General features: G+C 34.6%; 29 protein-coding genes, 7 long non-coding RNA genes and 7 pseudogenes across 49 annotated transcripts; 24 read left to right on the top strand and 19 right to left on the bottom strand.

The window, feature by feature from the left end:
* Nucleotides 1-5,365: 5,365 nt before the first annotated feature.
* Nucleotides 5,366-7,754, bottom strand: LOC104758954 (protein DEHYDRATION-INDUCED 19). Of its 2 annotated transcripts, XR_015583916.1 has the most exons (6): nucleotides 7,381-7,754; nucleotides 6,500-6,642; nucleotides 6,341-6,418; nucleotides 6,004-6,245; nucleotides 5,732-5,915; nucleotides 5,366-5,651 (listed from the first exon to the last, which is right to left on the bottom strand). XR_015583916.1 is itself a non-coding variant. In XM_087490543.1 (5 exons), the coding sequence occupies exons 1-5, from the start codon at nucleotides 7,427-7,429 to the stop codon at nucleotides 5,804-5,806; spliced, it is 624 nt and encodes a 207-aa protein (XP_087346669.1). In that variant the 5' UTR covers nucleotides 7,430-7,612; the 3' UTR covers nucleotides 5,730-5,803. The 2 variants fall into 2 exon arrangements, 1 of the variants encoding a protein (XP_087346669.1); XM_087490543.1 differs by lacking the exon at nucleotides 5,366-5,651 and having other exon boundaries at nucleotides 5,730-5,915; nucleotides 7,381-7,612.
* A 12-nt stretch (nucleotides 7,755-7,766) lies between these two features.
* Nucleotides 7,767-11,533, top strand: LOC104758955 (uncharacterized). 2 transcript variants are annotated; one of them, XM_087490541.1, is made up of 9 exons: nucleotides 7,917-8,073; nucleotides 8,167-8,327; nucleotides 8,517-8,645; nucleotides 8,740-9,030; nucleotides 9,116-9,319; nucleotides 9,400-9,561; nucleotides 9,659-10,060; nucleotides 10,198-10,277; nucleotides 10,377-11,533. In XM_087490541.1, the coding sequence occupies exons 3-9, from the start codon at nucleotides 8,610-8,612 to the stop codon at nucleotides 11,278-11,280; spliced, it is 2,079 nt and encodes a 692-aa protein (XP_087346667.1). In that variant the 5' UTR covers nucleotides 7,917-8,073; nucleotides 8,167-8,327; nucleotides 8,517-8,609; the 3' UTR covers nucleotides 11,281-11,533. The 2 variants fall into 2 exon arrangements, with proteins under 2 accessions (XP_087346665.1, XP_087346667.1); XM_087490539.1 differs by lacking the exon at nucleotides 8,167-8,327 and having other exon boundaries at nucleotides 7,767-8,073.
* A 174-nt stretch (nucleotides 11,534-11,707) lies between these two features.
* Nucleotides 11,708-15,579, bottom strand: LOC104758957 (uncharacterized). 2 transcript variants are annotated; one of them, XM_087490542.1, is made up of 4 exons: nucleotides 15,208-15,341; nucleotides 13,355-15,002; nucleotides 13,048-13,219; nucleotides 11,708-12,165 (listed from the first exon to the last, which is right to left on the bottom strand). In XM_087490542.1, exon 2 carries the CDS (start codon nucleotides 14,978-14,980, stop codon nucleotides 13,367-13,369), a length of 1,614 nt encoding a protein of 537 aa, XP_087346668.1. In that variant the 5' UTR covers nucleotides 14,981-15,002; nucleotides 15,208-15,341; the 3' UTR covers nucleotides 11,708-12,165; nucleotides 13,048-13,219; nucleotides 13,355-13,366. The 2 variants fall into 2 exon arrangements, with proteins under 2 accessions (XP_087346668.1, XP_019095122.2); XM_019239577.2 differs by having other exon boundaries at nucleotides 13,355-15,579.
* On the bottom strand, nucleotides 15,471-16,999 carry LOC104758956 (uncharacterized; annotated as a pseudogene). The gene is made up of 5 exons (XR_015583915.1): nucleotides 16,690-16,999; nucleotides 16,506-16,593; nucleotides 16,294-16,362; nucleotides 16,129-16,188; nucleotides 15,471-15,727 (listed from the first exon to the last, which is right to left on the bottom strand). The product of XR_015583915.1 is annotated as an uncharacterized LOC104758956 (transcript).
* A 10,616-nt stretch (nucleotides 17,000-27,615) lies between these two features.
* Nucleotides 27,616-32,065, top strand: LOC104758961 (uncharacterized). 4 transcript variants are annotated; one of them, XM_010481934.3, is made up of 12 exons: nucleotides 27,616-27,743; nucleotides 28,012-28,142; nucleotides 28,225-28,918; nucleotides 29,078-29,162; nucleotides 29,277-29,364; nucleotides 29,451-29,635; nucleotides 29,709-29,841; nucleotides 29,935-30,071; nucleotides 30,162-30,236; nucleotides 30,448-30,558; nucleotides 30,776-30,881; nucleotides 31,032-32,065. In XM_010481934.3, exons 2-11 carry the CDS (start codon nucleotides 28,025-28,027, stop codon nucleotides 30,854-30,856), a joined length of 1,707 nt encoding a protein of 568 aa, XP_010480236.1. In that variant the 5' UTR covers nucleotides 27,616-27,743; nucleotides 28,012-28,024; the 3' UTR covers nucleotides 30,857-30,881; nucleotides 31,032-32,065. The 4 variants fall into 4 exon arrangements, with proteins under 4 accessions (XP_010480236.1, XP_010480235.1, XP_087347655.1 ...); XM_087491529.1 differs by having other exon boundaries at nucleotides 27,650-27,759; XM_010481933.2 differs by lacking the exon at nucleotides 31,032-32,065 and having other exon boundaries at nucleotides 30,776-30,939.
* LOC104758960 (uncharacterized) lies at nucleotides 30,883-32,507 on the bottom strand. Its single transcript, XM_010481932.3, has 4 exons — nucleotides 31,707-32,507; nucleotides 31,537-31,616; nucleotides 31,221-31,446; nucleotides 30,883-31,138 (listed from the first exon to the last, which is right to left on the bottom strand). The coding sequence occupies exons 1-4, from the start codon at nucleotides 31,777-31,779 to the stop codon at nucleotides 31,026-31,028; spliced, it is 492 nt and encodes a 163-aa protein (XP_010480234.1). The 5' UTR covers nucleotides 31,780-32,507; the 3' UTR covers nucleotides 30,883-31,025.
* On the bottom strand, nucleotides 31,881-33,573 carry LOC104758962 (small COPII coat GTPase SAR1B). The gene is made up of 3 exons (XM_010481937.3): nucleotides 33,249-33,573; nucleotides 32,926-33,057; nucleotides 31,881-32,507 (listed from the first exon to the last, which is right to left on the bottom strand). Exons 1-3 carry the CDS (start codon nucleotides 33,375-33,377, stop codon nucleotides 32,187-32,189), a joined length of 582 nt encoding a protein of 193 aa, XP_010480239.2. The 5' UTR covers nucleotides 33,378-33,573; the 3' UTR covers nucleotides 31,881-32,186.
* Nucleotides 33,574-34,116: 543 nt separating this feature from the next.
* Nucleotides 34,117-37,329, bottom strand: LOC104758963 (calreticulin-1). Its single transcript, XM_087491532.1, has 12 exons — nucleotides 37,057-37,329; nucleotides 36,390-36,497; nucleotides 36,120-36,312; nucleotides 35,678-36,041; nucleotides 35,510-35,596; nucleotides 35,374-35,431; nucleotides 35,023-35,090; nucleotides 34,843-34,938; nucleotides 34,715-34,762; nucleotides 34,589-34,618; nucleotides 34,399-34,500; nucleotides 34,117-34,304 (listed from the first exon to the last, which is right to left on the bottom strand). The coding sequence occupies exons 1-12, from the start codon at nucleotides 37,148-37,150 to the stop codon at nucleotides 34,293-34,295; spliced, it is 1,260 nt and encodes a 419-aa protein (XP_087347658.1). The 5' UTR covers nucleotides 37,151-37,329; the 3' UTR covers nucleotides 34,117-34,292.
* Nucleotides 37,330-38,974: 1,645 nt separating this feature from the next.
* LOC147925378 (calreticulin-1-like) lies at nucleotides 38,975-42,852 on the bottom strand. Its single transcript, XM_087491530.1, has 12 exons — nucleotides 41,825-42,852; nucleotides 41,224-41,331; nucleotides 40,954-41,146; nucleotides 40,512-40,875; nucleotides 40,343-40,429; nucleotides 40,194-40,251; nucleotides 39,844-39,911; nucleotides 39,663-39,758; nucleotides 39,534-39,581; nucleotides 39,411-39,440; nucleotides 39,222-39,323; nucleotides 38,975-39,131 (listed from the first exon to the last, which is right to left on the bottom strand). Exons 1-12 carry the CDS (start codon nucleotides 41,916-41,918, stop codon nucleotides 39,120-39,122), a joined length of 1,260 nt encoding a protein of 419 aa, XP_087347656.1. The 5' UTR covers nucleotides 41,919-42,852; the 3' UTR covers nucleotides 38,975-39,119.
* Nucleotides 42,648-43,274, top strand: LOC147925377 (F-box protein At3g19470-like). Its single transcript, XM_087492594.1, has one exon. It carries the CDS (start codon nucleotides 42,648-42,650, stop codon nucleotides 43,272-43,274), a length of 627 nt encoding a protein of 208 aa, XP_087348720.1.
* Nucleotides 43,250-44,610, bottom strand: LOC104758964 (RNA pseudouridine synthase 1). Its single transcript, XM_010481940.3, has 2 exons — nucleotides 44,261-44,610; nucleotides 43,250-44,166 (listed from the first exon to the last, which is right to left on the bottom strand). Exons 1-2 carry the CDS (start codon nucleotides 44,583-44,585, stop codon nucleotides 43,523-43,525), a joined length of 969 nt encoding a protein of 322 aa, XP_010480242.1. The 5' UTR covers nucleotides 44,586-44,610; the 3' UTR covers nucleotides 43,250-43,522.
* A 264-nt stretch (nucleotides 44,611-44,874) lies between these two features.
* On the top strand, nucleotides 44,875-47,467 carry LOC104758965 (peptide chain release factor PrfB2, chloroplastic). Of its 2 annotated transcripts, XM_010481941.3 has the most exons (7): nucleotides 44,875-45,340; nucleotides 45,420-45,632; nucleotides 45,790-45,891; nucleotides 45,971-46,108; nucleotides 46,512-46,816; nucleotides 46,901-47,054; nucleotides 47,137-47,467. In XM_010481941.3, the coding sequence occupies exons 1-7, from the start codon at nucleotides 44,951-44,953 to the stop codon at nucleotides 47,269-47,271; spliced, it is 1,437 nt and encodes a 478-aa protein (XP_010480243.1). In that variant the 5' UTR covers nucleotides 44,875-44,950; the 3' UTR covers nucleotides 47,272-47,467. The 2 variants fall into 2 exon arrangements, with proteins under 2 accessions (XP_010480243.1, XP_087349634.1); XM_087493508.1 differs by lacking the exon at nucleotides 44,875-45,340 and having other exon boundaries at nucleotides 45,514-45,653.
* Nucleotides 47,468-48,599: 1,132 nt separating this feature from the next.
* Nucleotides 48,600-51,049, top strand: LOC147925376 (uncharacterized). Its single transcript, XR_015583493.1, has 3 exons — nucleotides 48,600-50,246; nucleotides 50,447-50,592; nucleotides 50,708-51,049. It is a non-coding gene; the product is annotated as an uncharacterized LOC147925376 (long non-coding RNA).
* Nucleotides 51,050-58,751: 7,702 nt separating this feature from the next.
* Nucleotides 58,752-61,018, bottom strand: LOC104758966 (purple acid phosphatase 6-like). The gene is made up of 6 exons (XM_010481942.2): nucleotides 60,813-61,018; nucleotides 60,237-60,455; nucleotides 60,037-60,148; nucleotides 59,705-59,931; nucleotides 59,484-59,622; nucleotides 58,752-59,403 (listed from the first exon to the last, which is right to left on the bottom strand). The coding sequence occupies exons 1-6, from the start codon at nucleotides 60,963-60,965 to the stop codon at nucleotides 58,856-58,858; spliced, it is 1,398 nt and encodes a 465-aa protein (XP_010480244.1). The 5' UTR covers nucleotides 60,966-61,018; the 3' UTR covers nucleotides 58,752-58,855.
* Nucleotides 61,019-63,246: 2,228 nt separating this feature from the next.
* LOC104758967 (uncharacterized) lies at nucleotides 63,247-63,860 on the top strand. Its single transcript, XM_010481943.2, has 2 exons — nucleotides 63,247-63,489; nucleotides 63,604-63,860. Exons 1-2 carry the CDS (start codon nucleotides 63,318-63,320, stop codon nucleotides 63,717-63,719), a joined length of 288 nt encoding a protein of 95 aa, XP_010480245.1. The 5' UTR covers nucleotides 63,247-63,317; the 3' UTR covers nucleotides 63,720-63,860.
* A 12,707-nt stretch (nucleotides 63,861-76,567) lies between these two features.
* Nucleotides 76,568-77,260, top strand: LOC104758971 (uncharacterized). The gene is made up of 2 exons (XM_010481945.2): nucleotides 76,568-76,781; nucleotides 76,903-77,260. Exons 1-2 carry the CDS (start codon nucleotides 76,607-76,609, stop codon nucleotides 77,148-77,150), a joined length of 423 nt encoding a protein of 140 aa, XP_010480247.1. The 5' UTR covers nucleotides 76,568-76,606; the 3' UTR covers nucleotides 77,151-77,260.
* Nucleotides 77,261-89,336: 12,076 nt separating this feature from the next.
* Nucleotides 89,337-90,718, top strand: LOC104758970 (uncharacterized). The gene is made up of 5 exons (XR_762795.3): nucleotides 89,337-89,622; nucleotides 89,824-89,902; nucleotides 90,140-90,251; nucleotides 90,355-90,407; nucleotides 90,573-90,718. It is a non-coding gene; the product is annotated as an uncharacterized LOC104758970 (long non-coding RNA).
* A 3,511-nt stretch (nucleotides 90,719-94,229) lies between these two features.
* LOC147925375 (uncharacterized) lies at nucleotides 94,230-95,226 on the bottom strand. Its single transcript, XR_015585472.1, has 2 exons — nucleotides 94,944-95,226; nucleotides 94,230-94,461 (listed from the first exon to the last, which is right to left on the bottom strand). It is a non-coding gene; the product is annotated as an uncharacterized LOC147925375 (long non-coding RNA).
* A 285-nt stretch (nucleotides 95,227-95,511) lies between these two features.
* Nucleotides 95,512-96,193, top strand: LOC104758969 (uncharacterized). Its single transcript, XR_015584045.1, has 2 exons — nucleotides 95,512-95,782; nucleotides 95,906-96,193. It is a non-coding gene; the product is annotated as an uncharacterized LOC104758969 (long non-coding RNA).
* Nucleotides 96,194-96,398: 205 nt separating this feature from the next.
* LOC147925374 (uncharacterized) lies at nucleotides 96,399-97,587 on the bottom strand (annotated as a pseudogene).
* Nucleotides 97,588-98,619: 1,032 nt separating this feature from the next.
* LOC104758972 (histone H3.3-like) lies at nucleotides 98,620-99,644 on the top strand. Its single transcript, XM_010481946.3, has 4 exons — nucleotides 98,620-98,771; nucleotides 98,868-98,944; nucleotides 99,044-99,134; nucleotides 99,241-99,644. The coding sequence occupies exons 1-4, from the start codon at nucleotides 98,700-98,702 to the stop codon at nucleotides 99,409-99,411; spliced, it is 411 nt and encodes a 136-aa protein (XP_010480248.1). The 5' UTR covers nucleotides 98,620-98,699; the 3' UTR covers nucleotides 99,412-99,644.
* A 1,400-nt stretch (nucleotides 99,645-101,044) lies between these two features.
* On the bottom strand, nucleotides 101,045-101,695 carry LOC147925373 (uncharacterized). Its single transcript, XR_015584046.1, has 2 exons — nucleotides 101,548-101,695; nucleotides 101,045-101,481 (listed from the first exon to the last, which is right to left on the bottom strand). It is a non-coding gene; the product is annotated as an uncharacterized LOC147925373 (long non-coding RNA).
* A 2,608-nt stretch (nucleotides 101,696-104,303) lies between these two features.
* LOC104758973 (uncharacterized) lies at nucleotides 104,304-104,843 on the top strand. The gene is made up of 2 exons (XM_019239379.2): nucleotides 104,304-104,487; nucleotides 104,612-104,843. Exons 1-2 carry the CDS (start codon nucleotides 104,358-104,360, stop codon nucleotides 104,749-104,751), a joined length of 270 nt encoding a protein of 89 aa, XP_019094924.1. The 5' UTR covers nucleotides 104,304-104,357; the 3' UTR covers nucleotides 104,752-104,843.
* Nucleotides 104,844-104,970: 127 nt separating this feature from the next.
* On the bottom strand, nucleotides 104,971-106,714 carry LOC104758974 (uncharacterized). Its single transcript, XM_010481947.3, has 3 exons — nucleotides 106,313-106,714; nucleotides 106,074-106,189; nucleotides 104,971-105,439 (listed from the first exon to the last, which is right to left on the bottom strand). Exons 1-3 carry the CDS (start codon nucleotides 106,418-106,420, stop codon nucleotides 105,103-105,105), a joined length of 561 nt encoding a protein of 186 aa, XP_010480249.1. The 5' UTR covers nucleotides 106,421-106,714; the 3' UTR covers nucleotides 104,971-105,102.
* Nucleotides 106,715-107,170: 456 nt separating this feature from the next.
* Nucleotides 107,171-109,233, bottom strand: LOC104760080 (uncharacterized). The gene is made up of 3 exons (XM_087492593.1): nucleotides 108,303-109,233; nucleotides 107,875-108,194; nucleotides 107,171-107,551 (listed from the first exon to the last, which is right to left on the bottom strand). The coding sequence occupies exons 1-3, from the start codon at nucleotides 109,231-109,233 to the stop codon at nucleotides 107,171-107,173; spliced, it is 1,632 nt and encodes a 543-aa protein (XP_087348719.1).
* Nucleotides 109,234-112,294: 3,061 nt separating this feature from the next.
* Nucleotides 112,295-113,183, bottom strand: LOC147925372 (histone deacetylase 2-like). Its single transcript, XM_087492592.1, has 6 exons — nucleotides 113,169-113,183; nucleotides 113,025-113,123; nucleotides 112,866-112,928; nucleotides 112,720-112,788; nucleotides 112,466-112,632; nucleotides 112,295-112,400 (listed from the first exon to the last, which is right to left on the bottom strand). Exons 1-6 carry the CDS (start codon nucleotides 113,181-113,183, stop codon nucleotides 112,295-112,297), a joined length of 519 nt encoding a protein of 172 aa, XP_087348718.1.
* Nucleotides 113,184-115,148: 1,965 nt separating this feature from the next.
* Nucleotides 115,149-117,038, top strand: LOC104758975 (uncharacterized). Its single transcript, XM_010481948.3, has 2 exons — nucleotides 115,149-115,392; nucleotides 116,129-117,038. Exons 1-2 carry the CDS (start codon nucleotides 115,323-115,325, stop codon nucleotides 116,899-116,901), a joined length of 843 nt encoding a protein of 280 aa, XP_010480250.1. The 5' UTR covers nucleotides 115,149-115,322; the 3' UTR covers nucleotides 116,902-117,038.
* Nucleotides 117,039-126,373: 9,335 nt separating this feature from the next.
* Nucleotides 126,374-127,821, top strand: LOC104758977 (putative nicotianamine synthase 4). Its single transcript, XM_010481949.2, has one exon. It carries the CDS (start codon nucleotides 126,549-126,551, stop codon nucleotides 127,518-127,520), a length of 972 nt encoding a protein of 323 aa, XP_010480251.1. The 5' UTR covers nucleotides 126,374-126,548; the 3' UTR covers nucleotides 127,521-127,821.
* Nucleotides 127,822-128,056: 235 nt separating this feature from the next.
* Nucleotides 128,057-131,248, bottom strand: LOC104758978 (uncharacterized). Of its 2 annotated transcripts, none has more exons than XM_010481950.2 (12): nucleotides 131,092-131,248; nucleotides 130,761-130,859; nucleotides 130,512-130,640; nucleotides 130,302-130,426; nucleotides 130,027-130,148; nucleotides 129,832-129,914; nucleotides 129,532-129,744; nucleotides 129,186-129,323; nucleotides 128,904-129,086; nucleotides 128,696-128,790; nucleotides 128,513-128,610; nucleotides 128,057-128,393 (listed from the first exon to the last, which is right to left on the bottom strand). In XM_010481950.2, exons 1-12 carry the CDS (start codon nucleotides 131,131-131,133, stop codon nucleotides 128,290-128,292), a joined length of 1,431 nt encoding a protein of 476 aa, XP_010480252.1. In that variant the 5' UTR covers nucleotides 131,134-131,248; the 3' UTR covers nucleotides 128,057-128,289. The 2 variants fall into 2 exon arrangements, with proteins under 2 accessions (XP_010480252.1, XP_010480253.1); XM_010481951.2 differs by having other exon boundaries at nucleotides 130,761-130,829; nucleotides 131,092-131,222.
* A 330-nt stretch (nucleotides 131,249-131,578) lies between these two features.
* Nucleotides 131,579-134,325, top strand: LOC104758979 (proteasome subunit beta type-4-like). The gene is made up of 7 exons (XM_010481953.3): nucleotides 131,579-131,726; nucleotides 131,843-131,907; nucleotides 132,006-132,082; nucleotides 133,165-133,294; nucleotides 133,384-133,543; nucleotides 133,630-133,815; nucleotides 133,940-134,325. Exons 1-7 carry the CDS (start codon nucleotides 131,721-131,723, stop codon nucleotides 134,051-134,053), a joined length of 738 nt encoding a protein of 245 aa, XP_010480255.2. The 5' UTR covers nucleotides 131,579-131,720; the 3' UTR covers nucleotides 134,054-134,325.
* Nucleotides 134,326-138,259: 3,934 nt separating this feature from the next.
* Nucleotides 138,260-141,410, top strand: LOC104758980 (uncharacterized). Its single transcript, XM_010481954.2, has 8 exons — nucleotides 138,260-138,435; nucleotides 138,732-138,924; nucleotides 139,194-139,535; nucleotides 139,683-140,265; nucleotides 140,483-140,583; nucleotides 140,660-140,749; nucleotides 140,877-141,004; nucleotides 141,118-141,410. The coding sequence occupies exons 2-8, from the start codon at nucleotides 138,784-138,786 to the stop codon at nucleotides 141,236-141,238; spliced, it is 1,506 nt and encodes a 501-aa protein (XP_010480256.1). The 5' UTR covers nucleotides 138,260-138,435; nucleotides 138,732-138,783; the 3' UTR covers nucleotides 141,239-141,410.
* Nucleotides 141,411-143,479: 2,069 nt separating this feature from the next.
* On the top strand, nucleotides 143,480-144,249 carry LOC147925371 (uncharacterized). Its single transcript, XR_015583844.1, has 2 exons — nucleotides 143,480-143,601; nucleotides 143,960-144,249. It is a non-coding gene; the product is annotated as an uncharacterized LOC147925371 (long non-coding RNA).
* A 1,643-nt stretch (nucleotides 144,250-145,892) lies between these two features.
* On the bottom strand, nucleotides 145,893-148,327 carry LOC104758981 (putative pectinesterase 10). The gene is made up of 5 exons (XM_010481955.2): nucleotides 147,964-148,327; nucleotides 147,712-147,871; nucleotides 146,612-146,827; nucleotides 146,268-146,530; nucleotides 145,893-146,170 (listed from the first exon to the last, which is right to left on the bottom strand). The coding sequence occupies exons 1-5, from the start codon at nucleotides 148,194-148,196 to the stop codon at nucleotides 145,990-145,992; spliced, it is 1,053 nt and encodes a 350-aa protein (XP_010480257.1). The 5' UTR covers nucleotides 148,197-148,327; the 3' UTR covers nucleotides 145,893-145,989.
* A 3,511-nt stretch (nucleotides 148,328-151,838) lies between these two features.
* On the bottom strand, nucleotides 151,839-153,113 carry LOC147925370 (putative pectinesterase 52; annotated as a pseudogene).
* A 6,362-nt stretch (nucleotides 153,114-159,475) lies between these two features.
* Nucleotides 159,476-167,479, top strand: LOC104758982 (protein SUPPRESSOR OF QUENCHING 1, chloroplastic). Of its 4 annotated transcripts, none has more exons than XM_010481956.2 (28): nucleotides 159,476-159,900; nucleotides 160,027-160,127; nucleotides 160,255-160,311; nucleotides 160,400-160,494; nucleotides 160,696-160,795; nucleotides 161,136-161,194; nucleotides 161,505-161,629; nucleotides 161,879-161,936; nucleotides 162,259-162,346; nucleotides 162,432-162,510; nucleotides 162,925-162,976; nucleotides 163,181-163,256; nucleotides 163,477-163,587; nucleotides 163,703-163,798; nucleotides 164,104-164,226; nucleotides 164,414-164,611; nucleotides 164,688-164,792; nucleotides 164,887-164,951; nucleotides 165,052-165,145; nucleotides 165,267-165,424; nucleotides 165,513-165,562; nucleotides 165,638-165,759; nucleotides 165,932-166,039; nucleotides 166,254-166,346; nucleotides 166,438-166,474; nucleotides 166,570-166,820; nucleotides 166,913-167,062; nucleotides 167,165-167,479. In XM_010481956.2, the coding sequence occupies exons 1-28, from the start codon at nucleotides 159,534-159,536 to the stop codon at nucleotides 167,324-167,326; spliced, it is 3,180 nt and encodes a 1,059-aa protein (XP_010480258.2). In that variant the 5' UTR covers nucleotides 159,476-159,533; the 3' UTR covers nucleotides 167,327-167,479. The 4 variants fall into 4 exon arrangements, with proteins under 4 accessions (XP_010480258.2, XP_087346688.1, XP_087346687.1 ...); XM_087490562.1 differs by having other exon boundaries at nucleotides 159,487-159,900; nucleotides 162,242-162,346; XM_087490561.1 differs by lacking the exons at nucleotides 159,476-159,900; nucleotides 160,027-160,127; nucleotides 160,255-160,311; nucleotides 160,400-160,494; nucleotides 160,696-160,795 and adding an exon at nucleotides 160,876-161,051.
* A 5,483-nt stretch (nucleotides 167,480-172,962) lies between these two features.
* Nucleotides 172,963-174,662, top strand: LOC147925369 (disease resistance protein ADR2-like; annotated as a pseudogene).
* Nucleotides 174,663-180,306: 5,644 nt separating this feature from the next.
* Nucleotides 180,307-180,816, top strand: LOC147925368 (disease resistance protein ADR2 pseudogene; annotated as a pseudogene).
* Nucleotides 180,817-181,638: 822 nt separating this feature from the next.
* Nucleotides 181,639-185,050, top strand: LOC104758983 (disease resistance protein ADR2-like). Its single transcript, XM_010481957.2, has 3 exons — nucleotides 181,639-182,800; nucleotides 182,902-183,198; nucleotides 183,338-185,050. Exons 1-3 carry the CDS (start codon nucleotides 181,742-181,744, stop codon nucleotides 184,955-184,957), a joined length of 2,976 nt encoding a protein of 991 aa, XP_010480259.2. The 5' UTR covers nucleotides 181,639-181,741; the 3' UTR covers nucleotides 184,958-185,050.
* A 9,376-nt stretch (nucleotides 185,051-194,426) lies between these two features.
* On the top strand, nucleotides 194,427-196,339 carry LOC147925367 (disease resistance protein RML1A-like; annotated as a pseudogene).
* Nucleotides 196,340-200,119: 3,780 nt separating this feature from the next.
* Nucleotides 200,120-202,170, top strand: LOC104758985 (FBD-associated F-box protein At1g61320-like). Its single transcript, XM_010481962.3, has 3 exons — nucleotides 200,120-201,248; nucleotides 201,478-201,648; nucleotides 201,722-202,170. The coding sequence occupies exons 1-3, from the start codon at nucleotides 200,373-200,375 to the stop codon at nucleotides 202,013-202,015; spliced, it is 1,341 nt and encodes a 446-aa protein (XP_010480264.3). The 5' UTR covers nucleotides 200,120-200,372; the 3' UTR covers nucleotides 202,016-202,170.
* A 1,440-nt stretch (nucleotides 202,171-203,610) lies between these two features.
* LOC104758986 (disease resistance protein ADR2-like) lies at nucleotides 203,611-205,878 on the top strand (annotated as a pseudogene). The gene is made up of 3 exons (XR_015585157.1): nucleotides 203,611-204,124; nucleotides 204,295-205,391; nucleotides 205,476-205,878. The product of XR_015585157.1 is annotated as a disease resistance protein ADR2-like (transcript).
* Nucleotides 205,879-208,448: 2,570 nt separating this feature from the next.
* Nucleotides 208,449-210,304, top strand: LOC147925366 (uncharacterized). The gene is made up of 3 exons (XR_015583774.1): nucleotides 208,449-208,832; nucleotides 209,594-209,650; nucleotides 210,108-210,304. It is a non-coding gene; the product is annotated as an uncharacterized LOC147925366 (long non-coding RNA).
* Nucleotides 210,305-211,324: 1,020 nt separating this feature from the next.
* LOC104758988 (UDP-D-xylose:L-fucose alpha-1,3-D-xylosyltransferase 3-like) lies at nucleotides 211,325-213,457 on the bottom strand. Its single transcript, XM_010481964.3, has 5 exons — nucleotides 212,819-213,457; nucleotides 212,476-212,637; nucleotides 212,174-212,395; nucleotides 211,702-211,910; nucleotides 211,325-211,591 (listed from the first exon to the last, which is right to left on the bottom strand). Exons 1-5 carry the CDS (start codon nucleotides 213,287-213,289, stop codon nucleotides 211,492-211,494), a joined length of 1,164 nt encoding a protein of 387 aa, XP_010480266.1. The 5' UTR covers nucleotides 213,290-213,457; the 3' UTR covers nucleotides 211,325-211,491.
* Nucleotides 213,458-221,641: the final 8,184 nt, after the last annotated feature.

Raw genomic sequence — 221,641 nt, 5'->3', positions numbered from 1 at the left:
TTTTCACCAACGGTACTGAGAAAAAATTTCAAAAATCTTACACTTTTCAAACGGTTATGAACAGTAATTTTCAATCTATGAATACACTCATATTTTCATATTTTCATTCATCTAAAATCGCATCACTCTTCATAAAAATTTGTAAAGAAAGTTGTTTAAGTTTTCATTTTGGAAAATGATTAGCCTGTTTTTAATTGTTTGTTAAATTGCAATTATTACTTGTATTTATGGTCTCTTCGTTGGAGAATTTACCCACGAAGAGTTTACCATTAACATCAGTTTACTTTTCTATGCATTTGTGTTCTTTGTAATCGCTTGCATTATAAAATAAATGATGTATTTTAAAATAAATAAAGTTATCATACTAATGATATTTATTCGCTTTTGTGTTTAGATAACTAATGGCAAATAGTGAGAAGCTTCAATTTTCGGCTCTAGACATCACATTGGCTAGTTATATATCTTGGATTGCCCACGTCGAACTACATTTAAAATCTCTTGGCTTAATAAAAACAAGAAAAGAGAATAATACTTCTACGGTTGAAGAAAAAACAAAATCGGTGATCTTTATTTTAAGACATCTCGATGAGAGTGTCATATGTGATTATGTACACATAAAAGATCAGAAAGAGATTTGGAAATCTTTAAAAGATCGATTTGATCATCAAAGAGCCATAACTCTCCCACTTATTTGGGATGAATGGAAAAGTTTAAAGTTCCAAGACTTTGATAATGTGATAAATTATAATTCCGCTATGTTGAAAATTGTGGCTAAACTGAAATACTATGGTGATATCATCATTGAATCTCAGATTATTGAGGAAACGCATACCACATTCCATAAAGACCACATGACCCAGCGAGAACTATATATGTTATGCGAGTACACCAAATTTTTGGATTTGATTATGGCACTATTAACAGTGGACAAGATTAATGAGACCGTTCATGCAGATAATTAAAATGCTTGTAGTGAGAATAGTAGTCTCCAATAATGTCATTATATAAATATTATATATTTCAGTTGTTTTCAAAATAATGTTGTTTCTTAAATAAGATAATGTATAATCATTATATGTTTCTCTATGAATGAAATTTACTTATATTATTAACGTTTATGTTTATTGCAGAAATGGATGAAGATACGAACAAAACAATTACAAGGAAAGATATGAAATAATTTTTTATACCAGATAGTGGAACTACACACACTATTCTAAGACATAAGAGATTTTTCTCTGAGTTTAAACAGACAAAAATTATTGTCAATACAATATTAAGTCCTACAGACTTGATTGAAGGAAGTAGCAAAGCTAATTTAGTATTGCCTAATGGAACAAAGTTTTACATAAAGAATGTCTTACATTCTCCGAATTCTAAAAGGAATTTGTTGAGTTTCAAAGACATATACCTTCAAGGATATGAAACTCAGTTGACCACTGAGAATGGAAAGAAGTGTATGTATATAACTTCTAATAAATTTGGAAAAAGGCATGTGTTTGAAAATTTCCAGAACTTCCTTCTAGTTTGCATCATACTTATATAGATGTAATATAATTGCATCTTGTGATCAAAAGAAATCCAGAAGATTTCACATTATGGCATGATCGCTTTGGTCACCCAGACACTACAATGATGCAAAAAATTATAGAGAGCTCACATGGTCATTCACTCAAAAGTAATGAGATATATCAGGGGAATAAAATGACATGTGAAGCGTGTTCTCTTAGAAAATTGATCATAAGACCATCGCCAACCAAAATTGAGAAAGAATCACCAAAGTTCCTTGAACGAATTCAAGGCGATATATGTGGAGCGATACATCCACCATGTGGACCATTCCACTATTATATGGTGTTGATTAATGCATCTAGCAGATGGTCACATGTTTGTCTATTGTCATCTCGAAATTTGGCATTTGCGAGATTTCTAACTCAGATTATCAAATTAAGAGCTCACTTCTCTGATTATCCTATTAAAAGAGTTAGACCAGACAACTTTGGTGAATTCACATCCCAAGCATTTAATGATTATTGCATGGTAACATGAATTGAAGTTAAACATCTTTTAGCTCATGTTCATACACAAAATGGTTTGGCAGAATCATTAATCAAACGTCTGCAATTGATTGCAAGACCATTGATCATGAGATCAAAACTTCCAACCTGTGTATGGGGGCATGTCATCTTGCATGCAGAAGAACTTATTCGAATAAGACCAAACACATATCATAAGTATTCCCCTTTGCAGTTTGCATTTAGTCGGGAACCAAATATATCTCATCTAAGGATTTTTGGTTGTGTGGTATATGTGCCTATAGCACCTCCACAACGTACAAAGATGGGACCACAAAGAAGGTTGAGTATGTATATTGGTTGTGATTCTTCATCAATTATAAGATACCTAGAACCATAGACTGGTAATGTCTTTACGACACGTTTTGCCGATTGTCATTTTGATGAGATAGTTTTCCCGGTTCTAGGGAGAGAAAATAAACAAGTAGGAAAAAATATCAAATGGTGTGTACCATCTTTGTTACACCTTGATCCTCCTACAAAGCAGTATGAAATAGAAGTTCGACGAACCATGCATACGCAGAGTATTGTGAATCAACTTCATGATGCATTTTCTGATACCAAAAACGGTAACCAAATTTTATATACCAACTGCAAATGTTCCTGGTAGAATTGAAATACCACAAGAACGTGGAAAAGCAGACGATACACAAGAGTCTAGAACACCCTTGAAGCGTGGCAGGCCAGTTTGTTCTAAAGATAAAAATCCTAGAAAACAAAAGGAAGTTGAAAAGCATGATATGCCCAAAATAGCAGAAAGCATTTTGGAAGAAACGAATCATGGGTCTAATGAAAGTATTGAGCATCATGAGCCTGAAGAAAATCATTAGATTTCTATCAACTATATCCATACTGGAAAAATATGGAATCGAAATTAAATCGATGATGTTAATGACATTTCTCGTACCTTGTTTCAAGGGAAATAGATGAGGAAAATGAGGATCCAGAACCAAAGTCTGTATATGAATGTCAAAAGAGACATGACTGGACAAAATGGAAAGATGCAATACAAGTCGAACTTGACTCACTTAAGAAACAAAATGTATTCGGACCTATTGTACTCACGCCTGAAAATGTGAGACCGGTTGGATACAAGTGGGTATTTGTAAGAAAACGAATTGAAAAAAAATGAAATTACTAGATATAAGGCTCATCTTGTAGCTCAAGGATTTTCTCAAATATTTGGGATTGATTAGGAGGAAACATATTCCCCCGTTATAGATGCAATAACGTTTAGATTTCTAATGAGTCTAGCAGCTGGCAAAAATCTAGAGATGCGTCTCATGGATGTCGTTACAACATAATTATATGGATCATTACATATTGATATTTATATGACAGTTCCTGATGAATTTAATATGCCTGAAGCATTAAAAGCTAAATCCAAAGAGTTATGTGCAATAAAGTTGCAAAGATCATTCTATGGGTTAAAGCAGTCTGGACCTATGTGGTATAATCGTCTCAGTGAGCATTTAACAAAAGAAGGATATGTGAATGATCCTATATGCCCATGTGTTTTCATCAAGAAAACAAACTCCGGATTTGTGAGAATCGCAGTATATGTTGATGATTTTAATATAATCGGGACTCAACAGGAAATACAAAAAGCAACAAACTATTTAAAAGGGGAATTTGAGATGAAAGATCTCAGACAAACAAAGTTTTGTCTTAGTCAACAAATTGAGCATACTCAAAAGGGTATATTTGTGCATCAATTCACATACACTAAAAGAATGTTAAATTTTTTTAATATGGATAAGGCAACTCCTCTCAATACTCCAATGGTCGTCAGATCACTAAATGTTGAAAGTGATCCTTTCCGACCAGCTAAGGAAAATGAAGAGATACTTGGTCTTGAAGTACAGTATCTAAGTGCAATTGTAGCCCTTATGTATCTTGCATATTGCACTCGACCTGATATTTCATTTTCAATTAATCTTTTGGTTAGATTTAGCACGTTTCCTACATGAAGACATTGGAATAGAATTAAACTTGTTTTTCGTTACCTTCATGGGGCTATTGACTTAGGATTATTTTATCATAACAATTTAAATGGCCAAATGATTGGTTTTGCAGATACAGGATATCTATCTGATCCACACAAAACTCGTTCACAAACAGGATACATGTTCACGATTGGAGGCACTGCTATATCACGACGTTCTCAGAAACAGGCGCTTGTAGCTACTTCTTCGAATCATGCTGAAATTAATGCACTTCATGAAGCAAGTAGAGAATGTGTGTGGCTAAGTTTGATAAGTCGACACATTAAATCAAGTAGCAGAATTCGTCATAATACATAGCCAATTATCTTATATGAAGACAATAATGCATGTGTTACTCAAACAAAGGAAGGGTATATCAAAAGTGATAGAACCAAACATATCCCTCCAAAGTTCTTTTCATACATCCAAGAACTCGTGAAGAATAAAGACATTGAAGTAAGATATGTTCGTTCATCCGAGAATTCTGCAGATCTCTTCACAAAATCATTAGCCACGACTATGTTCAGGAAACATGTCCATAACATTGGAATGCGTCGTCAACAAGACTTGTAAGATGAGATCCTGATTAGTCGAGGGGGAGCTTGCGAGGTTGTACTTTTTTTTTATCTTACTAAGGTTTTTTCCATTGGGTTTTCCTAGAAAGGTTTTTAACGAAGCAACAAAAGACATTACGCAAGAGACATAGTAACAATGGTCTCCAAGGGAGAGTGTTGTGAAAGTCAGAAAAAAAAGACGTCTATAATATCAACAAATGATGCGCATTTGTATAAAGTTATGCATTTATTATTATTTTGTGTGAACCCCACCATTACTATACATATATAGAAACTTACTTTTTTACTTCTATATAATCGATCGAATCCATTACAAACTTCAATTACAAAGAAGTTATAACTCTTTGTGTCTGTCTCACTTTTATTGGGTATCCCAATCTTTTTACCTATATAAATTATTATTTATATTTTTATTCACTACAAAATCAATAATTTTTTATAACAATTTTAAGTTAAACATATTATTTTTGGTTAGTTTAGTTCGGTTTTCCACAGTTCTTCGACCTTGATTCCGTTCAATAAAATAATTTTTTTTTTCCGGGTTATTCTATGATTCGGTTTTCAAGAACCTTTAGTCTTTTACCCAGCCGTAAGTCTTACTCTAAACATTGACTACCAAAACCCTAGTACTAAAAACAACATGGCTAAATCATTAACCCTAAACATTGTAGACCACCATCATCAACAGATGTTCATACGCCATACGTGGTTTCTCAAATACACTTTTAACTAGCTTACAAGAGTGAACATCTTTTTATTTCATAAGACACAATACATAACATATTGGATTATATGCTACAGACGAGAGAACTTATTCTTCTTCCTCTTATCTTACTTTTTCAATGACTTAATAAACTTTATAGAAAACATAGTTCTCCGCAATGTATTATAAGTAGCATCTTCTTCTGGTTTATTACTTCAAGCATACACAATACATAGATATAGATAACATAGCTGCATCTTGCTCTTCTCCGTCTTCTTCTTCTCATCACATCCACTGTTTTTTTTCTCCAAACCTACACACAGTTGAATCAAGATTCCAATGAAAATGTGTTTGTGGGTTCTGTTAACACAACACAGAGGTTCAGATATATACCAGATTCTCTGAAGTCTGGTTCTGCAGAATTAGTTCCTCTGCGTTCTCTCAATCTTTGCATTTGCTTTTTGATCAGACCTCATCGAAAATGGCTGATGACAAGAGCCTCTGAACGAACTCTGACTTATGCCTCCTCTCTTCTCGGTCTTTTGATGAGACGGGTGAGATGCACACTTGCCTCTTGCTGAACAAGTCCAAATGCTAATCAAGGACTAAACCTTCTCAAAACACTAAAAAAAAAACTAATAAAGAAGCTGATGTAGAAACTATACCGCTCGATATGTTTCTCCTCGGATACTTTTTTGGTTTGGCGTGTCACAGGAGAACTCTGCGATCGTGTAGGTGATATAAATGACGACACTAGAGGATCAGGAGTTCCACTTGGTGGAGGAACAGAACCATTACGAGAAGTAAATCCTAACAACCTCTGTAGATCTCCTTCTCTTAGCTCTTTCCGAAGAAATGAAAGTGTCGAATTGGTACCGCTTTTTCGTGACTTCCTCTTTCGCTGCAAGTAAAACTCTCATTAAGGAATTCAACAGAGCAATGTGGTAAGAACTAAGAGAATATGGTTAAGTTATATGTGTATTCATTGGAAAAAAAGGATATCTTAAATAAACTTCCATGGTGAAGTGTTATGTGTGCTACGATATCAACTCCCACTTTTAGAGAGCAAACAGGACATACCTGCAAAACAACGGATTTGATTGTTTAAAACATTATCGATGTAAAAGAATTGCATGAAAGAAAACATCGAGAGAGCAATACCGCGTTCTTTGACTCTAAAGTATGTTCATCATCTATGTGACAACACAAACCAATGATATCAAACGATTCTGCACAGAACGGGCAAGCAAACTCCTCCTGGAAAACATCATCTCCATCTATTTCTTCAAAGCCCATTAACATTTCTGCATTTTTTAAATACAAAAAAGATCATATAAAATTACGAGAATGATCTTGCCAAAGCATAAAATAATTCACCTAGACAAGAAACAAACAATATGAAACGAAAAAAACCAAAACTAGACTGCAAGAGACAACCTTCTGAATCATGGTTTCCCTTTCTAATCAAAACTCTAAAACCAAATTCTAGACTTATGAATTTAGAAAAGAAATCAAAGACACAACTTAATAATACACAAAATTCTAATACAGAACAAGCTTAAAGGTAACATCACTCTAGATCCAGAGAGAAAGATGTTTTTTTAGGTTATTTTCCTGCATTTTCTCAGCAACAAAGCAACCTTAAACATCAAATGAAACAACTTAAAACCAAATACCTAAAGATCTATGAATAAGAGAGGACTAAGAAAAATTGAACCTACCCTTCTTGTTTTGTTGTTATAGATAAGATAGGAACATCAAATTTCACAGTCTTATTTAGAAGCAAAAAACATCTCTACCAGTTCCAGCTCCACAAACACAACAAGTTCAAGAGCTTTTCTTACATGACTCAAACTAGAGCAAGAAATAAGCTAGGAAAAAATTGAGCATAACTATCAAAAACATTTTCTTGAGACAAAATCAAGAAACCATGATATATGCATCAGACTGATAAAAAGTTTGTATTTTTAATTAAAATTTTCATTTCTTGATGGCTACAAGCTCTAAATCAAAGTTGAAATAAGCTATACTGTAATTCTCACCAGATCGGGATCGAAGCGTAGCTAGAAATCTCTTGGAATCAGCGTCCATCTCTCTCTCTCTCTGCCCGCAAAATTAAGAATCTTGGAACAAATTGAAGGACGGTTTAGCAAACGAAACTCAAGCAGGATCGATCTTGATAGATATGGAAGATGAAGACGATGATGATTTTATTTTCTTAGTAGGAGGAGGAGGAGGAGGAGAGAGGAAGAAAGAAGTGCCTTGTGATGAAACAAGGACTATTATCGGATTCTCAGAAAATGATGGACCGGTTTCTCGAAATTCCAATTTCCGGTTTATTGTTTTCGCCCGGTTTATAATCACGGTTCCGTTTTTGGAATTACTCAGTCCAGAGTTTTTAGCTTAACTTATGTCTAATTCTAAACTCAGTCCGATGTTCAGCTTATGTTATGCTACGTCTAAACTCTCTTTTGTCATATCAGAACGATGGAGACTAATCTCAATTCGTTTAATACTTAAACACGGTTAAGACAATTTCCGGTTTAATAATAACAAATGTTCACGAACCATAGTTAACATAATAGTAATAAGTATTTTTTTATTTCTTCATATTATTGTTTTTTATTTTTCTGCTGGAGCCCTAAATCATCCGAACAGAGCACATCGCTTCCCTTGTTCCGATCAGAGACCCTCCATCGCCGGCGTAGCTGCCTTCTTCTTCTTTTTTTTTGCCGGTAATTTTCCTTAATTAGTTCTCCCTTCTTCATTAACAAAGATAAAGGAGACCCCTTTGGCTGGCTAAGATTGCTCTCTGTCTTATTTTCTAGTTTCTTCAGTTCTCCAATTTGGGTGCGTTTCGATTGAAGTTGGTTTATGGGTTTTGCTTAACATCTCTCATCCAGTAGCGTTTAGAGTCTAAATGATCAAAATTGGTTTCATTCTCGTTGCTTCAAGCTTTACTAACATCTAGCTAGTGACCCTATACAAGGTTTAGCGCAATTCCTGTAATCTATCAAATCTCATAACTTTCCCAGATTCAATCTTACTGATCAGAATTTTAAATATCGAAACTTTAGAGTTGTTGTTTGAAGAGTATATAAAACTGAAGAAATAAATAGCTCTTTTGTTTAGAACATGATCTAATGTTTTGGTTGTTCTGTTTCCTTACTTTGTGTAGGTTTGAAGTTAGCTTCGCTCTGCCTTTTGAAAGTCTGTTGATTATTCTTTAACAGGAAGAAGTCACTGAGATCGTCGACGCATATTGTTTAACATGTTTTCTGGAATAAAGATCATACCTCGTGATGAAGTAAAGTTACTAGTTTCATTTTATCCTGTTTTTTTTTGTTCTTGTTGTGTGTTACGACTGGCTTGAGTGCAATATATTGTTATTTGGTTATTAGGTGCATGATGATAGTTCGGAAGGAGAAAAAGAGAAATCCAGAGGTGGGAAAGATAGAAGAAGAAGGAACAAGGATGATGATAGAAAGGAGCGTAAGGGAGAAGGAAGTAAGAGAGATGGGAAGAAGATTGTTAAGGATGGGGATGGCGAGACTGTTGACAACGACTCCCTCGAAGGAGATATTGTAAGAAAGAAAATGGGTCTTGACTGGATGCTGCCGCCAACTCGAAAGGCTGATGATCCAAACCCTGCTTCAGATGTAGAGGAGAAATTCGAGGAAAGTGCACCTGAGGTGAGGGGATTTTGATTTGGAGTTTCTTTCTAACAGGTCCATAATAGATAGTTAAGTTAATGCTTCTTTTTTGTTCCTTGAACAGGTAACTAAAGTAAACCCAAGGGAACTAAATCCTTATTTGAAAGACAATGGAACCGGTTATCCAGAGGAAGAATCTGAGAAAAAACATGGTAAAGACCAGCTTTTACCATCTTCGGTTGTTGGAGATGGTGGTGCGAGTTGGAGAATAAAAGCACTCAAGCGTGCAAAAGAACAGGCAGCGAGAGAAGGGCAAAGGCTTGAGGAGGTAAGTTTTATATATATTTACGATTTTAATTTAGTCTCTTTTGCTTTTGAGTATTGCCTTATCATTTGATGGTTATGCAGGTTGCTGGAGAACGATGGGGTTCTCTTGGTAACCTTGTTGAGTCTGTGGCATCTGAAAGAGCAGCTCCATCTCGTGCCCATTTGAATGCCATAAATAATAGAAGAAGAGGGGAAAATGAAAAGAAAGATCCAGAAAAAAAACCAGAAAGAATTTCTGAAAAGGTACTGTTTATGTTAGGTTTGATGTTCTTTAAGGTGAGTACTGTTTCAGACTGGGAAGTATGACAGATTATATTCTGACTTCATGACATGTTTATAGGGTAATGATCGGGAGTATTTGAAAGGTGACTCGCTGCAACATCGTGTGTTGAGAGCCCCCAAAACTGACCCTTCCTTATCCTGGGGTAAGAGAAAGGGCCAAACTCACAGAAACGAAGACTCGAGGCTAATATCTGAAGCTGCAGCTCACTTGAATAAGTTTTCCAATGACGGAAATTTCATGAAGGAAATGCTTTCCAAGCAGAAGAATGTATCAGTGTCACCCGTAGAGACTCGTGGAGATCACAGAAGTGTTGTGGAGCAGAAAGCATTACCGTCAGAGACCAACAAGGATGGCGAAGGGACTCTTCCCAGTATGGAAAATATAAGTGTGAATCAACTGGCTGCTAAAGCCTTTCAGCTCCGTATGAAAGGGAAACCTGAAGAAGCCCAGAAACTTATGGTGAGACAGTGACTTTTTTATTCTACATCGTTTACTTGCCTTTTGCCTGAGTCCTTTTTCAAACTCATTGCTTAAGTATGACTGGTTCATCTGTTTTACCTGCTTACTTCTGAAATCAATTCTCTTGATATTCACAGGATGAAGCAGAGAGGCTAAAAGCAAAGCAAGCTGCTGGAGACGATTCATCCAACCACCACTCCATGAGAACCGTAGTGAGGTAAGTTTACAGTTTTTGCTGAGATGTTTAGCTTATTTATTTTTATTTTTTTTGTTAAATCGTTCTGATATTAAAATTCCTCTGTTTCTTACTCATTAGATATCCTGTCAAAGAGATGTCGGGTAGAAGGAAGAATGAAGATGATAATACGGATATGCATCTAGCCAAGAGCATAATGCAGAACAAACAGTACAAAACTGCTAATCAAGCTGCTGATGATGAGTATGACTATGGAGACGCTCCAAGCAAAAAGTCCCGGAAGCGGGAATCGTCCAGTAACATTCCTGAAAAGGATAACCGTGTGAAACGTATTATGACTCAGCAAGAACGATGTCTCTTCTGTTTTGAGAACCCAAAGCGACCGAAACACTTAGTTGTCTCCATTGCAAACTTCACTTATCTGATGCTACCACAACAGCAGCCCCTTGTCCCAGGCCATTGCTGTATCCTGCCAATGCAGCACGAGGCAGCCAGCAGAAGTGTTGACGACAATGTTTGGGATGAGATTCGTAATTTCAAGAAGTGTCTTATAATGATGTATGCGAAAGAAGGAAAAGACGCTGTGTTTCTGGAGACAGTGATTGGTTTGTCTCAGCAACGTCGCCACTGTTTGATCGAGTGTATCCCAATTCCTCAAGAGATAGCAAAAGAAGGTCCTCTTTACTTCAAGAAGGCGATCGACGAAGCGGAGAGCGAGTGGAGTCAGCACAATTCAAAGAAACTCATAGACACTAGCGTGAAGGGTCTGAGGAACTCTATACCCAAGAATTTCCCTTACTTCCACGTAGAGTTTGGTCTAGACAAAGGGTTTGTTCACGTAATTGATGATGAGCAACAGTTCAATAGCAATCTTGGACTGAATGTAATCAGAGGAATGCTCGAGTTACCGGAAGAAGACATGTACAGAAGAAGAAGGCATGAGCCAGTGGAGAGCCAGAAGAAGGCGGTTGTGAGCTTTGCACGCGAATGGGAACACTTTGATTGGACGAAACAACTTGATTAAAAATATCGATGGCTTGCTCGGTAGTGTCAATTCTTTTCAACAGAAGCATTTCTTGAATGGCATTGCTTTAAACCTCCCCAACTCCTATGCACACATACCAAAAGTAAGGAAGGATTGTTTGAACATTGTTTGTTGTCTTTAACTGTGTACCTATATGTTTGAGATTAGGATGATAACTTCAATCAAAAGCATCAAGAGATGAACACAGAGGTTTCAATTTAGTAGATAAAAGCTGCGTTTAATTGTCCCTTTATTCTTTGGCTTTTGTTTTCCTTCACAGAAAAAAGATACAAGAAGTTGGAAAGACAAAGATCATTCTCCATTAGTAGGTTGTGTCTGGCCCAAGTTAGCATGTCATATCCCAAGTCCAAAAACCCCACATGAACAAAACTTGATGTTCAACATTCATGTATGAACAATTTTGGAATTTTTGATGAGATCATAATTCATAAACCAAATAATGAGATTTTGACAAAAAAAAAAAAAAATCATGAGAGAAACATGTCTGATTGTAAATATGAAAAGAAAACAATATAAACCCATTTTGGTCACCAGAACCGAACCAGATAAATAATCAGACAAAAATTACACATTTCACACTAATTTAACTATAAGTTAACAACCCCATGTTTCATCAGAGATTTCAGACAAATCCTTGATCTCACACTTAATTCAGATCCAAATCTGGACTTGTAGCAACGAACAACTGAAAGAAACCAATGAAGTCAGCTTTCCTTTAGAGTTTTGGTCCCTGAACTTGGAGATCTGGCCGCGGATCATACAAGTACTGTCCAGTTCCAGTACTTTAACTGTGAATTTCAGTGAAGAATGCAACAAATTGCTCATAAGTAGTTATGTACAATGGTTTGCGCCATGGGAACATCACTGCAAGAAAAACAACAAACTAGAGATTTGTCAACAAACGAAGTCAAAATATGCTATTCAATAGAAGGAAAGCAATATTGTGGATAAAAGTGTGTGATCAAGCTCAGAAATGGTTGGCTCATCAGCAGAAGTTTATGAGTCGCAAGATTCCACAAATTAAATACAGTTTTTTCAAACTAAAGATGACCCACACAATGAGAAAAGGGGAGACAAAAAATAAGAAAAATTCAGACTAAAACAGAAATTCTCTGAATCTAATTATTTCAATAACCCACTGGTTCACTCTGTGTTCTCTGGTACTGTTTGGTATTATAATCCAGTGTCACTATCCGTATAAGAAGAAAAAATTGGTATAATTCAAAAGGCTCGTGTTAACTAGAGGTTTACTAGAGGTTTTATGGATATTGAGTCTCAAAAGAGTGAGTCTAAGAATAGAAATAATCATAGGAAAACACAATATGAAGCAATGAGATTAGTCCGAACTGAACGGGATCAAGAACCAATAGTCCAATACCAAAAAGAAGACATTTCATCTCATCCTGCACACTAATCTTAGTATCTAACACACACCATGTTTTCATCAGAGCTTTCATAAGATCCTCAAAAACATTTTTATTCGCATCATCTCAGCAAAGGACGTTTTTGAATTGTCAACAGACAAATCCATTGTTTCAACAAAGAAAACAGCAAAAGTCTGAATCAAAGAACCAAGGATCCTTCCACGAATTCACAGATTCTTTTATGGTAGCTATCTACCTAACTGACTCAGCTAAAGTTGCAAATGCAAAGGTTGCCACATTTTATCACTAAGAATCCAAAAAAACAACAGCTTGAATGATGCACTCTAATTGTTTAAAGCAACCGGTCAGGCTTGCTACTGACCTTTGCTGAGCATTTGTTTGAGCCTTCCACTTTTTCTTTAGGAGAAAGGTAGATCTTTACAATCCAGTTTCATGAAGTCAACCTCATGAGCTCCTCCATATCCAGCAACGTCATGAATATTCTAAGAAGCTTCTGGCCTCGTGATATAAGATCCTCAGTGTAAACATATCACCTATATATTTATAACAAAGTTAAACAAAATGTTACCATCATTTGATTTCCTATGAACTAAAAAACATATTCATGAACATGTAAGGACTGCATTGCAAAGTAATCACTAGTAAATCAACATAAAAGGGTTATTCACCTCAAGGATGGTTTAAGAAAGCATGTCTAGAAAGCTTTTGTCCAATCTCCCATCATACAACATATCAGTGATCAAACTAAATGTTGAAGCATCCCCAACAAATCTGCAACTCCTCATTTCTTTGATGAGTTCTGCTGATGTAGCTTTGTCACCATTTCTAAGTTGTGCCCTGATCAGCGTATTATACGTACAATCATCTGGGAGAATCCTGTCTTCTTTCATTTTTTTGAACAAGGCATTTGCTTCTTGCATTAAGCCTTTTCCACAAAATCCTGAGATCATAGTATTGTAGGTTATAACATCAGGCTTCCCTCCTTTAAAGCTGAGGCTACAAAACAAAGTCCACCCATCTTCCACCTTCCCAGCTTTGCACATCCCTTCAATCATAATATTATATCTGACAATATCAAGTTCCATTTCACTCTTTTGCAGATCCTGGAATACCACCATTGCTTTCTCTAGCTTCCCGTTGTTACAAAGTCCATCTAACAAAATGTTGTACGTCATAGTATCGGGAGGCACACCATCAGATTCCATCTCTTCGTATACTTTTTGGGCATTATCACAATCTCTAGCTTGAAAAAACCCTTGGATAAGAGTGTTGTAAGTGACAGCGTCGCCATTCAACCCTCTTTCAGACATCTCACGGAAGAGCTCCATACCGTCCTCTACCCTATTACACTTGCAAAATCCTTTTATAAGCGTACTATAAGTCACTACATCTGGGAGAAAGTCCTTGCTAACCATGAACTCAAACATTTTCTTAGCCTCCTCTAGACGATCATGCATACAAAACCCATTGATCAATGAACTGTACGTGACATTATCAGGATCTATTGACCTTTGAATCATCTCCTCATACAATTTTTCAGCCTCTAAAAGCTTCCCCTCTTTCACATATGCATCGATCAATGCATTAAAAGTGACTACATCGGGGTTGATTTTCTTCTGGATCATATCACTTAGTAGTCGAGAGGCATAACTCCATCTTCCGTAATTACAAAGGCAACTTATGAGTGAGTTATAAGTGAAAACATCTGGTTTGATTCCTTTGTTCTCCATTTCATTGAACAGCTCAACAGCATCGTCAACTTCTCTGTATTTGCAAAGACCATCAATGACTGTGTTGTAGATAACAACATTGGCCTCTATTTTCGCAGCTTCCATCTTCTTGAGAATACTTAAAGCCAAATCAATATCACCTCTCTTACATACTCCATTCACAACCGCACCATAAGTAACAAGATTTGGTTGACAGCCATTTGCAACCATTCTTTCAACTAAAGCCACTGCTTCCGAGGCTTTGTTGTCACGAAAAAGACCATGGATTAGAGGGTTATATATCCATGTATCAAGTTTATATCCCATTTCAACCATTTGATCGACCAAAGCTAGAGCCTCTGAAATCTTTTTACCGTGACAGAACCCATTGAGGATTGAAGCAAGCGTGACGAAATCGGGCTCATATCCCAGTTTCATCATCTTGCCAAGAATAGCTAAAGCAAGAGAGATTTGAGAGCTTCGGCAAAAACAGTTAATCAGAATATTGTAAGTGTAGTGATTATGTGAAATTCCCAGTTTTTGCATTTGCTCGCCCAGAGAGATGACAACATCATACTTCTTCATCTTAGCGATAGCACTCAACAATCTACTGAAATCAAATATGGAAGCGCGTTTACGAGACTGTACCATCTCACTAAACAAACCTATTGCTTCGTCTAACTTCATATCACTCACCCCATTTCTCAGTTTCTCTCTGTAACCATTACTGACGCTAGAAAAAGCTCGTACTATCCAGTAACAAGAACCCAAACTGCAATGGCTAAACGAAGGAGGAGAATTTCCAGTTTTACCTTTCTCAGGAAGACTCCCGTGACCAAATCTCTTCGCCGCCGCCGTCGCAATCGCAAACGATCTCATCATCTTCAGCTGATTAGGTCTCTCTCTCGAGTCTTGAGAGAAATTTGTACCGGGATTTAATTTGGCTCCACCCGGTTTAATTTAATTTTTGGAATATTTAATGTGATCCTAACCAAATCAAGAGAGACACATCACCATGTGGGAAGCAAAGGCTACTTCACCAACACCGACACGCGTCAAAAAAAGAAGTTCAAAAGATTCTAACTAGTTCTTGAGATATTTTTATTATATGGGCATTGGGGTCTTAGACAATTGAAAATGGAATTGAAATTTTGATACAACACGATACACACAACACAACACACAGAAGAAGTAAGCGTTAACGCATCGCAGCAGTACTACTCCTCGAGATATTGACACGTTGTCTTTTGCTGCCCCTTGGATTGTTGTTACAGTCAAAGCTCACGCCATCTCCACCAACCATATCCGTTGCAAGTCCTCTAAGCTCTCTCCCTACTCATCATCAAAACCGAACCAGAAGTTTATTTCCTTGGTCTAACTTAATTTTTTGGTTAATGTTGGTTTACACATTGTACTTATTAAACCAAATTAGTGAAACAGAGAAACTCTCTAATACAAATCTTTTAAATTTTCAAAACCAGCCTACGATTGGTTATTGCTGACAAAAACTTTCTTCAGTTATTCGAGCCGCCAAAACTGAATATACCAAAGAATCTAACCGGTCTAGGACATCTAACCAAACCTAAATCGCATATGATACAAACTGACGAAACATTCTATGTCTAAACCAATAGTCAGAGCTGTTAAACCGGGTGTGGTCATACACTAATTCTAAATGATCAGCTAAAGTATCATGAACCGGGAATTCAAACCGGGAAAGAACTGGGGCATACCTCGTCTTTTTTGACATTGTTCATCATTGAGATCATCTCTTGCATGAAATCGCAGAAATCCTAAATCACACAACACCATTTATTAGGGTCAAACATAAGAAAGAGAAAACGACGTCGTTTTCAATTTTTTTTCCCTAAAGCAGAATCAAAGAGCAGAGTACGAACATCGTCATCATCTTCATGAGGATCGTAAGCCAGCATCGTACATTGACCTCTTATTCTCATCGTTCAGAACTAATTTAAAAAAAAAAAAAAAAAAAAAATGGGTAGTGCTGTTACTTGAGACGGACGTTAACAAGCGACGCAAATAAAGATAACGATAAAGAATTAACGGACGTTAAGAAGATATTTTTTGAAAGAAAAAAACGTGAAATTACCAGAATAGGCTTCCTGTATTTGTTGAAACCGACGTTTAGCTTCTCCGACGACGCCAGGATTCCGAACGTATCTGTCCGGATGCCATTTCTTCACCAAAATTTCCCAAAAAAATATTTTCAGATCACAGATTAGTAACCAAAAAAAGGGTAATTCTCAGATGATTCATATAAAAAGTAGAAGTACCATGGCTAGCTTACGGTAAGCAGTACGGATATCGGAAACGGAGGCGTCTCTACGAATCCCGAGAACGTTGTAGTAGCTAGATCTGATGTTCGATCCTCCTCCACCTTCTGACGCCATTTTCCGAAAACCGCTAGCTCCTCCGTCTCCGTCTCCGTGGCTGATACGTTTTGGAAGGTTGTTCTGTTATGTAACTCTCTTTAGTTTAAGTCAATTTCACTGTCGAAGCATCGGAAAAATCTGAGAGTTGAAGAAGCAATAGCTCTTTTTTTTTGTGGATGGAGAAGAGAATGGAATGAAACCAACAAACACCAAAAAGAAAATATCTTCGTAGGAGAGAGATGGAAGTTAGAGAAGGAAACTTCGAGAGAGGGTTTGATATTTTTTTCTAATTTTTTTTTATTTAGGTATCAATTCGGACTATATGCAGTATAAATTAATTTAAATAAAATATTATTTGTTTATATAAAATAAAATATGTAAGTGAAGTTCTTTTTAGTTTATTTAAACTCACGTTTATTTTCTGTAAAATACATTTTTAAAATATATAAGTAAGTAATTTTCGTTTATTTTTCCGTAAAATATTTGAACTTGAAATAATTATAAGCTGGTGTAGAAAGTTTTAATGTCTTTTTGTCTCTCTAAAAATCAAAATCACATATTTTATGTTTCACATTATTATCAATATCACTATACCATTAAATAGATAAAACAATAATTTTAAATTAATAGATTTAATTAAACTAATCCTAACTTTAAAAATACAATGAGAAAAATGATAAAAGTGATAAATAAATGAATAATGTTTTTCCTGTGAAATGTAATTTACTTTTAATAAGTAAATGTGTTATAAAAATGATAATTAAATATATTTTTGGATTTAATTGTTGATTAAATCTTTCATTTTTAAAAATTAATAAAAAACATTGGCTCATAATATTAAAGTAGCATATTTGTGTGAATAACTAAAAAGTAAAAGCATTTATTAGAAAGATATAGGAACTCTATCAGCACAATACAACACGTCTCTTTTTGTTGTGAGAGTGTTTCTCTGTCAAATATATAAGGAATATTTTTAATCTTTACGATATTTTGTGATATTACATGTCACGTGTTCGTTAGATTATTGTTGATGGTGTGGAAGCCATTTTAAATTAAGGCCCATGGAAAGCCCAATCTAAGATTAACTTCTATTTCCTTAGAAAGTTAGCCAAAAAGAAATTGTAGGATAACTTATTAAATTAGGCCCATGAAAAGTTTTCAGGGGTGAAATTTGGATCTATATTTTGGTTTTGAGAGCCAAATAAATCTAAGTTATTAAGAACAGATTACATGAACAACGAAACTATCAATAGGGTTGTATGAATCCTCCGTACGAATTCCAAAGGTTAGAGAGATCCATTAGATAATTTAATTTTGTATGGAGAGAGGTAGTCTCACTAGGCGTGTATTTTGTATACAAAAAGAAAATCATAGTTATTTTACTTATTTACGTAACCTATTGAAATTCATTTACAATTTCAACTTTATAAATTATAAATGGTTGTATCATTGCGGGAACAGAAGTTGTTTGCCAAGTTGAGCAAGTGTAGTTTCTAGCAGAGGGAAATGAAAATTTTAGGTCACATTGTTTCTGTAGAGGGAGTTTGTGTAGATTTAGAGAAAATTCAGATCATCAGGGATTGACCTAGATCACAGAATGCCACAGAGATCAAGAATTTCCTTGATTTGGCAGGTTACTACAAGAGATTTGTGAAGGGGTTTGCGAGTAAGGCACGACCGATAACTTAGTTGACAGGGAAGGATGTTCCTTTTGTTTGATTACATGAGGGTGAGGAGGGATTCACAAGCCTGAAAAAAATGCTGACTACTATGCCAGTGTTGCCATTGCCAGAGTAGGGTGAGTGTAATAGCCCTCACCATGACTAAGGCCCGGACGGAACAATCTTTGCTACGACCGGTCAACTAAAGCCCATTATTCCGTCAAGGAAGGACAATTTAGGCTCGGACATTCAAAGGGCCAATACAAGGGAGAGCTGAGGCACACCTAAGGACCGAGAATAAAATGCCATATCAAGATTCATTCTCCGTCAAATGGGAAAAATGGTATGGAAAGTCAGGCTATTAGCAATGTCCCTAAGTTGGGTGAGGAACCCATAGGTAAGATCTTAGGACTAGTCTTATCTAGGAAGCCTTAGCTGGTCTAGGGAGATTAGGAGGAATCAAAGAAAGTGGACTAAGATAGGATGGTACGGGTTAAGGCGATGGTTGGCAATGGTAGTACCGGCGGACATAGGTTGCTTTAGGCAATCCGGATAGTGGCGGTACCAGCTAATGTAACATCCGCGAACTGGAATCCTGGTTTGGGATGTGCATCGATCGATGCTGGAGGAGCATCGGTCGATGCAGGTCAATTTCCTGCGTTTTGACTTAAGTTAAACGCTGCGTTTTGGGCAAAGAGGAAAGGGGAAAACCCCTTAAGTCGTTTCTTTTGTCTCATTAGACGATTTTGGCCGTTTTTGAGAGAAAAGAGAAGATAGAAGAGTGTTCTTGGTGTTCTTGGAGATTTATGTGGATTAGTGGCTTTTTCTGGTGAGATCTGAGGCTTAGGGCGTTGTAGGAGGCTTCTAGAAGTGTTTTCCTGCGTGATTAAGGTTCAGAATCTTCTTGGCAAAGATAAAGGCAAAGTGTGATCGTGGAATCAAGGCAATGAAGAGGAGGATGTTCTAGTGGTTCGCTTGGTTGTCTGGCTTCTGATAGTTTGCTAGAGTTGAGTCCTAGAATGTTGTTTAGGATTGCTGGTTTTCTGGTTTATGCTGTTTGGATCACTAGTTTATGATTTGGAATTTTGGTTATTAGTTATTATTTATTGGATATTGGTATCTGTTATTTCCGCTGTTGGTTGTGTTTGAGGTTAGGTGGCTAGTGGGTATAAGACCACTAGCTGTAGTGTATTTATTATTTATTAATTAAAAAAACGGGTCAGGTCCTTTCAGCTAACGCGGGTCACTATCTGATTGAACCCGGGACGACGGACAGCACACGGACATGGACGAGGACAGGAGCGTACATGGGATCAAGGACGCGTCTACTACCGGAACCAGACGGCCATCGACCCAAGCACCAAACTTGATGCCCGAAGTTACAACAAGGAGCCGAACAGCAGCAAGGACCGCAAGGAAGAAGTGCCTCATCTTTTTCCAAGCTTTTGTCCAAGAACAAGAGACGCTCGATCACGGATCCAACCGACCCGACGGATAGCCAACCGAGGCTCTTATCACGGTCTTCACCATCACACAAGGGTGAAGACCTCCAAGTCATTAGGGAAAGTAGTACTCTTTTCCCACCTTGGGTTTGTCCCAATGGGTTTACCAAGGGGGTTTTAATGAGGCTATAATCCCTAGTGCATGGCCATGGCCAAGGACCATTTCGGCCACGTGGCCATCCTATCTTTAGTTTAAATTCGCTTATGACCGTTGCCTTTTTAATTTTTTCCTGGACGTTGCGTTTTAGTTTTACCCACGTGTTTAGGGTTTGAGAGCTCCCTTATGTAAGCCACCCTATATAAATGGCCTAGACCTCATCATGTAAAGGTAGACTATCAATAATAAAGAGCAAAGTTATCTTTTCCTCTTGTTTTCAGTGATTGAAACGAAACCCTATAAGCTTCACGAACCGGGTTCGTAATCTTCTAGTTCAGCTGTATCACAAGGAGAGCCATCCCTCGTGTGTCGCTACTTCGCCCCACTTCTACCCCCATCTAACCGAGAGTCTAACGAGTCGAGCATCTCCTCGTGAACCTCTTACCATCCATCTTTATCGTTCCTTAGTGTTATTTCCATCCGTACGCCGTTCACGTCACAACTGAACCTTACTTCCGATCCGTTCCGATGGGCTTGCTCCGTCCGTGGTCCGGGATCATATCACTATCGGTGATCCAGACGATAGTAGTACTAGTTAACGCAGATTTTTATTAGTAGCCCGGACAATGGTGGCAATGGCCAGCACATGATGACTAGCGGTAACGCGGATAGTTGTATCACCTGTCGATGCAGGTTGCCATGGGTAATTTGCACGAGGGAAGGATTGGTCTTGTATGTATCATTTTTCTAAGGTGGCACGCGGGCAGGTAACCTTATGTATCACCCACCAGTTCGGTACCCGGCGGTTGTACATGGTCGTACCGATATGCTAATGGACTGACGGTCGAGATGCAAGGGCGCCAGTTGAAGGGAATGGACAACCAGGATATTCCCAAGGTGATTCTTATCCGATCAGCCTTCATCCTTATCCCCATGGCCGTGAAGCTTATCCACTGAAGTCAACCCTATCTGTTCGCCATGTGTCACCACCAGAGCCGCGAAGGATGTCCGCCATGTGTTGCACCAAGGGCCGCCCAATGCCACCTCCTTCTTTGTTAAACCGACCTTGGAAGGCTATATAAACATCCCCTTTCGCCCCATTTGTTCCTCATACCCGAAAGCCTATTAGAAAACCTTAGAGTTTAGGAAGAGCGCGCGGAGAGCTGCGAAGCGCCGGAAAAATTTAGGTGAGTTCCCGAACGCGTGGAAGTAGCACGTGAATACACTAGTTTAATTTTTGTTTATTTAATTATTTAACTGAGGTTAGTATTAATTACTTGATTAGTTTAGGATTAAGCTAGTTAAGTAGGATTAAGTTAGTTGAGTATGATTAAGTTAGTTAATTAAGGTTAAGTTAGTTAATCATGTTTAAGTTAAATTAATTAGGATTAAACTTAGTTAATTAGGATTAAGTTAGTTGATTAAGATTAAGTTAGTGATTAATACTTAAGATTAAGTTAGTGATTAGTACTTAAGCTGAACTGCTTAGTATTTAAAATTTCTACATTCAAATTCAACTAATAATTACAATTAGAGTCATTTGGTAATTTTTTTGTTGTTGATATATAAAACAAATTAATCAACACCGGGTATTATTTCAATAGTCTGGATTCAAACAGAAGATTGGGCTAATGAATTAATCAACAAGGGAGATTATTTCTATAGGTTCACTTGCATGCATGAATGTCTTCACACTAATGAGGTTTAACTAGGTTAACTGAGTCTTGTGAGTAGGGGTGTCAAAGTGGGGAAACCTACCAATCAATAATCCAATGACTTTAGACTTAGATGGTTTGTGAGTTAATCCAATTCATTTGTTAAATAGTTTGAGTCAATCCATCAACCCAATTTTTTATTTGATAACAAAAAGATCAGCTCATATGAGCCAATTGGAAGGTCCATCAACCCAATTGTTTGATGGTTTTAAAGATTAAATAAGTTTACCCAGAATAATAAAATAATGAATTATTATTATTGTATATTATCAATATATCATGAGTTGCTCTAGAGAGAAAGTTGTGATATTAAGTTTTTGGCACGAAAATTTTAAAAATGTATTATTGGTGAGAAATTGCGGACTCCTGTTTTTTTGGCGGAAAATATATAAAAAATCACATTTTTGGCAGAAAATTACATAATCTCATTTTTGACGGAAAATTATGGAATCACTTTTTGGCAAAAAATTGTAAAAATCATATTTTTGACTAGAAAATTATTGAATCATGTTGTCCGGCCAAAAAAATTATTCCGTATTTTCTCTGCCAAAATCCCGGTCTCACAGTTTTGGTGCGGAAAAGTTTGGGCTAAGAGAGATTGATGTGATCAGAGACCTAATAAGATTAGGTTTGTTTCTGTTTATAAAATCGGTTAGACATTTGATTCGGATATATGTGGCTTATATATTTGATTTATATTGTTTAATTCCACTAAACCATTTTCACCCAAACCATTTCTACCTAACTTATTAAACTCACTAGGTATTGATTCCCTACGCGGGTGGGGGAACTCATTTTAATAAAAATTTATTAAATTTTTTATTTAATTATAGATATTTATTAAGTTATTTAGTAATTAATTTAAAAATACAATTTTTTGAAAATTATTTATATATTGATCGAGAAATATTCTTAAAAAATAACTTTACTTTCACGTGTGATTAACAGAAACTTCATGTTGATGTGTCGTTCTCAAAGAGTTTTCTGTTCATTTAATTAATGTGTTACCCTTTGACTAGAATATTTATAGATTTTGTCATTGATGTTTACACATATTTCACTTAATTATTTTGAACAAAATTATATTTAAAATATGCAATTGAGGGATACAAACCTTTACAATTAAATAAATAATGTTTAATGTTATAAACACAAGATAGGTAGTTACATTTTTTAAATAATATGTAATGTACTCAAATTCACATATTTTATTTAGTTCTTTTTTCTAATTCAATATTATATAAACAGTAGTTGCAAACATTTATACACATATATATATATATATATATATATTCTTATGTTTATTACCACATAATTATATAGTTGAACATATATAACATATGGCATCACCATATATATAGTTGAACATATATATTCTTATGTTTATTACCATATGATAACATATGGCATCACCATATCTATAGATTTAAAAAAATGTGTAAGTTTGAATAGACACAACTGTTTGTAAAATACACATCTTTACAATGAACATACGCAACTTTCTAAACAGAAGCAACCGTAGAAAAAAAATTTACAAAAAAATAAAATGAAATAAGCTACAAAAAGACACAACTGTTATTGGCATTTATTCGCACCATCATGTCATTTTAAGAGTGTTCCTCAATTAATAGTTTTAATATCTTTGTAAATTTTTCATACAATTATTTTGAAAATATATAGTGTCATATACAATGATTTCAGATTGTTATTTAAACAACAACAACATAAAGTGATAAATAAAATAAATCTAAAAACAAAATATTGAGTTAAAATTTATCTAATTAATATCTATTACATTTTTTCAATTAACTCTTTCTTCATAAGGTGATGTCATATGACATAAAAAAAATTACATCTATATATATATATATATATATATATATATATATATGTTGAACTATATAATTATGTGGGAATACACATAAGAATATAAGATGTTCAAATGTATAAATGCAGCACTTATATTTACATAATATTAAAATTGAAAATGGAACTAAAATAAACTATATTTTTGGTAAGTGGTTAAGTTTTATACAAGTTTTCTGTTTTTTCTATCATACAATGTCGAAACAACTTATTGAAGGGAAACCAACTAAAACAAAATATGATGATTTAAGTACATAAAATATTTTTTTTTAAAATGCAACTACCTATCATATGTTTATAGCATAAATCAGTTTATTTGATCGTAAAGATTTTTATCCTTCAATTTCATATTTAACTTGTAATTTTGTTTTAGTTCATTGAGTGAAATATGTGTAAATATGTGTAATTTTGCAATAAATATTTTATTAAAGTGATATCGCGGGGGCTCATAACCTAGTATGGTATAAGTTCATTCTTTTGTCAAAAGTTTTTTTTAAAAAAAAAACCTGAACGCTCAATATTTTTGGTTTACTTTTAATTTGATTGGTATTTTGGTTCGACTGATCACGATGTAGCGCTTAAAGTCTTAAACCGTGACATAGTGGCATAGTTCACAGAGCTTGATTGTCTGACTAACAAAGACGAAGGGGCCTCACCGCAAAGAATCCTAGCATAGAAATAATCGGGAATTTTTTGTTTGGGGATCTTTCAATTAAACAGGTTAGAATCATTTCTTTTAATATATTTTAATAATTAATATATTAATCTAAATAATGAAAACGGTGTTTTTAGTAACTTAAACATGAATAAGATTGCAATTACATAAGTGACAAGCTACATGAAAAATGGTTATAATAACCACAGGAAAATGTGACCCTTTAAATTATTTTTAGGTTTTTAAAATGTTAATAAGTAAATAAATGTATATATCAAATAAGTATAAGAAAGAGATGTGAAAATGTAAATCATTTTCTAAGAAACTGATTAAATTTTATTTTCAAAATATTATATATATATATATATATATATTTTATTAAATTATAGGAACTTTTTCACCTATAAATAATGTATGTCTAAAAACAATTTTGAGTACTTGAAAATTATTGGTTGTTAAATTTTGAATTCATTGAGAACTTAACATGTTTAAATAAAAATTGTTAACCTTTTGTTTTAAAGAAATAAATAGATTTGGAAGGACATGAGTGGTAGATATATGAATATCTTAGTGAAATTGTACATGAAGAAGACTTAAAATAAAATGTAACCCGTAGTAAAATTTAATAAAATAATTTAACCTTTCAGATTTTTTTACATCTTTATCATTAAAAATAAATTAATAAAGAGTACTTGATAGTTATCAAAAATGTACTATGGGAACTTTTAGTAAAATGTACAACTATATGAGACAGACAGATGATGAGAAAAAAATATATATATAATAAAAATAGAAAACATAAAGTATGGTAAAGAGACACAATACTAAATGAAAAGAACATAAAGAAAAGTTGTAATGAAAAATATGATCTCTTATAAAAAAAATGTTAAACATTTATAAATAGAAACAACAAAAAACAAACCAAAAGTTACAGTGGTTCGACAAATAAATTAAATTTAATTAAACGACAAAAATAAATTATGTAAATATATTTTAGTAATATTGACATAACCATACATATCAAATTTACCAAAAGCTGCAACGGTTCATAAAATAAGTAAATTTTTTTAATGATTCATCAAATAATCTACATTTGTCGTGGTTTAATTAAAAGGTTGCAAAATCCATTTAAATATATTTTAGTAATCAAAAAATAAATAATAATAATTTATTAAGAGTTTATCGGAGTGATGTGATCTATAAATATTAAACATGCCAAATGTTGCAATGGTTCAGTTAAACGATTAAAATAAAATCTATAAATCTATTTTAATAAATAAAAATTAACAATTTTTGAAAAATTATACTCAAAGACTGAATATAAATAAATATTACAACGATTATTGTCAAAAAAAAAATTATTACAATGATTCATTAAGTAAATCTAAATTGCAATAAATTTCTCACACTGATGAGAAGTCATTTTAAGATCACAATGTTAAAATTTTGTATGTTGATAAGTAATTTAGGGAGTATAAAATGACATTGAAAATTGAATTTCAAATTATTTCGATTCATCATATTACGAAAAAATTTGTGTTGAAAAGAAAGTTTGATAATATCCAAAAGAAGAACAAATATAGATAAATATGTGTACATTTGAACTGAAAAAACTGTTTGTAAGAGACACAACTTTACATTCAACAGAAGCACCTTTAAAAAAATACATAACCGTATAAGTTTTCTGTCCAAAAATACAAAATAAAATAATGAAAAGGTACAACGAAAATTTGCAACTATTCTTTGTATTTATTCAGATTGCTATTATCAAAAAAATAACAAATATATAGATTCCTAAAAATATAAAAATTTGAATAGACACAACTGTTTGTAAGAGACATAACTCTACATTCAACAAGCGCAACTTTCTAAAAAGACATAACCGTAAAAGTTTTATGTCAAAAAATATAAAATAAAATATTTTATGAAAAGGTAAAAAGAAAATTTGTAATTGTTCTTTACATTTATTCAGATTGTTATTATTATATAGATTAACGCATTTAACCCATTAATCCGTTAATACCCAAATTTCTAATGGTCCAAGAGTTGGATTGGTTTGGATTAACCCATTAACTTTAACCCATTTTGACATCGCTATATGTGAGTGAAATGATTTTGCAAGTGCCAACATCGTAAAATTAATAATGTACATAACATCTTCACTAAATAACATATATCTCATTATCTTATTTAATGAACCATTTGTTATATTTTTATACTTTTGTTTTGGATAATTTCATCATTCGTGAATTGCATTATTATTCATAAGTTTTACATTGTTATTACAATCAATATGCAATCAAATAATCAACAATAACACTCACATTCAGTCCTTAGCTTTTTTACTAAAGGTCTGATGACAATCAATAACTTTAGTCTCGTTCGATTGGTTTGCAAATTCAAAAGTTCGATAGAAGAAAAGAAAGTTAACCAAATTCAAACATCGGTTCAAAAGTAATAAACATGGGTTCGGTTCATGTAAAATTATGGGTTCCAAATTCAAGTAACTTTGGTATATTTTCTTTATTGAGTACATGTATTTTAAACGATTTTGGTACATTCGGTTTCGATTTAGGCCAAAAAAAATTTGAAAATTATTTCTTTAAAAAAACTGATAAACGGATCAGTTCTCATTACCGAACTTATCACCGAATTAAAATAAAACAATCCTATCATTTTATGCTGAAACCGAAATAACACCGGACAAAATTAACGAAATTCTAGTTCGGTCCACACGCGTACGCTTTTAGCTGTATTCTAAGCAAGGGTGTTAGGGGTAGATTCCCCTCCTCCTACACAAGGCCCAGTACAGGAAGAATCTCCCAAGGTCCAAATAATCACTTAAAAGGAGAGAGGGGTACTTCGGTCCTTTTAAGTGACAAACCGACACGACTTTGTATAAATACGAACGTACGACGCTTAAGAAAGGGATCCACAAAAAAAGAGGAGTTAAACGCTATCAAAACCGCAAGTGATTAGCTAAGTATCTCGTCCAGAGCATAACCGACGAGCCTCAAGCTCGTCTTCCCACGTTCCTTTTACTCGTTTATTTGTCTACCGTTGTAATCCGAATTATCGTGCTCGAGCATCGAGTTAATAAAGAAAGATTCGACATCCTTTTTACCGAGCTATAAATCTTTAATTGTGACGGATATCAACATCAACGGAAGGCTGCCAAGGCATATTAAATACACATTGAAAGAACAAAAATACCGGACCGAATTAACGAAATTCCGGTTCGGTCCACACACTTAGTTGTGGCCTTGTGGGCATGTTAAATACATCAAAAGACAAAAAGACCCTCAGAGATTAGATCAATTTACATTTGAAACCTAGATAAACGGAGTCAACGGACGGATATTTTGCCGTTAGAGGAAAGATACCGTCCTCTTCTAAACAACTCTTCAACTTCTCTCTCTCTCTCTCTCTCTTTCCTCGTTCCTCCTGCCATCCTCGCCGGTAAGTCAAATCTCCGGTGAGAAACTTTTTATACAATACAATCTTCTTTGTTCCATATAATTATGTGTGTTTTATAGTTACCGCTTTATCACAACAAACAACTCTAGAAAAATTGGATTTTCATAATAACCCCTTCACTCTTTTCTTAAAAAAATCTGAAATTTTGATTTCAAAGTTTCGTTTTTTCTTTACATAAATCATCTCTAACTGCTTGATTTGGTCAAAGATTGTAACTATTTTGTTTTGACATCAGTTTTTTTTTTACTAGGAGAGGTTTCAAAATGGGTTTGGATCCTGAACAAGCTGAAGCAGGAACAGTGTGTTTACATGCTTATTCAGATTTAACTTATGTATCTCCACTTGTGTTCTTGTATCTTCTCAAAGAATGTTATAAATATGGTAAGTCCTTAGCTCGACTGTATTGCTTTTTATTAGTCCCCAATTGTGTGCGGTTTAAGTAAATGAATGGGTGTGTTTTCAGGAAGTTTGAAGGCAACTAAGAAGTTCCAAGCTTTGCAGTATCGAGTTCATCAAGTTCTTGCTAATAAACCTAAACCAGGACCTGCTACTTTCATTGTTAAGTGTCTCATTGTGCTTCCTATGTTTGGTGTATATGGTGAAGGGTTTAGTCACTTGGTTATATCAGCTCTTCGTCGTTTCTTTAAATCAGTATCTGAACCACCAACAAGTGAAGATGATATGTCTTCCGCGAGAAAACTAGCTGCTCAGTTCTTCCTTGCTACAGTTGGAGGTTCTGTAAGTTATGATGAGAAGGTGATGTTGCATACCCTTAAAGTGTTTGATGTGGGTTTATCCAGCATTGATGAAGTCTTTTCTGTCTCGGATGTTTGGCATAGACATGGTTTTGCTTGTGGAAGTGCGTTTCTGGAACAATACATTTCTGACTTGATCAAGTCGAAATCTTTCATGACGGCTGTGTCTTTGTTAGAGCATTTCTCTTTCCGTTTCCCTGGAGAAACCTTTCTTCAACAAATGATTGAGGATAAAGACTTTCAAGCTGCGGAGAAATGGGCTACTTTCATGGGAAGGCCCAGTTTATGCATTCTTGTCCAAGAATATGGTTCAAGGAATATGTTGAAGCAGGCGTACAATGTCATAAAGAAGAACTATCTCCAGCATGAATTTCCGGAATTGTGTTACAAGTGTAAAGAAAGGTTGTTGCAGTCGCTTTTGCTTCTGATTGTAAACATTAGACAGCTTTATCTTTTATACCTGTTTTGGATCTTGTCTATCTAGAATCAGCAAGTCAGCTGAGGAGAATACATATGCAGAATTAACACTAAAAGATTATCTTCTTTTCGATTACCTGGCAGTGCACTGAAGGATCTGGCAGAAAAAGCATGCTGGGATGTTGCTGAGAATATGGCAAAAGGTGATAGACAGCTTCTTGAGTATCTGGTAAGCACTTGTTGTACATATTCATTTTCTAGGGAGATTTGTAACATGAAGTGGTCATTTGTTTTGTATAATCATCTGTTTAACTGAAGTGTTGGTGGCTTTTTGAGTTTATAGGTCTACTTGGCAATGGAAGCGGGGTACTTGGAGAAGGTTGATGAACTGTGTGATCGATATTCACTTGAAGGTCTGCCAAAAGCACAAGGTATATATATATATTGCTGCACGGAACCTCACCTAGTGGTTTCAAAACTGTAAGAAGCTTACAATGGTACTCTTTATGTTGTTCAGAGGCTGAGGTTTGTTTTCTTGAAAAAATCTTTCTGCGTCTCAACGATCTAGCTGTGGAGGATGTAGTCTGGGTTGATGAAGTAAATGAGTTGAGGAAAGCAACTTCTTTTCTTCAAGGATGTAGAGTTGTGGGTATTGACTGTGAATGGAAACCCATTTATATCAAAGGCAGTAAACCGAGCAAGGTAAATTACTTTTACAGTCACTTCCATTCCTAACATGCTGTAACATTCTTATCGTTGTTTTTCTTCTTAACAGGTTTCAATCATGCAAATTGGAACTGATAGCAAAATTTTCATATTGGACTTGATAAAGCTTTACAAAGATGCCTCTGAAATTCTGGACAACTGCCTTGGCCAAATTTTGCAATCGTATAGAATATTAAAGCTCGGTATATGTGAAGTCTATCTTCTTCTCTTTTTGCCTACTTTATAAAGATAAATTCTTTTACTGAGCAAACACCGTGATCATGAATTATCTTTAGGTTATAGTTTTCAATGTGACATCAAGCAGTTGGCCCTTTCATATGGGGATCTGGAATGTTTCAAGCGCTATGACATGTTGTTAGATATTCAAAATCTTTTCAAAGAAACATGTGGTGGTTTAGCAGGACTGACAAAGGTGAGCTTTTGTCTTTTTGTTATATAGCTCCTAGTTCACAGAATCCTTTAATATTACATTCTTGTCATTGTTGTTCTTTGTTTGTGTCAGAAAATATTGGGGGTGTCTCTGAACAAAACAAGACGCAATAGCGACTGGGAACAAAGGCCTTTGACCCAGAATCAGGTATATAATCTTATCCATTATCTGTTTAGCTAGAACCTGACTGACACTAGAAAAACCTACTGAAGAATGTTTTCATATATGTGTTGTCATGATTATGAGGGACCACAGTTCACATTTGTTATATAGTTAGTGTCTGCCTAAAATTTGACCGAGTTATGAGTGAGAGGGTGAAAGCATAGTTGTCGAATCTGATATTAAGTGTATTGTGCAGCTAGAGTATGCTGCTCTTGATGCTGCGGTGCTGATTCGCATATTTCGCCATGTTCGCGATCATCCTCCACATGACAGTAGTTTGGAAACAGTCCAGTGGAAATCTCAAATTGTAAGTAGCTCTCATATAAATGCCCTTATCTTTTAACAGATAGTTTAAGCCGATTTTCGTAGTCAAAATCATCAGGTTTCATGTCTTACTTACAAAATATGAGTTTGATGATATCTTAAAGAGTTAGTTTTGTTGGGATGATATGTGATTAAAATGGCATTTTGGTGTGTAAAGCTTGCGATATGGAATCTAACATGATCCTATAAATTTTGTGCAGGTTTCCCACATGGATAACCCGAAGTGGAAGAAGAAGAAGCCTAAGTGCCATTCCATGCAAACATCAGCTTCAGTCATTTAACAAGCCATTGAAAAGAAAGGAGCAAGTGTGTAAATATTCGTTCAAACTCTAAAATGAAAAGATACATTTAACCGTAGCTTCTCTATGTATGATTTGCTTTAATTAAAAAAACAAAAGAAATCTTGTTTCAGAGTAACAAAAAAAGAGATCTTAACAGGGAGAATATCATTTACAGGATCAACGGTACAAACCCGAGAACTAGTCCAATGAACAATCCAGGCAGCTTTTTACCGGCCTTGCCAAAATAGAGTCCCTGAGCATAGTCTCCCACATTGAAGTTTCCTATATATCCAGACTCAAGTCAAGTTCATGTTTCATAGTTATGTGTAGGATGTTAAGTTAGGGGTATTTCATGGTTAAAAACCTCGTGTGAAAGATGAGCTGCAGCCACCACGGAGGGTGTTCCTGATATCTCTCGGGGTAGCCCGATTGTAAAAAACAAAATCAGACATGACGCTATTGATGCATGTAAGTACAAGTTCTGTCTCCGCGGAACAAGGACCGTTGCAGAACCTGTCTGTTTCCTCTGGTGGAACCTTGAATTCACCTCCTGCGTTTAGTCTGAACGCCTCACTGCACCCTCTGTAGAGCTGCAGCAAAAAAAAAGATGGAGAAAAAAGCTATTGTCAAACAGTGATTTCTTTTTACGAGGTTTTGTCATTGATCATACTACCACTTACCAGGTTATTGTTAAAACAGAACGCGGCTCTCTGAACCAAAATCCCTGCGCCTCCAATTACACCACCACCCTGCGCATTGACTGCATCAACAATCTCAAGAGAATGAAAACCAAATTCACTTAATGAGTGTCTTAACAAAGAGAATTTGAGACTGAAAGACCAAACTGCACCTGAATATCTTTGACTATCAAATAGCAACACTGCATACAGTAGACATAATCTTAACACCGTCCGAACATTCATGGCAAACAAAGAGAGAGAGAGCGGGAGACTGAGATTGATTGCTGAATCGATATTATTTAGGGTGAGGTAGGACACACGTTAATATAAAGTGAAAGCGTACGTTCAAAAAAGTTGGTGATCTAACTTGGAATAGTGTTCAATGAAACATTATAAGCAGTTGACAAAAATGTGGACCAGAGAGACATGAAATAAGTTTGGAAATGCAAGCCACCAAACTTATGTTTAACACAGGAAACAACAAAAAAAAAACAAAAGAGTGTTCAAGACTTCTAGGAGAAGGATGTGATATCATCATCAATCACAAATCTTTTAGCTTGAAGAAATAGACAAATTGTACGGAAAATCTTCTCAGGGTTTGGTTTGAAATATGAAGAAAAAAAAAAGACTTGATGATGTTCTGTCTGTCCTTAGTTGATGTACTGAGAGAGCCATTTGAATCCCTCGCCATAACCCATTTTCCGGACAATGCTGCACATGAAGACCTCGAGTGGACGAACACCAGAGTCTCCAAGTGTAACTTTTCCCTTGCCGGTGGTGAAGTTAGTGAGACCCAAGTGATACCTCAATTCATCTTCAGAAGCTGCATAAGGGATATCAATCTTGTTTCCAAGAATCAGAAAGGGAACGGTTGCAAGGGCTTCATCTGAGAGAAGAGCGTCAAGCTCTCTTTTAGACTCAGCAAATCTTTCTTTGTCATAAGCATCCACAAGGTAAACAACAGCATCAACCTTTATGCAACCATAACAAAAAAAAAAAAAAAAAAAAAAAAGAGTTTCTATCAGCACAGAGAACAAAACATACTTGGAGTTCGCTCTACAAAAACTCATCACCATAGTTATATATCACTGATATGAGAATATCACAGCTCTAGGTTCATCTTAAACAACTCTAGTCTGATGATATACATGCCAAAAGGTCTAAACCATAACATCACTTCTAACTGTGTAGAACTAAAGGAAAAGAACATTAATTTATACTCTCAGATCAAGACTTGAAGGCAAACACATGTGTAATTTGAATTGTGATGTAATAAAGAAACTTCCATCTAAGCTTTTGAATTAGCATACCAGCAAGAATCATCAGATAAAACATAGCTCGGTTCGATATGAAAAAAGTATTAGTAAAGAGAGAATATAGTAAATGAACCTTGGCATAGTAATCTTTCCAAACCCTACGAGCAATCTGATGACCACCCAAATCAAAAGCCTTGAACTTGATTTTGCCAATGCTAAGTTCTTCAGACGTTGGATGTTGCGTCGGCTGATGCTGAACTAATCTCTATATATTAATATCACCACCAAAAAAAAAAAAAAAAAAAAAAAAAAGAGTCAGATCTTAAAATTTTGACACAAACTCAATCAATACAAAATCCCAAAAAGCCACTATGAATACCCTAAAATTGATGAAACGAAGACATGACTAAATAGATCTACCCAAAAAAAAAAAAAAAATTGAAATCGAAATCGAACCTCGTCTTTGAGCATGTGAAGTAAAGTGGTTTTGCCAGCATTATCGAGTCCGAGAAACAAGATTTTGGCTTCTTTTTGCCATAACCCTAAAGAGGCTAGGATTCCATAGAACCAATCGAACAAGAACATAGTTTCGTGACTTGGTCTCTGATCTCTCGATCTTTCGAAAAAGAGAAGAAAAAAAAATAAAGAGTTATAAGAAACAAAATATGGAAACAGACGTGGCCGATGATCGAGCTGGTGTAGTGACGTGGCGTGTTATGAGTGGAAGGTATCGTTATGGTTGATGTCATTGAAAAGCCAACCTGGACCATCAGATCTACTCGTTTTCTAACTTCGCGGCTGTGTTTTACTTAGTATAACTTACTTTTTTTTTAATTGACAATTCTACTTTATTTACATTTTTAAAATAACCTAATACTATTTTTTTATTTATTTAAAACAAGACCATATTTTTTTGAAGTTGGACGACATATAAAAAAAAAAAGCATTTAGTAGTTCAGTTTTTAGAACATAACTCTTTTTTACTGGTTAAAGAGAAGCAGTGATAGCCTAATTGTGAGTGCTAGGTTATTTTCATATATCAAAACAGTCACATTTTACAACTAGGTCTTCTTCTAGTTAAACTGCTAGAATGCGTGTCAGACTCGGACTATGAACCACTACGAATCAACTTCTCTTGTTGTTTGATGTTTGAGTGTTGTTTTGGGAGAAAATTATCATTCATGAAGTTCTAATTTTGCAATGATGGCATTGCTATTAGACAGTGGTCTTCAAGTAAGTGAATGCTTTGCCTCCAACAATTAAGATCTCTTCACTTTTTTTGCCTAATACGAGAGGATAATGAGGGTAAAAAGAAGGAGAGAGGTGAAGAGAATCAGAAAGGATCTTCTCAAGTCTAATAAGGCTGCCACAACCATATATCACCATGATAGCTAAAAAGTTCTACATCACAACCAAACTAGAGCTAAAAAAATTTCTTTGAAAGAAAAGGTAAAGAACAAATAAGACACTGAGGACTTTTTAATTCTCCACCTTCTTCGCTTAAAGCTCGTCCTGTAATCAAATAGTTTTCACAAAAGTTAGTCACATAGCACAATGAACTATATGTTTTGGGTTTAAAAGCTGAAAAAGAGGTCTAGAAACATACATGGGCAGCATCGGTTTCCTCGGATTCCTTGGTTTCCTCAGACTTTGATTCGTTGTCTGAGTCATCTCCTTCATTGTCATCATCTTCTGCTTCTCCCTCTGCCTGTAGGAAAGAGTACATTTATGTCAAAACCCTTGATAGAACAGAGAGGTTTACTATGCAAATTAATGTGAAGCCCAAGAGATCTTACGTCAGATTCAGCAGGAGCGTCCTTCGATTCCTGGTAATACCAAACAAAAAAATATAAAAAAAGAAAACTTGATTACTAAACTTATTTGAATAAGACAAAAGAATTTGGATGGAGGATTGTAATTACCTCTTCCTCTTTCTTCTTCTCAGCTTCGTCGAATGCTGCTTTCTCCGCCTGTAATACCAGACTAGATTATTAGTTATAATTCATTAACCACAGTAAACCAAACGAAGACCAACGATTGATTAACATACATCCTTGTGCTTTCCCCAGGTTTCCTCGGCCAACTTCTTAGCGTACTCTGGGTCATCGCTTACCAACACATTGTCGAACAAGGATCCAGATTTCACCTACCAAAAATAGCATGTGTTTAGTACCAAACATACACCATCAGGAAAGAAGAAAAAGTTTCAGTGACAAGATATTATTGTTACCTGCCACAACTCTACTCCAACATACTTCAATTTGGGGAAGACATAGAGTTCTGGGTCATCCTTGAACTCTGCGTAAAAAAAGATTCACTTAAGACTTACTACTGATCCCATATAACTTCATGGAAAACAAAAATCTTAAACTGAATAAATTTTGTTACATCTATGATCCATAACTAACAGATTCTAAAGAAGTATTTCAGTTGAATATACAATATGATGGATTCCTAGTTGCGTCAAGCTCGTTTGAGGTTGTATTTTGTTATAAAAATTACTATTTTAGAGACATGGATCATTTTATTACATGAATACTATGGACATTATGAATATAAGCAATCGCAGAGAGAATATTACCAGGGTTATCAATCATTGGAGCCTTCCACTTGCCCTTGTAATTTGGGTTCTTGATTTTCTACAGTACAATATGACAGCAGTGAGAGGAAAGTAACTAGTAATATATCCATTTGACAGAAAAAAAAAACTAACAAACCTTGGGCTTCCATTCACCGTTGTACTCTGGGTTCGGAATGGTTGGAGCAGTCCACTCACCATCTTCTTCTTCATCCCAGTCCTCAGGCTAAAAAAACAAAAAGATCCAAATAAAAACCCAGCAAGTGATTTAATATGCATCAATGAGAGAAAAAGGTCAGGTTCAAACCTTCTTAGCATCAGTGTCTGGGATCTCCTTTGGGATATCATCATATCCAGCTGGCTTAGTGTCTTCCGGATCAGGAATGTACTCAGTGTCATCCCAGTCCTCAGGCTTCGTGGCACTTGGATCCTTGATCTTCTTTGGTGGGAGGAGATCCCAGTCAGAGTAGAGGCTACCAGTTTGCTTCTCAACATTGTCAATCAAGATACTGTAAGTAGCATCTGGACGGAGGACGAATGTGTAGACATGGGTAAGCTGGTCAGTCTCACATGGGACCTCCTTCTTGATCAGATGGTTTGCTCCATTGTAGGTAAGGATAGCATGTACTTTCTTAGTGCTGTAGCCACAGATATCAGGGCCAAACATAATGCTGCAGGTAACAAAAAAGAAGATAAGCCTACGATGTTTGAAGTTGATAAAGAGATTGTGAAAGAAAACGAAAATGCACCTGTAAGGAGTGTCTCCTCCGAATTTCTTCTGGTCAACATCATCACTGAGCAACTTCATGTAGCCACCACCACAGTCAAGCTTCTGCTCGTGCTTGACAGAGAATTGGAAGACTAGGGTCTTGTCCTTGTTGCTGAACTCAGGGAACTCAGCTGATATAGCGTAGAATCTGTAGTCCTCGCTAGTCTGGATACCTGCGCAAGAGAGTGATCATTGACATGAGAATATGAAGCACCAATGAATCATCACCATCACTGGTCCTGAAACATACCTTTATCGTTAGCGTCACCAGACCAGTTTCCAGCTGTGTGTTTCCACTCCCCAGCAGTGTTATCATCTTTCTTCCAGTCGGATTTTACCCATCTGCTCTCCCACCCATCTTTGGAACGTAGAGAAAATAAAAGAACACAGCAAAAGAGACATCAGATAAGCAAATCGTCTAATTGAATGTACACAATCATATATCAAAACTTCTCATATAATACGAACCCAAAGACTTGATCATAAAAAAAAAAAAAAATTACAACGATCAATCTAAACATGAATCTATCAAGATTTGCTGATTAGATAAAACAATCGTACTAGTTTCCAAGCCATTTACACAGCTTAATATCATCGAAAATATTACTCCTGTGATTTTCCAAATCGCCGCTACATACAGTTTTAATCATCCCAAACAATAATTTCCGAATTCAAAAGGATCAAAGTATAATCAAAATCCACAAATTCATAAACGCCGCCACTAATCATCGATCTATAGATCTACCACAATCCTAACCAAAACATTTATCTCCAGAAAAAATTCATCGAATCGAAACAATGATCAAATGAAATCAATCTAGCGATCGCAAAACAGAATCATAAAAGCATCAATCAATCTTATTGACACACTTAGAATCTAAGATAAGAGAAGAGACTGAGAGAGAAATGTAGCCTACCATCGAATTTTTCCTCGAAAATAACTTCAGCAGAGACGATCACCACGAGAGCGAAAAGAATCAAAGAGATGATGTTAAGGTTTAGTTTCGCCATTGCTACAAACTCGGATCAGATCAGAGCCCTTCACCTGAAAACAGAAGAGATTGTGAAATATATATACCCGAGAGAAGCTGCAAGTGAAGTAGAAGCTCTCGTGGATTAATAACGTGTCATCTTTCAATACATGTTTACCAATAAATGACCTACACGTCAGATTTACGTGTCATGGGAATGGCGTGGCTGAATATCAGTGGACATTACTAATATAACTGAACTTGGAGTATTTCCATAATAGCCGGATTTCAAACTAATTTTATCTCCAAAATATTTTGTTTGCTGTATAAATGTTTTTCGTTCATTAAAATAAGATTTTAATATATTTAACTTAGTATGCACATCACAAAAAAAATGTTTAGTTGTATTTCTGTTTGTTAACTACCACCAGATGAAATCAATAATTTAAAAAATAATGTTTTATTTGACATCAATTTAATACAAAAGTATTTTTCTTCCAATCAAAAAGTATTAGATATTAAACGTCTAAATAAAAATAAAATAAAGTTTTTTTGGAAATTTTTCCTATTAAAAAATAAAACTTTTAAGATTTGTTCTTATTTAAGCAACATAAACTAGATTTTAACCCGCGGTACACCGCGTGTATATAATTTTTATTATTATTTATATAACTATTTGATTTATTCGTTAAATATCGGATGTTTTCCAAATAGAAGAATAACTTAATTTTCCGACCGTTTTTGCGGCTACAATTTTACATTAGTTTTTTAACCCGCAATATACTTCATGACCATTTGCTAGTTATATTTAGTTTGTTTTACTTAGTGATTGAGATTCTATTTTGACTTTTAATGATTATAACAAAAAAAATAAAGGATCTAAATACATAGTAAGTCATTTATACGCTATGACTAAGTCACATTTTTCCTAATAATTTAATTATTTTACACAATTTAGTTAAATCAATTTAATTTTTATATGTCAAATATTCTAATATTAATAGTGTTGACAAATAATAAAATGAGGAATTAACCCGTGTTAGCACAAATTTAATAATATTTTATTAATTCTAACATGTCCTCTTTATAACTCATCTACTATATAACCATATTATATACTATTTTAAAATAATTTAATTTTATATATTCGTAATATTTTAAAATTTTATTAAGTTTATATATATTAATTATAATATTTAAATAAATGTGAATCGAAGTTTTTCTTACTTTAAGAATCAAAGCTCACACGTTTTGGAAAACAAAATAAGAATCAAATTGTTGTTTTCTTTGTTTGCAAAAGATTCAGAGATAAAATATTTTCAATACAAAATAGAAGGTGAGTTAAATATATCACTGTTTCTGTTTTCATATTAATTATGCTGTATTTTTTAGTTTGTATAGTATGTAAAATATTTAGATAACAAAATCTGAAATAATGCTATTTTTTGAAATGTTTTAGTGATTAACTTTGTAAATAAGTACAAATAAAAGGGTAGAACCCAAAATGTGCTTAAAAAAATGTATATATAGATTTTCACAGTATGGTTTCACGAAAGGGTGTTTATCAAACAGTGTTTACTTGGTGAATCAATATGAAACAAAGTGATGAATATTTAAGTCTCATTCTAATTAAACTGCTAGTATGCGTGTCAGACTCAGACCGTAAACCACTACGAACCAGCTTTAGCTGTTTGATCAGGATAAAATGTGATTCATGGAATCATGTTTTTTGTAATTGTTGGTTGAACAGAATAAAATTACTAATGTAATGAAATGCTTTTAGACAAGCATACTTATTTCCTTCTCTATTGTGAGTCCATGTAAAGAGGAGAATATGAGATGATCATGAGTAAAGAGAAGAGAAGAGATGAAGCTGCCACAACTATTTCACCATAATAGTTAAAAAGTTATACAGCCAAACAAAACTAGAGCTAAGGAGTTCCTTTGAAAAAAAAGGTAAAAACAAGAAAGACTACGAAAATCTTTTTAATATTCTCCACCATCTTTGCTTAAAGCTCGTCCTGTAGTAAATTCATTATCACAAAGTTAGTCACGCAGGGCAATTCAGTATAATTCTAGGTTTAAAAGCTGAGAAAGAGATCTAGACATACATGGGCAGCATCGGTTTCCTCGGATTCCTTGGTTTCCTCAGACTTTGATTCGTTGTCTGAGTCATCTCCTTCATTGTCATCATCTTCTGCTTCTCCCTCGGCCTGTAGGAAAGTAAATTTATGTCAAAAACCTTGACAGAAACAGAGTGGTTTACTACGCATATTAATGTGAAGCCCAAGAAATCTTACGTCAGATTCAGCAGGAGCGTCCTTTGATTCCTGGTAATACCAAAAAAATATAAAAAAAGAAAACTTGATTACTAAAGCTATTCTGAATCAGACAAATTTTTCCGGATGGAGGATTGTTATTACCTCTTCCTCTTTCTTCTTCTCAGCTTCGTCGAATGCTGCTTTCTCCGCCTATTAACGCCAGAATAGATTATTAGTTACTATTCATTAACCACAGTAAACCAAACGAAGAACAAGGATTGATTAACATACATCCTTGTGCTTTCCCCATGTTTCCTCGGCCAACTTCTTAGCGTACTCTGGGTCATCGCTTACCAACACATTGTCAAACAAGGATCCAGATTTCACCTACCAAAAATATCATGTGTTTAGTACCAAACATACACCATCAGGAAAGAAGAAAAAAGTTTCTGGGACAAGATATTATTATTACCTGCCACAACTCCACTCCAACATACTTCAATTTGGGGAAGACGTAGAGTTCTTGGTCATCCTTGAACTCTGCGTAAAAAATGATACACTTAGACTTACTAATGACCCCATATAACTTCATGGAAAACAAAAATCTTACACTGAATAATTTTTGTTACATCTATGATCCATAACTAACAGATTCTAAAGAAGTATTTCAGTTGAATATACAATATGATGGATTCCTAGTTGCGTCAAGCTCGTTTGAAGTTGTATTTTGTTATAAAAATTACTATTTTAGAGACATGGAGCATTTTATTACATGAATACTATGGACATTATGAAGATAAGCAATCGCAGAGAGAATATTACCAGGGTTATCAATCATTGGAGCCTTCCACTTGCCCTTGTAATTTGGGTTCTTGATTTTCTACAGTACAATATGACAACAACTATTAGAGAAAAACAACACAGTTTGACCATCTTAAATACTCTTATTATACGGCAAAAAACCAACAAACCTTGGCCTCCCATTCACCGTTGTACTCTGGGTTTGGAATGGTTGGAGCAGTCCACTCACCATCTTCTTCTTCATCCCAGTCCTCAGGCTAAAAAACAAAGGCTCCAAATAAAAACCCAGCAAGCGATGATTTATATTTAATATGCATCAATGCCAGAAAAGGTTCAAACCTTCTTAGCATCAGTGTCTGGGATCTCCTTTGGGATATCATCATATCCAGCTGGCTTTTTGTCTTCCGGATCAGGAATGTACTCAGTCTCATCCCAGTCCTCAGGCTTCGTGGCACTTGGATCCTTGATCTTCTTTGGTGGGAGGAGATCCCAGTCAGAGTAGAGGCTACCAGTTTGCTTCTCAACATTGTCAATCAAGATACTGTAAGTAGCATCTGGACGGAGGACGAATGTGTAGACATGGGTAAGCTGGTCAGTCTCACATGGGACCTCCTTCTTGATCAGATGGTTTGCTCCATTGTAGGTAAGGATAGCATGTACTTTCTTAGTGCTGTAGCCACAGATATCAGGGCCAAACATAATGCTGCAGGTAACAAAAAAGAAGATAAGCCTACGATGTTTGAAGTTGATAAAGAGATTGTGAAAGAAAACGAAAATGCACCTGTAAGGAGTGTCTCCTCCGAATTTCTTCTGGTCAACATCATCACTGAGCAACTTCATGTAGCCACCACCACAGTCAAGCTTCTGCTCGTGCTTGACAGAGAATTGGAAGACTAGGGTCTTGTCCTTGTTGCTGAACTCAGGGAACTCAGCTGATATAGCGTAGAATCTGTAGTCCTCGCTAGTCTGGATACCTGCGCAAGAGAGTGATCATTGACATGAGAATATGAAGCACCAATGAATCATCACCATCACTGGTCCTGAAACATACCTTTATCGTTAGCGTCACCAGACCAGTTTCCAGCTGTGTGTTTCCACTCCCCAGCAGTGTTATCATCTTTCTTCCAGTCGGATTTTACCCATCTGCTCTCCCACCCATCTTTAGAATAAAAGAGAAAACAAAGGAACAAATCAATCAGACGAGAAAATGAAAGTCTAAACGTCTGATTAAAACTTCTCATAAGGTATGAATTCAATGGATTGATCGTACAAGAAATTTTCAATCTAAGCATAAAACATAACTCATTACACTCCTAACTATCATCAAAATCCTTATTTCCGTGAAATCCCGAGCGTCACCGAAGAGAGGCTTAATCATCACAACCTTGGTCACCGATCGTAATTACGAATTCAAAAAAAACCCAAGTAGAACAAGAAATCCACAAATTCCATAGATCTATAACAATCATTTCGAAAAAAAAGCTCGATCGAATTGAAACTACATTGGATTGGATCAAACAAACTGGTTATGGCATCATCTAATCGAAACGAATCAATCTAGCGATCTCAAACAGAATCATCAATCGCATTGACATTCTTAAGATTTAATAGAAGAGAAGAGACTGAGAGAGAAATGTATGTATGTAGCCTACCATCGAATTTTTCCTCGAAGATAACTTCAGCAGAGACGATCACCACGAGAGCGAAAAGAATCAAGGAGATGAAGTTAGGGTTTAGTTTCGCCATTGCTACAAACTCGGATCAGATCAGAGAGCTCTTCACCAGTTTACAAGTTATACATATGCACCCTAGAGAGAACAACCTGCAAGTGAAGTGGAAGCTCTCGCCGCTTTTTCATCCAAGCTAACCAATGAGTAACGAACACGTAGATTTACGTGTCATGGGAATGACGTGGCTTAATATCACTGGATATAGCCACGAATTTGGACTCGCACGAGTTTACTGTTTACACGTGAGAGACGGTGAGAGACTGATGCATCTCGTGGGATACCATTTTCTAGCCGTCGGATTCTAACTACTTTCATCTATAAAATCCTCTTTTTATTTTATTTTTCTTTTTTGACAACATCTTTACAAAGTCTTTTTTTAAAAGCACATCTAGGGATGTTAACTTTTTTTTGGAAATGTATCATTATTGTTAGCATATTTTTTTTTTATAGAATTTGTTAGAAATAAATTTTTGAGATATTCTTGTTCAAAAATACTCATTTTCTTAAACATTTTTTATTTTTATCCGGTTTTACAAAATTACAATAAATGAAATTATTTTTTAGAGTTTTTTTGATGTTTGGGTTTCTATTTTACATTTACAATATAGTTTTAAGGGAAAGTTTAGTATTTCGGGTTTAGAGTTTATAATTTAACCATTGATACATTGAAAAGAGTATTTTTGATTAATGACACACAAAATGAGTATTTTTGAAAATGTCTTTATAGTGTCTAATATAATTTTCTATGGATTTTTTCTGTCAGAAAATCCGTCTTAAATTGACGTGCTTTCTTGTAGTGTCTAATATATGGAGGGTTCTTGATGTCACATTAGAAGAGAAGATCAGTATACCTGAAGGGAAATACATACTAATTGGTGAAACAAGAGATGGACACGATTGTATCCTACTCTCTTTTGATTTTACAAGAGAGAGGATTAGGCTACCTTCGTCTCTGCCGTTTGAGTTTTGGAAACCTACAGATCTTGTGACTCTATCTAGTGTTAGAGAAGAGCAGCTTGCGGTTTTACATCACCGATGTGAAACACTAATGATGGAGTTTTGGATTACGCCTGAGATTGAGCCCAACACGGTGTGGAACAGCAAGATGATTTTAGGAGTGAATGTGAGACCACATTTTTACTATGAAACTCATGAGTTTCCATATATGGATGTGAGTTTCTTTGTTGACGAGGAGAAGAAGGTTGCTGTGATTTCTGAAACCTACGAAGGAGCACTCTGCCATACTCGCAACGTAGCGTACATTGTTGGAGTGGATATTGGCCGAACCTTTAAAGAAGTGGATCTCGGAGTATATGTCAACCATTCTTACCCATTTGCATGCTCTTATGTTCCAAGTTCAGTGCAGCTTTAGTTAAATTTATTTTACAATAACCTATAATCAAATATTTATACTGTTTCTATCGTGCATTTCTTTAGGTACTGGAGCTACTAACTAAATTGTAGATTGAAGTGGCGTGTGGTAGAGCACCACCCTTTGCCATACAAATGTTAATAATATGAAAAAAATCTTTGAAATGGATTCTTTAGTGTCTTGCTCCTTACCAAGGTCAAAATCTTCAAACTAACCATTCAACTCTATCCGTTAACCGTTTATCATTTTCAATCCTCGGCTGCCCAACACGGAAGAGGAGCTTGGATAACAATAGGATCATTGGTAACCGGATGATCTAACGACAAATACTCAGCGTGAAGCTCATGCCCCTCAAATGTTCTTCCACTCCACTCATACCTTCCATGATACTTCACATCTCCTCTAATCGGAATCCCAAGATACTGACAATGTAACCTAATCTGATGCGTCCTCCCACTTCGTGGAAACGCCCTAACCACAACAACAACATCATCATCATCATCATCTCCATCACAACTCAATTCTTGCTCCCTCTCAACAACAACCACATTCTCCACTTCACAAGATTCGGGTTTTACACTGTTTACAGATACAACTTCAAACCTTGTCTCCATATCTCTAACGAAAGATCCACCAGGTAAGACTCTACCAACGTCAGAAGCAGCATAAACACGCCAAGCTCCGTGTTTCGAGCGTCCATGGCCTGAACGAACCGTGATCTTTCTCCAATTTGGAGATGAACCAATACAAAGAGCAATGTAGGATTTACTAATCCTATGTTCTGTAAACGCCTTAACAAGCTTAGCGGCTACTTTATGAGACTTGGTAATGATCATCACACCACTTGTATCACGATCTAATCTATTCGCTAAATGAAACTCACTCGAAGAATCTGAAGACATACAAACCCCCCCCCCCCCCACAAATCGAATTAGAGTGAAAGATTTAAGCAAACATGGAGAAATTAAGATTTAAGATTGACTTACCAAGAACGATTTGAGGAGCAGAGCGAAGAACAGCTTCACAGTAAACACCTTTAGGTTTATTCACAGCCATGAAGTGTTCGTCTTCGTATAATACATCGTCTCTTGTGAGATTGAAAAGACTCGATTTTGACGAAGCTTCCATTGCTCTTCTGAGTTCAATGTCTTTCGAAATCGGAGGTGGAGGAGCTGAAATGGGTTTTGGGTAATTGAGGTTGAGTTCAGAGGTAGTAGCTTCCATGGCTTTGATTGAGATTGCGAAATAGGGTTTTGTAATTATTGAATTTGCAGAGAAGGTGATGCAGGAGAGGTTTCGAAGCAGGGACATTGTTGTGTTAATGTATCTTCCTCTTTAAAACACAAGAGCAGAGTTTAATTCGAATAAACCGATCAAATCTAACCGAAATACTTAATCCAATAAGCAAACCAAATTCTAATGAGTTTAATTCGAGTAAACCGATCTAGAATCGATGTTCAATTTAACTTCAAGTTCAATCCGAACCGAAACAATACCAAACCATCTATTCTCTATTAGGTCCATAACCGGCAATTTTGTAAAACCGAAGAATCTGAACCGAAATCAAATTGAAGGGAATCCGCGGAGTCTATACGACGTCGTTTTAGATAAACCACAAACCCTAACTACTCCGTCGAGAATCGAAAATTTTTCATTTTCTTCTGATCAATTTCGAAATGTTATCGTTAATCATCAGAAGATCTCGAAGCAGATTCATCCATGGAACCAAGATCGCAAGTAGTGTTCTTCTCTCTTCTTTCAACTCTCTCACAGATGCAGATTCAGTTTTGGCTTCTAGAAGAAGCTTCAATTCAACACCTGCGTCAAGCTCATTCGGAAAAATCTCTAATCGGAATCAGAATCACGCTTATTCCGGCAGTAGTTTCGTTTCCACGACTCGATCACTGAGCTCAGAAGCAGTAGCTGTGGCTTCGACTTGTGATGGACTTACAGTAGAACGAATCATAGCTTATCAATGGCCGATTTTAGATGAGAGTGAGAGTGATTGGAAGAGCCACGCTGCAGCAATTTCACAGTCTATTCAAGTCATCAAGAGACGATTACAGGTAAGATTGCGTCTTCAAGCTTTCCATTGTCACTGTGTCACTTGCCTGAATTTTTACTTTTTGTTTATGGTTTTGGTAGTGGAAGAAACTCCTGGTGAGGCTGAGAGTGTTATCTGCAGAGCTGGATAAGCCTGATCTTTGGAACGATCCGAATCATGCTGGTAAGATAAGCCGGGAGCACGGTTCGCTAACGGGGAAAATGAAAGGAGTTATGACTTTTGAGAGAGAACTGCTTGAACACATTGACATGTTAAAACTCGCTAAAGAGGAGAATGATTCAGAGTTAGAATCGGTGGGAGTTTTCGCACTCTAGGCATGTGTTTCTTTACTGTTTTGCGGTTGTAGTTTAAAACGGTTAAGTCGTAGGGGAACTACTTGAGAGTTGAGACCAAAACTGCCAATGTGGCTTGTAATATTGCTAACCTTGATTATGTTTATTTCTGCTGCAGGAAACTTTGAAGGCATTGATTGATATGAGAAGGGTTTCAAAAGAGAAAGAACTTGAGGCTTTATTATCTGCGGAGAATGATCCTTGTTCCTGTTATATCGAGGTGACTCTTAGAGACAATATGCATGAGATTTTTCTCTCTCTGGCTTCATATTATAAAGCTGAAAAAGTCTGTTGAATAGGTTCAAGCTGGAGCTGGAGGAACAGAGAGCAATGATTGGGCATCAATGGTAATGGAGATGTATAAAACATGGGCTCAAAGGCGCAAATTCTCAGTCACTGTTGTTGATGAAGCGCCTGGAGAGATTGCAGGAATCAAGGTTTGCTTTTTTTCTCTCGTAGTAGATGAAATGAATCGTACATTTGTAATACAGGAATCAGATAAAGTCCAAACTGATGAAATCTTTATTGATTCACTTTAGGAAGAAAAACATATCATAGAGAGAGTTAAAAAATCCTCATTTACCACCCAACTTATTCAGGCCCATTGTCTTTCTAACATGTTATCTCTGGGGCTATTCCATTCAATTATAGTTACTGAACTGTCTTAGTAGTTAGGCTAGTTATATTGCTCTAACACACAAAATTATTAGTATCACATCCATAACCGTTGGCTCTATCATTGATCCAATTCTGTATCCAATAGTCACTGCAAAATCTCATTTTTTTATTGCAATTGGTCAATTTTGTAATTCTGAACCGTTGGCTCATTGTCTTGCAAAGCGTGCGACAATCAAAGTGAACGGAGAATACGCATATGGATATGCCAAAGCAGAAGTTGGAGTTCATAGGTTGGTGCGTATTTCCCCATTTGACAGTGGTAAACGGAGGCACACTTCGTTTGCGGCAGTTGCAGTGATTCCAATTCTAGGTGATGGGTCGACCCGTGTGCAGATCAATGACTCGGATCTCCGGATAGAGCGGTTTCGTTCTGGAGGAGCCGGTGGACAGCACGCTAACACCACAGACAGTGCTGTGAGAATCATTCACATACCAACTGGCATAACAGCAACTTGTCAGAACGAAAGGTCTGGTTTCAATGTCATATTAAGAACTTGTGTTGCTTTTGGATTGGATTGGTTTTTATGCCCATCCTTGATTTTCATATGCAGGTCGCAGCATATGAACAAGGCTTCAGCAATGGCGGTACTACAATCACGGTTAGACCAACTGGAGATGGCTCGTCAGACAGCAATGAATGCTCAACATACACAATCACTTACCGAGATCAGCTGGGGAAACCAGATAAGAACTTATGTTCTCCATGTATGTAATACCGAATTAACATGATTCCCCTGTACTTTTAGTTTTATTAGCTGAACGAGCTGAGTATTCTTTGTTTTTGCAGCCATACAGAATGGTGAAGGATCTGAGAACAAACTACGAGGTCTCGGATCCGGACTCGGTTCTTGAAGGAGACTTGGATGGTTTCATCTTGAGCTTCTTATCTTCTTCTTTAGACAAAGATGATCCAGGACATTAAGGATTGAAACAGAATTTTAAAAGATTTTGGAGTTTTCCTAAAATCAACTGTTACTCAATTTATGATTTCCAAACATTTTTCTAAATCTCATGTTTGAATTTGAAATTTATGTAAAGTTATTCAAAATAACTCACAAACTCTTGTTATTCAATTATGGGTTTGTAAAATTTATATCAAATTCACTATCATTCTAACTTTTCAAAATTTCTAAAAAACAAGATACAGTTTGAATTAAGTATTGATTATTCTCTATAACAAGTGTCATTCACCACAACAATTATCTCTAATATGCAATGCATGTCAGTGGACAGTGTTGCTTTATTAAAAAAATAATAAAATGAAGAGAGAAGAGCTCCTCTTTTCCTCATATGAAAAGTGACAGATGTCGCTAGGTTATTGATGAGTTTATTAGAAAAATAAAAAAAAAAACAGATTTTTTAATAAAAATCTTTTTTTGAGCAATGATCAGCGTTTCTTGCCGCTGGAAATGATCTAAAATGTATACATGTTGTTATTACACTTTCTCCATTTGTCATGTGATTAATATATATGAAAATAAGAAATGACTGATAAAGTTTGCCATATTCTCCCCGTTTATATTTCTATTTAGCAATTCATTATCTACTTCTTCACAACAAAGTTGTGAGTTTAGACTATCTCCTAGTCATTTCCATATTCATCTACAAAATTTAATATGGAGTCAAATTTGCTCCAACTCATCTCCATTTTCATATCCAAAATAGATATCTCTGTTAGGTAGCTCCAAAATTAAATGTGGAGTCAAATTTGCTCCAACTTATCAACATCATCCTCCTTATCATCATTGTTAGGTGTTTTTCTTTTTCATGGTGATATTCAACTAAGGTGAAGATCATAGATAGATAGATCTAGGGACTTTAAAAATTGCCAAAGTTATCGGGTTGGGCCAACACATTTTAATATATTGGACATATGGTCATGTATTCACGTTATTAAAAATTTTGAGCTCATCCTGAGCTAGCGATCTTAGAGGATTTCAGTGATCTAAAGAAGATGGTGATGGCAATGATTTCAGTGATCTAAAGAAGATGGTGATGGCAATGTGCCAATGTGGAGCTCCAAAAGGACATGGTGAAGGAGATGATGAATAAGTGTGACATAAATGTGTGATAGATAATAAAAACATGTGTGATAAATAAGATATGATGTGAAGTACAATATATGGTTGTGAGAGAGTTGAATAATTGTAAGGTTGTAATATAAAGTATGAAAATATTTCAAGGAATATTCTATGTAATATTCCCTAAGACTTGTACTATAATAACGAGGCTTGGTGAAGAGTTTCATTCAAGCTTGAGCGAGTGAGTTTGAGAGAGAGCCTTAAGAGTCTTTGTAATCCTTTGAGAGTTTAAATAATAAAAGTTTGCCCCTTTGTATAAAGATATTCCTTATATCATTTGATAATCATTCTCTAAGTACTTCCAAAACACTCAATTTCCTATATTTGATCATGAAAACCTCCTTAGTGGTTGTACCACTATTTGTGTGTAATTTGAAGGAGATGAAAAAAAGGTGGAAAAGAATATGAATGAGATCATTGAGAAAGAGCTAATGGTTTCAAAGGAGAGTATGGAGAAATGGAGCATGAAGAAGATTTGTGTACTCGTAGTCCAACTTGTAAGTTGAATTCATTTAATATTGTGGTCATCTTAATGGGAAGGTGGTTGTCCCATAGTTATCTCTTCACAAATCTTTCAAGAAAAACCCAGATATGTAGTACTCAACATCCAATCCCACTTCTATCATCCCATCATACACTACAATAAAAATGAGTATTAATAGCACTTTTTTGGTGAATGTATTAATAGCACTTTAGTATAGCGGTTTATGTGTTTATGTTATGGTTGACATATGTCTGTTTTTTTTATAGCGTTTCTAAAGTGATAAACGTTATGAATAATAAAATTTCATCGTCCGCCAAAATTTTAACGAAAATTGTATCTAAACTCAAGTTGTCCCCCAAACGCTAAGAATATTGACCTAAACACTTATACGACACACAAAAATACACAATCTCATCTCCTTCTTCAACACACAATATCTTCTTTTACGAGAAACACCTTAACATAAACCCTCAAGTCCAGTGACTAGCTCTCTCTATCTTCCCTCTAGTTCTTGTTCTCTTCCCTGGTACAACAATCCTGCTTCAGATCTTTGAATTTTGTTAAATAGTTATGATGCAAACACTCCTCCAAATCAAGGGCGGACCCACGTTACTGTAAAGCGGGGCAGTTGGCACTGTCAAAATTTGAGAAACTAGAAAAATTTATTACAATTTTAATTTATGCCCCTGCCAAAAATATATTCAATGCCCCTGTTAATTTATTTTTTATACTCACGTTTGACTTTTGTGTTAATAAAGCACTAAAGCCCAATTCCTCCAAATAATAATTATAAGCCCATTTACTTGGAAAAATGTATTACAAACTCATTTCTTTTTATTACATCACAAACTAAAAATTAAACATGAGACATGCACGACTTTTCAGCTTCCTTTCTCTCCGTCAAATGCAAAATAATATTCAGATAATTTTCTTCTATGTTATTGTTTTATTTATTACTTGGATCAACCTTAGTAGAAATAAAATAAAATTCTAATAAAATTGATGTTAAGTGGTTTTTAATTTTTATTTCAGATTTTTTGTATTTTTTAGCTCGTCGAAAGTAGAAACTATGGTAAAGAGTTGGTATTATTATGTATAGTATGTTCATAAGACATGGTTTTTAAATATTTTATTTAGTTTTTATAGTTTAAAATTGTTGCCACCGGTAAAATTATTTTCTCGATCCGCCACTGCTCCAAATCTCAGATTGGGCATCGTTTGAATCTCCTCCGTCTCTGTTGTTTCCTATTCTTCAAATCCGAATCCCGTATTATCGCGTCTCGGGTTCTTCCTCCTCTCCATGGCCTCGAGATTCAACAAACCCTAGATTATGTACGCACTACTTCTTCCCTCATCTCTTAGATCTATTCCCTCGTCTGCATGCATGATTTATTAACCAATTTTACCCAGTCACTTCTCTAAACGAGTACTCTCTCTCTTCTTCGTGACTTGCTTTTCCAAATTTTTCTCTCGATTTGTTTGATTTTCTGACAAGGTTTTAAGTGTTGATGTGAATTTTGTTTATGGGTTAGCTGATTTTGTAGGTTTATTATCAGATTTGTGCAAGAAGGTTTGCTCAGCTGGACTCGTTTAAGAGAACAACCAGACAAGAGAAAGAACAAATGCATCCACCAAGTGTTTTCTTTTATTCCCCGCTGATAGTTTTCTTGTTCACAAGGTAAAATCTCTAGATTTATCTGATTTAAGGATTGACTCTGTTTTATTTGCGTGTGATTAGAGTTTTAGTATTTTTGAGTATCAATCTATTAAGCTTTTTTCTTATTTCATTTCAGATATACAGATCAAGTTATTTTGTAGTTTTATCTTTCAGAATTAAGAATGATGTGTAAGGAGGTTCGTGAGGAAGTGAATTTAGCTAGAGACAAGGCAAATTAAGGTTAAGAAAAGGAGTATATGACAACATAAACTGAAACAATCTTCAGAAGCAGCACAACAAACCAAATGCTCAACAACAATAACAAGAAGATGAGCAACAGAAGATTATGATTTTTTCTCATTTAATTTTGTTCGCATCATTAGACTCAATTGTTAAGTTCGACATCTATAAAAAAAAAGACTTGCTGTACTTGTAAATTTTTATAATTAATAATATCCATTATTTTTGTTCTTGTAAATTAAAATTGAGGTTTTTGGAATTTAAAATTGGTAACAAAATAAAATAAAAAATTGCATTATATATACAAATGAGATAATATTTAATTGCATACATATAAACGCTATTGTATACTACAACATTACTACAATATGACAGCAGACCAAAAAAATGCTATCTAAAGTGGCTGACCTACGATGACGGGTGCAGATACAACGTGTCTTAAAACGCTATGGTAGCGTTAGATAGCGTTTTTTCAGACGTTAAGAATAGTCATTTTTCTGGTAGTGATAAGCATGCTCACAATGAATCCCACATATTTGCCATTTCCCTCATGAACATTTACTCTTCGGTATTTCCACTCAATGACCACCTCCATCTAGATATACACTGTACATCTATCTGCATCTTTCTTCTCCAAGGCAAGGATTTTCAGAGCATATTTAAAAAATCTTCCTTGATGTTACAAGGATTTCTTATTCCTCTTAAAAATTAGTGTCATTCCTTGTCTTCTTATTGTTTCCAGCATTGGAATCAATGACTTCCTTCTTGCTTTCGTGATGGTGGAGTTAAATGTCTCAGTAGCATTGTAGTAAACATCCTCACATCAACTACCGAGTGTATAAAAGCACCAAAACCAAGTATGTGGCTCCTACATCAGTACATCATTGTATAATGCATCATCACAACATCTCAAATTGTTGAGATGTGTAACGTCCTGACCGCCACCTCTTGGTGAGCCCCATGTCCAATCCCAGTCCATGAGCCCACCTTTCTTAATGGGCCTCACGTTCTCTAACTAGAACCATGAGCCCATCCATATCCGACGGTTGGTTTGCTATGTCCAAGAGGCTTTAGAGACTTGTTTACCGTATCTACAAATCACAACATGATCTTTCCCTATGTTTTGTCCTCACTTGCACAGTTCCGATAATCACTTACCAGAAGATTACCCATCCTGAGACTACTCCAGCTTAAACACGCTTAACTCTGGAGTTCTCTCAAGACCCTTAACCGAAAAGATAAGTGGACTTTGGTGACATAGATGGCCAAATCAATTCTATTAAACCTGTGCACAAGTCTGAAACTAGGGTGTCATAATTCACCCCCACTAACAGATCGCAACGTCCTCGTTGCGCACCAAGATTATCACCCCCTGACGGTGTGAGCCCACTCGACTCCACACTCTTCTAGGTTCAGCTCTGATACTACTTGTAGCGCCTCGACTGCCACCTCTTAGTTATACAAAACTGTGTACACCGAATATTATGGTAAGGGTGCTAACAAAACTGATTCATTTGCAGCTGACAAAATAAATCAGTATAAAGAGTATAAACGAAATGAACAATTCACACTTATAAACGTTTACTAAGTCTATCAAACTGTTTTACTATGTTTTTACTAACTCTAACAAAATATGTACTATTATATTAGTCTATCATAACTACATAGCCTTATATAAATCTGTTGTCACTAAAAATAAGTCTATATTAACTACATTACCTCTGCTAAGTCTATCATAACTAACAATATCTCTTGTACATTTTATGACTCTACCGGTAAACTTTTTAAAATCTGTCACATAAATCTATTACTAAATAATTATACCAAAAAAATCTATTAAAAAGTTAATTGTGTCAGTTATATCTTGAAACGACCTAACCTATTTTTTTTTTAGTATATTAATTCTCTATTGATCTCATACTCGCTAACAACATTTAGATCAGACACCGAAATAAAAAACATTAATCCAACAATTATCCAACAAATGCCTCAATAGAATAGATAACCAATATCAGAGATGTCTACAAATCTTAATCCAACAATTCTGAAGCAAACAACATGCATGAAATAACCATCAACCTAGACAACTGTTCTAGCCCACATTGTTCCATTATGGCAACCTAGTAGCAGCATAGAAAACACAATCAAGCATCTAAAGGCCACAAAATCAATGCCAAACACTCACAAGCAAGCACAAAGACAATCAACAACCAAAATCACACAAAACAAGCATTTCTTTGCTTAGATCAGTCATGGTCATGCACTCACCTTTGATATTACGAAACTGATTCTAAAACCCATGAAAATAGCCTCCTCGCAAGCTCTTCTAATGTTCTCAGCCTCAGATCTCCACTTACAGGGACAAATCTCTCCAAAAACGGGTTAGAACCTACCAAGAACGCTCTTAGGAACCTTCAGAAGTTTTTCTCTCTTTATTTTTCTCTCAGGAACGGCAAAAGTGGCTAAAACTCTCTAAACCGTTGAGCATTCTCCTTTTATATCCATCCTTACGATTTTCCAAACCCAAAATTGCAACAAAACGAGCGTTTAACTTAAGTCATCCTGCAAAAATGAACCTTGCATCGGTCGATGCACATCAAAAACCAGGATTTTGGTATATGGGCGTTACATATTTGTTGTAACTAGTAATAAGTCTATCGAAAATATCTTCACTACCTTCACTACTTTTTTTCTTTACTTCTCATTTTTTTCTCTCTTTTTTTTTTCTTGGTTTCTTCAACATTTGATTTTCATTTTAATTAATATATATTTTAGGTGTAACTTGTAGATAAACATTGTTTGCATCTTTCAGTTTTTTGTTTCCACAAAAATTAGAGTAATTTATGAGTTCAATCTAAATCAAATATAATTAAAAGGTGTTCATAGCCAAATCAACAATTTTTAAGTCCAAACTAAATTAAGTAAATAATTTTGGAATTATAAATTTTATTTAACTAAATTTTTTACCTTAAAAATTGTATTCTAACATAATTTTCTATCTAAAAAAATTGCACTATAACCCCAATCAATAAATATGTTTTCATATAGACACCCTTTGAAACTCTCTTTTGATTCTATAAGATGTTTATATGCTTGATGTGGATACTATTACAAATCGTGGATACAAGTTACACATGGTCATGTGGATACTATTACATGTGGATACTAATAGTAATAGTCGTGGATACAAGTTACAATGACATCATCGAATCAATACAACCATGGTCATGTGGATACAAGTTACACATGTAGATAGTAACATGAAATCCATGTGGAGTTAGTGCATTAATGTTCATTTTATAAGATACATGGTTAGACTTTCACATTTTGTGTCTAGTATTTAGTGTGTCAAGCTTGAAGATTTAGGTCTTTCATGGATTTAATGTCTGTGTATAGGGTTTGGGTAATATCTATCTTGTATAAGCTTCAATGTTTATGATTTATAATCATGTGTTACTAGTGCCCACAGATTCTATTGGTATCTACATGACCATGAACATATGGATTGATGTTGTCGTTGTCCCATAAATCCTAAATCTAAGCCCTAAACCCTAAGCCCTAACATCTAAACCTTAAACCTTAAACATTGATGTTGAATCCACAAATTGATTTGATACGTTTTTTTTGTATCTTAGTAAATATCCATAATTTATCATCCACATAACCGTGAACAAATGTTCAACTACAAATGGACAATGTCTAATATAATAATTCATCTAAAATATAGCGAAATACATCTTAAAATGTAAAAAAAATATAATTATTATTTCTTTTATAAAAAATAAATAGATAATTTTTTGATAATAACTAACTAAAGTGAAAACAAAAAAAAATAAGAAAAAGAGAGATAAAAGAGGGAGAGAGCCACACACAAAAAAAAAATAGTTTTTAGGATCAAATAGTTAGCTTGCTGATTTTTCTGAGGGCAAATTGGTCATAAAATTTGTGAACAATAGTAAGGAAATGTTGAAAAGCACACCAATAACAAAACGTGGGTCAAAATGAAAAATGTTTATACAAAAGTAGGTGTAAATGCAAATAACCCAAAAGAAAATTGTAATAAAGAGCAACTCGCAGAAGTTCTTGACAAAAGCTTATATGTTGCTAATTCGAATGACTTTTGGGACAAGACCATGCAACATGTTCTGGTTTTGGACAGAAGTAATTAAAAAAATAAAATTGTACCATATTTTATTATATATATATATATATACAAATAAATTTAGTAACACCCAATTTTAATAGAGCAAATTAATTATTGGCTACCTTGACTATTATGCACATGCATATCTGCCGTTAGTTATCAATAACTATACTACAATTGAGATAAACTTTATGAATTGTGTTAAGATCTTTATTGTTTCATAGAAATCCTCAGACTATTTTTTTACTTTTTATATAAATAATCTAACATTTCCACACCGAATATCCTAAAATTTTACTCAAATTTTCTTATACTTTAGAATCATCCCAAGAATTGGATACACCACCTTAAGTTTTGGTTGGAGCTAATCTATGTCTTCTTAGTAGTTAGTTGCGATATTGGTTTAGTGATGTTGAACGTCGGAAATGTTAGGTTAGCGGCCACTCATTCATTTCCTATATAATAAAACGGAAATACACAACATTTTTTTGTATACTATATAATTTTAATAAGTTGGTTACAAATAGGTTATAGATTAAGTTTTATATTATTTGTATAGTCTGGATTTATTGTTTCCAAAAATCTTAAAGAGCATATTCTAAAAAATCATTTGATATCATCTAACATACCATATTAATTTTTTTTATTAAATTATTCATCAAATAAAATCTTTTGATATCTAAATTAACATATTAATTTGTTAATTATCATTATACCTCACTTCTCATTTTTATATATGACTAGGTTATTAACCCGCGCTATGCGCGGGTATATTTGTATTGATTTTTTTTAAAAAAATTTAAACTTTAGAATAATTTTAATAGCTATACATTGACATGTAGTATGTAAAAATATTATAGTGTTTTAGTTTTGGTTTTTTATAATACAAATGCTCTTTTATTCATATTTATTTTTTTATTTATACAAATTAAATTTAGAAATAGTTCTTTTTTCAAATTCTTCTTTTATTTTCATATATTTCTCTACAAAAAAAATTAGAAATATTTTCATATAATGTTTTTTTTCTCTTACAAAAATGTTAATATGAAAAACTGTTGTAATTTCAAAAATGTTAAATATTAGATATATTTCATCAGGAGTGTATTAATATAGATTTAGCTGGAGTAAACGTATCATGAAGGTGGGTTTGAGATAATTAACATGTGGTTAACACATGATGTAAATTATGAAAGTATAAAACACAAGTTTGTCTAGTTGGCTAATAATTGAATATAGTATCTAAGGACTAAGGGTAAGCTTGTATGGAGACAAAATCTATGGGTATGCTTAAATTTACAGCTTAAGCATTGAGAACATTTTGTTTCTTAATGTTCTGATCCATGCCTTTTGTTTATTTTTGCGTTTTCAAACATTTTGTCTTCAAACATCTAACATTTCGTCTCTAAAAGCTTAACTCAATATGCGCATATGCTTTCTCATTCTTTAGGAGATATGCAGCTAACTGTAAACATGGTCGCTGTTCTGGTTGCCCCGATCGTGTGAATGTATTTCTATCACGGTGTTTTGATGTATATGATAAACTAAGAAGAAAAAAATTACACAAATTGATCATCAAATAAATATAACAACTGCAACATGTAATGAGAAGACACGCTGATTACACCAAAGATTCTCTACTTGGTACAGAATACATAGATCGAACTCCATAAAAGACAAGTTAACATTCAGTAGATATAATATCATATTACATGCATCATGACATAAACATTATTTGCTTGTTCTATATATTGTCTCGAGAGTTCTTTGATTTTTTATTTTACTCTGCAAAAAATTATAATCTAATAGACTAATACAAATGTTATGCACAACCCACCTAGCATTCATTTACCCATAATCAACAAAATTAAGAAGATTCAATCAAGAAAACTACTTAAAAAAACTTAGAAAAGTTTCATCACCATCAGAAATTTTCAGTACTAAGATTATTAGTTTATAACCTACTAATACTATACCTCACTAGTCACCACCATACCACAAGACAACATTCATGTTCTTCTTCCTTCTCCATCTTGCTCGCATAACTTAGATCTTATAACAAACCCCATTAAGTCCAGAATCTATTGTCTCCTCCACCGTTCACCACCTGCTTCTTTACCTACAAACCCTAAATTCATCAACGGCATTAGCCTCCAGCTCAACACACCTAGAGCAGGAGCACCACCTACACCCACCCATTGCAGCCATCATCAACCGTTGTACCATTCAGCATCTCTTTAATTAATCATAGGCAATACACAATTTTTCATGGTCTCTTCTATCAATCCATCAAGATTCCCCCCCCCCCCCCCCTATCGCTAAAATCACCAACTCAGACCACATTCTCGTTATAATTAACAGGATTACCCCGTCACACGACCTCCAATTATTATTTATACTGGAAAAGATCTAGGGTTAATCGAATATATTTATGTTAATATTCTTTTGTTGTAAAATAAGAATGTAAGTTTTATATATTCCATGTTTAACAAAACAAATTTAATTTTTTTTCTATATACTAGTTTTTATTTTTATTAATATTTATTCATATTAAAATTTACGTTTCTTTTTTCTATATATTATTTTTCTTTTTATTAGTATAGAAAATGTTAATTAGTGAGAAAGAATTTTTTTTTAATAAATGATATGGCAAATAGAAAAAAATGTTGTGAGATGGTAGATTCCTATTGGCAGTTTAAAATCCTACGTAGACAGTCTTAGAAGCTTACAGCTCCTACTTTTATTTAGTATAGATTCTATTTTTGTGAAACAAATAAATTATCATATCATTTATTATAATTAAAAAATAGTCTTATTTCCGGATATACCATAAGTTGAATTTTTAAAAACAAATATAAATGATTCAATATATAAAATATTCAAATTTTACTAATATTATTCTTTAAAAATAATATCTATTGAATTAAAAAATTTACTAAGTAACGGGTCAAAATTTGAATATTTAAATTCAATTTTGTACCTTTTTGTTGAATTTTATAATTTTATATAATATAATAAAAATTAAATAATTTATTTTAAATATTTATAAAATATTAAAACTTGATATTAAAGTTAGAAACTATAAACACTGTAAATTGGTTTGTTATATCAATGTCAATAATATGTCAGTATAAAATGAAAGAATTTTAAAACCCAAGTATATAAAAACAAAAAGTATAAAATATATTAAATTATTCATATATAAAAATTCGCTTTTTAAAAACCAAATTCACAAAATTATGTCTTATAATGACATTCAAGTCATGAGGTAGAATATACATTGTTGAAATAACTTCACATTACATAAACTAATACAACATAATAAAATAGATTATATACAATTTTTGTATAAAATAAAATTTAATCAGTGTTATAGCACGCATACTTATCTAAAATCATTAAAAATAGAAAACTTACAAAATAAGTGTATTTTTCAAGTCATCATATTTAGCATTTGATTTTATTGTATAATATTTTTTCCAAAAAAACTTTTAAAAATAATTACATAAATTATATTTTATAAAAAAAATGACAATATAAATAAAATAAATTTCAACCCGTGCTCTAACACAGGCCTTAATCTAGTTGTTTTTTAAATGGCTATCATATGTAACTACTTTTATTAATAATTTTTTTTTCCAAAAACAAGCCACAAACAAGAAATATATTTGTTATTTTTTTTTATTCGGCAAATTTTGTGGGTAAAATGTATAAATCTTATGAACGATATTGTACGTAATTTCAGTTTTCTCGAGATTAACTGCGATGAATTTATTCAAAAATAAATAAACAAACTCTATTAAAATCCCAACAAACTTTATTGATATCCAACTAGATAAAACAAAAGACATCCAAAAATTCAAACAGAAGACCAAACATTCCTAAGAGCATTATCTTCTTAAATCAAACGCTAACATTGCCAGATTCGATTTCTTCCACCGGAAAGAAGTGTCTATTATGCAACATAATAGAATCTGCCGCGACAGGTTCGTTGTCTTGGTTCCTATGCCATGTGTACTGCGCATGAGTCTTGTTTTTGATCTCCAAGACCGCATGACCAAAACTTGCCTCCCTATACGCCGAGTAGCTTGGTTGTGGATCAGTGAAACTGTTTGCGATTCCTTCAATGTTTCCTCCATCTCCGATGGTGATGTAAATGGGAGCAGAGGAGTCCTTCACCGGAGTGCTCAAGCCATTGGTGATATTGTATTTGACATTAGAGATACGTTCGGATCTCTCGTAGGCATGGACATGACCAGACAAAACCAAATCGACCTTGCTGTTAAGGAGCCATGACTCAAACATTAGTCTCATGCTCTCACCTTCCATGTAGTGGTAGTTATTACTGTTGTACCACGGTGAGTGAACCATGACAATCAACCATGGAGTCTCTTCTCTGTTCACCTTCTTCAGCTCTTGCTCGAGCCAAATGTATTGAGGAGTATATTTTCCTGAAATGAGATACAAATATGTTATACAAGAAAACTCAACTATCAAAATATATTTAGGTTTTCATGTGTGTGTTATTTACCGTAGGCAGAGTAGGAGGAGAGGACGATAATGTAAGCAGAGGCGCGTTTGACCGAGTACCAAAGAGGAGAAGTACTCTGTGAAGCTTTGTAGGCATTGGGGTAACGGTGAGTGTAGGGTTTGAACGCGTGAGGCTCACCCTAATAAGATTCAAATGGTTAAAAATAAACTGCTACGGAAGACAAAAATGACTAGATAAAAGAGAGTTTTGATTTCATTTACTATGTTCGGAACGTAATCAATCTCATGATTCCCGGCAGCAAAAATGAAAGGCTGATAAGCCGCACAGGGCTCCACGAATCTTCCCCAAGTATCCCATTTCCTCTGGTCATGGTTCGGATGGTCGTCTGCGTAAGACAAGTCTCCGACAAAGAGAACGGCTTGGCCTTTAGGGTTCGACATGTAATGATACAATGTCTCGTTAGAAGCATAAGTTTGTCCAAGATCACCTACAAACATACAAAAACAATGAATTAGATCAAATGAAAAAAAAAACTCTAATTTCAAATATAGTTTTCGAATTAGATCTGATAAAAAAGAAAAAAGAAATGTACCAATGATGCCGAATGTGTATGGAACATCAGGTCCAACCTTTGGAGGAGTAGTGAAGGAGAATTGTCTAACGGATTTATCGGTACCAACCTCATAAGTGTACTTGGTATCGTACTGCCAATGTAAACAAACATTAGAAAAAACTTTAAAAACAAATAAAAATGATTGTTGTTATGAAAAGATAAGTTAAAAAGGTACAAACCTCGAGTCCTTTAATGTTAGCATGATGGAGGAAACCAGAGGAATAGTCATAGAATCTGTAAGACTTCGTGGAAGCGTGAGCTCTCTTCTTTGCTGGCGTTACGTCACTACTATTACCAGCGATCCAGTAAGTAACGACGTTAGAACCAGCGAGGTTTAGCGGCGTAACCCACGAGACAATCATGGCACGTCCATCGTGATCTCCTTGTGTTAGATGAACCTACAAAAAAGCCAACGATAAAATAAGAACCAATACTAATCTATATCTTTTGGTCATGATATAAACACTAACTATGCAACGAAAGCTTAATATTGGGATAAAAATAATTTTGTAGGTTTTTGAAAAGACTAATATGTGAACATCATAAGAAATATATTTGCTAAAAATGTAAAACTCAACGACAATTAAACTATAAAACCTTTTCAAATATTGGGGTAAACATTTGTTAAAAAAACCTAATTTTTAATATTTTCTACTTCACAAACTTCCTAAATCTGTGCTCCAAAGTTCAAAATAACAAAGAAAAAACTAAGATCTAAGAACAGGATATTCGAGATTAAAATGATCAATTCAAACCTGTTCAGGAGTGTTGTAACCACCACGAGAAGGGAAAGTTTCGAGAGACATCTCAATGGATGGTAAAGCTTGACGAACGAATTTACTCGTGATTCCACCATTGATCACAGTGGTCATGCTTAAAAACAAAAAGGCTAATATAACCATTTTCATCTTTTATGATTTTTTTTCTTTGATTCACGAATACTGAGTTTTACTTTGTGATTATTAGCGAGGTGAGGTTATATCTTTATATAGGCTGCGAAGTGTTATTTTTCTAATGGAATAAGGGATAATATCGAGAACTCTTAGGAATATCCTAGGACAAAAGATTTTGTTCCTTAGTAGTTAGTAACTATACGGTAAAATATATTGCCAAACAAATACAAGAGTCGATCGAAAAATAAATCAAAAAACTAAATTAAAACATTCAAATAACACTATCGTATATGAACTTATTATAGCATAGAAAATAACACTATCACCGTAGCTATCGATATCATAGCATTTGTGAATTCGCTATGTTTTACATATGATAACATATTTTTCGCGCTAACAATGTACATCTTTCTGATAGTGGTCATAAAATCGTCACTTGGAGTTGTATACGAGATTTAATTTATCAAGTATATTACCAAGAAAATGGTTGATTATTTAAGAATCTGCTTCTCTTTCGTTAGTTTTTACAATAATACCGAAAGAACCGAAATTGGAGGCAAGAGAAATATAAAACGATTTTTTTTTCTTTCAAAACCCTTATTATTTCGTAAAACAATATTGTTTTTTGGCAGCTTGAATTACACAATAAATCATATATAAATAAAATTTAAAATTTAAAATTTGAAATAAAATACAAAAGTAACATATGAGAAAATTAAATTATATTCTTATCAAATATCTTTTGTATCGACACACAAACATACAAATACTAAATTACAATATCTAAATGTTATCTTAACAAAAAGATTTTGTTCCATATACCTTTCAAAGATTTTGCGATTTTTTTAAATTACTAATTTTGTTGAAATTTTTTAATCATTCTTTTTTTCTTGACATTAAAAATGGTTAAATTTCATTGATTAAAATATTTTTTTTTGTGATATGACATTATAATACTCGTGAAAAATTTTAAACGAGCAAAGAGAATGAGCTTCATCCCTAGGGGAAAAAAAAAATCCAAACGTTGTAAAGGTGTACGGTAGATATCAAGCCATAGCAATATATTCATAAAGTTTTGTAAACATGTACTATATATCCGTTCTACACATATGACGGAAAGTTCACACCGTCAACGTCCTGCTAACGGAAACTTAACGGGAGGACTAAAATGGCCTAGTCAACGAAATTTTACTATTTAATCAAAAAATCAAACTAAATTTTAAGATTTAAATAATATTTCAAAAGTTTATGATTTTTTCCGTCTAAAATTAAAAATTCATGATTTTTTTTTTGACATTTGTCCCATTGATTCATTGTCGCAAAATAGTCAACCTATGAAATATTTAATAGTTACACTTTAATATAGTTCGACCAGATCGCTTGTTACTATTGTTGCTTATGTAAACATTTTTCTTGTTGTTTGGAGAACCAATCATTTTATTTGAATTAATGTTGACAAATATATAGTCCATTGAGATATGTTATTAAATTTTAACTTATATACTTATGTATTCGTATTCAATCAAATATCTTATAACTATGAATTAATATTATATTATATACTATATATTTTATCTTGGGCATATCACATAGCACATGACATCATTTACTAAAATAATATTGAGAAAACTGATACAAAATCATCCAACAATAATGGTTTGTATTAAAATGACAGATATCCTATATATTATTTGAAATAAATTTTGAAAAGTATTCTAAATTCAATGTTATAAACTTTAGTAGTTAAAAATTACATTCAAATCTACTGTTATAGGAAACAATTTAAAAGTCGACAATTCTTTTTGTAAAAAAACATATAGTGGATTATTAGTGGATTTATTACTAAATTAAATATAAAAGAATCAAATCTCATTATTTTATTATTTTATGTGAGATTGCAGATATAATTTGTTAAAGAAACATAACAGCTTTCTTAATTCACCAAAGCTCATTAATAACATTTAAATACACTCATGAACTCAAATCTTTTCAACTATTATAGAATTTGAGTAGATTTGTGTAATGACAACAAATTTGGTTTATTTTAATATATACTTCTCAGTTCTCATATAAGATAACCGAAGATATTTTCAGTCAAACATATTTATCCTACTCTAGTTATTAGAGAATAACGTATGATTTGTTTATCTTAAGTCAGAGATATAGCAATTTTTAATATTAAAAAACATTCCAATTCGAGTTTAAAAAATTAATACAAACCTTTGATAAAAATCTTTAAATAAGGTACTCATGACGCACTAGAAACATCGGTCAAGCAAACAGATCTTGTATTACAATCTCTCATTTTCTGAAACAAAATTGTGTTGGATCAAAAAGTTCACAAAAGGCCTTAAATATTAAAGAGAAATGGTGAGTCTCATGAAAATAATGATGGTTATGGTTCTGTTAGTGATTGGCGTGAGTGCAGAGACGGTGGTGGAACTATGTAAACGAACAATGTGCAAGACTCAATGTCAAGGCAACAAATTCCAAAGTTCTGGATGTTCTGATTGTCTCCTTGGATGCGCTTGGCCTGGAAGTAATAATAAACAAACCCTCCCTGTCTGTCTATAACTCCAAATAATTTGTTTCTATCGCATGGTTTTAGACCCATTGTGCTAAAAAGGTGAAAAAAATGTTTATATATTTTCAGGTACCAGCAAAATAGATCAACGGGCTTTGTGTCTCAAGAATTGTGATGTCGGTTGTGGCCCGAGCAACGACTGCTACCAACGTTGTATTAAACGTTGTCCTAGCCTTTTGATTTGAGGATTACAAGTCCTACACTTGTGCAACTATTTTTCGATTCTTCTTTCTCGTCAAGTCTGTGATTTTCGGTTGTAATTGACGTGAAAAGATTATGTTTTATAATCATTAAAATGATATAAAGAAAAGAGTGCTATTGAAACATTTTGATGGTGTTACAAAAATTTATAAATTTTCTTTTTCAGATTTTGATTAATGGATCAGTTTCAAATACATGTACCTGCTTATTATTTCACCAAATTAAATGACGAAAATGTATATGGGAACCCAACGTATGGGAACAACGAAATAAATGGTTTCACTTGTATCTAAATGGACTTACATTGATAGAAATCTATATTGACAATTGATTAATGTTTGTCGAAGAACTCTTAGTGCGCATCGAATTATTTCCTCGTTATAACTATCGGTGATCTGCGTCCAAACAACAATTCTTGTGGTCGCTATTTCATCGTAATGTTGCCAGGCCTGATCAATGTTCTTGTATCGTGGCGAGTTTGCAATGAAATTAAAATGATTTTTATTTTTAAATACAACGTCAATATGGAGTTTGCGGCATTTATTTTTTCCGCACGTATCTGTTGACGTTTGACGTTGTAATTAAAAATTTGAGTTTTTGTTGGTAGTATTTTTATAGGGTTAGTACATTAGGCAAAGTAATAAGGGGCAATGTGGTTTGAGTTTACGCCAAAAAAGGTTAAAGATGGGTTGTCTCCACCTAAAGAACAATCTGCACCCACTAATATTTTTTTAGAGTAAATGTTACAGAAAAATTTTAAGAACTTTTCAAGAACACTTGCAGAAAATTTTTACTTTCATTTTATTACATAGGGTCTACTGATAGGTGGTGGTTCGACGCTACATGAGTAAGCTCAAAACTCTTCAAGACTACTTACGGAAAATTTTTACAGAAAATTTTTAAGAACTTTTCTCACTTTCTTTTTCTCTCTCGAAAACGACAAAGAGACTAACCAAAACTCTCAAGTCGACTTCTTCTTTTAAATAGCACGATTTAGGGCTTCTCGAACCTATAAATCGCAATAAACTGGGGTTTTAAAGTTAACCAGACAAACCAAAACTGGTTGGTGTCAATCGACATTCAACCCAAAAAACAAAAAAAAATCGCTCGCGGATGTTACTGACATAAAATATATCCTCTATTTAATGTTTCAGAAATACACAACTTTTTTTTGGTAGACTATATAATAGTTGTAAGTTAGAAACTTATAAAGTTATATTTATTATTCGATTCATTAGTTGGTTACAAAATATGTTATATGGTTTGGTTTCCTTAGTTATACCAAGATACACTTAAAGAGAATATCCCAAAAAAATAATACAACTTAAAGAAATAAAATTTTTAACAACCATATATTGTTAAGCCATATATACTGTTAAACAATTAAAGAAAATAAATATAAAATGTTACATATTTATTTCTAAAATTAATATGTGGTATATTATGGCTTAAGTAATATAATAAAAAATCAACATAATATATATAATTTTAAAGACTAAAAAAATCAAATAAAATTAACAAACAAAAATTAATTATTTTTTTTATCACACAGCTTAATTCACGATATGCCGTGAAGAAAAATCTAGATATACAAAAATATATCTTACAAAATAGATGTTATTTTCATACGTCATATTTAACATATAATATCATAGTGTTTCATCCATAAAATAAAAAACATTAAAACAAATAAAATAATCACATAATGTTTTGAATAAAATTACAAAATAAATAAAAGAAATTTCAACAAATGCTTAGCACATGTCATAATCTAGTTCTTTTATATAATCGTTAGTTTACCTGATATGCCTGAAAAAATCATTTATTATATGCCTGAAAAAATCATTTAATGATGTTAAATTTTAACCCCACTGTTTTAAGCCATATATATGATTTGGTTACAAAATTTAACAGATGAAATTCTGTGGTCCGGGTTCGACTCTCAAATCAAATTCTTTTTCAATTTTTGTTCTTTTTTTCTATTTGGTCGTTGCTTCCGTGAAGTTAAAAAAGATGGTAATGGACTTTGCGGAGAGTTCTCTTTCTTGGTATTCTTCGGTGAAGCTGTAAGTCATGTAACCGTCGGAGATCTAGAGAGATTTGATTCAATCCTCCTTCTTTCAATTCTAACGATAACGAAGCCGAGGATTCGAGGATTGTTCATCAACGTGGAGAATAAAACTCTTCTTCTTCCTCTAATTGACATCTGAGAATAAACGATAGAAGGGTTTTTGTGATATTGAACTTTTACTTTTCTTATTGATATCTTGTTCATTACATCAAGGTTGTATTTATACAACAATAGGAACATTCTAGACTCTTACCAAATGATCTTATGACACGTGTTTGTCATCTACTCACTCTCTAATGATGAGAGAGCATCATAACGGCTAGATAGGACGATTGCACAGCTCTCTCCAGCTGGTGGTCCTTGTACCTTCGTCATCACACTCCTCTGTTTTGTACTTTTGTCATTTTGTTGCAGTGGAGGGAAAGTAGCTTGTTGGGCTAAACTTGCAACTGTTGTTGAGTTTGGACTCTTGTTTATTGGACTTGGACTCTCAATCTCCTGCAAACTGATGGTGGGAGGACGCCCAACACTCAGTTTGTCCCGGAGCTATTGAAAGCTTGCTAGGGAAGTGATTTTGTGAAGATATCTGCAAGTTGCAGAGCTGCAGGAACATGTTGAACCTCCAGAAGACCAAGTGCGACCCTTTCTCGAACATAATGGTAGTCCACCTCAATATGCTTGGATCGGTTATGAAATACTGGATTTGCAAAAAGATGAACTGCAGAGAGATTATCTGTAACACCCGCGACCAAAACTCTGCGTTTTCGGGGTGGGTGTCGATCGATACCCAGGTGGTGTCGGTCGACACCACTTATTTCTGGCTCGGCCAGATTGATTTAATCGTCGATTTGGTTCGGGTTGGTTTTGGGAAACCATTGAAACGGGTTACTTAAGTGGGATTTCGATGACACAAGGGTTTTGGGGAGTATTTTGTGTCGCCGTTTGTTGTTTTTGAGAGAGAAAGAGGAGAAAAAAATTTCTAGAGGTTACAGAGAGAGATTGTGAGATTTCAAGGCTTTGTGGGTGAGATCTTGTTGTGGGAGTGAGGATTCAAGGCTAGGAACGTGTTAGAAGGTTGCTGAGAGTGTAGGATTCGTTGTTGTTGGTCTAAATCTTCCTGCAAAGAGGTGAGTGCATGACCATGGCTAATCTAAGCCTTTGATTCCTTGTTCTTGCTTGTTTGTTGTTTTTTTGTGTGTTTTTCTTGTTGGGATTGGTTGTCACAGGTTCCTATGGACGTATTCATGATTTGCTGTGGAGAATTGCTAAGCGAAAAGCTAACTTTTTAATAAGCTTGCTTACAACAATAGTTACAAGGCGAGTATTGGCATGTTCCTTATGAGGCTTTGTATGGGAGGTCGTGTCGTACACCGTTATGCTGGACTATGTACGGGGCAGATTTTGTTCAGGAGACCTCGGAGAAGATTCGGGTTCTTAATCTGAACATGAAGGAAGCTCAGGATCGGCAGAGGAGTTATGCCGACAAGAGGAGGAGAGACCTTGAGTTTCAGGTTGGAGATAGTGTGTATCTCAAGATGGCCATGTTGCGGGGTCCAAACAGGTCATTGACTGCGATTAAGTAACAAGATGAGGTGGTGTTTAGGATACGAAGTTCCGCGAGCCTGTTGTTTAAAGGGGAAAGGTTTCCTGATTAGTAGTTGCTAAAAGAGGAAAGTTTCCAGAAGTGGAAAGTTCTAAAAATGGAAAGTTTTATGTGAGTTAGAATTTGTCCGTTTTTTAGTGGTTGTGAGCCTTGGAGAGGCTAGTGTGGCCTTAGTGGCGGACCATGGGGTCATTGTGTGTCGTGTGCGGCGGTCTTCCGAGACGTGTGTGGCCTATGTGGCGGGCTGTTTAACCGTGTGTGGCGGGCTGTTTAACCGTGTTTGGCCTTTGTGGCGGGCTGTTTAGCCGTGTGTGGCCTTTGTGGCGGGCTGTTTAGCCGTGTGTGACCTTTGTGGCGGGCTATTTAGCCGTGTGTGCCCTTTGTGGCGGGTTGTTTAGCCATTATGTGGCCTTTGTGGCGGGCTGTTTAGCCGTGTGTGGCCTTTGTGGCGGGCTGTTTAGCCATTGTGTGGCCGTTGTGGCGGACTGTTTAGCCGTTGTGTGGCCTTTGTGGCAGGCTGTTTAGCCAATTGTGTGGCCTTTGTGGCGGGCTGTTTAGCCAGAGTGCCTATTTAGGCAGTCCTTCGGGACAAATGGTCTTTGTGACGGTCCTTCGGGACAGATGGTCTTTGTGACGGTCCTTCGGGACGAGTGGCCTTGGTGGCGGTCCTGTTTAGGACATTTGTTTGGCTTATATGGCGGTCCTGTTTAGGACATTTGTTTGGCCTTTGTGGCGGTCCTGTTTAAGACATTTGTTTGGCCTTGGTGGCGGTCCTATTTAGGACATTTGTTTGGCCTTTGTGGCGGCCTTTGCGGCATGTATATGATCCTTGTGTGGTCATGAGGTATTCCAGTGAGGGGGATATGCGGTTGGTAGGACATCATGTTGTCTTACGCGAGCCACGGGAAGGAAACTTGGATAGGGATAGGACTCAGACGTGTTCGGAATTGTTTGCTCGCGACTCTTGGAAGACTTAGGTTCTCTTAGTACCGTCATATTCCAAGACTTTGTAGCTTGAGAGTATAATTGGTATATCGGCTTCAGATAACGATCCGGGGCGCGCTGTAGGGTGGCAACCCGAGAGACGATTATTGGACTTCCTTATATATTATGGCATGCGGGCTTAGGCCCGATGAGGAGCCAATATTATTGCATGCAAGCTTTGGCCTGATGAGGAGCCAATAAAAACTCAAGGTTTAGGCCTATGAATAAAGGAAAGTCCAAAAGTCGAGAGCAAATAATGCCTGGAACGTGAGTCTATCGCCTATAGGTGACCTTTCGTAGATCAGTCGGAGGAGTGCGGGCCGTGGAGACGGTTGCACGGGAGTCCTTGACTGATGGTTGTTCAAGATTCGAGGACGAATCTATGTTGGTGGGGGGGAATAACACCCGCGACCAAAACTCTGCGTTTTGGGGGTGGGTGTCGATTTCTGGTTCGGCCAGATTGATTTAATCGTCGATTTGGTTCGGGTTGGTTTTGGGAAACCATTGAACCGGGTTACTTAAGTGGGATTTTGACGAAATAAGGGTTTTGGGGAGTATTTTGTGTCGTCGTTTGTTGTTTTTGAGAGAGAAAGAGGAGAAAACAGTTTCTAGAGGGTTCAAGGCTTTGTGGGTGAGATCTTGCTGTGGGAATGAGGATTCAAGGCTAGGAACGTGCTAGAAGGGTGCTGGGAGTGTAGGATTCGTTGTTATTGGTCTAAATCTTCCTGCAAAGAGGTGAGTGCATGACCATGGCTAATCTAAGCCTTTGATTCCTTGTTCTTGCTTGTTTGTTGTTGTTTTGTGTGTTTTTATAGCTGGGATTGGTTGCTACAGGTTCCTATGGACGTGTATGGCTTGGGGTTTGAGTATTGGGCTGTTTGGAGGAGGTTGGGAGCGAGATTCGACTCTCGGCTTCGAGCAGATCGCGGTTGCCGAGGGAGTGTCGATCGACACCAGAAAATCATGCATTGATCGACACTTGGCTGGTGTCGGTCGACACATCCCTTCCAGCAAGATGATGTTTGTTTTCCTGGTTTTTATGTTTTGTTTGTTGTTTGTTTTGAACATTGGAATCAATGTTGCTTGTGTTTATAGCCCAGTAGAGGGGAGGATTGCCTCATTGAGTGTTTATCAAATACGCATGCATCTCAATCTGTGTTTGTGGTGCAGGTAAAGGCAAAGTGTGATCGTGGAATCAAGGCAATGAAGAGGAGGATGTTCTAGGGACTCGATTGGATGTTGTCTGGCATTGCTAGGTTGCTAGAGTTGGGTCATTAGAAACATTGCTAGGTTTGCTGGTTTGGTGTTTCTTGTTGTTTGGTATTTTGATATTGTTATGTTATGATATTGGTTTATTATTGGTTATTTATTGGTATTGGTTATTCCGCTGTTGGTTGTGATTGTGGTTAGGTGGCTAGTGGGTATGAGACCACTAGTTGTAGTTTATTATTATTATTATTATTATTATTATTATTATTTACTATTTAGAAAAAAAAAACGGGTCAGGTCGTTTCATTATCACATCGTAAAATTGTAGTCTTGGACTGAACAACACCCAAATCTCTCAGAATAAACGATATCCAGGTTAGTTCTGAAGCCGCCGTAGCTAGAGCCCTATACTCTGCCTCTGTGGAGGATCATGACACCGTAGGTTGTCTTTTTGCGGACCAAGAGATCAAGTTCTAACCAAGAAGTGCACAGAAGCCTGTTGTAGAACGTCGAGTATCCTGACAACCAGCATAGTCACTGTCACTATAGGAGACCAAAGACAAGTCTCCACTATCAACAACCAAGGAGAGATCACTGTTCTGATACATGTGCAGACCCATTGTGGTTGTGCCTCTTAGATACCATAGGATTCGTTTTAGAAGGTGAAAGTCGGACTCTGTTGGAGCATGCATACGCTCACAAATGAAGTTCACCGCAAATTGTATGTCTAGACGAGTGATTGTAAGATATTGTAGTTTGCCGGCTAAGCTTCGAAAGTAACTTCAGAGAATAACCGCTTGTCATTGAAGACATTGTCCAAGCGAATAAGCTGAGGAGTATGAACAGGATTGCATGTTGGCATGATGTAAGATTTCCTCTACATACTTAGCTTGATTAAGAAACAACCCATTGGTAAATGTTTGTGCTTGAATCCCCAAGAAGTAGTGTAAACCTTGTGTTGAGTTCTGCAAGCAATGACTTGAAAAGATCAGGATTAGAACCAGTTAGTAGTATATCATCCACATATAATAGTAGGACCATGGTGTTGCCATTGTGATGATATACAAAGAGAGATGGATCTGCTTTACTGCACACAAAACCATACTCAATCAGAAACCTGCTGAACTTATCAAACCAGGCATGTGGGGCTTGTTTTAAGCCGTATAAGGCTTTCTTCAAGGAACAAACATGATTTGGCTTTGCAACATCCTCAAAACCTGGTGGTTGAATCATGAAAACTTGTTCTTGCAGATCCCCATGGAGAAAAGCATTCTTAACATCAAGTTGAGTAACACTCCAGCTCTTTGAAGTAGCTACTACAAGAACAATCCTTATAGTTGATGTTCGGACAACAGGACTGTAGCTCTCGTTGAAGTCTACACCTTCCTCTTGATTGAAGCCCTTGGCGACAAGCCTTGCTTTTAATTTATTCAGAGATCCATCGGCGTTTAATTTTACAGTAAATACCCAACGATAGCCAAGAATGTTCATATCTGCAGTTGCTGGAGTCAGAGTCCATGTATGGTTCTGAGAGATAGACTCTAGTTCTTCTATCGTTGCTTGACGCCATCCTGGATGAGCTAGAGCTTCAGCCACTGTTGTAGGCAATGAAGGAAGTTTTTTACTCGCAACAAGAGCATATCTAGGATTCGGTTTTCGAATCCCATGCTGAGACCGTGTAGTCATAGGATGAGAAGCAGTTGCATCACTAGGTTGATCAGCTGGTGGTCCACTGATGTCATCCTACTCTTCGTGTGGAACACTTATAACCTCCTCTGACTGTAGTTGCTGCGGTTCATCATCGACTGGCAAAACTTGTTGATCAGGAGTCAGATTACTCTCTTGAGAGAATTCAACAATCTGAGATGAAAGTGTTGGAAGAGAATAAACGATAGAAGGGTTTTTGTGATATTGAGCTTTTACTTTTCTTATTGATATCTTGTTCATTGCATCAAGGTTGTATTTATACAACAATAGGAACATTCTAGACTCTTACCAAAGCCTAAGGATATTCTGACACATGTTTGTCATCTACTCACTCTCTAATGATGAGAGAGCATAATAACGGCTAGATAGGACGATTGCACAGCTCTCTCCAGCTGGTGGTCCTTGTACCTTCGTCGTCACACTCCTCCTCTATTTTGTATTTTTGTCATTTTGTTGCAGTGGAGGGAAAGTAGCTTGTTGGGCTAAACTTGCAACTGTTGTTGGGCTTGGACTCTTGTTTATTGTACTTGGACTCTCAACAACAACTTAAAGAATAAAGGATTCGAGGATTGTTCTTCTAGTGCGATGTGGTAAAATGGTTTCACAGCACTATCTGATTTGATTCGACGGTCCATCAAAACATTGATGATGTATTGTATATTATATTTGCATCTATGCATGTTAATTTGTGTACACAAGTGTATTTTTTCATAGTACTGAAATTCCAAACCGAATCATAAATATGTACATCAGTATCTTTTGTAAGTTACAATCCTTAATCCAAAGTAAAATTGCATTGAAAATCAAATTTCAACATGATTAACCAAAGAAATAAGTGATACGAGAAATTCGTATGCTAGCGTGTAGGGGTTTCAAAATGGTTAACCCAACCTAACTCAACTCATTATCCAATGAGTTAAAATTTAAATGAGTTTATGAGTTGACTCAAATTATTTAATAATTGGGTTGGATCAACCCATGAATCCATTTAGTTAAATGAGTTAGATGAATAACTGAGTTGATCAACCACAATATAAATTAATTAATATTTAATAGAAAATAATTATAATGTAGGTTTGGAATTTTGGCGGAAAATTACAGTTAACCTTTTTAGCATGAAAACTGCGGGTTTACGTTTTTGGCGTGAAATTTATAGATTTGCGTTTTGGCTAGAAAACTGCAAGTTTTCTTTTTTGACAAAAAAAATACGGGTTTATGTTTTTCGAGTTTGCGTTTTTGGTAAGAAATTCACGGGTTTGAGTTTTTGACAAAAATTACTGATTTGTGTTTTGGCGGGAAATTGCGGGTTTGCGTTTTTGGCAGGAATTTTGCGGATTTATATTTTACCAAGAAAATTGCAGATTTGCGTTTTTTTGCGGGAAAATTGCGGGTTCGGGATTATGGCAGGAAAATTATAAGATGATGATGATGATATCATGATGTTGACTATGATATATATGTTGATACGATGATGGTGATGTTAATATGATTATGAAGGTATGATAATGATAATAACAGTATGACAATGTTAATGATGATGATAGTTATATGTCAATTTTTTGTGTGCTGATGTTACTCATAAGCTTTTTGCCAACTTTCATATAATAACCAACAAAAGTTTCATTTATTGTTTCGGATTAGACCCATACTTCAAACGGGAACAAAATAATTTAATAGATTAAGATATAAATAATCAAAAATGACATATCCACACATAATGACCAAATATTATGAATATTATTTTCATAGTGACAGTATATGTGGCGTTCTCTTGATCTTAAATATATGTTATGTTCCAATGAAAAAGTTCAAAAAAATCATAGAAATTCTAATATACATTTGGAGAACAAACTGTATATATAGAATGAAACATTTGTCTCAATCCTTCCTCCGATCCAAATTGATACATGGATCAATTAAGTTTATGAATTTGTCTCGGTCCTTCCTATAAAATTGCTATGTGTTCTCTTTTCATCTTTCTTGGGAGTCAACAAACTATTATGAAATCAGTTAGGATTATGAATTTTTATTATCTCCCCTGTTTTAGTCGTCATTCTTTATTTTTGTTACATGAACATCTCCTGTTATATACATGATATTGTTTTGTCTTAATGGTTGTTTATAGTAACATTACAAAAAAACAGATTTTTTGCGTGGAATTTTTGTGAGACGAGGCAGTCGTTACTAATTAGCGGCGAATATGCAGAAGCTCAGCATGGAAACAAATTGCTTGGTTTCAGTTCGCCGCAAAGTCGAGGTGCATCTGTCATGTTTTCGTGTTGTCGTTGCTTGGATACGGATGATACGTCGTAAAGCAGACGCAAGTCTTGTGACTAATAAACGAAGAATCTTTTGTCAAAAATTAGCGCCAAACTTGACACGAAATATAAGGGGTATGTGACTCACTTTTTAATTGTTCTACCGACTTTTTGCGAGGAAAATATTACACGTAAAGGCAACGCAATCCGATTAGTATGCCTATATAAACCGACATTTGGATGAGCAAGTGAATAAGCGAAAATACACATTCTCTCTTTGCAAATAAACAATATCTTAAAATATTCTCTTCAAATTTAGAATTTTTTAATATATATAATTTTAGAGATAATATGTGTCACGAGATTTATATCTGTCAAGAGTGGATGTATAAACATAGAGATTCCAATGGAATGGTGACGCTGGAGTTTGTAGACGGGCTAGAAGAACTCTTGGTGAACGCGAATAAGATGCCATTAACGCAAGACACTGGTTATACACATTATCCATGTCGAAAATGCAAAAATGGACAATATCTTTCTATCAAAACATGTTGGGAAGCATTTATATAATAGAGAGATAGTTGGGATTTAGACCAATCGTAATTCGGTTGAACTACGTCCAAAGATACGATTCGACTTCTTGGAACAGACCACTTGAATCAACTTCATCCAAAGCAAAGAATTGAAATTGAAAGTCAAATCCATTTCTGGATCTGAGCACAAAATCAGAGCTTTGTTGTGGACGAAACTAAAAGAACTTGGAAGAGAGAACTAAGCTGAAGACTAAACTTACACGGAGTAACATCCGCGAACCAGAATCCTGGTTTAGGATGTGCATCGATTGATGCAAGGGTGGTGTCGATCGATGCAAGGTTGGTTTTCGCGAACGATTTTAAGCTAAACGTTGTGTTTTGGTTAGGAAAACCCTGAAATCTTGTATAAAAGGAAGAACTCGAGGGTTTGGTCGAGTTTGGCCATTTATGGAGAAAAGAAAGAGAGAAAGAAAATTTTGAGTTTTATTGAGAGTTCTTGGTGATTTGAGGCTGTTCTTGTAGAGATCTGTAGCTGGAATCGTTGTAGGAGCTTCCTAGGAGTGTAGATCTTCTTGTTTGAGGTTCAGAATCTTCTTGGTAAAGGTGAGTGCATGACCATGGCTTATCTAAGCTTGATATTTCTCTGATTTGCTTGTTTATGTATTTATTTGGCTTGTTAGAACATTGTGGAGTCGCAAGAGGCTTTGGGAAGCTTCTTTGTGGCATTGGTTTGTGTGTTTTGATGGTTTAGGGATGGAGATCCGTTGAGAAGATTTAGGGAAAAACGATACTCGGCATGTGAATCGGTCGATGCACTTTGTGTGTCGGTCGATGCAATGCGAGGACAACGCGATTTGACCTAGGAGCATCGGTCGATGTCATGTGGAGGCATCGATCGATGCAATTAGGGATTTCGTGCAATGTCAAGCATGCGTCAGTCGATGCAGTGTTAGCGTTGGTCAATGCAGGTGAACCTTGTATTTGTCGATGCATGGGTCGGTGTCGGTCGATGCAGTTGTTTGGTTTGTTGTTTGGTTATTGATTGTTGTTTGATGGTTAGAGATATCCCAATCGCTTGTGTATATAACCTAGTAGATGGGAGAATTGACTCATTGAGTGTTTATAAAATACTCACACATCTCATATGTGTTATGGTGCAGGTAAAGGCATAGTGTGATCGTAGAATCAAGGCGATGAATAGTAGGATGTTCAATTGTCTCATTGATGTGTTGTTTGGTTTCTGATAGGTGGCTAGATTTGAGTCAGTAGAGCATTGCTAAGTTGATGATGTTATGCTTTAAGACATGGTTGAATTATCATTGTCATTGGTTTATAAGTATCTGTTGGTTATTTTCCGCTTTTTGGTTGGTTGTAGTTAGGTGGCTAGTGGATATGGGACCACTAGTTAATTAGTTAATTATTATTATTATTATTTAAAATAAGTGGTCGGATCGTTTCACACGGGTCACTATAAACGTGAGATTTAGAACTAGGTCTTGGCGGCGGTGATTAGGTTTTTGAGAGAGAGAAAAAAAATAGTGACGACCCAAAAACCAATTCTGCTAAGAGCATGATATGATATGGTGCTATAATCTACTCATCTGATACACTTTTATTTCTAACCTGGAAAATTAAATAGAAAAAAAAAACCATGTAAATGATTGTAATTTTTTCCTCTAATCAAACAGAAAATTTTTAACCAAAATTTCCCCTATTTTAGTTAGGGAATTTTTACAAAAAAAAAAAAAAAAAATTATCTCCTTATTCTTCGTATTTTGGCAATAAATAATACAAAATCCATGTTTTGACTTTGGTTATAAATTTTGGATATTGCAATACTTTATTTTAAATATTTATATTTTAATTAGAATTATATAAATGAAAAATGTTACTATTAAGGTAACAAATCAACCATCTTTATTACTTTTAGATTATTGTATCAAAAATGAAGGTATATTGAAGATGTGAAATTTATTTTTAAATATATTTAATTTGACATTTGTCATAACCCAGTTAGTCAAAACTTTGTAAAAAATATTTTTTTTCCCAATGTAAGCTTTGGAAAATCGTCTGTATCTAGTTTGAATGGATGAATTTTATATGCTGTCAAAAAACGATATATATACAAAATCCATCTTTTCCTATTGTGATTAATTTGAAATATTGCTATACTTCTGCCCAAAAAAAAGATATATTGCTATACTTTACTACTAATGTTTTTATTTTATTTCTAATTATAAAAAATGGAAATACGTAATTCTAGATAGAAATCCAAGCATGATTAGTACATTTAGATTATAGTCTTAAAAAATCAAACTAGTGAAGATATGGAAATTTGTTTCTAAATATATTTTGACACGTGTGGCAAGTGAGTAAATTCTTTGGAGTGTTGAACTATCATCAAACATATTGAACTCTATATAATCTGATGTGTTGAAACAAAAGTTGATAAACCTGTACCAAGCAATAATAATAATAATAATAATAAACAAAAAAAAAAAGGAAAATGTCGAGTATGATCAAGATAATGATGATGATGGCCTTGGTAATAATGGGCGTGAGAGCAAAAACTCTGACTGAGTGTCGTGAAACAGACTGCATGTATCTTTGTGCGAACAAAGGGATGAGCACAAAGGCTTGTTCTAAATGTGTCCTTCGATGCAGTACTGCTTCTGACAAAAGTAAGCAAATAGATATATAGCCAGATCTCATAGTTTAGAAAGTTATGAGTAAATTTTTTGTTTTCAGTGTATGATTTTGATTGAATTCACAAATTATGGTTATGATTTATGATGTTTACAGGTACCAATGATGTAGACCAACGTGTCATATGTTACCGGAACTGCGATGTTGGTTGTGGCACTGACAATGCGTGCCATGAACGTTGTAAGAAGAGTTGCGGTTACCCACCCTTTACATGGGTCAACGATGTAGACCAACGTGTCATATGTTACCGAAACTGCGATGTTGGTTGTGGCACAGACAATGCGTGCCATGAACGTTGTAAGAAGAGTTGCGGTTACCCACCCTTGATGAATCTTCATCTATGATTTTGTTGAGGACTTGTTGAATTTTTACATGTTGGGGTTGTAATTGCCATGGAAAGATTCTTTATAAACATACTAAACTCTAATAAAATTATTATTTTTCTTGAAATAAATCTGATGGTATAATACTCACTTAAGTATGAACAATTATTCAAATACACACATATATATATAGGAAAAATCACATTTTAAACTTTCAAATTGTCATTGAGTAACACTTTAAACCTTAAAATATTTTACTATTAAGATTATAAACCTTTAAAACGATTTCACTAACAATTTAAACTTTAAAATTAACTTTCTTGTTTGTACTGCCACGAAAAATGACATCAGCATGAAATTGTTAAACTATGCTATTTTGATTTAAATATTTGTTTAATTCATTTAATTTAATTTAATTATTTATGACGATTGATAAAAAAAATAAAAATACATCAGAGCAAAAAACAAATGAAGAATCAGAGGTAAGATTAAAACATTTGACAAATGTAAAATTGAAGATGACAATATATTTAGAAGATTTATTGGTTTCCAATTAGAATTCAATCGATTTGAATCAGAATCCAGTGGAGATGCCTTTATTAAAAGAATTAATAATGTGAAGAGTAATGTCGGAAAAGTTTTGTCTACAATGAAGATGAACACAAATTTTTTTCTTTTTGTCTTTTTTAATTATTTATAAAAACTAAAAATAATTTAAATTTAAATTAAACCAACATAGTTTAACTATTTTGCCTTGACGGATATTATTATTCCGTTATATTTTATGGTGGTACAAAAATGAAAGTTAGTTTTAAGGTATAAAGTGTTAGTAAAATCATTTTAAACGTTCAAAGTGTTAGTAAAATCATTTTAGAGGTTTATAGTGTTAGTGAAATTCTCTCGAGGTTTAAAGTGTTACCTAGTGACACTTTGAAGGTTTAAAACGTGATTTTCCCTATATATATATACATAAATACATAAATACTATATCACCAAAGTGCACTTATTTTTTGGTTAAACATTTTAAAAGAATTTCATAGTTAAAAGTGCTTATGTGGGAGTAGTTTCAGAATGGGTGTTTGTCAGAACCGTGCAAGAGATGACAAACCACGAGAAAAGCTCATGTAGTGATTTATAGGATTGATAAACATGTCTTTATAACCATAACAAACCTGTCATCAGATAAGAATGACCCCATTGGACGATAGAGGATGTAGGTTCCATTAATGAAATATGGCAAACGGGGTGTTTACAAGTGGTCTCATAGCTGAACCTAGATAAGTGTAGAACCAAAAGGGCTCATACCAACGTGGGTTAAAGTCTTGGTGTAAAACAAGGATGTTCCAATTTGTTAGTGTGGGTGAACTGTAACACCTTGGTTTCAAGAAATATGGTGGAGCATACAGAGAGTTTAAAATAATTGATTTGGTTATCTATGTCACGAAGGTGCACTTATCTTTTCGGTCAAACCTAAGAATTATACAGTTAAGCATGCTTATGTTGAAATAGTTCCAGGATGAGTTTCATTCTGAAAAGTGATTGCCAAAACCGTTTGAGTTAGAAAAAATCACGGAAAAAAGATCATGTGGTGATTTGTAAGATTGGTAGACAAGTATTAAAAGCTTCCCGAATAAGATGGGTTCACAGGAGTAGAGAAGATGTGGGACCCATTCAGGAAATATGTCGATCAAAGCGTTACAAGTGATATCAGAACGGAACCTAGAAGATTGTGGAGTCTAGAAGGGTCACACCTTCTGGGGTGATAGCTAGTCTTGGTGCGCAACGAGAACCTTGCGATATGTTATTGGGGTGAATTTTAACATACCGATTTCAAGCATTATGGTGGTGCATGCAAAGAAGTTTAAAAGAATTGATTTTGTCACCTATGTTCCCAAAATACACTTAACTTTCCGATCAAACCTCCTGAGATACCATAGTTAATGGTGATTATGTTGGAGTAGTTCCAGGATAGAGACCTTCCGCGAATTAATTACCAGAATTGTGCTAGGGAAGACAAAACAAGAGGAAATATCAGGTGGTTATTTGTAGGATCGGTAAACGAGTATTTAAAAGCGTCCAGGTCGTAACGAACCAGCCGAGACATGATGTGGGGCTTATTAGGGAAAGGTGGCGGTCGGCAAGTTACAATTGGTGTTATATTCATACCCAAATGAGTGAAGAGTCAAGAGGGCTCACATCTTTATGGGTGACGGTCTTGGTGCACAACAAGGACGTTGTGATCTGTTAGTGGTTTTAGGAGATATGGTGGTGCATACGGAGAGGATGAGTGATATTTCGGGAAGTGATTGCTTAAATCGTGTGTGGAAAGAATACATAATAAGATCATGTGTTTATTTGTATGGTCAATAAATAAGTATTTAAAACTTCATAGACATAACGAACCAACGACAGATAATGATAGGTCATGGGCCCGTTAAGAAAAGGTGGTAATCGGGTGTTACATACTTGATTTTAATTTCTTAATCACCTAAATATGATGTTTAAACTTATGGGTTCTTTTTTGTTGGTCAAAATATATGTTGGTCAAAAAAGAACCCAGTGTTTGGATGATACAATGTTGGAAACAGCCATACAAGTATATCAACATAACAAGAATAGAATTCACAATGTATACAACCGTAATGTGCTAAAACATGAGCTGCTTCATTACAAACGCGTTGAACATATACAAAGTTAACATATTTAAACTTGGATGCCAACAAGATAATGTCCATGCCTATGTTTCGGATAGCCAGATTTGTTGATAATCCATTAATATTGTCAATTAAGATTGCACAATCTCCCTCGAAAATCACTAAAGTATAACCTCTAATCCAAACTTGTTGAATAGCGCTAAGTAATGTTTTTGCCTCAGTCTCCAATGGTGATCTTGTTGTTTCAAATTTTGTTGCTCCCACGCTATGTTTCTAAGTAAGTTTAACCTTAGGGGTTCTATTTACCGTGTCTTCAAATTAAATGGACTTTTTACTACAATATCAATCATCGTGGTCATTTGTAAACATTTTTCTTGGTAAAATTTCATTTTTTATGGATTTCATCTTGATTTCTCTTTGTTAAAAAAAAAATTTGGATCCACCAAAACAAAAAAAATCAAAACAAAATAGATATAAAATTAAATATATATTTACTGTAACACCCGCAAGCCAAAAATTGGATTTTTGGTAGGGGTGTTGATCGACACAGCTTGTGGTGTCGATCGACACAGTGTGTGTTCAGGTGTTCGGTTTGATTTCAGGTTTCTTGGTTTGAGGTTGTTCGGTTTGGGGATCATATCTAAGTTGTGAAACCGAAGATTTTAGGTTGCGAAAACCTATTTTTGTCACCTCCTTTGTGTGGAAAAGAGAAAAAGCGATTCTCAAAGTTCATGTGATTTTCCTAAAGGTTTCCCTAAGCTTTTGTCCTTGTTTTTATGAGTTTTTGTCTTGGAGGTTGGAATTCTAAGGCTGAGAACGTAGGAGAAGCTTGTTGTGGTGAATTTTTCGTCATTGTTGGTGAGATCTCTCTGCTTTGGCAAAGGTGAGTGCATGGTCATGGCATATCTAAGCTAAGATCTATTTTTCTGTGATTTTATGTGATATGTAATTGGTTGCTTGTGATTTCTATCCGTTTTTGTGACTCTTGAGGCTTGGATCTGTCCTTGAGGTCGTGTGGGACAAAAGGGAGAAGCTTGGAGGCGAGATTCGGTGTTTCTGATCAAAGAGAAGCGATGCTCGACATGAGTGTGTGTCGATCAACACTAATGCAAGGACAGCGTGTCAATACCTACGACCATCGATCGATGCCATGTGGAAATGTCGGTCGATGCAATTAGGTATTTCGTGAAATATCAAGCATGCGTCGATCGACACAAGGAGTGTGTCGGTCGACTCAAGGTGGTCTGTGTCGATCGACACAGGTTGTGTGTCGATCGACACACCCTTCGCCAGGTGTCACCAGGCGGATGTCAGTCAACACCAACCTACGGCAGCGACTGATGATGTGTTTTCTCTATGTTGACTGGTTTGTGTTATTGTATGATTGATTGTGGCATGATAGATCTTATTGCTTGTGTGTATAGCTCAGTAGATGGGAGGATTGTCTCACTAAGTATTTATGGTAATACTTACGCCTCTATTTTGTATTGTGGCGCAGGTAAGGACAAAGTGTGACCGTTGCTATGAAGAGGAGGATGTTTTAGAGGCTCACGTGTTTGCTCTGTGTCTTTGATAGGATGTTAGACTGGAACTTGGTCATCTAGAACGGATGTTAGGATTGCTGGTAATACGACTTTATTTTATGTTTTGGATTGTTGCTAGAATTGGCATTATGTTATTCATTTATTCGTTATTGGTTTATTGGAATTGTTTGTGTTATGTGCTGTTATTGATTGGGATTAGGTTGATAGTGAATAAGAGATCATAAATTATTAGGATGTTAAAAAAAAAATGGGTAGGCTTGTTTTACTTACTAAAATTTAAGGTCAAACCAAAATTAAATCTATATCAAATCATTGATGTTAGACTATATTTTACCTCGTTGACTAATTTTGATAAGTATAATAAACATATAATACCTTGTATAGATACAATAATCAAGAACAGCTATAATTACTAGAGGAAATCAATGTAAAATATATATGAGCGCAGAGAAAAAAACCAATCAAATCAATATGTAGACATATGCAGTATATATGAAACGATCTGACCCATTTTTTAAATAATAATAATAATAATAATAATAATAATAATAATAATAATAATAATAATAATAATAATAATAATAATAATTTAAACTAGTGGTCACATACCTACTAGCCACCTAACTACAATTACACAACAGTGAATAAAATAAAAATATAACATTAAACCAATTAATAACCAATACCAATACCAATATCCAATATTAATTCCTAACAATTAAACCAATAATCCAACAACATAAATCAAAGAACTAGCAATCCTAAACAACATTATAGGACTCCACTCTAGCAACCTACAGAAGCTAGACAACAACCAATCAAGTCACTGGAATATTCTCCTCTTCATTGAGTTGAATCCACGATCACACTTTGCCTTTACCTGCACCACAAACACAAATTGAGATGCATGATTATTTAATAAACACTCAGTAAGGCAATCCTCCTATCTACTGGGTTATACACACAAGCAACTGAGATACCAATGTAAAACTCAATCAACAAACAAGACATACAAATCAAGGAACAAGTATCGTCTTCACTGAAAGGGAGGTGTCGACCGACACTTGCATTAGTGTCGACCGACACTTGCATTAGTGTCGACCGACACTTGCATTAGTGTCGACCGACACTACCACATAGTGTCGATCAATCCTAATCTTTGATGTCGATCAACACTAACTCAGCAACCGCAATCCGCTCAAAGCCAAGAGTTGAATCTCACTTCCTATCACCTCCAATCCGCCCAATACTCAAACCCAAAGCCATATGAATCCTTGGGAACCCTATAGCAACCATAACAAGCAAGAAAACACCATAAACAACAACTAACAAGCAAGACAAAGGAAATCTCACGCTTAGATCAGCCATGGTCGATCAACCATGGTCGATCAGCCATGGTCATGCACTTACCTCTTTGCAGGAAGATTCTGACGAACAGCAGCGAATCCAACCTTCCTAGGAAGCTTCTTACACCCTCCTAGCTTCAAATCTCCCAAGAACAGCCAGGAAATCTCACAATCTCTCCCAGAAACGTTTTCTTCTTTTTTTCTCTCTGTATTCTCTCTAACAGCGGCCAAAAAAAAATGAAGGCACGACCTAGGTTGTCCTCACACTTAAATATCACGGTTCAATGGTTTTCGTTAAACCAAACCAACCCAAATTGACAATTAAATCAAACTGGTTGAACCAGAATTTATTGGTGTTCTAACATCCGTGAACCGGAATTCCGGTTTGGAATGTGCATCGATCGATGCTGGAGGAGCATCGGTCGATGCTGACTCAATTTCCTGTGTTTTGACTTAAGTTAAACCCTTAAGTCGTTCCTTTTGTCTCATTTGAGAAAAAAGGGAGAAAAAGTGTTCTTGAGTGTTCTTGGTGATTTCTGGAGATTTGAGGCTGATCCTGTAGAGATCTGTAACTGGGATCGTTATAGGAGCGTTTTTGTGCTTGTTTGAGGTTCAGATTCATCTTGGCAAAGGTAAGTGCATGACCATGGCTTATCTAAGCTGGATATTACTCTGATCTGCTTGTTTCAGTGTTGTTAGGCTTGTTAGTATGTCGTTTGAGGCGTTGGGAAGCTTTCTTGTGGCTTGGGATCGATTCTTGTGGTTGCAGGAACAGAGATCCGGTGAGAAGCTTCGGGGAAAACGATGCTCGACATGAGCATCGATCGATGCACTATGTGCGTCGATCGATGCTAGTGCGAGGACGACACGGTTTGACCTAGGAGCATTGGTCGATGCCATGTGGAGGCGTCGGTCGATGCGATTAGGGTTTCCGTGTGATGTCGAGTATGTGTCGATCGATGCATACCCTATGTCGGTCGATGCTGGTCCCTGAGGGTGTCGATCGATGCATACCCTGTGTCGGTCAATGCTGGTCCCTGAGGGTGTCGATCGATGCATACCCTGTGTCGGTCAATGCTGGTCCCTTATGGTGTCGGTCGATGCAAGTTTTGTGTCAGTCGATGCAGAGCCTGATTTGTTTGTTGATTGTTGTTTGATGGTTAGAGTATCTCTATTGCTTGTGTGTATAGCCCAGTAGATGGGAGGATTGCCTTACTAAGTGTTTATAAAATACTCATGCATTGCAATTTGTGTTTGTGGTGCAGGTAAAGGCAAAGTGTGATCGTGGAATCAAGACAATGAAGAGGAGGATGTTCTAGGGACTCGATTGGATGTTGTCTGGGATTGTTAGGTTGCTAGAGTTGGGTCATTAGAAACATTTCTTGGATTGCCGGTTTGGTGTTTCTTGTTGTATGGTATTTGGATATTGTTATGATTATGATATTGGTTTATTATTGGTTATTTATTGGTATTGGTTATTCCGCTGTTGGTTGTGATTGTGGTTAGGTGGCTAGTGGATATGGGACCACTAGTTGTAGTTTATTGTTATTTATTATTATGGTTATTATTATTTATTATCTAAAAAAAAAAAGGGTTAGAACGTTTCAGTTTGGTATCAGAGCCCTTACGGTTCTAGGTTTGGGTTCACTAGGTTTCTGTTGTGATGTTTTGGATTGCATGACTTGATTGATTATGTGAGTTAGTCAATTGTGTGTGGCATGGAGTACTAGAACATCCTCTTCGAGTCTACAGTGTGATTCCACGGTGAGTTTATGTTTTTTTGTTTTTTTTTGTGTTATGTTAAGATTGCTTGTTAGCCTCTGTTCTTGGAAGTGCAGTGGTTAAAGGCGTTAGAGTTGTTGGTCGTGGACGTGGGCGTGGTCGGACGGGTTTCCGAGGCCAGCGAGTGTGTGGTCCAGAGTTCCACGAGGAGGTACGTCGTAGGATCGCAAGCGTATCATGAGTGACCAGAGAGGTTAGCCGGTGAGCGTGTCGGGGATGCTGGGAACCCAAGTGTGGGGTTGCAGCAGGTGTAGCCCAGGGTCGAGATGATCACTTGGCGGATCTGTTGGCGTGCTGTGGGAACGGTTACCGAGAGGGGTACTAGTGCAGGCTTCATTCGTATCGAATGTGGCGGGGTGCAGCCGAGGGCTGCGGATGTTGAGGACTATCCATCTTTTGTTAGGAGGATGGAGCAGTTGTAGATGACCGGTACGAGTTTCTTCTTGAGAGGTATCGAGCCTAGATGGGCAGTTAGGTGGTCATATGCAGTTGGATCAGATACCTTCTCCGTTTGGTGGGTGATACAGGTTGATATGAGAAGTTGCGTGGACAGGTGTAATATTGCAATGTTATACTCGGACCACGGGAGGTACTTTTGGTCTGGAGATGTTTATAGTCGTTAAGAATTGTTGCTCCTGCGGGGATGGTAATTCTCCTGAATACCGATAGCTCGAGGGGCTGGGGGTTCCGAGTGTGGCAGAGGGGAAGATGTTCTCCTGAGGGGATGATTAGTTCCTCTAATACTGAGATCTTGAGGATTATGGTCCAAGAGTGAGACGGTATAACTCGAAGACGGTGGTCTGAGAGTGAGAACGGTATGGCTCGAAGGTTGCTACCTAAGGGTGAAAAGTTGGGAGCAATTAATGCCTAAGACGTGAGTATAAACATAACGACTGAGTGTAGACCCCGAGAGAGTGATGGTGGTTTAATCTTGGGTTTTGGATGTGTTGACCTATGGGTCAGGGTTTTACGACCAGAGCGATTATGAATATGTGGCTGTTGCTCCAGGATTGGGAGGCCGGTTGTGTTGGAGTCCTAGGAAGGGGAGTTTTAGCAGGTTTGAACCGGGAAAGGCATGTTTGCCAGATACGTAAGTTCACGAGAAGGCTTTATGGCAGGATAATCTAATCGTTGCGACGATTTTGGTTTACGTTCTTGGGAGATGGACAGGGTTGCTAGATTCAAGGTTTTAGTAAGCTTGTTGAGGGAAAACAAGGCAAGTGGTTTGAGTTGGCATCTTGCAAAGCATTCGATGCGGTGAATCAGAATATGCGAACGTATGGTACTTGTTTATTTTATTACACTCGTATTGATGATTTGTTGTGGAGAATTTCTAAGCGGGAAGCTAATTTTGTAATAAGCTATCTTGTGGAAGTTTCCTTAAGAGACAAGTTACTAGAGCTTCTTGGATGGACAAGAGGTGTTGATATCTGGGTGGTGGTGAATTGATGTCAGCATACTTGATTATTAGTCTAGAAGAGCTGAGGAAGGAAAAAGGGGATTCTTACGTCTTATCACTTCACCGTGGGGAGCATCGGTGTGGTGCGTCAAGTAGAAAGGACGAGGTATGGGTTTAGGAGTTCGTGGTGATGTCGTTTGGGTTGACTAACGCACAAGCTGCGTTTATGAGATTGATGAACAACGTATTTCAGGAGTTTCTGGACGTGTCTGTCATCATTTTCATCGACGACATCTTGGTTTATTCTAAGAGTCCTGAAGAGCATGCAATACATTTGACGGCATATCTGGAGAAGTTGCGGAAGCAGAAGTTGTTTGCTAAGCTGAGCAAGTGTAGTTTCTGGCAGCGGTAGATGGGTTTTCTGGGTCATATTGTGTCTGCAGATGGGGTTTCTGTAGATCCGGAGAAGATTCAGGCTATCAGGGATTGGCCTAGACCGTAGAATGCTACGGAGATCAGGAGTTTTCTTGGGTTAGCAGGTTACTACAGGAGGTTTGTGCAGGGGTTTGCGAGCAGAGCACGCCCTATGATTAAGTTGACGGGGAAGGATGTTCCTTTTGTCTGGTCACAGGAGTGTGAGGAGGGCTTTGCAAGCCTGAAGGAGATGTTGACTACTGCTCTGGTGTTGGCTTTGCATGAGCAGGGAGAACCCTATGTGATTTATACGGAGGCATCCAGAGTGGGTTTGGGATGTGTGTTAATGTAGCATGGGAAGGTGATTGCCTATGCTTCGCGGCAGTTGCGGAAGCATGAGGACAACTCTCCTACTCATGATTTGGAGATGGGTGCTGTAGTTAGAGTATCTCTATTGCTTGTGTGTATAGCCCAGTAGATGGGAGGATTGCCTTACTGAGTGTTTATAAAATACTCATGTATTGCAATTTGTGTTTGTGGTGCAGGTAAAGACAAAGTGTGATCGTGGAATCAAGGCAATGAAGAGGAGGATGTTCTAGGGACTCGATTGGATGTTGTTTGGCATTGTTAGGTTGCTAGAGTTGGGTCATTAGAGACATTGCTAGGATTGTCGGGTTGGTGTTTCTTGTTGTATGGTATTTGGATATTGTTATGATTATGATATTGGTTTATTATTGGTTATTTATTGGTATTGGTTATTCCGTTGTTGGTTGTGATTGTGGTTAGATGGCTAGTGAGTATGGGATCATTAGTTGTAGTTTATTATTTTTTATTATTATGGTTATTATTATTTATTATTTAAAAAAAAAAAAATGGGTCAGGTCGTTTCAGGTGTCGACCGACACCCATCCTCAAAACACAGAGTTTTGGTTCGCGGATGTTATAATATACATCCAATTATGATTAAAAAAAATATAATTACATAAAGTATCAATTTTTCATTTCATTTTGCATTTTATTTACTACTCAAAAAGATTATATTCCTTTTTGAGATTTAGTTGTTTATTTTTTCTTAATTTTTACATGTTGGAATGTAAGTCGACATTAAAATATTTCTATATTAACATATTATAATACGAGATCATTTTCGTATAAAAATCAAGAATCCTAACCGAAATCCATATGGAATCTTAATTAAGTAATAGCAATCTGCAAGCATATAATGACATTTTATATATATATATATATATATATATATATATATAAAATACTTCAAAAACATATTTGAATGTATAAAAATTGTCAAGAACTGAGTAAAATACTTTCTACTAAATTGGAAAATTCAAATTTAGTTACCAGTTTTCCTACTAGTTACATATATTTTCCACTAAATTAGTTTCTAAACGATTATTCTAAAATCAAGAATCAAAATGAAATCTTAATTAAATAAAATTAGCAATTTGCAACCATACAATGAGATTTACAAATATTTGTTACCTAAAACATATATTTGATAATTAGTATAAAAATCATCAAGAACTGATTATAATATTTTCTACTCACTTTCTCTATTCAAATTTAGTTTACCAATTTTCCTACTAACATATTTTTTAACGATTATTTCTAAATCAAGAACTCAAACTGAAATAGAAATAAGATCTTATTAAGTAATATTAAAAATCTACAATCATACAATGACATTTTATAATTTTCAGTTACTTCAGAATTATCAAAAACTGATTATAATAGTTTCTGTATTTTTTTTTTTCAAATTTAGTTTACCAGTTTTGCTACTAGTGATTTTTCCAAAATGGAGAACCCAAACCGAAATCGAAAAGAAACCTTAATTAAGTAATTTTAACAATCTACAACCATACAATGACATTTTCTAATTTTTAGTTATTTTAAAAGTAGATTTGATACCTGGCATACATATCATCAAGACCTGATTATAATATCTTCTACTAATTTTGTATATCTAAGTTTAGTTTACTAATTTTCCGACTACGGTTACAAATATTTTCTACAAAAAATATACTATAAGTGATTATTCTTAAATTAAAAAACCAAACACAAATCGAAATAAAATCTCAGTTAAGTAAAATTAGCAATATACAACCATACAATGACATTTTATAATTTTAGTTACTTAATTTTCTATTTTCAAATTTAATTTACCCATTTATAAAGATTATTGTAATACCTCCATTTCAGAAACATACGGAGAGATTTAACAGAATTGATTTGGTCATCAAAGTCACCAAAGTGCATTTATTTTGTCGATCATAAATCCATAAAGAACTCCAAAATTAAGTGTGATTATGCTATACTAGTTTCAGGATGGCTAAAATTTCCAGAAGTGATTGTCAAGAACTGTGCGAGTAAGGACAAAACAAATGAAAATGTCATGTGCTGATTTGTAAAGTCAGCAAACAATTCTTTTGAAACGACCCGACCCATTTTTTTTAATATAATAATTAAAAACCAAACAGCGAAATAACAAAAGATATCATTATCCAACAACCAATAACCAATAAATAATAAACCAATAGTGATAATAATTCGACCAAGTCATAAATCATAAAACCAGCATCCTAGCAATATTCTACTAACTCAACTCTAGCAACCTAACAGAAGCCAGAAAACACATCAACGAGCCACTAGAACATCCTCATTTTCATCGTCTTGATTCCACTATCACACTTTGTTGTTATCTGTACCACAACACATATGAGATGCGTGAATATTTTATAAAGACTCAGTGAGACAATCATTCCATCTACTGGACTATACACAGAAACAATTGAAATAACTCGAACAATCAAACAACAACCAACAAACAAACCACGAACTGCATCGACCGACACCAACTGGCCCACTACAGGAAGGAAGTTAGGGTATTAATAGCAGTATATAATAGAGTTTTTGATGGTTATGCTATAGTTGAGTTTCGAAAAAAAATTCATAGCATTTCTAAAAATATTTTGACAGCAAAAATATATTGTAATGGCGTCTAATTTTTGGTTTTATGATCGCATAGATAAAAATAGAAACCTTATCATAGGAGTAACCGGGAATGTGAAAAATTCATTGCCTCTAAATGTTTTCCAACTAATAACAAAAAATGAGAAATAAGAAGATCGATTAGGTTAGTTTACTTAAGACATATCTTTCTCTCTTCTTTTTCTTTCTTTCTTTCTTCTTCTTCTCCGACTTGAGTATATCGGGGACGGAGACGAGAAGCCGGCAACTGTAGTGGCCAATCGTGAATGAGATCGAGAGCTTTTGACTCCCGTCGCTGATTCCGGCGACAAGGACGATGGTTCTTCTTCTTCGCATCAATCCAGCCACGAGGTGTAGTTTTTATCTAGAGTCTTGTTATATTTTTTCTCATTTCAAGATTCATGTGAAATTAAAAGTAGAACTGGATTGATATTAAGCTCTTAGTTCCTTTCAAGATTTATTCTTGGAACTTGTTTGATTCAATCTATTCATAAGAACATTTCCTTGGATAGAATTCTCAAGTCAATTACCATCTTCCTCTTTCTCTCTCAGATCACTGGCAGCTCCAACTCGATTTCTAAATCATCCTCCATGACCTCACAAGCTTGTCTACTTCATAAACAGCTCAAAGGTATACACAAAACCACACTAATCTTTAACAAATCTGTTTGGTGTTGCTTTTTGTAATTGAATTCGATTTGTTTTTGGATTTGTTCATATCTTTGTAAGCATCGTGAAGATTTTGATGTGAAGGGCTAGATTTGGATTTACTTCATGTGTGTCATTTATACTCTGTAACTATTCTTGTGAATATGGTTATTGTCTTATTATGTTCTAACGCTGGTACTTTTGGTCTCGAGATAAGCAGATGAAAGATGCGTTGAAGATTTGGTGCAAGCTGCTACTCCACACCAAGTATCCTCTTACATCGCACTCATCTTTCCTGCAAATCAATCAGACATTTAAAACTTCGTTTTCAGGTTAGAAGTTTGTTTGACTAGTAAATCTGGTTTTTCTGATCCATAATTGTGAGAATCACATTTTAAGATTTGAGAGACTTGCCGTTTTCTGTGATGAATGCAGGTGGGTTTCCATAGATGTCTTTAAGATACAGTGCCAATTTCCTGAGTTTTCAGGTTAGTATTTTGTTATGTCTGCAATTCGTCCTTCTTTCAGTGGTTATTGATCCTTCTTTCAGTGGCTGCCCTCAAACCATTGATTAATGTGTTATATTATATGGTGTGGTTATTGATCCTCTTTAGTTTATTGATTAATGTATTGAATCGAAATTTTCACTGCAGGAGCTATGATTTCAAGCATATTCAAGAAAGAAGAATATATGTACAGTGTAGAAAACACGTTTCATCAAGCTTCTTAATTCTCTTAGTGTGATGTTCTTTAATGGAATGTAAAATACTAATTAGTCAATTTCTTCTTGTTCGTGCAATTTCTTATGTGAAACCCCCATCAGTTTGCAAGCAAGTTTTAGTAATATGATAATTAAATGAAACCGAATAATACATAATTAAAGTAACAAATATATGAACTTAAGAAAACAACAAATATATAGTATATATATATATATATATATATATATAATAAAAATACTTAATACATAATTATAACTATAAATGAAACTTTTATTTTGTTCATAATTCTTCTCATACATCCATTTGTTAATTATAAATTATCAACTAATATTCTCAAATGTTCAAAAGTTTAAATAATATTACAAAATACAAATAATAAAAAATTAAGTGAATCTTTAAATTAGAATTCTGGCTATAGAAATAAAAACTAGTTAATTTATATACTTTTATTTATTACTTATAAATATATGAAATATTGTTTATTTTATAAAAATAAAATTTTAAGCTTAGGGTGTAGGATTTTTGAGATTCAAAGTATAGATATATAGGATCTAGAGTTTGAAGAATAGTTTTTAGTGCTATTAATAATATAAAAAACTAGAAGAGGACCCGCCCGATGTGCGGATTTAAAGTTTTATAAATTAAATTAAAATTAAAAAATATATTAAAATTTGTTGTATGTTATTTATAAAATTTATAATATACTAATTTATATCCACTTACAAATCTTATATGTATGTTATTATTAAAAGTGTATATTTTTTACACCTAAATATACTCTATGTTACAAATAATTCTTTATCACCACCTAGAAAATGTCTATATAGACAAATTAAACCAACTATTTTACTTTCACTTCTGCATAGTTTTTTAATTACTAAACTTGTTGGCTCAAAAAATATTTTGAATAAAAACTATATTACAGAATATACTAATCAATGATATATCATCACAATAATATATGATCGCCATGAAAAAAACCTCGGCTCCATCCTCATCCCTTATAGAGAGAACCTTGCGTTCAAACTCCTCCACCATGTAGAGAACCTTGGCTCCGCCTTCCTCCCTTGGGAGATAACCTTGCGTCCAACCTCGTCCACCTTCCTCTCTTAGGTAAATAACCTTGTGTCCAACCTTCTCCACCACAGATAGAATCTCGGCTCTGCCCTCTTCCTTTGTGGAGATAATATGTTCACGTCTTTCTACTATCTCAAAATGGCTTGCCACGACAACCAGTGAAAGTAAAAACCTTTTTCTAACGTCACAAAATCTTTTGATATTAACTAATATTAAATTTCTCAATGTATTCGTGGAAGTGTCTTTGACACACCATGATGTAGCATCTGTCTCTGTAACGTCTCAACCGCCACCTTGCTTAGTGAGCCCATGTCCAATCTTAGTATGTGGGCCCATCTTCCTAAGTGGGCCCTACATCTATTCCCCGCTCGTAGACCCACCCATATTCGATGGTCAGTTTGTTACGTCTAGGAGCCTTTAAAAACTTGTTTACTGACCTTACAAATTAACAAATGATCTTTTCCTGTGTTTTGTCTTCACTTGCACAGTTCCAACAATCACTTCGAGGAAGATCACCCATCATGAAGTTCTCCCAAGACCCTTGACCGAAAAAATAACAATGATGTATGTGTATTTTGGTGACGTATGTGGCCAAATAAATTCTTTTAAACTTTTTCGCAAACCAGGGTGTCAGAGTCTTTGAGCTCATATGGATCTATCAACAATGATTTATGTTTTTTTCCATATATCTATCTATGCTTGTTGTACACTTGTGTTTGATTAGCCTAATTTATTTATTCATTAGGTTGATGAGCTTGTACTCGTTATTTCTCTTTGAGATTGAATGAATAATGTTAACAATTATGTTTGCAAAAAAAGAAGGGTTTATGACCAACCAATCAAGGTTAATAAATTAGAAGAAAATTAATTTGGCATAATTGAAGAAACAATAGAAAATTATAAGCATGGTAATATATGAATCCCAAATAAAAAATGAAAATATAAATTAAATAAAAGAATCTAAAATTACTACAATAAATTTTAAAATACAGTATTAGGAAAAGAAAATGCATATATTAATATGTTTTTGGGTCAACATATTAATCTTACCTATTCCCAACTGAAAAAAGAGAAAGTATGAGAAAATTTTGGTTTTAAAAAATAAAAATTAATTTCCCATTAAAAAAATAATCCCAATTATACAAAGCTGTAAAAAAATTGTATTATTTTTGATAAATTCTGTAATTTTTGATAATTATTTTTTTACATTATTAATTTGTTTTAAAATAAAATATTTTATTTTTGTGCTAATCAAATTCTTCCTATTAAATATTAACTTTTACACATGTCAAAATCTCATATTGATAACTTGATACATGTCAAAATCTTGTTAATGTCTAACTTTCAAAACCCCGACTTTATATAATAAGATTTTAGATTTAGTCATTAGATTTACAAAATAGAAAGAATACACCACCAATAACTAAAACTAAAATTTAGAAATTAAAAAATCAGGATTTGATTGAAAACTTAGGGTATAAGGTTCGAGGTTTAAGGTATAGAGTTTATAGTTATATATATTATATATATATAATATGATAAAGAACACAAAATTAAAATATATATACATGTAACAGTGGAATATACAATTAACTAATGTATCATATATTAAAAATATATACTAATTAGTCTAAAATTATAATTGAAAAGTTTGAAATGTTTTTTTTTCATTTATTTTGTTAGTTGAAAAAGTTATGAAATGTGTTTCAAGATTGAACCTTAAACCTAAACCCTAAATGGTTTAGGGTTTAGGGTTTAGAGTTTAGAGTTCAATCTTGATACATATTTCATAATTTATAAATTAACAAAATAAATTGCAATCAGAAGTTATTTTGTTATATCAATAACATAAAATATGAAGAACTATAATATTACAAGTATACAAATTAATTGTAAGAATCGATTAGTTGTATGTATTCTTTTATCAATAGTTTACATTGTGTTTTATGGTTCTAATTTCAAAAATCTTTAACTTAAAAATTAAGTATTTGTTTAAAAAAAAATTATGATCATAATTTCAATACTATAACATTTTTTCATTTCATAATAGTATCTTATAACATTTTAAGTTAAGAAAAAGTGAATAAAATGGCCTAAGAATTATACATTAAACAAGAGCCAATAAGAAGATACCACTCGGATTGTCGACGTGGCGTATTTCCATACCTTAGGATTGGAACAAATCCGAGGGATACAAATTTAAATTATTTAATATACAAATTTAGTCTGATTGGTTGAGCCACTAAAGTAAGGATCACACCGGTTCTAATATGAACCCTTGATTAAATGAATCTAACGGACACAAATTTAACCCCCTTTTTTTTCTTAGTCGTCTCCATCATCTTCTTCTTCAATCGATTATCCAATTATTCTATATCGTGAAACAGAACTTTGAGTAATCTCTTGAAACGACCCGACCGTTTTTTTAATAAAAAATAAATAATAAATAATGATAAATACTCTATAGCTAGTGTTCTCATACCCACTAGCCACCTAACCACAAACACATAATAGCGGATAACATAACCATAACATTAATCCAATAAATATCCAATAATTAAATAACCAATATTCAAAGCATAACAATTCCAATATTAAACATCAGGAAACATAGTATCAGCAACCTAATAATGTTCTAATGACCCAACTCTAGCAACCTAGCAATGCCAGACAACAACCAATCGAGTCCCTAGAACATCCTCCTCTTCATCGCATTGATTCCACGATCACACTTTGTCTTTACCTGCACCACAAACAAAAATTGAGATGCATGAGTATTTGATAAACACTCAGTGAGGCAATCCTCACATCTACTGGGCTATACACACAAGCAACTGTGATACCAATGTCCAAAAACAATCAACAAACAAACATACAAACCAGGAACATAAACATCATCTCGCTTGAAGGGAGGTGTCGACCGACACCAGCCAAGTGTCGACCGACATTGGCTCTCGGTGTTGACCGACACTACCCCACAATGTCGATCGATGCTGCTTCAATGTTTTTCGATCGACACTACCTCTGCAACTACGATCCGCTCGAAGCCGAGAGTCGCAACTCGCTTACAATCATCATCAAATCGTCTAATACTCAAACCCAAAGCCTTATACATCCGTAGGAATCTGTAGCAACCAATCCCAGCAAGAAAAACACACAAACACAGCAACAAACAAGCAAGAACAAGGAATCACAGGCTTAGATCAGCCATGGTAATGCACTCACCTCTTTGCAGGAAGTTTCTGACCAATAATGACGAATCTCACACTCCCAGCAAGCTTCTAACACTTCTCTAGCCCTGGATCTTCAATCCCACAGAAAGATCTCACCAAAAACGCCTTCAAATCTCACAAACTCTCACCAAAACCTTAAGAAACTGTTTATCTCATTTTCTCTTTGTTCAAGCGGCGACAAAACAAGAAAAATACGACCTAGGTCGTTCTCCCACTTAAATATCACGGTTCCTTTATTTGCTGTCAAAAAATTATATATATACGAAATTATGCTCAATATATATATATATATATATATATATATATATATTACTATACTTTACTACTAATGTTTTTATTTTTATTTATAATTATAAAAAATGGAAATGCATACTATTTAGATAGAAATCATAATTATTACTTTTAGATTATATAGTCTTAAAAAATTTAATGTATAACAAACAAGTGAAGATATGGAAATTTGTTTTTAAATATATTTTGACATGTGTCACAACTGACTAAATAAAATCTTTGGAGTGTTGAACTATCATCAAACATATTGAACTCTAATATAATCTGATGTGTTGAAACAAAAGTTGATAAACCTGTATCACCAAAAATAATTATAATAATAATAATAATAATAATAATAAACAAAACAAAAAAAAAAAGGAAAAATGTCGAGTATGATCAAGATAATGATGATGATGGCCTTGGTAATAATGGGCGTGAAAGCAAAAACTGTGACTGAGTGTCGTGAAACAGACTGCAAGTATTTTTGTGCGAACAACGGGATGAGCACAAAGGCTTGTTCTGAATGTGTCTTTCGATGCAGTACTGCTTCTGACAAAAGTAAGCAAATAGATATATAGCCAAATCCCATAGTTTAGAAAGTTATGAGTAAAAAAATTTTGTTTTCAGTGTATGATTTTGATTCAGTTCAAAAATTATGGTTATGATTTATGATGTTTACAGGGACCAACGATGTAGACCAACGTGTCATATGTTACCCGAACTGCGATGTTGGTTGTGGCACTGACAATGCGTGTCATGAACGTTGTAAGAAGAGTTGCGGTTACCCACCCTTGATGAATCTCCATCTATGATTTTGTTGAGACCTAGGAATGATGGGCTAGTGGAATTTTAATTGTGATTTAGTTGTTTATTTGATGAGTTTTTTACATGTTGGCGTTGTAGTTGGCATGAAAAGATTCTATATAAACATGCTAAAATCTAATAAAGATATTATTTTCTTGAAATAAATGTGATGGTAAAATACTCACAAAGTATGAAAATCAAATACATATGCTTGCTGGATGTATGTTTGATCTAGAAAATATATATATTATATATATATGTATAAGATTAAAAATGAGTAGAAATTACATGTTTAAAGAGAAAAAATGACCATGTACAACAGTACAAGATTTTAATTTCTTAAACATGTATACATGAGGTCTGCCCAGCACAGCCATTGTTGTTTTAAACTCTCTCCACTTTCGGCTTCTTTAGAAGCAAGCTCCCCAGAGCGATGGTTAACTTAAGGGAGTGGATGTCACCAATGAAGCTTTTAATAAATTGATGGCCTGCACTACAGTAAAACTCGACATAATTAACTGAAAAAAAAATTTGTGGAAATGGATGGTTCAATATTCATAATTGATATATTAGAAAAAAAAAAAACAGACCTCTCCTTCACTGATGCTAATTACTTGTTCCTCAATTTCATACAAGTTTGTGTTCAACTTCTTCAGTAAGCTAATGGTTGAGGATGAGTTTGAAGCTGTGACCGTAAGATCATTTGAAATCAGAAACGTTGATCCTCTCTTCACAAACCCACTACAATGTGGTGCCTTGGGTTCAGGTTCAGCAATATAGTCAGATTTTGGATCCATTGCACTCAATACATAGCATTGAGAGCCTTTTCTCAAATTTAACCTTTTAAAACACTTCTGGTAACAGACATCGAGTAGCGGTCGCTGGCAACTGTAATACCAAGGAAGCATACATCTTGAAGTTAGAACATGAGTCCTTCTGGTAAAGCTCAAGTTCTTAAAGCTTTTGTACAAGTTCTCAATGCATCCTAGCATAATTCTGCTTCCAGATAATTCCCGAACATACTCCAATGGGACAACCAGGAAAGTGAAAAGGAGATCAACAAAGTCTTCATTACTTTCAGCATATAAAACCTTCTTGTCTTGCTTTCTGACGTATAAAGTTACAGACAAAACATCATTTGATTCAGAAGTACCTACGGGTTTCCCTTGTGCCACGAGACTTGGCATGTTAGGCGTCCTTGTCATGACAGATGAATTGAGCTTAAGCCGTCTGCATTTCTTCTCTGTTAAACTCCTTGGTTGCAAAAGCATTTGCTTAGAAGCTTCAGTCGTAAAATTATTGATATCCATTTCAAGGACACTTTTGTAAAGATTGTTGAAGCAGCCTATGACTAGACCTTGAGACCTCTGATTCTGCTTATGCTTCTCCAGCAATCGTACAATGGTCCCCATTGGGGGTGTTAGTAAGCTAAAGAGTACATCCACAAAATCTTTACCAGCTTCAGCCAAGACGACTTTGTCTCTCATCCTGTCGACAAGAAGTCTCAGAGTAAGCGTTGGTTTCAGCCTTGGTTTCTCTGAACTTTCAACACCACCCATTGAATATTACTACAGAGGAGAGAGCTAGTGACAAGATATCGAGGGATTTTGAGTTTACAATACTGAAGTCGTAACTCGTAAGGCCATATTGTTTTAAAAGACTTGAGTTAATAATAATTCAAGCACAAAGACCCAAGAGTTATTAAACCTTTGAGCTTCCCCATGACTTTATAATTCACCTCGAAAAGGTTAAAAAAATATGCCCAAGTTCAAACTTCAATTAACTGGTAAATTATTAATTTTTGTGTTGTCAAAACGACTTATTGGGACCAAGCGAATATGATTTTTCAAGCTAGTTTTCACACCGGACTCGAAGCGGACATGAACCTGTGTTATTCTATTTGCACTGTACCTTGTCGATCGTACGAACAACAAGTGTTATCAGCGTTGTAAGAAACGTTGTGGCTGGCCACCCCTCGATGCATCATCATCTCTGATTTGAGATTTTTGGATTTTAGACTTGTGGAACTATTCTTATAATTTTCTTCTTGAGATTTAGTGGTTTGTCTTTTTCAATCTTTACTGTTGGGATGTAATTCGACATTAACAGATTTCTATATAAAACATACACTAAAGTCTAATAAGAGATCATTTTATTATTAAAAAAAACAGTGATGTTGCAATACACAATAGTGCCAAAAAATTCAAATACATCTATCAGCTGAATGTTTTCAAAGATCACCAATATATATATACAGTATATTCAAGAGAATAAATATGAATTGAAAATACCTTTGCAGGTTTCTAATATCTTATCTCTCAAAAAAAAAAAAGTATAGATAGATTAACAAAAAGGGTTATTTTTAACAGTAGAATGTTATTTATAGTACTAGTTAATACACACAAAAAAAATGGACCAATAAGAATCGATGACAAGGATCGCCACGTAAGCTAAATCTGATCCTTAATAAAATCTGGACCGTCGAGCATTGCCATGAATCGTACGTCTATCATCAAACTAGTCAGTGCTTAATCCCCCAAAATTAACCGACCTCCCTCGCTATATAAATATGGGTTTCATCTCCACCCAAAAGTTCAAAACACAGAGACTTGCGATTCCTCTCTCTCTCTCTCTGAACGTTCTCAGATCTTTTTCTTGAAGAAGGAAGCTCATGGCTCGTACGAAGCAAACCGCGAGAAAATCACATGGAGGAAAAGCTCCGAAGAAGCAGCTCGCCACCAAGGTTCGTTTATTCTTTTAGTTTTGGTATTTGTAAAATTTGAATATCTAGGGCTTCGAATTTGGCTGTAACTGATTGTGTAACCTAACCTTAATTTAGGCGGCGAGGAAATCTGCGCCGACCACCGGTGGAGTCAAGAAGCCTCACCGTTACCGTCCTGGAACCGTCGCTCTTCGGTAACAAACTTTCACGATTTCTTCTTCTCTTATCTCAAATCACAACCTTTGTTTGAAATCGATGGTTTTGTGTGTTTGTGGAAATCAATCAAAAAACAGTGAGATTCGTAAGTACCAGAAGAGCACAGAGTTGTTGATCCGTAAACTTCCGTTTCAGCGTCTTGTTCGTGAAATCGCCCAAGATTTCAAGGTATTATAGATGGAAAACCCTAGAAATATGTATTCGTGATTCCTTAAATTGATGAATCTTGATCCTAATAGAAGTTGTTTAATTGGGTTGGTTTTGGTGTATGTAGACGGATCTGAGATTCCAGAGTCACGCTGTGTTAGCACTTCAAGAAGCTGCGGAGGCGTATTTGGTGGGTTTGTTTGAAGACACTAATCTTTGTGCCATTCACGCCAAGAGGGTTACGATTATGCCTAAGGACATTCAGCTCGCTAGAAGGATTCGTGGGGAGCGTGCTTAGAGATTTGTTCTATGTTCTTCTATATCTAGGGTTTTCGTTTGCGTTTAACCAAAGCTACAATGATCTTGAGAGCTTTTTTCGAGATATTATGAATTTGGTTATTGGATGATATGATATTTCCAACTGTTTGCTTCTCTAGATTGAACTGATGATGATCATTGTTCTTGGACATGTGTTCCTCATATTGCAAAAGAAAAATTATTAATCCACTTTTGTTTCTTCTCTGTTTTCAACAACAATTTTTTTTTTTTGTGTTGCTCAGTTGGTTTAGCCGCCGTTTAGGAATTTAAGATATCGTATCTTGAAAATTCACAAATTATGATTTATTTTTAATTCGAAATGTAATTTGAGTTATATTTTGTTATTGAATTTTACGTTTGGGCTTTTGTTTTTTGATTGTTGGGTTCTGAACTTTTGTTTTTTTCCGAAATAATATCTTTTATTTTAAAATATAAATATTTTTTTTAATTAGTAATGACTTTTAAATCCGCCTGGTTTGCATTAGAAACCCATTGGACTTAAGAAATCCACTAGTGTCAATGTAATCCAATTCCTTTGAAATCCTTCATCCAATAGCACCTTTAAAAGTAAAAAAATTCTTAATTTTGGTAGTTATTCAATATTTTTTAGATAAGTAGATAATCTAAGAGAAAACCCAAAATGCTAAAAGGCCCATAACCAACACTAAACCCCGCGGAAAAACAGATTATTCATGTCATTAAAGCGTATGTAATAACTAACTATATATGATTAAAATCAGAATGAAAATATCTAATACTTTTCGTCATCCAACTTCATCATGATGATTCTTTTGACATTTCGACCATGTAAATTTCTTCTCTTATTTTTGCATTTATCTTCTACCAATTCATTTTTTTTCTTCCAGCGTACGATTTATTTATTTTACATATATTACTAATAAAAATGGAACAAAATACTTTTGGATCTTAGGTCCATTACTTCTTCTTTTGTCTATTTGGGTGGTTGTTTTCCTCTCGTACACAACAATGAAAATTGGTATAAGAAACTTAGTGGATCCGATATGAATTTTACTAGAAATGTAAGTGGTGGCATGTTTTGTGAATGGGTGTAAATGGCGTAGATATAGTTTACACAATTGCGAGAGAGTGACACAAGTGGAAGACGTGCAACACAGTAAGAATTTTAGTTGGATCAATATGCGTTGCCGGGAAATTAAATATTTTTAATGAAAAACATTACTAATTTGCTATTTATTCTAATTTATTGCTATATATGAGAATATATATATATATATATAATTAGTATTACAAATTTGGTCTCTATTTTTCCCCTACTAATTCAGTTTATATAAAGTTAATAGTTATATATCATATATCCTTATAATGTATCTTAAATTATTTATGCTTTTTTAAAAAAGTACAAACGTCATATATCATAAGATTTCTAGATAATTTATACTTGTTAAGGTTATATGTTATAAAGTTTTCAAATTAGAAACATGAATTCCATTGTGTGTTAAAGTAAAGATTAAATAATCGCGTTGCAGGATCGAAACATATAGTGACAGCGGGTTAATGTCTTTCAAAAAAAGAAAAGAAAAAAGTAAGAAATTATGTTTGTGTAATGTTCTCTCAAAAAAAAAAAAAAATGATTTCGCAGAAAATTTCTATACAGTCTATATATCGTAGTACTACACAAAAATAAGTTTCTTTTAAGGTTTACATACTTCAAACTACCTTATATTCTTACACAAACACAATTTCCAATATGGTTTTAAAAAAAAATTCGACTGTGGCCCTGTTCTTTTTGTTGTAGCTAGCGATTACAACCAGCGACCGATAATTATTCTTTTTTTCCATTTTTTTTTGAATCGCTGAATTTTAGTTTGAGAAAATATATTCCCCAAATCTCTCCAAATTTTCAATTGCAGGTGTCGATAGATATTCTGGCGATCAATTAAACGGTCGCAGCGACTCCCAGATCCTTGTCTCTCACCTGATAATCATCGCTGATTTCTGATCTAAGTTGAAAACCAGTTATTTTTTCAGTCGATCAACACTGTCACAGCAACGGGGTAAAAGAACAGGCCTGTGTGAAGAAAAAATTTGTTTAGCATACAAACAAATTATTCGTTTACAGTAGAGTTATTTTTACCTTTGTTTGAGATATTGAGCCAGATTACGGAGTTATTTTTCTATAAGAATAATAAGTGGTGTGCAACCAACACAGTTGGATAAAATGTCTAACCTACAATATGAATCCATGGGACCAATGGTGAATAGCGAGGTGGTGGCTACACCCCAACTAAAGATATATAACGAAGAATGACTTATATATGACAAATCACAACCATTGAAGATGAAGAAGCCTTTGGTATGGTCAACGCAGACAGGGCCGTCTCTACCCCATGGCAGAGTAGGCAAATGTCATGGGTCCATCCCAAATATTAAAAAATTTCTTTAAGCAAAAGGGTCCAATTTTTTCAAAAAAAAAAATTTATTAAAGGTTTTTAAGTTTTTTTAAAATTTGACAGAAGTCCCATATTTGTTTAAGACGGGGCTGAACGCAGAATAGCTTCTTTTGAAAAGGAAAGAGACATTTTGTTTATTAGCCTAATAATGAAGTTTTTTTTTTCTATTTAAAACCTTAGAAGAAAGTTTAACCAAAAAAAAAACAAAGATCATGAAAATTTTAGCTTCTTTGATTAGAATAGCATGATTCCACACTCTCCCCATACACCATCTGGAGTGGACCAAAACTAAACTGTAATGGAAAAGAGGTTTAAAGAAAAGAAAAAACACTTGCTGCATATCTCAAAACATAAAAGGCATATAGCCAAAACATTTCTTGAGATGTTGTAACGAAAAACTTAGGTAACATTAACATATTCACACACTGTCTTGTATCGTCAATCTCATAAGCCTATCTATATAGAAGCCTCCCTCTGTTCATATAGAAGCCTCTTTCTGCGGCTCTCCCTCTGTTCTCCCCTCTTTCACCTCTTTGGTTCTTTCCCCATTTATTTTTCTTCTTTTTTAGTTACAAACCCTCCCTATCCCCTCAGATCCAGACGAGATTTTAATGGAAAGAGAAAAAAGACGAGGGCGGCTTCCGATGAACCCCCTCCGCCGCTCTATGATTACTTCAACCGGCGTAAAGTCTCCACAAACAACCGATTTGCTTAAGCCTGTTGTTATATGTTTCTTTGTTCTTGCTTGTGACTTTAGGGAAAGTGTATGTTTGTAACCTTTTAAACTTTGGGATTCTTTATCCTTTTCCTTGTAATGTTTCTGTTTGAATGAATAGAATCATCCGTTTGATCAAAAAAAAAAAAAAAAACCACAGCCCTTAGATTAAGAAAAAGACTTACCTCAACCGTTGGATTAGAAAGATGACATCAGCAGTTCCTAGAAAATGGGTTTGTATATATAGATTATGTAAATATGTGATGGGATAACTTGAATTGGAAAAAAGTTATTAGTCTCTCACAATTTTTAAAATAAAATATAGTAATATGTATCTTGAAACGAAGAAAACTGTAATTATAATCCATTTTACAAAAAGAAAATGGTTATTCATTTTAAGAGCCTCTAATATCTATTTCATCAACAAAACCTTGATTTTATTATTTTTATCATTATGTTATTTTGCGCCTACTCCTGGCCATCAAATTTCTTCTCATCCAACGGCCAACATATTGAAATATATGGGGCATCAAATCTCAATTATTTCTTTACAATCCAAGGGCCTATGTATTACATTAATTAGTATCAAATCTCAATACAAATGTTTCATTGTATAATTTAGATTATATGTATTCACAATTTGTGGTAGTGGTCTATGATGTTTACATGCGCCATCGAAATAGACCAAAAAATTATATGTTACCGGAATTTTGATCTTGGTTGTAGCACTGACGATGCTTACCATGAACGTTGTAAGAAACGTTGTGGGTAATTTGTATCTAACATAAAAAATAAATCATATGCCAAATTTGTTTAAAGTAAAAATATATCTTTAATTGAGATTTTGAACCATTTAAATAGGAAAAAAATGTCATAAAATTTTCCAATTTTCAAATTTGGGATGTTTTAATCACCAACTTTCAAGATGTCATTTTAATCACAAATTTTCTGTTGACTTTGCCATAAAATAGCAAAGTTTTGTTGACCTGACCGTTTTAGGCACGACGTTTATTATCTGTTAAAGATCTCAAAAACAGAGTAAATTATATGTTATCTGCTACCGTTTTGCATAAACGACCACGTTTTTAACGCCAAAAACAGCATCATTTAACAAATTGAAGAAACTAAATCCCCAAATTTGATTCCAATTTCACAAATCCATAACCCTATAAAGAAAACCCCAAATTCTCTCTACACAATCAATGGGCACACCACACTCATCGACACAACCAGATGTGTGAGTGTGGTGTGCCATTGACGACTCATTGAAACAGAGAGATTGCATAAGAGATTTTGGTATTGTATAGAGAATTTGAAGTTTTCTTTCTAGGGTTAGGGATTTAATAAATGTTGTGCCTAATATGGCGTGGTCAACAAAACTTTGTTATTTTAATTTCAAAGTCAACAGAAAGTTTGTGATAAAAATGATATCTTGAAAATTAGTGATTAAAACTTCCAAAATATGAAAGTTGTGGATTTTTACGACATTTTCCCCATTTAAATAATATTTTTACTATGTAAATAGATTATCCTTAATTAAATAATATTAACAATCAACATTTTTAGTTATTTGATACCTAGTATAAAAATCATCGAGAACTAATATGATTAAAATATTTTCTACTAAGTTTGTATATTAAAATTTAGTTTACCAATTTTGCCATTGTCCAAACAATCATGATATGCATTTTGACACACCTTTAAATATTGTGATACAATAGTTGATAAACCCTTACAAAGAGAAAAACAAACAAACAAACAAAGAGAAAAACAAAGAAGATGTCGAGTATGATCAGGATAACAATGGTGATGATGGCTTTGGTACTAATGGGCGTGAGAGCAAAAGCTGTGACTCCATGTCAAGAAACAGAATGCAAGTTCGACTGCGGAAACATTCATCAGATAGCTTGTACTGGCTGTGTCTTCGGATGCACTTCTCCTTTAACTTTGTTTTCATTATATAATATTTTTTTGTAAATGTATTCACTAACGATGGTTATAACATCTAGTTAATCTAATGATGATGCTTACAGGGGTAAATGGAATGTACTGGAACCCAAAGATGTGTTATTTTGGTTGCTCTGGACGTTGTGGTAAAGACATGAACTGTCGCCAACGTTGTAAGACATGTTGTCATTGGCGGTCCCCTGGTGCCTCTTCAACGTTGATTTAAGATTCATATGTTTACACCTGTGGTACTTTTGTCATATCTCCAATCTTGTTATTTGACATACGAAATCTAATAAAAGGATAACTCTTTTTTCATTTCCCAAACCAATTTATTTGAAGTTCGAAGAGAGTAAGCCATTCTATTCAAGTTGTCTAATAAAAAAAAAATTAGGGTACATATGAGTGAGTTGTATCATATTATCTTTTTACCACTAAACGCAACTTGTAGTAACTTTTTTTCATTCATATATTAGAGGTAGATGAAAATAGCAATGTCATCAATAAAACACCGAGACTATATCAGAAGACTCAGAACAACAGAACATGATCAATGTCTCTCTCTCATAACTTAGGCTCACGGTGTTTTCCCAGATTCTAAAGTTACAGTTGAGGAATATCCTTGCTTCTTCTTCGTCGTTGCAACTTCATCAATACCTTCAGAGGAATTCACCTCACTATGACTTCTTTTCTTTGGTTTTGTCTTTGACGCGCTATTATCCTCTTTCATCTCTGTCTCTTTATCCATCTCCATCGGGGTCTTTTCCACGTTTAATGGAGGATAAAAAGGGGGTTCTCGCCCACTTAGATGACAAAAGACACGCTCGACTGTTTCGTTTATTTCTTTCCCCAACCCATCCTTCTCAAGAATCAGATCCCAAACTGATTTTGATGCCTTCTCTAGAACAGGCCCTCTGCCCACAACCATGGTAAAATTTCATCAACACATTTTTTTCCAACAGCAAACTTAAACCAAGAAAATTGATAGTACAGAACATAAGACAATCCTCTGTATGTTAGTATGCATACAGGTAGCTCCAAGGGATAGAAATCATTACCTATCGTGAATGGCCTATATTATTCAATCAGCTCTACAAATGTGACATAGAAGTATGGAAAACAAACAATATCCATAAGTGCTCTAAGAATGTAACGCAGAACAAGATCAATACTGCAGCTCCATGGAATCATTACCAGTTTCTATTATCCAATCAACTCAAATAGTAGGTGGGAGATATAGCTGAGTATGAAGCAGAATTATACAAAACCGATATCCTTATTTACTCATATCACCTATCATGAATTTCCTACATTAATCAATCAGCTCTAAGAATGTAACATACAACTACGGAAACTAAGAATGTAACGCAGAACAAGATGGATACTAGCCCTCCAAGGAATTAAGATCATTACCGATTCTGAATGATTTATAGTATTCATCCAGCTCTAAAATTAGGTGGGGACTAAACTACTTAATCATTATACTCAAAACTAGCAATCCAGAGCCGAAGTATAAGAGTTGAGATATGTAAAGGAGAAAACTTTTACTCGAGTTCTTGACGAAGAGCATCAAAGAGTTCTCTTTTAGTCTGTTTCTCAGCACCAGGTGTGTTAAGAACTTTACTCTCCTCCGCCATTTTAATCGTTGTACTCTTCAACTCTTCCTATTCACACAAACCACAACAACAACAGAAAAAAACATTAACTTTATGATTTTGCTTTGAATCGTAAAAAACACAAAAAGTCACAAACTTTAAAACTCAAAAATCAAAATCTAAGAACTTTACATTGGCTTTGAGCTGATTGATGATCCTTAATCGAAGAGCATCGATGGTACCATCGTTCATAAGATGTTCAAGAACGTCTTCTGGTTTAATCACCGAAGAAGACGACATTGTTCTTCAAAAACCCTAAAACTGTTTTGTCACCCAATTCCAACGATTCCTTAAGCAACCGTAGACAGATACAAAGAATCGTAGCTGAAAAAGATTTGATTTTTGAGAAACCCAGAAGCTGAGAATCCAAATTCGATTCGATAGAGAGAGTGAGTAGTAATCAGAAGAGATTGAAAACGAGTCGGGAGAAAACTTTTCTATCTTCTTATTGGGATTTTGGTTTTCAATCTCATCCTTAAATGAAAACATTCGGTTCCCTAAACCGAATTAAACCAAAAATATACTCACACAAAACCGAATTAAAAAGTTTTTAAGGTGTGTGTATATTGGATAGGTTTTGTGCAAAAAAGTAAAAGCCTTCTAAAATCGTTAAGTTTTTGCAATTTTTACCTTCCATCTCCCATAAATATATATATTAATCATTTAAAATCAAAAATATTACGAAATATAACTTTATCGGTATCTATCTTTTAACCGTTTTTTTCTTTTTTATCAACAAAAGAATCAGCTCGAAAACCAATTTAAGAAAAAGTTGTTTACAAACAAAACATGATGTGGAGATAAGCGCGCTTGGCGTGCCAAAGAATCCGTTTTAACATTTGCATTACGGGAAATATAAGATAAAGAGAAAGAAGAGAACTCCTCTCGATCCATCTTGATACCATCCAAATATGTTGCAAAAGCCGATCAGTCGTGTGGGGAAGACACCATCTTCACCAAAACCGCACTGTCAGTAAAAAAACCGCACTGTCAGTAAAAGTCGTGGCCAATCATACACTGCATCGCCCAGATGAAAGCTTCCACCTCGGCGTGTAACGGAGAAAGACTGCGTCGGTAATTAGTAGCGCCAAGAAGTGGTGACGATCCTTGTAAAGAAGTACACATCCATTCTGCACCTACAAAATCATTAGTCTCTTTCCAAGAGCCATCCACAAAGCACCGATAACCAGAATAAACCAGAAGAAGAGAAGGGATATGCCCGCTCGACCAGAGAGAAGGAACCACGGGGGAGGAGGAAACATCCTCAACCACCTCTTCCACTTGTGCTTGCAACCAGGACGAAGCTTCCCCTTGCGCCACTCGCACAATATCATCGGGGCGTTCCGTTTGACTCTCAAACACCCGAGCATTCTGAGCTTTTTAGTATACCACATAAGCGAGGAGAAAACCTCTACTTGGGAACCCGGATTCGTAGGGCCGAGAAAATGATCAACATTAGCATAAATGGATTCTGTCGGAAAAAGAAGAGGACCAACAGGTACATGGGCCAAAACCCAGGCTTGTCGGGCTGGCGGACACACCAAAATAGCATGATTAATGGTTTCCACATCCGCCCCACACCTCGTGCAGCCAACATCACACCTTATACCCCGCCTACTCAGATTAGTAGAAACCGAGACACAGCCCGTTAAAACTTGCCACATGGGATGTTTTATTTTTGGGGGGCAGTGAACCTGCCAAACCCTGGCAAGAAGAGGAGTAATCTCTGGACCACAGCTAATGACCTGAAAAGTATTAGGAATATCTTGACGTGCCATTTCATACCCTGATTTAACCGTGTATTTCCCAGATTTTGTAAAATGCCACCCTAAAGAGTCCGCCATCGGAAGACTACTGAATGGAATATCCTCTATCAAGGCGACATCCACATGATCAAAATGCTCAACGAGCCGATCTCTACACCAAGAACTGGATTGAGAATCCATAAACTGAGACAAACGAAGAGTTGGGTCCTTTGAAGGATCGTTACTTAAAGCTGGTCTTGGGAATTGAGCTGGCACCCAGGGATCAGTTCATATAGAAATGGTGTCACCAGAGCCAACCCGTCTAATGAGCCATTTGTTTACCAAAGATCTAGCTGATACGATACTTCTCCACCCACAGGAAGGAGAGTAGGACCGCAGCGGTTCCAATGGATTGGAATTCCGGTAATATCTACTTTTGAAAACCCTCGCACACAGTGAGTTCGGTGCCTCAATAAGTCGCCATAATTGTTTAGCCAATAGAGCCGTGTTAAAATCATCTACATTCTTGAAACCCAAGCCACCCATCTGCTTGCTACAGCAAAGCTTCTCCCAAGCTATCCAATGCATACCCCCGAAATGACCATTAGAACTCCACCAAAAATTTGCCACTACACTAGTAAGCTTGGATGTAATCGTTTTTGGCAAACGATAACAAGAGATCACAAATGTTGGGACAACCGTCGCAACAGACTTGATCATCACCTCCTTTTCCCCTTTGGACAACAATTTGGCCGGCCAACCCGTTGTCCGGCTCTGGAGCCAGTCTCTAACATATGAAAAAACCTTCGTTTTGGACCCTCCCAAACTCTCAGTAATCCCTAAATATGATCTCATACCACCCAAATTTGTTATCCCAAGAACCCGCTGCATCTCCAATCGGACCTGGGCCTCAACAGTGTGACCAAACTGAATTGATGATTTCGCAAAATTGATTTGCTGCCCCGAGACCGCCTCATATTGTTGTAATATATCTAAAACCACACCACATTGCTCCTTATCTGCCTTGCAAAAAAACAGACTATCATCCGCAAACAACAAATGTGTTATTGGCGGGCATATATTTGCCACCTTAATCCCAGTTATCCGCTTATCGGCCTCTGCCTTCTGAATATTGACAATGAGAACCTCTGTGCATAAAATGAACAAGTAAGGGGAGAGCGGATCACCCTGCCGTAAGCCCCTTGCAGGAACAATCTGACCATTAGGTTGCCCATTAATAAGAACCTTGTACTCCACCGATGAGATACAAAACATAATCCATGAGATCCATGTCTCCGCAAACCCCATTTTTCGTAGTAACGCTGCCACAAAATCCCATTCCACCCTATCGTATGCCTTATTGATATTCGTCTTAATTGCCATAAACTTTCCTTTGCAGGAGTTATTTGTTCGCAGACCATGAAACATTTATTGAGCAATAAGAATGTTGTCCAAGATCAAACGTCCCGGCACAAATGCGGATTGAGTTTCTGAGATTAAACTCGGTAAAATCAACTTAAGCCGGTTACACAGAACTTTAGACAAGACCTTATACCCCACATTGCACAAACTGATAGGACGCAACTCCGTCATCCGCGTCGGTTTAGCCACCTTCGGGATAAGACATATATGCGTCTTATTTAAACTTTTATCAAAGGCTCCTTCAACAAAAAATTGATTAACCAAGAACACCAGATCATCCTTAATAACTCTTCAAGCCTTCTGAAAAAACAAGGCTGTCATCCCATCCGGTCCAGGAGCTTTGTCCGGATGCATCATAAACAGAGTCCGTTTTACCTCTGCCTCTGTGGCAGGGGTCGTCAAACGGGCATTGTCCTCCTCTGTAATAACCGTGTTGACTTCCCTTAGAGTTTCCTCAAAATTTGCCAGATGTATCGAGGAAAACAGTTCCTCGAAATATGTTACCGCCGTATCACATATTGCAACCTCCTCCGTAGACCAGACATCATGTTTGTCAAAAAGACCGACAATCCTATTGCGAGCCCGCCTCTGCTTGGTTTGGGCTTGAAAATACTTTTTATTCTTATCCCCCAACCGCATCCACCGATTCCGACTCTTTAAGTACCAATGAACCTCTTCATCCCGGTAAGCCTCCCGCAAACGGACATTAAGATCCGAGATAACCTCCGGAGTTGAAGAATCATCTGCCTGAGCCATCTCCAATTGTCGTTTAAGATCCTCTATCAAATCCCGGCCAAACGGTGCCTGCGTTTTACACCAACAAGAAATCTCCCGTCGGCAACTAATAATTTCCCCAGCAAAGTGCTGGTCCGGTTCACCACACCAACCCGATGAGATCGCATCCATTAAACCTTCCTTGCCAACCCAGCGACGGTCAAACATAAAACTCCGACAATTTTAAATGTAGTTTTGAATTACACCAACGCTTCAATTTAATATATTAGTTATCAATATTTTAAAATTTGAGGTTGATGTATTTTTTTTTATTTTGCAGTATTATCTGGCATTTTTGGGCGTTAGAGGATAAAATTGTAAAAAAAATGATAATTTAGAGGATTTTTTTGCACAAAACCTTTATTGGATCATCATATCATGTATTTGGGAAGACATTTCTCATTGCACTAAATTATATTTTTAGTGGATGTAAATTCTTTAAATATTGTTTTCCAAAAATCTTATGTTACTAAATATATATGTGACTCAAATCCATCATTGTTCAATTTATAGTTTATCAAAGTCATTTAAAACTTTCCATTATATCTAAATCCAAAAACTAAAATCATTATTCAATAAATACCCATAAAATGATTGTGAATCTTTATCAATTGATAAATAATGTTGAAGGAATGCAGAACTGAATGAATAGAGATAACAAAACATACAACAAATTATAATACTTATCCAAAATCTTACAAATTGTAAATTTTATTATTTTTAGCTAAACATAACTAATAACATGTGATTTTGAAAACAAAAGTGTCAACTATTATCCATATTCCAAACCATATAAACATTTTTGTCAAATCACATTTATAATTATGTTCTTACTTTTCAGATTTATCACCATAATTACTTATTTATAAAACTAAATATATTAGTTTTATAAATAAACCATTAAACCATTGAACCAAATTAATCTCATGCTGAACCAAATTAAACCATTAAACCAAATTAATCTCATACTGAACCAAAATCAAATTAATGATTCATCAAATTAAACCATTAAACCAAATTAATCTCATATTGAACCAAAATAGAACCATCATATGATCAACATGAGTTTTTGAATATTCTTTCCCTCTCACATGGCTAAACGATTTAAATTTGTTAACATGACTATGCGAAGAATTTAACAACATGGTTAACCATGTTGATTTTTGATTTTTAACAACATGGCTAAAAATGGTTAACCATCGTTAGACTTAATCATCTTTAAAGATTTTTGATTTGTCTTGAAAATTTATTTGATTCAGTTCTTGTTTAAAAACTGAACTTTTTTTAAATATAGACTTAATAGACCAAGAATACTTCTCCCATAGACATAAGAATCCGACAATGATTCGAGAGGTTTTGAAACAAAAATAGGATGCTTAGTAGGGAATAACACACACAAAACATCTATAAACCCTTTATAGATCTCATTTCTAATACAAAGTAAAAAAAATCAACTTAAAGAGATTGAGGACTTGAAAAAAAAATTGAGGACTTTGGAACAGTCTTAAAACGTAAGAATCCATTGAAATTTCACTATCGATTTAAAAAAAAACGGTAAAAAATCATAAGAGCAAATACAAGGCACGAGAAGAGAGGTTTTGAACAAAACCTTCAAGATCTTCTAGAAGCTTCCCTAATAGCAGTCCGTTTAATTATCACCAATGATTATGATCATTTTGTGAAATTCCTATAAATCGGTGACATATGAAACTGACTATCATTTATTACTTATTACCGGCTATACAGTGAATTGCAATGATGTGAGATTTAATAACTCATGATTCTTATAGAATCATAAGATTATGGTTGTATTAAGAGGGGGTATTCAAATGAGGATTTTGGAAGATTTTGGCTTTTTATTAAAATCATCTGTTATTCAACTTATGATTTTTAAATCACTTTCCAAATCCAATGTTATTCAATGTAAAATTTCTATAAAATCATTCAAATTCACTCACAATATCTTGGTATTCAATCAATAATTTTTCAAAATCATATAGAATCAACTGTTATTCAAAATCTAACTTTTTTAAAATAGAAAACTAAACACACAGATTTTAAAAGACCTTCGATACATTTTTACATGGGGAATCCAATAGAAAAAATCACACCTTAGGAGGTGTTATTTTGAAAGATTTGTTTTTCAAAAATAAAATAATCAAAACATGTCCCATTAAGACAAAACATAGTGAAACAAATAAATGTTTCTCATACTGTCATTGCCAAGATCTGTTTCGTGGCCATTCCCTTGATGATCATCAAGCTCTATTATCATAACCATGTACAAGTTTTATAAGGTCAAGAACTAAGGACATAAGAAGGTTGTTGGGGGGATAAACTTTACCTTGATATTCTTAGACGAAGAAATGCAAAGTGAACACAGAGAGAAATATCAGCGAAGGCACAAAAGCTGCCTCCTCTCTCGGCAGTACAATGATGAAAACCTCCTCCAATGTTAATCGCCCATCCACGTTCTGTTGCGAGTTTGGCTGCCAGAATCGTCCCACCAACCTGTCACACACTGATTCTGTAATAACTCCGCATATATAAAGTTCTAGGAAACAATCAAAGACGTAGAGCAACATATGATTCTTCTACCTGCTTACGGAATGGGTAAAGAACTTTCTGTTGCACAAGAAAATTAGGAAAAAAGGCAACTGGTGGAACCTATATACATTGTAGAAAAGTCAGTCCAACAAGAAGAATGAAGTAGAAGATTGAATTGCTAAAACAAATCACATCACCTCTGCTATCCTAGCGACAGTAGCACTGCTTTTCAAACTGTTTAAGTAATTCTCCGAATGAACCTGATACAAAACAACCACAAACAAAAAAAAGGGTTACACAACCATCAAGATGTCAATATAGATATAAAGGGAACCGTATTGAAAACGAAGTAGTACCACTAAAAGATCAGTCTTTGAAGCTTCAAGAGGCTCAACGATTGATTTCTCCTCCAAAAACCCATCTGAAACAAGGAACTTGCAAACTCTACCCCTTCTCTAAACAACACGTGTCACGGTATTGATGAGATGAGTTTCACATGCTTCAATCTCCTCCATTGATGTCTTCACATGACGAGAATGGAGACGATGAAAACAAGAGGGTGAGAATTGTAGCTTTGTAATTATTCATGACGAGAATGAAGACGATAGCCGTGCAAAATTATTCTCTTCATGACGAGAATGTTTTGTTTGGAATCCAATTTTTGTATTTTGGTTCTAAAAATCTCTTAAAATCACCCAATATATTCTTTTAAAATCTCACCAAATCACAAACTATTTTTTCTTTTTTAAAATTGAAAAACTAACAAATCCACCAATACATCCTAAGAACGCTCATAATCCAAAATATCCTAAATCCATCAAATTCTCCAAAATACTCATTTGAATACCCCCCCCCCCCCCTTTAAGATTACAAGAGGTGATAATATGATTTCTGACTAATGATCAAAATTTAAGGTAATTATTGAGAGAATTGCATTTGTATGTTATCCGAAATACATAGTTTAATTTCTTTGCATAATCTAGTTAACAAAATCTCTTGTTACATAATATAAAAATCCTTTTAAAAAAAAACAATTCACATTCCGTCCATCCAATAATAAATTTTTTTTTACAATCCATCATAAATCAATTCATAATTTATTAAAATCATATGACAAAAAAATCAAACTATATCCAAACTCCCTCAAAATAAACCCGAATCTATGATATAATAAACTCCCTAAAATGATATTATAAATCTTCGTAATTGGATAAATAATCTTGAACAAATGCAGATAAAATCATAATTTTTATCTTACCAAACTTAATTTTTTTGGTAAGTTAATAATATTATTTTACTAAACTAAATGAATAGTGAAAAAAGTCATATGACAATTTCTTTTAGGCATTTTCAAAAATACCCACATTTCCATGTCCTTTTTTTAAAATACCCCTTAATGTTGACCATTTTTAAAACTACCCCTCTTTATATACAAAATGACCAAATTACTCTTTCTTTGAATGACAACAAGAATGTACAGTCACTAAAATAAAATAAAAAATCCACTAAAAATGAAAAATTTTCCCGCCAAAAACGAAAAAATTTTCTGCCAAAATCAAAAAAATTTCCCGTCAAAAATTATTTTTTCCCGCCAAATTTTTGAAACTTATATATTTTAAAAACCTTGTAAACGCTTTTAAAAACCTTGTAAATTCGTTTACAAGGTGTTTAAAAACTTTTTAAAAACCTTTTTCAAAACATTTTGAAAATCTTTTAAAAACCTTAAAAAAATCTTGTAAAAGCGTTTAAAAAGTGTTTTAAAAACTTTTTAAAAACCTTTTAAAACCCTTTAAAACTCTTTTAAAAATCTTTTAAAAGCGTTTACGAGGTGTTTATAAGGTTTTTATGAGGTTTCTACCTTATAAAACCTTTTAAACAATAAATTTTTTTTGGCGGAAAATATTTTTTGTCAAAAATTTTTATCAAAATTTTTTGGCGGGAAATTTTTTCGAATTTTTTTTGGCGGGAAAATATGTCGGAAATTCTTTTAGCGGGAAATTTTTTTGTTTTACCGAATAAAATATTTTTCGATAAAATGGTTATTAAAAATTAAAGAAGAGCAAAAATAAAAACAGCTAAAAAAGGGATATTTTTGAAAAAGGGTATTTTTAACAAATTCTTAATTTTTTTTTGGTAAAAGAATGACAAATTATAAAATTCATCTAATAATTTAAAAATAGTAAATATTATTTTTTTTAGGTGCAATACATTAATAACAAGTGACTTTGAAAAGAAAATGTAATTTTGAAAAAATATTGCCAAAAAACACTATCTCAAATTTTAGCAAAAAAAAACAAATACTATCTAAATTCCAAATCATATGAACTTATTTGTAAAATCACAATTCAAATTATGTCCATTTATTTACAGATTTATCATCACAATTACTTATTTATACAACTAAAATATATTTGTTTAGTAAATCTCATTCATGATTCATCAAATTAAACCACTAAACCAAATTAATTTCACACTAAACCGGAATTGAACCGTCATATGATTTACATGACCTTGTGAGTCTTTCCCTCTGACTTGTGGTTTCCTGAAACCTTCGTCACACTCAAATCAAATGTTTCGTGTTTCTTAAAGCATAAATTCTTGTAAAATTGGGTTAAGAATTTGGGGATTTTTTAATCTATTGGGTTCTCAAAGCCATGGACTTCCGAAGAAGAAGGATTCAGTTTCTTCTCTTTGCTCTCGGATTAATCGCTCTCAGTATGACAGGTACTTTAGATTTGTTTCCGCAAAAGTTTCGATCTTTGACCATCAATTTCGCGTTTTGTTGTGTTTTTGGATAATTTCGTATAAATATCAATCATGGGTTTTGGATTTCTATTTTTAGGGTAGTTGTAAAGGTATCGCCTTTTCAGGAACTTGTTCTGAGATCTCGATTTGGTTCTACTAATACTCTTTCTTTGATCTGTTTGGTTGAAACATGAATTTGATGAATAAGGTTATGGAAGACTTGGACCTACGATGGGATTAATGACTAGAATTATTAAGAATTACAATTTGACATTTCAACACTTCGTATCTTATAATGTTTTTGTGTTCGGAACTATTGTGTTTTTTTTGTTGTTGTTCAGAATTCATTTTCCCTTTTACTTACTCTTTGGAACCTCTGTGTTGCTCACTCATGCTGGTGATATGATCACAAAAGTTTCGATTCGTAGCATATGATGGTCACTTGTTTCAGCTATATATATGACTTATAACAAGCATCAAGAAGATTTCTCAGATTAGTTAAGATGTTTTGTAAACAGCCATTTCAGCTTTCTTTTCTTGTTTATTTATTTTGTTGTGGTTTGTGAGATTCCATGTTTCTCACATTATGTTTTTCTTACAAAAGTTTGGTTTTGAGTTAAGACTAAACTGTGTTGGTTGTGGGTTCGTTGTTTAAATTGGCTTATAGGATAAGCATTGGATGTCTGATTATCTTTATGTCTTTGTTGCATAACAGCTGAAAAATGTCGGGAACTTGTTGGACAAGAAGCTGCATCAAAGAGTGGAGAGTTTACATTCTTGAACTGCTTCGATATGAGTTCAGGAACTTTATCCTGTGCAGTTAAAGAAGGTGTGAAGCTTTATTTCTACAATATAAGATCTATTCACGTCGAGAAAGCCCGGAACATCGCTATTGAGAAAGCCTTACATGAGGCATTGGTAAGTGGCATGCCTCCAAATGAAGCAGCCAAAGAGGTGCAGAGAGCGGGTGAAAAAGCGGCTAAAGTGGCTACCAGGCAAGCGAAACGAATCATTGGACCAATAGTAGCAGCCGGGTGGGATTTCTTTGAAGCCCTTTACTTTGGAGGGACTTTAACTGAAGGGTTCTTGCGTGGTTGTGGAACTATGGTTGGTGCTTACTCAGGAGGGTATGTGGGTGAGCAGAGATTTGGTAGATTTGGTTATCTTGTGGGAAGTACCTTGGGAAATTGGGTTGGCGGACGAGTTGGACTGATGGTTTATGATGTTGTGAATGGGGTAAACTTCTTCTTTGAGATTTATCAATCTGGAGAAAGTTATAAGGACCAGCCCACATATGAAACATCTAAGGACCAGTCTACATACGAAACTTTTACGGACCAGTCTACATATGAAAATTCCGAGGACCAGTCAACATCTGAACATTCCGAGGACCAGTCTACTACATATGAAAATACTGAGGACCAGTCTACATATGAAACTTCTGAGGACCAGTCTACTACATATGAAACTTCAAGTTATGAGCTCTAAAGGAATTGGAAAGCAAGATTCTGGAATATTTCTTTCCAATACATTTGACATAGTTGTATAGACTTAAAAAGTTCCCACAGGATCAATTTGTTATGGATGTCCAAATTATTTAAGTTTCATTTGGTTTACTGTACAAATTGGTTGTTTTAAATTAGTTTTTATTTTTACGTTGGGTTACTTTGTATGTTCAAATGAAGGCCCTATTTGTTTGCTACAGCTACCAAAAGTTGTTCGTGATCCAACGACAGTCAAACAAATAAGGTAACCATCAAAAATAAATAATTTTTTTTTCAAAAAAAATATATTTAAGTCAGATAAAATAAAATAAAGAAATTTTGATCAAAATTAAATAAAGTTATTAAAAATAAACTAAATCTAAATAAATTAAATTAAACTAAGAAATTTGAATATAACTAAATAACAATCTAAATTAATTAATTTTAATCAAATTTAATGTAATAAATTAAAGTGAATAAAATAAAAATAAACATAAGAGTAATTATTTGAAATATTATTTTATTTGAAAATATTTTTGTAAAAATAAAGAGATTGTCTATAGCGACAGATGAACAATACATCGATATGCAATGTTTTGAAACCCGACCCGGATTGTGAATTGGACTAGCTCTCGGGTCACCGGGTCATTGGGTCAACCAGGTTCGACCACGGATCAACTGAGTAAAATATGTTTAATGCATTTATATAAAATAAACATTTTTAAAAATATTGGAAAAAGAATATCAGGTTTAACAAAGTATGAAATTTAATAATAATAATAAATGATTAAAACTTTTAAATTCAAATAAAAAATAAAATAAAAACACTAATAAAACATCTCCAAAGGCAAAAACAATCTACTGTTCTTACGCAAAGCATGAGAGATGACAAAGAAGTTGAAAAAAGATGTGTGTCGTGAGTCATGTGTGTTGCCGTCTAAGTTATAAAAGAATAAAAAGTTTTTAAAATAATTAAAATTGTGAATTCTTATATTTTTTTTCAAAAATCAAATAAATTTTTTTGAACCGCTAACCAGCCGGATCAACCGATTCACCAGGTCGCGGGTTAATAGCGGTTTTTTTGGGTTTTACCGATTTTATTACTATCGGTTATTAGCACTATACCCGAACCCGTAAAGTCTCCGAGATATTAAATACACAAATGCAATAAGTATCTATTAGTCATTGTACATACACTATTTTTCACAACTACGCCTGTTCTTTTGTTTCTCGCTATCCCAGCGACTGCGACTGAAAACTAAAGGGAAAGCTGAACTGACAACATAATTTTATAACAAATGAGTCGCTGATAGTTTTAGAGATGATGACGTGTATTGATTTTGTAATCGCTGGTTATTGTGGCGACTCCTTCGTCGCTGCATCACGCCTGTACTTTTCCCAGCGTGAACACCATATTTTCCAGCGACACCTTCATTAATGTCCTTTGTTGTCATATTATTTTGATAACTCCTACGTCTATTGTCGTTTAGCACAATCGTTGTCGCTAACCAAACAATCAGCAAAAGAACAGGTCCAATATAACTAGTTTTCGCTATTGCTTATTGTAAATGACGCTTGTCCACCGCAGCAGTAATTTGTCCACGTATTATTAATACAATAAAAAAATGAGGTGTTTCTTTTCTTGTGTAACACATCAACTTCAACATTGAAGTTAGGTGTTGACACCTCAATTAAAATCAATAGCCAATAAAAATATTTGAATTAATACAGCTCAGATTTCTAAACCAATAAAAAAAACTATGTATCACTAGACAAATCAATTAGGCCCAAAACCCGCAGACTGGTCCGGTCCGGCCTGGTCTTGAAAAACACTGAGCTTGGACTTAAATATATATCCAGAAAAATTGGGCCTTTTGGACTCAGTCCGTTCGGACTTTAGAGTTTTTAGGGCATAGCCTGATCGGGTAAGGACCGGTCCGAAAAGCTCTTATACAAATATAATTGTACCTTTTAAAAACATTTCTGTTTGATTATAAATAAAGTTTAAAACTATAATCTTAGTTTTCATATTTATTTAATAACCTTAGTTAATATTTTAAAATTTTTTATCTATGATATTTTATATGAATTATATATATTTTTATTTGGTTTTAATTTTTTTTATTTTAGATTAAGTTAGTTTTAGTGAATATAGATGCGTTATATAAATTTTGATTGATTTTTTTTTATATTGCACCTTTAAACATTGCTTTTTATGACATGTTATAAACTAACTTATAAGTTTAAATTTTTGATCCGTAACATAAGTCCGGAGAAACCCGAAAAGTCTTGTAGCCCTGTTAGAGCCGGGTCGGGCTATGAAATATAGGCTCGAAAATATTTTGGACCGGACCGAAAAGGGCTCAAATATATGCGGATTTTGGGCCGGACTGGGTCGAGCCAGCCCGATTAACACTCATATGTGCCACATCACGTTGTCTTTCACTTCATAAACCTGTGCCGACATAATAATAATAAAAAACATGAAGACTATAATTGTTTGTTCGTCTCCTTCACGCTATAAGACTGCTCTTGAATTTAGTTAGAGAGAAGAAACAAAAGAATCGTCACAAAGTTTTGCCTTCGATGAAACAAACATAAAGAGAAGAAAACGCACAACTCTGGCGGCATGAGACATGGAAGAAGCATAAGTCATTGTTAAAGAGGCAAAGCAATCTCACCAAATTCACCTTTAATTAATTCGAACAAGAATTTCATCAAAATCTATAGATTCTGAAATCAAATTCTCCGGTTATCGAGAACTCTTTATAAGAAGAAGCGAGGTTAAAAATTAGGATAGGGAAGAAATTTGAAAAGATAGAATAGAATAGAGAGAGAGAGAGAGAGAGTGTAACAACCCGTCCCGTGGATCTCACTAGCCTCACTGCTAGCTTGCCCCCATAGGCCCAAAGCTGGCCCTGCAGGGCATCGATCCTAACCCCTCACCGTGGCAAATTCAATTGGTGACAACTTATCCTGTGGGAAGGTTGTTAAAGGGTGGGGACCAGGGTTCGAGGAACGCCTAGCGCACCAATAACCTACTGTGGATTTGGATGAGTAGTTCCATTTGCCACAGTGATAGGTTAGGATCGATGCCCTGCAGGGCCAGCTTTGGGCCTATGGGGGCAATCTAGCAGTGAGGCTAGTGGGGTCCACGGGATGGGTTGTTACAGAGAGAGAGAGAAGAGAGAGAGAGAGAGAGAGAGAGAGAGAGAGAGAGAGAGAGAGAGAGAGAGAGATAGTGATGTGAAGATGAAGGAAGAAGAGAAGAGAGATATAGAGATATCAATTCCTCAGGTAAGCCCCTCCCTAACCACACAATTGTCATCTGATAGGCAAAAGATTAAAAATTTCACAAAAGAGCAACTTGGGCATGACAAAGTTCATTAATTTCTTTTAGAATCGCATGTCTAATTAAGGTGAAGATGTCGTATTTATTTAAGCTTTTAGAGTTGCTTCAAGAAGAAATATTAGTGTTTGTGTAAATTGACTCACCTCTTCTTTGTTAACTTAGATCTTGAATGAAGATGATATTGAGCAAATTGCTGCTTTGGACCAGAACGTTTTTTTTTTTCAAGGTTTAGTACAATACAAGTTACTTACTACTACTTCCAGAACTCTCTATGTGAAAATTAGCATTTTTTATTTCCCCTTCGATCTTCGTAAATTTCAAAAGCGTCATCTTTAATTTGTAGCAGACAACAGATGATAGATTAGAATCATGATCAGTTATGTAGTTGCAATATCTAGAATAGTTGGAGGCACACTTCGAGGTGCAGGCAGGCTTTAATATATGAGTTATGGATAGAACGAAACAACAACTTCATTGCAATATTCATCGCTCACCTACTACAGTCACATGCAATATAGAGAACACCATTAAAACAGAATCACCACCTTCATATCAGAAAGTGATTCAAGATGTCTGGTTTAAGCCGTTGGTTCTCCAAGACAAGACTTCAAAGCTTTATAAAGGATATCTTGTGGAGAAGGAGACAATGATTTAAACTAAACACTTTATTCCAAGGTCGTCAAGCTACCTAATCAACGTCCACATATAATTTTTACAAAGGCAGATCTTATCCCGGTTTATTATGTTGTATTGGAAAATTGAACTAAATTAGATGACTTCAATTATTGAGATTGATTGGAAAAAATATTGTACTTGGTAGTGATATACAATGAGTAGGTTAGAGTTATAATAAAAAAAAATCACATTTACTATCATCCAATTTATATATTATTAAAGTAAATTTTAATTTTTATTTATCTAAGTATTTTTTCTTTTTTTTTGAAAATTGCGGACTCACGTACCAATGTGTAACAAAAATTACAGTAATCACAATTTGTTTAAGTCTAGTTTTTTTTTCATTTTTTACTTTACAAACTACAACAAATTATAAAAATATGTAAAACAAAAAAATACCATCGATCACTACAGAAAAAAAACTTTATTAATTATGATATTTGATTCCAAACAACATAAAAACAAATAGTATTTTAAAAATACAAAATACATTTAATAAATAAAAAATAAACTAAAAATAACCCGCAGCTTAGCGGGGTACCAACCTACTTAGTAACACTGTAACTTCCGAATTTCTTTCTCTCAGGCTTCGACTTCAATAGTCGTTCTTCTTTTCCTCCATTGTAAATGACGAATGAGCCAGACATGAGATTACAACTACCTAGCTCACCACTTCTTATCAACATCTACTAATACCTTTCCTATAATAACCAATCTTTTGTCAACAATGAATGCAATCGTACTACCCATCAATTACACCTTCATTCTAGCCGCAAACACCACAAAAGATCATTTATGTCTTTTAACCCTGCAACAAAAAGACAGTATGACTTTTTCCTGATATGAGGTTCTCGAAATGGCATTTCCCAAAAAAAAAAAGTTTATTTGATAACATAATTGACAAAATTACCTTTTTTATCATAGATATTAAAAATCTTATTAAAACCTAAAACGTGAAAATGATATACCATTCATTATTAAAACATAAAAATATTACTAAACATGACGTGAAAACTATCATGGTATAAGTTGATTGGATCAATTTTAAATGTATCTATCGTAATATTGCAAAAAAAACAAAAAAAAAAGTGTTCAAAAACATATGGAGGTTCGAAGTTGGATAGTCATCACTACTATACCACGATATGTTCGTCCAAAGAAAACCACTACTTTTTAACTACCAATTAGAGTGGTTGAGGGTATACCTGAGGTTCATCTCTTTAGAAAAAGACTTAAGAAACTGCGAAAAGGCGAAAGACAAAACACTATTTGGATTTGTATATGTTTTCATCGTGACTTTGGGGCATTAGACATTTTGTTTCAGTTGATCTTGAGGGGTCAATAATATTTGATTATATCAGAAAAATACATAAAAAAAAAAAGTGAAATAGATTTTTCAATGTCGAGTAGTCGCGTCAATCCGGTTGATGCTAAAAGTTAGCCACTTTGTCATTTTTCTTTCGTCATTTTCCATTAAAACATACTGTATATTAAAGAAAGACCCATGAAGCTGCTAATTGACTTTTTTAATTAGGTCACACCCTGATTCAGAGGCCCAATGAAGATAATACACGTGCCATTGATGAACATGCTTCATCCTTCAATGAACCCGTGTGAGGCCATCGCTAACGCGTGGCTTGGTCGTGCCAAGCAAAGGTTACTGCACTTGAGTGGAATTAAGTTAACAATGCAAATTTAATGTTTGTGCATGTGTTATCTTTACTACATAATTGATGATTATTCCCATATCTGTTGGTTTGATTTCATCTTAAACTAAAAAATAATGTAAAACACCAGTAAACTAAGTTTTCATTTCAGAAGTACCATCATAAGATAATATTACAAAGTGTTTAATCCAAAAATACTACAAAAACTAAAAATAATTTTTAAGAGTTTATATATTATTTCAGAAGTACCATCATTCTCCAGGTAAGTTCATCTCTATATTATATAGTCTAACACTTATTGTTGTACAATCTTGGTCGACCTTATTATTTTAATTGATTTCTAAATTGTAAGATTTATCTGGGTATGAAGATTCACTGACCCTATTGCGTCTCTATGTTGATGTCATTCTTACGAGATTCCAAGTTCTACAATACTAAGCCACAGAAAATCTCTTCTTTTCCGTATTATAGTTTGTGTTACTCATTGTGCTTTTATTCTTATGGTTTTTAGAAGTCCATAACGGAGAGAAACATGTCGTAGCAGAGAAGAAAATTGTAATAAAGGAGGTAGAATAGAAGAAGAAGACAATGCCCGCGGGCATGCCCGTTAGACCGCCAATTTTTGCGGGGCGGATATGGGCCATGGTACGTTGCCCGTCGCTCGTCGTGGACCGATACACCACGGATCATTGGAAAAACAGATCATCACGGTTGGTCCGTTTGGTCGTCGGCATGCCCGTTTGACATCTCTAGTTTTAGTTTTGTGGTATATTTGTAAAAAAAAAATTGAGTGGTATTTTAAAGAAATAAAAATAATAATACTATTTTTGAAATTTAAAAATTATTTTAGTAATATTGATGAGAATTGTCCTAAATCCAATAAAACGTATGTACCAAGATCATCAGACAGTATTTAATAGAGGTTGGATATTTAACTCTTTTCTTTTGGCTTAATAACTTGTATTGAACTATTGATCAATATTAGTATAACTCTTTCCTTTTGAAGAGACACTATTAGTATATAGGTTAAATTGGAGTATTTAGCACACAAACTTTCGAGTTATGTTATGTACATGGTGATTTTGGAATTTGGAAAATCATACAAGGAAAACGAAGTGATAATGTGATATGTCTCACTCGAATAAGATAGATACGAGGCGCCTTTACATCCGAAGTGATAGAACCACCCGTGTAACGACACGACACGACATAATTGTCTAATATTACTTTTTTTTTGTTCTCCCTGTAAGCTTTTTTTTTTTTTTTAACTCATAGTGTGTCATCGACCATTTTACAGGACACGAAAAAATATTGAACCATTTTTTCTAAAGTGTATTCATACATTGATACATATAGTTGGCAGAACTTTACAGGACTATAACACATTTTTTAATTATTATTTAGTAGTTGACATAATTAAAAAATGATTATTTGGTAAAATATACGAAAGTTATGAGAAATCTTTAAATTGGATCCGTCGAATGTGCACAACAGTGAGGATGGCAACATCCTGTCGCATAGTCTCAACTTGGTCACCTCTCATTATGAGCAACTACCCAAAGTAAAACTTATATGGGTTAAATAGAGTAAAATTTTACCAAACAAATTAAAAAAACCCAAAAAAAAAAACAAAAGCTTACAATATTGTTATCAAAAATATACAGGAGGATAAGAATATAAAATTTTATAATAGTTGTTCATATATTAGATTAGTAAACGGATCAGTCGATAATGGTTATAAAAAAAAAATTAGAATTCTTATAAGTAGTAAAATATCATTTACTTCCATCCCTAATTTTGCTTAACCAAAATGTTCGTAAGCTATGCCCATAATCTCTTTGGATTGGATACTAAAACAGCTGAATATAGTCCGCTAATTAACTTATTACATATGTGATTTTGATTCTCGCCTATTTTCGTCCATTACTAGAAATTCATTTTTTCAGTACTTTTCCTTCTATGGTTGACTCTGAACTCGATATACATGGAACCATGGAAGCAATTTCGATAAATGCAGTTAATGGACGAAATCAATTTCGATAAATGCAGTTAGATGTAATTATGCATGTTTGTCTATAAGTAATCATAATGAGTTTCTGGCTAATAGTTCGTGATAAGAAATGAATATGCAAATAGATACGAAAATAGTGATAATGTATGGTCAATTATGTAGCCACTAAAATCTTCTATAATGCATATAAAGCTACAACTCTCCAATCGTTCCTACCTACAATTCTTGGGAACCGCAGAATATCATTGGAGAAATCCTGGTGTACAGAGAATTGATTTATACGATTTTATAATTATATCATACCATATAAATAATAAATTAAAGGCATCAAAAATTATATATGTGCTTATGATATTTGAAAATTCCACTCATTTACAAGTTGGCTATATAAGCCTATATATAACGAAGTAATTCTGCAAATAAGCCCTTCGTTAAAATAACTTTTGCAGAAAATAGTTTGTAGGTTTTTGTATGAGGAAAAACACTAAACTATTTTAAAATATCCAAAATAGGAAGATAAAGTAAAATATTTAAAAAATTACAAAGAGTTAGATCATCTCCAACCCATTTCTATATTCAGTTCAAAACTAGGGTTTTGGAGTAAGATTTGATCCAATCCATTTTTTTTTTTTAGAAAAGAGTTCTCCATACTTAATTTGGAGTAGAATTGGAGAAAACCCCAACATCAAAATGGAGTGATTCCATTTTGAAGAAAAAAAAATGGAAAAATGAATTGGAGATACTTTTAGGGTTTGACTATTAAATTGATGGCAAAAAAAAAAAGAAGAAAAAAAGAAGTTATTTTGTTTTAAAGAAAAAAATAGAAATGGGTTGAAGATGCTTTTAAGGTTTAACCCGTACAAAATCCAAAATAAATAAAATTCTTTTGTTTTTAAGAATCAAATGAAGAATTGGATTAAAAATTGTTTTATGGTATGACTAGTAGAAAATAAGAGTAGTAGAAAAATAAAATGTGAATGGTCACCAGTATTATTGTTTGTTCAAACCATTATATAGCTATATATGTACGTACTAATGTATACTTGACTCGATCACTTAAGAAACTCGTTTATCGTAACAAGGTGTTTTACAATCTGCAATTGTCTTTCTCCTTTTTTAATTAACGTGTATCTGGGAAGGACAACTAAAACGTCATCGCCTCATCTTGTTCTCGCATCTTCATTGCTTGGTTGAGCAGATGGACCAAAAACTTGGTTTCCCGTTTAATTACTGTTTTATACTTTCATGTTCTTTTGTTCTTGTTGTTGTTGTTGTGATCCATGTGTAAAGTTTTCTCAGCTAAACGTTTATACTATCAATGAAATATTTACAATTTAGAAGAAAAGAAAAAGATTTCAAATTGTATCAAATAATAAATAAATTAGTTACGTAATAATTATGTAATAATGTCCAAAGACATGTCATTCATGCATATTAAATTTAAATTAAATAACAGATCATGAATTGCGATACGAAATTTTAAAAATAATTCAAGTTTTAATTAATGATAGTTTGAAGGTTTTTCATACATATGAAGAAATTAAGTTAAATTTAATTATAATTGCATTACTTTTTACAATAAACAGTTTGTATACAATATTAATTTTTTTTTCTTTTTAAAACTGAAGACATTTCTTATTTAACTAAAAAAATGTATAACAACTTTAATTAACTTTTTTTTTTGAAACAACCTTTTTAAAAACTTGGATTAATTAGTAATTGAGAGATCTAGTACTTTATTTTTATTTTATCATGGGGAGGGTTATTAAAAGAAGCTGAAAGTATATTTATTATTATGATATGGAGCCCATAAATCTGCTAATAAATAACCATCTCTCCAAAAACTTCATACCACCTGAGAACCACAACTCTTAAGACTAACAGAGAAAAAAAAAAAAAAAAAAACTTTTTCATTTTCTTTTTCTCGCAAACCACATAGTGTCGACATGGGTTACTGCCAAGACGACCAGCTAGTGAACACGATCTGCGATCTGTACGAAAAGATCTCGAAGCTCGAGACCCTGAAGCCTTGTGAAGATGTCGACACTCTCTTCAAGCAGCTCGTGTCCACATGCATACCACCAAACCCTAACATCGACGTCACCAAGATGTCCGAAAGCATCCAAGAGATGAGATCAAACCTCATCAAAATTTGTGGAGAAGCTGAAGGTTACTTGGAGCATCACTTCTCTTCAATCTTAACTTCTTTTGAAGACAACCCACTTCACCATTTGAATCTATTTCCTTACTACAACAACTATCTCAAATTAAGCAAGCTCGAGTTCGATCTCCTCGATCAGAACCTTAACGGATCTGTTCCAAAGACTGTAGCCTTCATTGGCTCTGGTCCTCTCCCTCTTACTTCCATTGTTCTTGCCTCTTTCCATCTCAAAGACTCGATCTTTCACAACTTCGACATCGATGCATCAGCGAACTCGGTTGCAGCTCGTTTGGTTTCGTCTGATCCCGATCTCTCTCAACGTATGTTCTTTCATACCGTTGACGTAATGGATGTGACCGAGAGCTTGAAGGGCTTCGACGTTGTGTTCTTGGCTGCTCTTGTCGGGATGGATAAAAAGGAGAAAGTTAAAGTCATCGAGCATCTTGAGAAACACATGTCTCCTGGTGCTTTGCTCATGTTGAGAAGCGCTCATGGACCTAGAGCATTTCTCTATCCTATCGTCGAACCTTGTGATCTGCAAGGTTTCCAAGTTTTATCTGTTTACCACCCGACCGATGAAGTTATCAACTCCATTGTTATCTCAAGGAAGCTCGGTGGAGATGGTATTAATAATGGTGTTGTTCATGATCACATAGATCAAGCTTCGGATCTCGCGTGTAACTGTTCCAAGATCCACGTGATTATGAACAAGAAGAACATTATCGAGGAGTTCGCAGGCGAAGAACAACTTACTTAAAAAATAGCTGCTTGATTAAAGTTTTCTTGATCTATCTTATGATGTGCCTTTTTAAAATTACGAAAAATGTTGGCTGTTTTTGCTACAGTCTTGATCTTGTCTTCATCTTCTTCTTTTGTTCTGTTTCTTAGCATCTGATTTGAAATTGACAATGACCACTTCTTTTTTGGTTGTGGATTCTGTGATGTCTATTGCAATTTGCAAAGGGTGGTCAATCAGATTCTGTTAGACAGAACCGATTATTCTTGTCGGAAATAAAACAAAGATATGAACATAATAAAGTGTCCCATTATTACGATAACGATACGATTGGTTGGAAGTTTTTGCTTTCGGCTCTGTTCAAAGAGCAGACTTTGTAAGATTACATCCTAAAGTAGAAAAAGATCTAATTCCTCAGAACATGATTCTTGTGCTGCTCATGTCGTCTATGAAAATAGAAGAGCATTGTTTCTATTCTAAGTTCCAATTGTCGCAATTTAGATTCAGAATCTTAAACCTATTTTAAAGGAAACTCTCCAACATGCAAACAACACACATTGGGAAATGAAAAATGGCAATAGCTTTGAATAATTGAAGAGTTTAACCTGAACAAGATGTCAAGATCCCGGTTTTTATATTCTACGATTCACCGGTAAATATATGAACAAAACCAGAACCGGTATCTTTTTGGACCGCAAACAAAAAACTGGTTAATGATCATTGAAAAATGCTTACTGGGTGTGCAAAATCTTTCACCATGTACGCTGCTTAAAAGATCCATCTCCCTAGGTTACTGTTTGAGGCAGTATCTCGACCTCAGTTTGTCTAAGACCTCTGAATACTCCACTGGAGTTGCTTTATGGCAAAAAACATCCTCCCATATCTTCAGAAGCTCTGCTCCAAAAGAAATCAAATATCACAAATATTATGATGCAAGGTCATTTACACAACATGTATATGCTCTGATTATATTAAAGATCGTTGACATGACATGAAGCAGATAAAGGGAGTACCGTTTTTCTCGGTTGAGGTAAGGCACATGACGAGCATGTTGAATCTAGGAACCTTTGTTAGGTTCTCAATGTATTTGACAGCCAAATCCATGTCTTCACTGCAACATTCAGAAAACCATAAGCACCTTTTTTTTAACAGACTTTCTAGTGAGGCCAAAATATACAAATGTTCAGCTTACTCACGCGAAAAATGAGGCTACACATTTTATTATGTCAACTAGCACCGGAGAAGTCAAGGCGTTCTTGAAAACCTGAGGTAAAGAGCTCGGAGACATGACCTAATACATTTACAAACATGATGGGTGACACTGTTATTCAGGAATTCGATAAATAAGTTTTGGCAGGTGGTACTTAACTCCATCCACTAAGAAAGAGGAATGTGCTAACAAACCTTCAACAGTTGGGTTTGTAGGGCACGGTCGCCAGAAAAACTCCGCCAAGAGTTCTCAAATTCGTAAGCTGATTTTGGGGCTTTAATGTTTTTAGAAACTTCAGTCATTGCAAGTGACGCTGCATGAGCAGCAAGCTCGTGTACTGATGGTTTTAGTTCCAGCTTTTTGGAAACCTTGTTTCCCTGTAAAATTAGAGTAGGGACAAGTTTTGTAGCATCAGACTGGATTTTGTTGTATCACGTCAACCTTTTTATAACAACACTCAGATCACCAATACTTACCAGTGCAGAAGGCTGAGTACCATTTCTGTCAGAAGACTTCGCCTCCTTTTCATAACTTGGGCTTCTAGGCGTCAATTTTTTGCTGTCTAGATTTTCCGTGAGAGCTGCAATTTTCTTCGTACCTTCTTTTCTTTTCTCCTGAGATGCCACACAAGAATAAAAGTTTGGATGACAAGTACCATGAGACAAGCTCTCGAAAATTCCATCTGGGCTAATTAGAGATAAAGATTCAATGTGATAATAATATCAGACAAACTTTACTAGTATAACAAATTCTACACGACCTTTTTTAGATGTGCATTTTTGAACTTAGGATATATCAAACAGAATAAACTTTGGAATATACCTCAGGTTGTACATTTTCAATGAGCTTCTTTCCCGAACTTTCCTTGCTACCTGGAAAAGGCTGAACCATATCCCTGTTCGTTTTGGCCCCTAGAGTCACCGGCTTCATAGTCATTTCTGCATTTGACATTTTTGTTTTCTTATCCAAACCTGATTTTTTGAGTAAGTCTTGTGCAGTGCTTTGCATTGCTCCACTGGCTTTCTCAATGATTTCCTGCTCCGAATTCAAAAAGTTAACCGTTTGCGAAGCATAGAAAGTTTATCTGGCAAATATACAGAAAACAACGTATGAAAATATTACTTTCTCGAGCAAAGATTTGATGTTGGCATATTGCTTCTTAAGTTCCTCGCTCTCAGGCTCCAATCTTAAAGCAAACTCCGCATCTGCAAGTAATTTTAATCACCTTACATATCCAGCAACATGTAATAAAGAAATTGTATGTATCTCAAGAGAACAGATTGAATGAATATATGGGTCTGGCCGTCTGGGTGATACCTTCTTTGGCCTCTTTAATCATTCCAAGTTCTTTTCTAGCTGTCGCTCGGCGTGAGTATGCTTTTATATATCGATCATCCAGATTTAAGGCTTCTGTGCAGTCTACCTCAGCCTCTCGATATCTAACGTAAGAAACATTTTACAAAGATCAGAAAAAATAGCTTAGAGATTATCTGCTGATGGAAGACAAGACAAACAAGCCTCACACTCATGAAAGACAAGACAAACAAGCCTCACACTCATGGAAACCAATAAAAAAGACAATGAGCTATAACCTTTTGATTTTTAGGTAAGCCATCGCGCGATTTGCATAAGCCACAGCATTAGGTGATAAAGCAATGCTCCGAGAGTAACAATCAATCGCCTCATTAAATTTCTTCTGCTTGAAAAATTCATTCCCCTGTATTGAAGAGTAAGATCCATTAAGTATACATCACCAAGAGGATCTCACATGATAAAAGCATAGCTTGAAGACAATTAAGTACCTGCTCCTTCTCTGAATTAGCATCCAATGGACTTTCTCCGATCAAACTACTCGACAAATCACTAATAGAACCATGATTCTTAACAAAGTCATACTCCCCTGAACCACCTGGTCTAAATATCTCATTACTCTGAAAGTTCCAAAACAAAAAAAACCTTATAAGGATGCAATCAAACTTATAAAATGGGAGTAACTTCTGAATTTTTTTTAATTCCAAGGTATACACATTCAAAAGAAGTAAAGAACGAACCGGATTCAACGAATTAGAAGGTCTCTGCTTCATCTTCTTGTCTTTATCCTTCAATGAAAGTTCCCAATCCTGCAAGTCATTCAAAAATCCCTGGAAATCCTGTAAACCAAAAAAAAAAATCGAATCTAAATCTACTTCATTCATAATCTATACACATAAACAAGTATACTACAATTCGTTCTATTAATAATCTAGATAACGAAGTGGAACTAAGAAGCGCGAATCGTTTCCATTTTTTTTTTTTTTTTGTTTCTTCTCAATCCTTAGTAAACAGCGACCTTAGGTAGAGGCGATTCATGAAACGAAGATGAATTGAGTTAAAATTGGTTACCTGAGTTTGATCTCGGCCGTGTTTGTTCGGTGACCTAGCCATACTGAGAGATATTCTCCGGCGAGAAAACAGTCGACGAGAATGAGCAAAGACGATTCTAGAAGGTGAAGAAGACTCAAGAGAGAGAGTTGAAGTTTGAATATTACTGGACTTGGGCTTATTTGATAGTTGAGTTTATTCGGGTCGGGTCATGTATAAACCCGCATTATTTCGGGTCGGGTCAACTCATTATATAAACCGATAAAATTGATTTTAGAGTGGGTAACCAATAATATTGATATTTGTGATTGAGTCAGGTCAATAACCGGTTTAAACCGATAACATTGATATTTGTGTGAAACAAGACAGGTCCATAACCGGGTTAAACCGATAAACTTGATATTTGTGTGAGATCGAGTCAGGTCAAGAACCGGTTTAAACCGATAAAATTGATATTTGTGTGAGATCAATAGATCAATAACCAGGTTTAACCAGTAAACACCGGGTTAGAACCGGTTCAGTTTGTTTCTTGAGCAAAAGGAAATCGCAGAAGTCTTTTTAGTGAGAGGTAAACAAAAACGAAAAAAACATCAGATCTTGAAGAAGAAGAACCTAAAAATCTCAGAAGCTTACTACGAATTTTCGAGAAGATGACTGTAAGTATTCAGATCAATCTGTAAACTTTAATGTTTTTATTCACTGTGTATGCTTCTGATTCTTCTGGGTTTGATTTATTTGTTCCTGATTTTGATTTTGTTCTTCGTCTGAGTAGTTTACTATTCCGATTGAGAACGGAGATGCTGGGAAGGTCGCAGAAGCTGAATCACAAAGAACGCTGTAAAAAATTCTCTTTCTCTTATGCTTATTATGTAGGGTTTTCGATTTTAGGATTCGATTTTGGATTTTTAGGGTTTATGTTGTGAAATTTTGGTTAGGTACCCATATGTTACTGGAACTTCAATTGTTGCAATCAAGTACAAAGATGGGGTTTTGATGGCTTCTGACATGGGAGGTATGTTTCTTATTCCAAGTTTCAGCTCTTTCGTTGTTGCATTTCACTGTTTTACGGGTAATTTGTACTTGTACTTCCATGCTCATTAGGTTAAGTAATTGAATTTAGTCTTGGATTCATGTTTTCTTAGGAGTTTGCGCAAGTTTACTTGCAATCTATGTTTAGATTTATGAGCTTGATTGCTTGCAGCGTTTGCTTTGCGTCACTTGTGTTTGTTTTAGGTAAATCTGTTTCTTTTTGGTGAGAGATCACAGCACGGTATTGAAATACATCATGGGTATTGATCAGCATGAATTCTGAATGATGTTTAGAATCTTATTATTGACATTGATTTTGTTTTCGTAGTAGATAGTCCCATGTATGCTCTTTTGTATACATTCATGGTCTGTTAAGCATTCAGGTTGTTTGGAGTGGTAGCTTCATCCACATGGTTCCTTTTAATTTTATTTATTTAGTGTCTTTTATGCCTCATTTGTAGTATGGTTAGTATCTTTTGTTGCAGTTCTTTAGCTGTTACTTTAATACACATGATCTGTTTGAGATATTCAGACATGATGATGAAAGTGAGATACAACGTTTCTGGTCAACTTGGTTGGTTGCATCTTTTTCGGGTCTGCAATTGCTTTCATGATAAGAATATGTATTTGTGGCTAAAACAAAGACATGCAATTGCTTTTTTGCTGTTTATTGGTCTGCTTTCTTGTGACAGTTTAGTTTTCTCATGCGTTTGTTTGCCTACCTACATATTCGTTCCAATATATACACCGGCTGTTCCTGCTCTCTGTTATCTTAATATTTAGGGTGGGCTATAAGTTGAGGATTATTTCATTGATTTGAGTGCACAAGTTTGAATGAACAAGAAAATATAGTTGATAAGTTTTGACTGCTTCTAGTCCCTTGTGTACATTAGCGAGATAGTTTAACACCAACTCACTATATGCAAAAGAACTATCAGATGTCTGTATGGTTAGTGATGCTGATGATCTCTGTGTGTACTTGGTTTCCTGGAATTTTTTCATCTGAGAGTAAATGATGATACTTTTGTAGCTTCAACTCACCTTCAAACTTTTGCGAATCTGTAGGTTCATATGGATCCACCTTAAGATACAAGAACATTGAGAGGATGAGGGCTATTGGCAAGCATTCTCTTCTTGGTGCCAGTGGAGAAATCAGTGACTTTCAGGAGATTCTCCGTTATCTTGATGAGCTCACGTAAGAATCTGTTTGTTTCAATTTTTCTCTTTTAAAAAAAAAAAATATTTCCTTCTTGTTATGCCTCACGACCCCTCGTTTTTACACAGCCTGAACGATAACATGTGGGATGATGGTAATTCTTTGGGACCAAAAGAGATTCACAACTATCTGACCCGTGTGATGTATAACCGTCGGAACAAGTTTAACCCTCTGTGGAACACTCTCGTCCTTGGAGGCGTCAAAAACGGGAAAAGTTACCTTGGAATGGTATGCGTCAGACTTTTCATTCACATATATATAATAATCTTCTTTTGAATGTAGCTAATGATTTGGTTTTGTTTGATTCTCTCTAGGTTTCAATGATTGGTGTTAGTTTTGAGGATGATCATGTTGCCACTGGCTTTGGAAACCATCTCGCGAGGCCAATTCTTCGTGATGAGTGGCATGCGGACCTGAGCTTTGAAGATGGTGTCAAGCTCCTTGAGAAATGTATGCGTGTGCTTCTTTACCGTGACAGATCTGCTATTAACAAGCTTCAGGTTTGTCTTTGATAACAAGTTTTTTGCCCGTTATCTTATCTCATGAACAAGAATAACCTCACATTTAGTTTGGTTGGAGTTCTTCATCTGGATTGTAATAACGGTAAACATGAAAAATGTGCAGATAGCAAAGATCACAGAAGAAGGCGTGACGGTTTCTCAGCCATACTCATTGAAGACATTCTGGGAATACTCATCGTTCCACAACCCAACCGCCAGTGCTGAAGGCTCCTGGTAAGAAGCGAGAAGCAACCACATTCTCTGGAGTTCTTTGGAGTAAGCTTTTAAAATTTATGTGATGTTGTTAAACGCTTGTACTGTAGTTGGTTTCTTCATGACATTCCAGAGTTCAGATCAATGAGGATTTATATAAAGTTCTGGATATCTTTGGATTTGACGTTGTTTTCATATCTTTGGATTTGGTCCGGACCGGGCGTGAAAACATTAGTAAAACTAGTTTATCTTTTTTTCTCTGTAAATGAAAAAAAAAATGAAGTTCTAAATTTAAAATCGTTTTTAACCTATAGGAGATCTTTGTTTTATCATGAACAATTTTTTACTTTTAACTTTTTTGCCTTCAAAGTTTTCTCTATTCTTCCTATTCCAGTTTCAACAGTCGTTGCTTTTTTTTTTTTTTTCAATCAACCGGAGGCTTTCATAGCTCCGGCCACCATCGATTCGACTAGGAATGATCTTTATTGTTTTAAATCTTTGGTGGTTTGTTCCTCATTCGGCCAGTTTGAGCTGTTGACATTCGTCGGATTTGGATATGGAAATGTTTCGGCTACGGTATTTCCAGCCATAACTCATCTCTGTAATTGAATTCAGTGTATCTTGTTGACAATTGTTTTTTTTTTCTTTCTATTTTCGTCGAGTTTTAGCTTGAAATCGGATTTGCTTTGCTTAACAAGAGCTTCCTCTTGTTCAGGCTGGAGATTTATATGGCCTATTCTTGATTTGTCCACAATTAGTTATATGTTTGGTGTTTCGGTTAGGCGGCTTTTAAAGTTTATACAAATGACTAACTCCCATATGTAGGCGATATCAGAATGATTAGCTTTTTCCGACCTATTTAGATGAAGTAGAGAAGAGCAACAAGGAGTTCTCTCATTTTGATTTCTTTATAATTCTTCGTAGTACCAATTTCAAAGCGGATAAATTAGTACGAAATATTCATGTTTTACTGCATTTTGTATTGTATGTAAATAATGTTTCTCCGGTTTTGTTAGCTCACCCTTTTACTTTAAGAAATTGTTGACAGAAAAAAAAAAAGATAACATGTGTTTATTATATTTTTTTTTTACTTTTCCAATTTAACTAAATTAATACTGTTTTTTTCTAAAGACAACATTGTAATACTCTTTTCTCATTTTGTATTCATATCTTTCACACAATTTCATAAAATTTATTAATCTTCTATTGTAACCTGCCCTCTCATTATTTTATTAATCAAAATTGTTTTAGTACAATACATGTTTTATTATTATATAATTTCATTTTTCCAGATTTAGTTAAATAATTAGTGGTTTCCTTTAAAGCTAGCTTTGTAGTAGGGAAAGATAAAACAGTTTTGATTAATAGAATAATGAGAGAGTAGGTTACAATAGAAGATTATTAATTTTTAACTAAATTAATATTTTATATTATTTTTTTATATAGAACGGGTCGGATCATTTCAAAATAAATGGTTCCATCCTTCAACTTATATATTCTCTCTAGTCAAATAGCGTAACTAAAACTCATATGAAACTAACTATAAGAAGAAGTTGAATATCCTTTCCTAATTTTAATTTTAAGTATGATTTAGAAAGAAAAAAAAAATCTTGGGTGAAATTTTATAGTTACATTAAAAATTTAAGAATTATTTAGATTAAAATACTAATAGCTAAGTTCTTATCTAAATACATTTTCAAAAATTAATTTTCACTATTACTAAATGTAAACTAATTTCAAATGATAATAATTAATTTATTTTTCATACAAAGAATATTAATTTTCTGAAAAATTTTACAAGGATTTTCTATTATATAAATAACTAAAGATTCAAGTTACCATTTTTACAACTTTATTTTCCATCTAAAAAAGCGGATTAATCCTACAGCGTAAAAAATAATATGCAATATAACATATTGCCATCACCATTAAGTTTGTAAAGTTTTGATAATCATATATCAAATCAAAGCTTTGGCAATGAGGAAGCTAAAGATTTTAACAATATAATGTACGTAACCACTAAAACGTATAAAACATATGTATGAGAGTTATATTGCATAATATATTTGACTTAGGGTATGGTTCATCTACATTTTTCGGAGATAGGTCGTAATATTAAAAAAAAGTGATTTTGATGTTTTTTTGCAGAAAATAAATTTATACTTGCGAATAAATTTATTAAGATGCCAAAAAATAAAAACAAATAAACTAGTAAAAGATCATACACATATGACATTAATACTTGCGATTTTTTTGGATTAATTATTAATTCATTCAAAGATTTAAAATTTACCAAAAAAAATTAAAGACCAAACAAATTGGCTATTAAATTTCTATATAAAAAATGTTTCCCAAAATTGGCTCATTTGAGTCAAGCAATTAAAGTCGATGACCAGAAAAAAAATATAAGACCAAACAAATCCTTTTTTGAAACGTTGTCTACTTTACAAAAACCAATTGAGCTCTTGTTACAATACAAATAAGAATAATCAAAAAATGGATCGTGGAAAGAGGGTGATGCACCATACAGTCGATTTCAATCTAAACGTTGAACCACCACCAGAGGGAGATGAAGAGTGTACGATGGTGAACACAATTACAATTCTTGAGGTTGAAGTCGATGATCCAGATATGGAACCACCACAGAATACAGAAGGAAAGTGCCAGATGGCGAAAAAAATTCCGATTTTCGAGCTTGAATCCATACTAAGTGATATGATGCGCCTAACTTCGAGAAAACAAAAAAGGCGTTTCAAGGTGATAATAGTCAATTTAAAAATATATCATAGTATATATATATTTTTTTGTTTTGTCTAAAATTACCAAACAAAAATCTTTAAGACCCTGAAAATATAATCCAAGCTAGGTATAAAAAGGGTTCATAAAAATCTAGGAATAGGTTCAAAATGGTTTTGGTTTAAACATAAAAAAAGTTTGGATTTTTTAAATAAAATTTTTAGTATATATATTTGAAAGCAAAAAAGCTGGGTTTGTGTTGTTTTAGGGTATTTTCTTTAATTATAGTTTGTCTACAAATCATTAATAAAATTTATGTGAATTTAGGTGTTGAAGAAGAAGCTGATACAATACATTAAAGAAAACGACATGCCTATTGAAACCAGAGAACTGGAGATAATCGAAGAACCACACTTGTTGTGTGAAATCATAATATTTTTGAAAGAATTGATAACTATGGATCTGTAGGTTTTCTCATCTTAATCGGCCTTCTCAAATGATAAGAAGAAGGAGTAATACACTATAATGGAGATCATGATCATTTATCATTATAATGGATCATATTTTAACAATTTGTCGTTTGCTTGTTTTTTCAAAATTTTAATGAATAATTTCAGATTTAATGGATTATATAAAATCATTTTGTGATATTGTCCATTGGATTTTGATAATCAGTATAAGCAGTTTTAGTAAGGAATGGGTACCCTACAATAATTGGAGCGGAGAAATCTATCTCTATAGCGAACCGTTTTTTATTTATCATTCATAAATTATGTAAACAGAAAAAAAATTGAAAGAAATCTGTTGTAAACCAACTATAAACTAATTTTACATAAAAAATAAACTTATTCTCATCAGTGCAGAAGCTAAGAATGGATAGGACCTGAGAGTCCTACTCAAGGTAAGATCTTTATGGGGGTGAAAGTCCTCCTCTCTAGACTTATACAAAGCTCTCTTTAATATAACTCTTTATTATCAATTCAATAAGTGTCCATACATCTGAGAGTTTGATCCCCTTTTATAAGGGATAATCATATCTAAAAACTAAGGGAAGAAATAAACATCAAATATTCTAATTCTAATCCTAAAAGTAAAGAGTATATCTTCTTCTAACATAAAATAGAAAACTAACATAAATACTCATTGAAAGCTACGTAAAGACCACATAAAACCCGTAACTTGTTGGGCAAGAAACACAACACCAAGGCCTAACAATAATGAATAATATGCTGCATCATTCACGATGGTTTGTTGTTCATCCTAAAAATAGAGAGGTTTAATCCATTAATTGTTCATTCGTTTTTTCCGCAACATCAATCTAGAGCTTCAATATAAGTATTATTGGACCACCAAAAATAAAAACAAACATATTCCCCCCCTATTGGAAAATAAAAACTAAAGACACACATTACGTTTGTGGAGGGAGACTGCATTGTCTTAATGGGCCGATTTATACAAAGAAACGAAATACAAGGCCCAGTAGATAGATATACCTGTTTAGCAACTAAGTTATTAGTCTAACCTACGCCCTTTGTTTCTCTGGCTTCTTCTTCTTCACAGAAGAGAGTGAAGACGGTGAAGTTCATCTTCTTCTTCGTCAACTCCAATAAACCATAAACCCTAATTCCAGCGTACCTTTGCTCAAAATTCGATCCTTTGAATCTAAATCAGGTAAATTTTTGTTTAATCGACCTCTTAATTCAAGTAATTAGCTTTTTGTCTTTGTTGTGAATCTAAATCAAGATCCTTGAATTACCTCAGACTCTAAACCATGACCCTGAAAACGAATTGTGAATTGGATTCTAAAAGTCTCTTCCAAATTGATTATTGTGTTTCCTCTACAGGCTTGCTTAAGTTGATAACAAATGGGAATCTGTATTTAGCTGTGTATTTCTAAGCTATAAGCTCTTTGTTGCTGTGGATGTTCTGATTTCATGATCTGATGCTGATGAGTAATATATATTCAGGGACGTCTTCAAGTATGTGGAGCTTTGATTTTTGAGTCAAGCAAAAACAATTATGGAAAGTCTTGGAGGTATAGGGTTCAGTAATACTAGCAGTGCAACAAAGAAGAAGAGAAGCACAACGTTGCGCCGGCCTTGGAATGAACGACAGTTACAGGATGCTTCGTCGTTGCCATCCACACCAATCCCTGACAGTGTAAGAAACCACCAACATATAAATCTTTGCAATGTAAACATAATTCTTATTGTACAATATTACCTCTTTTACTTGTGTGAGAATAGTTTTCGTGGTAGGTATAGTATTCATACTTCTTTAGTATTTCTGTAGAGCACTTTTACTCTGCGGCCGTAAAAGTTTCTGCCTATAGATGTATGTCTAAATCAATGACACTTGAGATCATTGTGTACTAATATATGAGTTAGTTGTGTTAACTGATGTGTAAGATTTTGGCTTTGTGTTGGTAGAATGAGAATAAGATAGAAGAGATAGAAGCAGTGGAGTCAGATGAAGGTTCTACGAATGGTTCGTTCCAAGGAAGTAACCTAGTGAGGCAAGGTGGAGCTCACAGCACTGCATCAACTGAAGGGTTTCTTGTCCCTTGTAAAAGGAAACACTCAATTGACACAACAGAACATCGAGCGGGTTTTGATGAGAATACCATCAAGAAGGTTAAGCTAAAACTCGGTGGTTCGTCAAGAACTGTAAATGTAGTTTCTGCTTCTGATGGTGCTTCTGATATTGGATTGTGTTCGACAAAGTCTTCTCATGCACCAGATGATGCCTTGGCAATTAGTCAGACCAACCAGGTACTAAGTCCTTTCTCAAATGCTGAAATATATGTCTCAATTTCTCACTGGAGTCTGTGCTAGTAACTGCCTGAGATGTTCAGTGTTTCTGATGAAATTTGTCTCCTACAGTTGTAATTGGTTATTGTTTTGCTTCTTTACTCACAGGAAATTTCAAACGAGCGATCCACTAAACTAAGAGAGAGACCGCTGGACACCGCAAGCAAATCAGATTCATGTAATGATACCCAAGATAGGAAAACAAAAACGAATCCGATCCGTAAAAGCAACCGGATTTCTAAGAGGCGTGTTTTGGATGAGGGACTCGATAGTCTTGATGATGATGACGAGGAAATTCAGTTTCTCAAAAGGATGAAAATGGCTAAAGTTGTGGCTGTGGAAGATGATGACGATGAAGAAAGGAGCAGAAAACATAAAAAGCTTTCCAAGGTAATGAAACAAAATGTAGAACTCCCACGTGGTGTAGGAGCATCAGAGAAGTCAGGTAAGAAGGATAAAACGGGAAAAGCATTTGACGACGCTGATTATGTCAAGGACGATGACGATGAGGAAGAAGAGGTTGTATCAGATGTTGAGCCAGGAAATAAGAGCTCGAGAACTAGAAGAAGAGTAGCTGAAGAAGGTCAGAGTGAAGTTAAGACAGAAATGACTGTGACTACTCGTAGACGTTCTGGACATAGTGGAAACCTTATTGAGTTTCCTTGTGGCTTACCTCCAGCTCCACCTAGAAGTAAGCTTGATGAATATCTGACTTGCTCGTTTTAAAACAATCCCTATGAATTTTTTAATGGCATACTTGCTGTGGCGCTTGGATTAGATTGTTGACACAATCGCAGGGCCTACTCTGGTTGTCACATTAGTTCAGAGACTTATACTGTTGCTCAACATATATTCTTATCAAATTGTTCTCGGACATAAAGTTGTTTGCTTGTTTTGTTTGTTTATAGAGCGAAAAGAAAATGGATTAGAGGTTGATCAGCAAATAAAGAAAGCTGAGGCTGCTCGGAGACGTAAACTGCAAGTCGAAAAGGCAGCTAGAGAGTCAGAGGTTTGGTCCTATTTTAGTTTTTTCAGTTGAATGGTTAAATCGAGCAAGCTTAGATAATATCTTTCGCTTCGGGTAGGCTGAGGCAATCAGGAAGATTCTGGGCCAAGACTCTAGCAGGAAAAAGAAGGAAGATAAGATAAAGAAACGCCAAGAAGAGAAGGCCAAGGTATAAACTGCAATTGTACTTTCGAAAGGTCATTCGCATTGTCCATTCTGTTGAATGAAACTATGAGCATCCCATATGAGTTCTTGTCTAATAATCTCATGATTGTTTGAAATCTTTTGTAATGCAGGAGAAGGCTGCAGACACGATTGCCCGTAGATCAGACACAGTAAAGTGGGTGATGGGTCCTTCAGGAACAATCGTAACATTCCCAGAAGAACTTGGATTGCCAACTATATTCAGCTCTACACCTCACAGGTACGATTAGAAGTACAGCTATGAATTTGATGCAAGGACTCATTACCTCATTGAGATTTACGCAATGCCGTTTAAACGAAATTTAACTTGGTTCAACCTTGCAAATGATACAGTTATCCTCCACCGCGGGAGAAATGTGCTGGTCCAGAATGTACAAAACCATACAAATACAGAGATTCAGAGACAAATCTACCATTGTGCAGCCTCCGATGCTACAAAGCGATCAAAGGCTAAATGATGGATATATATATATATATATATATATTGTGAATCATACTCGTATAAACCGTTTGTTGTAAATAATAATAAGAAAGCACTATAGGAATAAGAATCGAATGTTTTGTTGTTAAATAAGAATTGAATGTCTATAAAACATAGATATATGTTTATTTCCTTGGGGAACAAATTTATTTCTTAATTTATTTACAAATTTATTTCTTGAATCCAATAAGTTGTTTGCTCAATCTATGTTCCAGTCGAGGTTTTAATTAAAAATCCTCGCCAATAGTTGTCTCATTCATATTGACCGTAAAAGTAAAGTGGTAATGCACAGTTTGCTACAAGTAATGGCCAGACAAGTCGTTTCAAGACAAGTGCCTTGGAAACGCCAGATTCTAGTAGATGCCCTGGAACTTTGTGATGTTCCAGAAAATGCAACTGTAAGTTTTCTATCTGATGGGTTTTGCATTACCATGATTATACGTTGTTGTTTAAGCAGATCATCTTGCATCTAACAAATTCTACTTGGAATATTTGTTAGGGTGATGGATCAACCGTAGGTGTATCATTTGACATAGCAGAGAACAATAAGTAAATTAATGATAAGCGCAAGGGCTTTTCAAAGAATGCACAATCTGATGTTCCTGAAAGTTCACAATTTAGAAGTCATTCCAACTCTAAGCAACTTGACATCTCTTAGGGCATCATTAATGGGAGAACTTTTTTTTGTGTTCTTAGATTAAATATATAGTGAAAATAATGTTAGATCAGTTGTTAAGATCATAGGTAAAAAAAATGGGAGAACTAATTATGGTGTTCTTAGAATAAAGATATAGTGAAATAATATTCATAAACATTTTACAAATTATAAAAACTTATAAAATAACATTTAAATTGCTTACTTATATAAAAGCAATTATATACTTATAAATTAATATAATATTCTTAAACATATTACAATTATAAAAACTTATAAATTAATATTTAAATTGCTTACTTATATAAGAGCAATTGTATACTTATAAATTAATATAATATTCTTAAACATATTACAATTATAAAAACTTATAAATTAACATTTAAATTGCTTACTTATATAAAAGCAATTCTATACTTATAAATTAATATAATATTCTTAAACATATTACAATTATAAAAAGTTATAAATTAACATTTAAATTACTTCCTTATATAAATAAAATATTTTTTTTTCCCAAAAAATCTCGTCCAATCACATGAAGCCACGTCAAATAAGAACTGGGCTTAGATCAGTTCTATATCAAGAACTAAAAAAAGTGTTCTAAGCCACTATTCATTATTTTTATATTTTTTTTGGGCTAAGAACACCCTTGGTGTTCTCCCATTAATGATGGCCTTAAGAGTATCAACCTACTTTAAATGCTCTGCTTTCCTACTTGTTCTGTTGCGAGTTTACACAAGTAAATTACATTATGGCCCTGTTCAGAAGTGAATAGCTGTGGAAGCCAGCGACCAAAAATATGCCTTTACTTTTCATTTCAATACATGTTTTGTTGGGTTTTTTTAAAACTTTACCGAATTTATAATTAACGAATTTGATATTGTAACCAAACCAAAATATAGTACCAGACTACAGGTCGAATCAGAGTATGAAATTAAGTAAATTAAATATATAATTTCATAAAATGTATAGAATACATAAATTTTCTATTATTTTGTTATAAACAAATCTAAATTTATGTAAATATTTCCCCACGTTGTAGAGCGTGGGTCACTATCTAATTGGACTTTTGAGCCCAAAGTACAAACATTATCATGTTGATTATAATAAATAGAATCATATAACATAACAAATTATATTAATGTGTTCTTAATCAAATATTTTGTGTGTGTAATGTAACAATAAGAACTTGCAAAGTCAATATATTAATTCGATTTAGTTATGCAATAAGTTACTGTTGACCAAAACTTACAAGTGTCATATCTTGTTAAACAATAAAGTACTAGTTTACCTGCAAAAATAATTTATATAAATTTTTTACTTGTCGGATCTATCATATTCCTATCATTCATTGATATTAATATTTTAATTTAATATAGTCAAAAGATATAGTCAACAAAATATATATATATAGTCAAAAGATATGTTCAAAATACAAAATAAATGTCAACAACTTTTTGGAAAAACATTTAATAGCAAAATTAAGCGGATTGGGAAATATGAAATTACCAAAACTAAGATTATTATATAAGTGGAATCTCTCTAAAAATAGCATCATCTTATTCAGTTAAATTTATATAAATAATAATTATCATCATGGGTATCACAAAAGCTTTGGTGATTTTTCAAATTGTCATATTAGCAGTTTTGTTGTCCAACCATATTGTTATTGCCTCAAGTATATTTAAATCTTTTGTGTTTGTGATTGTGATATGCTAATAATCATAACTTTTAGAGTCTATACAAAATTCTAAATAATATATAGACATGTTATACGTAAGTATATATACAAATATACAATACACATGCTTGCATATACACAGGGTCGGTGTAAAAATCGCAAAAATTGTTATGCTCTCTGTTCAGTTTTAGAAAAATGGGCTTTAATTACATATAAATATTTTGTGAAAATTATTTCTGAGCTTATAAATACATTTATATTTAGTATAGTGCCATTGCAAATGCACTTGTTGCTCATTTTATCACCGGCTATGCATATACATATTTTAATATATATTTTTGGTGGTTTTGTGTAGATGCAGAGATCGACAAAGTTTCGGATAATTGCATCTCTCTGTGTATTAGAGGACATGGGTATGGGTCACGATTAATATTTTGGTCAAGAGAATGTTTCGCAGCCTGTACTAAAAAAGGATACCACAGCGGAGATTGTGTAAACTAAGGTGGCCTAGAACGTTGTTGTTGCTATTAGTCCCCTAATGCTAAGCAATTCAAACGTTGTATTTATACAATTCTAGCATCGGACTTATGACTATCGTGTTAATTTACAATAAATAAAATAAAATAAAAAGTAATATTTTTTTTTCTATGCCTTCGCAATCAAACTTAAAAAAAACACATAGTGGATATGAATTATATGATTAATTTTGTATATAACGGGCTTCTACGAGATGTTTTTTTCTTTCTAACAATAAAAGTAACGTTACCCGAAAAAAAATACTCGACCACCTGATGGTCGTGCCTAAGTTAGCCAAAATGAAACATTTGCATGGCTGTCCTCATCAGCAATGTTCTGAAAGCTCCGCAAGAAGAACTCAGCCTGGTCACATCCTCCAAGACCAGAGCATAGCCTCACGCCTCTCCATTTTGGATCTGCCGACCTCACTGCCACATAAGCGAGATTAGCTCCCAAATGAATTCGATCAGCATTGAATCTCACTTCTTTTTTTGCTTCTCTCTCGCAATAACGTTTACGAGTTTGATCCAAAATATGCATATGTGGTAAGATCTATTTGCATCACCAAATTTGATGTTAAGTAAACAAGAGGAGAGAGTCTTTGGAACTGGAGAGCTTCTAACTTTGATGGCTAATGAGAAAATTCTCCTGTGCAGTTTTGATCTACCTGAGGTAATTCTCCAAGTCCCTTCTTCTGATTGATCTCTGCTAAAAGTTAAAACATGATTCAATTCAACAAATTGTAATCGGTTTAGCTCGTCTAAAAGCAAACTGGAAATTGCAAGAGTTGGGTTTTAATCAGTCAAAAGCTTTGGTAAGGAAAACACTCTCAGAGGAAAAGAGGGGTTGCCGTTTAGATGCTCACGACTAAGACGTTTTCCAGATTTTCCAGTCAACATCTATAAACTCGAAGTAACAGAGAAAGTGGTAGAAGAAATTGCCTGCATCACTGAGGCATTGCTCTCGTCTTAAGCATGTCAATATAGAAGGCAGTGGAAATACCAAGACCTTCTTAACACATCTCCCCACGAGTGTAACAAATTTAAAACTACACGGGAGACATTTCAGGACAAACATCTCACGTCATTGCCAGAGCCCTGTTTCACTCAAATTTCTATTAGCAAGCAGTTGCGAATCACTGGAGAGATTAAGTGGTCCCTTAGACACTCCAAATGCAGTTCTCAATTTTGTCAACTACTTCAAATTGGATAACATGCAGCAGTGGATATTTCACGACATTCTCAACACATCTGCCCACGAGTGTAAGAAGTGTAGACCTAAGTAACAGTGGTATTGAGAGGATTACAAATTGCATTAAAGATCTTCATAATCTACAATACCTTATTCGTACAAAATGCAAAAGGCTGCGTCATTGCCAAGGCTTCCTAGGCCCGGAACATCTTAGCAATCTAAATAAAAAATAAAAAAATGAAAAACTCTAAAGTCTGAACATTGGACAAACATTGAAGTCTTTTAAACAGTCAAGAAACTATGATTTGACACTTGCTAGATAACCTCGGCAATGCAAGGAGATCTCTTACATCGACAATGCAAGAATTTTCTTTTAGCATGCAACATCTCAAACGAAGAAGAAGCTTCTTGAGGATTACCGAGTTCTCTACGTAGTAAATACATTGCCAGTTCCATTCCCATAGGCTCTTCACAGAATACTCGAGCGATGATAGCAAACACATGCACAATATGTTTGTTGTGTTCGCAGGACACCTTACTCGTAGTTAACTCCACGTATGAAAAAATAGCGAAACACAAAGTAACTTTGAACCATATAAATTTTTCATACGAATATGAATATGTATTATGCATTCTTACTACATATTAAAGAAAAAAATATTACAAACTGTGGATCATCTATATAAAAGAGCCGAGAGAAGAAGGAAGAGTAGCCATCCAACCATCTTCATCAATGAAAGTTTTGAAATCTATAAGAGATTCAACATCTTTATCAGAAAGATTCTTCTCCCATCCAACTCTTCCTTTCTTATCCGCTCCTTCCCCAGTGCAGTTCACCTCCGCATATGTAAGTTTACCCCTGTTTTGTGTGTTTTTTGGTAAGTCGAAATTACTGTTAAAAATATGTAACAAGAGCATATATTAGAAACAAAAGAGAAAAAAAAAACATCACGTACTCTTCTTGTTTAAAATACCAAGCATCCCATCCTTGAGGTACGATAACATTGGACATGTCGGTTCCATAGAAGATAACTCTAGAGTAGGCTCGCCAAGCTCTTCCTAAATACGCCTCACCATCTCCTTGAATCTTACAATTTCTGAATACGAATCCACTTGTGTCTTTCTCACTTTCCCTCCCTTGCGCAGTTATATATCCTGGTAACATTCCATCTTCCTTCCCTATTGCCTTTGTTATTCCTCTAACGTGTATCACACAGTTCTACATCCACACACAAAAGTCATTAGATATCTAAATTGTATTCATGTATATATGAAAAAGAGATATATGAGATTACATTACTTGGTATATAGATTGGCCTTGTCCCCATATGAAATCAATGGCTCCTTCGATGTAGCAATTTTTAAAGTAATGGCGGCCTTGAAAATCGTTGACTGTGTCTTGGACACTGATGAAGCTGCAGCCATATAACCACGCCTTGTCCGCGGTTAGTTTAATTGCTGGAGCTACCTTTATCGCTGGATATGGTATTATTGGTGTTATCTTGATATTCGTATTCTGCACAACCAAGATGTCAGTTTCACAATACAATACTTATTGTTCACACTTCATATGGTATCCATATGTTTGGAAACTAATCCGAATCATTTGATATATCTTATCATCAAAGAACAAAACAGATTGACATGTCATATCAATATTCAAATGAGGCACTTAACATACAATATTTCACATTGAAAATTGAGTAAGATCTTAATTGATTTATTGGTTTATATAAGATATAGACTTCTCCGCTGGTTATCAATTGGTTTTGATTTTGTCCAAAAAAAAAATATTAGTTGGTTTTGAATTGGAAACTCAAATTTTAATAGATGCAACTATCTAAATAGTAAATACAAAATAGTGAAAGCACTTAAGATTTTTTTTTTATCTATGAAATGACTAAAATGTTATTTTTTTCCATTTTGTATCAAGTGTTGTTTAAAAACTAATTTTATTTCAGAATGTGACTTTTTTTTGTTTTAAGATAAAGTTTGAATTGTGGATAACATTCTAATATTATCCCAACTACTATAATGTATTGAATATATTCTAGTACAATAACAATTAGGAATAAAATGAAAATTTAACTATTTTATGTGTGAAAAATAACTTAAACGACTTTATTATGTAACATAAATAATGATCATTTTTTTTAAAAAAAGATGGTTATTTCTAGACGGATAATAATGAATTCCAATTTTCAGTATATTTTCAATACATAAATTGTACTTATATGGTTGGAATCACTATTTTAAAATTTAATAAATGTTGTAACCAATAAATCCATATGCTTAATTAAGACATCTAAATCTTAGGTGAAATGAACAAAAAAAAAAAAAACTCAATGTTTTAATTTTGCCACAAACGCTCATACTAGCGTACATGCATAGGACTCTAACCTTGAATGTAATCTGGATAGCGACGAAGTATTGGGCGTGTACTATGAAAGAACCACTCGAATTGGATTGTCCTGCATCATTATATTGAATCACCACTTTTGCTGCGTTGTTTCCTTGCATTATTATCTTTTGTTTCTCCTTCGGAATCACTACCTTCTCGCTTTATCAACAACACACATAAATCAGTCAACCCACCTAAGAGAAATAAAGAGAAGTGAATTGCATGAAGATAGTGGAGATAAGAGAGCGTACTTGTAGGTTCCATGTCTCAGATAAATCCTAATCCACTGTTTGTTACCAGAAGGAACGGAGTCTACGGCTTCTTGGATGGTTCTGAAATGACCTTTACCATTATGACTAACCACCACTGTCTTTATTATCTCTTTGTTGAAAAATTTCGGGTCTAAACCATAAGAAGAGACAAGTAATGACGAAACCGTAAAATACAAAAATGAGAGAGCCAATATACTTTCAAGAGATTTCATTGCTTAAGCAAAACGTTTTTAACACTTTTCAACACCAACAATATCAACTAGGCAGAAGTTTCAACTTGGTTGATTTTGGACGTTTATATGGATAATTGTTTGAAGATTATATTATTTTTTTTTTCATTGGCATTACAATGATATTTTAACTACTTATATATACCATTTTCTTACCTCATTCCAAGTATGGTTAAAGATCCACTGATTAAATTTTTCTTAATCAAAAAAGCAAGTATATACCCATTAATTTAGCATATATACACTAATCTTTAAAAATAATTTTGTCAAATTACATAGCAGCAATAATTCATAAAAATAAGAAATTGATTCATTAACAAAAATCTACAAGTTAATGCTAAGTAAAGACAATATTGAAGAGATTTTGTGCAGAAATTGGTTTTTATAAGAAATGTGTAAAATAGACAGTAAATACGTTTGTTAAATTATGGATTTAAATGAATTTGAAAGTGTAAAATAGAAGGATTCAAATCCAAGGATATAATATGTTATTTTAAAATCTATATGTTTTAATTTCCAGTATTTACATTTCTATATGGATTTAGAAATCACATCTCCAATAACATCTCCTTAGGGACTGTTAATAAAGATGTGATTTGTAAATCCATATAGAATTGTAAATAATGGAAATCAGAACTTTTTTTTTTTTTTTTTGACAAACCTGGAAATCAGAACATAATGGATCATGAAATAACATGATTTATCCTTGGATTTGAATCCTTCTATTAACACTTTCAAATTCATTCAAATCCATTTAAAACATAATGTGGATTTTGAAATCCAAAAACAAATCATGAAATGAATAACATAAGATTTTAACAAGTATTTGTAAATCACGTAACCAATAACACATAATTTTGATAATTATTTTAAAAATCAATGATTGAATAACACATGATTTTTGTTTGGCAAATCCATTAAAATTATAGAACCAATATAATAACCCCACATTATAACATTATGATCAAATATGTTATAACATGCTGATTAAGTTTTTACATATCCTTACCTAATTCTAAGTATGGTTAAGGATCCACTCATTCGACTTTTTTTTTAATCAACAGTACATGAATACCCCCTTTTTTGATTTGTTACTAATTATATATGGTCTAGATCTTCTGATAAAAATGAAGAGGACATGCTTGAGAATTGTCGGAATTAACCATGAACCACTATGACTTCCAGTTCGAGAAAATATTATTTGTTTCCTAGTTAAGTAGTTTTCCGACCAAAAACAAGTATTAGACTCCCGGCCCTCAAGCTGTAGAAAATATTTATGAAAGAATCTAACATCATGTTTTTATAGGTGAAGTAATTTTAGTGCAGTGGCGAATGGTAAGTCTTTAATGCACAATACACCATCACACCAATGATCAAATCCTGCCCAATAGTTGATAAAAAAAAAAAAAAATCTTATACTTTTAACTTCACTTTCCTGGATTCATATGCCTATAGCGATCTCTTTGCAATCTTATATTCTAATTTAATCTAAGAAGTACAAGAAATCGAAGGTGTCAAATTAAAGATGGTCAAGTACATTGAAAAAATCAACCCGTTGACTTTGAAAATTAAAGCAGTTAGATTTAAGTGTTCAATGGGTACGGGAGTGCTATTATACCAGATTGCTAAATTCATAGATCGGCTAGTTCATATAATATATGTAATCAAATTCGACTATGTTTACTCAAAAACACGGGGGTGATCCAAGTTTGAAGAAGGGTTGCACATTTGGTTTGGTTACTAATAAAGTGTCTTCGCTTAATACTTAAATGATGGTTGTTTTTAGTTACTACGTCTTTTGCCTTATTTTCTTACAATTCAAAAACTCGATCAAATGACGGTTTTTTGGTTGAATAAAATGTTACATTTGCTAATAATAATAATCTATATATAATAGCAATCCTAATAAATGCCACCAAAAGTTGTGTTTTTTCAATCTTACATTTTGAATAATTTTTCAAAAAAATCTGTAGAAAATTTAAATTATGTGTTTTACAAAAAGTTGTGATTGTTCATTATAACGGTTTTTTTGTAAAGTGCAACTGTTCATTTAAAGTTATGTTTATTCGAATATTCGTATATTTTGAAATGTATATATATATTTGTCTGTTTGAACTGTTTTCATTTTTTTGTCATGACACAAATTAATATAAAATTTTAATCTCAACGATTTTTACAGATTTTTAAATTATCCTCTAGCATTTATTATTTTAAAAGTAAAGAAATTCCTCCAATTCTTGATTTAATAGAAGATTTTTGGAATCTAATTTACAACTTAATTTTAAATATAAAAAATTTAATAAAAATACCTAGAGTTTTTTTCCAAGAGTTAGATGGATTATATAGTGAGTGTTTTCAATATGGTAATAAAGATGCTTTTTATTTAAAAATATTTTATATGAATTATTAGGTATAATCAAGTGAAGGCACAACAATTGTGATTTTTTTTTTGTCAACCATTGGACCACAAGAGGCCGACCCATTATCCTAATCTCTACATTCGTAGGGAGCGGGACTCGATCCATTGTGTGATGGTGCCTTGTGCATTAAGGACTTACCTTTGATCACTACACTAAGGTCACTTCACAACAGTTGCGATTTTTTTATAGTACCTTTTCGTAAATTTTTTGTTTTTATTTGTTTTTTTTTCTAAAATTCAAACGATTGTATCTGTTCATTGTAGAGTTGCCTCTTTTCACTATCATTTATTTATATTTTATCATTACAACTTTTCGTTGTAATAGGTATGTCTATTCAAATAGTCATGTCTTTTGAACTCTCTTTATATTTGTCTCTTCATCAGTAACTAACAAGTCTGTTGAAACAATTTTTCTATTTTATGTTGAGTCTAAATAATTGAATATTAATATATAATATTCAGTGTTATTATATAATCTAACTAAAATTTAAGAAATGATTATAACAATAGAGAAATTTAATACAACTTAATATAGAATTTATAGTTGTGTCTATTTATTTTAACCTTTCGTTAAAACAATATAATTAAAAATAATACTAACAATCTGAATAAATGTGAACAACAGTTGCGACTTTTCGTAGCACTTTTTGTAAAACAAATTGTTTTGTTTATAACTCAAACAATTGTATTTGTTAATTGTAGAGTTGTGTCTTTTCACTACATTTTATTCATATTTTTTCATCACAACTTTTCGTTATAATAAGTGTGTTTATTTAAATAGTCATGTCTTTTGAACTTTCTATATATTTTTTCCTTCATCAATAACTAACAAATCAATGTTCGTAGAAACAAATTTTCCGTTTTATGTTGAATATAAATAATTTGAATATTATTATCTAATATTCAATGTTATTTATAATCTAACTAAAGTTTTAGAAATGATTATAACTAAACTTAACCGCATATTATAATTATTTAATAGAAAATTAAATTTACTCATTGCAACAATTAGTTCAATATTCTTGTTAGGATCATTTTTTCATAATGTTTTTTTTAATTGTAGGTCTTTACCATAACTTTCATAAAATATCTTATATTTATAATATTTTAAACAATGTATTTGCAAAGTTGCATCTATTCTACATAATATTTTTTGTTATAAGTTTTCAATGGTTGTGTTTTTAGTAGCAGTTTATGTTTAATGTCTATGTATCCAAACTATTCTATTACATATAAATAATTTCATAATGTATACTTTAAAATTTAAAATTTACTTTAATATTTTTCTAAAATACTTCCCGCGACATCGCGGAGGTGGGGGGGGTCTGAGTCATAGTAATAATTAAATGCAGTCGAGAAAAATACAAATTATAGATCGCTTAAACAATTGAAGTTGGTTGTTAACAAAAAAAAAAAAAAAACAATTGAAGTTGGTATATATAAATTGACGAGAGAAGAAGGAAGAGTAGCCATCCAACCATCTCCATTAATGAAATTTTTGGGTTGTATAAGAGATTCAACATCTTCAGCAGTAATATTCTTCTCCCATTTAACTCTTCCCATTTTATTCGCTCCTTTCCCCGTGCAGTCTATCTCCGCAAATGTAAATTTATCCCTGGTATATTTTTATGTAATTCAGAATTATCGTTAGAATATGTCTACTTAAAATGCATACATCAAAAGCAAAAATAGAAGAAGATAACGTACTCGTTGGGTTCATTATTCATAGGATCCCATCCTTGACGTACAATGATACTTGACATGCAGGGGTTTCATAGAAGATAACTCTAGAGTAGGCTCGGTAAGCTCTTACCAAGTATGTCCTACCACTTCCTTTGATCACGCAATTATTGAACACAAATCCACTTGTGTCTTTCTCGCTTTCCCTCCCTTGTGCGGTTATGTATCCGGTTAACATTTGTCCCTTCACCATTCCCTTTTCTGCCACTCTTTTAACGTATATAGTGCAGTTCTGCATCCACACAGAAACTTATCTTACTCATATTAATTGAAAAAAATACGAAGATATACTAAACCTTAAATTTGTAAGAAAAATAACGGGTTCGGTTTAGTCCGTTCGGCCATGGTGGCTTTAGGCTTGAAACGTGCACGATCAAGACTATCAATGTATCGTCACACATTTTTACTTAGCCTTTGTATGAGAGAAATATATATAATATTGATTACTTGGTTTAAGGATTGGCCTCCTCCCCATATAAAACTCCTTCCATGTAACAATTTTGGAAGTAGTGACGGCCCAATAAATCAGCGACTGTGTCTTGGACAATGATGAACCTGCAGTTATAGAACCCCGCCTTGTCCGCGGTTAGTATAACTGATGGAGCTACCTTTACTTCTTCATACGGTACAATTGGTGTCCTCTTGTTATAACTATTCTGCACAACTTGAGTTGGAACTGTCAGGGTATTGGGGCAGACCTGACAGAGGAGTACTTGGGAGATTTGTGGAAAAAGCATCATCTAGATATTATATTTTTACCAGAAACAAAAAAATGTATTTCTTATTTAAAAAAGTTTCAGAATAAGTTTGGTTATGATAAGTTGTTTACTGTTGAACCATGTGGGTCTCGGGGCGGTTTAGCTCTTTTTTATAAGGATGAAATAAAACTTTCTATTTTATATGAAAGTGATCGGTTAATTGATGTTCAAGCATTTTCGGGTTAACAAATGATTTTTCTGTCTTTTGTTTATGGGGATCCTGTTCCTCAACATAGACATAAGGTTTGGGATAAATTAATTTATATTGGTTCTTTCCGAATTGATCCATGGTTTATAATAGGGTATTTTAATGAACTTACTGGGAACCATGAGAAATCAGGAGGGGCGTTAAGATCAATATCTTCTTTTGTACCCTTTAATTCTATGATCAGACATTGCGGTATGTTATAATTTCCCTGCTATGGGGAGCAATTGTGTTGGAGAGGTAATAGACGGAATAATCAGATAGTCCGTTGTCGTTTAGACCGGGCGTTAGCTAATGAGGATTGGCATTGTTTTTTTCCCCACTCAAAGGTCGAGTATTTAGAGATGATTGGCTCTGATCATTGTCCTATCCTCGCCACTTGATTTAAAACGGATTTTCGGCGACAGCGACAGTTTCGTTTTGATAAGCGTTGGTTAGGTAAGGATGGATTGTCTGGTGCGGTGGAGTTTGGGTGGAACCGCACAAATAATTTCCGAACACCAGTATTTGTGGATAAGCTAAAGAACTGTCGTAATTCTATTTCTTGGTGGCGGAAGAACAATGTTTTTCATGGGCTGACCAGTATTTCATCTTTGAAGGCGGCCTTACAGGAGGCAAAGATGGACGACTCGATTTCGCAGGACGAAATTCGGAGTATAGAAAGGAAGTTGAAGGAGGCCTACAGGGATGAAGAGTTATATTAGCAGCAGAAAAGCAGGAAGTTCTGGTTACGGGTTGGTGATAAAAATACAAAGTTTTTTCATGCTTCCACGAAACAGCGACGGGCAAGAAATAAAATTGTTGGTTTATTTGATCCAAATGATGTATGGACTGAATCGCCTTCTGGTATGGAGGATATTGCATCAACATATTTCACAGATCTTTTCAAAAGGTCGAATGTGAGGGGTGTCACAAAAATGCTCCAAGAAGTCCCTACATTGATTTCAGGTTTTATGAACAGATCCTTAACGAGGGAGATTACGGAATCAGAGGTTCGCAAAGCTTTGTCTGCTATGTATCCTGAGAAATCTCCGGGTCCTGATGGGATGACAGCATTGTTTTTCCAACGCTTCTGGTCCTCTCTAAAAGGAGATTTGGTCGCTTTGGTTAAGGATTTCTTTCGTACGGATCGTTTTGATCCGCGTTTAAACGAAACAAACATTTGTCTAATTCCAAAAAAAGAAAGGCCTCAACGGATGACGGAATTTAGACCGATTAGTCTTTGTAATGTGAATTATAAGATTATCTCAAAGGTCATGTGCTTTCGGCTCAAGCGGATTCTCCCTTCATTGGTATCTGAAACCCAGTCGGCGTTCGTCTCAGGTCAGCTAATTACAGATAACATCCTTGTTGCTCAGGAGATGTTTCATGGTTTAAATACAAATGCTCGATGTAAATCTGATTATCTGGCATTTAAGACGAATATGAGTAAAGCTTATGACCGGGTTGAATGGGATTTCTTAGAAGCGGTTATGGTCAAAATGGGTTTTGATAGGAAATGGATCTCTTGGATCATGTGGTGTGTATCTTCGGTCTCCTATCGTGTCCTTCTTAATGGACAGCCTCGGGGCTTAATCAAGCCCGAGAGGGGTTTACGTCAGGGGGATCCTTTATCTTCTTATCTGTTCATAATATGTACAAAAGTCTTAATCGCCAATATTAAAAAGGCTGAAAGACAGAGGAGAATTACAGGCATCAAGTTAGCCCGGGACTGTCCCGCTGTTTCACATTTGTTGTTTGCAGATGATAGTCTGTTATTCTGTAGAGCAGAGACGGCATAATGTACTACGGTTATGAAAATCATAAGGAACTACGGGGAAGCTTCGGGTCAAGAGGTGAATCTGGAGAAATCCTCTATTATGTTAGGAAAAAAAGTTCCACTTGACAGCAGGACTCAACTAAAATCTGTAATGGGTATTTCCAAAGAAGGTGGTATGGGCTCGTATTTGGGTATTCCTGAAAATCTTCAGGGTTCGAGAACTAAGGTTTTTAGTTATGTCAATGATCGGTTGGACGTTCGAGTGAATGGTTGGGCTGCAAAGTATTTATCGAAAGGTGGAAAGGAAGTTATGATTAAGTCGGTCGCGTTGGCTCTTCCAACCCATGTCATGTCTTGTTATAAACTACCGCAGGAGGCAACAACTAAACTTACGAGTGCTATTTCACGGTTTTGGTGGAAGTCTAACGATAAAGCACGAGGATTGCACTGGGTCGCCTGGGATAAGGTGTGTAAGGACAAGTGCGACGGCGGTTTGGGCTTTCGTACATTAGAACACTTTAATGATGCAATGCTGGCTAAACAATATTGGCGGTTAATTCATTACCCGGATTCTCTAATGGTCTGGATCATGCGAGGTAGATACTTTTGGAATAAACACCCTTTACATGCTAAGAAGCCTTACTCCCCCTCGTTTGCTTGGAGGAGTATTTACTCTACTCAAGGGTTGGTGAAACATGGTGCAAGGTGGGCGATAGGTTCAGGTTATCATGTTTCGGTTTGGCGGGACCCATGGATACCGGATACTCAACCAAGACCGGCTAATGGTAGAGGCCGATTGTTACATCCAAATTTAATGGTAAATCATTTGATTAATCCTATTACTAAGGAGTGGCATATGCCAATTCTTGAGGAGTATATGGACCCGGCGGACATTCAGATTATCCAAGCTATGGAGATTAGCAAAGTTTACCAACCAGATAAGCTGATTTGGCATTATACTAAGTCAGGGAAATATTCGGTCAAGACAGGTTATCGGCAAGCACGTGAATTGATTACAGAGGTTGAATATGGGCCGTCTTGTACGGCCCTTAGGGCACAAGATTGGAAACTGGAGGTTCCCTCGAAGGTTCAGCATTTCTTCTGGCAGATTGCCTCGGGTTCCCTCCCAGTGATGGAACGACTTGCTCATCAGGGTGTTCGGTGTGATACCCTATGTAAACGCTGTGGGTCGGAGGTGGAGACTATCAACCACGCACTATTTGAGTGTTCTCATTCCTGTCGGATTTGGGATTTTTCGTCTGTAGACTTAACTTCTGGGGACTTCCCCTCTGGTTCCATATACACGAATCTAGATTATCTTTTTTGGCGGGTGTCATCCCTGGTGGATATTCCGAATTTACGTTTTCGTTTACCATGGATTGTTTGGTCAATTTGGAAAGATAGGAACAAAAAAGTTTTTCAGGGATGTGAGGCACAACTAATCGAGGTTATTAATCAAGCGGACAATGACAAATTGTTATGGGAAGAGGCTAAAACTTTCTACTCGGCCGTCCTAGACCTCCCGCCTGCGGAGTCTCGGGATTCTTCCCCCCGGTGCCAGGTTGATGGTTCTTGGAAAGCGTCAAATCCTATGGTCGGTTTGGGTTGGTGGTTCTGTCATAGTGAGGATTCCACGCAACTAATGGGAGCACGAAGTCAACGTCGCTGTCCTTCCCCTCTACATTCAGAGCTTTAGGCTTTTATTTGGGCGATGGATTCCTTACTGATGGCGGGGTTGATTGTCAGAGTTTCGAGACGGATTGTGCAGAATTAGTGGCGATGGTGCAGTCTCCTGATGAATGGCCCGCTTTCTCCAATCTTTTGGATGACTCCAATGTAATCCAGCTATCCTTCCCAACCTTTCAGCTGTCTAGAATTCCCGAACGTCAAACATTCGAGCAGATTGTCTGGCTCGTTCTACGAGATCTTTATCTTCTGAGACTTCTTTTGTAAATTCTTACTCTCCGGTTTGGACAACCAATCTTGGAGTTATTTTCTAGTTTAACGTTTGGTTGAAAAAAAAAAAAAAAACTATTCTCCACAAATAAAATAATTTATCTTATTCACTGCTTTAGAATATTCCGTAAGGCTTTTAATGCTTATTAATGCCATAAATAGTTATACTTAATCTATTTGCAATTATTTAATAAGTTTCGGTTTGACAAGTTAGCGTTAACGACGATGATTAATAGAAATAGTCATAAAGTATATATACATATGTAAGTTCATCTTCATCGAAACTTTTCGGTTCTAAACCATAATAAGAGACAAGTGATGAAGCCGCTAACAACAAAAATGAGAGCGCCAATATAATTTTAAGAGACTTCATTGCTTAAAATCAAAAGTTTGTTTTTATTAACCCTTATCATGGAAGCTAAGCAAGAGTTTCAAGGAGAGATGATTCTGAATGTCTATTCATTCTCTCATTGAAATTATAATGGTATTTTAACTATGTATGAAACCACGCCTATTTACAGTTTATCACCTAATTCAAAAGTATAGTTAAAGATCCACTTATTTGATTTCTTAACAAAAAGCATAAATGATCAGTCAATAATTCAATGTACACTAATTTTTAATATGTACCAATAAACGGAAATGAACTTTCTCGAATGGAGTTGTATACTCCCTCTGTATCATAAATGATGATTTTCTAGTATTTTTTCGTGTATCAAATAATGATTTTCTGTATACTTTTATCCATTCATGTTAAAAAATTGTAAATTTCAAGAACCATTAAATGAGAATTTAAAATTTTTATGAAATACTATTGGTTAATAATTATAAAATTATATCTTATTATAAATAAATAATACACTTATTGCTAAACATTAAATGTTTTTTTTTTAATTTATGTAAAAATCCTAAAACATCATCTATTGTGATACAAAAGGAGTATTTTATTCAATATGTACCAATAAATGGAAATGAATTTTCTCCAATGATATAGAATCGCCGACCGAAAATTACTAGTTATATCAAAATGTTATGTACAAATATTCAAGAGAACTGAATCTATTTTTTGATTTTTTTCAGAGAAAATTGTATCCTGACTCAAGTAGATAAAATTTTGAATTTAAGTAAATCCTGACTCGCTCAAACGTATCTTGTAAGTTCAAGGATGAACAGTTAGCAATTACATTTTTCACTTTGATAATAAAAAGGTGAAAATTGGATACTCTGGAACCTGTAAATATATTTTTAGAAGATTGAAGTTTATTTTGTAAAAGTGAAAATATATGGATTTGTTTGCCAAACTGAAAGATATGGTAGTCAAACAATTGTAACTTTATTGCTTGAAGTGATATAGGCAACAATTTTTATCAATATTTATTGCAAAATTTACATGGCAATATACAAGAGTTCAAGACTTAGTTTGAACTTTGACGCAGATTCTTTAAATATAGAGAAAAAAAAAATCAGTTACAAATTTGTTGACTTGTTATGTGTTGGTATATGAATCTCAAATTTGACACCAGAGGTAATGAGAAAAAATGAAAAACGTAATTGCTAACTGTTCATCCTTTTGTGAAAATTACGTCCACTTTAAACATTTTTGTTCTTCCATTATCGCTATAATAGTATTTTAACTTTGATAAACATGTCCACTGAAAATCCATGAAAATTTCCTTACCGAAGCATATGTTTAGAAAAAAAAAAAAGAATTCAAACGTACTACATTTAAACTAATATTATTGAGGACCACCAACAATACTAAATTAATGGTGTGTTGGGCTTTTGTGTCAACAATACTAAATTAAAAATTGCATAGTAAAAAAACACAGGGAAGATGCTTTTTTGACAACAATTAGCACAATAATTAATGGTGTGTTGGGCTTTTGTGAATAGGGGGTGATTATATAACACTTCTAATTCTATAAAACAGTGGTGCATAAACAGAGTTTAAATGAAATAATTTGGCTATCATAGAAATGCTTTTATATTTTTTTAGAACTTTGTGCACAAGAATATATCTCGTCATAATTCAAAAGGTAAACGTTTTTAAGTTAGAAGGGAACTGATTTCTAGCAATGTCTGTGTGGACACAAAACATGTGAAAAATATGTCATAGTGATTTGTATACTAGTAGCAGTAAATGCTTTCTACAAGGTTGGCGTTGTGGTCTTTCTAGCAGTAAATGCCCCTAGTGTGTGTGCGTTATCAACAAGAATCGTGACAAATCGATCAAGTTCATATGCCCTCCTCTTTGACCATCCATTGAATTAGATTTATGAACCACAAGTCATACAAAAAACACACTCTTTATCATATCCAAAAAATAAAACTTAGAACATATGAAAAGTCGAAAATGTTCATGCTATGATGAAAACACATGAGGGTAATTTCGACATTTGATTGGATAAATTAACACCCGCCACTAAAAAAAAACCACAAACAAAATCTCTTACAGTTCAAAACGATTTCGAGAACAAAAAAAATGGCTTTGAAACTAACTTCTCCGCCTTCAGTTTTCTCACAATCAAGGAGATTATCATCTCCGTTGATTCCAGTAAGATCAAAATCCACACCAATATCATCTTCATTCCCCGGATTCCGATCGAGAACCGGAGTTTATTTAAGCAAACCGGCGCTTCCGTCGTCGTCTACGAAAGTGAGTGTGGCGGCGGAGAGTCCTCCGGAGACAATAACGGCGGATGATTGGGGGAAAGTATCGGCGGTTCTGTTTGATATGGATGGTGTGCTTTGTAACAGTGAGGAGCTTTCTAGACGCGCCGCCGTTGATGTTTTCGCTGAGATGGGAGTTGAAGTCTCTGTAGATGATTTCATTCCTTTTACGGGAAAAGGTAAAAGCTTTTTTTTTTTTTTTTTTTTTTAAGGATTCGGCAAATCAATTTGTGAAGATTTAGTGATTTTTTAATGTTAAATGTGTGTGTGTTTTGATTGACTTCTTTGGTTTGGGGAATTTACAGGTGAAGCCAAGTTTTTAGGAGGTGTTGCTTCTATCAAAGGTGTACAAGGATTTGATACGGGTGCATTGAAAAAGAGGTTCTTTGAGATATATCTTGATAAGGTGATGTTTTGTGCTTCTTGATTAAAAAAAACTTTGGATTGGAACTGTCTTTATATTAGGGATGGATAAGAAACTTGTTGATGTTCTTGAAAGATAAAAGTAATGTCTTGTTCTCTACCGATTATAGTATGCGAAGCCAGAATCTGGGATTGGGTTTCCAGGAGCACTCGAGCTTGTTACTGAGGTGAGGAAAAACTGAAGTTGTTGTGAACAATGATAGTTTTTGAGGCTGGTAGATTATATGATGATTTGGTGCTAAAATTTTGAAACAGTGTAAGAATAGAGGCCTTAAAGTTGCTGTTGCATCTAGTGCTGACCGTATCAAAGTTGATGCGAACCTGAAAGCTGCTGGTTTGTCTTTGACCATGTAATACTAACATCTCTTTAGTATTCATTTCATATAGCAGTGTGGTATCTGTCACAAATTTGACTGTAATAGACCATTCTATATGTTATTTGAGTTTTTGTTTATTATTTTGCTGTGTAATCTCTTTTAATATGTCATTGGAGATGTTTCTGCGCCTTGAGGTTCCATGTCTAAATACATGTCAGTGATGTTAAATTTCAGGTTTGATGCCATTGTTTCAGCAGACGCCTTTGAGAATTTGAAACCATCTCCAGATATTTTCTTGGCTGCTGCAAAGATCTTGGGTGCGCCAACAAGCGAGGTAATAGTCAACACTTCTTGTAATATCATATCGAGTTGTGGAAAAATCTTCACACACCTACTCCTTTTTTGAAATCATAGATAAAAACGAAAAATATCTAGGGCGATCCTTTTGTAGTCACTAGGAAGTCTAATGGAATAGATGAACAAAGTGCGCCTTAAGGAAGAGAACTCTGTATTTACAAAATATTTGTTATTGGGCCAACGACATGATTAGTTGTATATTTGCGCCTTCTTGAAGCTGAAAATCAAGTAAAGTAAGAGTTTCCTTCATCTGCTAGACTTACAGATCTTATTTACTTGTTTTTTCAGTAAAGCTAGTTTCTTTTGTACAATTGTAGTGTGTTGTTATTGAAGATGCGCTTGCTGGAGTCCAAGCTGCCCAAGCTGCCAACATGAGGTATGTCAAATTTTGCTATTCTCTCTTTATTTTGAATACAGACAATTTAATTTGATACATTATTAGTAACTTGAAGATGTCACTAAAAAGTCTGTAGAATTTATAGATTAATGCTTTATGTCAAGTCGATCTGTTTGCCTTATTCATTATTCATATTAACAAAACATCACTTGTGGAGTTCAAAATGCTTAGAATATTTCTAGCTTGAGTAATGTAGAACTAAGAAGTTCTAGCTTCGTCATTGGTAAATCCATCTACTTGTTTTATTAGCTCTGGAGTAAGATAGTTTTTATTCATTCTAAATTTGCAGATGTATAGCTGTAAAAACTTCTTTATCTGAAGCAATTCTTAAAGACGCTGGTCCGTCAATGATCCGGGACGATATTGGAAACATTTCAATCAATGACATTCTCACTGGTGGCTCAGATTCTACCAGTATGTAGTCTCAAAAAAATTCGATGGAAAATATCGTTCTTTCCATTTGTATTTATCTCTTGATTAATCCTTTTGATCAACTTTTGAATAAAGGGGCTTTCTTTGTAATGATATTACCCATTTAAAACATTCTTCTCTACTGTACTTATAGAGTTATAATTCGGAAAATCCATGAATTTTCTTCATCTAGTTCATAGTGGCTTATACAGTTTCAACCTTTTCTTTTTACATGCTTGAGTACTTACGCAGGAAATTCCACAGCAATACTTGAAGAGAACAGGGCCAGTGAAAAAACCAGCGATAATGGGTAAGAAAGGTTCTTTTATCTAAATTATCTTATTGATGCAAGTAGTTTGGTGTTGAGAACTAAGTCTAGGGTTTCTGTTTATATTATGCAAATAGTTAATTCCAGCCATCTACGGAGAGAGACATTTATGATTTGCAATTTTAATGTCAAGGAACACTTTGTATGTATCTCATGGACTTCAAGAAAACGTTGGGATTGTAGAATTTTGAAAAACCCTGAAATTTTTACTCATTGACTGGTTTCATCATTTGAGAATGAAACAAATTATATGGCATGTGGAAAATTTCATATACTTGAGATTGCAGATGCAATTTTCCAACAGGTTTCAGGGCTCTCGACGAGATATACTGAGGTACGCAAGTCTTGGCATTTCTCTTTCTTGTTTCTACTTTGCTGCCACCAACTGGAAGGTAAACCTGAAAACCAAATATTCAAGAATAATTTTTGCTGTCAAAGCTTTTGTTTGATCTTATGGAATTGCTGTTATATGTATAGGCAATGCAATATGCTTCTCCGAAAGCTTTGTGGAATGCATTGGTTGGAGCAAAAACCCCTTCTTTTACACAGAACCAAGGTTTGGCCTATTTTCCAAATTTCCATGACTAAAACATAGCTTTCTGAAATGGTTATATCGACATAAATTCTTTCATATCAAACGGTTTACTATAGTAAAGGAGAACTTTTGTGTCAAAAATAGACAGAATGTTTTAACTTATAACCAACCTCATTTTGCAACATATCTGTTTCAGTAGTCGCAAATTTCATTAAGATGAACTAATCCACAGGTCTAATACATTTATGATAGTGTTAAATTTACACTGATTTTTTTTTTTTTTTTGTTTTAAATGCAAGTATGGATATAAACAAACAGATCTTAGACCAGAAAGTTTTTCTAATAGAATTTCTCTAAAAGAACATTCTATATACTTTAATCTTTACTGAATTCGGATGTAAACGAAGCTACCTGGTTTTTTGTCTTACCTTGTAGGTGAAGGGAGAGTGCAACAGTTTGTTGATTATATTGCTGATCTAGAGAGCAAGTAAGTATAACTATTTGATAATTATTCAATTCTACAATGCAAGGAAAGAGTTCGATAATTCGGTAGTTCCCTCGTTAAAAGAGATTATCAAATATTAGTATTATAGACTACTTAAACTAGAAATTATCACATGTGGAAAAAAAAAGTGGATGATCTTCTGTTCTGACTTGCGTGGGTGCTCTGTCTGAATTGTTTTATTTCTAGGCAAACGGCTACAACTGTGCCAGAATTCCCTTCTAAACTCGACTGGCTAAACACTGCTCCTCTCCAGTTGCGCCGGGTAAATTACCGTTTTAAGTTATGTTAAGAGTTGATAACGTAGATTTTTGTTTATTTATCGAACACATGTTGAGGTGTTTTCAATTCATTAAGAGGCTGTTGGTTTCAGCTCTCGGAAGAGATGAGACAAAATTGCTTTGCATCTGCACATAACAAATTTATGTTTTGAGGATTAAAGGCAGTCATATGCTTCTTAGTAGCTTTTGTCATTTTGTGGGCAGGATTTAAAAGGAAAAGTGGTTCTACTTGATTTTTGGACGTACTGCTGCATAAACTGTATGCACGTATTACCGGATCTAGATTTTCTTGAGAAGAAGTACAAGGACATGCCAGTGAGTCTTTTGCTGTCGCTGCTCCCTTATCTATATTATTTTTGATCTTCATGCATTTCAAATTTCACTAGGTATGACTAAAGCTTCAACCTATGAATTGCCATCTGTGTTACAGTTCACCGTTGTGGGTGTACACTCAGCTAAGTTCGACAATGAGAAGGATTTAGAAGCCATACGAAATGCAGTTCTACGTTATGATATCAGCCACCCGGTAATTTCCAAGTTAAAAAACTTGTAAATTTCTTATAATTTTTTCTTAATTATTTGTGAAATTGGTTCTTATGCTAAATCCTGGATTATGAAGAAATGTAGTGATGGATTCACATTTCCTTCTTGGAAATATTTTAGCTGGTCATAATTTCTCATCATATCGCATTTTTGAATACCCCCAGTGTTAATTGTTTGCATTCTCCTTCAATGTTCTTTCTTTGGATACTTTTTCAGTGCTATGTTATAACTATTATTGATATATTTATTGGTATATTCACTTAATTAGTTATCCCTCTCACTTTGAAGGTCGTGAACGATGGTGACATGTACATGTGGAGAGAGCTCGGCATCAACTCGTGGCCTACATTTGCTGTTGTTTCTCCAAATGGCAAAGTCATTTCACAAATTGCCGGAGAAGGTCGCCGCAAAGTAACATTTTTAACTCTCCTCCCTAGAAATTTATAGCAAGACAAGAATCTCACTTCGTTGCTAAAATTGTTGATTTCATTTTGGAGTTCTGAAGAATGAAAACACTAATATACTCTGTTTCTCTAAAACGCTCTTTACATTCCACATGAAAAATCACTTTACTGTTCTTCGGTGTTTTCTTTTGAAGGATCTTGATGACTTGGTGGCAGCAGCTCTGACGTATTATGGTGGAAAGAATGTATTAGATAGTACTCCGCTTCCAACACGTTTGGAGAAAGACAACGATCCACGTTTGGCCATGTCTCCATTGAAATTTCCCGGGAAGTTGGCTATTGATACTCTGAATAACAGACTATTCATCTCAGACAGTAACCATAACCGTATTGTATGTCCTTGCCATTTCAGATAGTCTTTGTTATCTCTTCTTGTTCTCTAATATGAGTATTCTGTGTGATTTGCAGATTGTAACTGATCTTGAAGGAAATTTCATCATCCAAATTGGCAGCACCGGAGAAGAAGGTTTCCAAGATGGTTCCTTCGAAGATGCTGCATTTAATCGTCCTCAGGTACATATGATAGTCTCACTTTGCATTATTTGTTCCTCGATAGGTTCCGAACCACATGAGCTTTGTTCTTACATACTTGATTGTATTTTTTCAGGGACTCGCTTATAATGCTAAGAAGAATCTTCTTTATGTTGCTGACACCGAGAATCATGCTTTGAGGTATGTATGTATGTCTTTATGTTGCTTCTAATGCAAACATGAATCTTAACTTTTTGGTTTGACATTTTATTTTGGAGTTTCATTAATTGTTGTTCCGTAGAGAGATTGATTTTGTCAACGAGAGAGTACGAACTCTGGCTGGTAATGGAACTAAAGGCTCAGACTATCAAGGTGGAAGAAAAGGAACCAAACAGGCAAGTAAATTGACTCAGAACATCGGTTTCTTTTCATATTCACTCTGCAATATTCTCGAGTAGATGTTTTTTCTTTCAGAGGCTAAAGAATAAGAACATTGTTGGACTTTGAAATTTTCAGCTTTTGAATTCTCCTTGGGACGTATGCTTTGAGCCGGTGAATGAGAAGGTATACGTTGCAATGGCAGGTCAGCACCAGATTTGGGAGTACAATGTGCTTGATGGTATTAGTCGAGTTTTCAGTGGAAACGGCTATGAAAGAAACCTTAATGGTTCTACGTATGTAAATACTAGTTTAAATATTACTTATATCACTTGATGTCTGTCATCTTTTCGTATGCTATATCTTTTTTTTCTCTTGATGCAGACCTCAGACTACATCATTTGCCCAGCCCTCTGGAATCTCATTAGGCCCTGGTAATTGCTACAAACTACACACTTAACACTTCTTTCACGAATTAGGAGTGAGTTCTATGTGTAATGTAAATGTAGATTTGAAGGAAGCATATATTGCTGATAGTGAGAGCAGTTCTATCCGTGCCCTTAATCTTCAAACTGGAGGATCTAGATTGCTCGCTGGTGGTGATCCGTATTTCTCTGAGAATCTTTTCAAGGTAATGACTTGATTCGTCTTATCCAACAATATTAGTATTCAGAGATATTATAGCACTATTTAAGTATCCATGCTTAACTCTTCCTTGGCATTTCTAGTGGTTTCACAAGTTAGAATGTTCCATCTCTACACATTAGTTTCTAACATGGGCTAATTGTTTAACACTTCAACAGTTTGGAGACAATGATGGCGTGGGAGCAGAGGTTCTCCTACAACATCCGTTAGGTGTATTATGCGCAAAGGATGGTCAAATTTATCTAACAGATAGCTATAATCACAAGGTAACGTCATTTGGAATGTCCAAGAATACATCTGTCAGTATGAATATGAACCAAAGAGGGTACACGATTTATATGATCAACTCGAGCGAGAATTCCTTTATTGGATGGATCTTGCGGATTACCATGAACTTAGTTATGAACGACCCTGTTACAAATAGAATAATAGAAACATTCTTAACTTTTACAAGATCTTAACTTTGAACTTTCATTTTAGATTAAGAAGCTGGACCCTGTAACCAAACGTGTTGTTACTGTCGCTGGAACGGGAAAAGCTGGTTTCAAGGATGGGAAGGTCAAGGGTGCTCAGGTGTGACCTAGGTTACTAAAATCGTATACATTGATTAAATAGACAGTCTGATTTGTTAGTTTGAAAATTATTTTTCCTTTATCTGTTGTAGCTTTCAGAGCCTGCAGGCCTTGCGCTCACTGAAGATGGTAATTTTCTGGTCCATTTTAACAGTCCTTTTAACTGTTATTAATGAGGGAAGGGTTGAGTCCAAATTTTGCCTATATATATATTTTTTTTTCAGGGAGGCTGTTCGTGGCGGATACAAACAATAGCCTAATCAGATACATAGATTTAAACAAAGGAGAAGAAGCAGAGATTCTTACAATGGAGTTAAAAGGTGTTCAACCGCCAATGCCAAAAGCAAAATCCTTGAGACGTTTGAGAAAACGTGCCTCAGCTGATACAAAGATTGTCAAAGTGGATTCTGTTACATCTCGCGAAGGAGATTTGAATCTCAAAATCTCATTACCAGATGGCTACCATTTCTCCAAGGTCTAGATCTCTTTGCACTCTCTCTCTTTTTCCACTTCCTAATTTGTCTCTCTCGATCTTTATCAAGTATACATATTGCTCGTTTTGCACAGGAAGCGCGGAGTAAGTTTGTAGTAGATGTGGAGCCTGAAAATGAAGTAGCAATCGATCCAATGGAAGGAAACCTCAGTCCCGAAGGTTCAACGATGCTTCATTTTAGACAATCTTCAACTTCGGCTTCTGTTGGAAAAATCAGTTGCAAGGTTTGCTTTGCTCCAACATAATTAATTGATTTAAAGGCTTCAATTGTTGCTTGTTATGCTTTTACTTCTTACAAAAATAATATATGAAATCTTTAATTGCAGGTATACTATTGCAAAGAAGACGAGGTTTGCTTGTATCAGTCCGTACAGTTTGAGGTCCCTTTCAAGGTGGAATCAGAATCATCTGCTTCTCCGACGATCACATTTACCGTTAAACCGAGAGCATCTTATGCCGGTGGGTTACAGCTTCAAGGTACTAGCTGAACCACATGATCACAATATGATTAAAAAACCACAGGTATATATGAATATGATCCATCAACATATATTTGTGTTATGTGGAGGATTGATCAAACCAACTCAGGAAGCTAAAAAGAATGTAACTACTTATAATCTATTTAAATTTTGTATGATCTATTCATTGGTGTGCCTGTAAAGATACCACCAACAACAACAAACCTGCATATAATTAGAAAAAAATACAAAAAAAGAAACCATCAGGAGATTATACAACTTCGCTATTTTCTCCTCGTAAAAATGCTTATCCTAACAACATCTGGTCGAGTACATTAACTTTTTTTCTTCTGTGTTATCGTTTGTAATAATGCATTTAACTGTTTTGAAATTTCTTTAACTTTGCAAAGCAACTTCCCATTTCTCTCTATAAGTGAACACGGCTTTGCTTGCTATTTTCCCATTTTTTTTTTTTTGAATTTAATGTTAAATTATATTCAAAGAAAAAATAGCTTTATTACAACTAGTGCAGCTTGAGTTTGAAAGTTTTTAGAGAGGACTACATAATTAACAGGAAAACAGAATCAAGGTCTAGTTTGGAACCAAGCCTGAAGGCCATTGGTGAATCTCCTATCCCCTATTCGCTGAATGGATAGTAGCTTGTCCCTCACCTGGCGATCAATCCATTTGATCAATTGTTCGGTTGTGTTGGCATGTTGACCATGTCGTCGTCCGTTGCGTTCCCTCCAAATGGTGTACACTGTGAGTTGAAACGTGTAGTGTGTGAAAAATTTCCCCAGGCGATCAAGACGTGGGTCTGATAAAAACGTCAGAAGCTGATGCCAGTCGTTAGAATACTGGGTTCGAAAGACCCCCTTTGCTGTCGCAGCCCACACTTCAGAAGAGAAAGCACAAGCAAAGAACAAATGTGATCTAGTTTCCACACTTCGCTGACATAAAACACAGGTCCCAGTAGCCCCAATGTTCCATCGAAGCATTCGATCCCTCGTGGCCAGTTTATCATGAGCCGCTAACCATGTGCAAAAAGTATACTTGGGAGTGGCATGAGAGAACCACACTGCACGGTGCCAGGAAACCTCAGCAGATGTAGAACGAATACGATTCCAAGTATCCGCCGTAGAGAACTCCGTGTTGAACCTATCATTCTTTCCTTTCCACAAAATGAGATCAGGCTGCTTTGTTCTCCCTTGAAATTGCGAGTGTAGTACATCCATGATGGAGAGGAGATGCGGAAGGCGAGGTGTCCATCGCCTCCTAGTCGACCAGGCCTCTGCCACAGACATTGTTCGACTTATCCCCAGATCAATAACCCCTCTAGACCCTGTTACATCCACCAACCTGCCCAAAGAAGACCAGTTATCAAACCAAAAGGAGGTTTGCATACCATTCCCCACCTCCACCCTACAAAACTGTTGGGCGACAGCTCTGTATTTTAGGATCTTTCGCCATATCCAAGAGCCTGTTCCGGTGTTGTCCTGAATGACCCACAACGACCTGCCCTTCAGTAAATAACGTTCAACCCATTGTACCCAGAGGGAACCACCATGAGAGAGGATCCGCCAGACCAATTTTAAGCAGCACACATCATTTGCCTCACGCAAACTACGAAGACCAAGCCCACCCTCCTGACATGGCTTACAGACTTTGTCCCACTGCAGTTTGGCCTTTTTTGGATTAAGGTCAGAACCCGACCACAAGAAAGCAGAGCAAATTTGCTCCACTTCTCGAATACAAGCACGGGGAAGCCGAAAAGCACCGATCTAGAAGTTGCAGATGCTCCACTGAACAAAGCTGACAAGGTTGTAGCGACCCGCAAAAGAGAGGTAGCGTGACGTCCAAGAACCGATACGCTTTCTGATCTGCTCAAGCAAAGGGGTGTAGTCAGCAGAGGTAAAACTTCTAGTCACCAATGGCAAACCTAAATATCGAACAGGGAGCTCTCCAACCACAAAATCAAACTGATGCGAGATTTGTTGTCGTGCCTGATCTCCAATACCGACAAGATATACCGTTGATTTCTCCATACTTATTTTGAGACCTGAGATTGTGGCCAACTTATCAAAAACTGAGACAATACCTTCAATGGAGCGTGATTTACCATCAGAGAGGACCATCAAATCGTCAGCAAAACTTAGATGGGTCAAATTGAGAGCCTTACACCTCGGGTGATAACCAAACTGACCTGCACCTGCAGCGTTGTCAAGAAGCTTAGACAGGACATTCATACAGATGACAAACAAATAGGGGGACAGAGAACAGCCTTGCCGTAACCCCCTCGAGCTATGAAAATATCCAGCAAGCTCTCCATTCACTTGGACAGAGAAAGAAGCGGTTGTGACAAATAATCTAATCCAATGGATAAACTCAGATGGTAGCTGCAGTGCCGAGAGGACATTCAAGAGGAAATGCCATTGGACAAAATCAAAAGCTTTCGATATATCAATCTGAATCGCACAACGCTCCGAGATTGTCTCATTGTGATAGTTCTTTACCAATTCTGTAGCAAGCAACACATTTTCAATCAACAACCGATACTTGACAAATGCAGATTGATTCCCAGCAATGAAACTAGACAACACCACCTTCAACCTATTAGCAAGAATTTTTGAAATAACCTTATATAGAACATTGCAACAAGAGATTGGTCTATAATCCTTCATCTCCATAGCATCCAATTTCTTCGGAATAAGCGCTAAAATAGTAGAATTTATCCCTTTTGGCAGAAAACCTTGAACAAAGAAAGATTGAACTGCAAGAGTAAACTTTGGGCCAAGGATATCCCATGTCGCCTTATAGAACTCAAAATTATAGCCGTCCGGACCAGGAGACTTATCATTAGGCATAGCAAAGAGCACATTCTTGATCTCCTCAGCAGTAACAGGCGCTATAAGTCGAGCTTGATCAACCGAATCGCATCGAAATGGCAACAAATCTTGGAGCATTGCAACCTCAGCCCCTTCAAAATCAGTTGGAATGAATTGCAAAAATTCCTTAAAGTATCTCTCAGCCTCCAACTTAATATCATCACCCTTAACAACAGTCCCATTTGGGCCAGTAACCTCATTGATTGTATTCATCGCTTTTCTAGTGGCAGCCGCCCTATGAAAAGCTTTGTTGTTCTTGTCTCCAACCTGCAACCAATGCAGTTTCGACCTTTGCTTGAGGAATCTCTCCTCTAAAGAGGCAACATGGTCCCAACGAAGAAAAGTTTCGTTTTCCTCCTCCATAGATAATGCAGTGGGATTAGTCATGTTCTGCGATTGCTTTGCACATAACTCCTCAAAAGCTACTTGAGTTCTTCTCTCCAAATTACGTATTTGATCTTTAGCCAGTCTACGAACCAAAGGTTTCAAACCTTTCAATTTTTTATGAAATCGAAACAGAGTTAATGTCGATAAAAACAGAGAAGGAGTGGACTTCCAGTAAGTGTCAACCATAGGCTTAAACTCATCCAGTGTAGTAAGAACATTGACAAACCTAAATGGACGACGCTTTCGGATAGGTTCTACACTCTGCAACGGAAAATGACTACGCAAATGGTCTGAGCAACCCCTGCCTCAAACACCGAATAAGCTCGCGGGAACCGCTGAAGCCAAACATCATTCACCAATACCCTGTCCAGCTTCTTCATGATAGGATCATGATCTTGTTTATTCCACCAAGTGAACAACAGACCATGTGAAGCAATATCTGTAATCGAACAACAGCCCACCACAGACTGAAAATCCCGCATACCACGAGTAACCATTGGATGATCCTCCACCCGAGAATGTTCAGAAATATCTAGAGTCTCATTTAAATTCCCCATAAGCACCCACGGTTTAGTACAAATAATAGATGAAACCGCATGATCCTTCAACTCTTGCCACAAAACCTTACGTTGCTCCACAGTATTCAACGCATACACAAAGGAACAGAAGAACTCTTCCGGTTGATCCACCAACTTAACCGAGCAAGTGATCAACTGTTCACTTTTGTAGAAAGGAGTCACACGCACATTATTCCTCCAGACAACCCACTTACAACCTCGGGAATTAAACTCATAATTCGTCAACATCGACAGTCTCGAAACACTTTCCCACCAACACGTTGAGCATTTTTCTCTTGCACTCGAGTCTCTAACAAACAACCAAATTGGAAATCAGTCTCCCTTAACCACTTCTGTATCACGGAATGTTTTGATGTTTTGTTGAAGCCCCGAACATTCCAGAAGAACCTTGACATTTAAAAATGTTTTTGGGAATGCTCGCTACTCTGACCCCATGAGTAAACTCTAGAGGATTGATTAGAAGCTACTGATACCGCTTTATATGCTGTTTTAGAGTCTCGAGGTAGAGAAGGACGAAGTGTAACCACCGGCTTCTGCCCTCCATCCTTACCTCCCACCCCAGTAGGAGCCACAACGACCGTAGGAGGCACCAAATCAGGCACCGGTGGCGAGACCTGCTTCTCCAGCATCGTCTCCTCCACCAGTCCCTCTGCCTCACCAAGAACCGAATAAGTGTTTGATAGAATGGTATCCTCACTAGGCTGGATCCCTTCCTGACCCTTTCCCGGACTACGACCATTTTTTGAAGGAGTGATCCATTCCTGACCAGAACCAACCTTCTCCGAAGTTATCAGAACGTTTCTAGTAGGAACCGGTGGAGGTGACCTTGACTGTGCCTCCGAAGCTCTAGGACCATCCCCAACCATCGAACTATTCCCGGAACAAACAGCAGCTGGTAAAGTAGGTGGCAAAACAACCTCCCCACTAGCTTCCACTACATCAGTACTAGCCGCTAAGAGACAAGTTGTAGTCAAGTGTCCCCATTTCTGACAACTAGTACATCGCGGTGGCAACCATGGATAGCCATATTGAATGACAGTTTCAATCTCACCTTCTTCTTCCCCTCCACAAACATGCTCTCGAGGAAGCACTTTCGTTAAGTCAGCTTCAACCAACATCTGAGCTTCAGTAAAAGTAACGCAAGCTTCCGTTTTTGGATGAAACCGAATTGGCTTACCCACTGCGCTAAACAGATACTCTAAACCCTTCTAAGTGAACATAGAGGGAGGAATATTCCTCAGTGTAACCCACAAAGGAATAGACTTCATCGCCGGTTGCGAGTCCGCTGCATACGGCGACCACTTGGAAATAATCATAGGGATATCCATGATATTCCACATGCCTCTATTCAAAACCCTGTTTCTCTTGCTATCATTGCGGATCCGAAACTTCACCGTGGTTTCATTGACAGCATAAACGTCGATCAACGTAGACTTATCACCCAAACGCCATATCTTGTTGACGATCATGTGGATCTTGCCCACATGTGGTGCTTTTTGATTCAAAAAATTTCCAATGAGGAAATCTTCCCACAAGGGTTTTGCACCCACAAAAACCTCCTTTGGCACAACCACCTTCTCCTTTCCATCAACCTCAACGACTTCAAAACGTTGCGACCGCTGAAACCCCTCTCCCTGCATAGGAGAGGAGCCCTCTCCATTCAGAGACAAATCAGTAACGTCTTTCTCCACACCCTGCCCCACCACACCGATTCCCTGCGAATCCCCTATGCCCGGAGAAGCCCCCGGCGGCTCCATACGAGCAGGAAAAAAGTGAAAAACCCTAGTCGCCCAAAAAATCGCCCTCTAAGTTATTTATGGAAACTATCAACTCGTATCAAAATACCCAATTATTATTATTGTTCGATTTTAAAACTATTTTCCCATTTCTTACCCTAACTAAATAGTCTTTGTGAATCTATGATTTGAACCACTCACGATCATCTCTCATGGCTACTTCTTCTTCTTAACTTCGAAACTGGAGATACAATGTCTTCACTAGCTTCCATGGACCAGACGTCCGTATTAAATTTCTCAGTCATTTACGCCAACAATTTAACTACAATGGAAATACAATGTTGGATAACAACGGGATCTGCGAGAAGCCAAATTATCGCACAAGCTCTCACATAAGCTATTAAAGAATCGAGGATCGCAATAGTATTGCTCTCGAAGAACTATGCTTCTTCCAGTTGGTGTTTGGATGAGCTGTTGGAGATTTTGAAGTGCAAAGAAGATATAGGACAAATAGTGATGACTGTCTTCTACGAAGTAGATCCTTCTGATGTGCGGAAACAACAGGAGATTTTTGGAAGGCTTTCAATAAAACTTGTGCTAACCAAACAGAGGAGGAGAGGAGAAAATGGAGCGAAGCTTTGACTTATGTTGGCACTTGGCAACATAGCCGGAGAAGACTTCAATAACTGGTTTGTAACTTTGTATTCCCTTTAATAATTAATAACAGTTTATCTTTCTTATGACTTTGATACTTTGATATTGTTATCAGTTTGAAACTTTTAAGTTTATTTGACATAAATTTTGCCATGGTGTGTTATGGATTGTAATGACTTGGAATTAGATTATAATTACAACTATAAATTCTTGTAGTTAAATTTTGTAGTGTGTTTATTTGTTTATTTTGGTCAAATCTGCTTTGGTGTGTCTAATTTCCTGATTAGGGAGCTGTATGTGCTAGAAAACAAAGGAATGTTCTCTTTATGGAATTTTACCGAGAAGATTTCAAGAGATGTTTTAGATAAAATAAATGCGCCACCATGTTAGGATTTTTATGGCATAGTTGGACTAGAAGATCATTTGAGGGAAATGGTTGGTGTTAAGATGGTTGGAATCTCTGGTCCTCCAGGCATGGGAAAGAGTACCATTTCCAGACCTTTACATAGTCGACTCTCTAGTAAGTAGGGTCATAGTGACCACTGAAAACAAAAGGATTGGCAATATGGTACCAGTGATATTATATACCATGTGGGGTTTCCATGAGAAAGCAAAGCTCTAATGATCTTTTGTTTTTCTGCTTTTAAACAAACCTCTCCACCTGACCTGATGAGTTCATGGATCTTGCGTTTGAAGTTGTGGCAAACTTCCATTGGCTCTGTGTGTTTTGGGGTCATCGTTGCAGGGAAATAGTCATTCTGAGTGGATTGATGAAATGCCAAGGTTGAGAAAGCGTCTTGATGGAGGAATTGAGAGTGTACTGAAAGTAAGGTATGAGAAAGAAAAATATATATATATATATATTTCTCCACATTGCAGTCTTCTTCGATTATGAATATACGTATCATGTGTCGTTGATGCTCGCAAAATGTAACTTGGATTTTAAACCTGGGTTGAAAATCTTAGCCGAGAAATATCACATACACATATTGATCACGATCGAGAAAGTAGAATGGTAATTGATGCGGTCATCACATATGCTGAACGAGCAGCTGAACTACTTCAAGACAGATCTTTTGATGGACTTCCTGAACTACTGTCTGACGAACAAGGAAATATTGATTGATAAGGCAGATATCTTGCTAGAAATCCTAGATTCACCATTTATTACTCATTATCACCATTGATTATGATTTCTCCATTATGGTGATTGATTTGTAATTAATTTAGACATATTTGTAATTAATGTAGATTATACCGAGCTATAAAAAAGGCTCATTTGTTTCATTGTAAAGATATAGAAGGTTATTGGAAAATAAAAGAGAGAGTTTTCTCGCTTTGAAGCTTAGGCTTTGTTTTTGTTTATCTAAGTTAGGTGGATTCCTTTACATAGTAAATGTTTGATCTTATGTCTTTTTGAGCGAGTCATCAAGGCATAGAGCTTGTGCTGTATCAGAGTCTTATCACAATTCTGTGGTGCACTTCATTCCGCCATCACACCCCTCATTTGATCCCACACGAGAGAAGCGACCGCCAGCGTGTCAGATCTCCATCTTCGACCATCAGCTTGTGAAGCCGCCATATCTATCCCCATACAAGTCTTACCACCGAGTCTTGTATCAGTAATGCATCGTTTGCTACAAGTAATGACTATACAAGTCATTTACCAACCAAGAGCTTTGGAAACGCCAAATTCTAGCAGATGCCCATAAGATTTCTTATGTTCTAGAAGATGCAACGGTAATTATTCTATTGGAGGGATTCACATTATTACTATCTATATGTATCCGTCCAATCCTAACCACAAATATTTTATGAACCACAAAATATTCACAAAATGCAAACTCAAGTCCAAGAATAATATCACGAAACCGAAACAAAAAAACTTATTATTGTTGTTGCATGTACAAAGTCTAAAATAAAGGAACCAACAACGATTGCCCAAGGGATGAAAGATGAACACTGGTGCAGTGCGTTTTCCTCCAAATTTCACGCTCAAACTGTCAATCGCACTTGGGATCTTGTACCTCCTCATTCGTCTTAAAATATAGTAGGTTGTCGATGGTTTTTCACAACCAAATATCTACCTGCTGGCTGAAATGATTGAACAAAGCTCGTCTAGTTGCGAAGGGATTTGATCAACAATTTGGTGTTGACTATGCTGAAAATTTTAGCCTGCTCATCAAGTCTACCACCATTCTTCTTGTCCTAGAGGTGAACTATTACCAAGTCTTGGCCGATAAAGCAACTTGATGTCAACAACGCTTTTCTCTAAGGTGAACTCACTGATGAAGCATATATGTCTCAACCTCTACATTCAGCTCTCCCATCTTTTTCGGAGCCATCTCTATATGAAAAGTCGTCTTGGTTTTCTCCAAGGTGATCTTCATGTAGGACAATAAAAAAATATCTACCAAGTAATCTATATAATAATAGCAATATGAATAAATGCGAAGAATAGTTGCGTCTTTTTATCGTGACTTTTCATTTAAAAAAATATTGTTTTATTATTTTTTTGACAAAAAAACTATACGGTAACGTTTCTTTAGAAAGTTGCGTCTGTTGAATGTAAAGTTGTGTCTCTTACAAACAGTTGTTGCTTTCTATATAAAAATAGCAATCTAAATATTTGCGAAGAACAATATTGTTTTCATAACCAACCAATTGTTTTCATAACCAACCAATTGCAAGTATTTTAAACATTCCTAAACATATATTATTATAATGTATTTTTGTAAAAAGTTATTGATTTAACTAAAGGTTTATGGAATTTTCTTAAAAATAAAGTTTTAAATTTTTAATGAAGTCATTGAGATTGTCTCATCTCTTTATTGTAAATCTCTATTGTATTTTTGCACTCATAATTGTTTTTGCCTTTACAAAAAACTAGGTAAATAACCAGCATCTTGTGCGAAGAAAAATAAGTAATAAGTACATTTAATATTAGACTAACTATATATCTAATCTATTATAATTGTCAAAACGTTTATTACTTTAGGTTTTTTAAATATAAAATATGTCTTGTCTACAAAACGATAGCTGTTTGTATTATATATTCATTTACAACTCTGCCTTTATGAAAATAGATATATTCATTTTTATTAATATATCTTATAAGTGAAACATAAATGAAATGTGAGATGATTTTCTGTTTATATATATATTTATATTTGAGATTGATTGATAATCTTTTTATTGATTGACTGAATAATAATCTATATATTAAATAAAAGTAGAAGCTATAAGCTTCTTAAGCTACCCACCTAGGATTTTAAACCACCAATAGGGATTATACACTTCACTAATTAAATTTTTTAAAATTTCAAAAAAATTTTATATTAAGAATTATTTTAAACAACCTATCGGGATTTGACATGTCATTCATTAACATTTTTTAAATTTCCAGAATTTTTTTTAAAAAAGGAAAGTTTTAAATTTATGGAAATGAAATAACTATGTACAATATCCCACATCGGCTAGAAATTTTTTAGACAATGGTTCAGAATCAGTATAAATAAAATTAATATGCTTCCAACAACGAATGAGCAGGAAAACTTGATTTATCAAGTGTCCAAGTTTAAATTTTATTCGGTTTGATCTAATTTTTTATTTGATCAAATTAAAAATTTAAAAATTTATTTGATCAAATTAAAACTTTAAAAAGTTTCAAAAAATATATTATAATATTTAAAATTTTAAGTTTAAATATTATAAATATTGAAACTTTGAAAATTTCTTAGCTATTAAAAAGTTTTAAAATATTAAAAATTTTAACTTTTAAAAGTTTAAAATGTTATAAATACATTTTTAAAAGGTTCAAAATTTTGTATTTCGAAACCCTTTAAAAGTTTACGGTAAAAGTAACGATGACAATTACCACAAAATTTGACAATGAAAATGACAAGAAAAAAGTGAAGAATAAGAAAACATTGAATAAAAAACACGAAAACATAGGTGGTAGCAATCAATTAAATATGAAAACGAGTTAAATTCATGATGATAAAATTGTTTCGTTTTTCTGGTGGTCAAAGAAATGGTTTAGGATATGTGAGGTCATCAGTTTGATTCGTCTCGCCTGGACGTCGAGTTAAATTCATGTTTTTTTTAATCAGAATTGATTTTATGACACAACTGATTTTTATATTTTAAAAAATTGTGTATCTGAAATTTATTTTTTTCCTCAATACTAATTTAAATTTTTTTATAAGATAATATTTTATTACCGTCATCAATCATATATAATTTTCATCAAATTATATTAAATAAACCCACGCATAGCGTGAGTTCAAAACCTAGTATGTCTAAAAGAAATAAGGCTACTAATTTGATAAATTTTGAATTTTTATGATGTAATGATTGATTTTAGAAAAATAAATATGTAAACAAATTCATATATATAAATATGTTTGAGTTATGTTAACAACTTTAAATAATTAAATGAATTAAAATATTTAATTTGAACGAATTAACATTATATCATTTTAAGAGTGGTCCTCAATTATTTTTTTAATATCTTTTCAAATTTTTATACAATATTTTGGAAATTTATAGTCTTTAGACAATGTGTTCATGTTTTAGCAATTAAAAAAAAAATAAAGAGATTTAAACTGATCAATCTAATAAATATCCCTAAATATAAAAACAAAACATAGAGTTCAAAATAATCAAATAAATAAGTTTACATTTCTTTCAAATTAACACTCTATATGGTGATGTCATATGTCAACATATAAACATTTTCAGATATAAATATGTTTAACAATATAATTATGTGGAAATAAACATAACAATATACATATGTTCAAATGTCTAATTGTACGCAACTATTAATTATATAATATTAAAATAGAAAACTAAACTAAATAACATATGTGGATTTATTACTTTAATTTTTTTTTAAATGCAACTACCTGTCATATGTTTATAGCACTAATCATTATTTATTTAATCATAAAGATTTGTATTCCATCTAATTGACACTTTTGAGCTGATCTTTTGTTGTCAAAAACAAAATTGTATCCCTCATTTACATATTTTAATTGTAACTTTTCTCAAAATGATTGAGTGAGATATGTGTAAGTTACACCAATGGCAAAATCTGAAAATATTCTAATCAAAGGGTAACCCAATAATTAAATGGACTTAAAGTTCATTGAAAACGACATGTCAACATGAAATACCATTAATCACATGTAAAAATAAAGTTTAAGAATGTTTCAATTCATATATAAAAAATGTTTTTAAAAATTGTATTTTTTAATTTAATTATTAAATAACTTAATACATATATATATATATATATATATAGTAAATAAATTTTGTAATAAATATTTTATTAAAACAAGTTTCTGTGCAATAGACAATTCTTGGGTTCACCCCTAGGGGTGAACCCTTCTTATTGAGAAAACTATCTAATGTGCCATGAACAGTGTTTTTCCTTCCAAATCTGCCATAATTGATTAAGTATTTCCAAATGTGTCATATCGATGACAATTGGCGGACAACTTAAATTGGTGGACAACATTTTTTACATTTGGTGGACAACTTTAACCACTTTGGTGGATAACTTTAACTTTTTAAGACAATTTTAACTTCTTCTATCGCCAACTTTAACATTTTTGGACAATTGTAACCCATTTGGTGGACAACTTCAACCTTCGTGGACAACTTTAACTTTTTTTTTCATTTTGGTGGACAACAATTTATGCCATAATACCAAATATGACACATTTCGTAAGATTTAAAATAATATGGTACATTTGGAAACTTTTTAAAAAAATATGGCAGATTTGACAAAAATCCCCTTCTTATTCACCCTCTCTTAGTTAAGTAAACAAATTATTGGTTAAGAAAACCAATTATGTATATTAATTTTTAAATTATTAATTCTAAAAATTATATTATAGTTTTAAATTATAACAGCTAAACCCAAATCATTCTTTTTATAAACCCAAATTAAAATATAAATTTTTTATTGTAAAATCTACACCCTACCCACTATTTTATAAACCTAAACCGACATATAATTTTGCTTAATTTTAAAATCTAAACCCTAACCACTCTTTTGTAAACCCAAACCGACATATAATTACGTTTAATTGTAAAATCTAAACCCTAAACTCTAACCACTCTTTTGTAAACCCAAACCGACATATAATTTCATTTAATTGTAAAATCTAAACCCTAAACGCTAACCACTCTTTTGTAAACCCAAACCGACATATTTGTTTAATTGTAAAAACTAAACCCTAACCACATTTTTGTAAACCCAAACCTAGATATGATTTAGTTTAATTGTAAAATCTAAAGTTCTAAACTCTAAGTATTTTTTTTTTATTTTATAAACCTAAACCAACATATTTTCCTTAATAAAAAATCTAAAGAATTGGTTTCCTTAACTTGTTTTGTCTTTTTCTCTTAATTTTGATTTATTTTATAAATATGATATGACATGACAATTTGTTGTATTTTGATTGGTTAATCAAGAGGGAGTGAATAAAAGAGCTCAATACCTAATTAAGTAAATAACTTTGTTTTTATTTTCAAGTCTTTTAAGACTTTCTTCTCTCATTTTCAAGTCAATGTTTTTGCGCACTTCCAGAAACACATTGTGGGGAATCATTGACTTTCTTTTTCTTCTTCTCTTACATATGTTTGTTTAATGAATTCACTCGTTTTTCCCTTTCGTTTACTTTGCACCGGTTTGCCATTTTCTACTCCATAACACATCTATCTAAATCTGTGAATTTCAAACACTCGAATCCTCTCTTATGGCTATTTCTTGTTTTTCTTCTTCACCTCGCACTTGGAGTTACAATGTCTTTACGAGCTTCCATGGACCAGACGTCCGTAAAACTTTTCTCAGCCATTTACGCAACCAGTTTGACCACAATGGTATCACGATGTTCGATGACAATGGGATCGAAAGAAGCCATAACATCCCCTCTGCTCTCACACAAGCAATTCGAGAATCGAGGATCTCGATCGTAGTGATCTCGAAGAAATATGCTTCTTCCAAGTGGTGTTTGGATGAGCTATTGGAGATTTTGAAGTGCAAAGACGAGGTAGGTCGAATAGTGATGACTGTCTTCTATGGAGTTGATCCTTCTGATGTGCGGAAACAAACCGGAGATTTTGGGATCGCTTTCGAGGAAACTTGTGCTCGAAAAACGAAGGAGCATGGAAAAAAATGGAGCGAAGCTTTGACCTATGTGGGCAACATAGCCGGAGAACACAACTGGTTCGTGTTTATTTTCTCTATGATATTTTCTGAGGGATGATATACATGAGTTGTGAAAATTTGAGTTAGATCATTGTTATATATTTTTTCTTATGTTTTTTTTTTTAATCTTCAAGGCGTAAATAATTTGGTGTTTTGCCTAGGCTTGATTTTCGTCTAGTTTATTATTATTATTATTTTTTTTTTTTTTTGAGAACTTAGATGTTAGATGGATTGATATGTAAATTGTTTTTACTAAGAAATAATTAAATTAGAGAAAATTAGTCGTGGTTCAACCGTTCATGTTTATTGATGACACAAATGAATAAGCTGATGACAGTTGGATTGTTTTCAAAAGTAAAGTTAACAAAATAAGTTCATATATTAGCTCAAAGTCAATGAGTACTTAATGAGTTACATACTACTAGTTGTAGTTGGGTTTTGCCGTATAGGTGATGAAGGTGACTATATAAATGTTCAAAAGACAAGTTAAGGGTCAACAAAGACTTATTTATGCTGTCTGAACTTGGGCGAGTCTTTACGCTAATATTAGTACATTGACAATTATTTTATATCTTTAGTCTGCCAATTAGCAATGGTTTCCCAACTGACATATGTTTTGAAATGAAATATCATTGTTTGACCATTTCCTCACTTAAGGTTCTCAAAGACACCACTGATCCATAAGAGAAACATTCAAACATATATAAAAAATTAGAGATGGACAAGTTCTCGCTATATTGGTGTGGATATTAGCGATTTTTGAAACAAGAATTAAAGTAGTAGATCTTTTGGTTCCCTATTATGTTTCGTCATTCGTGGTATTTAATCATAATGGTATGTTCGTTATCGCTTCCACTTTGGAGCGTGTATAATTGTTTATTTTGGCCAAATCAGTTTCGGAGTGTAGTATTTAATTGTTTCTTTCTTCAAATGTCTTTTGGAATGTTTTTCATCATTTTTTTTTTAGGGATAATGAAGCTAAAATGATTGCAAAGATTGCAAAAGATGTTTCAGATAGACTGCACTTCACATCGTCTAGGGATTTTGATGGAATGGTTGGACTAGATAGTCATCTGACGAAAATGGAGTCTTTGCTAGATTTTAGTTATGTTGGAGTTAAGATTGTTGGAATATCTGGTCCTGCAGGCATTGGTAAGAGTACAATTGCCAGAGCTTTACACAATCAATTCTCTAACAGGTTTCAACTTACTTGTTTTATGGACAACTTGAAGGAAAACTGTAAGATTGGAGTTGATGACATTGGTTTAAAGTTGCACTTACAAGAACAGCTTCTTTCTAAGGTTTTGAACCTAAATAGTATTAAGATATGCCAACAAGACAGGCTACATGACAAGAGGATTCTTATCATTCTTGATGATGTGGGGAGTCTAGTGCAACTAGAAGCTTTGGCTAATATCGAGTGGTTTGGTCCTGGAAGTAGGGTCATCGTGACCACTGAAGACAAAGAGATTTTGCAACAACATGGTATCAATGATATATACCAAGTGGGTTTTCCATCGGAAAGCGAAGCTCTATCCATCTTTTGTATGTCTGCTTTTAAGCAAACGTCTCCATCGGATGAATTTATGAAGCTTACAAATGAAGTTGTTAAAATTTGTGGTAATCTTCCATTGGGTCTACATGTTTTGGGGTCTTCATTGCGGGGAAAGAGTAAGGCTGGTTGGATAGATGAACTACCAAGGTTGAAAAAGTCTCTTGATGGAAGAATTGAGAGTGTATTAAAAGTGGGCTATGAGAGTTTACATGAGAAAGACCAAGTTCTATTTCTCCTCATTGCAGTCTTCTTGAATTATGCACATGTTGATCATGTGATAACCATGCTGGCAAAAACTGACTTGGATGTTAGTCTTGGGTTGAAAATCCTAACAAAAAGATATCTCATACAACGTGAAAGTAATATAGTGGTAATGCACCATTTGCTACAAGTAATGGCTAGACAAGTCATTTCCAAACAAGAATGCTCCAAACGTCAGATTTTAGTCAATGCCAATGACATCTGTTATGTTCTAGAAATGGCAAAAGTAAGTATTCTATTTCCAAAACCTTTTTTTTTGTATTTATACTCTTTGTTGTTATGCAAAATCCATGGTAATTAACAATCACAGTTTTTGATATTTATTAGGGTAATGGATCAATTTTAGGTGTATCATTTGACGTATCTATGATCAGTGAATTAAGGATATGTGCGACAGCTTTTGAAAAAATGTACAATCTTGCATTCCTGAAAGTGTACAATGGGATGCGTAATGAAAAAAGACAACTGCACATTCCAAAGGAGATGGAGCTTCCACGTCGCTTAAGGTTACTACATTGGGAGGCATATCCGAGAAAGAGTCTTCCTAATAAACTTTGTCTAGAGAATCTTGTCGAACTCAATATGGCATATAGCCAGCTCGAAAGGCTATGGGAAGGAACTCAGGTTAGTTATTTACGTGTATCAAATGTTAATGGGAAACAAGAAAATTGATATTTTCATATTGGCAATACTAAAATAACAACATATAAAAATGAAATGGATCAAACTAACTTTATCACTATGCGCTTCTTTTTACATTCAGCTGCTTGCAAATCTCAAGACGATGAATCTTGCTGTGTCATATCATTTGAAGGAACTTCCAGATCTTTCAAACGCTACAAATCTAGAGAGCTTGAATCTTAATAGTTGCACTGCTTTGGTAGAGATTCCATCCTCAATTGTGAATCTTCATAAACTAGATTACCTAGGAATAACTAGCTGCAAAAGTCTAGAAGTCATTCCAACTCTCATTAACCTTGCATCCCTAGAAAGGATCTGGATGTTTCAAAGCTTACGACTTAGAACACTTCCAGATATTCCAACCAACACTACAGAAATTGAGATCTACGATACAGGGGTAGAAGAACTCCCAGCATCACTTCTGCAATGCTCCCGTCTTACTACTCTTGATTTATGTTCCAATAAAAATCTCAAGACATTCTCAACAGATCTCCCCACGAATATATCACGTATAAGCCTGAGTAATAGTGGTATTGAAAGGATTACAAGTTGCATCAAAGGTCTTCATAATCTATTATTCCTTGTTTTAACAGGCTGCAAAAGACTCGAGTCATTGCCAGAGCTCCCTAGCTCCCTCGAATTGCTAAGCGCAGAAGATTGTGAATCACTGGAGAGAGTAAGTAACCCTTTGAACACTCCAAATGCAGTGCTTAGATTCACTAATTGCATCAAATTGGGTGGACAAGCACGACAAGCGATTACCAAACGATCGTTTGTTTACAGATGGGTTCTTTTACCTGGAGGAGAAGTACCTGCAGATTTTGATCACCGAGTCACAGGAAATTCCATAACAATTCATGATCCTGCTTTCAACATAATAAAGGTTTGTGTCGTGATTTCACCTAACCATCAATTCATAAAATATATGGAATTAGAGCTATTGTGTCATTGCAAAGTCATCGGGAACTCAGTGAACTCCACTGACATGAAATTCTACCTTTCCAAAGTCTTTGAGTACCGAATGAAACATCTATTGATATTTCAGTCTAGCTTGACATCTATAGACCCCTCTGAAGTGAGCAGAAAGATAGTGCTCGAATTCAGAAGCACAAACCAAGTTTTGGACATTATTGAATGTGGTGTCAAGATCTTGACGAACGTAATCAATGGAAGCAAAAATGAATACGATGAAACCTTAGACAAGAGAGAAGAAGAAGAAAATGATAGTGTCGTTAACAGGATATTTGAATTTGAATCATGTGAAGCGTCTGCTAAAGAAGACAATGACAGTGTAGCTAACGGGAGATCTAATTCTGTATCCGGTGAAACATCTGACAAAGAAGATGATGAAGAAAGTTACAAATATGAATCTAGAGAAACGTCTGAAGAGAAAGATGAGGGTATCGGTGATAATGGTAACAACAAATCTGTAACAAGGAAGCGTCTGAGGATAACTTCTACACCCATAGCTTATGATACTCCTCCACCGACTTATGGGTTCCATATGCGAATAGATGAAGAAGAATCGAGTAATGGGTTCCATATGCGGATAGATGAAGAAGACGACGATTATTTTGCGAACTGGACATCAGAATCTGAATTAGGCGAAGCATCCGACAATGAAGACAATGAAGAGGGAAACACATCTGAATCTATGTTGTCCAAAGACAGAGATGAAGATATTACCCATGAGGATGACTAAAAATTAATATCAAGCAAGTTCCTGCTTATGTAATATCAAAAAAACAAAAAAAGTTTCTTCACATGTATGTTATTTCATTGTATTAATTGTTTTGGTTAGGACACAAAACATTTTTATTATTTTAGGCTTAATCTAAATATATGAGGATATTATGCTTTATATATGTACAAAAGAGGAACCTATTTCATGCTACTCTCAAATTTGGGATGTCAATTTTTGAATTTGTTTATGTGGAATATATATCAGAGATTGTATATGGTTTAATGTTGCGTATTTTGAAGTTATTAAATGAGGAAATGATCAATCCGCTCATATCCCCAATCTAACCATCATTCACACGTGCACATTAAAGTAAAATCATTAAAAAAAATGACAATCCTAACAAAAACTCTACCATCACTATTTTTTCTGTAATATATTATACACTAATTAAAGCTCAATTTACTGGATTTTCCCATATTAGATTCTCCCAAAAAAAAGGGAGGGATTGAGAGAGAGAGAAATATATTTAGAGAAAATTTATCATTTATTTATTATATTGAAATAAGCTAATAAATGTTCCTTAAATTCAAAATGCACACCATAATCAAGTAAGAGAAATTTATTGATGGTGTCATGTACAATAACAAAGTTTATGGTCAATGCCAGTTTCAATTGAGTCTTCTCTAAAGTGCCATAGGACCCACTATTGACACATTTAAAAATACAAAATTACCCTTAACCAATTCTTTTACATTCATGTTAACAATTCTTTTACATTTATGTTTCTCTTTCTTTCATCTCTCCATCTCTCTCAGCCACCATTCTTTTTTTTCTTTAAACCTCCAAAACTTCAACTCTTTCTCTTTAAACTTCCATTTTTTCAAACCTCCAACTCTCTCTTTCCAAACATCCATCTCTCTCAGTTCAAACCTCCATCTAATTCATTTGTTCCAGAAATTTGCGATTTAAAAGACACATCTGATGCAATTCCGGTGGACTAGATCCATGATCCATAGTTTATTGTCTCTCGATGGACCAGATCCGGTGGACCAGATTCAACAACCGGACATGTTTGTCCATTCCAATTGTTTCCATCGATCTTTTTTGTGGGCCAAATCCGCTTGGTTGTACTCTACTTGTCCATCATTACCAAAATAACTTGTCCACCTTGCTGATATGCTGACGTATTAAAAGTGTGTGTCTCCTGTGGACCAAATTCAACCCCAACTATATTTTTGTCCACCACAACTTTGTTCGTCTATCTATTTAGTGGACTAAATCTGCTTGAGTGATGATACTTGTCCTCCACAGATAGTCCCAAAATTAAAAAAAAAAAATCTCCTCATTTAGTTCATGGGTAATTTCATCTTTTTCTTATATGGCATGAAATTAGAAAATGACATTCTCAACAAGAAAAATTATAAATGGCATTTTGTAAAAGTTTCATTCCAAAAATGGCATTTCTCGCTAGATTCCCATCAAATAACGAATAATTAAGCTTGATGTCCAAAAAATTATAAAAATCAATAATCAAACTTAACCGAGCCTAATAACTGCACTATACAAACAAAGAAGCTCGAACTTTTTAGAGAGTATTGGTCCTGTTCTTTTTAGGTTTCCCTCTCACACACTTCGGCGACTGCAAAATGCAAAGGAACACAATGTAGCTATCGCCGCAGTTCTTGAGCTGTCTCTCCACGTTCTTGGGTAACAAGCAACTTGTGGAACGTTTCTTTTGTCGATACATAAAACTGTAGAGAATGTATCACATCGGTATTAAGAGTATTTATGTATATTGGTAATATTAGCTAACCTCCTTGTATCTCACTATATATAGTTGTAAGAGAAATTTGCCTATCCTACCATGAACATTGGCAATCTTTATCTCCTATGCCACTTTCGTGAAACCCTTTTTCCGCCTGCCACAAATGGTTCAAAAAATACCTGTTTGCCCTTCCCCCTTCGATCGCGATACTTAAGTTATTTAAGTGGAAAAAATTAATAAAAGATGAGATTCTCCGAAACCGTTCGATTTAGAGTCTGGAAGTGATGAATTTCTTCATCCAAACCCTTCTATGGGGTAATCCTCCACCGTTGCCTCCAGCCGCCGCGACAGGGGAAGCCTCGGCTTCTAGTTCTAATGTTCATAAACCTGACGCTTAGTATGATTTTGAACAAATTTGCCCTTTTTCGCGTTATGTTGTTGTTTAATTTTAGTTTACCCTAACTTTACTTGGCTTCAATGTTAAGTTGGAGTTAGATGAGGGCGTTGTTAGTCAGGAAGATCTGACCACCGCCTCGGACAAAGGTAAATCGGTTGTTCAACGACTAGAACCCGTTTATTTTATTGTGCATTATGTGGTTTTTACACTAAACAGTTTGAACTAGGCTAGACAACCGATCTGATAGACATGACCTAACAACCCATTTTTTGTCCATTTATTTTGTGTGCATTTGACGTTCTAGGTAGACCAAATCTCTTATGGCCATTTTGGTTGGGGTCTATCAATTTTTTTTTGTCCACCATATCGCTCCACCAGCGCTTTCCCATAATTTGTAAACGGTCCACCATATCTACCTTTCCAATTTTAGGCCAATGCTAACCACACAGTGTGTCTATCGTGCAGGTCATATCCTTTAGTTGACCCGATCCAAAAAATCAGATTTTTCCACAATTACCATGTGTTTAGGTTTGGTCTTTCGTTTAGGTTGTTAATAGCACTCGACCCTGAAGAACTTGTTTATTGTTCTGTACTGGTCTGATGAAGAAGATGGCGCTGGGAATGTTGTTCCTCCTATCGGTGACAACCAAATCCAACAGTCTAGGTTTATTATTCTGTCCTCCTTTTCATTTTATCAGATCATATCGTTTGCTCAAGTTCAAATTGTATCCCAACTACTCTCCATTTTAGGTCTGATGAAGACTCATGCTCTAGAAATTTGGTTCTTCTGGAGGACAAGAACATACAACTAAGGTATATATGTCCACCATTTCCTGTCTCATTATTATCATGTAGTGGATCATATCAGTTTAGGCAAAAAAACTTCTTATTGCAGGTCTTATAACGAAGCAGGTCTAGCAGGCAACTTGATCCTTTTATGGACCAGAATCGACATTCGAGGTACATGTCCATCACACTTACTTCTTAATGTTTGAATCATTACTAACAACATACCAACTTCTCCCCTTTGCAGGTCGGGTGCCGACGTAGAAGCTGCTAATGTTGTCCGTTCGATAGACAACTTCTAGAGGCCAAGGTATATGTCCATTTCCTTGTGGACATTTTGTTAGAATAACTGTTGTTTTCATTTGGTCAACTTGTATATTTGAGTTTGCAGCAAACTAACTTCTCCCCATTGCAGGTCGGCAGAGGACGATGATACTGGGTCTGTTTTGCCGTTAGTGGACCTCATCCAACAACAAAGGTAGATATCCATCTTCTGGTTGACATGTGGTGGATTTTTGTTGCATTCATTTTTAAATCTTGTCCATTTCCTGTTGCTTTCATTGTGGAAAAAATTACAAACTCCTCCCCATTGGAGGTAAGACGCTAGGAATGTCTTGCCTTCTCTGGACCAGTTCCCTCAGGAGAATATCAAAAGCGAAGCAGTTTCATAGGAAGCCATCAGGATATTGAGGCATCCTTACTCCTTTCTATATTATTCGCTACTAATTGTTATCCTGCTAGAGGTCGTATAAACTCGTACTCCAAGCCAGAGTATTTGCTGAACTGATCAGAAGGTCAATTAAAATCTAATGTGCACCCAACCACGATCTAGTGGTATCGTTGTAACACTTCAGGATCGAATCCACAGAGACCTAACAATTCACTATGAAATTATGAAGATAAAATATAACTAAGACAAAAGAGGAAGTTTTGTGAAACAAGTAATCTTAACAAAACGGAAAGTATATAAGCTGTTTTAAATCAAAAAGGAAATATTGGGTGCAGGGAATCTATGGAGAATATAATCTCGGACTAAGGTGATTAGATAGGGATGCGTTAAGCACCGTTCTAGAACTCAAATCACGGTTGTAAAGCTAACCTACTTCCGTAACATTAACTATCTATGCAAAGAAATCTATTAAACCCTAAACCGTCGTTTGGACCTAGCAAACCAAGCAAGCAATAAAAGTTTAGGTTTGATCTGTTCACAAGGTGCCTCAACTTCAACTTCCCTTCGCTAAGGTCCACCCTTCTCACATATGTTCTTTTCTAGCAACTCAACAACACTTTCGGTGCCATGATGAATGAAACTTATGATCATAAACTAGGTAGCTAATTTAGTTTAGGCTTTAAGAACAACAATAGATGAAGAACAAAAGAAATCAATCCCCAAATCTAAAACACCATTGTTAGAGAATCATAAACCCCTTTGAAACCCGAAACCCAATAGAATAACTACTCAGACATGGAGATAAAAGAACAGCAAATCAATGATGAAGAAAACCTAATTGAATTGCAAAAGAATAGAAAATAGGGTTTAGAAATCTTCTCCAAAGTGTTAAAGAGGATTAGAGATCTTTTCCCAAAGTTTACAAGTACTCAAAATCTGCGTAGAATAAAAGTTGTCTTTCTAAAGGTCAAGCCTCGTGTTTAAATACTAAAATAAAACCCTAAAAGTCGGTTTAAAACAGAAAAGGAAAAGTTGCTTCGGGTTCGGGATCGGTTGATCCCGAATAAGAATCAGCCGATCCAGTATGTTTTTTCTGTGTTTGCTCCATTTGCTTGCTAGTGCGATAAGTCTTCACCCGATCTGGTTCTCCGTCCGAGAGTTTGGACTCTTAACAGGTCTCAATTGTAGACCTTATCCTTCACAATATACATACGAAAATTTTGGAAATGCCAGTCGAAAGGGATCAACCTTACTGGTACTCTCTGTTTAGACCATAAGAATCTCACTCCATTTGGGATATTGTTTACATGTGGAAGCGGGACAAGTTGTTGCCTAAAGCTGATAGAATGGATGGAAAATGTCGTCTACGGCTTGCCCTCATTGTAATTGTTGAGGGTATACTTGTATACAACTCCTCAAAGGTTAGGGCAACCAAGGAAATAGCAGAGATGTTGATGGACTTGGACGCATTTTTCAACTACTCATGGGGGAGGAAATATTTTGAACGGACTGTACAGACGGTTAATTGAAACTATGATTTTTGTATGTCTATCCTAGCAGGTTCAATTAACATTATTTGGTTGTAATACTTAAGGTGTCAATCCAAATGGGATGATGCTACCACTCAAGATGCAATCAAGAAATCACAAGTCAAGCCAATTCAAAGAGTGGTTTTATGTCTAACAATCCTAAAGTGATCAGAATGCAAAACGGAAATGAGCTACCGAACTAGAAACGAGAATACATGACAAGAAGTAAACATGAGTAAAAGCAGAAACGAGTCTAAGCGTGAACTAAACAACAAGAACCAAAACAGTCTCAGGAATGCAATAAAAATCAGAAAGATAGAAGTCTACAAGATGGGAATAATTGATGTCGGCGGAGTCTCCTAGTATACAAAATGTTCAATATGCCACAAGCAAACTATCCCTAGAAAATGAACATCACGACTTAGCTAATCCAATCTGTTGGCAGAAGCTACTCAGATTCAAACACTACCAAACCTAGGCATAACGACCCAGTTCATTCACGTCAACAAACACCCTATACAACTAATATCTTAGGCTAGGAATGTAGGTCTCTGGCACTAGTTGGTCAGACATTTCATCAAACACCTTTTGGGTGTGGAAATGTCTAAGAATTAGTTCCAATTGATCAGAGAGAAACTAGTATTAATACTCTAGTCCAGAAGGGAATCACACGAATCTATACTTAACACCCTACATACTAAGATCCTCCACCAAATCTAACCCATCCTCAAGAACTCTAACACTAATCGGATCCAGAAACAACCATTAAGGAAGCAAACTCTGAAAACATTGAATCAATCATCATAAGATAGATAAAAATGAGATGAACAACTTTTTAGAAGAAATCAAGTGTAAACACTAAATAACTTCAAAGATATATGGATTACAAAATCAGAAACGTTTAAGGTGGCTAGGTAAACCTCAAGGAAAAACGATATCTCCTAGTAAAAACTTAACAAAATGTATTTATAGTAAAACATGAAAAACCCAGGATCGAGCGTCGGTTCGGGAATCGGATTGGCTAAGTCGAAGCGTCTTTCTTCCTGACGTGTGCAGTCGATTCAGTGGTGTCGAATCGATCTGGGTCAAGTGGAGTGGCGTCGACTCGAGCTGAGTCGAGTGGAGTGGTGTCGACTCGAGCTGAGTTTTTTTGCATCCACTAAAACGTTGATAACTCTTGAACCACGCCTCCGATGACGTTTGAAATAAACGTCATTGGAAATATGACTCAATTACCTACAACTTTAATGAAGACGGCGAAAGCTGAATCCCAAAGCAAAATATTCACTCGACTCGATCAAGTACGTGGAAGGTTGGGTCGCTGGGTAGTGTAGGTCGAGTCGCATGACGTCCATTCCGAGCATGCTTGGTCGAGTCGCATGTCTCAGCCTCATTTGGTTCCAATAGTCCGGACATCTGCTAAACACCTGAAATACTCGAAAATGCACAATGTATGCAAAGATGATGCAAGAACTACCTAAACATGCAAAGTCTATAGAAGAGACCATAAAATGATGCAAAACAATGAGTTATTCTAGCTAAATGCATGAATAAAACATGTTAACGAGAGACAAATTATAGACATATCATTAATTTTTTTAGGTTTAACTAGACTCTTGACGTTTTATGTAAAAAGCTGATGGTAGGTTTAACCAGTTTCCTAACGTTTTATGTAAAAAGCTGATGGGGTCGCATAAAGTGATAGCATCTTATGCATCTCCTTTTTGTTTGCAAATATATATCCAACATATAATGCATCAGTTGCCATTTTAAGATCCATGTTCCTTTCTTCGTTTGGCGCTCCTCAGACATTATCATGCATGGGAGGAGCATCATTAAAAAGATGAGGATCGTCTTCCCTTATAATTGCTTTGTTACTCCGGATACATGTCATGTGTTCGTTTCCTCGCTCAACCAAGACTAAGCCATCATTCATCCCGTCATATAGACTGCCAAGAGGTGCCTACGACTGACCTGTGACGTTATCACTCACTGGTGGTGCATCACCCAATAGAGATGGATTGTATGGCACTATCACTCCCCGCTAGTTCCTCCGATATCATGCCCTAAAACGTCCTGCTCAAGTAACCGCTCGTCTAACTCTATCCCAAGTCTAAAATCTATGGGTTCCATTTCCCTGTCAACCCTACCCTTGTAAGGATCCTAGTCTGCTGGGTATTATTTGTTAATCTGTTTGGTCCACTCGTCAAAATTATACTCAGGCTCATCGTCACATCTCCCCACTGATGCTCCTCTTATATCAACATAGTCTACCATCTCGGCTCGACCCTCCCCCTCTTATAAATGGTCTGCAGTTTTAGACGGTTTTCCCATTATAGTGTCCAATGGCCATTTTCCTCTTCCACAATTTTCCCACAAGTATTAGACCCTTCTACAATATCATCAATTGTTTTCATCGAACTCACCTTCATCTTTGTACTAGGGTTCCCATTCTCTTCCAATCCTTTCCTCTTCCCACTCTTGTCACCTAAGCTTCCATCATTTCAGCACCCATTGTCTGCTTTCTTGTGGACCATTACCTCACGGTGGACTTCTTCAACATTCCTGAAATACTCTAAGAACACTACGTCGTCATCATCGTCCAAATTTGCACATTCTTCAGCAAGACTCATAATTGCATGCGCCGACAAATTGTTGTTTTCTTGCAAGATGGACAGATCGTTCACCTCACCGTTATATCTACAATCTATAGCCATAATGGCTCGACCACAAGTAGACAACATGTTCTCTCCGGCTTTTTGTCCACATTCTATCGACATCCCAAGATGTCCATCATCACCAACATTGTCCACATTGTTCTCTTTCCCGATAGACAACATGGTATGTCCATCATCGACTGAAACCACCTTTTCCTTGTTGATCGAAACATACAAAGACAGCCCACCACCCTCTTTATTCTTTGATTTAGACTGCTCAAACTCAACCTCACTACCTACTGAAACAGGGGGTATCTTACCTTGTGTGAAGACAACTGTTTCTCCTGGGTGCCAGAAGCTTAACTCTATATTTCTTTCCTCATGTTTGACCCCCAACAGCTATACTATCTATGCCTTCAACCCTGCAAATGTAGTCTATTTGCCTATAGACAAAAATCTTGTCATTTTCCCATGACGGACAACAAACTCCCAGACCCCCGTATATGAACATGTCCACTCACCCACAAGCAGACACACTCTACCGTCCATCTGCAGAAACATGGAACACATTGAATAACACAATGAATGCAATTTTTGCCCCACAAGAACATTCTCTCGCAACTGACCAAATTAATCGTAATGTGAGTGGACATGTTTCTTTGGCTGAAGCCATATTAAATGTGAAGACATACCTGCGATTCTCCGACCACCACCTACTCCACCTTCTCCTCGCCAATCGCTTTCTTTATATCTGTTTAGGTTTATCCCTAAACAATTGTTGCATTCACTACCATTAACTCTTTATTAACCCCATAAAACAACTAATGGAACAAGCCCCGCTGCCATTAATGCATGTCCCATGGGCATTAATGTCTCCCTCTCTTCTAATTTAGCTCCACTTTGAATTCTCCCGTGTGCGCTTTTCTCAGTTTGTAGGGCAGGGGTAATGTCGTTTTCTCGCAACTCCCTCAATTAAAAAACTGGCATTTTAGAGAAGGAAAAAAACTGGCATTTATGATAAGTTTTTGCCAAAAAATGGCATTCTTAGCCAAATTCCTTAGTTGTAATCATTATATCACTATAGTTAACATTCACATCATACATGGTATTATAGCTTCGATACTAAGGCCTAAATACCAAAAATTTATTTTTTTAATATTTTTCTCTAGCTCTCATATGCAATTAACGGCAATCCTAATCCACCACAAATGACAGACGCAATCTCAATCAACAGCCAACATCTCCTTCATGTCAACATGACGAATGTCACAAAATTGACAGACATCAACTACCTCATGTGGAAGCTGCAGGTGCGATTTCTCGTAGCTGGCTATAGCCTTATTGATCATCTTGATGGTCCACTGAGAAACCACCCTTGACGGTTACCTCTAATGGTTTTGCTGCTTCGAATCATGCTTTTGTCATGTGGCAACGAAAATATCAATTGCTCTATAGTACCTTGCATGGCCCGACACTCTTAGTGTCCTGCCCACTCTTTCCCAAACTATCACTACTATTGAAATATGGACTACTCTTGTCGAGATCTATGCAAAACCTAGTAGTAGTCATGTCCAACAACTGAAATATCAACTTAAAGTCTTAACCTAAGGCAACAACACCATTGATGAATACCTTCGCAGTCTCACCACCAAGTTTGATACTCTCGCTAGTTTGGAGTCGCCGATGCTACACGATGAAAAGTTTGAGCAGATTCTTGATGGTTTGCTAGAGGAATACCGCCTCAATATTGATCAAGTTGCCAGCAAAGATGTTGTGCCTTCCATTGCGTACGTTCACGAACAATATCCTAAGAATTCGTCAGATTTGTATTTCGTTTTGATATTTCTTGTAGTCAACTTAATTATTTACTTTTTTTCTATTGGAGCGTTGTGGAAACTGAGGCTGAAACCATTTATAAAGTTAATAAAAGATAAATATGGTGGTAGCTTGTTGTACTTGCCAAGAAAAAAATTCCTAAATCAAACTGACAGGTAAATCTCTGAGTTTTCTTATTTCACTATCTCTCAATAAGTGAACAGGCCTTGCCATTTTTGTCTCTAGACGAGGCTTATCCTAACATAGACTCTGCATAAATCTCTAATTTTAAACGATTTAAGATCCTCTCTCATGAATTCTTTAACTTCTTCACTTCTAACTTGGAGATATCGCGGCGTCTTTATGAGTTTCCATGGACCAGATGTATGTAAACCTTATTGAGTAATTTACACAAACAGTTTAACAATAATGGGATTATTATGTTTAAAGTTCAAGGGATTGAGAGAAGCCAAACCATCACCCCAAATCTCACAGGAGCGATTAAAAAATCAAGGATCACAATCGTATTACTCTCGAAGAACTATGTTTCTTCCAGTTGGTGTTTGGATGATATGTTAGTGATGAGTGTCTTCTATGGAGTAGATCCTTCTGATGTACGGAAACAGAAAGGAGAATTCGGGAATGTTTTCAATGCAACATCAACATGTGCTCATATAACAGAGGAGGAAAGGCGAAAATGGAGCCAAGCTTTGACCTATGTGGGTAACCTAGCCGGAGAACACTTCCAAATTAAACTGGTTTGTGTTTAATTTTTTTAGTACAAATTATCTTTCTTATGATCAATAATGGTGTTTATTGGTTGTAAAGAATATTTGATATACATTTTGCTATGGTATGTTATGGTTGTGATGAATCGGAATCTGAGTACTATATAGTTTTGAATATCAATTTTTTAGATCAAAAATTATTGTGTGTTTTGGAATGCCTTGAATTGTTTAGTTTGGTCAAATATATTTTGGTGAGTGATTAATTGTTGATGGGAGCCCTAATTAGGTTCTTTCTGTATAAGGAAACATAAAATGTTCTGTTTATGTTTTTTTCCTCATGAATTTCGTGTTTTCTTTTTGTTAGGGACAATGAAGCATAAATGATCGAGAAAATTGCAAAAGATGTTTTAAATAAACTTAATGCCACACTATGTAGTTATTTGGAAGGCGTGGTTGGACTAGACAATCATTTTCGGGAAGTGGAATCTTTGCTAGATTTAGAATATGTGGAAGTTAAGATTGTTGGAATATATGGTCTGCATTGGTAAGAGTACCTCTGCCAGAGCTTTACATAGTCGACTCTCTAACAGGTTTCAGTATACTTGTTTTGTGAACAATCTTAGAGAAACCTATCTGATTGGTCTTGACTAGTATTGTTTGAAGTAGCGCTTACAAAAGCAACTTTGTGCAGATATTTTAAACCAAGATGATATTAGGGTATTCAATTTAAGTGTGATGAAATAAAAGATCCATGACGAGAGGGCTCTTATTATTCATGATGATGTGGAGAGTCTACTTCAACTATAGGCTTTGTCTAATATCAGCTGCTTTGGTCTTGGAAATAGGGTCATATTTACCACAGGAAACATAAAGATTTTGCATTAACATGGTATCAGTGATATATAACAAGTGGAGTTTCCATCAGAAAAAGAAGCTCTAAAGATCTTTTGTGTATAAGCTTTTAGGCAAAACTTTCCACCTATTGGGTTTATAGCTCTTTCGGATGAAGTTATAAAAGTAGTTGTGGCAATCAAGGAAATCAAACTAGTCTAGCATTGGCGTTACAAGTATTGGATTTGGGTTATAAAACCTAGCTAATAAATATCTCATACTTATAGATATCGACCACAATCACAAAATTAGAGTAGCAGTGCACTGTTTGCTACAAGTAATAATACAAGAAGTTATTTCCAAACTAAAACTTTCTAAAAACGCAAGAAGATTCTAGAAGATCCACATGATACTTGTTATGTTCTAGAAGAGGCAAAAGTAAGTAATCTTACTAAGTTAAGGGGTTTTTGCATAGCTTACCATGTTATGGTTTAAGCCGAACATCTCTCTAGCCACTAACAATTTAAAGTTTTGAATATTTGTTAGGGTAATAGATCGGCTTTTAGGTTTATCATTGGACGTCGTAGAGAACAACAAATTAATAATAAACAAGGGGGATTTTAAAAGAATGTACAATCTTCTCATCCTAAAAATTAACGATGGGCGTCACAAACAAAGACAATTGCACATACCGATTTAAACTCCTTTGTTAATTATGTCTTAGTTTATTTTAAAATTTTGAATTCATATTTTTTTTACCATTTTTGTCGTCAAATTTATTTGCCATGAGGGAAGATATAGTCATTCTCCAGTCCGAATTATGTCTGTGTCCGAGGATATGATCAAAAAAAATGTAAGCTTAAACTTCATTTTACCAATAAACATATGTTTTTGAAATGTTCTTTTTTTTACATTTTTAATAATTTCTTCCAAGTTCACTCAAGTACATGTAGAAAACTAATTCTTAAATCATAAAAGCTTACTGAAGTAGAGTATGTAACAACTGACATGTGTTGCTCTCTAATGTGTTGCTCTCTAATGTATATGATATGGAGAATTACCCAAAAGGAGAAATACACTAAAATAGCATTAATCTAAGTTTTTATTCCAAAGTTAGCACACATCCTCAAATATTCCAAAAGTAGCATTAGTGAATTATTATCTCAAAAACAAAATAAATTATAAATTTTACATTAATTTATCGATTTGTTAAATTTTGAAGATCTTGATAGCTTCTGTTCCGACGAAGCCTCTGGGGAAGGGGGAGCTTCTGGTGAAAGTGGATCTTCTGGTGAAATCTCCGTCGTTATTACTGTCGTCATGATTAGAAGAAATAGTGGGAGGATTGTGATGGTTATTGGAAGAAGAATAAAAAGGACGGCGATGAAAAAACAATGACAAACACCGTCGACGAGATTGCCACCACCACTCATTGATACTAATTAATTAGAATCACAGATTTTTGTTTTTACTTTTGAGACCACCACCAGAGCTTTTTAATGTAAAATAGGAAGTAGAAGCAGAGATGTCGTGTTGGATGAAAGAAGTGAACGAGAACTTGAAGCTTATCCTCCGCTCAGATCTTTGGGCTTTGTCTTCTAGTGAATGAAATGTTGGTTATTGAATTAAATTTGAACTGTTGAGAATTGTTGGGTATTGGAACTGTTGGGAATTGTTTGATAATGAATGAAATCTGATTATGAGTGGTGGCTTGAATTGTTGGGTATTGGAACCTTAACTGTGAATGAAATAGAAAAACATCGGTAATCTTGAAGCTGAAATGTGTATTTGAGTTCTACTCTCTCTTATTTGGATACCAAAGTAGTTTCATATCAAGTGTTTGATATAATGTCATTGAGAACAAAGTAGTTGGTAAAGAGTAAAAAGTTCATCGTCATTTCGATGTCTTCGGCTTATACTTCGTCTGTTATGAAGCTGACTAGTAGTGTTGATGAGGCGGAGTATGATCATATAGTTTGGTCATCACCATTACTGGGATTTCTGAATATTTTAGGAAAATCTTCCTAAGTATCAATGAAGTTTTCCTAAACATTATAAATTCACTCCTAAATCTAAAGAAATGAGTGTATCACATATTAATCCATTTAGTGAGGTATATTTGATTTTATTTTGTGCACATTAAGATATATAAGAGTAATAATTTGATTTTGTGTCTTCCAAAAATATTTTATGAAGGCTATCACAAATTTTAATTTTGCTTCATAAATATTACCGCATCCTTCCTAATTATTTTTTAAAATGTGTTTCTATATATCTTTTTGGCGTTTTACCTCGATATGTGCAAGATTACTCCATTAGTGAGAGGGTAATGATATATTTTTGTGCATATCATGGTGTTTACTAATATCCAGACTTTTTGTAAAGGTCATATTTAAGTTCATTATGAAATCCAAACGTTTTAGGAAGGTCATCCTGAAGTTCAAGAAACCTTTCTTTAAAATTATGGAATCCTTTCTGAATTTTGTAAAATCCTTCTTGAATTTCTTGAAATTAAAGATAACTTGTAGCAAACTCAATCATAGTTACCTCAACAACTTATTGGCTTGTCAAATAGAAACATGTGACATTGTTATAGCGAAGAAACATTATACAAGTAGCAAAACAATATAAAAATGTTTCACAACCATCATACATGTCTTAACAACAAATAAAAAAAGATAGTCATATGTAATGTCAACACACTCCTTAAAGATGTCCAAAGAAAACTTGCATCTTGTGTTGTATGTAGATACATTGCTTTGTGATTGCTTGAACTTGCTCTTCCAAAAGGTACTTGTCATCTTTAAGAATCTTACCGAGTTCACCTGTGAAATGAGGTGTTCCATCATGATTCTTTATTTCAACATATAGGTGCAAGCATCGTAAATCAGTTCTTTAGATTCTACAAACCACAATGAGAAAATTACTAGGAAAAACTCAGTGGCAACACATAACTCGTGCATTAGATCAAACATGCATAAATATCAAAGATAAGCACTATTTAGGAAGGTCATCATGAATTCACGAAAGCTTTCCTGAATTTCTGAATTTCGTATTCAAGGTCCTTGTTAAGAGCAGTTCAAACAAATCAAATGCTTCGTGCTCCCAAAAAGAAAAAGAAAACATGAAATTGAACATGACTATTTGAGAAATTACAAAGAATCAACCTAAACATAAAAGATTGGTAATCTTAGTTTATTGGAGCCGTTAGGTCCACCCAATCTCATGTGTCCTTTATCGGTTTTGTTCGCTCTTCTTTCACTCATTTCACAGACTCCATCATATCCATCAAATTCACGAACGGTAGATAACACGAGACGACGAGATCGATAACGCTAGAACAGATTGGCGGTGAGAATACGGCTACTCAAACACGGCGACGAAAACATAGTGACAACAATCGTCGATGAAAATCAATTGGCGTGAGATCTGGGATACTTGCTTTGAGCTTAGTTGCTTGTGAAACTGGTTAATCGTTCTCCGATAAGAGGTCGTGGTGAAAGTGAGATCTCATAAATTTCAATGCAGAGATAAAATGAAGATTTTTATTATAAATATAATTAATAATTTAGTGGTTTAAATATTTAATTAGAACATGTGTGCTAAATCTGGAAAAATAAAGAATGTCTGCTAATTGTGGAAGAAAAACCTAAATTTGTGCTATTTTTGAGAATTACCCTTAAAAAGTGTTATAAAATAATTAATTTTAGTGGTAAATAATCGTAAATAATATGATCTGTTATGGATTGGACCACAAAACAAAATTAAATTATAGAAAATTTTAAATATAATTTTATTAGTTATGAATGCAAATAATATGTCATATTTAGACACAAACAATAATGAATTAAAAGAGAGAAATAAATCTACTATTTTATCAAGTTTGGAAAAATGTAAAGAAAAGAAACAGAAATTTTAAAAGTTGAAAGTAATGATAAAAAGATTATTTTTTCCTATAAATATATGTCTTGGAAATGATAACTTTCTATATAATTTTAATAATTTCTTTCAAGGCCACATCCATTAAATTTAGAAAACTTTTGCTCATATGTTATAAGATTTAATTACTTTTGTCAAATATAGTCAAAAACTATTATATATTTCTTTAGAGTAATTAATAAAACCGACAGGTGTTGCTCTATAGTGTGTTGAACTTCAAATTATATATATGGCCCTAGCAAACATTTGAAACTCCATAATCTTCCTGAGCTCATTTTATTTGCTACCAAAGTCCAGAAAAAAAAAAAAAATCAAAATGTCAGAATCCTCAAACAAACAACTCAAAGTCCTTCAAAATCTTCCTGATGAACTTATGGTGCGTTCCTTGTCGTTTCTTCCCATCCAATCACTTTTACAAACTCGTGTTGTGTCCAAACTATTCAGGCACACAGAGATAAGGTCTCTCGATCTTGATTTCAGCAGAATATTTTCTGTAGAACGAAGTCAGTTAGAGGTTACTAATATCATCCAGAATGTTTTTAACAAACACGAAGGAATGGAGATAAACCGATTTGTTTTGTGTCCCGAAGGTATCGATTGGGAGGAGTCGGTAACCTCGTGGATCAATACATGTATTGGTAAAAACATCCAAGAGATAGTGTTGGATTTCTCAAAATCTAGGGAAGTTGTGGAGATCCCGATCGATTTCTCAGCTATTAAGACACTAACAGTATTGAATCTACGATGGTGTAAATTTGATGAAATACCAAACAACTCTCCCGAAGGTTTGAAGCTCCTGAAGAAACTCTCGCTTGCGCGAACTATGACAACGAAAGAGATGGTAGATGCAATTTTTACAAACTGCATCCACCTTGAGTTGCTTGAACTAATTGAGTGTGGCATTTATGGGATATTGACCATACCCGCTCTTAATCATAAGAAGTTCAAGTCGTTGGTCTTGTCTACTATGACAAATATCACCGACATCGTTGTGCATGCACCCACCCTCGAATACTTCAAGTATGAAGGATATGTCACGAATATAACATTTTCGACAACAGATGCACTAAAAGAGGCAAATATCCACTACAAGAGGAATCGACATATTTATGATCCTTCTGACATGGTGATTTCTAACATGAAAGACTATACAAAAGTTTGTGTCCTTGCAACGACAAACATCTTTCTTGAGGTAATTTTCTATTCTGAATTTAAATTACTAGATGGAGAAGTTTCACTAAATATGATCTTATTCCTTAAACCTGTAGATAGTTTTCTTGTTACATGCAGCCCTTGTTCTTAAATTAGTTGGATGGTTTCTTACATGCATTATTCTTAATGTAATTTTCACAATTGTTATCATATAAATGTCTTCATTATTTTCTGTTCATAACCTTTTAATTAACACATATAATTTTTAGGCTCTCATAAAAAGACATGTAGGAGGAGGAAGACTGGAAAGAAAGGGTACTTTCAAGTTTGAGAACTTAACAGATTTCAAGATTTCCTTTAACGCTCGATCATTGTGTACTCTTTTCGAAATTGCTGAATTCCTCAAAGACTGTCCTAAAGTGGAACGGCTTGTGATCGACGTAAGTTGATAAGTTCATTAATACACCAATGGGCTTCATAAGTTCATTAATACAGTTTTCTTGTTATGTACAGATTCAAAACTTCGAATATGCAGACCGATTGGAATTTTGGGAGATTCATCTGAAGGAAGAGATTGAGAACAACAACTATCTTTTCATGTTTCTCAATGAAGTCAAGATCATCGGCTATAAAAATCACTGGCATGAGCTTGATATTGTAGAGTTCTTTGTCAAGAATGCACCAGCTCTAGTCAAGGTTGACCTGGAGATGCCTAAAAATTCAAAAAACAAAGTTCACGCACCAGATAATGCAAGGATCAATTTCATTACAAGCAAATTTTCAGCGATTAAAGTTACAGAAGTTTAAAGTCAAGTTCTGCCGAAGCATATCAACTATAATAGCTATTTTGATGTATTTGAAATTCAGTGTTTTTATGTTGTTTTAATTTCTGAACTCTCAGATTTAAACTCTATTGTTTATCTATTTGTTTTTATTTTAAAATTTGAACTGTTCTCCTTCTATCTTCTTACTGTCAAACTTATTAATCATCAGGGAAGATTTAGTCATTAGCCAGCCCGGATAAGGTCTGTGTCCGAAGATATGACAAATTAAATTGTAGGACAAATTTAAGATAATGCTATTAGTTTGAAATGATAGATAATATGACATATTTGGCCACAAAATATAATTAAAAAGAGAAAAGTAAATCTACTATTTTATCAAGTTTGGAAAAATGTAAAGATAATAAAAATTAATAACTGAATTTTAATTTTACCGGTAAACATATTTTTTTGAAATGTTAACTTTCTATACAATATTTGTTAAAATTTCGTTCAGTGCCATTTGAATTCAATTTAGAAAAATTTTAGTCATGTTATAATTAAGAAGTACATGAAAAATTACTTTGGTAAATGTTTTCAAAATTTGTATTTACTTTGACACTTATTGAAATAGAGTATTAATAAAAGCTACATGTGTTTATATAATGTGTCGAACTCTAAATGATAAAAATTAATATTAGCATAAGTGAAAAAAGTTTCTAAAGAAAATTATTAATTCCTTTGGTAAATAATAGTAAATGTTACAAGTATTAACACATTTGGCCATAAAACATAATATATAGATTAATTTGAATATATTTTTTGGAGAACGAAGCTTACTTTAATCACATATCTTCATTTTAATTGTAAGCATAATTGATAACATTTTTAGTTAACACAAAATATTAGAGATTAACCGTTTTTTTTTTTGTTTTTCTCAAACTAATCCGTGTAGAGGATAGATACTTTTATGGATCAGTATATGTCCTACTAAAAACCTCAAAGAGCTTGAGTTAGATTTCTCCAGAGCGAAAAAATTATGGAGATGCGACCTCGGTCTGCATGAGCATAAGTGTCTTCAAGACTTTTTCAGCAACTTCATCCACTTTGATTCGTTTGAACTAATTAAATGTCATGTCATCTATGCCAAATCTTTGTGCATCGCTTTGAATGCACCACTCTTAAATGCTACAAGCCTACAAGTATGATGGAAAATCCACACATTTTGAGAGTAGATTTAAGTATAATAATTATGAAAATCCATATTTTGAAAATCCATTATTGTTATATAATAATTCAAAAAGATAAGATAAAAAAAAAAGAAAAAAAAAAAGAGAATCATATACTTATGTTTGAATTAGGTAAAAAAAAATTATGAAAATTAGTTAAATTTTGTAAATTTTTTTTTCCAAGAACTTTAGTATAACGTAAAAAACTGTATTAATAATATATTGGTTTAAATTAGGCCAACAGAATCAATAGAAAGTGTAATAATCTTCTTCGTCCCTTTTTTTTTTCTTTTTCTGGGCGCAGAAGTGTAATAATATTTTATCTTCTTCTTTTGTTTTTTTTAGCTTAGTATAGTAAAGTCAAAACAAGATTCCTTTCACACTTTTAAAGGACGAAAGAAAAAAGAAAACAATTATTTCTGAAAACAATCATTGATGATTCTGAACGACTCTCTCATGGCTTCTTCTTCTTCTTCAGCTCGCACTTGGAGATACAGGGTCTTCACGAGCTTCCATGGTCCAGACGTCCGCAAAACATTTCTCAGTCATCTACGCAAACAGTTCAGTTACAATGGGATCACGATGTTCGATGACAATGGGATGGAGAGAAGCCAAATCATCGCCCCGGCTCTCACACAAGCGATTAGAGATTCGAGGATCGCGATCGTATTGCTCTCGAAGAACTACGCTTCGTCTAGCTGGTGTTTGGATGAGCTATTGGAGATCTTGAACTGCAAAGAAGAGGTAGGTCAAATAGTGATGACTGTCTTCTACGGAGTAGATCCTTCTCATGTCCGGAAACAAACCGAGGATTTCGGGAGTGTTTTCGATGAAACTTGTGCTCGTAGTACAGAGGAGAAGAGACAAAAATGGAGCCAAGCTTTGACCTATGTGGGCAACATCGCTGGAGAACACTTCCAAAACTGGTTCGTATAGTTATAATTGTATTTGATATATAATAATAATCTTAATTATATATTTGTTACTACATCTGTTTTGGAGTGTGTTTAATTGTTTATTAAAGATAAATCTATTTAGGTGTCAGTAACAGAGGAGTGTTCTCTTTGTGATGTTTTTTTTTTTTAATTATTATTAGGAACAATGAAGCAGAAATGATTGAGAAGATTGCAAGTGATGTTTCAGATAAACTCAATGTGACACCGTCTAGGGATTTTGATGGCATGGTTAGACTAGATGATCATTTGAGTAAAATGGTGTCTTTGCTTGATTTAGATCATGATGAAGCTAAGATCGTTGGGATCTCTGGTCCTGCAGGAATTGGTAAGAGTACCATTGCTAGAGCTTTACATAGTATGCTATCTAATAGGTTTCAGCATACTTGTTTTATGGATAACCTTCGTGAGAACTATAAGATTGGTCTGGTTGACTATGGTATGAAGTTGCGTTTACAAGAGAAGCTTCTTTCAGAGCTTTTGAACTTAAATGGCATTAGGATATCTCATTCAAGTGTGATACAAGAAAGGATACATGACCAGAAGGTTCTTATCATTCTTGATGATGTGGAAAGTCTAGATCAACTTGAGGCTTTGGCTAATACCATGTGGTTTGGCCCAGGGAGTAGATTCATAGTGACCAGTGAAAACAAAGAGGTTTTGCAGCAACATGGTATCAGTGATATATACCAAGTGGAGTTTCCATCAAGTAAAGAAGCTTTAATGATCTTTTGTCAATCTGCATTTAGACAAATCTCTCCACCTCATGGGTTTAGGAATCTAGCGGTCGGAGTTACAAAGATTTGTGGTAACCTTCCATTGGCTCTGCATGTTTTGGGGTCATCATTGCGGGGAAAGAACTATGCTGACTGGATAGATGAACTACCAAGATTGCAAACTTGTCTTGATGGAAGAATTGAGAGTGTATTAAAAGTGGGCTACGATAGTTTACATGAGAAAGATCAAGCTCTATTTCTCTATATTGCAGTTTTCTTCAATCAGAAACATGTTGATCATGTGAAATCCATGCTGGCAAAAACTAACATGGATGTTAGACTTGGGTTAAAAATACTAGCCAATAGACATCTCATACACATAAGGTCATGGCCCTAAAAGTATAGTGGTAGTGCACTGTTTGCTACAAGTTATGGCTAGACAAGTCATTTCCAAACAAGAGCCTTGGAAACGCCAGATTCTTGTAGATACTCAAGAGATATTTTATGTTTTGGAAATTGGAGAGGTAAGCTTTATGTTTTGCATTACCATGTTTATTCACTGCTGTTTAAGCACTAACAAGTTTTGCTGTGGAATATTTTTTTTTTAGGGGAATGGAGCAATTGTAGGAATATCATTTGACGTAGGAGAGATCAACAAATTAACAATAAGCACTCGAGCTTTTGAAAGAATGCACAATCTTTTCTTCTTGAAAGTTTACGATCGGTGGGTAACTGGAAAAAACCAACTGCACATTCCAGAGGAGATGGATTATCTTCCTCGCTTAAGGTTACTACGTTGGGATGCATACCCGAGAAAGACTCTTCCTCATAGATTTTGCCCAGAAAATCTCGTTGAACTCTACATGGCGTCTAGCAAACTCGAGGAGCTATGGGACGGAACTCAGGTTAGTTAGTTATGTGTGTTGATATGAAAAGACAGAACTGACAAGGTGTTTACTCATTATGTTCTGAATTTTGACTTTCAGCCACTTGCAAATCTCAAGAAGATGAATCTCGCTAGGTCATTTAGTTTGAAGAAACTTCCAGATCTTACAAATGCTACAAATCTAGAGAGATTGGATCTGTATGAATGCATTGCTTTGGTAGAGCTTCCATCCTCACTTTCAAATCTTCGTAAACTGAACTACTTAGAGACGAATAATTGCAGAAGTCTAGAACTCATTCCAACTCTCGTCAACTTGGCATTTCTAAAAGAAATCAAGATGATGGGATGCACTCATTTGAGAAGCTTTCCAGATGTTCCTACCAACATCGATAAGCTCTCGGTAATGGAGACAACGGTTAAAGAATGTCCCGCATCTCTTACGCATTTCTCTCAGCTTAAGTCTTTTGATATAAGTGGCAGTGTAAATCTCAAGACCTTTGCAACACATCTCCCCACGAGTGTAACAGAGCTACACCTAGATCATTGTGGTATTGAGAGTTTTACAGACTGCATCAAAGGTCTTCATAATCTACGTGTCCTTGCTCTAACATACTGCAAGAAACTCACGTCATTGCCGAAGCTCCCCTGTTCGATCGAATGGCTACGCGCAAACCATTGTAAATCATTGGAGAGAGTAAGTGCACCATTAAACACTCCAAATGCAGAACTCGACTTCAGCAACTGCTTCAAACTAAGTCGACAAGCACGACGAGCGATTACTCAAGAAGTGTTTGTTAGCGGGCGGGCACTCTTACCTGGAAAGAAAGTACCAACAGAGTTCCATCACCGAGCCAGAGGAAATAAGTTAACAATTCCTCATTCTGATTTCTACAAGTTTAAGGTTTGCGTTGTGATATCTACAGAGTTTGATCATAAAACCAGAGACTCTACTATAGTTTCAAGACTATTATGTCGTTGCACTGTCGGCAACTCAGTAAACTCCACTAACGTGAAGTTTGTCCTTACCGATGTCTACAAATATCGAATGGAACATCTGTTTGTGTTTCATATATTGGACATCTATCCGTTGCCATTTTTTAACCCCTCTAGCAGAGAGATAGTGCTCGAATTCAGCAGCATGTACCAAGATTTCGACATTATCGAATGTGGTGTCCAGATCTTGACGGAGGAAACAGAGAGAAACAACATTGAAGGATCTGGAGATGAAGATGACGGCAGTTACCTCTTGGATACACATGAATCTGAATCATCAGACAAAGAAGAAAAAGACGATGATGAAGAGAGATATAAAACTGACTCAGCAGAAGTGTCCAACGACAAAGATGAGGATATAGCCGACGACAGTGACTCCGAATCCTTATCCAAGAAGCGTCCAAGGAAGAGGACGATGACAAGTGCTACTACTAATCTGAAGAAATGGATTCTCTGTTTTTTTCTCTTTTTGTTTCTTTGTTCTTTGCTTTTCTTAAAATTCTCAACCATCTTTGATCATATGTTCTCTAACATTTTGTGACCATGTCGTAAAAGTTCATTCGTTTTATATGGAGATTAGCAAAACTTGAATTATTTAGCTTTATAACTTCATTTTTAAGAAAAGTTTAAATATACTAGTTTGTGTTTTAATTAACTAACTACATGCATTACTTATTTTTCATGTGATAATATGGGTTGTGAAAAACTGGAGATAGATTATCGTTATAATTTTGAATTTTAAGTATACTGTATATAGTTGCCTATTAATGGATCGAATTTTAATATAGTTGTAATTATCTATACTTGAAATTTATTTGGTCTATAGTTTAATTTATTAAATACTAGGATAAGACCCGCACATATGTGCGAGAAATATTTTTTCTTTTTTCTTTTTTGAATAAGATTGTATCTTTAAATATTTTGTAAATAAAATATAAGTTGTATTCTTTGGCCAAATAATATCATGTATTTGAATATAATAACATAAATTCAACATAAAACCAGATTTTAATGGGCCATAAGAGTATAAATTTTGGTAATATTATAGATGGGTTTTTTGAATCCGAATGTGGCCCATTAAGACTCTTATTTTCTACTCAATCGTTTTCGGGAAAAGAAAGAGACAAAAAAAAAAGTCGAGATATAGAGAGAATTGTCTGATGTTGCGAAAAAATCGATTTGAGCAATATAAATCGGATTTATCCGATAATCTCTGAGGCAATAATATTCCCAGTTTGGAATCCCAGTTAAACCAACATGATCGGATTTATTGGATAATCTGTCTTTTTGTAATACTCTGATTTCGACCTCAATGGATAAGGTGATAAGTCGATCTTTTATTTATAGAATCGTCTTTTCTAATTTACTTGTTGTATTATGTATGTAGCGTCGATCTGGTTTCCAAAAAGATTGAATCGGATATGGATCTTCTTCTACAAGTTTGAATCTATTTCCAATTGGTTATTTTTTCTTTTTTTTGTTTAAATAGAATCAATCTATACTATTGAATTTTAAGTTTTCCTCTTTGTTGATTTGTTCTAAAAAAACAGGAAACCAAATAAAGAAGCGTAAAATAAAAGATAAGCACAAAACCCTTTCGATTCGTATTTATACATCTAGTCTGATTTCTTTCGAAATTCTAATATTTATGTGTAGATTTCTAATTTACTTGTTCTCAAATAACAGGAAAACAACTAAAGAAGTGTAAAATAAAAGATAAGGAAAAACTCTTTCGATTCGTGCTTATACATCTAGTCTGATGAATTCAAAACTCTAATATTTTGGTTTTGTTTGGTCACTCTAAAATTTCTTTGAGTTAGACGGTCATTGGACTCGGCAATTGGATTGAAGGAGGTGTTAGTGAATACTGGTGTATTCACTATTAATTGCTTTGCATAAAGTTTTCAAATGAAAGGTAAGAAAGCAAATCAATTTTGGTTTAACACTTACTATAATGTTCATTTTCTTTTAACAAAACTAATGTCCCATTTGTTTATTTGTGCGAGTAAAACTGGTGTTGGCCTAAGTTTCAACAATCACAACAAAATGGGACGTGTAGTAAGGAGGAAATCTATACACAATCCTGGTAAGTTACTATCGAGATAAGTTAATCAAGTTTTAATTCGGTGTAAATTTTTGCTTTCTGCTAGTAATGTTAAGTAGTTATTTAAAGTAAACCTTTTTTTGTTAACAATTTATAAAAGTTTACCAAAGTCCAAAACTCACCTTATAGTAAATAAAAGTTATAAATAGTATGGAAAAAAGTTTGAGAATAAACCTACTGATGAGACAGTAGGTTTTTTTCAAACATAAAAAACCATACTAAATTATTAGAACAGCATCCTAAATTTTATAAACAAAACGTTTGCTTTAAACCATACCAATCCATGAAACTTTTTCACTCATTTAGTTTCTCAACTTCACCATCCTCGGCAGTCTTTTCATCATATGAAACCATCCTGTTATCATAACACAAATCAAATTATGTTTTCGAAAACCTCTTACATTACAAATAAAGTATATATTTGTAAAATACCAATTAAAGTTAATCAAGAATAGTTACCTTCCAAAATGTGTCCTACATGAAACGACTCATTTCAAATTCTGAAAAAATTTCTTGAATACGACGTTCATTGTTTCCTTCTGAGGTTTTCCTGATGATTTTGACAGTTGAAAGTTCTCAATAATTCGCCACTCACCAAAAACAATAAGCATTTGGAATTTGTTCAACTGCTGCTTCTTAATAGTAGCATGAATAAGAGAACCCTATAATGGAATATTAAACATAGTAATTAAAAGTTTGGTTCACTTTCTTGTATGACTCTTATCTTCCATGTTGTTTTGAAGGCCTTGAGCTTGGAAACATGTGTGAAACCATCGGTGGCAGCCATGACTTATACCAAGGTGAATTTATATTCTCTTTGTTCGTATGTTTGATGAGTTTTAAGATTTCCAATGTATTCTATGGTTTATATAGCATTTTAAGTTGGGTTTGGTTGAAAGGTAGAATATTTGATGCAATGAATATAAGATATTCTGTTTTAGATTTGATTTTGGGGTTGATACGATATACCATAGTAAGAACTGGGATTCGATCCAACTGTTTCTTTTTTTAGTTCTGAAGATTGATATAGGCTAGAAAATTACGAAGAACAAAAGGTAATCAATTTGAACTGGTTGTTATGATTGTTTGAAAAGAGAATATTTGTGATTAACTGTAAATATTTGCAGTTAATGTTTTGATATCATTTTGATGATTGATTAGATACGGAAGAGGATCATCAGGGATTGCATATTATTAGTTGCCATTTTTCTAGTACTTGCGGATTTTGATGTCGTTTGGATTTGATTTCTCATACAGGTTTAAGAAGAAGATAGTGTTTGGATACACATCTAATATATCTACGATCCGAATGATATAATACCAAACAATAAGGATCCGCGTCCCATCTCCAAATATAATGACTTCGTTGCCCTTATAAATTTTTTTAACAAAAAAATTTTCTCTTCTTCCTTGCTTAATTCGTAGAGGCAATATATGGAATTTTTTGTAAAGTTTTTTTTTTCTGCTTGTGTACTCCCCAATTAGTAGTATAGATAGATAATCTCAATCAGACTATTGTACCAGAGAGACCTATATATATAAAAATACCTAATGGGTATAGGCAACCTTTGATTTCCTCATCAATAACAACCAGTTATAAATTAATCGAAGAAGCCATGACTACGAAGCCTACTCCTAGCCCTCTCCGTGCATGGTGGTAAGGCTCAATATCCGTTAATAATATTATGTAATATAACCAACATAACACTGATTATATAAACCGAATTATCTGATCCTCTTAATGGTTTGGTTGTTGCAGAGTGAACCTAAAATTCGATATTGCGATGATTATTATCATACTAATCTTCAACATTGCAACGACCAAGTATGTAATAGCCCACAAGATTCCCTTAACCGCAGGTGCTACATTTCTCTCTATTTCGATGGATTCGGCTTTTCTCTCCGTCTTGACTTGGCAAGCTGCAGAATATATGGATGATTCAGTACGTGATTCCTACTTGTTGGGACGTAGTTTTCAGACTTTATGCTTTGGTTATTTCCTCGACCTCTTCTATGCTATCTCTCCTCACTTGGCTCTAGGCTTGGGTATACCTTGTTTGATATGGTTCGTAGTTACCATGATTGGGCCGTCTCTATGCATAATAGTGCAACAATTACGTTATCGGTAGATGTCTAGGAATCAACCAAAAGGGGCATCGAAAGTTGATATTACTGTTTAAGGTGTAAAATTTTAGGGTTTCCTTTCTCTATTTTTTTTTTTTCCCTTTCTCCTCAAGTTTTCTATTTTAGACTATCAATTGTATTCGAAAATATTTGATCCTTATTTTTCGTTATTTCTTCTATCTAATCAACTTTGAAATACCATAACAAATCAATATATGTTTTTGAATACATAGAGTTTTTTTTTTTTTTTTTTTGGGGATAAAACGAGTACATAGATTTGCTCAAGAGATTTTCTAAATCTCTGAAAATCTTACGTGTGCAACAAAAAAATTTTCTTTTTAAAGCACTAATTAATAAAAAAGGATATTAATTTATCTATAATATATCATTAACGTATACATAATTATGATGAGAGACTGCTTTGAACATGTATCTAAGTAATCAAAATCGAGTTTGAATAAATCTCTCCGCAACAATTTCGAGATCCTATAGTTGTTGTACATATAAGAAGTCTTCTCTAAGGTAACTTCTGTTTCTTACCCCTGTTTCTCCTCTGTTTTCTCCCTGTTTTCCTCCGATTTTTCCCTTCAGTAGTATTCTGCTGCTCTTGATATATCCTGCAAAGCGAAACGAACGAGCAATTGATATTGTTGTTAGTCTCAAGATAACAACATAATGAGAGAGAGAGCTAGTGACAAAATATGTTTTGGTGTATTCAAATTTTTACTTTAATATTCCTAGTGGAGACTCAAGAGCATGATCATCGAGTAGCCATAGGTTAAAATCTTTAAAGCGTTTCATCTTCTTGTCGTAACCGATAATGTAGTTATTGTGGACTATGACATGTTTCCCCTTTGTCTCATTAACCCATGTCTCATTCCTGAAGTACAATCCTCCTGATGGGAAAGCTGATTGTGGAAGCAAGTAGGCATCTACCTGTTTAATAGAAGATCACAACAAGAGTTGAGTATGAATTAGAACAACTGAAATCAACATTAGAGATTAAAACCAAAGTCGTACCTACTCATAACTCCTCTTACTTATCGATGTTTGATTACCAAAAATGTTTACTCTCTAACTCTAACTCCTAATGTTTACTTAGACCAGCTTTTTTTAATTAATAAACTAGATTCTGATACCATATTAACTTTAAACTTCCATAAGCAGATGTGGAATTTGGAGGAAGTAACATTACATACTTGATGAGCTGTTTTGTGAAGTGCTCGATTAAAAGCAGGCTGATCATGTGGTTTCTTTGCCTCCGTGTTAGACCAACGTTGAGCTTGAATCTCCTCAACCCATTTCTTCATTAGAAGCTTTGCACCATCAGTTGAACGCAAGAAAATCATGCAGCTACATACGTAAGTCACTCCGCTTGGACTCAGAGGTGGTAGATCATGGGAGTGATTCATAGGCTTAACCTGGCAGCACCAAAATCAGATCCAGATTCCAAAGATACATAAAGACTCTAAAATGCAATAGATTGAGATATGTTACATACTGCAATCATGTCATCCATGAAGTATACGTCGTGGCTTCCTTGTAAATAGTCAAACGGATCTTGCAACCAGACCATATCGACATCGTTGTACATAACATTGTAACCTAGCTCCAAAATGTTCAAGAGATGTTGTGGCCTCCGAGATGTCAAATTGTAGAAACCCTGGTCGAATCTTTTAAATTAGTTAAAGAAAGATCCGGTTATTCGCATTCTAGTATGCTTATTAATAGATTATCACATTGGGTGTAACTCTTTTTCGTATCAAAGTGATTGTTATGAATATTAAAGTTAAGTATATTAATATAGCAAGCTGATCATAAAGGTGTTAACACTCTCGTTTTACCTGTGAACCAAATTTGTGTGCGGACTGAGGATCCAACGCTGGAGGAATGAGAACAGCATGACCAGGCCACTTCTCGTTGACTTTGTAAAGAGTAGCATAATCTTCAGCGATCACGAGAACTTTTTCATGATGCTTCTGTCTAGAAATGCTAATCAACCAGTTGCTAAGAAAAGGCAAGAAAGGGTAGCTAACGGCACAGACGATCACTGTCTCGTTCTTAGCCACAAACTTAGCTGCTTGAGCAAGGGAATAGTCGCGCCAGTCGGAGATCGATGGTAAAGAAGAAGAAGGAGCAGGAAGAGAAGAAGATGTTGTTGTGTTTGGAAACAGGAACAAGGGAGATTTAGTTAAAGGTAAGAATACACCAAGGATAACAAAGAGTGCTAGAAGGAGAAGGAGGAGGAGACCATTGCGGTTGAGAAGAGAGATGGGACGGTTTAAGATTGGACGTTGTTGTGGCTGCTGCGCCATGGAGACAAAATTGGAGAGAATTGTTTTTCACAAGTCGTTTGTGATCTGATTCCAAAAATGGGATAATATGAGAAAGAAACAAAAAAAAAACAAAAAGTCAACGACAATCTTCAGGAGTAACAACGTGTAGAGATACTCAATCTGCATTATTAACTATTAATGTATGACAACGTGAAGAGATAACCTACATTATATTATATACATGTTTGGTCAGAATTAGTTATCATGTTTAAATGTTGTGTACGTGTAGATGGAAACATCAATAGTTATTAGTTTACAATTATGTTTATGAGAAAAGAGTACCGTGGTTTTAGATCAAGTAATCATAACTTTTCTTACTCGTGGGTAAGAATTAGCTGTCAAGTATCATTTTTGTTTAAACTACTACTCATTTCATATCAGTTGGTTGGAAATTCAGATCCGATTCCGGAAGGGAGAAGACCTAGTTTACTCACAGATTTACTAACTGATTGCTTTGCATGTCGAGAACCATTGGAAAACTTTACCGACGAATTTTTGACAATATGATCCTATGCGTGTATTTCTAAACGAATTGGCGAAAGATTACTACAGTATAACCTCTATAAATTAATACTCGGTAAAATAATAACCTCTATAAATTAATAAATTTTTCTGGTTCCAAGTTGGGATTATTGTAATTTTAGACACTATTCGATAAAATAATAAATTAATAACTTTTTAAAAAATCCCATGTACTAATATGGTCCCATCAATATCATAAATTAATAATCAAATAAAATAGTATATATATATATATATATATATCTAAGAAAATCTAGTGAAATATGAATTTATTGTTGTTTGTTTGTTCTTGAATTTACATTCTTGTTGGAGAGCATTTCTAATCTTTCTGATTGCATCAAAAACTTCTGGTGTTGTCTTCTCAAATCGCATCCAAAAATTGTAGAGAGTTCTTGACGCGATAATTGCTTCCTTTCGTGTAACTGGTTCTAAAAGTATCGTCGTATCTTTTTCAACTTCATCATCACCTTGAAAAATAGTAGCAGAATTTCTTCTAAACTTTGAATTTCTGATAAAAAAAATTTCTTAATAAATTAATATTTTATTAATTAATAAAATTTCATGGTCCCGACCTTGTTAATTTATAGAGGTTCTACTGTACTGTAAAATTCGATTGAAAATTAAAGACGGTTCGGATAGATTTTGAATGACTAAAATATCATGTTCTGGTAATGTGACGACCTATACCATAATCTCATAAGTAGTAATTGTCCGACGTGTCAGACATTAATTAATTAATATTGAACTTTTCAACTCTATATAATAACAAGGATTGAAAAATACAAATATGTTAATTCTATATAACTATATTAGGATAACATTAGGATATTCAACTTGCATGGAAATACTATATATATATATATTATGTTTCAAAATATATTTTGCTATATTAACTAGCAAAATGTAGTAAAATATTTTTATAAATAGCATAAGTTTTGTTTCCAAATTTAACATACTATCTCTAAAGTTTTTAAAATAGTATTCTATTTTAAGATTAAATTCATAAACTTTAAAAACTAAATTTAACCTCTTCAAAACTATATCCTAAATGTAAAATAAAAAATTTAAATAAAAAAAACAAAATTAAAAATTAATTTAAAATATTGGAGTATGTCAAATGATATTATTTTTAGAAGTTTATGATGTTAATCCATAAAACTTGTTTTAATAACAGTTGTGAGATAAGTTTGTGACTATCAGCTTGTTTGTTTAATACTCCCCGCGTCGTACAGCAACAGCGACACCGAACAGCGACACCGACGTCGGCGATGTTACTAGTTGCTAAATATATATGGACGTCGGCGATGTTACTATGGCTCACTGATATTTTAGGCGACACATAATATGCCTTATACGTTAGTACGTTACTATCATTACCATTAAGTGACTCCTCTCCACACAATTCTCTACATCCTTTGCGCATATTTGTGTTAAGCAACTGTTTTTTTTGTTAAAGGGTATGCAATTTTATAAACTAGAGTCTAAATAGACTATTCTGGATTTAAGCCCATACAAAATCCCAAAGGCCCAATCCACAAACATCAAACCGAACTAAACCATCTAATACAAAATTGACCCGGTTTCACAAAACCGAACTAAACCGGACGACCTGAAACCCTAATCTACAACTGAAAAACACAGTTGCAGCCGCCGACCATAGACTGCAGATACTCGCTGGAGTAGGACTTCCGGTGAGCCTGGACGGCGCGAGTCGAATAGAGATGGTGATCTAGGATTCGTTGCCATCCCGCCACCGTAGAGCCGTTTTGAGAAGGAGGAAGAAAATTGAGCTTGTCTTTGTCGAGGAGTTTCCTTGCGCAGTCGTGAGAGAGCAAAGCAGTAGGGAGTAGATCAGGAGACCTATGACGGTGGCTTAGCCTCACCAGATCGCAGACTACCTCCCCCATCGTACAACAGTCCCATGAAACCTCCAGAATCTTCAATCGCCCGACCTAACCACCTTCCTCTCTCGTTTCTTGCCGGGAAAACCTCCTTCTTCCACTCTGTGTAGCTACACTGTCGGTAGAGCTCTTACAGTCGGTGTCTCGCAGATGCTTCTCCTCGCTACAACTCCCTTGATTTTGATCAGATTGTTCCGCCGAGATGATGCCGCAGACTACGGATGAAGTACCATGAGCTTTGGAGTCCTCGTCGTCGCCGGAATCGACGGAGAACTCCACCATCGGTGCAAGAGATCATGCTCAGAAGAAGAAGAGATTTGAGAGAGAAATCGCCGCGAGTGAGATCCACACGACTCTCTCTACTTTTTTACTTTTTGGAATGTTTTGTGCTCTTCAAGTGTTAAGCAACTGTTTTTACTTCATTCTTTTTTATTGCGGGATTTAATTTCAGCGATTGGTAAAATAACAAGGCCATTGATATCTGACTAGCGGACAAAGTTTGTAGCTCTGGAGTGGTCTCCCAAGATGACCTTTAAGATGTTTGCAGTTAGCACCCTTTGTTTGAATCCATTAAAAGAAAAAGAATTTATGTTAATTAATGAAAACAAAAAATAAGTATAACAATTTAAAAAAAAAAAACAGTTTTTTTCTTGCTTCTTTTTCATTATGATGGTTTTCAAATTCGAAATCTTTTATATTATAAATCACAAGTCACTTGACCAATTATATCTTGCCACATCAGAATTTAGTTTTTTTTAAATAAATCAAAAAAAATTATCACACAACTGAAAAAAAAGAAGCTAAGCAAAAGAAAGAAAGCAAAAAAAAATAAAATTGCTGATTTTTCTCCCACTCTCAACGTTCAAGTTGATTTTACAACTGATTCCGCTTCTATTTAAATCATAATTCAATTTCTTTTATCTGTAATCTTCTCTTTTCCATAGTTTTGTCTTTTTTTGATCATCTAAACTACATCTCCTCTGTAATCGTCTCCTCTCCATTCATATATTTTCCTGGTTGCTCATCTAAACTGCAGTTACAATTCTCAAGGAGGTATATGTTTAAACTTTTGTTCATATTCATAGATTTTCTCTTGAAGTTATATTAATTATGATTTTTATATATTCAGTTGGAAGATCCTATTTCTTGATGAGGAGGGGAATTGAGATACAAAAAGAATGTTAGATACTGATAGCTCATATACTGGTACTACCTTCACCTCTACCATTTTTTTTATTTATGTAAATATTATAACAAAATTCATTGCAATAATACTTTCTTACAAATTAATAAGTATTTCTATATATTATTTGATCACAAAATAATAATTTTGTGCATAGGCACGGGACAAATACTAGTACATATATAAATTAGTAAAAATTCCAAGTTATCTTATATAATATGATAAGGTTTTTTAAAAGTTTGCCTATCAGTACGACATTTGGCGCTTTATTTTTGCAATATGTGTACTTTACATTAATTTTAAGTTTAATCATTTAAATTTACTTCTTTAGAAAATTGTTCATTTATTTGATCTTCCTTTATCAAATCTTTAATTATTTTTTAGTTTCTATTGTTTACTCTTATTTCATAGCAACAATCTCTATAGTTTACTTTGGTTAAAGAAAAAGTAAGGAATTTAACAAGAATAAATTTCGTCTATTTTCTTTGTTACGATTTATAAATTTGTCACTAATTTTCCTTCGTCTATTTTTTGTTTAATATTATTTCATAGTAAGAATCTCGAAGTAAACCATATTATAAAAATATATTTCGTCTATTTTAGGTTTGTATGATTTATAAATTTCTTACTAGCTAAGTTTACTACTTAATAATTTTTCGGTTACACATGTTAATATTTACTATTTATTAAACTAGAATAACTTAATTTTTTTTTACAAGAAGAGTTATAAGAAATTGTCATTTGGCACTCTAATTTTTTTAACATTTGTCAGTTTCTTTTAATTTTTAATATAATAAAAAGACACATTATTGCTAATTTAAAGCTTACTCCCTCCAGTTTTTTTTACTTGTCGTTCTAGAGCTTTGCACACAAATTAAGAAAATAGATCAATGTTCTATTATACCTCTTCTTTAATACATTTTCTAATTTTTTTATTGGTCAAAGCATTAAAATAGTTGAGATAAAATTGGTATTTTTACTAAACATATGCATTGGAAACTTAAAATGACAAGTATTGGAAAACAATATTTTTACTCTAGAATGACAATTAAAAATAACCAGAGGGAGTAATATTCTACACACTTTTTTTTATTTATTTAGGGCATTTCATTTGTTCAGTTTCTTTACATGACATTTACTTTCGCTCAATCAATTACCTTTAATACATTATGAGTGGATGTTCTCTTTTTTTCAAAATTGTTCATGTTGCAATAATGCATATATGACCAAATTAATTATAATTAATATATTTTATAACCGTATTTATTGTCATAAATGTGTTTACTCAGAATAATGTGAAAAATTGAATTTTTGACAAACTTCAAACAGTTTAGTGTATTATATATGATCCAGTGGTCACTAATTCTGGAAAAGATTTTACATAACCCTTCACCGCCCAAAAGATATGTCAGTTCTTAAAAGTTTCTCTACATAATAATCAAGAGAACGATTATTCAGTACGATGTGTCTGTCTTTTCCCATCATTTCCCATGATATTCTTTTATTTTTCTTGTATGATTTTTTTTTTAAAAAAAAAACATGATATCTTGCAATATGTGTGTCAATGTTCTATGACTATATGAAAAAATCATTTACAAAGCCATGTCAATGTGTTTTTTTTTGGTATCAGAGTCATGTCATTTACAAAGCCATGTCAATATCTTTCAAAAGGTGATGTTTTATGATAATCATGATTTAAAGTTTTTGTATTGTTTTGTAATGTGATTTTTCAACTTTCGAACTATAGTTGGAAGTCTTTTAGTGATGAAGATGAACCCAAATGCTCGACTCCTAAAGCACAATCTCTTTGGTTTTGAACATTCACTCATAATATTCTAGCTAAGTCCCTTAGGTTTCTCCTCTTAAGTCCTCTTCTTCAACTACAATATAGTTCTAAGCCAAGTTTCTGTTTTGTAAACTTGCTTTGTTTTCTGTTTCTAAAAGTTTTTCATCTCCATACAAAAAATATTTTACCTCGCATAGTAATAAAAAGATTGAGTCTAATTTTACCGTCACATATTTCTTGAGGCCTCTTTGGGAATCCCCTCCCACACTCTACAACATCCTATCAAATTACACGGTAAAAACATTATAGAGACCTATTGTAAAATATTATATATAAGCGTTGGCAGTGTAATGAACCAAAAGCGTTGGTTAATGATATCGCTCTTGGACCAAATGCAGTCAAAGTCTTTGTCGATGTGGTACATGGAGGAGATACATTCCTGTGGAGGCCTACACCACAAATTAGATACCTTGGGGACTCTGTGAAGTCATTTGTAGCATGGCCTGCCAATAAGTGTGTTTTAGAAGATGCATCAGAATCAACTTTCTAAAGGTCTCCTACATCATCTATAAAAGCACCAAATGGTATAAATTCTGCATCTCCAGGTTCTAACACTCCAAAAAAGATAAATCTTCCACTTTCTCAGTCCCCACTCCAAAATTCTCAGGTACTTTTTCATATGGTATAAAGTGGCTCTTATTTTTCTGTTAATCGAACTGTAATATAATGGTTTCTTTTGTAAATATTGTAGAATGATATTGTCAAAGAAAATCAGAAGTGCAAGTTAATTGAGATTAGCGGAAAGAACCAGGTGGTTGCTGAAGGACATTGGGCTTCAGACAACCCGGACCAGACTGTTCATTTTGTTCCCTTATGGCCTAATGCAGTTAAGGTTTGGGATGACATAGTGAAGGTGAATGCTGCCGCAGTTTGGAGGCAGTCGGCTGAAATTGAATGTATGGGAGATGCAATTGGGACATCCATTGCATGGCCAAAGGATAAAGTGATGTTGTGTTAAAACTTATCAGGTTTACTCTACTACTGTTTCTGTTTGATCTAAGACTTGAATGATGAATTTGAATTCTGTAATGAATTGTTGAATTGGTAATGTAGTGTTGGTTTGAGACATGTTTGCTAAATCAGGTTTCAGGGTCCTATTCATACAATTGGAAGCTGCTAGCAAGCCATAACATTAATGAAATATATTGTAAAATACTACAACAAAACAAAGTGCTGCAACAAACCAATAATTAACACTTTCCCAACGCTATAATGAAACAAATATAGCATCAATACCGAAAGCTATCACAAAATAGCATAATCAATAGCAAATATAAACCACTATTATATAACAAATATAGCGTCAAAACGAAAAGCTATCATAAGATAGGCCATCCATAGCAAACTGAAAAAATGTTATTGTATAGAACTTACAGCGTTAATAAAAGAAGCTATCATAAGGAAGACCAATTAATAGCAAGTCAAAATCAAAGCTATCATATATTTAAAATACGATAACAAACCCAAAAACGCTATCATATGTATGCGACCTATTATAGTTGTCGCTGACATAGCGTTTGATAATTCGCTATTAATGACATATAATAGCATTTCTCTATTGCTAACAAAACCTATATTTCTTGTAGTGCATCAATAGCTTTGTCTGTCTTATCGCTCGACGAATCTTAAAATGAAGGAGAAACCTTGTGTATGTGTCAATTGAGCACAACACTGGTCAGTCATAACATTTTCCGATAATAAAGACGTTGCCATATGATTAGCTAGACCTCGTTCGGGTATGATCCGATTGATAAACAATTAGAGGTACTGTTTTTTCTCATTTTATCATATAGCATTAGGTAATATGATCATGAAAAAATTTTATAGTACAATATATGACCCATGAGCCTGTTTTAAAAACATTACTGAAATACTTTGGAAAGTCAGATTTTATTCATTCACATAATATTGATATTTATACAAGTTGAGATTGTCTAATATAATAGACTAATATCAGAAGTGAATATTGTACATATATACAAACGTAACCTAATACCCCCGTCGCAACGGTGGTACGTAGTCTCAAACACCAAGCGTGGACAACAACTTCGCAAATGTTAGTTCGAGGAATGCCTTAGTAAACAGATCAGCCACATGGTCCTTTGTAGAAATGTGCTGTATGGCGATGAGTTTGGCCTGAACATCATCACGAACCTGGTGACAATCAGACTCGTTGTGTTTCGTACGCTTATGAAACATTGGATTAGCAGCGATATGAATCGCAGTCTGACTATCACAATGAAGGTCAATCGGGTGAGGATGATCCACACCTAATGTCTTAAGAAGAGCTTTCAGAAATTTAAGTTCTTTAAGAGTATATGCCATAGTCTCATGTTCGGCTTCGACAGAAGAAGATGACTCCGTCTTTTGTTTCTTTTCTTTCAAGAGAACAGAGAGGCACCTAAATATAAAATATAGGCCGAGAGAGAGCGGCATGTTAAAGGACAGAAATTGTAGTCGGAATCACAATAAGCACTAACATGAAGTTCGATGTCGGACCGAAGAAAAATGCCTTGGGCAGGATAGCGTTTGAGGTACCGGACAAGACGGCCCAACTAAGTAGCGATATTCTTCCGAGTTTTCAAACGTCGGTCCTTCAGAATAAGCGAGTTATTGATTGAGCTTTATTGGGACAGGGGAAGGCTTGGCACCTAAGAACCCTTCTTCGGTAATTCTGTCGAGAGCGTATTTTTGTTTTGAAAGACAAAACCCATACGGACCCCCAGAGACTTCAATACCGAGAAAATATTTCAGCTTACCCAATTCCTTCATGTGAAGACACTTATTAAGCTGAACCTTGAATTTTTTGATGGCATGGGGATACTTACCAGCAACAATGAAATCATCCACATATACGAAAATATGAGAACAAGCCTGTC

The sequence above is a fragment of the Camelina sativa genome, chromosome 16, assembly GCF_030686135.1.
Source record: "Camelina sativa cultivar CO46 ecotype springtype chromosome 16, ASM3068613v1".
Classification (NCBI taxonomy): Eukaryota; Viridiplantae; Streptophyta; class Magnoliopsida; order Brassicales; family Brassicaceae; genus Camelina; species Camelina sativa.
The sequence above is the reverse complement of the archived record's forward strand: the minus strand, read 5'-3'. Positions and strand labels throughout refer to the sequence as shown.

Excerpts from the sequence above, each read along its gene's own strand:
- LOC104758954 (XM_087490543.1), bottom strand. The coding sequence starts at position 7,429 with ATGGACGCTGATTCCAAGAGATTTCTAGCTACGCTTCGATCCCGATCT. Across the intron at positions 6,246-6,340 it reads ACCATGGAAGTTTATTTAAG|TTGCAGCGAAAGAGGAAGTC; the intron begins ATATCCTTTTTT and ends TGAGAGTTTTAC. Across the intron at positions 5,916-6,003 it reads GAGGAGAAACATATCGAGCG|CAAGAGGCAAGTGTGCATCT; the intron begins GTATAGTTTCTA and ends GGACTTGTTCAG.
- LOC104758979 (XM_010481953.3), top strand. Across the intron at positions 133,295-133,383 it reads CGTTATCTTGATGAGCTCAC|CCTGAACGATAACATGTGGG; the intron begins GTAAGAATCTGT and ends GTTTTTACACAG. Across the intron at positions 133,544-133,629 it reads GGAAAAGTTACCTTGGAATG|GTTTCAATGATTGGTGTTAG; the intron begins GTATGCGTCAGA and ends GATTCTCTCTAG.
- LOC104758961 (XM_010481934.3), top strand. The coding sequence starts at position 28,025 with ATGGGTTTGGATCCTGAACAAGCTGAAGCAGGAACAGTGTGTTTACAT. Across the intron at positions 28,919-29,077 it reads TGTTACAAGTGTAAAGAAAG|TGCACTGAAGGATCTGGCAG; the intron begins GTTGTTGCAGTC and ends ATTACCTGGCAG. Across the intron at positions 30,559-30,775 it reads TCCAGTGGAAATCTCAAATT|GTTTCCCACATGGATAACCC; the intron begins GTAAGTAGCTCT and ends AATTTTGTGCAG.
- LOC104758977 (XM_010481949.2), top strand. The coding sequence starts at position 126,549 with ATGGGTTACTGCCAAGACGACCAGCTAGTGAACACGATCTGCGATCTG.
- LOC104760080 (XM_087492593.1), bottom strand. The coding sequence starts at position 109,233 with ATGGGGTTTGCGGAGACATGGATCTCATGGATTATGTTTTGTATCTCA. Across the intron at positions 108,195-108,302 it reads GCGGTCCTACTCTCCTTCCT|CTCAATTCCCAAGACCAGCT; the intron begins GTGGGTGGAGAA and ends CCTGGGTGCCAG. Across the intron at positions 107,552-107,874 it reads TTCTTGCCAGGGTTTGGCAG|AATGCTCGGGTGTTTGAGAG; the intron begins GTTCACTGCCCC and ends TAAAAAGCTCAG.
- LOC147925378 (XM_087491530.1), bottom strand. The coding sequence starts at position 41,918 with ATGGCGAAACTAAACCCTAACTTCATCTCCTTGATTCTTTTCGCTCTC. Across the intron at positions 41,147-41,223 it reads TGGTGACGCTAACGATAAAG|GTATCCAGACTAGCGAGGAC; the intron begins GTATGTTTCAGG and ends TCTCTTGCGCAG. Across the intron at positions 40,252-40,342 it reads ACGGTGAATGGGAGGCCAAG|AAAATCAAGAACCCAAATTA; the intron begins GTTTGTTGGTTT and ends ATTGTACTGTAG.
- LOC104758957 (XM_019239577.2), bottom strand. The coding sequence starts at position 15,277 with ATGATGAGATCGTTTGCGATTGCGACGGCGGCGGCGAAGAGATTTGGT.
- LOC104758960 (XM_010481932.3), bottom strand. The coding sequence starts at position 31,779 with ATGAATGTTCGGACGGTGTTAAGATTATGTCTACTGTATGCAGTGTTG. Across the intron at positions 31,617-31,706 it reads TGATAGTCAAAGATATTCAG|TCAATGCGCAGGGTGGTGGT; the intron begins GTGCAGTTTGGT and ends TTGTTGATGCAG. Across the intron at positions 31,447-31,536 it reads TCTGTTTTAACAATAACCTG|CTCTACAGAGGGTGCAGTGA; the intron begins GTAAGTGGTAGT and ends TTTTTGCTGCAG.
- LOC104758981 (XM_010481955.2), bottom strand. The coding sequence starts at position 148,196 with ATGAAATCTCTTGAAAGTATATTGGCTCTCTCATTTTTGTATTTTACG. Across the intron at positions 146,531-146,611 it reads AAGGCCAATCTATATACCAA|AACTGTGTGATACACGTTAG; the intron begins GTAATGTAATCT and ends GTGTGGATGTAG. Across the intron at positions 146,171-146,267 it reads TGGTATTTTAAACAAGAAGA|GGGTAAACTTACATATGCGG; the intron begins GTACGTGATGTT and ends CACACAAAACAG.
- LOC104758982 (XM_010481956.2), top strand. The coding sequence starts at position 159,534 with ATGGCTTTGAAACTAACTTCTCCGCCTTCAGTTTTCTCACAATCAAGG. Across the intron at positions 161,195-161,504 it reads GCCCAAGCTGCCAACATGAG|ATGTATAGCTGTAAAAACTT; the intron begins GTATGTCAAATT and ends CTAAATTTGCAG. Across the intron at positions 166,040-166,253 it reads CAGATAGCTATAATCACAAG|ATTAAGAAGCTGGACCCTGT; the intron begins GTAACGTCATTT and ends CTTTCATTTTAG.
- LOC104758964 (XM_010481940.3), bottom strand. The coding sequence starts at position 44,585 with ATGTCCCTGCTTCGAAACCTCTCCTGCATCACCTTCTCTGCAAATTCA. Across the intron at positions 44,167-44,260 it reads TGCTCCTCAAATCGTTCTTG|ATTCTTCGAGTGAGTTTCAT; the intron begins GTAAGTCAATCT and ends GTATGTCTTCAG.
- LOC104758955 (XM_087490539.1), top strand. The coding sequence starts at position 8,610 with ATGTTTTCTGGAATAAAGATCATACCTCGTGATGAA. Across the intron at positions 9,031-9,115 it reads TCGAGGAAAGTGCACCTGAG|GTAACTAAAGTAAACCCAAG; the intron begins GTGAGGGGATTT and ends TTCCTTGAACAG. Across the intron at positions 10,061-10,197 it reads AAGAAGCCCAGAAACTTATG|GATGAAGCAGAGAGGCTAAA; the intron begins GTGAGACAGTGA and ends TGATATTCACAG.
- LOC104758973 (XM_019239379.2), top strand. The coding sequence starts at position 104,358 with ATGTCGAGTATGATCAGGATAACAATGGTGATGATGGCTTTGGTACTA. Across the intron at positions 104,488-104,611 it reads AAACATTCATCAGATAGCTT|GGGTAAATGGAATGTACTGG; the intron begins GTACTGGCTGTG and ends TGATGCTTACAG.
- LOC147925372 (XM_087492592.1), bottom strand. Across the intron at positions 112,929-113,024 it reads CAAAGACTGATCTTTTAGTG|GTTCATTCGGAGAATTACTT; the intron begins GTACTACTTCGT and ends GTTTTGTATCAG. Across the intron at positions 112,401-112,465 it reads CTTCGTCTAAGAATATCAAG|GGTTATGATAATAGAGCTTG; the intron begins GTAAAGTTTATC and ends AAACTTGTACAT.
- LOC104758972 (XM_010481946.3), top strand. The coding sequence starts at position 98,700 with ATGGCTCGTACGAAGCAAACCGCGAGAAAATCACATGGAGGAAAAGCT. Across the intron at positions 98,772-98,867 it reads AGAAGCAGCTCGCCACCAAG|GCGGCGAGGAAATCTGCGCC; the intron begins GTTCGTTTATTC and ends ACCTTAATTTAG. Across the intron at positions 98,945-99,043 it reads CCTGGAACCGTCGCTCTTCG|TGAGATTCGTAAGTACCAGA; the intron begins GTAACAAACTTT and ends ATCAAAAAACAG.
- LOC104758962 (XM_010481937.3), bottom strand. The coding sequence starts at position 33,377 with ATGTTCTTGTTCGATTGGTTCTATGGAATCCTAGCCTCTTTAGGGTTA. Across the intron at positions 33,058-33,248 it reads TTCACATGCTCAAAGACGAG|AGATTAGTTCAGCATCAGCC; the intron begins GTTCGATTTCGA and ends ATTAATATATAG. Across the intron at positions 32,508-32,925 it reads GGAAAGATTACTATGCCAAG|GTTGATGCTGTTGTTTACCT; the intron begins GTTCATTTACTA and ends GGTTGCATAAAG.
- LOC147925377 (XM_087492594.1), top strand. The coding sequence starts at position 42,648 with ATGGATTTTTTCTGTCAGAAAATCCGTCTTAAATTGACGTGCTTTCTT.
- LOC104758983 (XM_010481957.2), top strand. The coding sequence starts at position 181,742 with ATGATTGCAAAGATTGCAAAAGATGTTTCAGATAGACTGCACTTCACA. Across the intron at positions 182,801-182,901 it reads ATGTTCTAGAAATGGCAAAA|GGTAATGGATCAATTTTAGG; the intron begins GTAAGTATTCTA and ends GATATTTATTAG. Across the intron at positions 183,199-183,337 it reads GGCTATGGGAAGGAACTCAG|CTGCTTGCAAATCTCAAGAC; the intron begins GTTAGTTATTTA and ends TTTTACATTCAG.
- LOC104758966 (XM_010481942.2), bottom strand. The coding sequence starts at position 60,965 with ATGAAAATGGTTATATTAGCCTTTTTGTTTTTAAGCATGACCACTGTG. Across the intron at positions 60,149-60,236 it reads CTAACATTAAAGGACTCGAG|TACGATACCAAGTACACTTA; the intron begins GTTTGTACCTTT and ends TTACATTGGCAG. Across the intron at positions 59,404-59,483 it reads CTCCTCCTACTCTGCCTACG|GAAAATATACTCCTCAATAC; the intron begins GTAAATAACACA and ends ATCTCATTTCAG.
- LOC104758980 (XM_010481954.2), top strand. The coding sequence starts at position 138,784 with ATGGAAAGTCTTGGAGGTATAGGGTTCAGTAATACTAGCAGTGCAACA. Across the intron at positions 140,584-140,659 it reads AGGCAGCTAGAGAGTCAGAG|GCTGAGGCAATCAGGAAGAT; the intron begins GTTTGGTCCTAT and ends CGCTTCGGGTAG. Across the intron at positions 141,005-141,117 it reads TTCAGCTCTACACCTCACAG|TTATCCTCCACCGCGGGAGA; the intron begins GTACGATTAGAA and ends CAAATGATACAG.
- LOC104758988 (XM_010481964.3), bottom strand. The coding sequence starts at position 213,289 with ATGGCGCAGCAGCCACAACAACGTCCAATCTTAAACCGTCCCATCTCT. Across the intron at positions 212,396-212,475 it reads TCATGGATGACATGATTGCA|GTTAAGCCTATGAATCACTC; the intron begins GTATGTAACATA and ends TGGTGCTGCCAG. Across the intron at positions 211,592-211,701 it reads TCTCCACTAGGAATATTAAA|GATATATCAAGAGCAGCAGA; the intron begins GTAAAAATTTGA and ends TTCGCTTTGCAG.
- LOC104758963 (XM_087491532.1), bottom strand. The coding sequence starts at position 37,150 with ATGGCGAAACTAAACCTTAACATCATCTCTTTGATTCTTTTCGCTCTC. Across the intron at positions 35,597-35,677 it reads CAGACACTGATGCTAAGAAG|CCTGAGGACTGGGATGAAGA; the intron begins GTTTGAACCTGA and ends TTGTTTTTTTAG. Across the intron at positions 34,939-35,022 it reads TTGGAGTAGAGTTGTGGCAG|GTGAAATCTGGATCCTTGTT; the intron begins GTAACAATAATA and ends TATTTTTGGTAG.
- LOC104758974 (XM_010481947.3), bottom strand. The coding sequence starts at position 106,420 with ATGTCGTCTTCTTCGGTGATTAAACCAGAAGACGTTCTTGAACATCTT. Across the intron at positions 106,190-106,312 it reads TCAATCAGCTCAAAGCCAAT|GAAGAGTTGAAGAGTACAAC; the intron begins GTAAAGTTCTTA and ends TTGTGTGAATAG. Across the intron at positions 105,440-106,073 it reads GCTCTTCGTCAAGAACTCGA|AGGGCCTGTTCTAGAGAAGG; the intron begins GTAAAAGTTTTC and ends GGTTGTGGGCAG.
- LOC104758975 (XM_010481948.3), top strand. The coding sequence starts at position 115,323 with ATGGACTTCCGAAGAAGAAGGATTCAGTTTCTTCTCTTTGCTCTCGGA. Across the intron at positions 115,393-116,128 it reads AATCGCTCTCAGTATGACAG|CTGAAAAATGTCGGGAACTT; the intron begins GTACTTTAGATT and ends GTTGCATAACAG.
- LOC104758965 (XM_010481941.3), top strand. The coding sequence starts at position 44,951 with ATGTTATCGTTAATCATCAGAAGATCTCGAAGCAGATTCATCCATGGA. Across the intron at positions 45,341-45,419 it reads TCATCAAGAGACGATTACAG|TGGAAGAAACTCCTGGTGAG; the intron begins GTAAGATTGCGT and ends TGGTTTTGGTAG. Across the intron at positions 45,633-45,789 it reads ATGATTCAGAGTTAGAATCG|GAAACTTTGAAGGCATTGAT; the intron begins GTGGGAGTTTTC and ends TTTCTGCTGCAG.
- LOC104758967 (XM_010481943.2), top strand. The coding sequence starts at position 63,318 with ATGGTGAGTCTCATGAAAATAATGATGGTTATGGTTCTGTTAGTGATT. Across the intron at positions 63,490-63,603 it reads TGGATGCGCTTGGCCTGGAA|GTACCAGCAAAATAGATCAA; the intron begins GTAATAATAAAC and ends ATATATTTTCAG.
- LOC104758971 (XM_010481945.2), top strand. The coding sequence starts at position 76,607 with ATGTCGAGTATGATCAAGATAATGATGATGATGGCCTTGGTAATAATG. Across the intron at positions 76,782-76,902 it reads CAGTACTGCTTCTGACAAAA|GTACCAATGATGTAGACCAA; the intron begins GTAAGCAAATAG and ends TGATGTTTACAG.
- LOC104758985 (XM_010481962.3), top strand. The coding sequence starts at position 200,373 with ATGTCAGAATCCTCAAACAAACAACTCAAAGTCCTTCAAAATCTTCCT. Across the intron at positions 201,249-201,477 it reads CGACAAACATCTTTCTTGAG|GCTCTCATAAAAAGACATGT; the intron begins GTAATTTTCTAT and ends TATAATTTTTAG. Across the intron at positions 201,649-201,721 it reads TGGAACGGCTTGTGATCGAC|ATTCAAAACTTCGAATATGC; the intron begins GTAAGTTGATAA and ends TGTTATGTACAG.
- LOC104758978 (XM_010481950.2), bottom strand. The coding sequence starts at position 131,133 with ATGGCTAGGTCACCGAACAAACACGGCCGAGATCAAACTCAG. Across the intron at positions 129,915-130,026 it reads GATTAAAGAGGCCAAAGAAG|ATGCGGAGTTTGCTTTAAGA; the intron begins GTATCACCCAGA and ends AATTACTTGCAG. Across the intron at positions 129,324-129,531 it reads TTGAAAATGTACAACCTGAG|GAGAAAAGAAAAGAAGGTAC; the intron begins GTATATTCCAAA and ends GTGGCATCTCAG.